Source organism: Tiliqua scincoides, chromosome 8 (genome assembly GCF_035046505.1).
Source record: "Tiliqua scincoides isolate rTilSci1 chromosome 8, rTilSci1.hap2, whole genome shotgun sequence".
Classification (NCBI taxonomy): Eukaryota; Metazoa; Chordata; class Lepidosauria; order Squamata; family Scincidae; genus Tiliqua; species Tiliqua scincoides.
In genome coordinates this window covers 34,129,907-34,382,949 of record NC_089828.1, presented here as the reverse complement: position 1 = coordinate 34,382,949, position 253,043 = coordinate 34,129,907, and the positions used below count along the sequence as shown (strand labels likewise).

Genomic DNA, 253,043 nt, shown 5'->3' with positions numbered 1-253,043 from the left:
CAAAGGGAGGATTCCTTATGTGTCAGTTCAAAGACTAGACCAGCTGGGGTGATTTTCAGAGGAGGAGAATTTGCCTGGCAGGCATGGACTCTGCCCACATATACAGTTTTTCCCACCATTGCTGTAAGTGCCAATCCCTGGGCAGCGTCAGCCCATCAATCGGTGGAATACAAACCTTTCCCAAGCCAAGAGGTGTGCTCATCTTTTTTCCTTGTGAAGAAGTTTTTTGTCTGGTCTTTTGTGACGGTTACCAGCCACCTCCATCTTTGCCTGGCATTACCATCCTCAAGCTGGCCTGGCACTGCCTCTACCACCTCAGGGTCGGGGGAGGCATTAATGCATTCTGCCAGGCTTTTCGATTTAAGAATAAAATCAGCTTGTGCCATGCCAGGCAGCTGCTAAAGACCCAAATCCTCCTGCATGTTTAAAAATAGTCTTTGGGCTCGGCAGAGATCAATAGACACTCCAAACCTGGTGATCCTGGTGGCGAGGGCTTAAGGAGGCCAGACATGGAGCACCTAAGGATCTTGGTTCTGCAAGTTTCACTTTTCGTACCTCTTACTGTATGTCTTCCCCCCCCCCCCACTGCTTGCACAGACATCCAATTTGTACTAAACCTGTTCCTAATGCTGGCAAGCGCTTATCAAAACATATCCCGTTTTAGAGAGTTGCCAGCTGCTTTTTCCCTAAAGTGAAATTTCAAGCTGAATGAGGCTGCTTCCATAGGAGCTCCAAACTTCCTGATCTTGTTTCTGCCTTGGAACCAGTGCACTGCTAGAGTGTGTCTAGCATGGGTGTCATTGACTGCAGCTTTCAGGTCCATCATGTCCTCCTCCCTCTTTGATTTTACTGAAGCACACACATGCTTAGGTAAAATACTCCCAAAAAAGCACTCCTGATGTGAATGTCCATACAGGTGTATCAAGATTCTTTTTGTGTGGTATTTTAGTGATATGCAAGCGTACAGTATATGTATCCAGAAAATGGCACATAAAAAGAATGTTAATGCAATCACACATATGAACACACCATGATCTTTTTTTCTTTTTTTGCAGTTCTTTATCAGTGTGTACTTGCACATTGGTAACATGGGGAAGACGTGACGGAACTGAAAGCTGTGGTCAACAGCACGTACTCCAATTCCAGAATTAATTTTAGAAATTCTCCTTGTTAAACCGGAATTCAGGAAGAGTGAAAGACAGGGCAGAGTGAGTTAGGGTGCAATCCCAACCAATTTTCCAGCACTGAGGTAAAGGCAATGCAACTCCGAGTAAGAGAACAAACATTCCCTTACCTTGAGGAGGCCTCTGTGACTGCCTCCGACTGCAGTATGCAGTACATGCACCACTGGAACAGCTATGTCATTGCTAGAAATTTGGTTAGGATTGCGCCCTTAGACTAACAGTAAAATAATGGAATGAAGGCCTCTTGTCCTTAAACTAGGTGATTTTTCAGGAAGGCACTAGGATGCAGAGGAGGTAGCTCGGGGGGGGGGGGGAAATGCAAAAATGGAGGGTGAGATCAGAGTCAGAAGAAGCCTCACAGGACCAGGGACAGCTCCTAGGACATAAAGAAGTTGCTCTAACAAAAAAAAAAAATGCAGAGCACAATGGAGGCTTCTGGTTCTAGTGTAGATCTATGTGATCCCCAAGCCCCTCTCCGCTGTGGGGAGTCAAGTACATTTCAAGGATTGCAATGCAGCCAGGAGTCTCCCACACTACATTGCAGAGCAGCTTCCAGTGTGCCTTTTAACTTCTCAGTCAGGGGTTCACAGGATCTTGTAGAGTGTGTCTCTCTTTGTTGTTGAGCCTAGATTGCATGTGTGCACCAAATGAATATAGCTCTGACTATGGTGCCAGGTCACAGGTAAGCCAAGGGTTGCTAAGGAGCACTGCACCAGTTGCTTCTGTTCATCAGCGGTTGTCGCTCTCCCCTCATTCATTCCATTTCTTCATTCCCCTGTGCTCTGGTCCCAGCTGGTGTCACGCCCTGTGATCTCTGCTCTTGCCCTTGGGAGCTGCCAAACAGAACATACTGGCTCCTGCAGAGCTGCCCCAGGTGATCTGCTTGTTGCTACCCACACAACCATGGCAACAAGTAGAGTTAGGTGGGGCAGGAGGAGCCTGGTGGAACTCAGCAGGTAGGGTTTACCAAAATTGAATGACATGTGACCATGAAATCATTGGATAGAGCAGGAACTGTTGACTAACTTAAATTTTTCAGAAGAAATTTTTACACTATTGAAACCTGTCTTGGAGGGCTCCATAATCTTAATGTTCATGGATGGATTTTAAGGCAATGCTTTTAAGTTTCAACAAATCAAATGCTAATATTTATTTCTTCCCTTCATTATGTAATTGTACTCCCTTTAAATTTCTTTAAAAAAAGAAAACTCAATGGCCTTGTATAATAATTTTGAAAACTTTCTAAAACTGCATGCCAATTAAAAACAAAATGAAACCTTTAATGACCTAATGTTGTTGGTTCTTTGGAGTCTCAACTCCTCTCATCCTGGTAGAGTATTTGTCTTGTCCTCTGTGGAAGAGCTGATGTTCATTGCTCAGTGGTTTCTAGTGCATGCTGCAAGTCACCGATTCTAATCTCACCTCTGCCACAAACTCACTAGATGGCCTTAGTCATCTCACTGCAGACTTGGCTCTCCTTTCTCCATGTCTGCAATAAGGGGTGGATAATAGTCAAAATGTTTCCTAAGGGAGAAGCTTCACAATTTATTAATTCCTATATTAGGATGACATTTTTTTTAAATTGCAGGCGTGCGCTGCTTAACAGCCTTCCGCTTAATGACAGACTGCATTTATGACGGTGGTCAAAGCACAATGAAGAGGCTCTTAATGAGGCAGTCAGGACTTCCATAGCTTGCAGCAGAGTGTCTGTTCACACAACAAAGACGCGCTTAATGCAATGAAAAGGCAATCAGTCTCCAGAAGCCTGTACAGCCAGCTAGTGTCTGGCAGGGAGTGTCTGTTTACACAACAAAGGCAATAGATTGGGCTGAATGTTCGCTTAACAACCTAATCGCAGAACAACGGGGATTAGAGAACGTATCCCTGTCGTTGTGATGCACACCTGTATTTTATAAATAGCACATGTGGTTGCCCATTCTCGACCAGAACCATGGTGCTAGAGGAGGGGAATGTTAGCCCTTTGTCCCATAGTACCTATCCAGTTGAGGCTTGGCCATAGCTGTTCTTTGTCCTAAGAAGGAAGCTACCAGAGACCAGTCATGGGACTATATGATCAGGACGATAGCAGGAGGCAGGTCTAAAGCCCCCTTCCTAATGGTATATCCCCATCTAGATAGACCCCCCCATGCATGCTGTTTACCTAGAAAAACCAAGCATGTTAAACCCAACCACAAGCTGAATGTAACGTGCTGTTCAGTTCTAAAACACTGGCTAGAGATGAAAAGGTTGCCTCCATAACATTCCTTATTGTTTTGGAATTTCCTCTGCATAGCGTTCCACTCCCCTGGAATTTTGGTTTAACTAAGAGAATTTCTGAAATTAATTCTGGAATTGATGCATTCTCAGCTTGCCTAAGTGTTTGCGTCCTGTGGTTTACTGGCAAATGTCAATCCCAATACCCTTCCGAAGCACATGTATATACTTCTTGGACAGTGTTTTGCTAACACCCAGGAGTGCACTGCGCATCAGTAAAACTAGTGAGTTTTATTGCACGTCAGTAAAAGTGCTAGTTAAATCAAAACTAAGTGCTAGGTTTTGTTACCTAGGAGAAGGCTGTATTGAAATCTCCAAATAAACAATCAAAAATAGAAACACAATTGCATGAAGATTAATTTTGTGTGGTGTTTTAAGCATGCACATATACATTGCAGTTGTGTGCATTGCAGTTGTGTGCACAGATAAAACACCATAGAAAAGTAAATTTGATATCATTGATTCAACTCTATATACAGGATTCTTTTTCTTGGTGTTTTACCAGTGCTCAATGGCACATGTATGTAAAACACCACACATAAAGAATCTTCATGCACTCATATGTATGATCACAAGAAGTTTACTTTTTTTGCAATGTTCTGTCAGGTAGACCAGTAACATAAAAGGGGAGAAATTGCACTGAAAACTGCTGAAAACTTAGTTTGTGCAGCGCTCTGTAGAAAAACAAACTTTTGGATTAAGAAAAAATAATAACAGAACAATGGAAGATTCAGAATACAGTACAATATATCTGTTTCACTTTGTAATCCAAAATCTGGAAAGACATTTGGAAGAAGAGGCGATTGGAAGCATCCCAAACCGTAAACATTTGCAGGGCATCCTATAAATCTTAATTATCAGAATTGCATCAGAGGCCCTGCCTAGGGGTTGGGTTGGTTCATCCTGCCTATTTGCCAAACAGATGCAACATCACCATTTGTGGAATTGAAGTGGAAGCATTGAAAACATAACATGGCGGGAGGCACTCCTTGCTTAGATAGTTTAAGGATTATCTAGATTATCTAGATTCATGGATACCTAGACTCATGAAAACTCCAGACACAAGAGCAGTCTATCAACCTCTCAGAGTCAGGTTCTGGAACAAACAATAGGGGAAATTACTACCTCTCGTACTTCCATACCCTTTCTGGATGCTTCTAGTAGGTATCTGCCTGGCTGATAACAGAATGCTAAGCAAAATGAACCTTTAGTCTGAGCCAGCTGAACCTTATGGAGGATAGGACCTATTAACTGCTATTAACAACATAGCCAAGTGGAGCCTCCATATGCAGCAACACTCTACCTTTGAATGCCAGCTATGGGAGGCAAATCGCAGGGGAGGGCTGTTGTTTTCACGCCCTGCTTGTGAGCTTCCGGGAGGCATCTGACTGGTCACTGTGAGACTTGGGGCACTTAGGCTAGACAGACTTTTGGTCTGCTCCAATAGGGAGCTTCTTGACTTTGTAATGGGTGCAGATGTATCACAGCCTCTTTCCCTTTTGAAGAGTTGTGTCTTGAAAGATGTGGAAGTGGAACAGTTGCTTTTTTTCAATGGGAATTAAGATCTTTGGGCTACAGTTGTGGTTGCATCTTTGTGTGTGTGTGTGTGTGTGTGTGTGAGAGAGAGAGAGAGAGAGAGAGAGAGAGAGAGAGAGAGAGAGAGAGAGAGTATACATTAAAATTGGCTTGTAAAAATCTAATGTGATTGTTTTAAGATTTCTCCCTCCCATGCGGTAGAAAAGGGTGACGCTTTGAAGGATAACCACGTACATTTTTGCTGAGGCCGGCAATCTGAAAGTTCATGCTAAGTGGTTTGTGTCACTATAAATAAAATTGAAACTCTCTCTCTCTCTCTCTCTCTCTCTCTCTCTCTCTCTCTCTCTCTCTCTCTCTCTCTGCGTGGCTATTTTTTAAACGAAGTTTATCACAGAGAGATCAGAGCTCTGGCTGGTGCTTTGAATCTGTTGCAACAAACTATTGCTGAAAGAAATCTATGTGGCTCCTTTTTGTTTTTCATTTGGACACTGTCCTTTCCAGTTCCATACATTTTTGTGATGTTCAATGACTTTTTTTTGGGGGGGGGGGGAAGGTAGTGCTGGACATTTCCTGCTAGAAATTCTTTTAAGCATTTCTGCATTTCTGTTTTACATGTCAGTTCAATCCTTGTGTTCATACCTTGCTTGGGAGCTTCTCCAAAGCATCTGTTGACCATTGCAGGGAGCCAGATTCTGTACTAGATTGACCTTTGGGGTCTGATCCAGCAGGGCTTTTCTTTTGTTGTTTTGGAAAGAAGGCTATCAACAGCAATGAGCCATGGTAACTGAATCAAGCCTCCATGTTCAGAGGAAATCTATCTTTGAATGCCAGTTGCTAGGAGCAGCAGTGGGTGAGGACTATTGAATGTTATAGGAAGTAATAATTCCACTCTATACTGCGCTAGTCAAACCACACTTGGAATGCTGCCTCCCATTCTGGGGACTGCATTTTAAGAAGGACATTGATCAGCTGGTTCAGAGGAAGGTGATGGCCCAATCCTATCCTTCCCTAGCGCCTAGGGCTACAGTGGCACCAAAATGGCAACCGCTGTATCCTATGGGGCCAGGGAAGCAGTGCCAGGTCTCCTCAGAGTAAGAGAACAAACATTCCTTTACCATGTGTAACACCCAGGTGGTCTCAATGGGTCTCCTTGGATCTGCACTTGCTATTGAGCAGGCACAGAACCGAGGAGACCTGTGTCAAGTTTCCCAGCCCAAGAGAACAGTTGGGATACAGCGGCAGAGCCTGCTGTCTTCTCTGCCCTCTCCTAAGCCCGCTCATACCTGCCTTATGCTGTTGTGGGCTCTCCTGCTTTGGATGTTTTCAAGCAGAGTCTAGATGGCCATCTGTCAGGGGTGCTATAGTCACCTGCACCGAGCAGGGGTTTGAACTAGATGATCTCCCAGATCCCTTCCAGCTCAAACATTATATGATTGTGGACCTTAAGTCGGGTACAGCAAGGTTCATCTTATGGGGCATTTAGCCATGATAGCCAAATAGAACCTCTATCCATAAGAGCAGTTGATGACTCTGATTACTAAATGCCGAGATCAAGATATATGTAAGGGCTATTTCTTTCATGCTAGGCTTGAAAGTTTCCCAGAAACACCTACTGTTGGAAGCAAGATACTGGATTAGACAGGCCATCAATCTGATCCAGCAGGACCCCCTTTTTGTGTTGCTATAAAGAGTTAGGCAAGTGCACATTAGTCGGGCCTGTCTGCATCATGACAACCATGATAGCTGGAAATGGAGCCTTCATGATCAGAAAGTCTACCTCCAATTATTGAATGCTGGGGCCAAATCACAGAGAAGGACATCACCTTGCTTGTTGGTTTCCTGGAGGCTCTTGACTGACCACTGCTGAAAACAAAATGTTGGTCTATGTGGACCTTTGGTCTGATCCAACAGGACTTTTCATGTGGAGTGCAAGTCTCTGAATGGATATTCACCAGAACCGCTCAATAGGATCTCCATGTTCAGAAGCACTCTGCCTCAAATGAGTGCATGCTGGAGACTAACAGTGGAAGAGTGGAAGAGTCCTACTGGTTGGCTTCCCAGAAATATTTGGCTGGCAGCTGCTGGAAATTGGAGGCTGGATTAGATGGTCCTCTGCAGCACAGCTGTTCTAGCATTTTTACAAAGGAAAGTTGTATCAATAGCTATAATGGAGCCTCCATGTTCAGAGGCAGCATGCCACTAAATGCAAGTAGCTGCAGGTCACAATGCAGGGAGGGCTGTTGTCTTCAAGCCCTGCTGGTAGACTTCCCAGAGGGATTTGGCTGGCCACGGTTGGAAACAGGATGCTGGACTGAATTAGGTTTTGGCCGCCTTCTATTCTTGACAGCACAGTCTGATGCAGTGGTGTCGTTAGGGAGGTGCGGGGGAGTGGGCCGCACTGGGTGATGTGCACAGGGCGGTGACGTGCACTGGGGGGTGGCACAATAAAATTGCGGTGGTTAGGAGTAATACCATCATATTATATTCTGTTGGATGCAGAATTTAGAGCGGAATGCAAAGAAAAAAACCAGAGTGAAATATCTCCTTTCTATCAAAGGTTATGGCCAAAAAGCTGGAGAACAAAAATGCATGAAGTCCTATGGAAAGTGAAAGTGAGCCGTATCACGCGTTTACTCGCGAGTAGGCGAACATGCCTTAGTCCGTCGGAAAGGGCAGGCTTAGAAGAATCCAACAACACCAGAATGATCCTGATTCACTGAATGCAGCCCCCAAAAACACCTGAGAAGGAAGTCCCTCCCTCCAAGCAGACAAATGTATTGAGCACTGTGGAAAGCGAAACTAAGCCTCATGGTCATGTTTACTTGTGAGTAAGCAAACGTGCCTTAGCTGGTGTGGAAGATCGGATGAAGGAGAATGCAAGGCTACCAGAATGGTCCTGATCCTATGCACCTGGAGCTAAACAAGTGCTCCAGAAGGCAGCCTCCCCTCTCCCCCCCACTAAAAAGGATCAAAACAGAGGCTTCAGCTGATATGGTGAACCTTTTTGAGACTTGCAAAGCCAGGTGGATCCTGGCAGTGATCTGGTTTAAACAGAAGTTATTCAATTGAACTGGGCACTGGGTAGGGCTGAAAACCTTACTGGTTTTGGGGTGTTATTGCAGGCAGGCTACAGAGGAAATTCACTTGGTGGAACAGGGCTATTTAATTATTTGTTTTACCTTAATTATCTATGTACTTATTTATTTTAATTTGCCTGATGATGTCACTTCCACCATGACATCACTTCTGGTGGGTCCTGGACAATTGTCATTCTAAAAAGTGGGTCCCAGTGCTAAAACTTTGATAACTGCTGCAATAAGGTGTTAGTAAGTTGACACCTGGGGTGTGTGTGTGTGTGTGTGACACCACTAGTGACCAAAATCACTAAAATCACACTTTGGAGGAATAATACCATCATGTTATATATCAATCAATGCGCAATTTCATGCAGAATGTGTTCTATCTTTGTTCAATCAAAAGGTACAGCCAAAAAACCAGTAGGGTGGAGTGATGGTACATCACCATGCCCACCACATGGGGTATTGCCCCGCCCACTGCATTGGGGGGGGGTGACGCACTGGCATCCCGCACCAGGTGACGCAAACCTTAGTGATGCCACTGGTCTGATGCATGTTTACTTGAATATGACACATGGTGTGCCCTGATGTTTCTTCCCAGTTACACATGCATAGAATTGCAGCCCTTTGTTTTTTGAACTGTGAGGCATGCAAGCACTCACAATCCATGCACTTTGCACATGGGTTGTGAGTGCTTGCATGCCTCACATGGAGGTGGCCCTTTTTTATATTTGTAAATAAAGCAAATCTCCATGCTCTCTTGCTCTTTTCTAAGGGAAAGCCTAGGCATATGTAAGATACCACAAGTGCGCACTTCCTTGTTTTTAAACCCCTACTGAACACAGCTAGACATCTTTCCAATCAAACCATCCTATAGCAATGGCCAGGACCGGCCCTTCCTTGAGACCAACTGAAGTGGTTGCCTCAGGCAGCAGGTTGATGGGGGTCACCTATCTTTGTCTGCCAACTTGCCTTCACTGCCCCTCCTTCTCCTTCCATTCCCTGGATTGGAAAAGGAAGAGGGAGGCAGACAGAAAGAGGAAAGAGGGGAAGGGAGTGCTGAGCTAGAACATTGGGGAGTGGGAGGAGCAGAGGCTGGCACCATTGGGTAAGGGGGCAGCATTAGGCATGCTGCCTCAGGCATCAGGAGGTCTTGGGCCTGCCCTGGCACGACCCCCCTGGATTTTTTTTTTTTTTTTTTGCCTCTTGTGAAAGTGACACAACCTCTAACAACCCATTTCATGCAGCAGCCCATGATATTTCAGCAGCATTTCCAAGGCACTTAGCCCATGTTCAGAGACACTTCCTGGTCTTCTTATGCACTCCACACCTCTGGCCCAAATGAAGTCATTTTGATTGGACCTCAGGCTGGGGTGGCAGCTCACCTCTGCAAAGCTGCCATCTCCTACTATATTTGGATGTAAAAAATGTCCTTTAAATTATATTAACTTCCCATCCTCCCCCCTTGCTGATGCATTTAGCCTTCGGAAATATATTCTTCAGTTTAGACATGTGTTCTTTCTCTTTCCTTCCTCTGCCACTGCAAAGTTTTGTTATTTTTTCATGCCATTACTGGTTTCTATTCTTTTTATCTGCAATAATAAATAAATAACAAAATCCCTCCCCCCCCCTCCAAAAAAGAGGCTTTTGGGCCACCTTTGAAAAGGGGGGTGGACTTAGAAGGAGACTCCAAGCCCACACCGCCTCCCCCACATCTCTGCCAGTCGCCTGAACCCGCCTTTCCCCCCCAACAAGGGGGAGGAGAAAGAGGAGGCGGCTCGTCTCTCAGGCAGGGAGGGGGAGGAAGGGAGCGAGCGAGGTCGGTCATGGGTGCTGCTGGAGCCGTGCTCACCCGGAGGGGGAGGGGGGCGATGTGAGTTTTTTTTTTTTTTTAATCCTATATTTTCTTTGCAACAAGGGGCAGAAGAAGAGCTTCTGGGGACGGCTGGAGGGGGTCGATTTGGTCTCTCCGTCCCTGCTTTTGCACATTATCACTCCAGTATTTTGATAAGCAGCTTCCAGCCCAACGCAAGAGAAGAGATTTTTTTTTTTTTTTTTCCTGGGAGGAGGGAGCGTCCCGGGCAAAGTGAGGCTCTGCCTCCCCCCGCTTCTCCCCCCCGCCCACCCCACATCACTCTTCTGCCCTGTTCCACCAGCTCTGGTCTCCTCTCGATTCAGATCTCTAGAGTTACAAGCATCCACTCCTCAGTCCTGTCCAACCCTGGGAAGAATTCACTCCTCGAAGTGAGGCACCAACTAGCAAGATAGGGAAGGGGAGGGGGGGCAACATAACCCCCATCCCAACACCCCTCCCCCACCCCTCTGTAGATATCCTATAGAATTGGGGGACGGCACCAGCATGGTGGGTTCCCAGCTGGGACCAAAACAGAAGCCTTGCCCTTAAAAGATGCTGGAGGAAGACGCTGCTGACCAGATGATGAGCCAACGCTCCAGAAAGAGAGGGGCAGAGAAGATCGCACTCTTTTGACCCCCCCTTCTTCCTCCTTATATATATATATATATATTTTTGTACATTTGGGACCTTCTTTTTTAAAAAAAAAGGAAAGAAAAGAGGAAAAAAAAAGCACCCTCCCCTCTCTCCCCACCCCCCAGCCCGGCTTCCTTTGGCATCAACACGCTCTTCCACCCTGGTCAATTTCGTTTGGGTCATGGTAAGTTTCATGTCAGTTTCCGATGCTTCTGGTGGCCTGTTGGGGTGTGGTGGGGCAGGAGAAGTTTGTGGCTCGCTTGGAGGGGGGGGGAGGAAGGGGGAGAGTAGAGGGCAGGTGGTTGAAGCGTGGGGGGGGGAGTTCAAGAGGAAAACAAGAGGAACAGAGGGAGATCTTTGTGGTGGGGGGAGGCTATACAGGGGGAAAAGGTGGGCTGGGGATACCCTCTTCTCAATAGCATCCTGATTGGCAAAGCGATGGACCCCCCCCCCAATAATGCCCTGCCTGCTGGATGATCACTCCCCCCGGTTGGTGCAAAGTGAAGGTGTTGTCGGAGTTTAATGCGGGAGGGGGGAGGGAGAGGAGATCCAGGCTGCTGGAGGTCTGCCTGCAGAGTGTCTGGTCCCCTACCTTTCCTAGTGCGCTATTACGCATAGGATTGGGGAGGGGGGGAAATGCGTAAGATCTGGGAAAGGGGGGGAGAGGGAAGTATAGCAATCTCTCTCGCTCTCGCTCTCTCTCTCTCTCTCTTGGCAGCAGCCAAGGCGAGGTGTAGCGGAAAATGGCCGCTCTGGCGAGGGGGGCGGAGAAGGAGGGAGGGCCAGCCGAGCTGAACTTGGAAATGACGCCCAGCGGAGAGAGAGGGAGAGGCGCGCCGAGGCTGCTCCGGGCGCCTTGGCTCCTGCGATCTGCCCTCCCTCTCCAGCTGCGGGTCTGAGATCCCCCCTCCTGCCACCCGTGGGGAGATCTCGGCAGGAACTCCTTCTCCAGACCTCCCCCCCCCCGCCTCTGCGCGCACCAACTAACTGTCCTCCCTCCCAGGCTGTTGGCTGGGCCCTGCGGCAGCCAGGCAGCCTCGTCAGCAGAACGGCCAGGGCGCTGTGGAGCACAAGGTGGACGGACAGGGAGAGGAGGCGGCGGCGGCAGACCCCCAGCCCACCATCTCCCTCTCCACCCACCTTTTGCCCTCCGTCCCCATCCCGGGCAGACTCTCGTCTAAAAATAGTGCCTGGTGCGTCGCTTGGTGCTCAAGTCGGGGGTTTCCAGGCGTCTGCAGCTGCAGCGCTTGGCCGAAGGTGACTTACCTGGGAGTAGGTCCCATCGAGCTCGAAGGGTCGTTTACTTCCCAGTAAACATAGACCTCTGTTACGGTCCCAGGCTGCCACACTTTCCTGGGAGTAAGCCCCATTGACTATAATGAGGTTAACTTCTGAGTAGACACGGCTTGGGCTCTGAGGTTGTGTTCCTAGCCACACTTTCCTGGGAGTAAGCTCCACTGATTATAAGGGGACTTGATTCTGAGTAGACATATATAGGCTTGGGCTGCAATCCTAGCCACACTTTCCTGGGAGTAAACTCTCATGCCTGGATCGGGTGCATTTCACCCGCAGTCCCAGGCACGCTTCCCTGCGAACAAGCCCCGCTGTGGATGCAGCGCGGTGTACTTTCGAGTAAACATGCCGGGGAGGTTGCCCGGTCGGTCCTGCTTTCTGTGGCTGAACGCCCGGCTCTGGCACGCTCTCTCTCTCTCGGTTTCTCTCACTTCCTGCATTTTGAATCTTTCTGTTCTGGCGGCTTGGACACGTTTACTCGGGAGTAAGTCCCACTGTGTCCAGCAGTTCTTTACCCCCCACCCCCATGTCAACGTGTTAGGGATGGCATTTGAAGCCCCAGACTGTCCTCGTTTCCTTGGAAGTGGGTGTCAGCGGGTCAAGGCAAGGCTGAAGCCCTGACGCGTGTCTTGGCTTCCGTGGGGATGCGTCTGTCTGTCTGTCCTTAGAAACCTCACGCCCCGATCAGAGGGCTTCAAAGAGTCCAAACCCATGTATATCTACTTAGAAGTACGTCCCATTATAGTCAATGAAGCTTACTCCCAGATAAGTGTGGATAGGATTGCAGCCCAAGACTGCAGCTCCAATGCGTCTTTGTTCAGGCGTAAGCCCCGTTGCAATCAATGGGACTTCTTGCCGAGTAAACCCGCCTGGGATTGAGGTGCGGGTTTCTCTGAAACCTCGTTCTTGGTTCTGGGGGGATTCAGAGCCCCTGCGGAGACCAGAACTGCGAGCCACTTCTGAGGGCTGCTCTGGCAAGTGCCGCAGTGTTGGGATCTTCGCAGTTCCTCCTCCTCCGCTTTCGGACTTTGGTGCCCCTGAGCTCCACTTTTGTTGGCTTGTCCTTTTAGGTGAGCCCAAGCCTATGCCTGTCTACTCAGAAGTAAGTCCCATTGTAGTCAATGAAGCTTACTCCCAGGAAGGTGTGGGTAGGATTGCAGCCTTACAGCCCAAGCCTATGCCTGTCTACTCAGAAGTACGTCCCATTGTGGTCAATGAGGCTTACTCCCAGGAAAGTGTGGCTAGGATTGCAGCTTAGAACCCAAGCCTATGCCTGTCTACTCAGAAGTAAGTCCCATTGTAGTCAATGAAGCTTACTCCCAGGAAGGTGTGGGTAGGATTGCAGCCTTACAGCCCAAGCCTATGCCTGTCTGCTCAGAAGTACGTCCCTTTGCGGTCAATGAGGCTTACTCCCAGGAAAGTGTGGCTAGGATTGCAGCCTGTGTTCGGAGTCTCTCGGCCTGCCACCGGGACCGCATCCCTCCTTCGGCTGGGCGCAACGCGAAAGTTTCGCGAGCGTCCCTGTCAGACGGCGCCGCCTGCGAGGAGCGCTTTTCCCTTCGGCTTCGTGAGCGCCTGGAGTGGGGGAGTCCAGTGCAGAGCAGAAATGGGGGGGGGGATCGGGGGCGATTCCTGTCTCCTGGATGAATGGGGGGGGGGAGATCAAATGGGCCCTTGCGGGAAGCGGAGAGGCTCACAAAGTCTGCAATCGTATCCACACTGACCTGGGTGTAAGTGCTAGTGACTATAATGGGACTTACTTCTGAATAGACATGCATAGGATTGGGACCAAACTTGGCCAGTTTGGAAAATGCCACTCTGGTGGTAGGCGCTGGTGGAGAGGGCAGGAGAAGGCGGCAGGTGGATCGTGGGGAGGCAGGTGAGGCAGTGCCTCCCCACTGGAGTCCTTCGAAAAGCGCCCTCACTGTGTGAGGCGCCCAAGCACCCACAACCCACACTCTCTGCGCTCCTTCCTTCCTTGCTCTGTGCGTTGGTTGTGGGTGCTTGGGTGCCTCACATGGCGGCAGAGCTTTTCGAAGGGCTCCTGTGGGGAGGCACTGCCTCACCTCCTTCCCCGCCCACCGCACTTCCCCCCTCCCCAGGAGCATCCGGGAAGACCGTTGAAAGTCACTTCCAAAAACACAGCCAGGAGAATAACGTCGATTGCCACCCAGGCCTGGTTCTCAAGAGCAGCAGAGGATGCTGGTGCTCGGGCCTGGGACTGGATCCCTACATATTGACATCTGTTCCCTCAATCTGTTGGTCTGCTGTACCAATCACAAAACAAGAGACTGCAGCACTGGGTCAATTGGGGTAGAAACTTTGTCCCAGATTTCTGTCATGCAGACGAGTTGGCAAAGCGAAGAAGGTCTGCTAAGTTTCCTGCAGGCAGGGGATGGGGGACGAAGGACAGCCCAGTCAGATGACCCTTTGAAGTGGTATAGACGGCTGACACTGGTTGATCACCCCATCAGCTGCATGTAGGAACTGGACTGGACTAGAGTCTCCCCCCCCCCCTCTCTCCCCACCCCCAGTTTTCTTTTGGGCCTCAACATTTAGAAGCTGGTTCTCACTTATCAGTGAAAAAACTGATGGCTGAAATAATGATCTAGGAAGGCCTTTAAAATAAATAAATAAATAAAAATAAAACTTCCATCCTAATTCATTAAAAAAATAAAAGCTACCCTACCTTTACCTTTACCTTTATTTTGTCCCTACCTTTATTTGGCCAATAAAAGCAAAACTATAGATGTATTTTTTTTTCTTTTTAACAATGGATTTTTAAAAGCCCTTTCTATTTAAAAGTGTCCAGCACCTTTAAAAAAAAAAATCACTCATGGTCCCTAATTTAACCTGTGTTTTAAGGGCGAAAAGAACAGCTACTGCTACACAGCTAGGTACCTTTTTAAAAAGTCCCTTTTTTAAACCCTCTTTCCTTCCAATCTGCTAGTCCTCATTGTTTTAAGGAACAGAGGCATTTGAAGATTCCCATGTTGAGGGCAGCTTAAGCCAGTCAGCAGTGATTCCTGCCTGTGTATGCTTGCTCAGAAGTATGCCCCACTGTGTTCAATGGGCCTTGTTCCAAGGTTCATGTGAACTGCTGCCCTCCTCTTGTGTAAACAGAATGAGAAGCTGGCGGGGGGGGGGGACTTGGGGGTACAAGAGGGAGACTCTTGCACTGGCAGAGCTCCCAAAACAAGCCTGCCAGGCACGGAAGAATGCGGTGTGAGCCCTTGGGTGCAGACCAAAGAGCAATGCCACCAAAACCTTCTAATTTTTCTTCCTTGGGGGTGGTGTGGGGGGTGGAGACTGCTGGATGACTGGTAACAAGAAAGAGTTTGCCTTCTGGAACCTGGGAGTGGACTCTGCCTTTTCCTTGTGCAGCCTGCGCGCGTTGCAGAGGGACTCTTGAGAACCCGAGGGGAAGAGAGGATCGGCTACCATGAAAGCCTTCCCAGTCCTCTCCCATGCGTTTTAACACCCCCTCCTCCCCAAGTCTTTGCAATAAGTTTTGATGGCCCAGGAGGTGAAATTGGCAACCTGGATGGAGGAGATGAAATTGACGAGGCTTGTGAATTTCACCTCCTTCAATCTAGACCTGGGATTATTGTTGCCTGCTGTAACTCATGGAGGGGGATTAACTCTCCCTCCCCCAAATCCAGGAAATATTAATCCAATAATGTATTAAGAAATCTTAGAAGTGGAGAGAAACCTTTCTAAATGGGGGCCCTGTGAACAAGATCAAGCCTGCAGTGCTATCCTTTTTTGTAGGGCTTCCTTTTGAGTAAAGTGGTCTAAGGGTGGTTATCCTTACTAGGGTGTGGTGTGATCCCAGAGTACCCTAAAAGTGCTGATTTTACTTTTCAAATACTTGTGGGGTGCTCATTATGGGACGATCATGAAGAGGGGGTTGGAATCTAGCAGGTCTTTCTTTTCAAAGTTGAGAGAGACCGAGAAGTTTCAGCAGGTGCTGGAGGGAAAGAGTGGGGGGGGGGGCGGTGGCTTTGTCTAGCAGAGCAATCCTATGCATTTTATGGGGCTTACTCTCAGGTACTTGGGCACAGGAGCGCAGGTTAGGCTGTCATATTTTTCTTTTTGTATTTTAACCCCCTCTTCCCCTAATCCCTAAGTATTATCCTCTACATTGTCAACAGCCAGCTCCTGTTCAGGTTTACTCAGAAGTAAGCGCCGGGGGAGCAAATTACCGTGTTCCCTAAAAAAAATGTGCATCGGTTTGCAGTTCTGGGGCCCGTGCACGTTTACCTGGGGTCAGCCCCGCTGAACTCAGTGGGGGTTGCTCTGTGAGTCAACTTGCTGAGGTCTGCATTGAAAATGAAAGGGTTCTGCAGACACTCACCCAAGCAAACAACACCGAGTTATTTGGAGGCATCGTCAGATAGGTTTTGGTTGAACTTCTGGAAGGAGAAGCAGTGAGAGTTGGGGGGGGGGGGAGAGAAAGAGTTTTGCACGAAATGCTGAAGCTGATATACTCCCTGCAGTTGGTGAGTGGCACATAAATAATGCAAAGGAGCTTTTTTGTTGGGGGGGGGGGTGAAATTTAAGGGGCAGGCTGGTTGGCCTTTGATTTTTCTTGGGGGAAGGGTTTTGCTCAGCTCCCTTGGCAAGTAGCCTCCCCAGGAGGTGAGCCTGGAGTTCTGGAAAGACTCCCTGTTCCTGATTCCCTAGAGAGGTACCTAGCCCCTCTTTACAGTCAGAGAGGAGGAGGAATCCTGGATTATAAAACGGGAAGGGGCCGGTCCTACATCACCTCATCCCATCTGCCTCTCTCCCCCTTGCACTCACGTTCTCTTTTGGGGCAGGGAGACTCTCAAAACTTGGCCGGTTATCCTTTAGTTTTCCTTTCTCTTTTGCAGGGTAATCCTAAACGTGTGTACTCAGAAGGCAGGCCCGTGGATACCAATGGGGCTTACCCCTAGTTAGTATGTGTGTTTAGGATTGTCTTAGGGCATCCTTCCTAGCCTCTTCTTGTCCCATCTTTGCCTCTCTGTAATACCTTGACTTCTCTTTCTGTCTGTCTGTCAAGAGGGGGAATATATCCAGATCTGATTTTTTTTTAAAACTCTTATCTGAGTTGGAAGGTTCTCTCTCCTTCTCCACCCCTCCAATACTGATTCTTGGGAAGAATCAATTTTAATTTTATTTTTTTTCTAAATTCTAGGGTTTTGCTTTTTTACTTTCAAAGTGGGGCATTGTATTGTTTCAAATTATCTTTCTGAAAACTTCTTTATGAGTTGTGGGGGGAGGGGGTGTGTCACATCTTTTCCCTGTCTTATGCCAAGATGTTTCAGCAATTTGATGAGCTTCTTAAACTGGAGAGTTGGGGGGGGGGGATTTTTGACAGCCTCATTGCATCTTGATCCCTCCCCCTTTAAAAAAGTAAGCTCCATTTCAGTTTATTGGGATCTTGTTCTTCTTAGTGAGATGTTGTTTTAAGCAGGCTTGTATTTAATTTAAAAAGTAAATGTTAAGGTATTTTCGAATATCTGATGTGATTCCCCCCATTTGTTTCATTTTTTGGTGTTTCCGTTCCTGTCTTTTTCACCTGAGATATTGACCGAATAATTTTTCTTTTTTAATCTCAATAGTTGTAGGGCAAGGGGTTGACAAGTTGATGTGACTTCTCTCTATTTCTTTTAAAAACCGAGTCCTCTATTTCAGGATATTTGGGGGGGGGGGGTGTTGCTTGCTGTCTCCATCCCTTCCTCTTTCCCCCCCAGATCTTAGAAATGTTTAGCCTTTTTTAACTGATCTTTTTTTCGAGATTGGGGGTAGTTGACAGCTTGAGGCTTCCCCTATTTTGGATCTCTCTCTGTGTGTGTGATTTTGGGGGTCTCTCTCTCTCTCTCTCCCCCCCCCCCCCGTGTGTGTGATTTTTAAAAAACTGGTCACTTTTAGATTCTTAGCTGGGGGGGGGATCCCCCCAACCCTCCTTCCTTTCCCTGAGATGTTGATCTGAGCAATTCCACCCCCCTTTGAACCTCACCAGATTTTTTTTTTTGACAGCTGGATGTGACTCTGTGCCTTCCTCTGATTTGAAAGTTGGGTCCTTTGGATGCCAGCGTTTCTTTGGGAGGGCTATTTTTTCCCCTGGTCCCACCCCCTCCTCTTCCCTCCCTCCCTCCCTCCCGTCTCTTCCCCTCCCCCGCGCGATCCATCGCCAGGAAAGAGAGAGTGGATGAGAGAGAGAGAGAGAGGGAGGGAGGCGAGGGAGAGTGAGAGAGTGAAAGAAAACTGTTCCAGCAGCCGGAATGACTCAGTAACTTTTGCGCTTGGATCTGCTTTTTCACCCCCCCCCCCCCCATCAAGTGTTTGTTCCGCGACCGCTTGGAAATGTATTCTTCACCTCTCTGCCTCGCCCAGGTAATCAAGCCTTCCCCCCCCCCCCGCGCAGCTGCAGCCCCCCCTTGAGATGCATTGCTGAGGATGGTCATTTCCAAACCTTCCTCTTCCAGCTGGCTTTTCAGATCTTCTCCTGATCTCTGTGCTTTTGAACGCTTCCCCTTTCTCTCCTCCCCCCGCCGGGAAAAAAAATAGTTTGCAGACAGGTGAGGGGGCGGCATAGGGGGCTTCTGCTTTTCTGCAGACTTGGGGGCTGAGCTGCCACAAGGCATCGGAGTTTCTTTTCCGCAGATCGAATTAATCTTTGCTAATTAGTTTCTGTTTCTCCTTCTCTCTCCTCCCCTTTCCAAACCCTCCCCCCTTGTTATTTTTGGTCTCTTTTCCTTCCCTCCTTCCCTTTTTCAAAGTTGATGGGGAGGGGGGGGGGCTGACTATAGCAAGTGCCCTGATAATGAGAACTGCATAGCAATTTTTTTCGGGGGGGGGGGTTGTTCCTGGGGGAGAACCTCTCGCCCTTTTCTTCCCTTGATGACACTTTTGAAACAAGTGATGTTGAACTTGGACTATATATTTGCACTTGGGAAGATGTGCATGCAAATGAGAAGCCCCCTCCTCTGGTTGGGTGGGTGGGGTGCTGCTGGCAATTGGTTTGGGGGGAAGGGGGGTCACTAGAACTAATCTCTGCAGCAGCAGACTCCATGTCCCAAGTTTGGATAAATTAGAAGGAGGGGTGCGTGTCATTTTATAGATGAGCAGGAAGGAGTGGATCAGGACAAGTCTCTGTATGTCTACTGGGAAGTAAGTCCCATTGGACACTGTGTAGAAGACTGCAGCCACTATGAGTGTGTGAAAGAATGTGTGTTTTGCCACTCGGAGAGAACGCATGTGCCCCGGTGGTGGTCTCGGAATGTGCTTCAATGTGCTTGTGATAACAGCTCTGTGCCTGCCAGCCTGTGTTAAGAGGATGTACTGGAGAGCCATGGCCTGTGCACATGTGCCTGAAAAGCGAGCGTGCGAAAGCCAAAGGCGAGTGTGTAAGAACACGTGTGGCTGTGCAGGGCAGGCGGGAAGTATATTGGCTGCCACATGAGGATGCATGGCTGTCCCTTGCGTGCAGTTTTTCCTGCATTCGGAAACATGTGCAATGATACATGTGCAAGGTTGTTAGTATGGTGTGAAGGAAGATGTGTGTCTGTCCCTCTGTCCAATTCCGTATTTGCTGTGTGCATGCTGTTTTGCTATGGTTGTGTCACCGCACATCATGAAATATTCACCCGCCATGCTGTATATTTTATGGAGAAAGTCATGGGAGGCATCTCGAAAGCTTCCATAAACTGTGCATTGCCTGGGAAAGTTTGGGCTGAAACATTCTCGAAAATCTCCTCTCTGTTAGGAGATTAATCTGGAGTGGTGGTGGCTGTGCTTACATTTTGGGGTGAGAGGCCTGTTCTTTGAATCCCACATCACTGCAAAGTCCTCGGCTACGTTTGGGGTGTATCTGTGCGCTGGCATAAGTCTATCTGCTTTTGTGTGTTTTGTCAAAAGACAGACACGTTGTGTTGTTACAAGTCTGCATGGCGGTTGTGCTAGAGAAACCTGCCTACTGGGGGTGTGTGTGCATGCTGGTTGTTTGGGGGCTACAATGCACTCTGTGTGTTGTGGACGCACCATTTTAGAGGACAAAATGTTCCTCTGGCCGGGCCTAGCATTGAAATGTGCTCCATGGATCTGTGGACCTTTTTTTTTGAAGCCATACGTTTGTGTTCTCTCTCTCTCTCTCTGTGTGTGAATGTGCGTTTGTGAACTGGGTCGCACTGTGGAGGGCTGTATATTAGAGCAGACTGTTTAAGACCTGTGTGGCATAACTCTGGAATTCTTGTGGTTGTGCCCCCTGGACCGTGGCAGGCTGTTCTTTCGCTCACACTCTATCGATTCTTGATATTTATTTAATTATTGAACACCAAGGCTCTCCTGGATCCTGTGTAACTCCTTCCTTGCTGCCAACTAAGGGAGAGCCCTTGGAGTTTCAGTATGGCCCTGAAGTGGATTTTGGGGGGCATTTGATTTGAGATAACCTGTTCCTTACAGAGCTGAGAATAGTTAATTGAATAATCACAAAATTGAGAGGGAAGGGGCAAAGAGCAGAGGCTGGCTGCGAGCTACTGATTTTTTTTTTGAAGGGAACTCTCTGAATTCAGTTACCCTAAAGCACAGGAGAGGCATTTGAAAGGGACGGAGCTCATCTGAAGGCACATTTGACCAGTGAAGTATGAGACACTGACATCAAAATGCAAAGCTTTGGCCCAGTGCAGAAGCATTTGCCAGCATGCTATCCATCGAATTTCAAAGCTCTGCAAACTTATGCAGTTCTACCTGATTTATAGGAAACTTTCCACAACTTAATTCAAACATAGTCTTGGTGCATTTTTTTAAATGCCAAGAATTGTGGATTCCCGAGGAATTGCAAATGAGAAGTAGCCCTGAGTGGGAGTGGAAATGCTATTTTGCTCGTGTGTGAGAGCTGGTAAAATTTGGGCCTTTGAATCCAATGTGTGGAGTGAAAATCTTTGGCCTCAAATTTGATCAATTTTGTTCTGGAGAGAAAGCCGTTTGCCTCTGGGCAGTGCTTGTCAAAATTATTACTGCATATTCGTAGGCCGAACAATCTGAAATCTTTGAAATAATTGCTGTGCAAGTCAAGGAAGAAATGTATTATACTGCATATATTTTTTAAAGTTCTTGTAGGTTTAGAAATGCCACTTAGCAGAGGAGTTAGCCTGTTGCATCTCTGTGCGAATTGCTCTTCTATAAAGCCTCCTTCCAACCAGCTTCCATTAGGGCACAAGAAACTCTGCCACATCTCTGTATTGGATATGACTGTTCAGTCCTGCCTGCTACAGACATTCAGGAGAAGGACCCACATTCAAAGGACTCTGCCTGTCACTTTTGCACACCTTGCCTCCTTTTGATCGGCTTCTGTTAAGGTGCAGGTAATCCTTCTTCAGGTATGATTGCAGCAATCATCATCTGTACACAGAAGGAAGAATTATGCGCCCTTAGAGCAGGCTGCCTTTCACATCTCTGTTGGAATCACTACCCCAAGCTTGGCTCCTTCTAATCGGGAATCACACCCAGAACCGGTAGCACATAAACGGGCTCTGCAGACTGATCTTCAAAAAGTAAACTTTGTCTAGGTGTAAGTGTATCTCCTGCTTTCTTGGAATTAAAAGCTCTCATCAGTTATCAGATGTTTGGAGGGAAAAGTTGATAATTTTTTTTTTTACTTTTAGTTTCCCATCCCATTAAAAGCCCCAAGTCAAAATGATATCCATAGTTAGAACCGTGAATAACACTGGAAATAAGGGAATTAAAAAAAAAAATGTGTCTGTGTATGTATGTACATAGGCAATGCAGGTGCTCTGTTACTGAGCTATGAATTTTGCTACACACCCAAAAATTTCAAGCAAAATTCAAGGAAAAAACTGGTTTAAGACTTTCACCATCTGATTCATTTCAGCACTATTCTCCTAAAATGGTAATCTTTATGAGACATGTCATAGTTCAGTGGTGTCCAAAGTTTTTGGGAGGAGGGCCACTTCATCTCTCTGACTCTGTGTCAGGGGCCAGGGGAAAAAAGAATTAATTTACAGTTAAAATTTGAATAAATATACATAAGTTTACAGAAATGAATATATTAAAGATGAACTTCTATGAGTGAATGAAGGTCTTGCAATATCTCAAGGCCCATAAAAGGCCTTGCACAAAGCAAGGCTGGCCTTTCCTTTGCTGCTGCTACTGCATCACAGATGTGAAACAGCAAGCAGTGGAGGGAGCCCTCATCCCACAGCTCACGCGAGAGGTCAAACAGTCGCCCTCACACTGAAGGCGACGGGCTTTGGGAAAACAGGAAAAGTTTTCAGGAAAAGCTGCGTTGGGCCAGAGTGGGTTTCAGCAAGTCTCCAGAGGGCCAGAGGCTCTTTGGAGACTAGGGGTTCCCTGAGGGCTTCATTGGGAGTCCTCAAGGGCCACAAGTGGCCCCAGGGCCAGGCTTTGGGCACCCGTGTCATAGTTCATTGGTACAGCATCTATTTTACATGCCGAAGGTCCTAGATACAATCTGTGGTGATTGTTTTTTTTGTTAATAGAATCCCAGGTAGCAAAGAATCCTTGTTCTCTCTGTGCCTAGGTCCTACAGAGCTGTGGCCAGTAAAAAAAAAAAAAAGGTGATACTGGCATGATGAAACAATAATCTGATTCAACATAAGAGAGGTCTATACTGTTCCCATTTCTTAGGCTTGGCAACTGAGACCAAGAGAAAGGAACTCTCCTGAGGTGATATAACGAGTCAGTGAAAAGGGTGAGGCTGAAAAACATGTCCACACACTCTACCCATTGAGCAACGCTGCCTACCAAATGATGAATTCCCTTCAACAGTTGTTTGTCATGCTCCTTATCCTACTCAATGTTTCTAAGAATCTGTTTGAAACCTGAGTTGATTTTAGGTCCGCCAATGATGTCATTTATGGATTGATTTGATTTCTATCCTCAGACTGCATTTTGGTGCCTGGTGAAGATGTTTTTGTTTGTCTGGTCAGTCCAGCAGGGGATGTGAGCTGATCTTAATATTGTCGGTATACTCTACCAAATGTTTTTATCTGAATTTTGTTGCTCTGTGTGTGTACAAGCGTTTTAAATGATCTTATTGTTTTTGCTTTTCTCCATCACTCCAATAGTACTAGGAAAGGCAGCTTAGAATTCTTTTAAATGCATAAGCAGCGATTTTCAACCTTTTCCATCTCACGGCACACGGCACATTGACAAGGTGCTAAAATTGTCAAGGCACACCATCCGTTTTTTGACAATTGACAAGTCATACTATGCTGCCAGTAGGCCCTAGTAATAAATGATCCTCCCCCAAACTCCTGCATTACACCTATGGACCAATTGCAGCATGCTGGTTGAAAATCCTTGCCATAAAGAAAGAAATCCATAGTTTTTCCCCCTTCCTTTTATCCCTTCATGAAGCTCTGAGGTTGGTGGAGAGAGAGAGACAGAGAGAGTAGCCTAAATATGCCCAGTAAATTCTCAGTGTCTGAGCAGGAATTTGAACCCAGCTCTTTCTGGCTGACACTCTCTAGCCACTATGCTATGTTAGCCATCTAGGAGTTAGTGCAACACCCACCACCACCACCAATAAATATCTAGTACAGCAGTTCCCAAAGTGTGGGTCTGTGGCCCACCAGTGGGTCATGATACAATGATTCGTAGGTTGACAATAACCTTGTTGTAGCCTAGTCGTGAAACTAACAAGGCAGATTAGACTATGTGCCTCAAGGGTTAAGCAACCTACTTGCTGTGGGGAGCACTGCTGCCCAATCACCTTTATAGCCACAGAGGCTTGAGCAGTTGGTAAAGCAAAACGTTTTTTAAGGTGGGTCCCGATGCTTAAAAGTTTGGATATGTTTTTGGCTTTCCTTGAACATTTTCAGAGATTTCACATTGTGAGAAATCCTGAAATTTGCTTTGAATTTTTGAATTGTCAGTGCCAACCATAATTAGTGGCACTTGCAGCAATATTCCGGCTTTTTATCCTCCACAGAACTAATCTAGCCTTCTATGTATATTTACTATCGTCTGAGCCTTATGCTTCTTCCTCGGTCATGACCCAAGGAACCTTGATGTCCAGGCAAGGCTTAACTTATGCCACGACTCAGCCCGGTGTCTGTTTTCATTTCATCACTCAATCCCTGGAGTACATGAAATAAGAACAGGAAAAGTTGGTTGTTTTTCTTTGTAATAATTATACTATTGCCCAATTCAAGGAATTCCCATTGATGAATCATAACTAAACTTTTTAGCCTATCAATTAATTAAAGATGCAATCTGAAGTTCTGTTGAACCTCATAAAATTTACATCCTTCAATTTGTATCTGCTTTGTATTTTCTTATGTTTGCCTATAAAGAAAAACCCCATAGCTCTGAAGAGGAGCCACCCCCCATTTCCTTTGTTTTGGCAGATGTAGGCGTATGCATCATCTTTGAAGAGGCATTCCCCTTTCCCTTTCACATAGGATGGAATGCCTCTTTCAAAATGAAGTATTTGCCCTTCTCACACTGAAGGAAATTTCTCCCTGCAAATAGGAGGTAATGCCTCTTTTTACAAGAGGCATTCTCCCTTCTCTCTCATACATGGTATAGAATTTGTCTTCTAATATGAGGCATTCCTCCCTCCTGCACACACAGGAAGGAATGCCTCTCCTAAGATTGCTATCTCCAGTGTTTGAGAGTACTGTAGTTGTATTTAAAAATTCTATATAAAACTGCTATCTGATTTCCTGTGTGCAACAACTTTGTCAGTCAAAATGCCTTTTAATCAACTAACCATTTAACAGCCAAATCCTGAGTTTCCCAGTGCCTAGGGCTGCAGCAGTGCTGAAATGACTGCTGCTGCATCCCATGGGGCAAGGAAGTAGCGCTGTGGCTGCCAAGGGTAGGGGGTCCCTTACCCCATGTAGTGACCAGGAAGTTCTGATGGGTCTCCTCTGCTATTGAGCAGTTCATATTTGAGGAAACCTCTGTTGGGTCTCCCGGGTTAGGAGGGGGGATAGGATATGCTGTCGGAGCCTGCTGCCATCTCTGTCCCCCTGCCCTGCTTCCTCCCCCACCATGTCTTTCCTCCTACCATCCCACCACACATCCCTCCCTTCCCTGATGTGCCGTTCTGCTGCCTGGTGCTTGCATGGTGTGCTGGGCGGTATCTGGCCGGCCTTCAACCAGTGGTTGGCTGGTGCTGAGTGTCACAGGTGTGCCTTACGACACATTTGCAACAGTGCATGCTGGTGGTGGGCCGGTGCAAGCCCTTCAGGATCAGGCTCTGAATATTATGGCTATAATAAAAATGAAGATAACAAAGTGTTCCTGAACAGGTGCAGAGAGTACATTTCCCTTACTACTGAGTAATGACATGGGAATTATGAGGAAAGGTTACATACCAGAGGGTAGCTTTTCAAGGCAGATTTTAAACTCTGGAATTTATTTTTTTAAACTAGAAATTAAGCTGTGCATCCAGAACCCATGCACAATTGGCATGATCCAGATAAACTGCAGAATTTGGGCCCCCCGCAACATTGCACTGGCAGTGGGGCAGTGCTTGGTGTGTTTTGCAGCCTGCACGGGAAACATGGTGGTCAGCCACTGGATTATTACATCGTTAGTGGGCTGAGTTTGGCTTGGTTGATTCTGCAGGCCTGCTGGGAATTGCATTATTGTGTTCAAGAGGGGGCTGTTTTTCAGTTGCTCCATTCTGCTGTCGTCATCCGCTCTCCTTTTATTTCTTTGTGTATGAAATGGGAAAGCACGTGAAAAAGAACAAACTTTGCTTGGGGATCTTATCCTCCCCTGTTGTCTCAGTTGTGCACATGCCCAATCTTGTCTGATCTTGGAAGCTAAGCAGGGTCAGGCCTGGTTAGTACTTGGATGGGAGACCGCTTGGGAATACCAGGTGCTGTAGGCTTATACCATAGTCTTTCGAGACTGAAGGTTGCCAACCACTAGGAGCATGTGCAAAGTGCTGGGCGTAAGCTGCCAAATCACACAAGCTTCTAGATCACAAGGCATGTTGTTGCTCTGGGCTCTAACACTCTGTTTAGAGAGGAAACACTGGCAGAGAGAGTTTTGGTGAGGAGTTGTGAGTAAACTCTGCCCAGCCCTGATCTGGGAACATCCCTTTTCCTGGCAAGGCAGCCACGTCTGTGGCTGCCGATGCCACTGCAGTTTCAGGAGTCCCCCAGCACAATCCAGCAGGCCTGAAATAGCCCTGGCAAAGTTTGCGCCACTCTTAGCCAGGACTTCAGAGTGACCCGCTTGATTAGCATCCAGGTCTTTGACGGCGGAGTCGAGAGTGCGCTCCCTCTCCCTCTCCAGCTGTCTCTCGCCACTCGGGGACTCCCCTCCCTCCCATCTGGGCTCAGCATTACTGTCTCCATCATCTCCTCCTCGTCTGAATTTTGCTGTTAGAAAATTGGATTCATTTCTTCTTCTTCCCGGATTTCCTGACCTTTTGATAACTGAAGCACTTTAAATTTTTGGATATCTGGAAACTAAAACTGGAAGGTGCATGACCTTGTCATTTCCAGCGTGTGAGTGAATCCTCTAAAGAGGCTGCCCCCCTGTGTTTTTCTACAAGGCGTTTGTGTTCTGGGTGTGCCTTCATAAGAAAAGCCCTGCTGGATCAGGCCAAAGGCCCATCTAGTTCAGCACTGTGTTTTTCACAACGGCTCACCAGCTGCCTTTTGGAAACCCCTGAGCGGAAGAGAAAAGCATGCTTTTCTCCCACTGTTGGTCCCCTGAGACAGGGATTCAGAGGCATAATGCCACTGAACCTGGAGGCAGCACATATTATGTCATGACTATTAGCCAGTGCCAGATTTAGGCATAAGCTAAACAAGCTACAGCTTAGGACTCACAATCCGTAGTGACCTAAAACAAAATTTCACATTTATTTTTTTTTTTTTGGGGGGGGGGTGTTCCAATTTAATGTAGACCTTTGTTAAATGGCTTGCACAGCAAATTTTGATGTAATTTTTTAACAAGGGACCTTCAAGTTTTATCTAGCTTAGGGCCTCACGAAGTCTAAATCCGGCACTGCTGTTAGCCATTGTTAGACCTGACCTGCATGACTTTGTCCAGTTGTCTTTCCAAACTAGAGGCCATCTTGTGGCAATGAGTTCCACAAACCAATTCTGTGTAATGAAGTACTTCCTTTGGTCTGTTCTGAAGCTTCTGCCAATCACTTTCATGGGATGACTCCTGGCTCTATTTTTGTGAGAGCAGGAGAAGAATGCTTTTCTAACCACTCTTTCCACAATGTGCATAATTTGATAAGCCTCAGTCATCCCCCCCAAATTAATCTCCTTTTACTCCCCAGCTAAAAAGCCCCAACATTGTCCTCTTTCCTTGTAAAGAAATTGTACCAGCCCCGATAATTTTGGATGACCCCCCCTTTTACACCTTCTTCAGATCCACAATATTCTTCTTAAGGTGGAGCAAGCCGAACTGTATCTGGTTTTCCAAATGTGGTTGCACTATAGATTTGTATAGGGGCACTGCAGTGTTAGCAGTCTTATTTTTTATTGCTTTCCTCATGACCCCTAGCACACAGAATGTGTCTTATTCACCACTGCTGCATTTTCACTGAGTTATCCATCCTGAACCCAACATATCTTTCCTGGTTTATCACCAACAGCCAATGTCCTGACTGTGTCTATGTGAGGCTGGGGCTTTTTTACCCCCATGAGAATCACTGTACACTTATTGACATTGAACAATATTTTAAATTCAGTTGCTTATTCTCTCAGTTTGGAGAGGGCCTTCTGGAGCTCTTCACAATCTGCTTTGGTTTTTTACTACCCTGAATAGTTTGGGGTTATCTTCAAAATTGACCACTTCACTGTTTACCCCTAGTAAACAGATGGTTTATTAACTAATTAAAAGTCACCAGGCCTGAGCCAAATCACTGAGGGATACTGAAAGATCAGTAACTCATGCAGAGTGGCAATGGTCAAGCTCCTAGGAGGCTAGCTGATTTTGTGCACTGGATGATGCACAGAGTTACTAGATGATGGTGATAAAGGTAGTGCAGTGACTCATCTGGTACAACTAATACTATTAGTTTAAGAGTATTTGTGTGCATGTTTATTTATATTCATTCATTCATAATTTTTATCAGTGGCTCTCATTTTTATCTTGCCCTGCCTTCCAAGTAACTCAGCGTATGTGGTACCTCCCCCATAATTTTGTCTTCCCCTTGAGGTAAGTTTGGCTGAGAGAGTGACTGACTATCCTGAGATCATCTTGTGAGCTGCATGGCTGAGCAGGGATTTGAACCCAGGTCTCCAGGTGCAATGCTCTAATTCCTACATCACACTACAGCATGCAGTTTAGGAGTTACTGTTCTACCTTGTCATGATACTTATATGTTGTTGCATTCCAAATTGCTTTTCTTATTATTCCTAACGGTGGCTGTGGCCTGTAGCATGTTTCATCAACTTCAGCAACTTCATCAACTTCAGCAGATATACCAACTGCTGTTGGGAAAACAGACCTTGCTGCTGTTTCTGAATGCCCTGGTCCCCTCTTGACTAGAGTACTGTAATGCACCATATATGGGTCTGCCCTTGAAGACAGTTTGGAAGCTTGAGTTGGCCCAGAATTCAGACTAGTTCCTGGTGTGAGTCACTGAAGACACATATTATCAGTATTTCAGGAATTCCTTGGTTTTATATTATTAATTTTTAAGAATAAAAAAGGGTATACTACCTGGTTATACTGGATACCTGAGGGGAGTGCCTTCTCTTATATGACTGACTGAAGCTTGCTTTGGATGAGCATGCAATTATGTCAGAGAAGGCAGGGCAGGTAAAGGAGTTTCTGAGCTGCCATTGGCTGAGATCCTAAAGGGGGCTGAGCTGTCAAGGCAGGCAAACTTAGGGAAAGAGGCAACCCAAAAGACTAAGGAAGGAGTCAAAGAAGATAGGAGACCATAGAGGAGAGAGAAAATGGCCAAGAGGTATTCAGATCTTTGGTTGAAAGTCTCCAGTTGCATCTCTCTCAGTTAGGGCAGTTTCTCTTTTAATATGCACAGGACTGGGGCATTTGTGTAACTGTCATAATCCAGCAACTTTTGGATGATACCAGGAGGTGGGCATAGAAAACTCAACATTTTTTTTTTTTTGCAAACAGTGCATTCCAGTTCCCCAAATCTTTCCCAAATTAACAAAGAAATTAAAATGTCTATCATTTGAGCTCTGCTTTGTGTCCTAGGTTTGTCCTAGGACCAGGTGACAATGCCAAAAACATTTTATTCGCTTAATCCTGGAATACATGAAAAAGTACACTGAAAAGGTAAACTGGGGGACGGAGGGCAGGGTGTAAAATTTTTAAAGAAATAAACGTTGCCAAACCTCAGTTGCTAAATAGATGAAACGAGTAGACCTTGTAAAATCTCAGCCTTCTTTGCCACCAAACTAATCATGAGACATTCTTTATATAATTATTTATTTATTACAATATTTATGTACCACCATTCTTAATAGAGTCAAGGCGGTTTACATAGGCAGGCTGAACTTAAATCCATTTTTCAATATGATTTTTGCAAGTATTCTTCCATGAGACAATCTCATAGACCCTCAATTTCTCTAGGTGTTTCCCTTCCTAGTGCGGTCGCCATCCTGGCTGCTGGCTCTTGCACATCTAAGCTCTTGCAGGCTGCTGCAGCCAAGCCTTCAGATTGATTTCTCAATGATGTTATCTGAATATTAGACATTCTTTTTCTGAACAGAATAATGGCAGGCATAAGCTGTTAAACAAAATTGAGCTTGCTAGACCTTGGTTTCTTTATGATGGAATAAACTTGGGCCTCTGAGAAGGATTTTATCAAGGGGTAGAAAGTATCAAAGGGCCCCTTCCCCTCACCATTGGATCATGAGTTCTATGAATTGCACATATAAAATAAGTAGGCTTACACATAATGTGAATGCTAGTCTTCACAAAAAATTTTCTGAGATCACAGGGAATTTCCAGCTCCTCTCCTTTGGCTCCTGGGACCCCCTTTTGACCTGGGCTCAGGTACAATGTCCCCTTAGACCCCCCCCCCTTTTTGGACCCTGGATAGCTTTCCTACACCTGAGCTACTCAGTAGCTCTGCTTTCACACCTTCCAAGTTGTGACTTGCAGTGAGATCCAGGCCAGGGGAGGCAACACACATTCACAATCCTCCCCTCCCCTAAGCTCAGTCTCTGGAACACACACTCTCTCTTCCCCTTCCCTACCAATAAATTTAAAAAAAACAAACTCGCCTCTTCTTCCCTCACTCAGAGCTGGGGGGAGCTCAGCACAGGCCTCCTGAAGCCACTAGAAAATGGCCAATCCTGGTGCTTTGGAGAACCAGTCCATTGCACAGTCTCCCTGCCTTTTTCACTGGGTTGGGTAAAAAACAAAAACAAAACAGCAGAGAAGCAACTCTTCCAGCTGCCTCCCCAGACCTTACTGATGCAGGAAGCCTGCCATTTTTTGATTGGCTAGTCAGGCGCCCTGCTGCTTTTTTTTTTCAATTGAAAGACACTCATGATTCCAGCCTAACCTGCTGGAGGCAAGTCTTCCTGCTGCCTCCCCAGAGACTGATGACACAAGCATTGTCTTTTTTCTTATTGAGCAAACACAGGTAGCTCTTCTTGGTTGCACAGGCATCCCTGTCCAAGCCACCATAGGGATTGAGCTGATTGGCAGCTCTCCCCCCGCTCCATGTTTGTTTGTGTGTGTGCTGCTTTAACCAATTTCTGACCAGCCCACAGGTGTACACTTTTTATCCCTGTTGCGTATATGCAACGTTAGGCAGAAATGGCTTAAACAGACTGCGTGCTGCAGCAGACAGAAGCAGCTTGGGAAAGGCAAAAGGTACTTTTTAAAAAAAAACTTGTTTGATCCTTTTTAAATTTTTCCTTGCTGGGTCAGGTGAGGCTCTGCCTACCCTGCCAACCCTGACTGCACGTCACTGCTTCCAAGAAATGTTCACATTCCCAGACAGACATAAAGTGGATAATACAAGGTGGGGGAGAAAAAAACCCACTTTGAGCTTCCAGTGCACATTTCACAAGGGAAATGAAAGCAAATATGCGAAATATCTGCTCTGATTTTCTCAATGATGGGGGTATTTAAGGTTGAGTTGGGCAGGGAGGAACCTTGGTGGATGTAAAAGTGGGCAAGGCAACTGTTTGCAGATGGAAGCCGGAAGGAATGTATTTGAGTTTCAGAGAGAGTGGAAGAGAACGAGCAAGGTTACTTTTTAAAGAAAGGGCCCAGTGTTTTATCTAAACAATGAGCAGCACCAGACAGGAAAGTCAAAAAACATGTTGCTTTTTGTTCTCTCTCACTTCTCCCCATCCCGACTGCCCCACATGTCTCAGCCAAGTCTGATACATTGTTTTTAGCATGTGATATTCCCTGAACCAAATTAGGATGGCAAAAGGAAAGGAATGAGGGAGGCCATTACTCTGGCACAGAGACTGAGAGAGATCTAAGGCTTTCTCATTTAACCACCCTATGCATATAAGGATCTCTGCCTCTACCTGGTACTAGAACTTTAGCTTTGAATTCTGGTGGGGGGGGGGGGATGAATGGAGAGAATGTCCTTTCTATACTGCTACCAATTTAATGGCAGTCAGTGGCAGGTAGCTAAAATCTGCCATTTTTTCCCCTTGAAATCTCCTGGGATTGACATTACATGATGACATAGCATTGGTTCCCAGGGGCTTTCTGGGAGAAAAAGTGCAGCCACCAGCTACCAGAGGTGATATTGCAGGTAAGGTTCTTCCCCTTTCACTCCTTGAAAACACATTAGTGATGTAAATTAGGACAATTTCTTCTTCTTTTTGCATAGGTTGTCCTGAATTTAATCTGATTTTGCTTCCTGGTTTTTGATTGATTGATTGTCTTATACCCTGGAAGGCTTATTCCGACCTGCCACGCCAACACCTGTATAGTAGGTTATGCCATTTGATAAAAGAAAAATGATCAATGTTGATTTTTTTTACTTAATCAAAAAGTCATACCTGATTTAGCAAGCAACACCTTTCTTTTTGAGAAGTTAATTATTTTTAATGTACCTACTTATAAACCTGTTGATGGAGAGAATGCCTCTTAGACTGATCTTTAGAGGAAAAACTTTCTGCATACTGGGAATGTGCTAGCCAAGCTAGCCAAAAGTTTAAACAGTTTAAGGTAAGTATTGTCACTTAATCTGATTATAATTTGCATCAATGATTACTATTAATATTACAGAATTTTGATTTATGGACTGAAGACTAGAGAGATTAAGCAGCTGCTTTGGGAAGGCGTTAAGGGTCTGTGTATAGCAAAGAAAAAACCCTACTATGTTGCTTAGTGGTACATTGGGCTTGTAATTATCTATTTGGTGGTGACAAATCTCCTCCAGAGAAGCAGGAAAAATATCTCTCTTAAGAAACAAACAAACAAACAAACTGTGTTTCATTCTCTTAGGCCACATATGCATATTCTCCAACATGTCACGGATGAAAAAAGTAGGGCTCCTTGAGTGCAACTTGTAAAACACAGACTTTACTACTAAGGACTGGTGTTTGAGCTCCCCATTCACTATGTATATGTTGCTGAAAACCTCTTATCTGCTTGCTGTGCTAATTTTTTCTGCCAAAATCATGCAACTTTGCTGCGTGTGTGTATACATTTCTCTTCATGCTTGCTAAAGAGAAAATCTGGTCTCCCAAAAGTTTATTGCCATAATAAAGCCCTGCCAGATCAAGCCAAGGGTCCATCAAATCCAGCAACGTGTTTTTCACAGTGGTCCAATGGTTGCCTGTCCGGAGGAATAGTAGAAAGCTGCTGTATACTGAGTCAGACTATTGGGCATATAGGCCAGTATGGTCAACATTGACTGGCAGCAGCTCTTCAGTGTTTCATACAGGAATGTTTTCTCTGTCCTACCTGGAGATGCTGCCAGGGTTTAAATCCAGGTCCTTCTGCATGAGGAGCATATGAGCTACATCCTTTCTCCTGGGAAGCCCAGTCAGGGTGCAAAGACAATAGTCCTGCTTTGTTGCTGCTCTCCCACCCTAGGCTCCTGCTTCCAGTATCAGCCAGCCTTTGGTTTACAAGGGCAATAGCTAAATGTCCTCTGCATCTAGAATTCAGAGGTAGGTTTCTACTGAACATGGTTGTGCCCAGTCATTACTATTATTATTATTATTATTATTATTATTATTATTATTATTATTATTATTAATATACCGCTTTTCAACTAAAAGTTCACAAAGCGGTTTACAGAGAAAAATCAAATAACTAAATGGCTTCCTGCCCCAAAAGGGCTCACAATCTAAAAAGATGCCAGGGAATACCAGCAGACAGCCACTAGAACAGACAGTGCTGGGGTGAGGTGGGCCAGTTACTCTCCCCCTGCTGAAAAAAGAAGCACCCACTTGAAAAAGTGCCTCTTACCCAATTAGCAGGGGTTAAATCAACAGTTAGCTGTTGATAGATCTCTCCTCTGCTGTGAATTTCCCTTGCCCACTTTTTAAACCACCTGTGGCTGCAACTTATGCCAGGGAGTTCCGTAAGTGAACTCCATGTTCCAAGAAGAAGGCAGGGCCTATGATTGCAGAGACAGGGGGATACATTGTACCTAGGCCTGGGATCAAAAAAGGGGCACAGTAGCCAAAGGAGAACTGGAAATTTCCTGGGATCTCAGATAATGTTTGCATAATACTGTATTGTGTGAAGACTAACATTCACATTTTGCGTAAACCTCCATAGTTTAATATTTGGTAATTCTTACGAATTATGATGCAATGATCGTATGAATTTATGATCCAGTGAAGAAGGGAAAGGGCCCAAAAGAAACCTTGTACCTCTGATAAAATTTGAAACTCTGGAAGATGGGTTTCATTTTTCTTTTTTCTTTTTCTTTTTTGTAATTCTGGGCCAGTGGTTTTACTGGTTGGCAGCCTTACTTCACAGCAACCTGATATGGCAATACCTGTGAAGAGGAGGGTGTGAAGAATCTACACTTGCTTGGGTGGTTTTGTGCCATCAGTAGATTCACTGGAGAAGTGTCCGATGCTCCAAAAGTGCATTAATATTGAATTGCCCTCTTTCACCTCTTTATTTTCCCCATCTTTTGTCTTCTGAACACAATTGGTGAAGGCACAAACAGTTTGGTTCTTCTACATTTCGGAGTGTGTTGTGCATGTCTTGAATTCCATGGTGGTGTGGACTTCTCTCCATCTTAACCTTATGCTAAGGAAGGAGCACAATATTGGCTAAAGGAACGCATGAGGACAAAAGAAAATGGCCCCTCTTGCATATACACATGCACATGCATGTGCAAGATTACTCAGTGAGCTTCCTGGCTGAGTGAAGGATTTGAATTCAGGTCTTTCTGGTTCATCTCCAGTGTGAAATTCATCGCAGCTCCCCCCCCCCATAGATAAATGCCCCACCATAGATAAAAAGTCTATGCTTATTCAGCCCCCTGGGGGCTGGGGATAAGAATAGGCCCTCAGTTTGGCTGTACTTGTCGTAAGAGGCGACTAAACAGCCACCAGGTAGATGGGATTCGTCAGCCTGGGAAGGCAGCTTATCTGAGAGAAGGAAAACTCTGATCCCAAACCTCCACTGCCTTGTGGCTACATCCAGTTATGGAAAAGGCTTCAGGAGTCAACCTCGAGGCAAAATCCGGAGCCGGAGTCCCTGAGGCAGTTCATGGCTGAACACAGTCACGTTCTGGCAACTCCTGCGACGCCGATGCAACCAACCGTATTGGCCTCTGCCTTTCCATTGGACCATTTCAGCGACGTGGAGAGGGGGGATTTGCTGCATGGGTAACAGCCTATCCTCCATACCTACTTTACCCAGGCTTCGCGCACTGGAGAGGACACTCTGTTCCAGAACCACCATTCAGAGCATAGTCTTCCGAGACTGAAGGATGCCAACAAACATTCAGTATTGGTCAACCTAATACCAGGTACTAGGGCAAAGTGAGAGAGGCTGTAGCTTCTGAGTGCTGATTGCACACACCTGATCCACCAAGTCAATGCCTTCTAGTCTTGCATGTGTTTTTTGCAATTGGAGGAGGAGGAGGAGTTTCTATTAGCCATTAAGCAGGATAGTTGAGTGGACCCACCATATTCAAAGGCAGTCTACCTCTCATTACCTCTTCATGGTGCAGATCTATTCTTAATAATAGCATACCAGTTGCGACGCAGCAAAATGGAGGGAAGACTGTCTCTGGGCTGTTGTTGTTTGTGGGCATCCTGGAAGCATTTGGCTGGCCACTGGTGCCCTGCTCATGGGGTTTTATGGAGGCATCTGCTGGCCACAGTTGGAGGAAGGATGCTTGGCTGGATGGTTTTATGCTCTGGTCCCAGAAGACCTGTTTTATGTTTGGGGGAGAGAAGGGAAAGCTAGCTTTCTCCAAGTTGTCCCAATGAAGTAGGGGAAGCTGGGGCAGGAGTGAACACCTGATGGCAAGGTGAGAAGAATAAGAGCATGCCAGCTGAAAGGAATAATTTAAAAAAAAAAATCTCTACTTGGCAGCCTGAGAAGGACTAATCTCTTTACCAGGACTGGAGCTCTAATTGTGAAAAAGGGAAAAGCGTGTCACTGAGCTCACTGGCTATAGATAGCTGGCTTCCCCCACCAACTTTGCAACAGGGTCAGCCTCCGCCAGGATGCCTGGAGAATGGCATCACCAGCCAGTGACCACGTGGGCGGTGTGACCACACCAGTGGAGGCAGGGATGTGCATACAGTCCAAGTCCACAAGAATTAAATGCGGAGAAATCTCGGAGGAGCAACGTTCCTTCCTTCCCTCCCCCCCCAAGCGGGATCTGCTCATTCTATTTGATTTCAGAAAGCAGCCTTACCTAATCAGAGTTATTAGCCCACAAATGTTTTACTAGCCCTTGCATGGGGCTAGTAAAATGGCTGGCTTACAAGAAAACCTGAACTAGATTTTATAAAAGCTTCCCAGGCACCTGGAGTTGATGCCGAATTGCCTCAAGCAAGCAGCTGTTGGAGGGTCTGCTTAAAAGATACATTTGTGCAACACACACATATTGCATGGCCCTTTTCCCCAAAGCATCATGGGAACTGCCTGGGCTAACAAAACTGCGTGATTTGTTAGAATGTGTGAAGTGATATTAATAATAATAATAATAATAGAATACCTGGATGCCTTTTGCTCACTCATTATATTTTTATCCCACCCTTTCTCCAAAGAGTTCAAAATGGCATTATGTGGTTGCTGTTGTCCCCCCATCTCTAACCTCACGGCACTCTTTGTGAAATAGGGTAGGTTAAGTAGAGACATGGCGACTGGCCGAGTTAGCTTTATAGCTGCATGGGGATTTGAACCCAGATCTTTTGATCTAGCTGCTCCTGTGCAGGAATAAACTATGCTACAACACGCACACAATTGCCTCTTTTGTGTCCTCAGTATTAACTGTATGCGGGGCACCATCTGAATCAAGGGGAAAAGGGCTTAAGCCTTTCTTCCCACACTCTGGTTCCAATCTGGATTGGATTCAGAGAGCACCTGTTATTTGGGGGGGGGGGGGGAACCAAGCACACAAAGGTCAATGACTTATGCTTGATGAAACAAGTAATGTGGTCACCCTGGTGTTTTCTTCAGAGAGAGAGAGAGAGACTGAGCTAGAAAGTTGAAATGCAGACTTCTCTGGTTCAAATCTTGCCTACCTGCTAGTAGTTTTAGTCGCCACTCCCTCTTGGCCTCAGTCTTTCCATCTGTAATATGGGGATACAACTGCCTGCCTTTTGGGGTTGTTGTAAATATTGCATCAAAATAAATCACAGGAAGTGCTTGGCACACTCCAAAAAAAGGCTCTACAAATGTTATGGGTTGTTATTGGGCATGGAGTAACTGCAACCAGAATTTATAGACTGGGTTTAAGTGAAATCCTTCTCTCCAGGCCAGACAGAAAGGTCATTTTCAGCCACAGCACCTTTCTCCATTCAGAAATGGAGTACATGTATTGTGGGATGGGGGACTGTGATGAACACATCACTGCTTGTCTTGTTCATCCTGATTCCCCCCTTCTCCTTTACTTTCTCTTTTCTGTCCTCTGAATTCCCCTGCCATTAACCTGCAGTGTTCTGGTGGCTTTTTTTTAAACACTGCACCATTCTGAGGAGGGAGTCCTGCAGTCTTCTCCTCTCTCCGCTGCTTCCTCTGCTGCACCACCGCATCTCCCCCCACTCCCTGCCCCCATCCTGTAATAGAACTCCATTGTCTTAAACCTAGCAAGCAGTTTCAGGAAAGGTCTGTTGAGTTTGGTGGAGAATGTTGGAACACTGCCGGTAAACCTTCTGTGATCCCCAAACACCGCTTTGATTGAGGAGGGGGTCAATGACAGGTTATTGGTGTGAATGGTGACTAAGCCAGGATTCAAAAGGAAGGACTGTTTGCCTTTATGTTCTTTTTTTGGAGCTGCCCTGATTGGTCACTGTGGAAAGAGAATGCTGAACTAGATGGATCATTGGTCTAGTTCAGCAGGGATCTTCTTATGCTCTTGGAAGTGCATTTGTCACTTGATGGCTGGACTACCAGGTGATGATATGCATGTGTGAAATGGTTGTTGCAGCTGCAGCAGCATACGAAAGTATTGCAAGATTTTCCCCTCATTTGACCACAGGTTTCTGATCTATGTCCACATCCTATGCATCAAATCCCTGAATATTAAGTAATGGTTTTCACATGCAGACCAGACCATCACTGGCAACTTGTGGACCATGCTTTCGTATCTCCTCAAACGTGCATGTTTTTCCATGCAGTCTAGTTCCATGTTCAGCTGCCAGTTGTTTGGTGACTGACTTGCATGCATGTATCCATTGCTTGAGGACTGCAGTGTTGCATGACTTGCTTGTTACATACTTGTAAACTTACAGCACCAGAGAGGGAAAGTTTCATGAAAGTGGCAGGCGGCATTTTTGCGGTAGCGTCAGCTCACATGTTCAGCTGCCCAGCAAACCAGCGATGGATAGGATGTATGCCTATATGTAATTTGTCCTGTGTGATGGGTAGCTGGAGTAGCATGGTGGCTAAAAGTTGGAAGCAATGCTTCCTATCCTTATATGGTTGTTGTATGGACTTCACCAAGATAGTACAAGCAAGGCACTTAATGGACTTTGAAAGTGCTGTACAAATGGTAAGACTTTTAATATTTGAAACTAGCCTCCAAGTGGAGAACTGAAGGGCAGCAAAATAGTTGTTCCTTAGGATTTCAGTCTTAGTATCATTTTTGAGATAATTGGAACACTCTTAACACCCCCCCCCTCCGTCCAAGGCTGGCCCATCTATGAGGCCAACTGAAACAGTTACCTCAGGCAGCATAATGGCCAGGGGCACCTACCTCCACCCACCCACCCACCCACTGCTCCTTCTCCCCCCCCCCCACTCGCTGGACTGGAAAAGGGAGAGGAAGAACAGAATAGAAGGGGAAGTGTGGAGGAGAGGGTGGTACATCACCAGGAAAAGGGGGGGTGGCATTTTGCACATCAACACAGGCAGTGGGAGATGGTGGGCTCGCCCTGCCTGGTCTCATCCTAAAGTTTGCTGCTGAGCAGAGTTTTCCCCATGTCAGACTGTTGAATGCTCAACTCCAGTGCATTATATTCACCTTTCATTGATTCATCATTAGCCTGTCTTGAACTGAATTAAAAAGTTATGACGTTCAGTGTTTGTTCTAGGAGTGGCCAGTTCCAGCATCCATCCCTTGATGGGATTTTGAGCATTGCCACTGGCACTGTTTTGCTTGGGGTTGACCTGAATCCTGTGATGGTCACTAGTAGACGAAATGGTCCTACCGATTGGTTCTCTAATATTAGCCTTGCCACTATGTGAAAAATTGTGTGAGTTGCATGTGTCTGCATGTGCAAGGGCAGCATGATTCAGAATGGCCCCTGATGCTGGCTCAGGAAATTTCTGGGCCCCCTCTTTTGGCTCTTGGGCTCCCTTTTGTATCTATGTGAAAAATTTGCCACTATGTGAAAAATTGCCACTATGTGAAAAATTGTGTGAGTTGCGTGTGTCTGCATGTGCAAGGGCAGCATGATTCGGAATGGCCCCTGATGCTGGCTCAGGAAATTTCTGGGCCCCCTCTTTTGGCTCTTGGGCTCCCTTTTGTATCTCCTCAAACGTGCATGTTTTTCCATGCAGTCTAGTTCCATGTTCAGCTGCCAGTTGTTTGGTGATTGAATTTGTACCCTGGGCCCGGGTACAAATTACCCCCCTCTCCTAGCCCTGGCCTCATAGATGGGCCAGCCATGTATGTGTGCACTAGAGACGGGGTCATCCTCTGCCACAACTTCTCCCCTCCCTTCGGAGTTCCAAATTCCTTAGCTGCACCTTGAAGAATGGCAACATTCCAGCAACTCACACTAACATCTTAACCCATTTTCGCCCAGTCCACAAGTGTACACATTTGGTCCCTGTTGTACATATATATGCAACTTTGGGCAGAAATGACTTAACTAGGCAAGCACAAAAGAGATCTGCGAAAATCCTCCTTGACCTCCTACAAAATGGCATCGACACTTTGAAACAGACCTTTGTAGCTGCAGGGTGTGAGATGGTGCTGTGAAATGGCACTGCATTCCACTTTCATTTCCATGCACCCATGTTGGCGTTAACATGCACTAGAGATCCCCGCTCAGAGATCTAGCTTCTCAAGGCTCTAGGAAAGGAACTGAACCCTGAAGCATGACAGTGGGAACAAAAATGTTAACCAGGCATTCCCCAAAGGCAGCAAAAATCAAGACCGTAGTTGAGGTGAGACAGGCATTGGAAGAATTGGGCTTTCCATGATCAGTTGGGCCAACTGTGTAGGGCTGGTAAAATAAATAAAAGTATCCAGTTGGCAGCAGGGAGACAAATTGTCCCGTATTCAGCCACAGAGATCACCAAGACATTTCCCGTCTCTTGCCACTTCAGCTCTGTTCATCTTCCTGACCCTTTCTGTCTGTCTGTCCTGAATGCTGCAGCCTTCGGCTATCTGACCGGAAGGCCTACAATTTTGTCTCACTCCTCCCTTCCTTTTTCTTCCTTCTTCCTTCTATTCCTCTATTTCCTTCCTTCCTTCCTTCCTTCCTTCCTTCCTTCCTTCCTTCCTTCCTTCCTTCCTTCTAGTCTGGGGAATGTGAACTTTTCACCTCCCAAGGATCTGAAGGCTGTGAAGCTGTAAGACTTGCGCCAGCCAATCATCTCCTGAGGTTACCAACTCAGTCCCCTGCATAAGGCCCATGCTATTTTTAAACTGCAAGTGAGTTGCCATTCTCTCTCTCTCTCTCTCTCTCTCTCTCTCTCTCTCTCTCTCTCTCTCTCTCGTCTGAATTTGCGCCACACGGAAACAGCCCCCTGTTGGATCAAAAGAAATAAGAGGGTTGCAGATGGCCACAGAGAGGGTGAGTGAGGATGGGAAGCGGGGCTCGGCTAGGAGGGAAGAGAGCAGTATTTCCAAATGGCATATTGCCTGGGGTGTGGTGGGGAAATCTCATTTCTGGAGATACCCAACCCACTAAGCCCTGCTAGACTGTGAACCTCCAGTCTTACGGCACCTTTACTCCTGGGCCAGGGAGGTGACAGAATAGTTGATAGTCTCTACAAGCCATAACCAATCTTGAGCATGAGACTGTTACACACCTGATTCCACTGTTTCACAAGTCTGGGAAAGTTTACAAGCTGTCCCTCTTCTCTTGCTGAGAACGAAACATCCAGCATTTTAAACATGCTGGAATACGCTGATCTTCTTGCATGTTTCGCTGCTCATCAGTGTGAAGTTGCCAGGAAGGGTGGCATTGGAGGCTGGCCAGAGCAAACAGCACCTGGCCTACCTGGCTGACTCCCGAACTCTTGGTACTGGCGAAATTAGTAGCACCCAATACAACATCAGGAGCCCAATGCAGGGCTTTGTCCCAGGGTGCCCAGCAACCTGGCACTTACATTGTTGGTGGAGACACATACAAGAGTATTTTCTGTGGTGGCACCCAGCATGTGGAACCTCCTGCCACTGAGGGTGGATCTGGTTCCCTCTTTGGTCTTGTTCTGATTCCCATGGCAGAATGCCAGGGACTCTTAAGAATAAGATGAAAAACGCAAAGGCAGGTTTTAATGCTGAAGTTCCTTCTCTTCCTGTATATGCCAAAAGACAGCTCTCTGTTCCCCCAGAATCCTCCTTGTCCTTTCAACCCAGTCTAAATCCTGAAATGGACTGTTAGTCTATGATTAACCCAGGCCATTCCAAATACTGCCCAGGATTAAGCACTGGCTTAATTAGAAACTTAATAGCATCTTTTAAATTTTTTTGGTGTTCTGGCAAGCCTCTTAGTTCTAGTCTGCGTTCTGTTTAATTCCTTTGGCTGTTTTAATAAGCTGTTTTTGAAACTGATTGGTGTGATTATTTGTTTTGTTGTTATTATTAAGAATATTTCTATACCGCTCTTCAACAAGAAGTTCACACAGCAGTTTCCATAACTAAGGGCGCAATCATAACCTTGTGTTAGGCTGGTGCAGGCGACCCAGGAGGGTCACAAATATGCCGTAAAGCACATTTACACCTCCTTGTGAGTTGACTGGGCCGGTGCAGGGACGTGCGCCAGCCCACGGAGGCTGCATCCAGCCTCTGTGCCAACCTGGGAAGGGAAGGTTGCATCAGCTGACACAGGAGTCTGGGGAGGGTGGGAAGGAGGTGGGAGGGAGGTGTTCTGGGGCAGGGGGAGGGTGGGCTGGAGTGGGAGGTGGGGCTGGGACCCAGCAGTTATGCTGGATCCCAACCCTGTTCTCTGAGCAGCGCAAAGCAGAGCAGCATGGAGTAGATTGGGAAAAGGAAGAGTATATGCATTTTTAGAGTAAATAGATAAAAATATGAAACTGCACCACTACCACTATCCCTCTCCACTGTTCATGTGTGCACTAGCTGTCTGCTTTTAGTCTTTGATGATACTCGGCTAACATTTTGCGAGTGTGTGTTGCCAGAGGTTTCATCCTTCCAAGTTCAGCTCCCTCCCTGGGATCTCTAGAACATAAACCTCTGAGGGAGGAGCAGGCATGTTTTAGCTGTAGTGCACATGTGCATAAATGCATGTGCATGTGCTAAGGTGCCACCTGGTGTGTGGTCTGCTGTTCCCTGCAGTGTGGCTGATGCAGTCTATATTGCTTCATTACTGACAGATGTTAGGATAATGATGTTTGTCCATCAGGGTCAGTCCAAGACCTTTCAGCCCTTGGGGCTGCCTGCCAGATGTTGCCTCCTTACCTGGTGGTGTACTCCTTCCACTTCCTGGATTGGGAAAAGGAAGAGGATAACAGAGTGGAAGAGAAGATTGGAGAAGTGAGCAGGCAGAGGTGGGCAGAGTGGAAGAGGCAATGTGGAGGAGAGGAAAGTAGTGGGGTAGAGATTCCATTCCTCACCATTCCTCTATGCTTCCTCTTCTACTCTGTCTCCCTCTTTATTTTCCAGTCCAAGGAGGAAGAAGAGGAGGAACAGTGGAGAAGTGAGCAGACAGAGGTGGACACCCCCTGCTAATCTGCTGCCTGAAGCAACTGCCTCAGTTGGCCTCATGAGTGGGCCGGCCCTGTTATCCAGTACAGTAAAACCTGCAGTGTGGTGTTAGGTGCCTGTTGCAACGTGTTGTGTGTATTTGATAAGACGAGCGTAGATGACCCTAGTGCAGGGTGCCCTTAGGTGTGAGGCTTAATTGGAAGCAATTGGTCTAATTGGCTTCAGGCCAGCCTGCACCCTAACCTAGGACCTGTTTCAGCATTGGGACTGTTGTAACCCTCATAACAACCTTGTAAGACAGGTTAGTGGGTCTCAAACTCTCTGGGAGTACTCACTAAGTACTTGCATGGGCAGGGGGAGGCAGCGGGGGCAGGGGGAAGGCAGCGGCGCGATCACCCAAGCCCCTGCAGCCCCCCTGGGCGGCGTGATCCTGGGGATCGCGCCGCTGCCTCCTCCATGCCTCCAGACTGCCCCCGCCCCTTATGGGGGCAGAGGCCAGGGCTCACAGGCTAGGGCATCATGACGCCCCAGTTTGAAAAGCCCTGAGGTAGGTCAGTATTATTTTCCCCATGTTGTAGACAGGGAACAGCACCTGTTTCCTGGGCTTAGTCTTATGCTCCTTTACCGGGGCGTAAATCTCTTTAAACTCAGTGAGACTTCCTTCTGAGTAAGTATGTGAATGTGTAGAGGCAAAATTCAAACTGGGTGCATCCTGTTAGCCTGGTCTCTGTTGTTCTGCAACACAGGTCATGCATTAGGTGTGGGTGGTGTTAATTAATGATGTGAACCCAGCCATCATCCAAGGAGCTCAGGGTCATATATGTGGTTCCCTTCCCCATTTTTATTCTTGTGTGATGTGATGAGAGACTGCCCAAGAGCACTTAATAAACTTTGTGGCTGGACTGATATTGGAGCCCACACTTCCCCAGTCCTAGATCAATGTTCTGCCTGCTACACCACACTGTATTTGTGTGAATGGCTAGGAAGGGCTGTGGTTTAGGAAAGAGGCTGTAGCTCTAATAGTAGGGAATATACTTTGATTGCAGTGGGTCCCGGGTTCAATTCCTGACATTTTCAAATCAAGCTGGGAAAATTCCTAAAGAACAGGGCTGGCCCAGCCAAGACCACCTGATGTGGCATGCTCAAGTTCAAGTTATTAGGTTGATCAGCACATAAGCCATGCACCTATTTATCTAAAATCTTAAAACCAGAGTTTAAAACCACATAGAAGCAGAATTTGGCTATATCCACAACACACTCTTTACAAAGACTTTTTGTTGGCATCCTTCAATCTTGGAAGATGATGGTATCACACTCTGAATAGTGGTTCTGGAACAGAGTGTCCTCTCCAGTGCCTGAAGCCTGGATAAAGTAGATATGGAGGATAGACTGTTACCCATGCAGCAAATCCTCCCTCTCCACGTCGCTGAAATGGTCCAACGGAAAGGCAGAAGCCAATACGGTTGGTTCCAGCGACGTCGCAGGAGTTGCCAGAATGTGACTGTGTTCAGCCATGAACTGCCTCAGGGACTCCGGCTCCGGATTTTGCCTCGAGGTTGACTCCTGAAGCCTTTTCCATAACTGGATGTAGCCACAAGGCAGTGGAGGTTTGGGATCAGAGTTTTCCTTTTCTCAGATGAGCTGCCTTCCCAGGCTGACGAGTCCCACCTGCCCAGTGGCTGTTTAGTTGCCTCTTACGACAAGTACAGCCAAACTGAGGGCCTATTCTTATCCCCAGCCCCCAGGGGAATTACAAAGACTACTTAACAGTAATTTCAATCTTAGAGTCTGAAAACAGAAAATTTATGTATCCATTTCTTTAAGAATCGATCTCCCCCTGCTGTATATTTTGGGCATCGGAAAAAGATATGCACCAGGGTGTCTAAGGCTGCAATCCTAACCTCACTTTCCTGGGAGTAAGACCCATTGAACACAGTAGGACTTACTTCTGAGTAGAACTAGTTAGGATTGTGCCCTAATTCAGTTAAGGGACATGTGGCATGCCAAATGCTGAACCTCCTTACTCAATAATTTCCCTTCCTCTTCCTCCCACTCCAGTGCTCTAGCTCAGGGATGAGCCCAAACCTTTTGGCATGAGGGCCGCATGGTATATCTGACATAATGTCGAGGGCCTGAAATAAATAAATAATACATACATGGAGAAGTGATGTGCTGAGAGTTTGACTGAATGCAGTAAGTGGGTTGGGGTGGAAGGAGGAGGGGAGCAGAGGGCAAAATTGACTTGCACAGAAAAAGAGGGGAATGGATTTTGAAAAAGCATCAAGTAGCCTATGACACAAATCACACACTTCTTTTTATCTCAGTTTCTACTCATTGGTATATTTTTCATTCAGCCAATAGAGGTGCTGAGTGTAATGGAATAATGTCTTTCCATTACATTGCATTACAGTCAGCACCTCTAGTGGGTGAATGCAGTATATATCCATACTGGTAAACCTGAAAGTGCATCTTTGGAGGTATTTTTAGCTCCAAGATGCTGGGGAACTTTGTGGGCCAGATAACATCCTCCAGAGGGCTGGATGTGGTCTCCGGGCAGGGGTCTGAAGACCCCTGCTCCAACTCAGCGCTATCCTCCTCTGTTCTGTATGAGTTGCTGTTTGGCTTTTTGCCTCCTCAGATTCTGCTGGGGATAGCTGACTTTGCTTTTGCCTCTTCCTGAGGTGCAACAGGTACATTTTCTCCCTGAACAGAGCTGTGGTACTCTTTCCATCCTGAAGAGAAGGCTACTTGTACTACCTCTGCATCAGTACCTACTGTACTAGCCTGATTGAGTGGCATTCATGCTGTAGTGGGCTGCTCTAGAAACAGTATACTCTTATGTGTTATAAAAGGAAGAACAAAGATTTTTCCCAGTTTGCATTCAGAAAACTCTGTGTCAGTTCAGGAAGCGTTATCTTGGTTCTCTTCCATTCTGGCCCTCTCTTCAGAACTTGTTTGCCTCTCCTTCCTCTTCTTGTCTCCCTGAACAGTTGAACTGTAAGGTCTTTGGGGCAAGGACCTGTATTTTCTTTTGGGCTGCCGTGTGAAGCACTGTGTCTGTGGATGATGCTCTATGTTAACAAATTGTTTACTGATTATTAAAGTTTTGGTGCATTTTACTCCAGTGATCTCTCTTGGATTGTCCTTCCAAACAACTGAGAGCCAAGGTGGTGTAATTGCTGGCACATTGGATTCAGACTGGGGAATGCCAAGGGTCGGTTGTGTTCTCACACACATGCTTTCTCTCTTGTCCTAACCTACTTCATAGGGTTGCTGTGAGGTCAAAATGGAGGGGGGAAGAACTGGGAAAGCTGCCTTGAACTCTTTGGAGAGCATGGTCAAAATACATCCAATGAATTCAATATTCCAATTTCCTTATAGTCCCTTGGACTGGGGTTTCCCCCTCTGGTTTTTCTCTGTTTGGTTCATTGTTTCTCAGTGTCTCACCTTGATTGCTGGCTTTATTTCAGGGGAACCCTGTAGAATGCCTGCTCATACAGCCCTGTGGCTGCTCCCCCCTTGTCTGGCCTGGGCCCTTGAAAGCGGATTAACTCGATGCGGGGTCTTTGTGCCAGGGCTAATCCAGCGGGAGGGAAAGTTGTCAGAGTGGCTGATCGGATTTCAGCCCCTGTCCCGGCTCACGGTTCATTGCTGATCCCTGTCTAATCCTGGTGGGCCAAAATTGGCGCGACTGCTTTTGTCGGGGATGGTGATTAGGATTTCTAACAAACCTGAGGAAGAACCTGGACGGGAAGTGATGATGAAATGACAACTTGCGTATGTGGAGCAATCTCAAAGCCCACCTGGAGATGAGCAGATTCTCTTCTCCCATGGCTTTATTCCCAAATTTTGTTTTCTGCCATGTTTCCACTTCTGAATTCCAGTTTAACTACGATTTCTAAAATGAATTCCTGCATTGGATCTGTGCATTTGTGATGGCTTTGAATTAACATCCCTGCTCCTTCTCTCTGTGCTACCGACATGCATGTTTGCTAAAACACTGCAAGAAAGCAATCTTGATGTGATTGTGGGAATGATTGCCTCCAATTCCTTTTGTGTGCACAAAGATGTGATATGCACATGCTCATCTAAGCTTTATAAAACTTACAAAATAAGAATACTGAGGCAATCCCATCAAAGTGGGGTTTTTGTAATGCTTTATCAAAGGCATGTCTGTGCATCGTTAAGGTAGGGGATGGGGTAAAGAGAGAAATGAACTGTAAAAATGGAGAGCTGTGACAAACTGCGCATGCTTAACAGTCTGTACGGAATTTGAAAATGAAAATGGAATGATGGAGAAGTCCTGATGCATTCATTGCCCTTCGGAAACCAGACCAGATTATTCAGAATTCTAAGATCTGGGAAGGAATTTGGAGAATTTTGCAAGCACTTTCCCTTGTTGACCTTTGCCTCCATTTTATTTCTTTCATTTCTGACCCCATCCGTGTCTAGATTGTAATCTCAGTAGACAGGATGCAGTCGTTACTTTGTATACTGTTAGGTTATCCCTTATTTATTTATTTATTTATTTATTTATTTATTTATTATCCCTTATTTATGCTTGTATCTCAAAGGTGCATAAATTTCGTTGTGCTGTAGCACAATGACAATAAAGTTACTACTACTACTACTGCTACTACTGCTACTTATTCAGACATCTGAAATCCGGACTATTCCAAAATCTAGACATTTTTATACTAGACTTTTTTTAAGTGCAGAAAGTGGCAAAATGTGGAACTGAACAGACATGTTGCATACTGCAGAAGGAGCACTTGTGAAGCATGAACAGAGGAAGCATGAATTCAGTGTGATTCCAATGACACTTGTGGAGTGTTTTCTATAGTGTGAACACTAGAAGTGCTCTTTTCCACGTGCAGGGCAGGTGCAGGCTGTAAGTTCTGTTTTCTGCTCTGTGGTTTGTACCTTGTTTCTGACATTGTTGAAATATGTCAGAGGCCAGCAGACACCTGTATGGCTTGGTAACAGTGAAAAGAGCAAGAGGAAGCATTTCTCATTATATTTATGCAATTATTCCAAAACCCAGACAAATCCGAAATCCAGGCACCCTCCTGTCCTAAGCAGTTGGGATAAGGCATACTCAACCTGTATTGGTGACACTGTCATGCACAGGTATGACGTTGTAATACTGTTTATGACTAATAGTCTTAGAAAAATATTGCTGTGAACGCTGCATTTTTCTGCAAAGTTGGCTCATATACTCAGCTGTAAGTTGCCATGGGAACTTAGACGCTTGTGTGAACCAACCCTGTGAAAAGGAGGGCTTGGCTAAACTTTTGAAAGTTGGCCGAATTTTGGAGTGGGATTTGAAAGTTGGCTAAATTTTGCCTCACTGCTTGCATTTTTGGGAGTGGGGTTTTTTGGGGAGGAGATGCAGGAGAAAACTTACCAGGGCTACTTTTGGCAGACGGCCACTATAGTTTTCCCAGAATGTCCTGGAATGATGCTATGTTTATGACATAGTATTCTGTGGGGTTCTCTAGGAAAAAAGGATACCATCTAACAGTGCTACCAGTGAGTGTTGCTGTCCTCCCTCAAAATAATCAAAACCCACCAACCTCCGTTTTGTGGCCTGTAGATGAAACCACAAAACTGGGAAGGCGGTTTCAGCCCAGCCTTAAAAACAAGTGATTAAACTAGTTGGACATTTTGTTTTGCTTCTTTAACTTTCTAACTAGTGAGAGGAGAGGAAGTGGCAACTTGCTGTTGCATCCTGCTAATTGGGTTTGACTTCTCTTTCTTAGTAATATTTTCATCAACCTTCTGTATAATGATGGTTTCTCTCCATGGATATGTTTTGCAACCTGAGTTAATGTTTGCAGTGATTGCAAACTGGTTGCTTCAAATATTTGCGTGGACCCGAAGTTGTGATGGGATCTTCCATGATATTCTGCTTGGGGACACGCTGAGGTCCCCAGGACTCTAGCAAAGCTACCATCTGGGCAACAATGATTCCTGCTATAACTTCATCTGCAGTGGAGAAGACTGGCATTACTTTTTCCCAGGAACTCAGTGTTATGGTTTTTTAATACAGAGAAATGTATCATTTTTCTGGAAAGGATGCATGTCCACTGCCACAGGTTGTGTTGTGCAGCTGATAGTTTCCATTCAGGGTCCCAATAATCAAGGGTCAGGGCTTCACTCTTCAGTCCCATCATGTGGGCAAGAAGTCTAGCTAGTTCAGAAGCAGTTCATGCTATGGTCATCCACTTGTCCAGCCTTGATAGTTAGATGGACATGTGCAGGGCACACAATGCCTATAAATGGACACTTCCTGCCCATCTCATCTTGAAAGTGGGTTTCAAATTCATTGCTGCCACACAGGGCCTAGGAGGGGGGGGGGGTAAAGGTAGTAATTTGTGCCCAGGCCCAGGGTCAGAAAGGGGGCCCAGGAGCCCAAGGAGGGGGCCCAGAAGGTTCCTGGGATCTGACATTTTCCTATCTCACCTGAACTCACTGCCAGCGCATAATGCTGGGGCACAACCATGTGCAGGCAGTGTTAACTGCTGCCACAAGCCATACACACCAGGCCCAGGAAAGCATCCATGACCCTCCCAGTGTTAATCTGGGAGGAATCTGGCCTGCCACAGTAGCTCTTTGGCTTGTGGATCCCATAACCATGAAGGAATGTATAGAAGCTCAGGGACTCAGCTGTGGGGTTACATCTGCTGCAGAAGTTCATAATTTTGTATGTCTCTATCATGTCCCCCCTCAGGCATCTCTTTTCTAGGCTGAAGAGGCCCAAATGCCGTAGCCTTTCCTCATAAGGAAGGTGCTCCAGCCCCGTAATCATCTTAATCGCTCTCTTTTGCACCTTTTCCATTTCCACTATGTCTTTTTTGAGATGCGGCGACCAGAACTGGACACAATACTCCAGGTGTGGCCTTACCATCGATTTGTACAACAACATTATAATATTAGCTGTTTTGTTCTCAATACCTTTCCTAATGATCCCAAGCATAGAATTGGCCTTCTTCACTGCCGCTGCACATTGGGTCAACACTTTCATCGACCTGTCCACCACCACCCCAAGATCTCTCTCCTGATCTGTCACAGACAGCTCAGAACCCACCAGCCTATATCTAAAGTTTTGATTTTTTGCCCCAATGTGCATGACTTTACACTTACTGACATTGAAGCGCATCTGCCATTTTGCTGCCCATTCTGCCAGTCTGGAGAGATCCTTCTGGAGCTCCTCACAATCACTTCTTGTCTTCACCACTCGGAAAAGTTTGGTGTCGTCCGCAAACTTTGCAACCTCACTGCTCAACCCTGTCTCCAGGTTATTTAGGAAGAGGTTGAAAAGCACCGGTCCCAGGACAGATCCTTGGGGCACACCGCTTTTCACTTCTCTCCATTGTGAAAATTGCCCATTGACACTCACTCTCTGTTTCCTGGCCTTCAACCAGTTCTCAATCCATGAGAGGACCTGTCCTCTAATTCCCTGACTGTGGAGTTTTTTCAGTAGCCTTTGGTGAGGGACCGTGTCGAACGCCTTCTGAAAGTCCAGATATATAGTGCCCATGGGTTCTCCCACATCCACATGCCTGTTGACCTTTTCAAAGAATTCTATAAGGTTTGTGAGGCAAGACTTACCCTTACAGAAGCCATGCTGATTCTCCCTCAGCAAGGCCTGTTCGTCTATGTGTTTTGAGATCCTATCTTTGATGAGGCATTCCACCATCTTACCTGGTATAGATGTTAGGCTGACTGGCCTATAGTTTCCCGGGTCCCCCCTCTTTCCCTTTTTAAAGATAGGCATGACATTTGCTATCCTCCAATCTTCTGGCACCATGGCCATTTTGAGGGACAAGTTGCATATCTTGGTCAAGAGATCTGCAACTTCATTCTTCAATTCCTTAATAACTCTTGGGTGGATGCCATCAGGGCCCGGTGACTTATTGATCTTTAATTTATCAATGAGGTCTGAAACATCTTCTCTTTTAACCTCTATCTGACTTAACTCAGTCAGGAGGGGCCGTTTGGGCAGCGGTTCTCAGGCTTCTCAGCCTCTCTGAGGCTCCCGAAAGGGTTGGAAACGGTGTTTCTGGTTTCCTGGAAGCACAGTTTATAGCGTTGGGGAACCTCAGAGAGGCTTCCCCAACACAGCCTTGGGTTGCACGAGGCTCCCCAAGCCTCAGGTGGGTGGGGGGAGCAGACTTGCCCATGGGGGGGCAGCGACAGCCCACGGAGTAGGCTGTATCTCGAACCTTTACCCAGGGGCACGGGGCTGGGTAGGTCTGCCACTTACGCCAGGGGTTGAATTTGGAACTTTCTGTATACAAAGCAGGCACTCTTACCACTGAACCCCTCAATTAATGGGCATCTCACCCACTTCAATGTTGCCTCTTTGCATGGGTACATTGCTAAAACACTTCCAAAAAGAAAAAAAGTAATCTAGATTTGAGTATATATTTGGTTTGTACAGTACCAAGATTCTTTTTGTGTGGTGTTTTACTGGTGCTTGGGAGTACAGGTGCACATCACATTGCCCAGAAAGAATCTTGATGCAGCCAGGCACATTATTACTTTTTTTGCAGTATTTTATTAATGCTCAAGTGTACTATACAATCATGACATGCAAGGGAAGATGTTAATGAACTGCAAGTGTGGAAAACTGTACATATTTCATTTCTGGAATTAATTTAACAGTTCTTCCAATTAATCCAGAATTGAGGAGAAGTGGAACTTGGGACAGAATTAACTAACCCATGGCACAGAAAAGGAACAAAATGAAGAAAATCTGCTAAATTCCTAGTTGAGCAGAGGACCTGCTAAGAATCCTGAAGCACATGTGGTCCTCTCTAGTCTGGAAAAACAAACAGCTTGCTTCTCCTTCGTTCTCTGTTACCCAAGCTTTATCTTTGTCTTTGATCAATGATCAGCGTTGAACTGCATTGAATTATCCTCTGAAGAACCATAGTCTGGGGCCAACTTTCCATTTTGGGGTGGGGGTGGGAAAGGTGTCACAGAGTGAGCCTATTTTGTTCAACTCCCAGAATGATTGGTGGAAACGTTGCCTTAAAAGCCAACCTTTCCATTCAAAACTTGCATGTTGAATTGTCAAGATTTAACTATCTCAGCCCTGGATGATTTATGTCTTCCATTCGGGGAACTGGATTGGAACCCTGGGTGACTGCAGAAGTGACAGTAAGGTTCCCACCTGCGAGGAAGTTGAACTCTAGACAGGTTGGTTGGACTTTTATATGGAGAATTCCGGGTTCAAGTCCTGCCTCCACAATAGACATATTGACTTGGCCTTGGTAAGATTGCTTTTGACCTCAGTTTTTCATTTCTAAGATGGGCATCCCAGAGGACTAACTCGCAGGCTTGTGGCTCTTGGTGCGCTGATAGCTTACTGGATGTTGTTATTGGCTAATCTTGAAGTTGCAGCTGAGCACCTGAGAGGGCACTTGAAAAGATTCCCAATTAATAACACTCCCACACTCTAATGCACAGAACATACAGGGTAAGAAGAAAGGGTTGCAGGTACAGCCTTGCCCTCAAGCAATCCAGTTTCTGCATCCTGTATACATTGTGCCACTTGCACAATTTGGCATCATTTCTCTTTCTCTTCATAGTTCATTTCTCTTTCTCTGCATAGTTCTGCTAATTCATGGCCTTGTTGGGGTATATGGGAAGCTCTCTGAGTCAGACCATCAGTCCCGTCTAATTTAATCTTGTCCATACTGACTGGCATTTTCAAAGATTCAGATAAGGATTTTTCATGGCCCTATGTGGAAATATCAGGGATTGAACCTGGGACATTGTTCTGCCCCATGGAGCTATGCAATGTGACTAGAACACCATTGCCAACCCCTGGAAATCTTATTCTGTCACCTCTTTGATTTCTGAGATTTGAGGTGTCCCTGGCCAACTGATTGGAACCATAAAGGACTAGAACCATGATTTATTTTTAAAGAATGCCAGGTGAAATATTTAGCTATCTGAATCCTGTGCTCAATGCCTTGTGTTAATTTTTTGTGGGGTTTCCGCAATACATAGCACTATTATTTCTCTTAGGTATGTAGTCTCAGCACATTGGGCATCTGCATGGAATGTAAGGGTGCTGGGAATTCAACCATTGTGCTAAACAAAAGGAGAGGGCACTCAACACAGCCCCGGATGGGTGTGTGATGTCTCGAAAGCCTGAAATCCAATCGGGGATTATCTGAGACTGAACACAGATGTACAGGCCGGCTAATGAATTACTCCCAGTGGAGCCCTCACCTGCCCTGACCTCAGCATACTCTGCACCGTCGCAAAGGAGCAGCATCCTCGTGTGACCTTGGTGCGGGATTTGCTATTTTCTGTGCTTTTCAGACCTTGCCGCATCCCTCCAGCACCGCCTCCCCTCCCCCAAAGCACTGTCTTTCAACAGATGCAAGATCAAACCTGCCTTGAGCCACAAAACTGGATAATACCTTGCATAAATGTGGTGGTGGTGGGGGGAACCCAGCGCTTTAAAATCATGTACAGTATTTTTACATTTTACACTTTTTTAAATTTTATGATCTTATATCCCACTTTTCCTACTGTACAAGTTTGTACAAGTAGTTTGCACTGTACAAGTTTGAAAACACTCAATAGAAATAATGAACAAATCAAACTTAACCAATAGAAAGAAAGACAGGCAATGCAAAGAACCAGATTTTTTTAAAAAAAATTCAACAGCCTTAGGGAAGAAAAATCTCAAACAAGAGCTTGGCTAAACAGAAAAGTTTTCACCAATCTGCCCCCCCCCCCAATACCAACAGAGATGGAGCAGTTTTGATTTCTAAAGAGAGCAAATTCCAGAAACTGAAGTGCCACAAAAGAGAAGGCCCTGTCGTAAGTTAACCACCAACCATATTCCCAGTGGTGACAAAACCACACCAGGACCTCCCTGGACACCCTTTCAGGGTGGGCAGATTCATATAGGGAAATGTTCTAGTATTGAGGTCCTAAATGATGAAAGGCTTTGTCAGTTATTGCCAGTACTTTGAATTGTATCCAGAAACATGCAGGAAGCTGATGTAGATGGGACAACAGGGTCATTACGTGGGCCGTAACTCCTGGCCCCAGTCAATAATTTGAGGACTGCATTCTGTTTCCAAACAGCCTTCTCAAGCAAATCCATGTGCATTACAGTAGTCCATATCACCAATGAATGGGTCACCATATCCAGGCTACTTAGTCCAGGAACGAACATAATTGGTGAACCAGCCTAAGCTGGCCATGGTTGTCACTTGGACATCTAGGTTCAAAGTCAGGTCCAGGAGCACCCCCAACTGCACCCTGGCATTTCAAGAATACAGCCCTGTTCAGAACAATTGGGATTCCTAGGTCATGGATCTGACCCAACAGCACTTCCGTCTTCTCTGGATTTAATTTCAGTTAGTCCTTATCCAGTCCTTCACAAGAAGAAGAAAAATACAATTTAAAAAACAGAGGATTAAATTCAAGAAAGCCATGCATATGGGCAAAGGAGTCAAACCAAACCTCACCCCAAACCCCAAAACTGGTTTTTAGTGAACCAGAATGGAGCCCAAACCAAAAATCTCTAATTTGTCTTGCATCTGAATGGAGACCAAACCCCTAGACACAAGAAGTGGGAACCAGTTCAAAAAAAGTGATTCAAGAATCAGGCATTCATTTTTCAAGTGTATGACTAATGTTCTATTTATCTCCTCTATGGAGAACTCGTGCAAGGAAAGCGCCCTACAGGTAGACCACAGCTGCGATACAAGGACATCTGCAAGAGGGATCTGAAGGCCTTAGTAGTGGACCTCAACAGGTGGGAAACCCTGGCCTCTGAGCGACCCGCTTGGAGGCAGGCTGTGCAGCATGGCCTTTCCCAGTTTGAAGAGACACTTGGCCAACAGTCTGAGGCAAAGAGGCAAAGAAGGAAGGCCCATAGCCAGGGAGACAGACCAGGGACAGACTGCACTTGCTCCCAGTGTGGAAGGGATTGTCACTCCCGAATCGGCCTTTTCAGCCACACTAGATGCTGTGCCAGAACCACCATCCAGAGCGCGATACCATAGTCTTTCGAGACTGAAGGTTGCCAACACAAAGTGTGTGTGTGTGTGGGTTTGGTTTGGTTTGGTTTTTTTGTCCTGTGCTATAAAGAAGTTCTAATATTTTTTTTCTCAGATTATCATTGTATCCATTTTTGAGAGTTATGTTGAAAGTGAAGGAATTTGATATTCTGCCAGGGATTGTGTCTACATGGTTATGAAATCAGTTTCTAAATCACTTTTCAAAGTTAGCATTTGAATTGGAACTGAATTGGAGAGCTAAAATACTGATGAACTGGAACTAACCCACATTTTAATGACTCAAGTCTCTAATGGGGTGAAGGTTAAAGTCTGTCATCTCTGCACCGTGGTCCTGATCCATTGGGGGGGGCAAAGCTCAATGATAGATCACCTGCCTTGCATGCAGAAGATTCTAGGTTCAGTCCCCAGTATCTCCAGCCCAAAGGATCCCAGATGGTGGGGGTAAGCCCTAAACAGCTGCCACCAGTCATAGGAGCAAGTTCTCATCTAGATGGACCAATGGCCTGACTTGGTTCAGGGTGACTTGAATATGCTTAAGGACACAATCCTAACCAGGTCTACTCAGAAGTAAGTCCTATTTTGTTCAATGGGGCTTACTCTCAGGAAAGTGTGGTTAGGATTGTAGCCTAAGTTGCAGATTTTCTTTCAGTCCAGCCAGATCAATTGAATATTTTGAGAAATGTTCATTTTTGGTGAATACTTTTTGAAATGAAACTGATGATCCATTTGCCAGCGCTCTTTGTTTCAGGATAAACAGGTCCTCAAAACTTCTCAGAGGATGATGACTCTGAGGACAAGTGACCCTGGAGTATAGGCCATTCCAATGGAGGCAAGGGGGCAAGCACTCCCCCTGTAGAGTTGCCAGCTTGGGCACATTCCAAAGCCTGCAATTTCTTAGGCAGGTCTTGGTGATGTCATGCTGACCCATGAAAAACTGAGGGGAGAGGGACAATCTGGGAAAAGGTTGAATTCAGCACTGGTCCCCAAATAATAATAATACAGGTATTTAAATGATCTGAGATTGACCTTTGCTGCCCATTTGGTGGAGGAAGAAGATGAAGGAATGGGGTCATTTTGGAGAAAAGTGACAAGTAGCTTAACTCCCCCTCATTGTTGAGCACATCGCTAAATCATCAACAGGAATCTTAAAATTGGAACTGAGTTCCCAAACAGGCTGTATCAAGACAAGTCAATACTATCCTACTCAACCCAAGTCAAAACTATCCAACCCAATTGGATTTGCCTCAGAGGAACTATATTTAGAATGGGAGTCTGTGCAAAATATCCGGTTATTTTTCTTTTTGGAATTTCACGTTGGAGGCAAAGTTCACCCACCCCCACCTGAAATGTGCTTTGATCCTTTTGTGCTCCCCCCAAATGTTTTCTCTGGTGCTGCCAGAGAGGAGAGAGCCCTTTTCCTACCGGCTTAAGCAAAGCTCCCTCTTTGGTTTTGCTTCTCTGCTCATGATGGCTGCTGCCTCCTGAGGCTGCACTTTCATTAAAAAAAACCCAAAAAAACAAGTTAGCATTTTTGTTTCATGCATTTGTGGATAACTTGCTGTTTGCCCCTTGGAAGCCAGTGCAGAAAAAGCTACTGCAGAGTATGTAAGAATATCACACTGCAGGCAGTGAAGAAGCCTCCAGCTATGTCCAATATTGGGGGGGTGGGGTATGGTCTTTAATGTGACAACAGGAGTGTTGGAAATACATGTGTCCCTGAGCGCATCTGTGAACATGTTGGAGGGTGTGAGTTTCAGTAGGGGCCTGTCTTGACAGTCTTAAAGATGAATTGCTATCCCCCCTGGTGTGTTCCTTTATTGTTTCAGAATTTAGCTCTATGCTGTGTCTTGCTTCTCTGGAATTCTACTTTAACTAGGAGAATTTCTCAAATTAATACCAGAATTGAATCATGTACCATTTGCCACAGTCTTTCAGTTAACCCTTCCTTCCTTTCTGTTTTACTAGTGCGCATATACACATTACTAAAACACTGCAAAGGAGGTGACCTTGATGTGTCTGCCTAATACAATGGTTCTTTTTTGTGTGGTGTTTTACTGAAGCACACAAGTGATCCTGATCCATGAGAAAACACTGCAATGAAATAATGGCTTTGCAATTTTTAAGCAGGTAGTCACATCCAGGTTGCTTTTTTGTAGTGTGTTATTCAAGCACCTGTGCACAAGTGAGACAAAGGATGCTGTGGAAACTGTACACATGTAGTGTTCTGTATGACATTTCTGAATGTTATACAATGGATGATACCTAATGTATAGGTTCCATTTTGGAAATGAGATGGGTGATTTAGAAATTGGAAATGAGATGGGTGATTTAGAACTCCAAAATCCAGGAAGAGCTCAGGTGAGGATTTCAGAAGCATTCCTAATTTCTCTCTCTCTCTCTCTCTCTCTTTCTTCTGCAGGATGAATTTCATCCTTTCATTGAGGCGCTGCTTCCTCATGTCCGGGCTTTTGCCTACACTTGGTTCAACTTGCAGGCACGAAAGCGTAAGTACTTCAAGAAGCATGAGAAACGGATGACAAAGGATGAGGAGCGGGCTGTTAAGGATGAGCTCCTCAATGAAAAGCCCGAGGTGAAGCAGAAGTGGGCCTCTCGCTTGCTGGCCAAGCTACGCAAAGATATCCGGCCCGAGTACCGTGAGGACTTTGTGCTCTCCATCACGGGCAAGAAGCCCTCGTGCTGCGTCCTCTCCAACCCTGACCAGAAGGGCAAGATGCGTCGCATTGACTGCCTGCGCCAGGCTGACAAAGTATGGCGACTAGACCTCGTCATGGTCATCCTTTTCAAGGGCATCCCCCTGGAGAGCACCGACGGGGAGCGTCTTGTCAAGGCCGCACAGTGCACCAACCCTATCCTTTGCGTCCAGCCCCACCACATCAGTGTCTCCGTGAAGGAGCTTGATCTCTACCTGGCGTATTTTGTTCGCGAGAGAGGTAGGTTGCCATCCCAATTGTCTACTTCACTTGCCCCAGTGTTGCTTTACCCTCCTTCCACCAGTACTGAGAGGTGCTCAATCAGTGTAGGTGGTACTGAGTGAGATGGATGCATGATCTGACTCACAGCCCAATCCTGGGCTGCCTGGCGCAGGCGGCTGCAACAGCATCAAAATGGCCACGGCAGCATCCTGAGCATTCTGGGGAGCTGCGGGTGACTCCTCATGAGAAGGGGACATTTGTCTCCTTGTGGGGGAACAGCCCCACATTTCGACTACTTGGTTCTGTGGCAGCTCTTTAGCTGGTGCAGGATCTACATGCCTCGTGTTGGGCCTCACAGCCCTACACGGGGCTCTGGATCTGGCAGAGCTGAGCTCCACCAGTTCCGCCCCCTCCCACCCCGCTTCCTCCCCCACCGTGCCTTCTCCCTGCCCTCTGCCCACCCCAGAATGCCTCCTTCCAGCCTCCCTCCACCCTACCTTACCTCTCTGCCACCCGGTGCTTTGCACAGAGCGCTGGGCAGTGGACTGCGGGTCCAGCACTGGAGCTGGCCCAGCTTGGGCTCGTGCTGGGCTAGCCCTGGCACTGGGCCCATGGTAAGGCTTGCAAACGTTTGTAACACATTTGTGACAGCGCAAGTTGGCGGTGAGCTGGTACGTGAAGATCAGGATTGGGCCCTTAGTGCACTGTGACTTTATATGTTTGTGAGTAAGATACTCCAGCCCCTTGATTAGAGAGAAGAAGTTGCAGGTAATATGACTTAATGAAGAAGATACTGTTTTATAATCTGTCATTTAAAACTCCCCCTGCCCAAAGCTCTATAGCCATTTTTGTGGTAGGGGTGACTTTCCTCCTCTTGGACATGCAGATTCATTGTTTCAGTTACTTTTAAACTGGTATTACAGAATGCCTGGATGCAGGTTGGAAGCAACATGGGAGATTATTGCTGGTATTTGCCCAGCTTGTGGGAGGGGAGGAATGCTGATCGGCTATAACTTCCCCCAAATCTGAGACTGTGTGTGACTGGAATGGGAGGTCACGGTCCTTGGCACCTGCCAAGAAATTTTGGTTGCATCCAGGCTTCTGTCCTCAGTCCTCATTGCCTCCTGACCTTGACCCCGGTGTCTGGGTCTTGGAGGCAGCCTTGAAATCACCTGATCCGTCTAATTGGTAACAAACCCCAGGCAGTAAATACACAGCTGATAAGGGCTTTGTCCGCCTGTCACTTTCCCCCAGGCGGAAAGGCTTCCTTCTTAAGGTGGCTCCCTACTGCTGTTTTAAGGCAGCATGGGAATTCTTGGGCTGCAGCTTAGCTGTACATTCTCGGCCTGTGAGCTTATGTACAGAGGCTGATATTAGTTTACCCATTCAAGGACCAGAGAATTTCTCCTGTCCCTTAATTGTTCTAGAAGTTTACCCTGCACTGTGTTCTACTCCTCTTGGATTCTGGTTTTCAAATGATTGTTTTTAAAGATCTTCAAACCATGCAATATGGGAGAGTAACCTTGTATAGCTGCCCTTTGCTGAGCCAGAGGCAGTAGCATAGCTAAGACAGGGCAGAGGGGGGATACAGGTCCTGGGTACCATGCCTTGAGGGGTGTCAAGCCAGGGTACCTCCACGGGCACTTGTAGCGGTTGTGCATTGCTCTCAGTGGCTGACAGCTTTTTCACTTTTTTAAAAATAGAAAAGCAGGGGAAAAAACTTTTTTCCCTCCCCCCGCTTTTCAAGAAAAAAAAGAAGAAAAAAACCATTGGCCTCTCAGAGTGGTGTGCAACCTCTCGGAGCGCACCGTAACCTGGAAGTAATTTGCAGTGATGTCATCTCATTACCACAGTTACTTCCGAACCAGGCACTTCTGGGGGTAACATTGCAAGTCACGGCCCTGGGTGCCAGGGGGGCCAGCTATGCCGCTGGCCTGAGGGTTGGGCCATCTGGCTCAGTATTGTCAGACACTGATGGACAGCAGGAAGCTGGGCTTCAAGGGTCTCTCCCAGCCCAACTTGGAGACCTGAAAATTTGAGAATTCTGTATTGTCACCCAATCCACGGGATGGGTGGGAAGAGGCACAGCCGTGCATGGATGTGAGGTTCGCCTGCCAAGGAACTTGGTTAAGATTGCCAGCACAGCTCAGGCAGCACATGAGGCACTCTGTGGCCATCCACCACTCCATAAGAACATAAGAACAGCCCCACTGGATCAGGCCATAGGCCCATCTAGTCCAGCTTCCTGTATCTCACAGCGGCCCACCAAATGCCCCAGGGAGCACACCAGATAACAAGAGACCTCATCCTGGTGCCCTCCCTTGCATCTGGCATTCTGACATAACCCATTTCTAAAATCAGGAGGTTGCGCATACACATCATGGCTTGTACCCTGTAATGGATTTTTCCTCCAGAAACTTGTCCAATCCCCTTTTAAAGGTGCCTAGGCTAGACGCCAGCACCACATCCTGTGGCAAGGAGTTCCACAGACCGACCACATGCTGAGTAAAGAAATATTTTCTTTTGTCTGTCCTAACCCGCCCAACACTCAATTTTAATGGATGTCCCCTGGTTCTGGTATTATGGGACTCCGAAGCTCCCTCTGACCGCCTTGCGAAGATGGCACCAATTACTATCCACTACCTCTGCCACACTTCTGCTGCCCCCAACCCCTTGGCCAGGGAAAAGAAAGTGAGGAGGATTACCTACTTCCCTTTGCCCATCCCAGTTTAACAGAGGGCAGTGCAGCAAGAGAAGCAGAGTGGGGTGACCAGGGAGGACCAGAAGCAGGGCTGTAGTGAGGGAGAACAAGAGCCACTGGTGAGGGGTGGTGGTGAACTTCAGGGAGGAGTCATTGGGTTGGGTGGCAGCGGGTGTAGTTAAGGGGAGACGGGGCAGTACATTGCTCTGGGTACTGTGCCTTCAGAGTTGTCTTAGAGGCCTCCAAAAGGCACTTCTGGTTTTCGATGAAACCAAAAGGCATGATACCCAGGACCCCAGGAAGTACCCAGTGCCTCCCAGGCCTCAGACCTCCAGGAGGCCTCCAAAAGGCACTTCCAGTTTCCCCTGAAAACTGGAAAAGTGCCTTGTTGGGGCCTCTGTCATATGGGGGGGGGGTGTGTGTGTCAAAATTTGGGAGTGTGTTACGGAGGGTATGGGAGTGTTAAAAAATGTTTGTGCCCCTGGGTGCCACTGGGTGCCATCTTAGCTACGCCACTGTGGGGTGGAAGAGTAGAGGCTGTGAGGGAGAGTACACCTGGGGGAGCCCTCAGTCTTTGTCAATGGAAGGAGTGAGAGGGAAGGAAAGCAAGGGGCAATGTGCTCAGCAATCTGGAGGAGGACTAGGAGCAGTGTCACACACTGCTATTTCAGGCACATGAAGGCCTTAGGCCTTAGGCCTGAGTGCAGATGGGATAAATCCTGTGACCTAATGTCATTTGGGGAATCAAGGACACACCTTTGGTTGGTTCCTGCATATCTCCTTGCACCCAGTACTGCTAACCTGGAGAAGATGCCTGATTCTTGCCTGATTCTGAATACGGAGTGCTGTTAGGCCTTGGGGGGAGGGAGGAATTGCATTCTTGGTGATAGGTGTTGCTGGATCCCATCGCAGCATGGGATAGCTGGCTGGCCGGCTAGCCAGCCCTTGTTAAGATGCTACTGCCGTTGTCTCTGACATTATCAGTCTGGAACAGTCGCAGTCTCTCCCTCCCCTCCCTGTGATAACGCTCTTTTTTTCCTCCAGCGTCAGCAAAAAATTTCCTCTGCCGATTTCTCTCTGCAACGGATGACCCTGGAGCAGGCATGAGCTACGTGCCAGACCAAAGGCGTGTAGCGCCTTAGCATCTTTCTCTCTCTCTCTCAAGTGGGTGCCACTTTCCCACTTCAGGGAACTGAATGAATAGGTTAGATGGCACCCCTGGAAGCAATCTAGTACAGCTCCTTTGCTCTGGGATGGGAGTGTCCCGTCCCTCACTCATCACCCTACGCATTTCAGTTCACAATACCGCAGTGACCCTAACTGTTCTTAGCTGATACGCAGAATCTTGGCAGCAGCCACTTCTTTTTTTGGCCCTCCCCCACCAATATTCTTCATAGGGACTGGCTCTGTGACTGCAGTGGGGGAGGGCTGGGTGATTGGGGGAGGTTTCTCCTGCAGCCTTTGGCTGGTTGCAGGATAGGAGGTCGCTGCTGAAAGTCAAAAGCATTGCAGCGTAATGGTAATCAATCTCTTACCATCGATCAAATTGTAGCCTGCCTCCGCTTAGTGTTCTGGCGAGAAAATGCCTTCTCTGCTGGTGGGGGGGGGGGGCTGGTGAGGATGAGCTTTTTTGATATGGGGCAGATAGGTAGAAAGGCCCACAGTAAAGAAATGCCAGTGACCAGTCAGAAGATGTGAGAGAGCCTCCTGCCAGAGCGGGTTTCCTTGTGAGTAGATTTACTTGCAAGAAGACACTCCAGCCTGCAGTTTCATGCAACAAGGTGACTTGCCTGCCTAACAAGGAACTTCTTCTTGCTTTTCCAGTTGGGTAGTGGGCTGTGGCCTTCCCTTACTGGTGGGCCTACTCACAAGTCTGCACCTCCAGCCTCCTGTGCTGCATTGCAGTATCCCAGAGTGACGAGGGACAAGGATGGAGAGGGTGGCTTTGCTTCTTGTCCTGGAAGAAATTTACTCTGGTGGATGGAGCCATAGCTTGGATCCCGTGATGCTTCTTCCTGTCATTGTATGGACTGGTGACTTTTCAGTGTGTGTGTGGGGGTGTCTTATTCCTTTTTTAAAGATCTGTCCAGGGATAATTTATATGTCTTTCCAGATGCTCACAACTGTGGAGAGTGCGGGAGAAAAAAAAGTTGGGTAGAGGAACTTCTGATATCTCAATGGGGTGGCATAATAGACTGGGTTTTGAAAAGGATAGCAGGGGGAGAGGGATGAGGAAAGGGAGAGAGGCAAGAAAAAAGAGAGGATATCACTGTGTGTGTGTGTGTGTGTGTGTGTGTGTGTGTGTGTGTGAGAGAGAGAGAGAGAGAGAGAGAGAGAGAGAGAGAGAGATAGTTCTCGGATAAGAAACACAGCATCATGGTCAAATTAGCCATTCACTGAAGCATTAACTTCTGTACCATGGGGAGCATGCATCCAGGACTGGCCATGTGCATGACTTCAGATTCCCCCAGGTGCCAACAGTGCACAAAGACAAACAGGTGCAGAGACAAACCCAAGGGCTGCCTACGACCCATCAGACATGCATGGCAAGTGAAGGGTTTGGAGAAGCAGCACCTATTGTGCATCCTTCCTCTCCCTCCCGGAGCTGGCAACTAGCCACTTCCATTTACCAGCCTGATCCCCTGGAAGGATAAAAAGCAGGCAGATGGCCCCAATCTGCCACGTTTTGTCCTAATGCCAGACAATGCTTTCATGCCAGCCTTTGTGCCATGCACATGGCCAAGCCATTCCCCCATATGGAGAGCAACGCTTTTCGCCAAGGTATTTAGAGAGTTTGCCTTCTGCGCTTGCTTGGCCTCCAGAGGTAGATGAAGAGGCAGCCATATTTGTCATGTATTTTTGTTTTGTTTAGTGCCCATAAGATTTTGCTTGCTGTGCTGGGATCCTTTTCAATGTCTGAAATCCACTGCCTCCAAATTTCTGCCTGGAGTTTGCAGTTGCAAATTACCTGCCCCTATTTCAGAATAGAAGTCAGGCATCAGAAATCCACTGTTCCATTTTTCAGAGTGCCGAGGTTATGGGTCTTGCACAGTTTCCCCTTTCTTCATGTCTTTTCCTCCTTTGCATTAATTGCTGGAAATTGGTGAAACGGTGCAAGAAAGCAGTCTGGATGTCTGTTGTGCACTGGGCTTCATCACGATCCCTTTGGTGTGGTGTTTTGCCAAGGTTCAGGAGAACCTGTGCACAGCAGCAGAGTGTTGCACAAAAAGAACCTTGGCGCCATCATATGCTTATTCATATTGAGATTTCTTTTTAGTAATGTTTTATCAGTCCATTTTGGTAACACAAAGGAGGGAATAGCTGCAAAGGAATGGAAGAGACTGAAAACTGCAACCAACTGTGTAAGCTCCAATTCCCAAATTTAAATTTTTGAAATGTTCCTTGCTAAATGGGAATTCGTGACAAGCGCAAAATGAAATTGCAAACAGTAACACAACAGAAGACAACCTCCCCTCTTGATATCTCTGGTTCTGTCCCATCTCAATAATGCATATACATACCGCTTTACATGCAAAGGTGATTAGTTTTCTGGAATGGCACCTCTATAACATACTCATATAATCTTTTTCAGATAGAATGAACTTCCTGTTGGAAGCTCTGCACTGTTCTGGTCCCCCCCTCACTGAGAGGCTTCACTCCCCCATTTTGTGTCCACCTTCTAAAAATTGCTCAAATGGCATCCCAATTTTTAACTCCCAGCAAAAGGGGCAATAAAATTGTGGGGAGAGGGGAGAGATCATTCCCCATCACCTGCAGCTTAAGTTCTTCTTTCAACTAGGGACGCATAGACGCCCTCCACAGTTCTCTACAAACATTCTCAAAACAATTATTTTCTGATATTCCTCTGAAGTCTTGCGTAAGGAGGGCCTTGGCAGATAAATTTCAAATTTCTCTTTAAATGTAATCTGGAGTATTTGTTGGGGGTAGAGAGACACCAAGAAGGAGACCACAGCTGGAAAAATCAAACTTATTACTTATGTAGGGTGGGGGGGGGGGGAGAAATCAGAGACCACAGACTACAAGGTGAGAACTTTGCTGCATTGCTCATTTTTTCCTCTTTGATCTCAACTGGAGTCCTTTCCCAGGCAGTAGAAATACTTGTAAGGAAGTACCCCAGAGCTGTTGATTCCTCTGTTGTTGGTCTATATGTGTATGCAAGTGTGCATGCATGCATATATGTGCTGTTAAAAAAAAAATGGAGTATCATACATTCTTTTTTTGCTCACTGTGGCCACAGCCCTGCGCAGTAAGTCACTGTTATGTCCATTTTGCAGACAGATTGATCTGCAGTTAAAAGAGAATGAATTCCTCATTCTGCAGTGAGTTAGTGGCAGAGGAGGTCTTTGGCGGTCTCTTGTCTCTGTTAAAACATCTCTATTATTGGATAGACAAGCAGCTTGCTCTCAGCTGTGGCCATTCAGATGCCTCTGGGAAGCTCAGAAACAGGGCATGAAGTAACAGCCCCTGTCCTGTTGTTTGGTTCCAGCACCTGATATTAAGAGATAGACTTCCTCTGCATTTGGAGGTTCCATTCAGCCACTGCAGCCAATGGCCATTGACAGAACTTCCTTCTGTGATTTTGCCTAATCCTGTTTTTTAAAAAAATGACCATTCCTGACAGCAGTGTTAGAACACCCTGTTGTGAAGCTTGATCTTCTCCATCCGTGGATGGATTTGGAGAAGAGAGTCGAGCACAATGCTTTTGAGCATGTGCTCCCTCCACCTCAAGAATGGATGGGATGGTGGACAATTTATTTATTTAATTAGATTTTTCTACCTTGTCTTTCCTCCATGTTTAGGGATGCCCAAGGCGGCTTACAAGAAACATAATATCTTACCATAAAACACCAATCAATAAAAATACAGACAGTCCATTGTGCACAAAACCCTTGCACAACATCAAATCAATTATAGAACAGGAGATACCGTCCCATTAAAAAAAAACCACCAGAAGCAAAACCCCTTAAGGGCATAAAAGCAGACATCACAAAAAAAAGCCATAAAATGCAAATAGTCTGCTGTATAAAATAGGAGCAAATATTGATGGTTAGAAAAGCAGCTCAAAAAGCACATACTTGAAAAGCGTACCGAGCATCTTCACATAGCCTGCCAACTAACTGGGAAATGTTAAATGTAAACGAAGTTTATAATCGCTGCTGGAACACAGCAGGGAGGGGAAGCTCTTAATTCACCAGAGAAGGAATTCCATATGCTGTGGTGCTGCCACAGAGAAGACCCTACGTCTTAACGTATCCCCCCCATCAGAGGTGGGTTATGTAGGAGTTTCAGAACATCTGAGGAGGCAGGCTGGAATATGTAGAGAAGAGACTCCCTTGGGTTTTCTTGTCCTAAGCCTTAAAGTGCTTTAAAGGTTAAGACCAGCATCTTGAATCGGGCCCGGAAACAAACTGGCAATTAGTGTAGTTGCAGGAGCAGTGGTCCCCTAGAGTTGAACAGCAAAACCCCAGTAATCACATGGGCCTCCACATTCTGCACTAGCTGCAGTTTTTGGACTGTCTTCAAGGACAGACCCACACAGAACCTGTTACAATAGTATAAATGAGATGTCATCAAGGCATCTATGGGCAAGTTTATTTATGGGCAAGGGTGGTGTGTGTGCGCATGTGCGGCCTTTTCTTTAGGGTTTCAGGCAGGGGTCTCTTCTCAATCCTACCTGGAGATGCCCTGCTAGGGATTGAACAAAGGACCTTCTGCACACAGATCAGGGGTGCTTCCACTGAGCTGCAGACATTCATGATGGAGGAAGGCAGGCAGCATTCCCTGTAAGAGGTCTCCGCTGGTGCACAGACCCTTCTGGCAGCTGCCTGGCATCACGACATGTCGTGATGCCTCCTCTGGACATTCAGCAATGACACCATCACATCATCGCCAAATGTCTGGGTTGCCAAGTGCTGCGTTGCATAGAGGATGACAGGGAACAATGGACGCAGGTGCCTTTTGCTGAGTCAGACCCTTGATAAAATGAGTTCAGCATTGTCTACATGGACTGGCAGCAGCTTTTGTTTAACAGGAGATGCCAGGGATTGAATCTGGAACATTTGGGATGCTAAGCAACTGCTGTGCTGCTAAAACAGGGCCCTTAGTAGAAACTGCTTTCTAGAAAGTCTGGAGCCGCTAGCTCAGTATTGTCTACTCCGCAATGGCCAACTCCTTATCATTTTAACTGTTGAGGCCGGGGTCTGAACCAGAGATCTTTCGCAGGCAGTGGCACTCAGCAGGTTGAAGCCTGGAGCTGCCCAGTCTCAGGGAGACCCACGGTGCCCACGTAGCATGGGAGGGATGCCTCTCTCAGATGCTCACTTGCTCTCCACAGCTGATGAATTAAAGATGAGATAGGAAGCGTCTGGCTTGCACCTGTCACCCCCCCTCCTCCTCTTGCTTTGGCAGCTTCCTTGCCCTCTAATGGGTTTGCAGTTACCCGACTGGCAGGGTGCCCGCTTCTATTCAATGCCACGATGGCGGCGGCAGCTGCCGGTGCTTCCCAGCCCTCCCTCCTCTCTTTGGTCGTGCAGACTTTCCTTTGCCAAGAAGTCCATTAGAATCACTCATCCCGTTTGGCAGGCAGAGAGGGATGCCAGCGCCGAGGTGGGGAGGAGAGTGGGCAGAGGCAGCTGGGAGGGCATACAGGAATAATTTCCTCTGGGGCTTGCATGGCAACATTGACAGCTGCAGATTGGAGATGGGAAGGGAAAGGAGGCCAAATCCTCAGGGGTGGTGGTTGGGGTACATGCAAAGGGATTTCCCAGGTAGGACAATGTGTAAAACTTGCTTTGCTCAATCAGATCAAAGCATGTTTCAAACATTATATACAGTCCAATGGGTCACTACCTATGTGGTGTTCAACCATGCTGGCATTCTTGTGGGCTTGTTTGTGATGTGCATGCTTTTTCACTATATTATTATGAATATTAATATTTATATGGTGCCATCCAAACAACACAGTCCTGGAACGTGCTGGAATCCCTAGCATGTATTCACTGCTGAAACAGAGACGCCTGCGTTGGCTTGGTCATGTCGTGAGAATGGATGATGGCCGGATCCCAAAGGATCTCCTCTATGGAGAACTCGTGCAAGGAAAGCGCCCTACAGGCAGACCACAGCTGCGATACAAGGACATCTGCAAGAGGGATCTGAAGGCCTTAGGGATGGACCTCAACAAGTGGGAAACCCTGGCCTCTGAGCGGCCCGCTTGGAGGCAGGCTGTGCAGCATGGCCTTTCCCAGTTTGAGGAGACACTTTGCCAACAGTCTGAGGCTAAGAGGCAAAGAAGGAAGGCCCATAGTCAGGGAGACAGACCAGGGACAGACTGCACTTGCTCCCGGTGTGGAAGGGATTGTCACTCCCGGATTGGCCTTTTCAGCCACACTAGACGCTGTTCCAGAACCACCATTCAGAGCGCGATACCATAGTCTTTCGAGACTGAAGGTTGCCAATATATATATGGTGCCATCAATGCGCATGGTGTTTTACAAGATATGTGAGGACAGATCCCTGCCCTGAGGGGCTTGTAATCTATAAATTGACACAGGGGAAGAAGGGGAAAGAAATAGAAGAATATGCGGTTATTTTGCTTACATGGCCAATTCTATGGCTTGTAGCACTGACTGAATGGGCATTCTGCCAGTGCTACCTGCTTTCCGGCTGCTGCAAAAGCGCTTCTGGCAGCACACAAAGGAGCCGCCTTGTGTGGGTGTCACCAGGTCACCTGCCAGAGCAGGTGAGCCAGCAGGAGAGGAAGGAAGGGGTGTGGGAGGGTGGAATGGGGGGGGCAAAACTGGAGGGGGGAGGAACAGGGACAGGGAGGCTGTGGGAGGGGGTGGATCTGTTGGCAATCACACAACCCGTACTAGTGCTCACCTGTAGAGCATGCAGTGCAGTGACACAAGCGGAAATCCTCTGAGGTTATGCAGTCACTTTTCCATATAGCAGCCATATCGGCTTCCCCTATAAATCTGGAATGAATGCAGTTTTCCCAGGTCAATGTGTGAGTTCCAAACTAGTTTGAGCTCTCTCTTGAGAACTTAAGCCCTTGCTTTTTCCCAGGGTGCACTGGAAATGTTTGTAAGGCACTGAAAGGAATAACCACAGCCACAGCAATCCCACTAATTGAAGGAATTTCAAGCCCAGCAGCATGAACTCAAACTGGCTTTCCAACTGGTTTAAGTGATGTGATATTCTCTAAAGAGCTTTGAGAGAGCCCCCCCCCCCGAGGTTCCACATAGCTCAAAATCTCATTTGCTTCCAGAAGGTCCTGAGTTTTAGGGTCAGACTTGGGGACCTTCAAACTGTTTTCAGTGATCAGTGATCAGTTTTAGGGACTTCCAACGGGATCTTTTTTGTTAGAACTGCTACCGAACAGCCCAATCCTAAACTGCACGGAGCCCAGAGGAACAACAGTGCCAAAATGGCGTGCTGCATTCTAAGCATGCCGGGCAACTTCTGATGTCTCCTTGGGAGAAGAGGACATTGGTCCCCTTCCCTAGTTAAGGACGCAGACCCCGCAATGGGGCTATTTAAGTCTGCGTCAGCTATTTTGCTGGTGCAGAGTTTGAGAGTCCCCATGTCGGACTCTCAAACCAAAAGGCCCAATACAGGGTTCAGGATATGGCAGAGCAGAGCTCTGCCAATTTTGCCCCCTCCCAACCTGGTTCCTACTCCTTCCCCGCCCTCTCCTATCCCGGAACACCTCCCACCAGCCCCAACTGACCTCTCCACCGCTGGGAGCTAGTCCCTTGCTCTGAGTGGTGTGTGGTGGGTTTCTGGCTGACACCGGGCTCAGTGCGAGCTGATGCTGAGCCAGTGCCAGCGCTGACCCAGTGCTGACTGTTGTGGGCGTGCCTTGTGCCATGTTTGCGACACTCAGCACTGGCAAAGGGCCGGCGCTAAGAGCTCAGGATTGGGCTCTAAGAGTATAAACAATGCCTGGCTGGTTTGAACTAGAGGTCTGCCTAGTACAGTGGCCAGCAAGCAGTTCAGAAGCATGATGGGAAAATGGTGGCCCTTCCTTGTTCTTTGTCGTCTTCATACTGTACTCGGAGGAGGATACCCTTTGAACATAGAGGTTCCATTGTCTTCTTCTTTTTTTTTTAACACAGCGACCTCTCTAGTTGTTTTATTCTTAGTATATCATAGTGGTAGGCTGTCTCTGAAGATGGAGTTTCTACTGTCTTTTAAAACTGTAATGGCTAATTCATGCTGGCCAATCTATTTTCTGTGAATACCACTGGACAGTATTGATACACGTATACCTGGGATGGGTTCACATGTGGAAATTGCTCATGTGATAAATGCAGTGGGCCTTTCTAGGTGGTGTAGAAGTCTATGCATTGTTGTTTCCAAAATCTTTTGTTGGGGTGGGGGGTGGAAAAATGGCTGCTTTCAACTGGACAAAGGGAGAAGTGTCTGTGGGGCATTAATCTTTGATGGAACACTTTTAAAGTTGCTAAGTGCTTTATGATCTTTGGCCTCGATCCAAAAATGCTATCTCCTGGGTGCTTGATCCAGTACAAGAGGATCTAATCTCTTCTCCCCTCCCTTCCTTCCCAAATGGATGGCACCAAGGATAGGGGTTGTGGGCTGGATTTATCTCCCAAAATGAGCAGCAACAGAAATGATAGCACCAATCACCCTTTTCACCCAAGAGGAAAAACAGTACCCCCCTTCCCACTTGGTGATGGCAGTGGGAGATTTTTCCATGCTGTGGCTTCGAAGAGTAGTCTGTGTACCAAAACCTGTTAATACTTTTTATGAGTATTAATGAATAATCTGCATACCAAGTTGGATTTGTTCTACCCTATGTGGAAAAGTTCAAGAAATTATCTGAACTGTCCAGTTGCGGCCTCCTGACTGGGCATGTTATGTCTTTGGAATGTAAACTCAATGTAAAAACAAAACAAAACAATGCAGTCATCCAATACAGTTCAGGACAAATGGAAAGAAAAGTTTCTTTGCATGATCTGCAAGTCAGGTGTGGGGCTCACTTTGATGGCTCTAAAGTCTAAAAAACCATCCATGATGGCAAAGTGGTACCTCCATGTTCAAAGGCAACGTATGTATGAAAACCAGGTCTTTGGGGAGCAAGAGTGGGAGAGGGCTGTCATCTTCATGTTTGGCTTGTGGGTCTTTCCAGAGCTTTCTGGTTGGCCACTCTGGGAAATGGGATGCTGGGCTAGATCTAATAGACCTTTATTCTAGATCAGGGGTGTCAAACGTAAGGCCCAGGGCCCGGAGGCGGCCCACGGAAGCTTTTTATCCAGCTCTCAGGCTCTCAGCTGCTGAGCAGTGCTGAGGAATTACTGCTATGAGGACAGCCCACATGAAAATTGGGCTCTCTTATATCTTGAAATATGATCAAGATTTGCGTGTTTTCTCTTCTGTCATTTGCACCTAATGAGTTCCTAAGTGAGAAAAAGTGCTTATTTTTTGTTATGACCTAATGACATCACTTCCTGCCTAATGACATTACTTCTGGCCCTCAGCAGGCACCATGAATGCTGTTTGGCCCTTGGTATGAAATGGGTTTGACACCCCTGTTCTAGATAGTAACATGACCCACGGAGGGTTACCTTAACTGCAGCTCTGACCCAAAACAGCTCAGCAGAGCCTTCATATACAGGAGTAGTCTATCCCCAATTACTAGAGACAAATGTCATGAGAAGGCTATTGTATTCATGCCTAGCATTCATACTTGTGAGCTTCCTGGAGGCATCCGGTCAGCCATGTGGGAATCAAGAACCTGAACTCAATCGGGTTTTGGTCTGATCTGGCAAGGCTGCTCTTATTTCTTAGGTGCTTTATAAATACACATTTGCAGCAGTGAGTTAAATCAATATTGGCTTAATTCATATTGTAATAGCAATGCCTGAAGCCACAGTGCGTGGCTTGATTTAATAGCAATCTGCATTGCCTACACCTGCATAAAGACACCCATCCCTATATATATATATATATATATATATATATATATATATATATATATATATATATATATATATATATATATATAATTTTTCTCCTTTCCCTTCCCTGGCACAACAGAGGCCCCCCGCCTCAAGGGAAGGGACTCGGCTACCCATAGTTGGCATCCTTCCCATGCCACCCTCTTCACATAGGCAGACAGACAGCTGCTGTTTGGAAGTGACCCGGCCTTGGAATCACTGCCTGCCCAGGAAAACCCAACAGCAGCTGTCACCCTGGCGCTTGCGGGCACCTTGCTGATGAGGCCGAACAGATGGCAGTGCCAGCTTTGGGCAGATGGCGGCAGGTGGCGAGGAGCCCAAAAGTCGGCCCCCTGAGGGGAATGGGGCTGCACTGGTGGGTGGGTAGGAGAAGGCTCCCTCTTGTCTTGTCTCTTTTTGAAAAATGTGGGGTGGGGAGTGAGTGCCAGATGGCAGCTTGGCTCTGGGCAACTCTGCCCATCCTGAATTGGCAAGGCCTTTGTGGCATCATTTTGTAGTGTGCTGTGGTGGTGGGTGTGGGGGGGGGGGATTGTGAGTGTGTGTGTCACAGAGAAAGGGCATAGCTTAGAATGCCCCCTCTCTCTTTCTGTGTGTGTGTTTGTGTGTGTGTAGAAAAAAGAGACTACTAAGGGGAGACAAAATGATGCAGGCCATGGAGAATGTGAACTGAGAGACGTCTTTCTCTGTGTGTCTCACTTGTAATACTAGAACTTGGAGTCCTTGATGAAATTGAAGAGTACTAGATTTGAGATGGGCCAAAGGAAGCGCGTCTGCGCAACACAGATTTAATTTATGAAATGGGTGCTGCTGCATCTTATGTGGTAATGGTTGCTAGCTTTAGAGGACTCTGAAAGAGGATTCGTCATGAGTGGCCAGGAAGATAGCAGAGTGAAGCCTCCAGATTCAGGGGTAGTCTGTCTCTGAATGCCAATTGCTGGGAGGCAATTCTGAGAGGAGGACTGTTGACTTCAAGCCCTGCGTATTAGTTTCTTGGGGGCACCTGGCTGGCCGCCACTGGAAATAGGAGGCTGGATCCAATGGATCTTCTTATCTTTTCTCTCTGCTGTTTCTTCCTCCCAATTCCTTTGGGAGGTTCCAAAATGTCCAAAAGGGTCCGAGAGCTCAGTGGTAGAATGCATGCCTTGAATCAGAAGTTCCCAGGTTTAGTCCTTGGCATCTCACTTAAAAAGATTTCATATAGAGCAGGCAAAGGCCTCTCTGCCTGGGAGCATCTTGAAGTTGGTGTAGACAGTACTGAGCTAGACGGACTAATAGGTTGACTAACAGCCCAATCCCATCCAACTTTCCAGCACGGATGCAACTGTGCCCATGGGAAAGCACTGAATTCTGCTGTAGGGGACTAGTCATGGAGGCTTCCTCAAGGTAGGGAAATGTTTGTTGCCTTACCTTGGGGTTGAATTGCAGCAGTATCAACACTGGAAATTTGGATAGGATTTGACCCTAAAGCAGCTTCCTATAGTCCCCTGGATTGTCCGTGGCGCAGTGGTAGAGCACCTGCTTCTCATGCAGAAGGTACTAGGTTCAATCCCAGACTTCTCCAGCTAAAAGATTCTCAGATAGTAGAATTAGAAAAAGACGCCAGTAGAGTTGCTTTCAGTTTGCGCATACAACGCTGTGCTAAATGGGCCCATGGTCTGATGCAGCTTTGGACATCCATCAGGAGTATCCATCACTCAGTGGCAGAGAGGCTGAAATTCAACCAGTTAAGAGGATTTGGGGACCCATGGCATGACCCTGTAGAAGGCAGATTCCTGTATAAATTCTAAGCCATTGCAATTCCTCTCAGATCTAGTGTACAGTCCTGGACTCTGAAGACCAGAGTTCAAATTCAGTGAGGAAACTGTTTCTTTGGTAAGTCACTCAGATTGCTCTACCCTGTAGGATTGTTGTGAGGACAAAATGGGATAATTTGCATGCACGCTGGAAAAAGAATGGGGGGGTAGCTACAAAGGGGGCAAGGTGCATTTAGAAGAGGGGCAACATTTTCCTTTGCATCTTGCATGCAAATGAAGCTCAAGAGGCACAATGGCATGCCAAAGCAAGACTTGTGTGTTGTGAGGGGTAAAAAGGTATGGAAGCATTTGAGACTCCTGTGAATTGAAAACAGCCACTAACTTAGGAAGCTTTCTGCTACCTCTCTCCAAGAGTCACTGTACTGGGTCTGCCTGCTTCCAAGCAGCCCCTACTGTGCGTGGGTAACTCTGTTGGATCTCCACAAATGTCTTCATCTGATCATTCTGATTGGCTCCCAGTGCAGAAATTACCTGACCGCAGAGAAGGCTAGTTGTTTATGTCCCAGTGGGCCCAATCCTATCAAAACTTTCCAACACCTTGGCAATGCAGCGCCGAGGTAAGAGAACAAACCTTCCATTACCTTGAGAAGGTCCCATGACTGCCTCCTCCCACCGCAGGAACTAGTGTGTGTCTTGTTGGCATGGCTGCACCAGTACAGGAATGTTGGTTAGGATTGCACCCTGTGTAAGTCAGTACTTTGGGTTTGGTTATTTCCGATCAGTAATGCTTTGTACAAGGACTCATGCAGGCAGTCCAGTTAATTTAATTAGGTGCCTTTTTACTATTAAATTGTTTGTAAAGCAATATTTTTTAAAACCAGTTTGGAAGGGGGTCCACAGACATGTTGCCTATTTTAACACGGGGGAAAATTTTGGCATTGGTGGGATAGAGAGTTGAGCTCTAACTTGGGGAAACCCAGTTAAAGATCTGCTTGTGGTATGAATTTTCAGTTGGGCAAAAATAGCCTTATTAAGAACATAAGAACAGCCCCGCTGGATCAGGCCATAGGCCCATCTAGTCCAGCTTCCTGTATCTCACAGAGGCCCACCAAATGTCCCAGGCAGCACACAAGACAACAAGAGACCTGCATCCTGGTGTCCTTCTCTGCATCTGGCATTCTGACATAGCCCATTTCTAAAATCAGAAGGTTGCATATACACATCATGGCTTGTAACCCGTGATGGATTTTTCCTCCAGAAATTTGTCCAATCCTCTTTTAAAGGCATCTAGGCCAGGTGCCATCACCACATCCTGTGGCAAGGAGTTCCACAGACTAACTACATGCTGAATAAAGAAATATTTTCTTTTGTCTGTCCTACCGCTCACAACACTCAATTTTCACAACACTCTGAAATTTTAGTTTCAGAACCAGAACCCCTGGTTCTGGGGTTGTGTGAGAGGGAAAAGAGCATCTCCCTATCCTTCCCATACATAATTTTGTATGTCTCAATCATGTCCCCCCTCAGGCACCTCTTTTCTAGGCTGAAGAGTTTCACGCATCATAGTCACACATTATATTCAGCACATGTCCATTTTCCATGCAGTGTGTGCATGATGTATATGTTTGCAGTTATTCGCATTCAATGGGCATACAACAGGATGCTACTTTTTCTAGGGGTCAGTCCCAGCATTGACTCTTAAAACGAAAATGTGGAGGTGGTCATTCACAAATGGGTGAATCCATATGCACAGACACCTGTACACACATGCAGTGAATAGCCCCATGTGTTTCAACTTGCTGTTGTCACAGGAACTGCTGCCTGGGCATTATGCTTGAAAATGCTGCCTTTCTTGAGTGTCTCCCTCCTCATTTTTTGCTTCTCGCTTTGCCTCTCTCCCTTTTTTTTGACTCCTAGCTAAGTTTTTCCGTATCCATTCCCGCTCAGCTCCCTCGCCCTGGCCAGGAATGTGGGTCAGATCCGCCCATGGAAGGACTGCAGGTTGCCGCCATCCATGTGCCAGGAGTCAGCTAAGGACAAGGCTATGCAGACGTTGTGCTTAAAGGCGCAGCAGCAGTGGCGGCGGCCCTCCACCAGCCACGCACAGAGCCTGTCTGCCCGACTCTCCCTTTCCCTTCCCCACTCAGCTTAGCCCCGTTTGGCACAGCCTGGCCAACAGGATCTGCTCTCCATCATTGCTGGCCTGACGTGGCACTCTATCTGCTTCCCTGCAACAGGGCCTCTGACTGCGTTTGCAGGCCTTGGCCACACACACACACACACACACACACACACACGCAAGCACAGATGTGTTTGTGTGTTTGCGAGAGCAGGAAATATGTTGTATTAAACCACCAGGCTGTCGCTTTACCGGTTGCTGCTGCTGAGCAGGGTCAAATGAACAGAAAAACCTATTCAAGGAGACTGAAGCGTTTAGAAATGTATAATTGAGAGAGAAAAAATTGCTTCTTTGGAGAGGGGTGTGACAGCATATGTGCCACTGGGTTCCATTTGTACCAGAACATAAGTACCACTGGTCCTGAGTTTCTGGGTTTTGTCCCAGGTAAATTGTGGTCCTGATTCTCCTTTTGGCTAAAGTTTTTATTTATTTATTGGCACATTTACTTCCTCTGAGGCACTCAGGATGGCATGCCTAGTTCTCCCCACCCTTCATCTTCACAACAATCCTGCGAGATAGGTTAGGCTAGATGTAATTGAAGACATCACTCAAATTGAAGCCTTATTGCCCAGCAAGGAGTTGAACTCAGGACTTTCTCATCAAGTTCCAACACTGGATGTGCCATACCACACCAATGCTAGAAGTTGCATCTTGCAGGGTGGGCAGTGAAAGAGGTGTGTTTTATCTCCAGTGAACATGCATGCATGAACATTAAGGCTCCAGGTAGCTGTAGCTGGGGAGGTTCACTTTGATCTTGACAACATATAACAGGACAATCAAATGGTCCCCCCCCCCCAGTATATTTTTAACCCAAAGAACAATCTCCCTTCATCTATGCTTTTAAATCTTTGCAGGACAAGTTATTGCAGGGTAAATGAATGTAGCAGCTAGAGATGAACTTTGACTAATGTTTAATCGTGCTGGGAGAGGGGCCTCTTGGGTGGCGGTTCTTGGAGGCTGACTAGGGGTGGTATAAATACAAAGTTATGTCTGTATTTTTATCTTTGGTATGTTGGAAAGTGATGGAAGTTGCTAAGTTATTGATTGGGTGAAATGAGAAAACTGTGCTATAATGACTGGCTACGCCAGACCTTTGCTAACTATCAACTGGTCCTTGTGGTGGTGAACGGCTTGGGTTGCCAAACAACCAGCAAAAACAAGCTAGCCTGGTCTGCCCTTGTGCTTTTCACAGTGACTTGCACTGCAGCCATTGGCAGCGATCACTTTTTGCAGCATGGAGATGAGCATAATTAAGATCTAATATATATGTCATTTCACTCTGATAATTGTCACATGTTATTTCCTGAATTAAAATTGAACCCATGCTGTGCTGTTACTCCCCCAAAATGGCTTAGGACCAGTGTGCATTATTCAACCACAGAGCAGCCCAGCCCCTGTGTAGGTCTCATTCTTATCAGGTCCTATTTGTTTTGAAACGAATGCACTGTGGCATGAATGGAACAAGCAAAGCGTTGGTCATGGGAATGTGTGGGTAAAAACAAGGGTCACCCCTATGAAAAATGCGGGGTTTTTTAAAACTTGCACTGCCCCATGGCAATTTTATGTCCTGGGGCATATATGACAATTTTATGTCCTGGGGCATATGGGTAATTAAAATGGCTGCATCGGGGATGGCTATACAGTTGCCATCCTCCAGGGAACTACTGCGGCAAGTAACATTTACATTTTTAAAAAATCCCCCCCAAATAAAATGAACAGGATAATAAGTTAAAACAAGACCAAAATGGAAAAAAAAAAATTGAATAGCAAACACAGTAAGTGATAATGAAACATTCATAAACATGACATTTAAAACAAACTTTTTTTCCTTGTGCAGCATCAGTCACTGTTCTTGATTTACCCTCTGATTAGAAGGAAGCCTGTCTAGAGCAGTGACTCATGCAGAGATGGAATGGGCAATGAAATGGGTATATAATGCAATTAATTCTGCTTTATTTGTGCTTCAAGAGCAACTGAACAATCCATTCTGCCTGTTCCCCATTGGCGATATGGCTAAGGCAATAAATCATGCAGAGATGCATTGGGAAGCCTCCTTTTGTGGGTCAGTTCTCCCAGCAGCCACATGAAGCAAGCACGCTTTACTCAGCGTGTGATTGGTCTGTGGAACTCTTTGCCACAGGATGTGGTGATGGCGACTGGCCTGGACACCTTTAAAAGGGGATTGGACAAGTTTCTGGAGGAAAAATCCATTATGGGGTACAAGCCATGATGTGTATGCGCAACCTCCTGGTTTTAGAAATGGGTTATGTCAGAATGCCAGATGCAAGGGAGGGCACCAGGATGAGGTCTCTTGTTATCTGGTGTGCTCCTTGGGGCATTTGGTGGGCCGCTGTGAGATACAGGAAGCTGGACTAGATGGGCCTATGGCCTGATCCAGTGGGGCTGCTCTTATGTTCTTAAGCACACTACTCCTGGCATGCACCTGGTTCAGCAAGCAGTTTGAGGTTGACTGTACTAAAGCCTGCAGGCCCCATTGCTGTGGAAAGCAGAGGGGCAGAAGCTAGTAGAAAAAGTTGGCATCCTGCAATCTGTGCAGCCTCAGTGGTGCCCCCCCCCCCCCCAGTGCTTCAGGCACAGTCAGCCAGACCAATGCCTGCAAGTTCAGCCAGGATTTGTGGCGGGAACAAATTGTTTCATTGGAGTTATTATATAAGAGGCAATTATACAAGTGGAGCTGTTCCGGGTTTTACGTAAAGGGCTGCTGTGTTTGTATGTCCTGAGCACAGACAGACAGACAGCAAAGCTGCTCTGAGTGTGAATGTCTCTCTGACACACATCATTCCATTGTCCCCAAGTCCTGGTTTTCCGGGACTCCTGTTTTTAATAAAATCACTGCTCTGGGAGATTTAGTGGATGCGTTTTAAATATTTGTTAGTTGTGAGTTGTGTGCATTGCGTTCCTTTGCTCACAGCTCCCTTCTTTGGGTCTGTAATGATCTAGCTTCAGGTTTGAAAGACCCTCTTGGCCCCATGTCCTCTGGTCAGCAGGGGTAACATTGGGGATCATCCAGGTTGGGCACTGACTGAGATCCCGTTTTGGGGTCCATCTGACCAGGCCAACCTCTTTACCCTCAGGACCGAGGGGCTCAGGAGGACCACTGAAACATGAGGGCTTGAGAAGTGGGTTGGTGTGGAGGCAAACCCACGGCCTCTCCCATCTTATTGGCCAGGTTGCTTCTTGGTTGGTGCCCCATCTTCTGCCTCTGCTTGCTCAAGCAAGAGGAAAAGGAGGTGGAGTGCTTTTGTAAGGCTGCCGAAAATTGCAGCGACACTGGCGGAGGAAGGAAAGGCCACTGCTTCTCTACAGCCTCCCCTCTCAGTGCTTCTTCAGAAGTTAGGCTGGGTTCAAAGGATCTTGGGAGCAGGAGAGGAGCCCAGGATGCTCCTTGCTTGGCCAGTTTTGAAGAAGCATGTGTGGAGGAGGTTAGGGTATGGCAGCAGTGGCAGAGGAGGACACAAAGGGGGGAGGATAACAGAATTTGGTTTGCTTCAGGGGCTGTTCATATACGGTGGCAGCAGTGACATCCAATACTCCATGCAGTGGTAGTGCATGGGAGGATCTAGGGCTTTACCCCATGGCTTTCAGCAATCTGGTCCTAACTCCTTCAGTGGGGCCCCTCCTATATTGGTCAGCCCCCAAAGGTTTGGAGTGTGCATACATTGGTGGCGGCAGCGATGAGCATTGTTCCTTCTCCTGACTATTTTTGTCACTGCCACAGATGGCCATGCCCACTACTTTTGTTTCCCACAATCCCCATGTGAGAAAATGGCAGGGCTAGTGGAGAGCACCATTTTGTTTCTGTCATGCCTTGGAACAATGTCACATTGCAGGTATTATGGTAAACAACACAGTGGCCAGGTCTGATCCTGCTGAGGGGGAGTGGGCCTGACTGTAGGTAGTGGTCGCCGCTTCTCTCGCTTCAGCAGGGGGCCCCGCTGGGTCACTGAGGCCTTGCAGCTGTCCAGTGATGCTGATCCTTGGCCCAGGAGAGAGAGAGAGAGAGAGTGTGTGATGCATTTTGAGTCTAGTGCATATGCAAGATAATGCACATGTCTGTGTGCCAAGGTGCCAGATATCACCCAGCTTACCATGTGGCATGCAAAAGCCGAGGCAGTTTATTGCTAAGTGGTGATTGCGTATTACAGAACAATTCTATGTTACTTTTTCTTTTTTTCAAACTATTTTCAGCCAAAGAACAAACGCCCTGTAGCTTTTCCAATCCATGCAGGGTGGGCTATTGCCAGGGAAATTCATATAGCAAGCCCTGAACAGATTTAAGGCAATTTGCAATTGGGCAAGAGGAGAGGAGCAGGCAGTGCTCCTTGAGTGTTTGTAATTAGACAAGAGCCGTCCCCGTTTTTCATCTGTAAAATGGGAAACTGTGACAGATGGAGAGAATTAGTCAAACTTTGGGGACAGGGAAGGAAAGGGAAAATGGAGGCTAGAGTTGGGCTAGTTCACAAAACCTAGAAGCCGCATGGCTGCCAGCCCAGAATTCAGCAACGTGGAAGCTGTCTGCGTGAATGTTAATCCCGACCATTTTTATCACCATCTTTAAGTACAAAAGGACATTGCGGGGGGTGGGGGTGGGGGAGAGATTTTGCTTCATATGAACAGCTTTAATGGGAGCTCCCCCTGGCAGATGTGGGTGGGGAGCGATATGGTTTGGGACCTTGATGGGAGGTTAGGTTTGAAGCTCCCCTGCCCTTCTGCAGTAGTCTCAATCTGCAGCAGGGGAGCCTGATCCAGCTGCTATATTTAAAAGAAAAATTAAGTCCATTGGCACTAACGAATGGGCTCAATGTGATGTGTATATTTGGACCTGTTCTGCTCATTGTTACCTGGGATAGTTTGGTGAAGCCTCCATGTTAAGAGGCAGTCTACCTAATAATAGTAATACTTATTTGACACTTAGGAATGTTCAAAGCACTTTGTTTATGTATTATTATCATTACAATAATCCTGTAAGGTGGCATTATCCTAATATTGCAGCTGATATTGAGTGGTTTGCCTAAGACTGCCAAGTGTGTTCATGGAAGAGGTGAGGTTTGGCCTAGAGAGATCCAGTTTCATAACTCAGTCTCTTCTCCACTACATTACACTACCTTGAGCCTGGAGATAGTTGGATCAGACAGTGGTAGGCTAGATGGACTATCTAGGAGTAGCTCACCCAAGAACTCTGTGCCCCCCCAATGCGACCATAACGTTGTGGTAGTAGAAGCTGTTGACCAGTGGAAGTGGAGTGAGAGCCTGAGGTTGGGCCTCTTGGGGAGCAAGAGTTCCCACTGCAGTGCTCCCATAGCCAAGGTGACAGGAACCACAACCTCATTGCTACAACAAAGTCTCACCAAATGCTTTGCCTTGTGAAGTCTGCATGATTTGCTGCACTTTCTTGAAAAGGGAATGGAAGGAGGAGGCTCAGGTGGACATTGATGGCTGAACCCATGCTGGGAGTGGTGGTGGGGGATGAAATGCCTGGAAGAGGTGCGGGGTGAGCAGAAACCTGATCCTCTTAATCTGGCATACATGGAGAAGAGTGAGCAACCGGGCAGTGACTGGGCTCCACATCTGGAGACCCACATCACTCTTTTGACTCTGCATGAACAGAATTCACATGCTGTGGGAAAAGTCTTGTAGTTCAGTGGTACAACACATGCTTTGCACCCAAAAGGCCCTAGGTTCAGGGCCCAATCCTATCCAGTTTTCCAGTGCCGGTGGAGCCAGTGGGGTGCCAGTGCCAGTGCCAGTGGGGTGTGTGCTGAATTCTGTGGTTGGAGGCAGCCACAGAAACCTTCCCAAGGTATGGGAACAATTGTTCCCATACCTTGGGGCTGCATTGTGGCTGCACCGATGCTGGAAACTTGGATAGGATTGGGCCCTCAGTCTCCAGTTAATCTTGGGTACCATTAACTGGGAAAGGCCTCTCTTTGTCTGTAACTGCGAAAAGAAGCAGCTGGTCAGAGTAGGTGACACTAGGTGGACCACTGTCATAAGGCAGGTCAGGAGCTATCTCTCCTGGGTGATGGGGTGGAAAACATGCTTTGCACACAGAAGAATCCACATTCAGTCCCTGGTGTCTCCAGTTATGACTGGGTAGTGGGACTGGGAAAAAATGCTGTCTGGCGGAAAGAGGCGCTACCCGTGAAAGCAGACAGTCCTGCACTAGATGGATCAATGGTCTAACTTGGTATAAAAGCAGTTTCATCTCATCATAAAACACCTTTTGCTTTTGAATGACTTTCATATTTAACCAGTCCAGGGGAAACGCTGGTTCAGATATTGGATATTGGAAATTTTGATCTGAATCCTCCTTCGTTCCCTGCTCCCTCCCCCCTCCCAGCTTTTCCATCATGGGCTTTTCCTAGCTGCAGTCAATGGCAACATTGGTGCCCTTTTTACTGTAATTGCTCAGGCAGCCCGCCAAAGCACAGGGGCTGTCCCTGAATTGGTACGGCTCCTTTTTCTCTTGTAGCAGCTACGATTTTAATCTTCGGTTTCCCGGCTTTGCGAAAAAGCTGAGATGGCAACCCAGTGACTCTTCTTCCCTGGCAGTTGAGCCCAAATCTCAAAGGGTGTAATTTGAGCTCAAAAATTGCACCCACAGACTTTTCCCAGTACTGGTGTTGGACTTTGTAGCATGTCGGGCAGCAGCAAGCCTGGGTCAAAATACTGATCTGGGTCCAAAATTCTTCAGTGATTACTTTTAAGCTAAATGTTTTGGAGAAATTTGGAGGTGAAACTGTCTCTTGTGCAATTTTGAGCTAACTGTATGACACTTACTGTTGCTCCTCATGTATCTTTTTTTACCTGGTGACTGTTGCTACAGCATAGACAGTCATCAACCAAGACAGTCACTAGCCAAGAAAAGCCAGGAGAAGTACTGGTAGATTTCCCAGCTCAAAATTGCCCAAATGCCCACCCCCCACTTCCATAATCTGCCAATGAGGGACATTTTGGTTCCTGTCTGCATAGTCATAATGGAGCAACTGCCTCTGAGCTAGGGACTTGGATTATAAGCCAAGGTACCCAAGTGCAAATCCTCCACTCAGCTGTGAAGCCCAGTGGGTGAACCTCAGCTAGTTATTTCTCCAACAGCCCTAACCCACCAAGGTTAAAAGGGGGTGTCACATGTAAGAATAGGCCCTCAGTTTGGCTGTACTTGTTGTAAGAGGCAACTGAACAGCCACCGGGTAGATGGGACTCGTTAGCCTGGGAAGGCAGCTCATCTGAGAGAAGGAAAACTCTGATCCCAAACCTCCACTGCCTTGTGGCTACATCCAGTTATGGAAAAGGCTTCAGGAGTCAACCTCGAGGCAAAATCCAGAGCCGGAGTCCCTGAGGCAGTTCATGGCTGAACACAGTCATGTTCTGGCAACTCCTGCGACGTCACTGGAACCAACCGTATTGGCTTCTGCCTTTCCATTGGACCATTTCAGCGACGTGGAGAGGAGGGATTTGCTGCATGGGTAACAGTCTATCCTCCATATCTACTTTATCCAGGCTTCAGGCACTGGAGAGGACACTCTGTTCCAGAACCACTATTCAGAGCGCGATACCATCATCTTCCAAGATTGAAGGATGCCAACAAAAAGTCTTTGTAAAGAGTGTGTTGTGGATATAGCCAAATTCTGCTTCTATGTGGTTTTAAACTCTGGTTTTAAGATTTTAGATAAATAGGTGCATGGCTTATGTGCTGATCAACCTAATAACTTGAACTTGAGCATGCCACATCAGGTGGTCTTGGCTGGGCCAAGCAATACCTATGCGATACCATAGTCTACCATAGACTGAAGGATGCCAACAAGAATGTAACACCTTGAGCATTGTGCAGGGAGGGTGGAATTAAAAAAAAAGAAAAAAGAACAATGAAATAACCGTTTAACAGCCGAAACATAAATACAGAGGGGCTAGTATAGTGGTTCTCAAATATTTAGCACCAGGACCCACTTTTTAGATTGAGAATCTGTCAGGACCCACCAGAAGTCATGACTGGAAGTGACATCATCAAGCAGGAAAATTTTTAACATTCCTAGGCTGCAATCCTACCCACACTTACCCAGGAGGAAGTCCCATTGACTATCAACATTAAAAGAATATTCATAGTAGCCTGTTAGAAGTACAGGTCTGTAACATTTCCCCAAATGCAGTCACATACCATGGTAGCATCAAGTCTAATATGTTAAAAATAAAATATTGAAATGAATGGGGACCCACCTGAAATTGGCTCACGACCCACCTAGTGGGTCCCAACCCACAGTTTGAGAAACACTGGGCTAGTATGTTTAAACTTATTTAATTGCATTCAGTGTCAATACAAACAAAATTTGGTTCTATAAATTAAATAAGAGCTTACTGCTTGAAAGTCAGTGCCATGCTTTTGTCCTCATGGACCAGAATGTGGGAAGGCAGCAACAAGTTCTCTTCTTGATGAGCCATTGGGTAGAATCCTGCCTTGGTGTTTTTCCTTGTGCCTCCACTAATAAAAGGGACTAGAACCTTACTTTTAAAAATGAAAGCTGAATGTTGAAGGAGGTTGAAAAGCTAGGATGGGTGGTTCCTAGGACAATCTGGAGTTGAACTGGTCTTTTAAGACAGTAACACGTTTTTACTGTTTAGACAGGTAAACGACATGCTGATGGGCATCTCTTCAATGCCTGGTTTATTTTAACTCATTTCCAGAGCTAGCAGTGCTGCCAGGCACTGTACTTAATTGGCAACAACACCGTTCGGAACACACCTGACAGACAGCAAAACTGAATGGAAAAAACTTCTCCCCCCTTCCATGTGGGGCAATCAAATTTCAAAGTAGAGGAACCAGTGGGAGGAGACTGAGCCTGAAACCGACAGGCCAATCTGCATTTATTATAGGCTAAGCCGTTTTTTTCATATCTGCTCCTAGGTACCTAGTGTTGCCAATGAGATCTCAAGAAGTTCAATCGATGGCATTGATCCAAGTTGCACAAGGCAGGCCCAGGCAGGCTGTTGCGATGGCAGCATCAGCAGCTCCACCCCTCCTTCCCCCCTTTTCCATTTTTACGAAAGAAAACAATGTATTGATTTTACTGACTTGCCAATTCATCTCCCCCTTTGTTCATTCCTTTCCCATGCTTGCCATTCTTGGTAGGTGAATGGGGCTTTTAACCTTTTCCCTGCCACTCATCAACACTCAGGTTGCCAGCTTCCTTCTCTGGTTTTTTTTTTTTTAAATTGTGCCCTGTTCCTTTAAAACTCATCTCATGTGTATTATAAATAAGCTCAGTAAAATTTATTCATTTATATGTGCCATCTCAAATGTATTCATTTATGTAAATTTATTCAAATTTGAAATGTAAATTAACTCTTCCCCCCCCCCCCGGTCCCCCAACACAGTGTCAGAGAAATGATGTGGCCCTCCTAGCAAAATGTTTACCCATCCCCGGATAGAATTATGGCAAGAAGATAGACCCCTGCCCCAAGGAACTTGCAGTCAACACTTCTGTGTGTTGGGCTGCTGTTTAACGGTAAAGAACATAGCCATGGGGTTTTAATACTTTTGTGCCCTGAGGAGAGGCAAAGCAAGTTGATACATTTCATTTGAGAAGGGATCTGGGTACCAGTAGAGCAAAACTAGGGTAGGAATTTTGAGGGGAAACCTTTTTCTCTCCCAGACGGCTGCCCCAATCTTCCTTACCTTTCACATCCCGCAGCATGATTCTGGCACTCACTTAATGTTGAAAGACTAATAGAAAACCATTGGAAAATTGCAGAGGTTGTGAGGTTCCCAGGCAGTTTCTTTTTTCAAATAATGCGCGTGGGGCTGTTTGGCCATTGCAGACATATAGGGTTGTGAAAGAACAACCAGAGATTAGGAACTATGCTAGGTATTTGGAACTGGTTTGAGACTGGTATAATGGTCATGGCTTACTCCGAGGAATCCCAGGTATTTCTTTTTGTGCAAGGGGGAAACAGCAGCATCACGGGGAGTGGCATCACCTAGTACGTAGATCGGCAATTTTGCAGTAACGTGATGACATCATCATGTCACACGCCACTTCTGGGTTGCCAAGCTTTTACCGCCAGAGTAAGGAGGAGCTGGCCATGGGATGCCAGGTGCAGGTGTGTATCTGCTCTGTCCTTGGCAAGTGCCACTGGCTCTCCTGCCCCTGCTCTTCCACAACAACTGAGCATCCTGCAAGCCTGGCTGTGGCATATCTGAGGCTGGCATGGCCAGGGCAGGTGTGATGCTGGCACCCCCTTAGCACCATCATGTCTGGTACCTGGGGTAGACTGCTCCCTGCCCCTCTGTTCCTACGCCACTGGGGGGGGGATGAGAATTCTCTGTTAACAAGGCCCACTTCTCAATTCAGGAAGGAAGGCAAGAGCAATAGGTAGAGTGAAGAAGCATGATGGGGAGAAGGGAAGGAAAAAGTCTGATGGGTGGTGAAAGGAACCACCCTTTCCCCTGGGGGCTGGGGATAAGAATAGGCCCTCAGTTTGGCTGTACTTGTCGTAAGAGGCGACTAAACAGCCACCGGGTAGATGGGACTCGTCAGCCTGGGAAGGCAGCTCATCTGAGAGAAGGAAAACTCTGATCCCAATCCTCCACTGCCTTGTGGCTACATCCAGTTATGGAAAAGGCTTCAGGAGTCAACCTCGAGGAAAAATCCGGAGCCGGAGTCCCTGAGGCAGTTCATGGCTGAACACAGTCATGTTCTGGCAACTCCTGCGATGCCGCTGGAACCAACCGTATTGGCCTCTGCCTTTCCATTGGACCATTTCAGCGACGTGGAGAGGGGGGATTTGCTGCATGGGTAACAGCCTACTTTACCCAGGCTACTTTACCATACCTACTTTACCCAGGCTTCGCGCACTGGAGAGGACACTCTGTTCCAGAACCACCATTCAGAGCATGACACCATAGTCTTCCGAGACTGAAGGATGCCAACTACTGGTGAAAGGAAGGAGAGACAGAGAGAAAGAAAGTAGGAAAGAATGAATAAACATGCAGCACTATATTCTGTATTGTTTTGCACCTACAAAGTCTTCTAGGGTCCTTAATCCAGGCTGTTTTGAGCCAATTCCCTGGACTAAGAGAAACCTCCAAATCCAGCCACTCCAAACATACCTTGCAGGCTGGCAGGGAGAGCAAATGCTGTCATCTTGGTAATACTGCAGACAGCTGAAGATTAAAAGGACCTTAATGAATACATGGGACATCTGCCATGTCCGACACATCCCGTTCCGTTGGTGTGATGAAGACAGGGTGGTGGATTCGAACAGCTGGGCTGCTGCCACAAGAATATGGGTGGCAGAGCAGATGAGTCGTCTGGATAACAAACCTCATATTTTATATTGTGTTAGTATTGAGGATAATTTGGAAGCCACTGAACAGGCAGGATGGGAAATTTGTGATGGTGCTTCCACAACAGAGAGCCGACATTTGGTACTCGTGTGATCAGAAAGTGTGAGACTATGTGAAAAGTTTGTGGTTGTGACATTTTTATGCCTTTTCCCCTCATTTGGAGGGTATGAAGTGTCCCCTGGAATTATTGTTTCAGCCAGAAAGTTGACATTTGGTACATATAGATCCTACTTTACTTGCCAGAAGAAACAGTATAAAAACAGGTTCCAGCACTACTCCAGTAGAAATATGGAATCGCTTTGTACTGAGTCAGGCTATTGGTCTTTCTGATTCTGTACTGTTGACACTGTCTGGCAGCAGTTCTTCAGGGTTTCAGGCTCTGGGGTTTTTCCAACCTCACCTAGAGATGCTGCCAGGAACTCAAACTGGGATTTTCTATATGCAAAATAGGCACTCTGGCAGTGGGCTGCTACCCCTCAGTCTGACCTAGTTGAGATTTCTCTTCTCACAGTGTGAGCGTAACATGGGCGCTCTAAGTTTAGAAGCCCATACAAAAATCTTATTCTTCCACAAGATCCACTGGTGTGTCCTCTTAACACGCCTTTTCCATTTCCTTTCCCAACTGTCTTTGGCATAAAAAGCAAGTGATTAACATTTGTCCTGCCCCCAGCCAAAGGTAATTTTTCACTTCCTTCCGCAATGCTACACTGTTGGTCAATGTTCTGTTTCTGACAGATTGCCCTTCAGCCATTAGAATGTTTGTGAATGTTCTGTGACATCACTGCAGCCTGGCCAATGATGGTACAAGCACTCTCCAACTTACCTTAGCCTCGACTTTTGTAATTTTGAGTTGACATAAAGTTTGGGCTGCACAAGAGGAGCCACCCATGCTCATCTCTTGCCGCTCTGTAAAGCTTACCACTTGCTTTGATGTGGAAGCTGGGATAATTCCTGGAGTGCCCCATGTTTTCTCTTCTGTTTAAAGAGGTCACATGGAAGAAGGGGAGAGATTGCTGTGCTTTGAGGAGCTTTACAGAGGAGCAAGTGTGGGTGAATCTTCTTGCATAGCTAGCTTCTAGCTTATGTAAAGCTCAGCCGATGTAAGGATGTCCCAAACAGAATCCTTCGTTAAGTCAGGGACCACTTGTATGTGTTGTGAAGGGATGGGGTAGATGCAATCGATTGCAACTGTTGAGAAGCAGTCCTGCTGTGTTTTAGATATTGCCCCATGGGGCAAAGAGCAGCTTGGGGCAATTTTCCAACATGGAAATGGGACAGGGAGAGTGTAGTTCCATAGTCCCCCCTGCAGCTCTATAATCCCAGTCAGATTTGGGGGCAGTAAAACTTGAAAAAGAGCCCTGGGAGATCTGATCATAGCTCTCCTATCCACACTAACATGCCTTCCTCATCTTTGCAGACACTGGTGTTTTAACCGCTCTACTCCACTGCCTCTTCTCCTATGCCTTTAGCCTAGGAGCCTGGATTCCTAGCTCACTCCCTTGCCTCAACCACAAGAAACCGCCCAATCCCTGGGCTGCATGCTTTGGCAAGTTTCCGTCACTAACAACTTCCAGAAAAGCTTTGTGTGTGTGACTTTTGCAAGTGACATGGGGAGGTGGGAGGGTATTGCAATCTGTGAGTATGAGTGGAAGTGTGTGTGTGTGTTGGTGTGTCATACTGAGCTTCCCCCAGCCGCCTTCTTTCTCCTCATGCTTTCCAGAGTGTATCGCTCCCTCCCCATTCCAACCGTCAATTTTCCTCCCAGCTCAAATTGCTCACACTCCCGGCTCCAAGATTTCGCTGTCTCTCTTTGCCAAGGATAGTGGCTTGTAACTCGGTTTAAAAATAAAAAAGGAAAGACAACGGGCGGCGCGAGAGAAGAATGCCACCCCTGCCCTCCTCAAGCATTGGCACTTTTTTTCTCCTTGGCCGCAGTGCCTCTTTTCTCTCTCTCTCTCTCTCTCTCTGTGGGACAGCTGGAGGACTTCACAACTCTTTTAAAAAATGGCTGCCAAGGAGGAGGGGGGAATTAACTTTTTGGAACGCAAGTGTTAACTGTGCTTCTCTTCCTTTTGCCCAAAATGGCTGCCAGCAAATGGTGGGGAGGGTGTGTACGAGTGAGCAGTGGAGTGGGGGGGGGAGAAGTTGGAGAGCAGCTCCGGATGGGATAGGTTGGGGGCCTGGAGACATTTTTTTAAGCCTCGTTGTGTAAGGAGGATGAAGGCGAGAGCCAAAATTCCAGTGCCAAAGTAAACAGCCTGTGAACTGCACGTTCTTTTCCGTCTCTCGCGTTCTTTTGCCAACCCTGCATTTTCTCTTTCTTCCTTCTCCATTCTGAAATGTCCCCCCCCCCCCAAGGGAAAATGGTCACAAGAAGATGATCAACTTCTGTTTTCTGAGGGCTGGGGTGCATGCCTGTGTTTGTACTTTTTAAACACTTGGCGTTGCTTCTTCCGAGTGATGATATGGGGGGAGCAACGGAAAACTGAGTTCTAGGGGTAGGGGGGGACCTGCTACAGCAAGGGAGGGGGGGAAAAGAGGGCAGTTTCCAGCCTTGGCAAAACAAGCACATTATTTTACTTGGTTTTTTTTGGGGGGGGGAAATAAGAGTAGACACACTTGGGGTAGTTTTCTGCAAGCTCGGATTGGTTGCTGGGGTTCCAAATGGAGCACAAAATGGCTGCATGGGGGAGTAATGCTGGCAAGCAGAGAGGGGAGAAAACAAAATGGCCGCCCCCGGCTGGTGACGTTAACGTTAACCCAGGAGGTGCTGCCTTGAAAGCTTTCTTCACAGGCTCCGTTGCTCCTTGCCCAGTTACCCACAACGTGGTTAGGAAGAATTGTCTCTCCGTGCACACAGTCTTTTTCGGGGGCCGGGGCTGAAGGGAGAATCAGTGCACACCCTGGTCGGATTTTCTTGTCTCCCACAGACAAACCAGCACAGTGTCCATTTCCAAAGCTCTTAGGGGATGGCGTGCAAAAAAGGGGGAATGTAGTAATGCCGGCAGGCTGACTGGCTGGCAGCGCTGGGGCTCTGTGTTTTGACTGTGGTTGTTTGGATCATCTCAGATTTTCTCCCTCCGATCCCCCTGCCAAATGTACGGCTGAGCCCGACGTCGGCCAGAGGCCATGAAACAAAATGCCAAAGGCTGTGCTGGCGGGGGAAAGTGGACGATTTCATGGGGGGGGGGAGCAGTGCAAAAGAGAGGAGTGTGAGAGGGAGAGAGAAAGAGAGATGGAAGAAGATAGGAGAGAAATATTTTGGCAAGGCAGTTTGGCTTGGGCCCAGTTTCTGAGGCCAAGCGTAGGCTGGGATGGAAGGAAACAGTGGGCTAGACTTTAGAGGAAGAGTTGGAACAACCGCAATCTCTGGCGGACTGGGCAACCTGCGTTTTGGCTCACTAGCCCTGCTGAGGGTCATATAAATGCTCCCTCTCCACAATAACCTTAACATGTAACCACAGCTCTGCTCAGTCCCACAACTATTGCCATTTGCCTATGAAACATTTCTTTAAACGAAAAGAAAATGCCTCCAGATTGTTCTACTTGCTAAGTGTCAAGGCTGGGTTAGGGGCATTTGAGCTCAAATCCAGGCCTGGAGGGTCTAACTCAGGGTCTAACAGTCACCGGAGCTGGAAGTTGAAGTCAGAGCTGGATGCCTGAAATGCAACAGGCTCTGCTCTGTCAGCCAGAGAACAGCAAAGGGCCAGGATCTGAATACATCAAGTCACTTATTTAAGTACGGGTTAGGTTCCTCTGTCCTGAAGTTGAAACATTCGGTTCTTACTAGCCCGGTGCAATTGTGCCGGCACAAATGCATCACCAAAGGATATACTACACCTGTGTGAGAGCATCAGCACAGTTACCTGTAACCTGGATGATTGTAATTTAGAGGTCTGTAACTTTGGGAGCCAACGTACTTATACCTGGTCAGACAGAGGCATTGTACTGCCTGCTGATTTTTTTCCCCTTGAAGCTTGGCCTCTTGAACCATTGTGGGTACTGCAACAACTGATTACAGGATGGGGCTTTTCACAGAATTCACCGTGCATAGCATTTCACCAATGAAGAGGTGACACCCAAATGGCAGTGCCCCTTTGGGAATCAAAAAGGTCCAGTTTCTTTACTGCATTCCTAGTTTTCCTTCCTCTGTATCTTAGACCAGTGGTTGTCACACATTTAGCACCAGAACCCACGTTTTAGAATGAGAAGCTGTCAGAACCTACCGGAAGTGACATCATCAAGCAGGAAAAATTTGCACAATCCTACGCTGCAATCCTATCCACCCATACCCAGGAGTATGTCCCATTTACTATCATACATACATAGCAGCTTGTTAAAAGTACAGGTCTGTAACATTTCCCCAGATGCAGTCGCATACTATGGTAGCATCAAGTTTAATATATTAAAAATAAAATATTGAAATGAATAGGGACCCACCTGAAATTGACTCACGACCCACCTAGTGGGATATGAGAAACCGTTTGAGAAACACTGTCTTAGACATTGAGTAGTATCTGGTGGCTTTGCTGTATGCTGATCCTTGGCTGGGAGTTCATTTTGATGTGGTGATATTTGATTGTGTGTTAATGTTTTGATTTGTAAGCTGCTTTCAGAGGCCTTATGATTGAAAGGCAGGATTTTTAAAAAATACTTCTAATAAAGAAAATTGTTAGTCTTTAAAAAGAGCTTTTCAAAACATAAGTTGCTAACTCAAAAGCAGACTTCATATGCCTTTTCAACTTAGAAAAGCAAAACAAAAATTTTGTCTCACCTTGGCAGGGCTGGACAAGATGCTTTTTTGTGCAATCTAAACTGTCTAGATGAGTTTTTTTTTTAAACCCAGCCAGTAGTAGTAGTAGTAGTAGTAGTAGTAGTAGTAGTAGTAGTAGTAGTAGTAGTTTCAGTAGGCTTTTAAAAAAAATTTAAAAATTACCTTTACTTAGCCTAAGTATAGTAGATACTGTATAGTAGATACTTAGGCTGTGTAAAAATAATTTTTAAATCTTAAAAAAAAAAAGCTTACTCAAGCTTACTTAGTATCACGGGCCCTGTTGTCTGAACACAAATTTGATTGACAGGTGTCAAAGGCAGAGACTTTTAGGTGGTGGTGCCAGTGTTCTGGAATTCACTCTTTAAGGCAACCTATCAAACCCTGGCTTTACATACACTCTTAAGTCTTACCTCTTTCATAAGGCGTTGAATTAATGGCCTTTTAAGTGATGTTTTAAACTTCTTTGCTGCTTTGTTTGATGGTTGTGCATGTGTTCTTGTGGATTTTTATGCTTTATTTTTAAAAATGCATAGTAGCTGCCTCGCAAGGATGCTGTTCCAAAAGGCAGGATACAATTGAAATGCGTAAATAAATCAAACTTCACATTTGTCAGTCTCCACCCACACTCTGCTCCTTTCTCCACCGCTGCCCAATCAGGTATTACTTTGACTTTGTCTGCTGGCCTTGGGGAGTGGGGAAGGGTTTGTATATAAGTCGGAAACCCTAGCATGGTTCCAGTACATGTAAATGTTTGTGCATGTACACTAAAGCGTCCTATAGTGCCTTATTTACCATGCCGCACGGTGTGTTCTGAGGGGTTTATTGCAAAGCATTGACAGTGTTTTATTTGTCATTCTAATATACCTTTAACCATGCAAACAAATACCTTTTATGCTTGTTTTAATAAATGGATGCCAGTGGAGAAGTTATTGCAGGCCCAATGGCTACTACAGGTTGGGTCAGTCCTTTAGCATTTTGTAACAGTGAAACTAAAGTGGCCCCTACAGATATCCTTGGGCTGAAAACAGGGGCATTGTAGGTACACAATTGTGTCCATGAATACGCTCCACCACAATCTGCAAAGAGAGACGTATGCATTTTTAACATTCCCCGCACCACAATCTGTGTTCCTCCCTGCTATTGTTTATTGTTGCTAGTTCTAATATGCCTGTAGTATCTGGTGTAGTAGTTCGAGCTTTGGGCTAGGAGCAGGGAGACTGGTGGTCAGATCTTGAGTGACAAAAATCAGGATACTGCTTACTTTGCCTTGCTTTGCTTGGGAAAGGTACTACAAAATAAAGACTGTGCTAGGTTAATTGGCCTGGGCATACGTTACCCATTCACCTGCAGACAGTGTTTGGGACTCAGTAGAAGGACACTTAAAATATATATATCCTTCATCAAGGATGCCCAGGGACGTGTGGATTGTAGCCAAGTATTGCTGCATCTGAGAGGGAGGGGGGTGTGCAGAGAAGGAGAGAGAAGAGGCTGGGGGGGGGTGGAGGTTGGCTAATCCAGGATGCTGGTAGGAACCTATAGTGCTGAGCTCAGCGTCTGCACAGACTGCCCAGAGAGCCTGATTATTTTTAGATAAGATGGAAAGCAGAGAACGAGGAGTTCTGGGCTGCAGCCCGCATGAGGCGTGAGTTGTGTTTCTGATGAGGAAGAGAAAGTAGGAGGCGGGGAGGGTGGACGAAGTTGCTGCTGCAGTGGCCATTCCTTTTTTCCCCCTTTTGTGCCATTTTGCTCTCCAAACTGCAAGGCCACGTGGCTGTTTCCCGGAGAAGAGAAGAGGCCTGCCTCTGGAATACACTGCAGCACAAACTTGCAGAGTTTGAAGGGAAAGCCACATGGTGATCTAATCCAACCCCTCTGCATAAAGTTGAGAACATAAAGAGAGTCCTGCTGGGTCAAACTAAAGATCTGTCTAGCCTAACATCCTGTTTCCTGTAGTGGCCAACCAGATGCCTCTGGGTAGATGACAAGCAAGACAGGAGGGCAACAGCCCTCTTGTGTTCCATCTCCCTAGTGTTTGGCAATCTGACTGCAACTGTGCATGGAGGCTCAATTTAGCAATCATAGCTAACAGTCACTGATAACTGTCATAAAAAGAGCATTGCTGGATCAGAACAAAAGTAAACTTAGTCAAACATCCTGTAGTCAAACAGATTGCCTGCGCGCATTGAGGTTACCATCCTGGCTAAATATGTTGATAAACCTATTTAAATGGAAAACAATTTTAAGCCATTTCTCCCAACATTGCATATATGCAACAGGGATCAAATGTGTATACCTGTGGACTGGGAAAAAAAATGAGTTAACTGTAATTCCTGCCATTTTACGATTTCCTATGGGTAAAACTGTTTCCCTACCTTTGTTCAAAACTTTCTGGGGACTCCAGGGCTAGATAAAACTATCGAGCAAACGGCTGATTAATCAGGCATCCCTTCATAAATGTAAAATGGTTTCAGTTCAGTTTAGACCACGGGTGTCCAAAGTTTTTGGCAGTAGGGCCACATCTTCTCTCTGAAACTGTGTTGGGAGCCAGAGGAAAAAACATTTAATTTACATTTAAAATTTGAATAAATTTACATTACATAAATGAATATATTAAAGATGAACTTACATGAATGAAGGTCTTGCAATAGCTTAAGACCTATAAAAGGTCCTGCACAAAGCAAGGCTGGCCTTTCCTTTGCTGCCTCTACTGCATCACAGAAGTGAAATAGCAAGCAGTGGAGGAAGCCCTCATCCCAAAGCTCATGTGAGAGGTCAAACAGTTGCCTTCATGCTGAGAGCAGTTGCGTCGGGCCAGTGTGGACTCCAACAAACCTCCGGAGGGCCAGAGGCTCATTGGAGACTGGCTTGTCCCTGAGGGCCACATTGAGAGGCCTCGAGGGCCACATATGGTCCACATATGGTCATTGGAGACTGGCTTGTCCCTGAGGGCCACATTGAGAGGCCTTGAGGGCCACATATGGACCATATGGTCCACATATGGTCCCAGGGCCGGGGTTTGGGCACCCCTGGTTTAGACAAAACCAAAGGACCAAAATAGCCTCTTTGACCTCAGGTCACAAAAATTTCAACAGTTTTGGAGAATGGGCACAATGAAGACAAAGAGAGTAGCCATATCTACAGTAGTGCTGCACCTCAGGGTGGCTGGTGGTTGGTGACTGCCATTTTTCCCAGAGGTTCCTTGGGAGCAATACTAGGTGATGTCCTGCACTATTCCCAAGAGACCTATGGAAAGAGAAAGGGCAGCTGCCCAGTAAAATTAGGCATATAATTTAGTGAAATTTCCACCATTTCCCCCCTATAAGGGTCCTGGAACAATGTTATTTCATTGCGTAACATTATGCAATGGGACGTCTGGGGGGAAAAATGGTGGCCAGCAGCCCTCCAGAGAAACGAATGTACTTCAAAGCACTTATTATTATTAACAGTATTAACATACTTAACATACTTATTTAGTTTTCTTCCTGCATGTTACTTGGGAGTATTCTTCCTGCACAGGTTTGGAAGTAGTATGACGTCATGCCAAACATCCAGCACTGGTATGGTATCTGCAGTGCTGTAGTCGGCCTTGTGTTAATGGCGCCAGTGGGGTTCTTGAGGTCAGGCATTACGTCTGCTACCGGCGGTCAGGGGAAGGAGGGAGGGTGAGAGGCTCCATCTGCAACAGCGGCTCGTTAATCACCACACAGGCAGCAAAGTGAATGCTGTCGAGGGAGCGCCAACAGAGAGAGGGAGGGTGGCCATTACTGTGAAAATTATATTACATTGAGCAGCCATTAGTGTTTGGCTGTTACTGTAGCAACTCAGAGGGGCCTAGGCTTGTGGTCAGCCATCTCAAATCTTTTCTTATGTGAAGAAAGACCAGAGATCTCACTGGCATTGCCACAGACCACCTCCCACAACGCAGCATGTGGCTGGCCATGGGAGCAGTGTGCATAGCACTTGCTCACATGTGTGAACAAACATGCAGGCGCACTTGTTGAAACTTCCTGTTTTTGAATTGCCCTGGGGCACAGTTGTGTGATTTTGCCCTCTGAGAAATGTTTGCTTATCTTCCTCAAAACTCTCATAACTTTCCTCAAAATTCCACAGATTTTCTCCTGAGTTTGTTTCACACTTTGCTTCAGGTGAGATTTGGAAAAAACTCAAGCTTGGTTCTCATTGTCCGTGGCCAACTTTGTGACTGGGCTGTACTTGGGAGGGGGGAATGAGGTTCCATGTATGGGACCTAGTGTCACTTGTGCTGCGAGCCCATCCCAATATAACAGCTCATAACCACACCCAGCCAGTGCCTGAGGCAGTGAGGGTCATAAGAACATAAGAAGAGCCCTGCTGGATCAGGTCATAGGCTCATCTAGTCCAGCTTCCTGTATCTCACAGTGGCCCACCAAATGCCCCAGGGAGCACACAAGACACATGTGTCCTGGTGCCCAGCAGAGGGCTGCTGCCGCCGCTGTTCTCCACCAGGGCCTATGAGGCCCTATGAGGAGGCTTGCCCGGAGGGAAATACACACCAGTAGTTACTATGAGTTCTCCTTTGGGTCCTCACCTCTCACAAAGGTGGCCGTGGTAAAAGAGGACTGTTACCTATGCACCGCCTGGTTAGCTTCCTGCCTCAGCATCATTGAAACTTATGAAACTTCTGTTTGGGATGTTATATATATGACAGCCCCAAATCTTATGAGTGCTTCATTTTTTCAGATACAGATCAAAGCAGCAGTCCGAGGACAGGAATTGGCTCAGACCAGGAGGACAGCAAGCCTATCATCACATTGGGTGAGCAAAAGACATTCAACAGTGGGGGGGGGGGGATTTGGTGGGGGTATATGCTCATATAAAGGGATTAATAGATAGCTCCCTGGCTCAAAGCAGGACTGAACTGAAATGCTCCCCTCCCCATCAGATTTGCCAGTGGTAAAGTAAGAGTGGCCTCAATTGGCAATTGAGGAGGTGAAAGAGGGGGTCTTACCACCACTGGTGACACTTCTCTTGAAGGCTGGATGGTGCCATTTCCCCCACAAGCACATACAGTTCCTCTCTGATTGAAGCTTTGTGAGCACGTATATTCCACAGTTCCCACTTGCCATATGTCTGCTGGCAATGAGGCACAGGAGAGAGCTTGGGGAGATGACCTTAAGGTTCAGCCAGGTTCATCTGGTACTATCTGAATGGTATACAAACTAAAGAACCATGTTCAGTATCATATACATATTAAATTCAGTTAAAATCTGGGTCAACACTGCTTTCAGGCCATTGTTCTTTGGTATTGTCCTGTTCTACAGTAAAAGAGAAAGGTGTTCGTTGTTTCTGGAATTTTGCATTTTTTAAGTTGTATTTTTTCCCCAGTGATGTTTTCAAAAGGCTAATCCGGTACTGAGTTGGGAAGGTTCTTAAAGAAACTAACATGAAATAGCTGTCTCCCAGTTGTGTTGCCCCATTTGCTGATGTCAAAATGGGGGAACATGAAAGGGAGGGCTCACTGGTGCCATGGGCACTGGGTGGTTGATGGCTGCCATTTTCCCCCTTAAGCCTCCAGAGACCAATGCAATGTCATTACATGGCATTATTTCCAGAGGGCTTATGGGAAATTAAAATGGTGCCCAGAAGCTACCCAGGTACACATTGCTAGAAAACTGTGATGGGAAAAAAAGACAAGTTTGTGGGGAGGTAATTTGGGGGCAACTTTTGAATCAAAAGTTGTTATTTATTATTGTATCCCTTCCTTTAAACAAAGTAGCCCATGGCAGCTCATAAAAACAGCCACACAAAAATTTTTAAAAAATAATATTAATACAATAGAAAACAGGATAAATTTCTGCATAAAACCACCTGTCAACTAAAGCTTTTGTCCCAGCTTTACACAAGACTTTGAGACTTCAGTCTCCAAGTTGGATTGTCAATGCTGAAAATTCCAAATGAGATTATGGTGGACACATTGGCGAATTTTTGAATGGGTACAAAATCTCTCTTTGCAGACGCGACGGATTTCCAAGAGAATTTTGTCACGTCGGGTGTTTTCAGTGTCACAGAACTTATCCAGGTTTCCAGGAGTGAGTAGCACCTAGCAGCTTCTTTTTGTCTTGTTCTTGCTTCTGATGAGGGTGCTTTGCATGTACTGGGGGCGGAGGTTCAAGGGGGAGCCAGAGCATAAATGGGAATTTTTAGGCTAATTCTAGTGGTGTGTTCTTACCCCTGTTTTCTCAAGGCGGTCCTGTTCAAGAAGCTGACTGAGCTGATTGTCTCAAGCAGCAGACTGGTAGGGGCACCTGCTGCCCACATGTCAGTGCCAATCTTTACACCTCCTCCTATTCAGTGGCATCACCCCAGAAGTTTTGCGGTAATGTGATGACATCGTCATGTCACTTCTGGGTTGCTGGGCCTTCACCGCCAGTAGGAGGAGAAGCCGGGTGTGTATCAGCTCTGGCTCTCCTGCCCATGGTGTCCTGTCTGCTGCAATTTGGTAACAACCAAGCCTCCTGCAGGCTGGGCTGCGCAATGTCTGAGGCTGACACAGCTGGGTTGGAAGTGTCGCTGGCACCCCATTAGCATCCTCTTATGACTAGTACCTGGGTGAACCATACCCTCCACCCCTCTGTTGCTATGCCGCTTCTTCTACCCCCTAGATTCAAAAAGGAAGAGGGGAATGGAACAAAAGAGGGAGAGGAGAGTGAGGGGCTAGAGCAGGGGTGTCCAAACATTTTGGTGGGAGGGCCACATCATCTCTCTGACATTGAGTCACTGGGGCCAGGAAAAAAATGAATTAATTTACATTTAAAATTTGAATAAATTTACATAAATGAATTCATTAGAGCTGGAACTTATATGAATGAATGAAGGTCTTACAGTAGCTCAAGGCCTATAAAAGGCCTTGCACAAAGCAAGGCTAGCCTTTCCTTCACTCCCGCTGCTGTATCACAGGCGTGAAGCAGCAAGCAGTGAAGGGAGCTCTCATCCCGCAGCTCTGGTGAGAGGTTGAACTGTCGTCATCATGCTGAGAAAAGTTGCATCGGGCCAGCATGGGCTCCAGCAAGTCTCTGGAGGGCCAGAGGCTCCTTGGAAACTAGGGGCTCCCTGAGGGCTGGATTGGGAGCCCCCGAGGGCCGCAAGTGGCCCCCGGGCCAGGGTTTGGGCACCCCTGGGCTAGAGCATCATATATGTTCTTGCCCATCACTTTCTTCTGCTCCCCACTTTTTGAATCCAGGGAGCAGGAGGAGCAGCAGTAGTGGCAGCATCTGGGTAAGGCTTGGCGCCGCCCGGAGGTATTGGGCCAGCCACGAGTTTTCTGGCTTGCAGCCTATAGTGCTGGTTAGCTGTCAGATAATGATTTTAGTGTTTTTCCTATAACTGCATTAGCTAAATGAGCATCATGATGACAGGAGGGGTGCAATGTGATGTGCAGGGAAGGCTATATGATGGCTATTTAGAACTGAGAGCCAGAGTTTTATTTGGAGAACTTTCAGTCCAAGTGTCTGGGCAACTGGGGATGCAATGAGTCCTCCTGGCTCACCTTGAATTTTTTTTTTTTTTGCCTAAATTCATTTTCCAGCAGCAGAAGAGGTCCTACGGCTGCCCCACAGCCACCATTCCTCATCATAATTCTTTTTGGAATTATGCTATAACATCAGCTCATGTGCTTCTGAAGGAAATTGTAGGGAAAGGGGGAAGCTGCTAGCTACTGGGAGGAGTGCCACCAGAAAGGCCCCCATTTCACTGCTGTGAAAATTATCAAAAATGTATCCCCCTCCCTTTCACCATCCTGGCTTAGACCCAAGCTACATGGAACCTCCAGGTCAAGGGGCATTGTTCCATTAAATATGATTATTAAAAATGTTGTTTCCGTCTTGTCTTGCTCATGTATTTCCTGAACACATTTGGTTGGCAACTGTTGGAAACAAGACACTGGACTAACAGCCCAATCCTATGCATGTTTACTCAGAAGTAAGTCTCATTAGAGTCAGTGGGGCTTACTCCCAGGAAAGTATGGATAGGATTGGGCTGTAAGTGGTTTCTTGATCTGATCAAGTAGAGCTCACCTTATAGATTCCCATGGAGACTATTAGCTTATTGGAACTTCCATGTTGACAGGCAATCATACTCCTGAATTTCAGCTACTAGAAGTAGCAGCAGAGGAGGGCAGTGGCCTTCATATCCTTGTTCTGGACTTTCTGGAGGCATCTGACTGATCACTGTGGAAAATCTGATGCTGACCTTGATGGGCCCTTGTCTGCTTCAGCATGGCTTTTCTGATGTTCTAAGGCTCATCAATTGCAAATAAAAGCTTGCAATGTGTCTGCTTGCATAATAGAGACACATTTTGCCTGCATGCACACATACAGACAGTATCCCTGTCACTGAGGTCCAATCTGCCAGTGTCAGGCATGGAGAATAACTGACTCTCTGGTGTCCCACGCACTTATCCCCTTCCCACATGGTCTCTCGTTTTATAACTTTTGTCCTTTGCCCTAAGTTGATGGTCCTTTATCTCTTTCTGCTCTGCAGCGCCAGTGGTGACAGGCACGGGGCCAAATTTCTCCTTGGGGGAGTTGCAAGGGCACCTGGCCTATGATTTGAACCCTTCAAGTACAGGGTTGAGGCGGACACTTCCCAGTACCTCCTCCAGTGGGTAAGTCCGAATTGGGGGTGGGGTTTCTATGGACTGTTACAAATTGAGGTGGTTGTCATGGCAGTTCTGTGCCCCCAGCTTGTTTTTCAAAGCCCCAAGAGCTTAGCCCAGGAATGTGTGGAGACAAGGGTTACCCTGAACATATGCAGAATGCATTTTATATTCTTTTGATCAGAACATAGCTCTGGAACTTGTTTTGAATTCTGCCCTCCCCCTGCAAGGAATGAGTACATATGATTATGAAATGAGTACACTTTTCTTATGATTAGGGAATTCGATTTGGAGGATGTTTTGCTTTTGTGGAACCAATTGCCAATCCCTTTTAGCCACATCCCCATGTCCCACATATCTGGAAGTTGGAAGGGGTTAAACAATTTCAGATCAGCAGCTGGAGGCCCCAGAGTGAAAGCTGTCCCCATGTGGTGTACAGGTTGTCCCAACAAGTTGCTTTTGCAAAAGAAAGAGAAGTGTGCACAGGAAATAGCAATGACACTTAATTGCTGTCTACTATATAGGACTAGAGAAGTCTCACAGCTCTCCATAGCCCACTCCAAGCAGCCATCCTAGACACTGACCAGGGCCACAATGGCTGAGCAATAGGTTGTCTCATTTACAAATGTCTGTTGAGCAAGAAGATTCCAGGATGTCCACACAGTGTGTGTTTCTCAGACTTGCTGCCATTTCCATGTACTCAAAGCAAACATCCTTTGCGTTCTGTTTCAACAAGATTCACAAACACAATTGGCTGAGGGCCCAGTCCTATCCAACATTCCAGCACTGGTGCAGCTGCAATGCAGCCCCGAGGTAAGGGAACAAATGTTCCCATATCTTGAGGAGGCCTCTGTTACTGCCTCCCCACCACAGGATGCAGTGCACACCCCACTGGCACAGCTGCACCAGCACTGGAAAATTAGATAGGATTTGACCCTGAGATGATCAACTGGCCTCTGTCAAGCCCAAAGCAGCTGAATCTTGGGACCCAGATGGTGCTACCAATTTTTAATTTAAGGGCAGCGAAACTTTACTCAGTATTTGTTCTTGTGATTTGCCCAAATCAATTCCTTTTCTCATTGCTCAGAACAAGGGATGCTCATTCTTGAATTTCTTCACTGCCACCCTCTTCACTCCTGAATCCTACACAGGCTACTCATCTCTGACCTCTAAAACCATCCATCCCCTTTATCTCTCAACTCATTCAGCTCCCTCAACAGCCCAAAGGTCTGCTGCCCCATCTAATGACTCCATCCTTTCTGCCTCGCTGGCCCTTATGCCTGGAGACCTGTCTTCCAACATCTCTGGGATGTCACTGCCCTTACTTTCTTTAAACCCCACCTCAAAACCTGCTTTTGTGTGAAGCCGTTTCTGAAACCCCTAAGACCTCATGCCCTACTCTAACCAAGCCTAAGACCATATAACTGAGATAAAAGCTTATTCTTGCATTATCTACCCTTCCCTCCATTTCCCTCCTCTTTCATGTCTGTCAGTCTTGCTCTGTTTTCTATATTATAAGCTTCTGGAGCTAGGGACTTGTGTTCTTGAACTTTGAAAAGCATACATGTATGTTGATAGTGCTATACAAATAAATAGAAGAAAATATTTTTTTAGAAAAGAATCACTGTGGCTTTCACATGCTAAGGAATCTGGGTGTTGTAGTTTCTTGGGAGAGTGTGCTAAGAATGTTTGTGTTGGTGTTCCTGCAGAGGTCTTTGTTTGAGAATTGTGATGGTTACATCCTGGTTTGGAAATTGACTTGAAGTGCAGTTGTGATATGAGATAGCACTAGGCTCATGTACTTGTTTTTTGAGTAAGTAGAACCAGATACAAAGAGGCCTTGCTCAATTTCTGTTCTGTGCATTCTGAAATGAATGGGGATTCCATTTTGTTTTTTAGCTTTTAAATAAAATAAGGTGTGTGCCTTCATTGAACGCTGTCACCATGGTGGCTGCCATTTTCTTTTACCCATGCTTCTTCATGGCAACATTGCATCTTGGGCTATGTGGGTGGTGAAAATGGCCACCATAAGGATATGGTTGTGTGGAAAAACACTTTTTACAAGTAAGAGATGCACATTATTTTATGTTTATAAACCAGAAATGAAAATGAATTAAAATTAAGCCAAACAAAAGGAATGGACATAAAAATAAATAAAATAATGTTTTTTTCCTTGCATATAGCTAAATGCCCAGTTGGGTTTAAAAGGGCACTAACGATGCTATCTATTTTTGTTCCACTTCTTCAGGAGTAAACGGCACAAGTCAGGTTCTATGGAGGATGACTTGGACACCAGCCCAGGGGGCGAATACTACACATCCCCTAGCTCACCCACGAGTAGCAGCCGCAACTGGACAGAAGATATGGAAGGGGGTAAGTGTCTGAGCCTGGGGCCTGCTCCCCCATTTGAATTCCAGTTTCTCCTGACATTTTCACAGGGATGAGAATATCGGTCCTGGCTTTGACAGCTTGCAGCTGGGTGCTGTCAAAGTTAATGCACAAAATGCAACTTTTGCTTGAACTTTGAATAAAGGGACTTTTTGAAGGGCTGGACAAACAATTTTGTTGATGTGATGTGCCTCAATCTCTGAAATAGCAACATATTATTACTGCATTTTTCATTTAATTAATCAATATGATGATTTTTACTTTTTCCTGTTCTAATGTGGGTGACTTCCTTTGCAATTCTATACACAGTTTCCTAGGAGTAAACTCCATGGAACAAAATAGATCTTACTTCTGAGTAGACATGCATCGGATTGGGCTGTAAGAAAGCGAGTTGAGAGTCAGGAAGTTACTGATTTTAAACCTTTTTACCAGTTTTAGATGCTGCATATGTGTCACGGAAGGCATCATCTTAAAAAGAGGCATTCCTTCTTGTGAGACAGAAAAGGGGGAGTGCCTCTAAGATGCCATTTGCCATGTGCATGTGTTATCACAGGTAGCATCTTAAAAGAGCCATTCCGTGTGTAAAAAGACTGTTTTTAAGTTGGGTGCTTTCAATTTATTGTTTATATGTACAGAGTAAATATTTTAGATATATGTTTTATCATGAGTACCTCTTCTTAGTAGAACAAATATTTTTTGCAGTTGATTTAAATCTAACCAGTTAAACATCACAGTATCATTATGATCCTCCCCCTTCTCCCTGAGAATATTCTGCCTGGAAACCCATTCTCAGCAGTAGCAACTGACATTATGCCAGTGGGCGGCGTAAGGAGTCCCCCGCTCTTATACCCTTCCTTCCCCCAGTGGTACTAGAGACGTGTTCAGAGGTTTTGCAGGAAAGGGTTTAGTTCAATCCTGTACTGGATGTTCTATAAAATCCTCCTAAATGAGCGTCTGAGAAAAGACTAAACCCTTTAGTGGCACAGCCTAAACCAACTGGCCCAGATAAATCTGTGCTGGGGGAGGGAGGAGGGGGAAGAGATTAACTCCCTGTGCACCAGCCTCCATTCTGTTTCTCCCCCACCCCAAGTCAGAACAATATCCACAGCAAGGGTCTCAATTTTTCCACATTTAGATCTCTTGTCCTCCAGTATTTCATTACCATAAACAGGAAGGATCTTGGGTGGTTGTAGCACCCTATTCTCACACCAAGGAGCAACCGCTACTTACCCCTTACTTTTACCAACCACAAGGCTCTCTTCTGCTTGCTGTGTGTTGTATGCATTTACTTTATTTTATCTTGGTCTTCTCTGTTTTCTGAAGCAAGCATGTTTGTCAATTTTATTTTTATTTAATTTTTTTTTAATGTATGCCCTCCTTTTCAGCCCACCAGGTTTAGGAGGGATACTTTTTAATTATTCGCAAAACACAATGCACATATATATACAGTGTGTTGCACTTATGGACAGGGGCCCATTTTACAGCTAAAGAACACCGACCACTGAGAGAGTGGGATTTTCTCATGTCAGAGAAAATGTGACAGTCCCAGCAGTTGAAGGGGATGATGGTACTAAAGACATGCGCATTGATGGTGATACAGTATATGAATAATGATTATTGTTAATACTGAATAATAAAAGATAACCTTTGCCTATGCTTCCTAACACAAACATTTCTCCTGCATCTCTCTCCCAGGTATCTCCCCGACCGTGAAAAAGACGGAAATGGATAAGTCCCCCTTCAATAGTCCATCTCCACAGGACACTTCACCCCGGCTGACCAGTTTCACCCAGCATCACCGTCCGGTCATTGCTGTTCACAGTGGTATGTTTGCTGTTGCTAAGGATGGCTTTGGATATGAAAATTTGCTTGGTTTAGACTTGACTGATTCAGCAGAATCAAGTGGGAATAAAGCGGTGACATCTTGAGGTGGTGGAGTAAATAGGCCACTTGGGTTACAGCTTCCTTAAGTAAAAAAAAAAAACTTCATGCAAATAGAAAACAAGCCTGCCAAAGATTTTCAGTCCCTGGTATCACCAGGCGAAGTCAGGAAAGACTTTGTCTAGGACTAGAACCAATGCCAATCAGTGAAGATTATACTGAGCCAGATCGACCCAGGACGGAGGCTCTCATCTCCTCTTGCTGTTCTAGCTTTCTGCTTGCAGGAAGATTTTTTACACAAAGAAACATTAAAAAGTTAGCTTCCCCACTTGCAGCCTGAAGTGGTACAGTCCATTCTACCACCTTAGGTCTCTACAACCTTATTCTGGTGCATGCACAGACCAATCTATACATGGGGTTTTAGCCCATGGATCTTGTCTGATTGTACACTTCTGCTAGCAAGGTGACACAAAACAGATTTAATCCAGTTTCTAACAGTTACCACTTCTTCCTGGGAAATCTTGGGAATTGTGGTCTTGCAAAGAGATGGTGTGCTCTAGGGATCTCTACCAGTGAAGTTTTGGAACTTTCTCCAAACTACAATTCCCAGTATTCTTTGGGGGGGGGGGGAAGCAATGACAGCTAAAGCAGTGTACAACCAATATGAGTGTACAGAGCAGACAGGCCTTGTGACCTTTTGCTGAGTTAACATTAGGGCGTATCTAAGTGACTTCTATGTGCTCCTCAACACATTGTGTCTCTAGCATCCAGAGAGTGAAGGAAGATACCTGCGGGAAAAAAATGTCTGTTAATTAGTATTCTGGACTCGATAGCCAGAGTTGACATTGATGAGCCCCACCAATGACCCTGGGTGAAGACAAATGTAATGTTTTAAGTGCAGCAGGGCTGTTCTGGAAGTGCCATCACTGTCTTCAGTCCAAATGAGTTTTTCTTGAAGGTAAAGTTCTGGAGGGAAAGCCTAGTTCTGCAGATTTGAAGCAAAAGCCAACTGCCTACAATGCAGGTTGGCAAACACATTACAAGTCTCCTCCCTTCCAGTTCACAGAACAATTTGCACTTTACAAAAAAAATGTTTCTCTAGAGAAATTAGTAAGGTGATGAGTGAACAGATAAATACATGCAGTGCTAAAAAATAATAAAGAGAAAAGTAGGAGGCCCACACAAAGCCTGGAAGGAAGAGAAAGAATGTTGGCTGGGATTGTATTCAATTCACTGATGTGAATGCCTGTCATTTCAGATGTGAATCTAGGGTCACTCCACCACTGAGTGACCTGTTGTGGACTTTCATGTTATGTCTGTCCTCATCCTTATGCCTTGTATAAGACTTTTGTCTTCACTGTTTTTGGTTGCCAGCGCCAGGCAGATTGCAGACCAAATGACATTGCTAGAGCTGAATTAAACCCAGGGTAGCGTAGTGGATTTTTCAGCTCAATTCAAGTATTGCTTGCAAGTCAAGTCTATGTTGCCTGAATCTGAATTTTCAAATAATGTTCCTTAGCTTTAGAAAACCAGGGACTTTACAATGTTGAATTTGATAATAGTCTTCTTGATAGCCTCAGTCTAGTTCATCAGGCACCAAACCCCAACCCACAGGCTGGATCTTCCCCTATAAGAACGGGGCTTACCATTCCAAGGGGCAGCCTAATACTTGTGCCTCTACTCTCCCCAAACTTCACACTTGGCAGCTGCTTTCACTGCCCATCGCCCCAGCAGACTCTGTGCCCAGATTTCCAGGCAGGCGTTGGTAGCCCTGCACAAAGTTTAGGGGAGCTCTGAGGCAAAGATACAAGGCTGCCCTGTGGAATGGTAAGGTCCATTCACAGCGGGGAAGGGTTTTTCGGTGTTGTGCAGTCCTGAGTTTGGAGACCACTGGTCAAGATCATTGAGGTTTAAACCTGGAAATACATGTGTTTTGAAAAAGTTTTTTTTTTTTTAAAAGAAGCAAAACCTGAATTTGAAAGGCTATGATGTGTATTTTAAAATTTTTAGTTTTGAAAATGAAGTGTATGAGAAATTTCTTTTGGAGTATTTGCAGAGAGCCAGGGCTGGGGAGGAGAGAGGGGTGAGATTGACATCTCTGTAGCTTGCAGCAAGGTGCCAGGGTCTTGGTACAATGTGGGTAAGGGGACACATTGAACCCCTTCTTGAACCCCTTCTTCCCAAGTACGTAGTGTAGAAGAGAGATGGAAAGTAGCAAATATCTCAAAGACCTGTTGACTTGCCTGAGAAATGTTGGGGAGAAGGAAGAGGAAATGGTGCCTACAGAGTACCAGTCTGGCTCCCTCATGCTCCAGAAGGAGGAGTAAGAGGAGGAGAAAGAAGTAGGAAGGGTGGGTCATCCAGGGCTGCTGTACCTCCCCCACCTGGTAGTCTCCGCAGAGGTGCCCGGGAGCAGGAGGGGCTGGATGCGTGCTGGCGACGAAGGCCGCCCGGTCTCCTCTCTGTCTCTCTCGCCCCGTGCAGGTATCGCCCGAAGCCCCCACCATTCCTCTGCTCTGCACTTCCCTACCACCTCGATCCTGCCCCAGACGGCCTCCACCTACTTCCCCCACACAGCCATAAGGTACCCGCCTCATCTGAACCCGCAAGACCCTCTGAAAGACCTCGTCTCTTTGGCCTGTGACCCGTCCAATCAACAGCCGGGACCGGTAAGGAGCTGCCAGGATTGCGTCTCCCTGTTCCTGTCCTTGCACATGAGGTCCAGGTGGCCTCTGTCCAGCCCAGAATACAACCCAAAAGGTGCAAGGGAAAACAGTATGTTTCTTTCAACTGCTCATAGGACAGAAGTTCCCCTTGCAATCCCTCTCATGACAGTACATGTTTTGTGCTGCCTTGAGGACTAGAACATTGTTTTTTTAATGGTAGTTTTTTAAAATGACATTTTGTAAAATTCATCAAACCCCAGAATACGGGCAGTGTTGGTTTGTTGTTTCAGTGAATCATGCCTGAGGCATGTTCACCAGAATCATATGAGTAAGCCAGTATTACGCGTTTCCTGGAGAGATTAGTTTGCAAGCAAAATTGATTTAGAGCAGAACTGCAAATATTAAAAGTAGGGCGTAGCGTAGCTTCTCCTTAGACTGGGCAAATGATAGCCAAGTTTTGGTGTGGGGAGGCATGGCTTCCCATGGCTAACGATTCTGCCCCATTCATCAAAACATTTGCCTATCAAGGGAAGGAAGAAGAGAAGTTAAGGAAGAGTCTTGATGGAACTCTTGAAGTCTGTGGTGTGGAATAGTAGGGTCACCTGTGTGCTCTCAAACATGTCAAGGTGCAGTACTCTCCCTTAAGGTATAAAAAGAGCCTTGCTGGATCAGACTAAAGGGCCCATGTAGTCCAGTATCCTGCTTCCCACAGTGACCAACTAGATACTTCCAGGAAGCTAATCAGCAGGACATGATGGCAATAGACCTCTTTTGCTGTTTTCCCCCTTCCAATATGGAGTGATAAAGTGCCTCTGAATATGGAGGTTCCCCATATCCATCATGACTATAATAGCTGCTGATTGACCAACCATCCCTGAGCAGAATTCAATGAATTTGTCTAACTCACTTTAAAAACCATCTAAGCCAGTGGCCACCATGACAGCAAGTTCCATAAATCCCCTCCCTCACCAGAGTTTTAAGAACACAAAATGAAATTTTGAAAGTCATTGGGGGCCAGGGGAGGTGCAAGGCTAGAGGGAATGAGTTCCAACTCCTTTGATGCTAGGTGTTTCTGTGGGGCTTCTAATCAAACTCACCCCATGCAACCATAACCCCCTGTAGTCCAACCCTCCACTCACAGGTCTGCTGTTTGATGTACAGCGTGCTTCTCAGCTGGCCCCTCTCCACCTCAGTTGGGTGCCCCCCCCCCGCAGGTGGTTCCTTCAAAAGGTTACTTAAAACACCAGCTACCTGCAGGGTGGTTGGTAGGAGATGGAAGAAGCAGAGATTCTTGCTCTCTTCCCTCCTAGGAAAAATGTCTGTATTTGAAAGCTCATATTTTCTATCTAATATTTTACTTCTGATTCTATCTTGAGTATTTTCTGTCTGTCTGTCTCTTCCTTCAGTAACTGGAGATATAGACGAGAGACAGAGCTGAAGCTGTTAGAGTACAGGCACTGTTCTTTACAGGGTGTTTGTACAACCCTATTTGCTCAACTATTTGCTGAGTTTTATTAAAAACAAAAACAAAAATTCAGCTTGTAGGATTAGGGCAGTTGACAGCAGGTCAGAAGTAGGGACAAGTTCTCTACTGGCCCAAACTATTCCATTGCTGCTGGGGAAATCCACTCTTCCTCTGCATCCTTCACCTCCTCAATTTGTTTTAACCATGAGAATTTGAAACATTAATTCTGGAATTGGAAGCATGCATTTTGTCACAGTTTTCCATTCATTTGGCTTTCCTACTCTATGATACCAATGCAAAAAAAAAAAATTGTAGTATTGTTTGAAGGTAGAATTAAATCAAAATTATTTCTGTGTAGTGTTTTAATGAGTGCAACGGTGCTCATGGGCATTTGGTAGAAACCACACAAAAGCAACTATAATGTGATTGTATGTGTGATTACATCAGTATTCCTTTTGTGTAATATTTTACGAATGTTCCTGAGCAATGGGAAGCAACTGGTAAAACACTACAAAAAAAATAATCGTGATGCAACTGCATTCACACTGATACTGAATTTCATTTTTTTTGTGGTGCTTTATCAGTGCACACATACATATTGCTGATGCCGAGAGGCACAATAGATGCGTGAACTGAAAGCTACAGCAAATCATGCAGGTGCCGTGCTCTGCACAAACATTTGGAATTAAACAAAAAGAGAATCATGAAGGACTTTTTAGTGCATCAGCGCCATTTTGAAGTCAAAATTTAGTAATTTTGGGAACTTCAAAATCCAGGGAAAAATTGAGATGAGAAGAATTTCAGAACCACCTCTAGAACTAAGTGTTTATACCACCAAGAATGATGCTTTAACCATTCCACCTTCAACTCCAGTGCAAAAGTGTTATCTCATTAAATGTGTCGCACGTTACCTTTAAGAGTACACATGTAATGTGCAAATGCAAGAAAAATGAGTTTGCAGATATGCTTGGATCATACATATAGATTCATCAGAGAGCTGGGAAAAGTTGCAGCTCCCTAGCAAGAGTGTATTTGTGACCAGCTGGGACCTGCTGCCACATCATATGTGAACTGGCCTCTAGTTGGGATTCGTGCATTTGGAAAGAAGAGGTGGTAGATACTGTGTAGGAGTTTTGTGGATGGCTATTCCATACTGCCATTGGGTTCCACCCCAGTTTTGCAATGTCCCATCGCCCCCTCCTGCTTCTGTTATTCCTCTATGTTCATTTGCTTGTTAAAAATTACACCTTTGATTTGACCACTTCCAATACTGCACTTAGACAATACAGCTTTAGAAAATTACAGGACTGAGAAAATCCTATTAATCCTAAATCTACATTATTATTATTATTATTATTATTATTATTATTATTATTATTATTATTATTATTATTATTATTATTATTATTATGCATATGCATATGCATATGCATATGCATATGCATATGCCACTTTTCAACAAAAAGCAGTTCACAAAGCAGCTTACATAGCAATCAAAACAGAGAAATGGTTCCCTGTTCCCAAAGGGCTCACAAAAAAAATATGGAAGATGCACCAGCAAGAGCTGCTGGGAAAGACACCATGCTGGGGTGAAGAGGGACAGTTGCTTTTCCCCTGTTAAATGTAAGAGGACCTTTAAAAGGTGCCTTTTTTGCCCAGGTAGCAGGGGTTTCTGCTTCTGCTATTCAGTGTTGACACAGATCACTGGTGGCCCTGAAACAAAGTCCTGCATTGAATCCCTCTATGGTACTCTACCTCTCCTTGATGGCGCATTCAGTGCTGCCACTGGTACTGAGGATTCAGGGCCAGTCTGGTCAGGTAGACCCTCAATCAGGGCTAAACCAGACCAACCCAGACACCATCCCTGCTGCTACTAAACTGATACTAACAAGTTGTTTACCTTAGGTTCAAACAGTGTGTGACAGTAGCAGAACTACTCCAATCACATAGAAAAAGCAACATGCAAGTTTGTTGCCACAAAATAAACAGTGGCAGAAACATATTTCACAGAGACATGGTATGCTCTGGAATCACAATGGCCAAACTCAGGTAGCCTTTGGGCCTACCAAGACTGACAGAGGTGAATCCAACAATCTAGAGTCCTATATTGGATTGTGCAAAGGCAGGGGTGATGTGACTGGGTCTGCCGCATTGTTTCTGCCTTGAGTCTGCCGTTGCCAAACCTGCAGCAGTGTGCTAAAAATGAAAAAAGAGCCCCTTACTACGCTCTGTGGTGTGGAAGTGCAGGACTTCTGGTTTTATTTACAGGGAACATGCAAACAAAGGAGCTCCTTTGTTCATGTGGTCTCTGTAAATATGTCCCACACTCCCATGTTTATGAAAACTGCGCAGTGGAGCGCAATAAGAAGAGGATGATCCACTTCTTGTTCAAGTGATTGGAAAGCAGATGAATGTGGCTCATATGGGCTGGAGGTAGGTGGCAGCAGACTTGGGGTGAAGAGCACCCCAAATCCGCCGTACCCTACCATCTGCCCCTGACACAAGCCGCATCAGGTTGCTTCATGGCTGGACCGGCAATGTATAAAGGACAAATAAATGGAGGAGAAGACCTATTGATGGCCATGAATGCTAAATGAAACCTTCATGTACAGAGGCAGGTGAACTGGCTGAGATTCCCCCAATTTGTGGGGAAGCCCACCCATTGTCCCATTCTGGGGAAGGGAGGTGCCCCCGGGCGGGCAGGCGGCTCCTGTGGGTGGTGCTAATGGCTTGCTATGTGTGTCTTTTGTATTGTGTCCCCTAGTTAAATGGAGGTGGTCAAGTGAAGGTACCCGGGCACTACCTTTCCACCCAGATGTTGGCGCCGCCACCCCCCGGTATGCCCCGCCTGGCAATCTCACCTGACACCAAATCCACCACGACAACTTCCGAGGGAGGGACCACCTCGCCGACGTCTCCTAGTAAGCAAGCAAGCCTGCCCGCCCAGCATTCCCACCCCACCACCAAATTGTCTAGCCCTGTCCACCTGCCTTTCATCTATCACCTGTCCAGCCCTGGCCATGTTTAGTACTCTCGCTGCTGCATGGCCCTTCTTGTGGGAAGGGAATGGCTTTGGAGGGTGGGTTCCCCAATGAGATAAGGACATAGAATGGGCCCTGCTGGATCAGACCAAAGGTCTGTCTTGTCCAGCATCCTCCCTTCCACAGTGGCCAGCCAGACACATGCAGGAAGCCTCTTATTGTAGGACTTCAAGGCTGTAGTCCTTCCCCACTGTTGACCCCCAGTAACTGATATTTAGAGGTAAACTGCATCTGAATGTGAAAATTCCATTTAGCTTTTATGGCTAGTAGCCGTTGACAGACTTTTCATCCTCCTCTTTCTCCTCCATGAATTTGTCCAATCCTCTTTTCAAGGCAACAAAGCAACTGACATCATTGCATCTTGTGACAGCAGGGTGGCTTGATTAAGATCAAGGCAACACGAATCACTTATTAATTTGCAGTTGTAAATTCCATGGACAAAGGCCCAATTTTCAAACTCCATTTCCAGCTTCCACAAATGCATGCTGATTGACGTCTGTAAAAAATTAAAATACATGCATTGAAGAGAGCCTTTCTATGGACCTAGAGCATAATCCAAAACTTCTGAGCAAACAGTGTGCAGAATTTAATTCTGTTGGAACTATAGAATTTAACTCTGTTTAGCCAAGCAGTTGTGAACTCAAGGATTTCTGTGCCACTCTCTTTACATGGGTACAGCAATTAAGCAAGAGCACTTCCTTGAAGAGGAAGCGCCCAGAACATTCTGGAAATGATGGGCTTATAGCAGTGAGGAAGAACTGTGCTTCTCATTGACATGGAAAATAATTAGCCATGTTGTTTGGTGCATTCTCCATGTTCAGCCCAACTTGCAGGAACAGATATCTTTTTGGGAGTTTGTCTCCCAAAGCTTCTTTTGCTTATCCTGGCTTGCAGTAGAGCTGTACTTCTTGCAAGGAGAACTGCTGCTCTTAACAGTGGGGGCTGACCAAGCATAGGCTGCTTATCGCAAGCTGCTGAAGTGCTGAGGACTTTTGCACCTTGCTTTGTTTTAACCAACAGGGCATTGCCATGCCTGTTTTTCCTTATCGCACTCTGCACATTGTGTGGCTGTTACAGGTTCAGGGTTATTTCTGCACAGCTTGTATGGTAATGTCCTGTTGGAGAGGCACTGAGGTGTTGCCAGGAATTGTACTTTGATCCAGAATATTTAGCTGGGTCTCTTAATGCCTAATCTTTTTTAAGTGACTTCAGGAAGGATGATACCCACCCTCAGTTTCGGCCACTATGGATTAAATTAAACCAGAAATAGCTAGTTAACATCTCAAAATCACAGAGATATAAGATGGGGGGGGAGGGGCTTCCCTTTGCCTCATCCTCTGGAGGAATGTGAGACCAGACTTAACATTTACAGGAACTGGTTGTGTATATACACATGCCCCCAGCTGCTTTCCTAAGGTGTCTGCCCCTTTTCCTAAGGTTTTCCCTTCAGCAACCTCCTCTTCCTCTCTGTGGATGGTGAGAGGCTGCTTTAGCCTCTTTCCCTTCCTTTGGTCCTGAATCTCTCTCCAGCCTCGGGCAAGTCACGTAGGTTTGCAAAATTGTGTGTATGTGTGACTGGACTGGCCAATCCATCAGGCTGACTGAAATGGTTGTCTTGGACAGCAGATTTGTGGGAGGTGCTTGCCTCTGTCCCCCCCCCCCCACTCCTGTTCATCCTTCTCTTACCCCCTGGAAGAGGGAAAGAAAGAGGGGAACAGAGTGAAAGGGGGTGGAGAAGAGAGTGGTGGGCATCTCTCTCCTCCTTCACACTTCCACTCCGTTCCTTCTTCATTTTTGAATCCAAGAAGCAGGAGGAGTTGTGAAAGCAACTCCTTAGTGCTGTTGGTGCTGGGTAAGGTAAGGGGAGGAGGTAGCTGGTGCCACCTCAACTTACTTGGGAAATATTAAGTTGGCCCTGTTGTAGGCTAATTGTGGTAATTATCCACAATTAGAAGATAATTGTGAGGAGAAGACAGTGTTTAAATGTTTTTTGGGGGGTGGGGGGATGGGAAATAGAATAGCTGGAAACAAGTTGATAGGACCCTAAACCTAGTTTTTGGCATCAGATTTTGCATTGTAGAGAAACATCTGCTTACACATCCAAAGCAAGTTTCTAGTCCTTATGTCGGTGTAGATTATATCCAAACACATAGTTGACAGAAAGCTCTGTGATATACCAGGAAGCTGGGGTTCTCTTACCCTGCAAGTTTTTATATCCCTCATATTCCCTACCGAGATGTCTCTGCTTAGGCCCTATCTCCCTTTCACCCACAAATATTTTTGCAAAATAAATACATTATAGATTGTGTATTTTTTAAAAAGTGTAACAGCAGTTTCACCAGAGAGCATGAAAACTGGTGACCTGTGTGTGTAGAAACGAATCGAAGGTGTATTGATTTGTTTGTTTCTAAACTCAGAATTGGAAGTGGATCTCTCAGTAGATTCAGATGTACTTCAGTGGCTACACAGGAAGCTTGAAATATATAGTCACAGGGGTGGGGTCTTTTGACAAGTGTCTTTCCTAGCCCTGCAGCCTGAAATCATTTTAACTAGGGATAGAACTTACAGCATTTTGCATGCAAAGCTCATGTTCAACGACTGAGCTACAAGCTTCCCACAAGCTCTGTGTATGAACCTGCTTTATGTGCAGTTAAACTATTGGTTCATATTTCCCAATTATATCTGCTCTGACTGCTGACGGGGCTGCAGGGTCTGTCCCAACCCTGCTACCTGAGATCCTTTGGACTTGATACTAAGTTGGGACTTGCAAGACCCACTATGCAGCTATCATAGCCAGTGGAGGCTTTTCCGTTTTTACTGGAACCTGAGGCTGTGTGTGACTCTAGTCGTTTCCATCTCTGTGGGCCAAGGTTTCCCCTCTAGCTTCCCATGCAAAATAGAGGACTTGGGATAGAACAAACCCACTCTAATTCTATCATGACCCAATGGTGGTTGTTCAGTTTTTATTGGGCATTCAGTCTGCATATAAATCTGTTCCTCCCTTTTTAAATCTCTAGGGAGAGTCAGTTGGGCTGACTTGGAAGCTTTTATAGAGGTCAGGGGGTATCACCTGATCCACTCTGGTCAATCAGTATAAGAGGCTTCATTGGCAGATCTCCCTGGTGACCTAGGTGGGGGTGCAATCTGAATTGCCCAACCTATTGTTCCTCCAGTCACTAGATCAACACTGATTGCAGGCTTCAAGCTCACTTCCCCCAAGAGTGAACTTTCCTATTCACTTTTGCAGCCATGTGCTTAGTAAGAGGTGGGGAACTTGGAGGATAGAATAAAGGCAGAAAGAAAGATTACACAGGCCTACAAAATTGAGGGTCAGAAAAGTTTTTCCCAAACATTATGGTGGTCTGATATGAATTTAGGGTGTCGATTCCAAAAATGGCATCCATTTTGCCCTGTCACATCTAGTTTTGGAGATATAGTATAGCATCATTAGTGAATGGTTCAAGCAGCTTCCTCATGAGGAAGCCATGGTGTAGTCTTCCTCATGAGGAATCTGCTTGAACCATTCACTAAAGAGGCTATGCCGTGTCTCCAAAACTAGATGTGATAGGGCAAAACGGATGCCATTTTTGGAATTGGCACCCCAAATATACCCAGGAATTGGTGTAACGTTTTAGGAAGCAAAATGTGTGTCGGCCTGTGTTATTCTTTGCTGGATAGTTATTGCTGGCTAGTGGTTTGATGGATTTAATCTGGAAGAAAAAACCTATATTGTCCTCCTCTTGCAGCCTACTCCGCCCCAGGCACACCCCCTACGAACCGCTTCGTGGGACTAGGACCACGGGATCCTGGCAGCATCTATCAGCCGCAGGTGAGTGGACAGGGAACCTTTTCGAGAGATTGTGTGTGCACGAGGGGTTCCACTGCAGCTTGTTGGATCTGATCTGACAACCATCAGCATACTATCTCTAGCAGTGGCTAACCAAACATCTCTGGGTTGCTCACATGTAGGGCAATGAAGGCCTGTTTGTCTCCAGCAACTGGCACTTGGGGTAGACTGCCCCTGAACATGGAGATTCTGCTGAGATATTACAATAGCTGCCAATAAACCTCCACCCAGCAGCTAGGAAGGAACCCTCTCAGTGGTAGAGCACATGCTTTGCATGCAGAAAGTTCCTGGTTCAATCCCTTACGATTGGCTATCATGGTGCACTTCCAGACTTGCTAATCTGGCCTCCAGTCTCTTGCACCCTGATTTCCTCCTAAAACTACAGTCGCCTCTCATCCCAGTTTCCAGATTCCATTTTCCATGTCTTGGCTCTGATTCTCGGTGTCTCTGGCTTCTCCTGCCCAGCTCCTGCCAAGATTCTGGCTGGCACCTTCCCAACACCCTGGGGAGGACTCCTTTTTTAATGCCTCTAGAAAGAAGAAGAAGTAAATGGTTGGCAGGAATCAAAGTTAGAGGCTGAATCCAAGCCTCGTCTCTTCCCCCCACCCCCACTACCTGCTTGGCCAGATCAGCACGGCTGCCTTTAAGATATGATTGGTTGGCACTCTTAACATGATGGCTGGCAGCCAATGGAATTCCTTTTCCTTCCCCTCCAGCGCCATTGGCACCTGGCACTGACCGTTAGACACAGCTCCTGTTGAAGGTGTGGCCAGGACTTCTGGATAGCAGAGACAATGCCCTCCCCGCCCCACTCTAAATGAGCTTAAAGAATCATTCAGAATTAACTTTTTCTTTCCTTTCCATGGAGGGGGATTGCAGAATCCAGTTTGCACTTGCAGGAGACGGCCAGGAGTTGGAGGCATGTCTCATTCTTTTTGACTATTGTCAGCCAAGTTTGCAAAATATGTGACCCAGATGCTCAGAGGTTTTTAAACTTTATGTTACTTCAGGCCCTACCCCCAAATAATATATACATTTACTTGACCACCCCCCCCCTACACATTACAGCTAGTCATAACCACACTTTGAGAATCCCTGGAGTAAGACAATTATCTAGTTCAGTACTGCCTATACTTCCTTTTGGAGTTTCAGACAGGGGTCTTCCCCAGCCATCCCTGGAGATTCCGGTGATTGAACCTAGTTCTTCAGAGCTTTGTGAACCCCTTCCATGCTGCTTGTGACTCCACAGTGGATTGCAACTCATTCTTTGAGAACTCCTGTATTTGCTGAATGCACCTTTGCCTTCCTTATGAAATAAGACACTGCCTTATACTAAGTCATATAATTAGTCCATCTAGTTTTCAACCTCACCCCAGTGTAGGCTTTTGAGGTTCTACCAAATGTAACTTTGGAATCATGAGATCTAGCAACTTGTTAAAAAGTTTCTTCAGGTTTCTCAGGAAACCAAATTCTGTATTCAGGTGTCAAGCTGATGTGAAATGGCCCTTCACCATCATATTCATGTGGCAAAATGAGGTGGGGCATTTGGTACTAATTCACGAGGATGGATAGGGGTGAAATGGGGGCCCACACACTTTCAAGCATACCATTGCCAATGTAAGATCTAGCAACTTGCTGCTTACTCTAAACAAAAGCTTAGATCCTCAGAAAGCTGTCCTCTGTGCTTGGTATCTAAGCTTCTTTTTTCTATATCCCTGAGGAATTGCGGCATGCACACACATCACTGATGAACTCTTGGATCTACCCAGAAAAAAATTGTAGCCATAGGGTGGCTCAAGGAGAGGCCTACTCTGCCACCTGCTGGAGACATTGCACTACAGTAGGGATGGAATCACATCTGCTTCGCAAAACTTGGATATATTAGAGTAGGGGCACTTTGAAACACAGGCTGCGTTCATTTTTCAGTTTCTAGCGTTAGAAGCAGTAGAGAACTGTTCTTTTTTCTTCTTCCAGCACATTTGGGTCACGTTCTTTTTTCACATTCTAGCGTGCTCACATTCTAGCAATTTGAATTGCAAACTTGGAGCGAGAAAAAATAGCCACCTCCATGCACTTATTTCTACTGGCAGGAATATGGCAACCGCTATGCATTAGAGGTCTCCATGCATTTTATTTCAATGGCTCCTGTATGACTAGATACCATTTTGTTGTGTTTGAAATGAGCCGCACTAGAAGCATGCTACAGGCGTGCTAGTAATGAAACTTCCTCCTAGTTCCTATTAGAAAAATGAATGCAGCCAGACTTTAGTGGCAAAACAGGAAGTGACCTCACAGAAGTGGTCTGTTTGAATCACAGTTTGGAACACAATTGCAATAGGAATCCTATGTAAACTAGCTTGAGTTCCATGAGAAAAGATGGAATACAAATCTAAGAAACAAGCACACAGTAAATACATACTTGAGAGGTCCATCAGCCTTCATGAGCCCTAAGGCTACAGCAGGCCCAACCTTGTTGCGAGACCCTTGGTTCAAAGAGGGAACACCAGCTGAAAGGAAGGCCATTAGCTCAGGGTTGGAGTATCTGCTTTGCTTGGTGCAGATCTCAGGCTCAGTACTAAAAAAAAGTCCTGTCTAAAGAGCTGCTGCCAGTCAGTGCAGATGGTGGGTTGTGACAGATAGACCAGTGATCTGACTCTGTATAAGGCCATTTCAGAAATTCATCAGGAGCATCCAGAACTCAGTGGTAGAGGATATGCTTTGCATGCAGATAGTCTCTGGTTCAATCTCTTGTAGCACTGGGAAAGGTTCTTATCTGAAATCCAGATTTGAACTTCAACGTCTCCAGGAAGGGCTGAGAAAGGCTTCTGTCTGAAACCTTGGAAAGCCACTGCCAGCCAGTGTAGACAATACTGAGCTAGATGGACCATGATTTGAATTTTTCCCCAGCTTGTCCATGGAACTAGCCTGCCTTCCCAATGCCCCCCCCCCCAGCCTGATTTGCCCAGTGTGCAAATTCGTAACCCAAGCCTGCTGCATTTGCCTCCCTTCTGCCTTTCTCCTGTTGCATTAATAAAGACCTCCACCTGAGCTCTTGGTTACCCCTACTGTTCCACCCTGCTGAGAAAGCCAGGCCAAAGCTTTTTTTGAAGTCTTGCCCAACCTCTCAGAGAGCAAGCAGGGGAATTGAGAAGCTCCTGCCTCAGATTCACACTCATGAATTATTTGCAGCAACTGGTGCTTTGGGCAGCTCCTGTAGTCTGGCTTCTATGTGTATACTTTCTTCCTTTTGATGGCATTTGCTCCCGGCTCCTGGCTTGGCCCAGCAGGAAGAACCTTAGCTAGCAAAATGCAAAGTGCTCCTCCTGTATCTGGGTGTGGAGGTCAGCTGTTTCAAGCAGTTGCTGGGTCAAGACCCACTAAATGGTTAACAGACCCAAGAGCCTATACCACTATAGGCTCTTGTTGGTGTAATAAGAAATCAAGCTTTCCATATACGCTCAGATACTCCCTTCTCTAAGCCTAGTAGGTGCCAGCGCAACTAAAAAAACAATTATAACAAGCAGAAAATATCTGGTCATATTAAGCACTGGTGTCCTATGAAACCATTTCTTACATGGGTCCACCTAGCCCAGCATTGTCTTTTTTTTTTATAGGCAGAGGCTCTCCAGGCCTCAGATGCCACAGCCATTTCAGAGCATTGCACATAGACTTTCAGGCAGGCCACCTCACTAGGAATTCCTGCATCTGGGGGAAAAGGGGGCACATGCAATCTGAGGAATCTGTCCTGCAGCTTCTGGCCTTCCGGGGTGCAGTGTGAGAATGTATTTATACTTCTTTATTAAGGCATCAAACAGATAAAGCACAATGAAACAATTACCAATTTCAGAAAGTCAGCAGAAGTACACAAGTTAGTGGATTCTACAACTGGTAGCAGCAAAGCAGAGCTATTACTTCCCAGTCCTGCCTGTGGGCTTCCTGAAGGCAGATAACTGTACACACTCGGGGTATTATTATTATTATTATTATTATTATTATTATTATTATTATTATTAACAGTATTTATATACCGCTTTTCAACTAAAAGTTCACAAAGCGGTTTACAGAGAAAAATCAAATAACTAATGGCTCCCTGTCCCAAAAGGGCTCACAATCTAAAAAGATGCAAAAAGAACACCAGCAGACAGCCACTAGAAAAGACACTGCTGGGGTGAGGTGGGCCAGTTACTCTCCCCTGCTAAAAAGAGGAGCACCCACTTGAAAAAGTGCCTCTTACCCAATTAGCAGGGGTACAGGACTAGGTGGATCTTAGACCTGATCCAGCAGGGCAATTCTTAGGTTCCATGTGAGTCTGGAAAGGCAATCTTATGCTGCCCAGCAACAGACACAAACAGAATCTCCCTTGCTTTCTTTGATGGCTCCATTCCTGAAGCCACACGAAAGCAGAGCTGGTCAGTTGCCACACCCTTAGTGTGGTTTCTGTGGGCAGTGTGCCCTTTGAGCAACCACAATGCCTGTGACCTCTTTGATTTTCCAAAGCAAACCAGCAAATTATAGGGCACAGTTCTGTGGATCAGAGGAGCAAATGAAGGCTTTTTCATTGTGCACCTCTCCTTGGATGAGGCTGAGGAAAGGCTGGGCATGCGAGGGCTGAGGGAAGCTATAACTATTTCTACTTTGTGTTTACCAAGACTTTATATTTGGGATGTGTGTGTCATCCTCCTTCCCTCACTCTTGAAATTTTGCCCATCTCTTCAACACTTCTCTTTGCTTCTTTTGAGATTCCTCTGGCAGTTCTCATGAGCAAGAACCTCCAGATTTGTTAGCACCTCATATTGTGAGGCCCTATATGCAGATTTAAAATAACATATACTTCCAATCTACTAAAGCTCCCTTGGAATTTTGCTGTTGATCAAATTCATTAGGAACTCTAAACTGAGAGCCAGTGCACTGTGGTGGTTAGTGTCAGTTGAGGACTGAAGAGACTGGGTTCAAGACCATCCTCACAACAATCTTTACTGGGTAATCTTACAATGTCCTAGGAGCTATGGAGTAAGTCTGGTCAAGCACAGCGTTGTCTGTGCGTTGTCATTCCTGGGAATCTTAGAAATCTTTTTCTTGGCATGTGCAATGAAAGTACTGTAAGTTTCAAGTCCTTTATGGTTGCAAAGCTGTGCTTGAAAGTATGTAATGCCTGCTGAAATATAGAACTAGATCTAGATCTTGGAGCTAGAATGTGCTAAATAAGTTTCCAGTAATGAGATCATAGGTTCATAGCCCACATGATGCTCAAGCAATGATATATGTACAAACTATCTTCCCCATTCCCTTTCCCCTAGAGCAGCTCTTGATTTCCTTTAAAAACCTCTTCCAAGATTCTAGGGACCCTCAGGAATTGTGTGGAATGTAGTGTAGGGGGGAAGGGTTGTGAAGCAAGGGAGGAATCTCTGAAAACCACATAGAGGCAGCTGTTGCAAGTAGAGCTCATTTCATGGAAGCTCACCTAGGCATCATTTTTAGGGTTTCCCCCTTGCTCTGTATCCCACATTCCCAAGTAACCCCTAAACTCAGGAGTGGTTTCTTCAGGATACTCAGGAAACTGCCCTATGAGGGAAGGGACAGTAAGGTAGATTGTGTTCACACACTGGCATAGCTAGAGGGGGGGCAGCTCACTAAGTTTTGCAGGGAACGTCCCTGCAGCGTGCAAGTGGCTCGTCCCCTCCCCTTTAGAGCCATGTGGGCAGGGGGGAAACGGAGGTGAATGGCTCCCAAGAGAAGGGGGAGGAGCCGCTTGCACGCTGCTGGGAGGCTCCCTGCAAAACTTAGTGCGCCACCCCCCCTCTAGCTACGTCAGTGTGTTCACATCATTACACAAGTGCTACTTATGATGCACCCTGGATTTGGATACTTCAAGGTTGCTGACTAGACAGATTCATTTATGAAATTCTCTGCTACAAGGCATGGTGATGGCCACTAGTTTGGATGGTTTTGAAGGAATCTATGAGTGCATGAAAGTCTGAATATAGTCTTGAACCAGGATAGTTAAATAGAACCTCTGTGTTAATAGGCTGTCTATCTTTGAATAGCAGTTGATGGTAACAAACAATAGTGGGACAGGGCCATCAGCTTCAGACCACACTTTTGGTCTTCCTAGGTGATGTTTGGAAACAGAATGCTAGTTTCATCAACCTTTGGACTTACCAGCAAGGCAGTCAGTAACAGTCACACTGCCTTCAGCTTGATTCTGAATGGAGTTACGCAAATTGAACTATTCCCCCCCCTTCTGAGCTCAATTTTGAAATCTGACTCTTGTCACATTCTGATGACATCATTCAAAACAAGATTAAATCCAGGCGGTGCTTGTTTTCAGCTTCCAGCGCTAGAAGCTCAAGAGTTTTCCCCCCTCCTTCTAGCACACTAGGGTCATGCTTGTGTTTTTACCTTTTAGCTCACTTGTCATGCTAGCTATCTTTCATGAGAGCTTGGTGCTAGAAAACATGGTTGCCTCCATGAATAATGTTTTCCTATTGCTGTATTCCGAGGAAGCAATTGGGTTCAGCCATCTTTGTGCAGCAAATAGGGGAGGCGGTGAAGGAGGGGTTTTTGAACTTGGACAAAAGGAGGTATCTTTTCTTAAGATTTTAAAAGCATCATACTTTAAGGAAACTTTAATAACCATGAAGCAATGATGTAACATTGAGAAAACACTCTGAAGTATGTTCAACACAATTTTCCTTCCAATCTTTAATGCAGGGGTCTCCAAACTTTTTGGCCAGAGGGCCGCATCAAATATCTGGCATGGTTTTGAGGGCCGGGGAAAAAAAATTTAAATAAATTAGAGATGGAACTTAGATGAGTGAATAAATGAATGAATGGGCTCATTCATTCAACCTCTCTGGCCCTTAGAACACCCTCCAATCAGAGTACAATTCTGGTCATGTTCAGTTGAGTGGGCCAGAGGCTTTTAGGAGATAAGAGGTTGGCTGCGGGCCGGATAAAGGCTTGTCGCAGATGGCATCTGGGCCCCGGGCTGGGGTTTGGAGACCCCTGCTTTAATGTATGACTTTTCTAGCATGAGAGGCATGCTAGTAACTTCACTTCTGGCTAGCCAAAAAGGGAAAGCAGCCTCAGATGCCTCCTCCAACCCTCTTCCCTCATGATACATGCTCAGCAACATCTCAGGCACAAAATAAGCCCTGGGAATAGTAGTTTCCAGAGCAACTAATGCCTATGCTCAGGATTTAGGTACCCGAGGAAAATGATACTGAAGGTCTCTATTGTTTGAGATGCTGCCACTGAGCATGCAAGTAGTCAGGGAGGGAGGTGCACCAGCTCAAATTATGATTCAAGTCAGAAAAGAACTTCCAGGGGAAAATGTTACATTTGTCATAATGTGAGTGATTGTTATGAACCAAACAAATTTGAATTCTGAGCCAAGTGAGTACAAAATTTCGGCAACATCACAAAAAGTGATTTCTCTCTTCCTCCAAAGAGGAAATTGTTCTGCTCCAGAAATAATCATCAGGTTGCTCCTTCTCCACCCCAATTAAAACTCACTATGGATTAATATGGGGGGGGGGGCACAGCAAAGCAAGGTCACTTCCTGCCGAGTAATGCTCTTTGTCTTTTTTTTTTTCTCCCTGCCAGTCCTGGTATCTAGGCTAGTTGCAGCTTTCTTTGACCTTCACCTTCCTTTCCCCTGGGCTTTGGGCTTCCTCCGAGGAGAGTGTTGCAGCCCCCCTACCCACAGCCCAAATCTTGGTGACGAGAGAGAGAGAGAGAGAAAGAAAGAAACTTAACATCAACATCAAGAGACACCACAGATGGAAGGAAGGAAGGAAGGAAGGAAGGGGGGAAAGATTCAAGCCTCCTGGAAAAAAGTTTAAATAAAAAAGAACACACCCTCATCTTCCCCACCAACAGCCTTCTCCCTGACAGAGCAATCCTGAGCAGGCAGCAGTCAGATGGGGGCTTTCGACTGGAAACAGTTTGCACCTGTCATCGGAGGATGGACTACCTGCCACCATTGAAACCCTCTTGCCCGCTGGAATCCCACCTGCTGTGTTCTCAAAAGGGATGTATATGCAAAATTTTCTGATTATTTTTCCATCTCTTGTGAGTAGAGAAAAAAAAGAACAATTTAACCTGCACCTGCTGCAGACTCCCCCCTTCCTTTTTCTACGCTGGATTCCCTCCCCCAAAGTCTTTGGGGATGTTGGCAGTGTGACCAAGAGACTGTGGAATGGATCACCAAGACGGGTCAAGAAGTTGAGTGCAGACCTACCCTTAGACGTGGAGTTGGGAGATTCCTTCTCCCGAAAGATAAATGAGTGTCGCCTTTTAACCTGTATTTGCCCCCTTCCCACAAAAATCTATGCTTTGCTTTTGGATGGGGGCTTTCTGGGCCCCAACACCTACTGACAAGGTGTTAGCATGGCCGCTTGGGCAGAGTGGGAATGTGGCTTGTTTTCTGTACTCCTTTCCCAGAATGCTTTGCGCTTTTGTTGCCCAAGATGTGATCTTTGGAAAGGGTTGATAAGGGGAGGGGGTGGAAGTTGGGTTGGCAGAGACTGGAGTGGTGGGAGAAGGGACCAGATTCATGTCATGTAAATTGTTGGATCAGTGCAATCCTGGGCCGGGTGGACAGCAATGGTGGTGTAGTGATTAGGAGAGGGAGGGGTTAAACCTTGGCTGTGAATGTCAAGAATGAGCATAGAATGAAGGGGTGATTGGTGGAGAGGAATTGGGACGGAGTTGAGAAAGTTCATGAGGTGATATTGGAAACGCATTTTGCTATCTTGCTGCAAAATGTTAGCCAGCATGTCCAATATTCCCCCACCACACCCTCCCCCTAAGACCAGAGGTCTGTCTTTAACCTTTGCCTTAAAGTTAGACCCAAAGCTGAGATCTGGACTGTTCTACCCAGCTTGGCCTGCATAGAATCTGTTGGCTTGTTCTGTTCTGGGGGAGAGAATTGCACTGGGGGGGGGGGGGCTGGAGCGTGCAGTGTCCCCAGCCCTCTGGCCCTCGTCTCCACCCAACTTTTGAATCCTTGTTGAGACGTGGACAGCCAATTGGATGGAAAGCGAATGGGCTCCACACGGCTCCCATCTTGGTGGCAGTGTCATGGATCTGGAGAGAAAGGGGTTTGGCTGAGCCTAGCAGGGTAGTGAACCCTTTCCTCTCTTCCCCCTGCTCCCCCACCCTTGTGTACAAAGAGCTATGCATGCCATAGTTGACCAGCTATGAAACGATGGTGATTGATTGCTAATATGGATTGCACATTTTTTTTTGTAGGAAATGCACTTTGAAGAGGAGGGGAAAAAGAGATGTGAGGGTGGGTTAGGGGGAGGGTAGTCTCACATTGTGGTTTGTTTGTTTTTGTGTGTGCGTGTGTACATATGTGTGTGTGTGTGTGTGTGTGGGAAGAATTTCATGAAGAGATTATCCACCCACAGGGTCAAGGTGGTATAAAGGTGGGGCCTTAAACAGTCATGCAGGTGTGGAAAAAAGTCAAAGCTAAATTTGGTGGGGGGGAGCATGATAGGTCTCTTCATAGTTGTCCCCCTCCAAAAGGGCTTTATCCTCTTCTGCTCCCATAAGCCCCAGAGCGGAGCCTAGAAGCCATCTTGGACTGGTTCAAGTGCCTACAATTTATCGCTCCAGTCCTCCTTGCTGGGTCACAGTAAGTGGCGTTTCGTTTGAGACGAGACGCTTTGGGATGGGGCCAAGTCAGGCCAAGCAACAGAGCTCTGACCACATCACTTCAATACCGCCCTCTGCTGTAGCATTCCTAGAAAACACCAAAGTTTTAAACATCATGGACCAGACTCCGATCATCCTGGTTGATGCCAGAGCACTGGGGCTTTGGATCCAAGTCCTCTGTGAGGGCCAGGTGGATAGCGGCTCAAGTCAGCAGCAAGTTGGCTTCAAAAAGATCTTCCTCTCCAAGGGCTGGAGCCGTTAACTGCAACATTAAAACACCCAGAAGATTTTTTTTTTCCTCACTTTGTGTCAAAGCATTGGGATTGAGGAGAAAAATTGGTTCCGCTGAGGAATCTGTCCCAGAATCACCTCGCTGCGTAGATTTCAACCATGCGAACAAGCCAGCTAGCAAGGCCAGATGAGCCAAATAGAGTCACATTGAGCCTTTCCTCAGGAAACTCAAGAAAGTTCTGGAATCCACAAGCAAAAAACATTGTGCTGAACCTGAAGAATGATCCAGACTGCCCATTGGCCTAGATGCATGATGGCCAGTTTCTGCTTCCTTGAGAGCCACAGGAGTTGAGCCTACATTACTGAGAGTGCATCTGGACAACAGACTCAGACTGGTTTCCTGGTGGTTCCCTCTCCCTAAGGAGCCCTGGGAGCTGTAGCTCTGTGACAGACACTAGGAATTTCCACTAGAATTCTTGCCATTTTCTCCAAGCTACGTTTTCCAGAATTCTTTGGGGGAAGCCCTAGCAGTTAAACTGGTTTTACAAGCAAAGTTTGCAGTGTAGATATACCGTAAGACCAGGAAGCATTTTGTTCATGTGTTTTTAACAACAGAAAAGTGGAGGCATCCTCATGTCTCCTCCACTGTATCCTGATAACTTCCAAGCAGCAATGCTTGCTTCCAGTCACCAAGCCTCAAAAGGTTCAAAACAAAATAACTTTATTCAAGGTCAGCTTTATACCAAGGACTCCCTTTCAGGCCTCTAGCTCTGCAATAACTGACAAAATGATCAAGACATGGCCTGAACCTGGCCACAGAATCAGGTATAAATAGCTGCCTCTATTGATTTATTTTCAAATTGCTACATCCTTTCTCTTTGAAGGAAAGGAAAAGAAGCGAGCACTTTACACACAGTCTCTAAGGCAGTGATTGACCACCTTTCCCATCTCACGGCACACTGATAAGGCACTGAAATGGTCAAGGCCCACTACCAGTTTTTTGACAATTGACAAGGCACACCATACTGCCAGTGGTGGCTCACATTGGCCCTATTAATAAATGACTTTCTCCCAAATTTCTGTAGCACACCTGTGGACCACTCACAGCATACCAGTGTGCCATGGCACAGTGGTTGAAAATGTGACTCTAAGGTGAGACTCTAAGGTGAGCAGGTCTATTCACACTCTCCCACCTGGAGTGTATCTTGGCTTGGTGATTGAAAGCAAGCATTGCTGTTTGGAATACCCTGGATACCAAGTAATGGGAGTTCCAGATCCAGTTCTGTCTGTCGCTCCAGGCTTGTTCCAGGCATTCCAGTGTTCATTCCCATCTCCTAGCAAAGAGATCCAATTCTGGGCTGGCTTTGTGTTTTGATTCTCCTGCCACTTCAAACCACGTTGTGCTTCTTCAAATCTTCCCGCCATTGCTGAGACCGAATGAGACTTCAAATGAATGAAAAGGGGGTAAACCTAGCCAGGGAATTCCCCACCAATTTGGAGCTCCTTTGCCCCAACATCTCGCTTTGTGTGATGGAACCCATGAGTGGGTCTCCAGTATCCTTTCTCAGGCTGATCTCCAATGGGACTCTCATCTCTTCCTGTTCCAGAACCATTTGGTACAACTTCACAGCTGAAAAGCTGCAACCAAGAGCCCCCTCCCCACCTTGATTCTCAAAACAGCTTAGCCACTCTGTCTCTGTTGCCATGGCTGGCTGGTCATCATTGGGGCTTGTTTTTGCATATGCAAAACCTCTTCCCCACCCTCTCCTGTCCACAAAAGTCAAGAGGAAAAACAAAGACTTTGTTAGATACCCAAGCCCCTCAAGCAGAATTTGCCATCATGGGTGTGTGTGTGGTTCCATTGGCACTTGTTTACATCTCTGCACCTTGATAAGAACTATTAAAGCCAAGTGCAGCCAGGATGTGGGGGAGAGAATTGGGCAGGAGATCAAAAATGACCCCATCCCCCCCTCCAAACCATGGTCTATCTCCAAGCTGTGACTATACCACAGAGGCAAGGAGGGACTTCCTGTGGGAGGTTGATCCAGGAAATAAAACAAAGGTGAATATTTTAAAATATATCTATATATATATCTGCAATTGGTGGAGAGGAAATGTTTAAGGAAAAAAAAAAACAGATTAACCCATACAAATATAGATTGCATGGTGCTTTTTTAAACAGGAACTCATGTGACCTAGCTCAACCAATCAGCTGACTGAGAATGTGCATGGCAATTATACATAAAGGCTCTCTTTTACCCCACTCCCTCCCTCCTTCCCCTTCCTTTTCCCTTCTGTCCACCTCTATGAGGAACAAGAAAAAAAAATTCAGTTTCCTAATTTGCACGAGAAAAAAAAGAAAATACATTTTATACCACATAATGTGCCTTGCCTTCTACAAAATATGTATTAACTCTAATGAGATCACTGCACAGGTGTTGCTGCATGCTTAAAATGCGTGTATGGGGGGAAAAAAAGAAAAAAAGAAAGAAAAAAAGAGCTGGGGTGGGGGAGGTGTAGGGGATGGGAGGCATATCACTGTTGTTTTTAAAAATCAGCATTATGGATTGATGCGCGAGGATAGGGCAGGTTGCAATGGGGTAACTGAAGCGAGGTGGTGATTTTATTTCAGATTAGAAACTTGTTAATATGGATTGATGCTAAGGAGGGGAAAGGTTGGACAAAAGTGGTCTTTCCTGTTCTCTTCTGGGCTAGTCTCTGTCTTATACAGGGTGCATTTGGGCAACAAATGGCCCACTTGTTAAATTTATCTCTTACACGCATACACGCACACATAGGGGATCAGTAATTATAGGGGATGTCAGACACAGAACTCTAAACCTCCTAAGGGTTTTCCAGAGTTCCATGCAGGAAATGCCACAACATGCTGAGGACCAGAGAGCTGAAAGCAATTTGAAGGGAGAAGAGCAGTCTGCGTGTATGCATGTCTCACTTTCGTTCTGCTTAAACAGGTCTGGCAGGCTTTTGTTGTGTTTCCAAGTCCTATTTGAGCAGAGGCAATGATGGGGCAAGGAACAGACATGTGTCATGATGAGGTTAAAAAGGCTCTCTCAAGCCACTTTCAGTTCTCTTTAAAACAATTGTCTCCAACTGCAACCAAAACAGTTTAAAATTTAAGTTTGTAGGGTAAGATGCCACCCCCCACCAAGAGAGCAAAGGAAATGTCTAGGCCTGACCTTTCTATTTATTGGGGCCCCCGCTAAATATGAAGGTCACTCCATGCCAAAGCTTTCTGGCACCAGTTTGAAACAACCAGTCGTTTTTGAATAGCAGTTACGTGCACTTTGGTGGCTGATACTCCTCAGGGCTACAACTACCCTACTAACTTACATTACTTTTACCATTAAGGTTCCTCTCCTGTAAGGAACCCTGGAAGTATAATTCTGAAAGAAGGCACCCTCAGTGGTTTGAAAGAAGAGCCCTGCTAATTAAACCCGATGTCCACCTAATTCAGAACCAAATGCCTCTGAGAAGTTCTTAAGTGGAGCATGAAGGCAACAAGCCTCCTCTTTTGTTTATCCCTAGCAACTGGCATTCAGAGGTAGACTACCCCAATCACGGCGGTTCCATTTATCTCTCAAAACTAAACTAACATACTCCAGCTTTCTCTTGGGAAGTGGGGGGAGTTTGAACCAGCTTGAAACCTATTGTAGACATTCCCTAAGAAATTGATGATTCACATCTTGACTCTTACCATGCTTCTACAATGTCCTAATCCGTGCCAATTTGTGGTGGGGGCAGATATGTTTTATTCCCCATCCAAAGCCATGTTTTCTTTCTCTCCTGGACAGGAAGCAATTGGGGGGGGGGGAATATTCCCTGAACTATAAATCCCCTTCTGGCCTTGTCCCATGTCTTCCAGTTGTTGTAAATACAAATTGCACCAGAAAGAGGATTTCAAATATGCAATGCCCTCCTGTGCTTTTGCAGATAGATCTTTGAACGAAAACAATCATTCTCACTAGTCAAATGACCATGAAAGATTGGGGGATTCTAATTCCAGAAGCTTGGAAGGTGGGAGGCTTAGTTGAAGGCACAGAGAGGGGAGTTTCCTATACACTGTATTCTGCTTTTTAACTGACCAAAGTTGGCAATCGTAGTTTATAGGCTGTTTTGCTTTGTTTTTCCCATACTGCCTGCAACAAGTTACTGGAAAACGAAGGGCTTAATTCAAACAAAACTTTCTTCTTCTTCACCTTGGATCTGTCATTAATGACATCTGGCATAGAACAAGGAAGTATTGGAGTGTGCTTGTGTGAATGGATCAGGGCATAGATGCAACTGCAGAATGTGTTTTCCCAGAGATTCTTGCCTGGGGTGTGTGTGTTGTTGTTGTTTTTTTTTGCTTAGGTTTGAAAATGCTTCAGATACACAACTTGATCAGTTTTGAGATATTCTGTTCACAGACAGTGTTGGGAGAAACCAGGGGTGGAAAACTTAGTGCTAAAAAGTAGTTTGCCCAAACTGAGAAATATGGCCCTGAATTTAACTATTGGTTGTTTTTTTTAATGCATATTTAAAAAAAAAAAGTTTCAGAAGGCTAGATGTTGAGTCTTTTTGAAACTAGAAGCAGTGAGATGTGCTGGGACTTCCTTCACTTTGGTTGGGACACTTTGGTGTCCCATTTACTTCATTGTGAAAAAGGGCAATTGGGTGGGGGGTTGGATTAAGCTGGGGCAGATTCCCCTCTACATTTTTCTCACTCTCTTTCTGCATCTTGTCTTGTGGCACTTACCGCAAATCTCTATTTTCCTTCTCAGTTGGGACTTTTTCCAGACCGAACATTTTTTGTGGCAGAAAAGAGAATAACGGATGAAATGTGCTGGCTTTTTGTAATTATTTTTGCTTGCTTTGATTTGGCAGAGCAGCTGTGATGATGGTGTCGGGGTTTTACTATTTTATAAAAAGGAAAAAAAAAAAAAAGACTTCGTGGCAGTGGCTTATGGGAAAGTTTCAAGCAGACAGAATCTTCCCAAAATTCAAGAATCCTTTTGCCCTCCATTTCTCATTTGTGAGAAACACATGAAGTATTGTGCAGCTTGTCACTCTCTTTCTCCTGGCTTGTTTCTATCTTTCTTTCCAAGATCAATTCCCTTTCCCATCTCCCTTAACAGAACACCCCTTACAGTGGCGTCACTAGGGTTCGTGTCACCCGGTGCGGGATGCCAGCCCATCACCCCCCATGCAGTGAGCGGGGCAATACCCCAGGTGATGGGTGTGGTGATGTACCATCACTCCACACCCACTGTACCTCAAATGGCTGTACCTTTTGATAGGACAAAGATAGAACACATTCTGCATGAAATTATGTATTGACTGATATATAACATGATGGTATTATTCTTCCAAATTATTTTTAGTGATTTTGGTCACTAGTGGTGTCACTCACCCCCCCCCCCAGGGGTGTCAACTTACTAACACCTTATTGCAGCAGTTCTCAGACTTTTAGCACCGGGACCCACTTTTTAGAATGACAATCTGTCTAAGACCCACCAGAAGTGATGTCATGGTGAAAGTAACATCATCAGGCAAATTAAAATAAGTATAAATAATTAAAGTAAAACAAATAATTAAATAAGCAGAAGCCAGCCCTGTTCCACCAAGTGAATTTCCTCTGTAGCCTGCCTGTAATAACACCCCCCCCCCTCCAAAACCAGTAAGGTTTTCAGCCCTACCCAGTGCCCAGTTCAATTGAAGAACTTCTGTTTAAACCAGATCACTGTCAGGATCCACCTGGCTTTGCAAGTCTCAAAAATGTTCACATCAGCTGCAGCCTCTGTTTTGATCCTTTTTAGTGGGGGGGGGGGGAGGCTGCCTTCTGGAGCACTTGTTTAACTCCAGGTGCATAGGATCAGGACCATTCTGGTAGCCTTGCATTCTCCTTCACCTGATCTTCCACACCAGCCAAGGCACGTTTGCTTACTTGACCTTGAGTTGACTAAACTTGACCGTGAGGCTTAGTTTCGCTTTCCATAGGGCTCAATACATTCATCTGCTTGGAGGAAGATATTTCCTTCTCAGGTGTTTTTGGGGGCTGCATTCTTTGGATCAGGACCATTCTGGTGTTGTTGGATTCCTCTCAGCCTGCCCTTTCCAATGGTCTAAGGCACGTTTGCCTACTCATGAGTAAATGTGCGATATGGCTCACTTTCACTTTCCATAGGGATCCATGCATTTTTTGTTCTCCAGTTTTTTGGCCATAACGTTTGACAGAAAGGAGATATTTCACTGTGGTTTTTTGCATTGCATTCCTCTCGAATTCCGCATCCAACAGTATATAACATGATGGCATTACTCCTAACCACTGCGATTTTAGCGTTTCAACCCCCCAGTGCCTGTCACCCCCCCATGCACATCACCCAGTGTGGTCCGCACCCCCCACACCTCCCTAGCGACGCCACTGACCCCTTATAATCCAAATTTTCAAAGGGTGACCCTGTTCAGTCTCTTGCACCTAGCTACAAGGACAAAAACTCTCATGGCACACTGAAGTCTCATCGATTTATTGGGGTGTGAGCCTTTCAAGTTTAGAGAGCCCCCATTGCATGTATCTCACTACAGAACGCAATAGCCCTGCCTCTGAGGCATTAATGCTAAGTTAAGGACATAAGAAAAGCTTTGCTGGATCATCCCAGCTTCCTGTTTCCCATAGTAACCCTGGTAAAACTTCCCTGGCAAGGAAACCCCCAAGCAGGGCATTAAGGTAAGAGCCCTCCCTCTCTGTGCCACAGCAACTGGTACTCAAAGATAGACTCCTTCTGAACCTGGAGGGTCCACTTAGCCATCATACCTAATAGCCATTGATAGTTCTCTCCTCCTGAATGTGATTGATTAAAGGCAGCTATTGCTGCATCTCAAGCTAGCAAATTCCAAACATTAATTCTGCATAGTCTTTCCTTAGGCAATCCTGAATCTGCTGCCCATCAATTCCTCTATGTAACCCCAAATTCTAGTATTATGAGAGAAGAAAAAAAATTTCTCTGTCCACCTTCTCCATACCATACATAAATTCTACCTTATATTGCCAACTGGTAGCTTATGAGCTTCAAGTCTATCCTCCCAAGTTTTTGTCCAGGTAGATTTAAAATTGTCTTCAAAAGTAGCACAGCTGATATTCCATGATTGCAACAATACATTTCTTTGGTTGGTGTATGGAAACACCACAATTGTGCTGTCATTCATGTGCTTGCTAGTGCTAAGGTCCTTTATTATTGGTTGTCCCATAGAATCTGACCATCCCTGAAGAAAACCAGAAGTAGATATTAGCCATATGGGTTCTATTCTAGACTTCTGCAATGAGAGTCTGAAATGTTGGTCAAATGAGGTGGAGGCATGGTTTAGATTCTGCACCTAGCACAGATTGACTTGAGAGCCAACCAGGTTTATCCAGTTCCCCAATCAGGAAATATTCCAAGAATGCTGAGCGGACCCAACTATTGTACGATCAAAAAAAAAAATTAGATTAATATCTCAGGCACACTATTTTACTTTCTGAAGTAAAATTTTCTGTAGTAAAAACTGCTCCCAACTTTTATGGAGTCCAAGCTCAGTATTTCAGACCTGCTCTAGAGAAATGCCAGTTATCTCATCAAAGCTCTTTTGTGCACCCTTCAAAAGCTTTTGACCACTGATATCTTTTCAATATTGGAAACGGTGGAACCAAATTGACTCAGAATTTTACTTGGGCTGAAACGCAGTGTTTACGTCCAGTTCTAAATCATATCACTGTTGTCCACCATTTTTGTGAAGAGGGTCTTCAGCAGCCCTGGACTCTAGTGGGACATCAGTGAAGATCTCATGATGAAATCTTCAGCAGCCAAACTCCTGCATTAATGGTGTTGTTTTTTTCAGGTCATAAGCAATATCCACCATTGAGAAATTGTTATTAAAATTCTTTGTTTCTCTTTAAATCACATGTCTGGGACCTCCATACAAACTGGGACCTCCCTATCAAGACAAATTTGCTGACTACTCAACTCTTTTCCAATTAATGATGCCCTGAATTAAGTTGACCAAGTTGCTCCCAATTTCTTTTGACACATTTTTCTGTTTCTGCCTTTTTCCTTGGTGCCCACCTCCTCAGCAGTTACCTCCTTTCATTTTTTCATATCATAAGAGATGTCCTGGGGAAGGATCCTGGGGTGTTTTTGAGGCTTGCCACACTCCACATTACAACGACAGCTGCCCAAGCCACTGCCTGCGGAAAGATTGACTTTGTTTTGTGAGAAAACATTTGTGTGAAAAGCATTATGGGGTGGGGAGGGGATTAGGGTTGTTCTATTTTTTTATTTTTTTTGTTTCGTTTTGGTTTATTGAGAATGTGTTTAAGCTTTGGGGGGGGGTAGAAGTCTTGATTTCCTCCCCTCCCTTTTATTTGTATTTGTATCTCTATTATAGCAATTTCTTTTGTTGAATTTTTCAAGCTGGACATGGGAGATGGAAGCAAGTGGCATCTCATTGTGGGAGATCTATGGAGGGCCTTTCCGAAGGGGAAGGGCCCTTTTTTCCAAAAGTGCAACAACGCTGTTTGTGCACGTATAGACTAGTTTGTGGAGGAAATGATGTGAAAATACAGTCGTTGGTGTCTTTTAAAGACTAAAGAGCAGTGATCAAAAACAAATGGGCAACACTGAAGCAGTGTGAATTGCATGGAGGGGGGTGCCTTGCATTATCCCAATCCCCACATAGATGGGGTGTCTTGAAACTCTGAAGTCAGAGACTGGTTGTGGGGAAGTTGCAGAACTTGGAACCTGAGCTGCAGCAATTGAGATAGAAGGGTCTCTGGGTAGATCAGTGAGAGCAGAGGGCTCCTGGCATTTACATCTGGCCTAGCCAGGCCAGAAGCTTCAAGCTATCTGTCAGTTGTAGGTGCCAATGTGGCATGCTGCTGTTCCCTTCCATAACTCCAGACTTCTAGACACAAGGAAGCAAAAATGCCTGATGGTGGCATCACTCTTGATTGTCTGTTGCAACTACTGCAGGGAAGAGAATCCCCCCCACTGACCATCCACACCCAACTGATGAAAGAGAGGCCAGCAGCACAGTTTGCTAAGAAAGATAAGGGTCTGAGATGGGAGTGTTGGATGGCTTCTTGGGACATCCTATGTCCTTGCCTCAGTGCATGCAAGCTAAATCAGAAATGTAGTTTCGACTTGGATTGTTAGGAATTTGTCTTCAGCCCCTGTCAATGTAGATATGCAGTATAAATGCACTGTCTTACAATTATATCGATTAAAAAAATTGGAAGTTCAGGAAGTTGAATACACCAGCCTTATACATGTATGCAAAGCAAACTTGATGTGGTTGCACAAGGGATTGCACTAAGGTTCTTTGTGAATGGTGTTCTATCCATTCACAGGAGCACACGTGTGCAGGAGTAACAGCCCAATCCCATGCATTTCTGCTTGGAATTAAGCCCCGTTGTATTTAGTGGGGCTCACTCCCCAGAAAGGGCATACAGGATTGCAGCGTAAAATACCAAAGATGGCCAGAGGTGGAGAGAGCATATTTTTGGTTCATATATCCTACTTCTTCTGTCTTAAGGGAGTACATCACCTGAGAACTCTCCATTTGTTTTATGCTCATGCATCTGCCAAAAACAAAACTGAAAGATGCTGTCAAACCCCAGTCCTATCAGTGGTCTCTGACAATACACTTTTATACTGGAGAAAAGGTTCAGAATCCCAATATCTGGCAAATATCTCTCTCTCTCTCTCTCTCTCTCTCTCTCTCTCTCGCTCTCTCTCTCTCTCTCTCACACACACACACACACACACACACACACACACACACACACATCAATCAGCTATATAAATTATTATAAATTATCCACGAGGATCAGAATACTTGTGTTTGTCAGCAAAACACTGCACAAAAAACCTTGTTGCGATTTTACATACAACTGCATCCAAATTGCTTTGCTGTCGTGTTTTGTCCATGTATTCATGCATGCATGCTTCAATTCCAGATTTAATTCTAGAAATTCTCCTAGTTCTCACCTGATCCAGACACTGTGTCCTTTGCAGTAGCAATGCAGGGGTGTCCCACCCTTACGGCAGGCATGGTTCAAGATGCAAAAGAAACTGTCACAGGTTAAGCAGCATCCACTGGAATTATTCTCCACACTCAAAACGTATCAGTGTTGAAGGTAGCACTTAGCGTTGCTGGTTTATGAAATAGCAACTGATAAAAAAAGAATCTGGAAAACCAAAGCACCTTATTCATTTACATCGGAACAATCTAGTCATGCTGCTAAAACCTTTTTCCCCACCATCTTTAAGATGGTGCTGCCAGAGAGGTCACAGAAGCCAATGGTCTCCAGTCCCAATCAGACCATGGCGTGGGGGGGGAGGGAGGAATTGCACTATTTTATGCAACAACACAAATATCCTGCTTCTTTTCGAATCTCTGCCTCCCAGCCCCAGCGGCCACTGACGTGGGAATGCTTCGAAACAAGTCGGAGGAAGAGTGGTGATGAAACTTTCTTGTTGTGCTGCACAGCAGAAACAGGGCCAGATGAACTGTGGTGCTGAGTACTCCACAGACTATGATGCAGAAGCTTTGCCGGGGTGAAGACAATGTCTTCCAATGGGAATCCTTGCCTTGGGATGTTCTTGCCATTTCCTTGCAAGTTTGCAAGCTGCCCCACCCCAGTCATTTAGCAAGAATGACTGAGTTCCCACCAGCCGGGAAAACTGTAAATACTGGGCTTGCGTAGATGGTCATATTTTCTGAGACTTGGAAGCCACCTTGTCTTCCTTTGCAGAACAGCACAGCAGCTGATTGTTGGTAGAATTTTATTTCAGAACGGGAGGAAGGAAGGAATGTGAAGAAGTTTTTAGTCTTTCCTCTGGATCCAAGATCAGGTCTTTAGTTTTGATTCTTTTGGCTCTTAATCAGTTCCTTAATTGCTTAGATGACTCGCCATTCAGTTTTAAGATTGAGGTTGTGCCGTCATGCATCCAAGTAGGAATCGAGTTAGATATAGGTGCCATCCTGACCACAACTTCTGGGGTTTCCCCCTTCCCTTAGATTACAAGAGAAAGAAAAACAAGCATCCGTCTATCAAAAATCTGCCATTTTCTCTATGTGAGAAAGATGGCAACTAGGCTTGCCCCAGCTGAAGCTGGCCCCCAGGAAAAGATAGCTTGTCCCTTAGTTACCAGAGGCAAGGGAAGGAAAACAGTTGAGGGAACTCTGCTCATCCCCACCTATATCCTGCAAGGAAAAAAAATGATGTCTGTGGTCACCTAGTGGTGTTTTTTGAGTCGCCATACGTGACCAGCTGAACATTTCATTACAAACCTATTCTAGACAATCAAGAGGTGAGATCAAGGGTACCATCGGCAGCCTTTCTACCAAGGGGGAAGGTGGGTCATGAGAAAGAAACCCTGTGAGTTTCAAGACTGCCGTGCTTCTGCCAGAAAGACCATTTGGAAAGGTACTACCAGAAAGTTTCTTGTCTGTTGGCTCTAGCAAAAAAGGGCGCTCAGCCCTGCTAGTTTTTCCTTCTACACAGGGTGAGGTTCAGCTCTTGCCCACTTTCTCATGCACTACATATCTCCCTAAGCATGGAAAAGAAAAGACATTTCTGAGGTTTTTTTTAAAGGTTCTCGTTGGTATTTAGATGGGGAGGGAATAGTGTACATATTATATTTACCCGTATGGTGCTGTTGTGAATCTCTCTTGCCACTTTGGTGACTTTGTTACCCAGATCTGATGTGCACAGGGCCCTATCCCACCAGTGACTGTACCAGACAGTATGGCTTATAATTATATAATAATTATAAACCATATAACATGGCCCAGATGATATAGCTTCATAAGAATAGGGGAGCTTTTTAGACAGTTATTGGCAGGTGGAAAGGGCAAGCAGGGAGGTGCGGGCAGGCAGGCAGGGTCTCAGTAGACAATCCTTCCTTGTGAGTCTGAAATCCTGCAAAGTAGGTGGGATGGGGAGAAGTGTATGTTATACACACAGAGAGAGATTTTTGCAATATTATATGTTTATTAATTTGCTGCATTTTTTAAAAAAACTTCCTTTGCACAACTTGGATTTTTGATATTGTGTCTCTTAAGAAAAAAAGAAATTTGGAGGGGAATAAGGAACAAAATGATGTAATCTAAATTTAGAAGTTGAAAATAAGTGGTGGGCAATGCTGTCTCCAGTGGGCGTATGGAGCTGGGAGGCACTGGGCTGGTATGTGGTTTAGCTCTGGCAAAATATTGGTGGCATGCTAAAGACCGTAATGTAAAGACCAGCCCGGAAACATGGGAGATGAGAAGAGAGAGGTGATGCATTTGAGTAGAAATTCAGCACTTTCAGGCCCTCTCCTAGGAGCGATCTAGTGACTGTACTGCCCAGTTCTAGGGGTATTTTGTTTGTTTTTAATTTCAGAATTAAAATCCCACTGACCTCAGTGGGGTTTATTTGGCAGAAACTGCGCATAGGATTGGTGCGTTGGTCTCAAATAATCAAATTCCAAATCGTAGCAGCCTGTTTTGCCTGGGTATGAAACACCTGTTTTTGTTCATGACATGAAACATGACAAATACAAATCAAATTGAATCTGGTTTAATGGCAGTGGCTTATTTTTACAGGGCCTAGTACATTTGTGAGAGCATGGAGAATACTCTGCTCAGGATCCTTCCATGGAACTGGTAGAAAGGATGAGCCGTCACTGTTAAACAGGATTCAAGCCTGTTTAGGTTTGCACCGTCACATCAGAAGCTTTCCAGCTGGGAAGTTGTGTGTATGTGTGCGTATATACATTTTCCTCCCTAGGTGCATGAATGCCCACTGCTAGATCATCTCCCCCTTTTCCTGCCTGGGCCTCCCGGCCCCTGAAGTGGTGCACCAAATGGCAGACCACGCTGAGTGGTGCCCCAGCCATCACTTCTCTCACTTCCTGGATTCAAAAGAAAGAAGGGGAAAGTGAAAGAGGAACCGCAGAGGAGACGTGAAAGAGATGCTAGAGTGTCTCTGAGACCCTAGCCTTCTACACTCGTCTCCTCCACGTGTCCTCTTTTGGAATCCAGGGAGTGGGGAGAGGAGGAGGATGAGCGCTGAAGTTGGGTGGCCGGAGGCAAGCACTCATTACCAGTCCCCCACCTGAGGGGGCAGGCTAGCCCTGTATGAATGCGGTTCATTTGAAAAGAAAATTATCTAGAACTGGTACAAGGTCTCTGTGGGACCTCCTACTCTACACACTCTGATTTTCTCATCCCACCTTCATTTGGAGCAGGACCTTGATTCTTGCATGATGTTGAAATTTGGAGACTGAGTAGACCTGAATCTACTGTTTGTTACCATCAGCAATATTACAAGGCTGATCATTGTACCCACACAAACAAGGAAGAGAAGCCAGCAGGAGTATGAAATACAACATACCAAAAATATGATTTAAGCTGTGCCTCTTAAACTATACTGCTGGTTTGTGATTCCTTTTAAAAAAATCCCTTTGTTTCTTCTCTTCCACTCTGTAATCTGTGGCATGTCCATTGTCGTCGTTGTGCCCCCCCCCCCCGATTCCAAGGCCTCAGATTCCAGCTTGGGACAGGAAATAGGATCTCTCATATATCCATTTCTTGCTGGAGCAGTGCTATCAAGAGTGTATTGAATAAGCAGGACTTGATCATGGATGGGGTGGGCGAGGCAGCAATTTGCCATACCCCATCTGCTTTTTGCATGCATTAGAACTGTGACCTATGTGTAATCCTATGCAGGCCATGTGATCCTATGCAGGTTTACTCTGAAGTACATTGCATTATATTCATTAGGGTGTACTTCCCTGAGAAGGGTACCTAGGTTTGCAGCCTAAAATAATCTTGTGCTGCACCCTTAAATGCATGATTAGGGAACAAGGCCCATTGAACTCCCCCTTCCACTACCTTGACAGCACTGCCCAGCTCACCCACATTCCCCACCACCTTTTGACACACATCTCCTTGAGCAGCTGCCATTCACGCCGGGGAGTATCTGTATCTTCCGGGGTTTATTTCCGTTGTCATTGTGCAGTCTGGAGGAGGAGGGTGAGGAAGGCAGTGTTAAGGGGAAACAAAACGCAGAAGTGTTTCCCAAAGGTATGCTGAAATCTGAGTGACATTTTTTTTAAATACCCTCCCCCCCCCCAAGTCTTTCTCTTTTTTGTATTTCTAATTTGGAGTATGTTTCTCCTAAAACACACATACACTCACACATCTTCATTTATATTTTACCAATGTTACAATACTAGTTATTCTCTTTCTCGCTTCTCGCTTGCTACATCACATTAACACAACCACGAAAAAAAAAAACACTGACACACCAGGGAAGAATGAGCTGGGTGGAGATCACCAAGGGTGGCTTAGGAAATGGGTGAGTCTATACCACAGCCTTAACTTGATTTAGTTATGTAGGGATGCGCGGATTCCTTCCATTTCACCACTGCCCTGAGATGCCAAGATCCCTTTTGGGTTTGTTCCACTTGAATTCCTGCAGGACTTCCAGATTTTGGAATGGAGGGAACTGATTTTGCACCTGCACCCTAAATTGGGGAGAAAAAGAAATACAAAAAATATCAAATTTGGGAAAAATTAGTCCCGGCTTTAAAAAAAAAAAAAAAAAAGCTTCTACAGTTGTGCTATTGTGCAATTGTACAAATAAAAGAAATTAAAAATTGGGTTGCCATTTGGGGGTGGGGAGAGATAAGTTTTAAAAATTTCCTTTTAGTGTTTGTGTGGGAGGAAGGGTTCTGCAAAAAACAAAACAAAAAAAACCTGAAAGAGGCCACCCCCTCCCCCTCACCTAACTTGCAAAATTCCAGAAATGTTACATCTGGAACAATAATGAATTCATTTTTAGAACATTTTGAGATCTGCTGTAGTAAACATATCCAATACTGTGCAATCTGGGCCGAAATCTGGCAGAGGAGGATTCCAGAAACATCTCTATTGAATCCTGGTTCAAAATGCTTTAATGCTTAAGTTGGTTCCTTCCCCCCCAAGGAACTATAGTTCTGTGGGTGGGGTTTAAAGTTCTGTATTAGCCCATCCACCAAACTACAGTTCCTTGGATCCTTTCAGAGGGAAGCCATGACAGTTGTTGGTTTTCTATCAGCGTAAAGGACACAGTGTTGACACACCAAGAAACTATTGACTGCATGCAAACCAAGACCTCCTCTTTCCAATGCAATTTATCAATCTGGTCCTCCAAATGCATTTCAACAAGGCTACCCAAGGCTGCTCCCTCTCTGTTTTCCAAATGTCCCCCCTCCCCACCAGCTCATCTCCCTGGTGCGCTCACGATATTTGAGTCTAGCATTTGTATGCATTACTGTTAGTCAATACGCCTACCTTTTATGTACCATTTACTGAAAGCTGAGTCTGGTTTTTTTCTTTTCTTTTAATTTTTTTCCCCTATGCAAAAGGAAAAAATAATAATAATAATCCAAAAGGACTATTTCAAGAAAAAACTATAGAAAAAAAGCAGAAAAAAAAGAAAAGAGGAAAAAAATAATTAAAAAAATGTATAAAAAATTAAATAAGCTATGCTTTCAACTGTCGTGCTGCCTCCGTGTCTCATTTGGAATGTTCCAGAAACCTAACCACTCCAGTGATGATTGGCTTCTGAGCTCTGGAAATAATTTTCTCCATTGGGCTAGATGCTTTTCCAAATGTTCTGGCTTCAGATAAGCTCCTAAACTTTGATGTATGTGCTAAGTGGCTGCTGTGAGTTGCAGAGGATTCTGAGAATTAGGGTGCAATCCAGAGGTGCCCTTGGGCCGAAGCAAGTCCCTTGCGCCAGCCCAGGAGGGTCGCAAACATGCTGTAAGGCACGTTCACGCCTCCTTGAGAGGAAGCCAGGCCAGTGCGCCAAGAAGCGTCGTCCTGCAGAGGCTGACGCAAACCTCTGTGCCGGCTTCCTCTGTGCCGGCCCAGCTGGGCCGACGCAAGGACAAAAGGTAGGCAGGGGGAGGTGAGGAGGAGGCAGGAGGGAGGCATTCCTGGGCAGGGGGAGGGTGGCCGATGGCAGCCCTAGGGGCAGGCGGGGAGCAAGAGGCAGGGCTGGAATCCTGCAGTTATGCCAGATCCCAACCTCAATTCCCGGGGAGAACGGAGCGACTTCAAGTCACTCTGCTCTTCTCAGACTTGTGCCACCTCAAGAGGTGGCGCAAGTTCAAGGAGACCCATGGGACCAGCAGCCCTTACCCAGGGGTAAGGGAAAAAGTTTCCCCTTGCCTCTGGCTGAGCCACTTATGGCCACAATCCTCTTGGCTTGCCTGTTCCAGTGCAGGATAGGATTGTGCCCTTATTCTGTGGAATGTGCTCAGGAATGACCTATGCCTTACATGGAACAAAGGATATAAGAATAGTCCTGCTGGATCAGCTCAGGGAACTACCTAGTCCCAAGATTCTGGTTTCCATAGGGGCCAGCCAAATATCTGCAGGAAATGCACAATCTCTTGTCCTGTTCATTATATCCAACATTTAGTAGTTGGAGGTAGACGTTCCATTTGATTTTCATAAGAAGTGACTCAGACCAGCATCCAGTTTTCAAAAGCCATCCATGTGCCTGCAGGAAGCCCACAGACAGGGCATGAATGTACAGGACATATCCCTCTTTGTTCCCTGTATATGTTATTTAGACCTCTGCTTCCACTGCACACAGAAGTTCCATGCATAGCCCACACCAAATGCATGTTTACTTGGATGTGAGTCTTACCACATTCAACTGGAACTACTGCATGTAGATCAGTGGTTCTCAAACTTTGTATCACTGGGACCCGCTAACATATTTGACCCACTAACCCACTAACAATAAACTTTTATTATTCCCCTTAATGTTGCTGGGCATATGCTCCTCAAAGCCTTTCTTGGCCCTTGGTATCATCTTTTTACATTTATTTTGCTAGAGTTTGTGTTCCTTTTTATTTTCCTCATTAGGGAAAGATTTCCATTTACACAAAGAAGCTTTCTTGCTCTTTACAGTCTCTTTGGCACCCTCCTGGACTTAATTGAGCCATTCCTCCTAAATAAATAAATAAAATTGAGCCATTCCTCCTTTGTAGTACATATTTCAGCTGGGCCTCAACTATTGTTATTTTAAACAGTCTCCGTGCACTCTGGAGAGATTGGACTCTTTTTACCTTCCCTTTCAGCTTCTTTCTACCAGAAGTCTCCTCAAGTGAGGGTATTCCACCCTTTGGAAATCAAGGGTTTTCATGTCAGGTTTGCTTGGCACTCTTCCCTGGACATGCATGGCAAAACAGATCATAGCATGGTCACTGTTCCCCAGTGGCTCAGTAACAGTTACACCTCTCAGCAGCTCCTGGAGTTGGGGATGAGAAGTGAGGTGGTCAAGTTTGCAGGTGACACTAAGCATTTCGGGAGGGGCAGAAGGAATTGTGAAGAGCATCAGAAGGTTTTCTCCAAACTAGGAAAAAGGGCAGCAAAATGGCAGGCATACTTCAATGTAGGAAAGGAAGGAAAGGTCCCCTGTGGAAGCACCAAGTCATGACTGACCCTTGGGGTGATACCGCTTCTGCAGCGCTTTCATGGCAGACTATAAGCAGGGTAGTTTGCCAATGCCTTCCCAGTCATGTCACCTTTCCCCCAGCAAGCTGGGTACTCATTTTACCACCTTGGAAGGATGGAAGGCTGAGTCGACTTCAAGCTGGCTACCTGAGATCCCAGCGTCCTACCACTCTGCCTCACACAAGGCTCTTACTTCCAAGTAAGTGTAAAATAATGCACATCGGGGCAAGAATTCAAAACTTCACATATACACTAATGGATTCTGAGCTGTGTGTGACAGATCAGATCTTGGTTGCTGGTGGACATCTCTGTTAGAGTGTCGACCCCGTATGTGGCATCTGTGAAGAAGGCCAATTCCATTCTTAGGGGCTGAGAATAATGGGACTGAGAATAAAGCAGTCAATATGATTGTGTCATTGTACACATAGATGGTAATGCCACAACTGAAGTATGGCAAACAGCTCTGGTTGCCACATTTCAAAAAGAATATAGAGGAATTGGAAAAGGTGTGAATGAGAGCAACCAAAATGATCAGTGGGCTGAGGCACCTCCCATATGAGAAAAAGCAACGGCATTTGGGGTTCTTCAGTTCCAAAAAAGGTGCCTGAACAAGATTATATGTATGAAATGATTATATGTATAAAATTAGATTACATGATTATGGCCCAAATCCTAACCAATTTCCAGCTCTGACATAGCTCTGCCTATGGGGTATATGCTGCATCCTGCAGTTGGAGGACAGACACGGAAGCCTCCTTAAAGAAAGGGACAGCTTTTTCCCTTACCTTGGAGCTGCATTGCCCTTGTTGGTCCTGGAAAGTGGGTTAGGCTTGCCCTTGTATAATTGTATAATGAATGTATAAAATTATTCATGGCATGGAGAGAACAGATAAAGGGATGTTCATCTTCCCCTTGCACAACACCAGAACCAGGGGATATCCACTAAAATTGAGTGTCAGCTGACTTAAAACAGAAAAAATAAAATTCTTTACCCAGCATGTAATTAATCTGTGGAACTCCTTGCCACAGGATGTGGCATTGGAACCTGGACTAGATGTCTTGAAAAAGGTATTGGACAGATTTCAGGAGAAAAGGTCCATCACAGGTTACAAGCCATGATGAGTATATGCAACCTCCTGGTTTTAGACTTAGGTGATCTCTGAATTCCAGATGTCAGGGAGTGGCAACAGGATGCAGGTATCTTGTCTGCAGGGGCATATCTAGGGATGTGCACATAGGGAGCATGCCCTGAGTGCCATTTGAAGGAGGGCACTGGATTGTGGGCTTGCTGTCACTGCCAGCATTTCCTCTTTGAATAAAAAACCCAAAAGTGACATCATGACATTGTGACGTTGTTGCCCCAGGTACCTCTGCCTCCAGTGATGGTGTTGCTGATGTGCTCCCTGATAAACCTGGTGGGCCACCATAAGATATAGGAAGCAGGATTACATGGGCCTTTGGCCTGATCCTGCAGGGCTTTTCTTATGAGTGTGGTGCTTACTCCTGCATACAGAGATCTCTCGATTGGGGCTCTCGATTCCCCAAGGTCACCCAGGAAGGTGAAAGAGCTTTCAGATCTGCTGCAAGATTTCCCCCTCCCACACTTTCCCACCCAGCAACCTCAAGCACCGGAGTGCTTTAAATTCTGCCGCAACGCGGTCTCCAAAACGCTGACGCAGCACATTGCCAGCATGTTTCAAGCCATTTCGGCTCCGCGGTTTGACAGAATTTATTTCCTGCTTTTTGCAGTGTGTCAATTACAAACCTCGAGCTTTAACCTGGATGGTTTTCCCCCTCCCATTCCCTCTTAAAAGAAGGAAAAAAGACCTTTTTTTCTCTTTTTTTTGACCAACACACAATCAATAGAATTGTCCTTGGGATTGTTTCTGTATAAAGTCTTGCTAGAATCTCATTGATTTGTTCAGAGACTCCTCATTGAGCTGGTTTGCAGCAGAGGACGACTGGCTTCCAGCCGGATACCTCATGATCGTAAATTACAACCATTTTATTACTACAGCCAGGGATGCTCTGAAATAATCCTTGTCTGCCTCTGTCCCTGGATTCTGAAATGCCAGACTGCCTGGTCTTGCTTCTGCACTAGAACCAGTGCACTGAAGTCTCATTTATTTTATTTTTTAATTTCCAAAGCCTTTTAAAATCTGCAAGTTTTGCAACATTTCCTTTGTGTCTCCAGGGCCAACCCAGCAATGGGGGGAAATGACGCGGCCACTTTAAGTGGCAGGGCAGAGGAGGAAGTGAACTGACAAGGGGCATCCCACATCCCACGCTTGCAAGCTGGCTGTCTCGGCCCTCTGCCCACCCAGCCACTTCACTGTGCACTCTGATCTTCTTGTCACTTGATAAAAGGGGCATCTGGCAGCCATGCCACCTTCCTCCAGCACCACTGCAGGGGGCAATTCCAGCGGTGCACTGGGTCCTGGAGCTACGGTGCTTTTGCATAGGCACAGTCCATCCATGCTAGTGCTTTTGCACAGATGCAAATGTGCTGGGCTGGCAAGAGCCAGCTGGTTTTAATTTACGTACTTTCCGACCTCCGGAGAAACCTGTGGATCAGAACTGGTACATGTCTTGAGGACAGTACAGTGCTGGAGACAGGTTTAACTAGGGCGGAGCCTGAGGGGCACCTGCCCTGGGCACTACACCAAGGGGGACACAGGTGGCTGCACCTGAAGAAGGTGCTGGTGGTTTTGTGCCTGCCATTTCTTCTTCTGTGGAGGTTCCCTGAAGGGTAGACTCCACAGGAGAAAGAACAGGGGCACAAAGCCACCATGGCGACTGCTCCCTCCTCCAGTGAGAACACAGAAATGACATCATGAGACATCATGATGTCACTGCCCTGGGTGCAGGGGCAATTTGTTATGTCTGGTTGTTATGGCAGCAGAGAGCCCTGTCGACCTTATTCTGGTTGCTTCCCTTCTGGGAGATCAAACAAAACACTCTGCCTCCTTCTTGCCTTAGTAGTTTGTAAGAGGGAGGCAGTGGCAAAGTGACCCCTCCTTACCCTTAGCTCCACTACTTGCATCTTTAAATGTGCTAGGTGGAGAATGCTGAGAACGGAAGAGGACTCCATTCCCAACATGATCCATCTGGCCTGCTTGTTTGAAGGCAGAGGTAGGAACAACCAAGTGGCAGGAGGAGGTGCTGGCTCAAGGAAGGGAGGTGGGCCTGCAGAAGCACCAAATGTTGCTCTCCTGGTTCACACAGCTGCTTTTTAAAAGAGGTAAACAACTCTATTCCCTCTAAGGGCGTAGACCCCTTCATCTTATGTGCAGCATCATGACTATATCAACACCTTTCTCAGATGCTCAGAGATGACATCACCCATCATCACTGAACTTCCGGGTTTCTGTGCTGCTTGGAGGTTTCATGGAACACTGATTGTCAAGCGTGCTTGGAGCCCAGCCTGCTTTAAATAATAACCAGGTAGACAATAAGGTGGTGACAAAGGCAAACAACAAAGGGGGCATAAAATGGGGGGGATTAGGGTGCCTCTTTACCTTGGGATGAGCCTGCATGTGTGTTTCCTGTTAATGATGTATCTATGTGCATGAAGGTTATTTAAAAAGCAACATTCATGCAATCATATGCATTGTGACACACCTAACAGTTTGAGAAACACTGCCCTAGTAAAACATAGTGCAGTACAAAAAAAATCTTGGTGCAATTATACAGGTAATCACATCCAGATTGCTTTGTTGCAATGTTTTATCAATATGCAGCTTGGGGAGGGCGGAAGGGAGGGTGCAAATTAACTGGAAGCCCAGGCAAACTGCGCGTGTGCCAATTCTGGAATTAACTTTTGCAATTCTGCAAATTAAACTGGGATTGAGGATCACTGAAATGCAGCCCAGAACAAAATTCCGAAACAATCAAAGAATGGAATGGCGGAAAGCCACTCATCCCTGGGGCCCCTCCTTGTGTTTTACATCTTCCCACTGCTCTGCTGGCAATGGTAGGAGTACTTTAGTATTGCACACTTACTCCTCATTTGCATTGATCTTGCGTGACATTTCTCGGACCTGCCAATGTCAGTCACTTGACGAGGTCACAACTACAAAGACTGACTAGTTGTCTGCACTAGGGTGAGGAAATCATGCAACTCTCCAGAACGGAGAAGGAGAGGGCCAAGAAGGGGATGAGGGGGTCAATTCCCTGCAGCCAGGGGATGAGGGGGTCGATCCTGCAGCCAAACAATGCCAGTCACTTCTGGGGCTACCACTAAGTCTTACCTAATTGTCTGGGAGCTGAAGAATTAAAATGGAACGCCCACTCTATCCTTTCACCCTGTTTAATTTATAAAAAACATCATGTTGGTTGGAAGCAAGTGTGTACATGAAAATGCAGAGAATTATCATTATGTAAACTGAATAAATGGGATCCAGTTTTTTTGGAAAGCCATCAGCTTGTTGCTGCTTTTCTTTCACACAAACACAGCCAGTCATTTTTGCATCTTTGCAGATTCTGATAATTGAAATGAGTTTTGTTAAGCAAAAAGAGGCTGAAGCAGCATTGGTTCGGATCTGGACCACGGTGCACGATGACGGGGGGGGGGAGTCATTTTCCTGCTAGAAATCAGCTGGAACCCCCCCCCCCCGCTGCTGTTAGTTTCTCTCAAACATTTATTTGCAGCCAATAATTATTTGGAGAGCAAATAGCAGTATTGGAAGAGGGGAGATTTCCAGTTGGAAAACAGACCCAGGTCCTAATCCGGATCCAAGCTGCCTGTAGCTGCTTTTTATTATAAACAAGACCTCATCAGATTTGTTTACAGCTTTTAAGATGTATTGAGCATTAAAACTAGTTTGGCCCAGAGAGCAAGTAAGACCTACTCATCTGCAGAAGAGCCCACTTCCTTGTGTTTTTCCACAAGCTGCATTTCCAGACATGTCTGGAAGGAGACCAGTTTGGAGCAGCAACTCATACAGAGATGCAATGGATAACCTCTTCTGAGAACAGGTCATTCTCTTATCTAAGCACTGTGTGATCTAATCACACCTGTTGGAGAGAGAGAGAGAGAGAGAGAGAGAGAGAGAGAGAGAGTGCAAGATTCCCCAGTCCCTGTAGCAGCTGTTTAGAAGGAGGCAAGATGATAGCAGTGACTCATGCAGAGATGCAATGTACAGCATCCTGTGACTGCATGTAATTCTGTTGAATCTCTACAAGTGAATAAACGCTCCAATGAGCCTGATATAGGAAAACCTTTCTGATCACAATGCACATACACAAACTCTCAGTGGCTCATTCCTATCTATCTATCTATCTATCTATCTATCTATCTATCTATCTATCTATCTATCTATCTATCTATCTATCTATCTATCTATCTATCAAAAAGGCAAATGCCCAAGGCAGCTTATAAGTTTCCATTTAAAAAATTACAATAAAGCTTACAATAAATAAAACAAGAAACAATTAATAAAAACAGTTGGGGGGGTCAGCAATTCAGACAGACTATGAAAGTTAACAAAATTTTTAAAAATGCACCATCTATAGGGGAAAAGCAGCAAGCAATACTCCCTATTGCTTGTCACTCCCATGTGTCAGATGGGTTTGCAAAACATGTAACTCATTATCTAAGGTTCTGCAACACCTGAAAAATTTACATTTTTCTGGCAGAAAAGTCAGAACAGATAGTAGGAAATATTTAATTACCCAGCACGTAATTAATCTGTGGAACCCCTTGGCACTGGATGTGGTGATGGCACCCAAAGGCCTAGATGCCTTAAAAAGGGGATTGAAAAGATTTATGGAAGAAAAGTTCCTCAGAGGCTACAAGATATGCAACCTCAGGATAGCCTATATCTGAATGCCTGATGCAAGGGAGTGGCAGCAAGACATGGGTATCTAGTTGTCTATTCTAGTGTGATCTAGAGGCATCTGGTGCGCCACTGCGAGATACAGCAAGCTAGACTAGGTGGGCTCTTGGCCTGCTCCAGCAGGGTTCTTCTTATGTATATGATGCCCCATATTATAGTTGGTTGCAACTCACAGTTTGAGAACCACTGGAGTAAATCCATCTATCTTAGTACTACCTACATATTATGGTATTGGCTTTCTGGGGTTTCAGACAGAGGTCTTCCCCAGCCTCACCTGAAGATGCAAGACTTTTAACCTGAGACTTCTTCCCTGCAGATCAGATTTAATGGCATATTTCTAAATTGGACACCCAAAACTGCCCTGGGCACCTGCTGAAATAAACCCTCTCAATAAGGAACTTTTTAAAGAGCCATTCAATAAGAGCTTATGTGATTATGGCTGAATGCCCTCCACACAAAGGTAAAGAGCTGCTTTAACAGGGGAAATCCAGGAGAAATCCTATCACACCAAAACATCTTTCGACAAAGACTCAGCCAAGGCAGCACACTACACAGTGCTGCGTAAGACATTGCGGTGCTGGAGCAGATAAAAGGCTGTCTGGCCCAGCATTCGGTATCCAGACAGAAGCCTCTGGGAAGCCCATAGGCAGTACATGAAAACAACAGCACCCCTCTGCTGTTTGCCCCTCAGTCCCGGGCATTCAGATGTAGACTGCCCTTGAATATGGATGTTCCGTTTAGCCCTCATGGCTCACAGCAATTGCAAAGTTAAAATTCCTCTGGGCTTTCCTCATAAGGGAGAAAGCCTCCCCCTGTTCTGTATTCCCGTTTGCTAGTACAGGCAGCCCTCAGCATCTGAGGGTTCATGACCCGTGGATTTGAACATCTGCGGGTATCAAATTCGCAGGGTGGGCCACCTGTAGCCCTCTGAACCTGACAGGAACTGTGCTCCAGAGGCCCTGTGCTCCACCTGCTGCTCCCCCAACCTCAATCCTTCTGAGGGATGAAATCCACAACCTCTGAAAGGTCTAAAAACCCACTTCCGATTTTCGTCCATAAAAGGCCTTCTAAGGGCCTAAAATGTCACTTCCGTTTTTCATCCAAAAACTGGAAGTGGGGTATAAGGGCCCTGTGAAGACCTCCATATGGGGCTGAGGAAGGTGGTGGTGGCGGGTGAGGAAGGGGGTGTCACCCCTCTAAGCTTAGCACCCTGGAAAATTTGCTCCCCTTGATCCCCCCAGGTACACCAGTGTGCATATGAAATGGAGCTGCTTTACAGCCTTACACAGTCCAGCACATTTGGGCTACAATCCTATACAGTTGGCCCTCCTTATCCATGGGTTTGGGACCCATGGATTTGACCCATTTCTGGAAAGCCTCACTGAATCTCCTGGATGCAACTGGAAGTGTCTTCCATTCGTGCCTAGGAGGTGTTCTGAGGCGTGAGGAGGCCACGCATGACCTCCATACACTTCAGAAGGCCTCACTGAGGCTTCTGTGAGGCACGCCCGATTTGATGAAAAACCAGATGTGCCACTCAGAAGCCTCTGGGAGGCCTTCTGAGATGCAGGGAGGCCTCCCCTCGCCTCAGAATATTTCCCAGTTACGACTGGAAGGCACTCCAGTCACATCCAAGGTTCTCTGAACCCCTGCCTCTTGGTTCTCAGTATCCGTGAGTTTAGTATCCACGAGGGTATGGGAACAGATCTCCCAGGAATACTGGGAGTCAACCTGTACACATTGACCTGCTCATAAATTCTATTAAATAAATGCGACTTATTTCTGAGTAGCCACCTAATAGATGAAGAAGATGAAAATCAGAAACTTAGGACATTAGACCAGGGGTCTCCAAACGTGGCGTGGTGTTGAGGGCCAGAAAAAAAAATTAAATATAAAATTTAAATAAATAAATTAGAGATGGAATGTAGACAAATGAATGAATGGGCTCATTCATTCAACCTCTCTGGCCCTCAGAACACCCTCCAGACACAATCAGAGCACAGTTCTGATCATGTTCAGTTGAGTGGGCCAGAGGCTTTCAGGGGACAAGAGGTTGGCCACAGGCCGGAAAGAGGCTTGCTGCGGGCTGCATCTGGCCCCCGGGCCGGGGTTTGGAGACACCTTCATTAGACAACAGCTCTCTGCTGAGTTTCTTTGCAAAACAGCTTCAAGCAGGACTGTTCTGTTTGGGTAGTAAGAACTTGGAACTTTTTTGTATTGGCAACCTTCAGTCTCGAAAGACTATGGTATCGCGCTCTGAAAGGTGGTTCTGGCACAGCGTCTAGTGTGGCTGAAAAGGCCAATCCGGGAGTGACAATCCCTTCCACACCGGGAGCAAGTGCAGTCTGTCCCTGGTCTGTCTCCCTGGCTATGGGCCTTCCTTCTTTGCCTCTTAGCCTCAGACTGTTGGCAAAGTGTCTCTTCAAACTGGGAAAGGCCATGCTGCACAGCCTGCCTCCAAGCGGGCCGCTCAGAGGCCAGGGTTTCCCACCTGTTGAGGTTCATCCCTAAGGCCTTCAGATCCCTCTTGCAGATGTCCTTGTATCGCAGCTGTGGTCTACCTGTAGGGCGCTTTCCTTGCACGAGTTCTCCATAGAGGAGATCCTTTGGGATCCGGCCATCATCCATTCTCACGACATGACCAAGCCAACACAGGCGTCTCTGTTTCAGCAGTGAATACATGCTAGGGATTCCAGCACGTTCCAGGACTGTGTTGTTTGGAACTTTGTCCTGCCAGGTGATGCCGAGGATGCGTCGGAGGCAGCGCATGTGGAAAGCGCTCAGTTTCCTCTCCTGTTGTGAGCGAAGAGTCCATGACTCGCTGCAGTACAGAAGTGTACTCAGGACGCAAGCTCTGTAGACCTGGATCTTGGTATGTTCCGTCAGCTTCTTGTTGGACCAGACTCTCTTTGTGAGTCTGGAAAACGTGGTAGCTGCTTTACCGATGCGCTTGTTTAGCTCGGTATCGAGAGAAAGAGTGTCGGAGATCGTTGAGCCAAGGTACACAAAGTCATGGACAACCTCCAGTTCATGCTCAGAGATTGTAATGCAGGGAGGTGAGTCCACATCCTGAACCATGACCTGTGTTTTCTTCAGGCTGATTGTCAGTCCAAAATCTAACTTGGAACTTGGAACTACCCCAGTAGTAACCTTGAAGGGCCCAGAATTATTTTAAACTCATGCCTGTGACAGTTTTGAGACAGAAGTATAGAAATGACTCTTTAGGGAACTTCTTGATTGCTCTTCCCTTTCCTCCCCAAACCTACCGTTTGCAGGTCTCTCCACCAATCGCAGTTTGCAGAGCACCACCAATAGTGGTCTAGCCGCGCCACCTGCTGGTGAATTAGATGACGTTTGCTCCTACTTTCAAAGGCTGGGAACATGCAAAACTTCGCCTGTTGCGTTTCTTCTATGTGGGTGCATAGGGGCAAAACAAATCCTATTTCACAGAAACTACAGCATGGTTTCTGTAGAACCAATCTAACTGCCCAGGAAAGAGTTCCACTAATTCAGTATCCAAGAAAATCAATTCAGGATTAGGAATGCGCGTCGTCAGGATCCCAACACACATAATCAACCTTTGAACAATAAATATTTACAAGTCGTTTAAAAAGAGCAGAGTTATAAACCATGACAGTGAGGTATAGATAGGAACAAAATTCATTTGAGCTCTGGGATAGTACCCTTTTTGAAATTAAAAAAAGGCTTCAGTTCCAACAGAAAGGTAGTGGAAGAAAGAGCCTTCTAAATTACCTCTCTAGGTAGGGAATTCCAAGGCTGGGGTGCCACTACCGCCAAGGCCCTGTAACTAGTCCCAGAACTAGCTACAGCACTGAATCAACAGCAGACCAGAGGGCATGGCCTCCACAGTTGATTTAAAACTCAGGCACATGCCTATGGAGAGGTGGATACACTTTCTCCAAAGGCTGATTAGGCGGGGAGGGAGGGAGAAGAGAGACATGCAGAGACCATGGGTGGATCAGAGGGGGGTAAAGGAGCAAACACCTTCCAGATGGATACTGTGACTTGCTCCCCATTGCTGGATTCCTGCAATTACTTAAACCCATTTTTGCCCAGCCCACAGGTGTACACATTTGGTCTCTCTTGCATATATGCAATGTCAGGGAGAAATGGCTTAACAGAAGCAAAGAACAGATCTCAACCCTTGCTCTCAGCTGGCAATTATCCAGCATTCTCCAATCAAAGACCTTTATGACTCATTCAGAGGCATCCTTGGGTGATCAGCCAATAATCTATTTGCCAAAGGCATTGGCCAGGTAGCCCTGACATAGGAGTCTATTACAATGTATAAAGAACATCAATATAGGTCACTAATTTCTTGTATACAAAAAACTTTCAGATCCTGAAAAAAATCCCATCAGTTACATATGCATTTATTCCTTCTGATGATGCTTGGGTGTTAAGAGGGGATTGGACAAATTTCTAGAGGAAAAGTTCATTATGGGTTACAAGTCATAGTAGGTATGTGCAAGCTCTTGGTTTTAGAGGCAGGCTGCCTCTGATTGCCAGATGCAGGGGAGGGCACCAGGCCACAGGTTGTGTCTGTTGTCTTGTGTGCTCCCTGGGGCATTTGGTGGGCCACTGTGAGATACAGGAAGCTGGACTAGATGGGCCTTTGGCCTTATCCAGCACGGCTCTTCTTATGTTCTTATCACTTATTTCCAAACTGGGGATTTCGCTTGCTTGCTTATTAAAAAGTCAGTTCTTCCTTCATTCTGCTTTGTGGTGACATCACTGTAAACATTCTGCTTTTGTATATGACATCACTTTCGCCCCTCAGCAGGCACCATGAATGCTATTCGGTCCATTTTATGAAACAAGTTGATGTAGGAGGTGCCCTCTTACTGAATCAGGAAATTGGTCCATCTTGGTCAGGGGTGTCTGCCCAGCTGCACCTTAGGGTTTCAGAGCAGGCTTTGAAACCCTACGTGGAGATTGGGGATGGAACCCATTAATTTCTGCATGCAAAACAAGTACCCTACAATTACAATTCCACCTCTCAAATGTGGTGGACATGTTTTATGCCCATCAATAGGTTTATGTATACATGCTAGGGATTCCAGCACGTTCCAGGACTGTTGGCTCAGTCATGTCGTGAGAATGGATGATGGCTGGATCCCAAAGGATCTCCTCCATGGAGAACTCGTGCAAGGAAAGCGCCCTACAGGTAGACCACAGCTGCGATACAAGGACATCTGCAAGAGGGATCTGAAGGCCTTAGGGATGGACCTCAACAAGTGGGAAACCCTGGCCTCTGAGTGGTCCGCTTGGAGGCAGGCTGTGCAGCATGGCCTTTCCCAGTTTGGAAGAGACACTTTGCCAGCAGTCTGAGGCAAAGAGGCAAAGAAGGAAGGTCCATAGCCAGGGAGACAGACCAGGGACAGACTGCACTTGCTCCCGGTGTGGAAGGGATTGTCACTCCCGGATTGGCCTTTTCAGCCACACTAGACGCTGTGCCAGAACCACCTTTCAGAGCGCGATACCATAGTCTTTCGAGACTGAAGGTTGCCAATACAATACAAAAAATACAAGGTTTGTGTAATTTAGAATTGGCAAGATTTGTGTTTTCTTTTTTTCCTTGTTGTTGGCTATTTAGGACAGTAAATGTTTCTCTTCTTTGGGGTTGTTTTTTTTAAACCATCTTTTTTTTCTTTTCTCTTTTAAAGAGCAATTTCCTATGGGCTAACTGTCTTAGGATGGAGCTGTTATGTGAAATATACTAGGTTTCCCTTCCCTCTTTCAGAACTCAAACATGTAGAACAAAGATCACCCCATCAGAAATATACTTTCCCCTTCTGAACTCTTCTCTCCATTTTTTTCTGATGCTGCCACTGATGGACCAGGCGGCATCAGGTCTGGCCCAAAACTTCCTGGCACCTAAGCAGCCTAATATTGCTCCACTTTACCCGATCATATGGCAGGCTGTGCTTCTCCCATGCCCTGGACTGGAAAAAAAAGGGAGAGAGTCTCTGATTCTCTAGCTCTGTGTTCTTCAATCTGTGGGTTGCAGACCCCAGTGGGATTGCAAAGCCTCATTTGGGGGTTTGTGGCAGCTTTTCAAAGCCTGTGCAAGAGAAGGCTTGGATCCAATACAACAATGGTATTGAATTCTTGATATAATCCTGCATTGCCTCTTCTTGCTGGCTTGCCCTGCAACTCCTAAGACCAGTCCTGCTCAGGCTGCTACCTCATAGGGTTGTTGTTAAGACACGAGAGGTAGAGGGAAAGGGGTAGGTGAGGGTGGGCGGTGATGGGGTGGCTGGATCACATTCTAGGAGGAGGTGCAGGATCTGGGCGGGTCCCCAGTTTCTTTCTTTCTTTCTTTCTTTCTTTCTTTCTTTCTTTCTTTCTTTCTTTCTTGTCATAGAAAAGGTTGAAAACCATTGCTCTAGCCCAGTGTTTCTCAACCTATGGTATGAGTACCACCAGTGGTACTTGAAGTGGTGTCTGGTGGTACTTGCTGGACCCATGGACCCCTGCCTTCCAGCAGTGAGACCAGTAACACGGCAGAACAAACAGTAGTAGGAGGCTCAGCTCAGTGGGCAGAACTCCAAAGCATGCTTTCCTGTGCTTGAAAAAGCCTTCCCGTTCACCCTAAGCCTCTTACTGGTTTTTGTCACATTGCATCTGGCCTCCCAACCCAGAAGTAACTGGCAATGATGTTACTTCCAGTGGTACTTTGAATAGATGGACCATGTGAAGTGGTATGGTGGAGGACCAATCTTAAGAAACAATGCTCTAGCCCTCCCCCCCCCTCTCCACTCCCTTTTATGCTCTATCCTCTTCAAACCAGGAAGTGGGAGGAGGAGAAACAATAGATGTGCACAATCAAACACAACCCCCCCCCCATCAATCTACTGCCTGAGGCAACCACCTCAGTCAACCTCATGAATGGGTCAGCCCTGGCCAAGACCCTTTATACGAGGTGCTTTGGAGATTAACTATGCTTGTCTACTGAAAAATAAGTTCTAGCAAGTTCAGTGGGATTCAATTTCAAGCAAGCAGGGTGACCAGATGTCCTCTTTGTCCAGGACATGTCCTCTTTCTTAGCCTTGTGTCATGGAAAAGAAATGTCCTCCTTTTCCCTGTGTAAAGCGCATAGCCTTTTTCCCTACAGGCAACACACAGCCTTTGTGTCATTAATAAATTATATGTAACAAATTATATGTACAGTAATATAGTTTTAAATTAGCTTTTATTTTGTCATGTCCTACTTTTTGGGATGTCCTACATTTTGGTGGACCTTGTCCTCTTTTGCAGTTATGACATCTCATCACTGCATACAAGTGACTTTAGGGTCAAATTCTGACAGTACAATCTTACTCAGACATAAGTCCCCATTGTTTTCCACAATTATTTTCAGAAAAAAATATGCATAGGATTGCATCCTACCTTGCTAACATCTAGCTACCTTGCTAGCATCTCACCACATCTCAAAAAGGATATTGTGCAAATGGAAAAAGTGTAGAAGAGAGCAATGAAAATAATTACTGGGCTAGAGCACCTCCCTTATGAGGAAAGGCTACAGCATTTGGGGCTCTTCAGTCTAGAAAAAAGGCGCTGAGGAGAGGGGGAGACATGATTTGAGACATACAAAATTATGCAGGGGATGGATAGAGTGGATATAAAGAGATGCTCTTTTCCCTTTCACACAACACCAGAACTAGGGAACATCCACTAAAATTGAGAGTTGGGAGAGTTAGGACAGACCAAAGAAAGCATTTCTTTACTCAGTGTGTGGTTACTCTGTGGAACTCCTTGGCACAGGATGTGGTGATGGGATCTGGCCTAGATGCATTTTAAAGGGAATTGGACAAATTTCTGGAGGAAAAGTCCATCACAGGTTACAAGCCCTGATGAGTATGTGCAACCTCTTGATCGTAGAAATAGGCTACCTCAGAATGCCAGATGCAAGGGAGGGCACCAGGATGCGGGTCTGTTGTTGTCTTGTGTAGTCCCTGAGGTGTTTGGTGGGCCATAGTGAGATACATGAAGCTGGACTAGGTGGGTCAATGGCCTGATCCAGTGGGGCTCTTCTTAGTGTGGGAGCACGGATCTGGTGTTAAGTGAGACACGGCAAACTGTAAGGCCAACATTATTTGACTTTTCTAAAGTCTTGAAACTACAGTGTATACAGTCCCAGGACAAAATGCAGTGGAACCCTTGCTTATCACACGAAGGCTATGTTTATTCACAGTGATGAGCACAAGTCACCAGTGCACAAAATCCCATGGTGCAATATAGGGGGTCGATCTCTCCCCCTTATGGTCAGTGCTGTTCACATAGCACATGGTGAGCCGAATCCTGTCTACTCAGAAGTCCCATTAGAATCAATGGAGCTTACTCCCAGGAAAGTGTGGCTAGGATGGCAGCCTCAGAGCCCAATCCTATGCCTGTTTACTCAGAAGTAAGTCCCATTATGGTCAACGGGGCTTACTCCCAGGAAAGTGATGAGAGTGTGGCAGCCTGAGAGCCCTCCCCTATGGCTGTCTACTCAGAAGTAAGTCCCGTCCTGGTCAGCGGGGCTTCCTCCCAGGTAAGCGTAGCTAGGACTACTCCGCGGCCAGCCCAGCCCAGCCCTTGCGGCTCCTCCTGCCGCCGGCTGTCGTCACTTCCAGTGCGGGCTTCTCTGCTGTCACATCCGCCTCCCTGGAGCTGGAGGCGGCGCTGGCAGAGGAGCGGCGCGGCGTCGGAGCGCGCCCCGAGTCCCAGGCCCGGCGTGTAATGCGGAGCGCAGCGGCGCCTGGCTGCGGCTGCCTTGCGGGAGCCGGGAGGCGGAGGATCGGGGCCGCGGCGGGCTGAGCGGGCGCCGCTGCGGAGGGAGAGGAGGAGGCAGAGCAGCGCCAGCCTCCCCTGCGCCCAGGCACCACCTTGGAGAGGGGGCATGTGCGGGTGAATGGAATCCCCCCCCCGGGCAGGGCTCCCGCGGGGGTGGGCACGCGGGGTCTGGGTCTGGGGGGTTGGCAAGCCCCGGTCTTTTCTGTGCCCCCTTGGCACGCGCAAGGCAAGTGTGGCTGTGGGTCTGTTGGGGGGAGAAAAGCCCTCCTCTGTCCAGTGGGCCAGATCCCAATCCTGTGCATGTCTACTCAGAAGTAAGGTCCACCAGAGTCAATAGGGCTTACTCCCAGGAAAGTGTGGCTAGGATTGGGCTGCCAGTCTTCAGTTGTTGTATGTTGTGTTCCTCCTCCATGAAGTGTGTGTGTGTTTCTCCTGGTTTGGAGGCTCTGCCTTCTTTCCCACTGTTGCAGGGGGAAGTGTGGGTCTGTGTGTCATCCCCCCCTTTGCCCTGTGTGTGTTTTTTCTCTCATCTTGCCCTGTATTTGTGTTGTATGTGCTGTGAAAGCCTTGACCCTTCTTCCTTCTCGCCCACCTTCACAGACAGTACAGTAGTGTGATTGTGGAGCCAGTGGTGTGTGTTTCTCCTCTGTCTGTGTGTACTTTTCTAAGTTGTGCTCCTTCACTGTCCCCTTTTGCATGCAGTTGTTTTCCCTAAGGGTGTGCATGTGTGTCTGTGGCAAGCCAGAGCCTTTCATCTCATTGTGTCAGAGTAAGGTTCTTGTCATGGGATGGGTTTTGCTTTGAGACTCACAATGTGCAATCCTCACCTTTTGTAGAATCAAAATCAGAATAACCTTTATTGGCATACACCCCAATAACAACATCCTAGCAAGACGTATAGCTGGTAGGGTGATGGTTTCTTACCCCCTTTGTAGAAAACAGAATATTGTGACTGGGTTCTGTGTCTGCTTTCTCAGAAGTAAATCCCACTGAGTGGAGTGATCCCTTTTTTCCCCCAAGATGCATCTGACCAAGCTCATGCCACCATAAATTGTTTGCAGGTAAAAAAAAAAATTGCAATGATGTCATTCTTTAGTATGGAATAATTTCACTTGGTTATTATTTCTTTGACTCTGTGAAGAGCCATACAGGTTGACAGAGCTATCTTGATGATAACAATCACCAAAACAAGCCCAGGTGATGTTATTGGAGTCAGCTGTAGGTAGAAATCTACCCTTAAGGGGATCATTTCAGATTTCTTAACTGCCTGGCCCTGCTCCAACCTGCAAAGAATGTAAATTATTTTGGTAAAAAATGGTGGAGCCCAGATGACATTCCAAGTGATTTCTCTTGCAGTGGTCATCCATCCGTTTTCAATCAGCTGTTTCTTTCGAGAGTTGTCACGATCCACGTTTGTGAAGCCAGGAGCAGCTGCCTGTGTCAGTCAGGGAGCGCTATTAGTGATGGTGGTGATAGTGATAATGTATGTATTGCTTTCTGTGTACATGATGCTTTACAAAGAATGAGAAGACAGGTCTCTGTCCCAAGGAACTTACAATGTACATACTGATGCAAGGGAGATAACAGGAGAAGGGGAGGGAAATGTAGGTAGGGGTAAATGGGGATGAATATACTTTTGTATCAGTACAAAAGATCAAGTCCTTACCCTGTAAAGCAGTGGTTCTCACACAATTAGCACCGGGACCCACTTTTTAGAATGAGAATCTGTCAGGACCCACCAAAAGTGATGTCATGACTGGAAGTGACATCTTTAGCAGCAAAATTTTTTAACAATCCTAGGCTGCAATCCTACCCACACTTATCCAGGAGTAAGTCCCATTGACTATCATTGTTAAAAGAATATACATAGTAGCTTGTTAAAAATACAGGTCTGTCACATTTCCCCAAATGCAGTCACATAGCATGGTAACATCAAGTCTAATATATTAAAAATAAAATATTGAAATGAATGGGGACCCACCTGAAATTGGCTTGTGACCCACCTAGTGGGTCCCAGACCACAGTTGAGAAACACTACCCTAGAGGTTTACAAGCTACTGATGTAAAGAAGGGGAGAAAAGTGTAAACAAGAGTATAACATGCAGCAATTTTAGTTATACTGTACATACAGTAAGCTTACTTACAATAGGGTCTGGGGACTAAGGAGTTGTGCTGAAGGTTTGGGGCTTGACAGAGCTGGAGAGGCTACTGTTCTGAAGTGTGTGGTTTTAGGGTGTGTGCTTTTGTGTATGCTTTGTGGTGAATCACTTGGCGATGGTATGTCAGAAGGGGTACGTGGCCTTGGGCTGTCTGTGTTCGGTGTGCCTGGCCTTCGGTGTCAGTGTGTTACTCACCGAGCTGCGTGCCTGGCCTTCGGTGTCAGCAAAACCTTCAGTTGATGAACACCTTCCATGCCTGACACTGTTGTAAGTACTGCAACGTGTCTGCTGTGATCAGGCTGAGTCAGTGCCAAATTTTGCATGGGCTTTCCAGGGAATGCCTCCTTTTTAAAATTTTAAACAAGCAAGTTGGGGCTGTGGACACAAGCTCAAAAAGTGTGCGGACACAATGGCAATTTCTCTGGCCCTAGGGCATACCTTTGTGTTCATCTTGTGGATGTCGGATTTGCTGGACAGGCCAGTCACATTTCATCTCATGCCTGAACATTGAACAGGTGTCTCTGGGAGGCCCACAAGCCAGGGATGCAAATTATCCTTAACATTGGGAGCTCTGAGATATACTACTTCTGAACAGGGAGGCTTATTTAGCTGTTGTGCTTAGAAGCTGTAAACAGGCCAAGTCTCCATCATGAATTTGTTTCATCCCCTTTTCAAGTTCTCTAAGCCAGTGCCACGTTCGAAGAACTAAGGCCACTTTCTTCCTCAGAACCCTGCTGTTCACAGTTTCTCTGGGTTGTTCGGAGCAAGGAGTGGTTCAGAGTGTCTGAGCCCACCTTATCCTCCCAGCTTCCAGATGAAATCATCTTACGGTATATGTGATCACATGTAGCCATCTTATACGGAATCAAATCCCTTGGTCCATCTTGCTCTGGGTTGTACGGCTGCACTAGTGTGTGGTTGTAGGAAAGTTTTCCAAATGAGCAGAAGTTTGTGGCAAGCCACATGTGTCCCCCAGTACGTGTGCTTGATGTGAGTGTGCATATTGTGATGTTCAGTGCATCTGTTCATCTGATTTATGTGCATCGGAAGTTGCGATCTGTGGTTTCTTCCAGGAGGGGGTAAAACCATTGAAACTCAGATTCAGTTCTGATTCATGTTCCTCAGTATTTTGTGTTTTGTTTTGTTTTTGTTTTAACCCCTTGGCCCATTTCCTGTTCAGGCACAAACGCTAGAAAGTGGCTCAGTAACCAATTCAGACACTTTGAGCTGCTTTAGGGTAGCATCCATGAAGGACAATGTAAAACGCTTTTGCTTACAGTGTTGTGCCATGAGATGAAATATCATAACAGCTAAAACTTTCAGAAAGGAACATGATTTTTGAAAACTGTGCTTGATTTTAAACAAAGAAAAAAATTAAAATGCTTTAACCATCAAAATACATAGGATTAGAAAAAACCAACAATCCAGGAAAATAAAAAGTTAATCATACTTAAAAGGTGGATATCCAATTACTAACCAGGTGTGTGTAGAAGTTTGGCTCCAGTTCACACAGCCAAAAGGCTTTAAGATGTGGGTTCCTTTCCTGTCCTTGGAAAAAACTCCTGTCCTGAACATATTTTTGGCTTTGAGTTCAAGACCAGTTAACTTCCTTGTTCCTAATAACCCTCCCTCTCTTTTCCATTTTTAGGGCACTGCGTAGCAGAGCACATGTACAGAGAGAGACTTTGGGATTCTCAAGCCCTACGCTGGAATGTGGGAGACCCCAGTTGTGGTGGTTCTGCATGGACATGTCATAAAGGCTGTCTCTATCTCACCGGAAGCTAGAATGTTTTCCTAACTGACTGGGTGTGCTGACTCATTCTGGGGCTTAATTCCCCCCTAACTTTCCTTGAAATTGACCCAATATCCAAAGTTGCTCCCTACATACCAGCAGCTGCCATGAATGGACTTACAGTCAGTGAACTGTGTTGCCTTTTCTGCTGCCCGCCCTGTCCCGGCCGGATCGCTGCTAAGTTGGCTTTCTTGCCCCCAGAACCCACCTACACAATAGTCCCGGAACCAGAACCTGCTGGCAGTGCTAGCAACAGCTCTCTCTGGAGTGGTGCTCTGGCCCGCTGGAAGCTGCACTTGACAGATCGGGCAGATTTCCAGTACAGCCAACGGGAACTGGACACCATCGAGGTGTTTCTGACCAAAAGCAGTCGAGGGAACCGAATTAGCTGCATGTATGTCCGGTGTGTGCCAGGTGCCAGGTAAGCAATAACCAAAGAGGTGGTGGCTGCAGTGGGTTGTTTAGAAGTTAATAGAGTTTGGTTGTCCTGAGCAAAATAAAAAATTGAGTGTTGTGTCTTCCCTAGTGGGACTTGCACCTAATATTATGGAATCCCTAAGCTGCCCCTTAATCGTCAGAAAATTCCTGCGGTTCTTTAGTGAGCACACCTGTTGCCCAGATACTTCACTTTCAAAATGTATTACTGTATTTTCGTGTTTTTTTTATTTTGGCATATAAATTACTACAAAGGACATTTTCAATTTCAGTAAGCTGCAGTACTCTCAAGTCCACCCTTTATCTATAGTCACTCCTGCATTCCTCCTTTCCTTTCCCCAAAATCCTAGCCATCCTCAAGGGAAGAGTTCATTTTAAAAATTTGGGATAACTAATCAGTGCGTCAACAAAATACACCCAGTCAAAAAGGAGAGAAGAGACAAGACTAAACAAAATGAAGCAAAATATCCTTAGGCACACTTACTTAGAAACAATGGACTTGCTTTTGAGTAAGCATGAGCAGTCCTGTGTATCTTATAAATAAGCAATCACTCCTGGGAAATTTTCTAAATGAAATAAACGTATTATTCCTCTCCAAATACGTCCATGCAACCCAAAGTCAAAAGCCTAGAAGGAAGGGACTAAAAGCTTAGGGAAGGGACTACTCTGGAAATTACTCTGGTTCATGATCTTGGTATGAATTGAACATGTAATCTCTAGCATTTCGACAGCACTTTTGAGTGTTCAGAGCATTTTACATGCGTTACCTTGCTGTTGTCCTTGCCACAGCTCTGTCAAGTAAGTACATATTATTATCCCCATATTGCAGATGGAATGAGTGAGGCTGAGAGGTAGTAGCTTGTCCAAGTCCACCTAGTGAATGGCAGAAGTGCGATTGGAATGAGGGAAGGCCTCACTCGCAACTCGGTTTCTTAGCTCTTAGCTGTCTTCAGTCCTTATCTCAAGGAAGTAATTCTTGCTTATTAGGAGGAGGGTGTCCCCATTTTTAGGGTGCTGCCCCAGGTTCTTGAGGCCATCTGTAGTGGGCTGGCCCCATGTGGAATCCTCTCTTGAGGATTGGGACATATAGCCCACTATTATTTGTTACTTACTTCTCAGAACCCTTTCCCATCATGGGCTACCTGATCATTTTGACTGGAAACGATGGATTGAACCCAGGGCCTTCTGTATACAATGCAGGCATTCCATGAGTGATGATTCCTCTATTTTTATTAATTGTCATGTTTATGTCTATGTTTCCCGTGGTGATTGGAAGGAACCCTGGTGCTGGAGCCTCCCTCCTTTCCCCTAATATATTCCTTTGCCCATGGCCAAAATTGGTAGGCTCCACTGCCACCATGAAAGCAAAGCTGGGCAGAAAGACTGTCCTTGGAAGCCTCCTTCCCAGTTACGGGAGTATTTTCCCCAAACCTAGACTGTTGCGTATAGCCAAGGGGTCCACAAGCTCCCAACAGCAGGCTGGTGAAGAAATCAAACATGAAAAGTGTTTATTAAAACATAAAAAGGAGGCATTGGATAATACAAAGAAGGAAAGCATTGAACGAGCAGGCCTGGACCTTGGATTTCTGGATGCTGTGACACTTCTCTGATCCGTGGTGAAGTGGGTTGTACTGGCTGAGCACAGATTCTCTCTGAGAGAGCCAGATTGGGACATACCCAAGCATCCTTGGGCTTGCCCTTCGGGAAACAAGATTCAGTGATGTCATTGCCCCATCCGATCAAATGGTTTGCGACCACCGGGACATCCCACTTTGCCCTCTCATCCTGGGTGGGTGGCTTGAATGCCCAGTTAGCTGATAGATACCAGTCCCAGAAGGTGGTTAGGCTATGGGCTCTTGTTTTTAATGGTCCCAGATGATGGAGACAAGGAAGCCACAGGATGACCTGTCTGCTTGACCCTGTGATTTCCTGTGACTGATTTCAGAGTGTCTCACTTTCCTGCTGAAGTTTACCCTGAGTTTTTCCTGAAGGGAAGCATATGGGCGGGAGCAGGAGAAGCAGGAGAATACCTTCGTTTTCTGTCACACTCAAGGGAACTCTGGGAAAGTACAATTACATAAAGACCATTACAAAACAATGGCAAAATAAAATAGCAGCATTAAGATGTAACAATGTAAAAGCAGAACATCCTTAGAAGAAGGTGGGTGGATTGATTTAATGAATTTTTATCCCGCTTTTCCTCCACCAAGTGAATGTGCAAGGCAGCTAACTACATTCATAAATACTTGCAATCACATACAATGAATAGTGCACAATAAAACCCATAGCATAACCCCCCCAAAGCGCCAGCAATACTAAAATGGAGGGGGAAAAAATAGAGAACATGTTAACATTAAACAAAGTCATAAAATGCTGTAAAATCATGAAATAAAAAAGATAAGCAGTGACCATTAAATAGCTTATTGCAAATTAAGAGACGACCTAATGTGCGCAATAAAATATCAGAACAGCGGGGAGACATAAAAGCCAGGAACATAAAACCACATGAATACAAATGAAATATTCCCTCCACCCATCCTAATTATCCAAAAGCCACCCAAAACAAAAATGGTTTTGGTCCCTGTTGGAAAAAATCAAGGGCGGGAGCAGTTCCTAGATCTCCAGGGAGAGAGTTTCACAGCTGCTTTGGTGGCTCTGATATGAACATCAACAAGGTGAAAAGCATCATCAACCAGAGTGACATTTATGTCCTGTATATAACATTTGGCAAAAGAACATTGGTGAGCCCTTCTTTGAGAACTGGCTGAAAAGCATGTTCAATGAGTGGCTTTTCTCATGGTGCTGTAGTGACAGAAGTCATTTCTACCAGAATTCTCCCTCCTCTGAGATACTTCAAAGTTCACATGGCTTGGGCCTAGCAACCCCAGGTATGATTGCTAGATGAACACAGCCTACTCCTAGCTGGATAATCGGGAAACTTTGTCTAAAGCTTGGCTGTGTCTTTCGCAGTGTTGGCTACGGAAACAGCAGTGTCAAGGTCAGAGACTTGGCTGAGCGATGGCTGGGAGGCTGAGAGCAGCTTCCGCAGCAGCCAGAGAAGGGCAGTGTGAGATATGGTGGCCCAGCAGCTGTTTCCTTGGCCTGACAGATGTTGGGTGGCTGCAGATATGGGTGTGCTTCTTTTGGAATTTCCTGCTTTCTTTTTAACTGCTACTGAAATCCCTCTCTCCTGTCTCTTGGTTTGGTGAATGCTGCATCCAAGCATGCAGGGCCCTCCTGATCACAAAAAAATTGTGTGCATGTGTGATAAAAAGGAATAATATTTATTCTCTCTAGCCCTTTAGGGCAGTGGCACTCAAACCTTTCAGCACGGGGACCCACTTTTTAAAATGAGTGCGCATGTGGAAAATTGGAGGGAAACTCTTGAACATGGAGGCAAGGTCTGTCAGCTATTATTAGTTATGACGGCTCTATGGAACCTCCATATTCAGAGGCAGCCTACCAGTGAACAACTAAATGCTAGATTGGGGGGTGCAGCAACAGGAGAGGACTGGTCGTCTGCCCTTCCCGTGTCTTATCCTTGCAAAAACCCCATGAGGTAGGTTAGATGGAGAGAGGCTGGCTGACCCAAGGTCACCCCAGTAAACTTTGTGACCAAGCAAGAATTTGAACCCAGGTCTCCTTGATCCTTTAGGCCACACTGGCTAGATTGAAAAGCTTAGAAACTCAGACACTAAGGCTGCAGTCTTATATACACTTGCATGAGAGTGCCATTGAGCTCAAGGGGACATGTGCAAGTAGCATATATAGGAGTGCATTGTAAATATATTTTGTGGTATTTCAGTTACTTATTGACGAGCAGTAGTGCACAGTTGGTTCCAAAGGGTTTTGTTTTGTTTTGTCATGTGCACACTTAATTGTCTCCATTGTTCTTTGCTGACCCTCTTTCCTGTTGTGTCCATCCAAATTCTGACCCCAGCTGGATGCAGTGCTCCTTCTGAGGCCCAACCCACTGAGACAGCTCTTTTGCCTCCTGTATCTTGGCTGGGAGAATTTTCCCACGGGGCAAGGTGGATTTGACTCTTTGCTGGAGAGAAAAAGCGATCAGAAAAGCAGAGGAATCTGTACCCATTTCAGCTGAGCACTGAGAGATGGATCCAGTCTGCCCTTTCTGCATTTCCCTCTAGCCCCTCACCCACTCTGCATACAGGTGGAAATGTCCAGTGTGGCAGAGGGATTTATGGAGCCTTTGAGGAGATGAAGGATGCACCACCTGGTCAGTCTGCTGCCGCAGTTGGCTCCCATCCAATCCGCCATCTCTGTCTAGCTGCAGATGCCTCGTGCCAAGCCAGCTGCTGGAATTCTGGGAACACAGACCTTCGTTAATCCCAGTCCCTTGCTTGCTCCCTTCTGTCAGGTTTGAGTTGCTGGACCAAACTGACCTTAATTATCATTGTTATTAAGATTACTGTTACTGGTAGTAGTTACCCTGCACATGCCCGATTGCGTCTGATCTCGGAAGCTAAGCAGGGTCAGGCCTGGTTAGTACTTGGATGGGAGACTGCTTGGGAATACGGGGTGCTGTAGGCTTATACCATAGTCTTTCGAGACTGAAGGTTGCCAACCAGCTGTAACATAAATACGTCACTGTCACCCAATAGCATATAATATCCTGTAACATTAATATAATATTATTGATATTAATTAAGCATATACAGCATGTAACAAATCTTCATAAGCATAAATCTAGAAAGGGTCTCTTGCATCAAGGAGCATACAATCTTAAAGTTGATGACAGAGAGCCCATGTTGTGTAGAGTTTAGATTGTTCGCTTTAGAGCAGGGAAATCTGGGTTCAGATACAGTTGTTCAAATACGACTGTTCAAATCGTTTTGTTCAAATAGATTGTTTGCTTTAGAGCAGGGAAATCTGGGTTCAGATACAGTTGTTCAAGTCGTTTTGTTCAAATAGATTGTTTGCTTTAGAGCAGGGAAATCTGGGTTCAAATACAGTTGTATAAAATACGAGATTTTTCTTGACACGCTTTCAGCAAATTTTCAGGGGACTCGCCCAGGTATGACAGAAGCAACTTCAGAGCCATGACGCTCAAAGGTGATTCTTGAACTGAGGGCTTTCTTTCTATCTAACGTACCTTGCAGCGTTGTTGTAAAGATAATGGGGGGCATGCATTGTGCGGGGAAGGAGTAATTGCAGGCAGACTCATCCCCAAAAGATTGGCAGTGAGGCATCAATTCTCTCCAGATGTTCTTCAAACTCTTATATTGAGGGGTGGGGATCCCAATGATTTTCTGTGTTTCTTCTTTTGCAAAGCTGCAGTGTAACTGAGATTTTTCTCAAAGTTGTTTTGGGGAATTTCAAGGCTCTGTTGCTGTAGATGCAACTTGAGAGTTGTTTTGGGCAGGATGGAAAAGGGGAGAGTGCGAAATCCAGGAGAGAGGTATAGTGTAGTCCTCGCCCTTCATGAAGTGCTAGCTTATTCCATGTAGGGTGTTCTTTCTCTTCTCTCCCCACAAGGGTGGGGGAAGCATTCAAAATTAAGACCACAAGCACCGCAACTGCTATCCTTGTGCACTGTCTGAAGTAGTGCAGGCCAGAATTCTACCTTTACAGCCAACTCCTGCAATGCTGAAGTAAATTATCTGCAAATAAATTATCTGCAAATAAATGATGTGATAAGTAGCAGTCCAAAATGTAAAAGAATACTTTGGCGATTACCCTGCACATGCCCGATCTTGTCTGATCTTGGAAGCTAAGCAGGGTCAGGCCTTGTTAGTACTTGGATGGGAGACCGCCTGGGAATACCGGGTGCTGTAGGCTTATACAATAGTCTTTCGAGACAAGGTTGCCAACCATTTGGGCAATTAAGTGATAGAATTATAATTTTTGTACGCTCTTAGCAAAAACATACAGTATGTACTCCATGCAAGCAGAAAAGTAGCACTTCAAGGGAATTTGTTCCCTAATATTCCCTTTTTCTACCTGTAGGGAACTATATAGCTATATGGACGTAGTCTGACGTTGTGGTCCTTCACTTGCAGCCTGAAGTGACACTGCCTATACAGGACTCTCCCATTTCATTCCATGTATCTGAACTAGGCCTAATGCTGGTGTGTCTTTCTGCCTTGTTTGCTTTCTCCCCCCAGGTTCACAGTTCTGTTCTCACACGGTAATGCTGTCGACCTGGGCCAGATGTGCAGTTTCTACATTAGCCTGGGCACCCGCATCAATTGCAACATCTTCTCCTATGACTATTCGGGTTACGGGGTCAGTACAGGAAAGCCCTCGGAAAAGAACCTCTACGCTGATGTTGATGCAGCCTGGCAGGCCCTGCGCACTCGGTAAATCTTAAGAATGTCAGGATGTTCAGTGGTTTACAATAATTTTTTAACATCATTATGTAGCTCTCTTCCTACATACTCACAGAAGCCTTGTATTAATCTAGCTGGGTCAGACCAAAGATCCATCTTGCCCAGTATCCTGTTTCCAACAGTGAACAGCCAGGCAGCCAACAAGTAGGGCCTGAAGGCAACAGGGCTACCCCACCCCGGGTCCCCAGTTGCTGGTATTCAGAGGACAGACTACTTGAGTCTAACAGTGACTATTAGCCAGAATAGCTAAATAGAATTGCCATGCAGGAGGGCAGTTTGCTTAATGTGAGGGACAGCCAACATGAGAGGACTGTGGCCTTTCTGGGAAGGTTTTGCCTCACTACTGTCAAATCTTGATCCAGCAAGTCTCTTATGTTCCTAGAGAGGAGAACAGGAAAGAACATGAACAAGACTGAACTAGTCTGCTGGTTCATACAGAGGGCTCATCTAATGCAGCACCCTGTTTCTGCCAGTTGCCAATCATATGTCCCATGGAAGTCCACAAGCTAGTCAAGAAAATTAGAACCCTCCCCTGTTCTTTGTCCCTAGCAACCAGTAGACTGCCACTGAATATGAAGGTTCCATTTAGCTATCACAGGTGAGCATTCAGGGCTTCTCAGTGTTTAGTCCAGCATCCTGTGGCCAGCTGGATACCCCTGGGAGGTGCACAAACCAGAAGACAATAGCCCTCTCCTGGTTTTTGTTTTGTTTTTTTGAGTCCTCCACCTGTTTCTAGTCTTCAGAGGTAGACTGTCTCCAAACGTGGATGCTCTGCTCAGCTATGACAGCTGATTGCTGCTGAGAGACCTGTCCCTTCTCCATGAATGTGCCTAACAGTTTTTGAAAGACATCTTAAGCCACTGGCCATCACCGTAGCTTGAGATAGTGAGTTCCATAGCTTAATCACCTTTTAAGTGAAGAAGTATTTCATCAGGCAATGTAGAAATGACTCATGGAAGCCATTTAGCATGCAGGAATTAACTGCAAGCCTTCTGATTATTTTCTGCCTCCACCACTCTTCTTTTCTCTCATCCCATCTGCCACCCAGATATGGAATCAGCCCAGAGAACATCATCCTGTATGGGCAAAGCATCGGCACCGTGCCCACGGTGGACCTGGCCTCCCGCTATGAGTGTGCCGCTGTTGTTCTGCACTCGCCCCTGACTTCAGGCATGCGTGTTGCCTTCCCGGATACCAAGAAGACCTACTGCTTTGACGCTTTCCCCAAGTAAGTCCCTTGGGTTACCTGGAATCCACCCTTGTCTAGAGAAGGGGAGGTGCATTTCAGTGGGAAGCAGGGAGAGTCAAGCAAGCAAGTTGGGCTTTGTGCTTTTAAGTTCCTTTTTGGAACGTTTTGGTTATCAGAAGACTACCATGGTACATGAAGGCTGCATTTAGTTATCATGGGTAAAAGATGCTGACAGACCCATCTAAGTGCATGAGAAGAGCCCGTCTGGATCAAACTGAAGATTCATATAGTTCAACATCCTCCTTTCCCCAGTGGACAACCAGATGGCTCCAATAATTCCACAAGCAGGGCATGCAGTAAATTACCCTCCCCGCTGTTTGTTTTATTTTTTCACATATTTATACCACCCTTTCTCCAAGCAGAGTGGTGTACAGAGTTCCTTTCCTTGTTTTGTCCTCACAACAACCCTGTGAGGTAGATGGAGCTGAGAGATAGTGACTGGTTCAAAGTCACCCAGGAAGCTTTGTGGCTGAGCGGGGGTTTGAATCTGGATCTTCCAGGTCTGAGTCCAACTCCAGAACCACTACACCATCCTGGCTCCATCCTGTTGCTCCCTCCCTCACTGGGGCTCAGTGGTAGATAGTCTTTGAACAGGGAAGTTCCATTTAGCCACCATAGCTTCACTGAGAGACCTCCATAAGAAGAGCACTACTAGAAATAACAGACATCTAACTATTCCAACATTTGGACTCCCACAGTACCCAACCAAGTGCCTCAAGGAGAGCCACAAGCACTGCATTAAGGCCACAGCCCTCTCCCCTTTGTTTTTGATTTGTTCACAAAGGAAGCTAGATTCGGCCACTGGACACAGTCCATTATTTTTATCCACTGTTCCTTTCTTCTGCGATCTCCGCCACTGGCAAAATGATGGTTGTGTGCTCCTTGGAGTAGGTTCCTGCATTAAATTTTTGGTGTGTGTTTTTTTAAAATTTTGTTTTTGCATATGTTACTCTCTCAAATGCCATATAAGAACATAAGCAGACTTCTGCTGCACACACCAAATGGATATTTGGTCCAGCAGTCTCCAGTAGTGGTCAATCAGATGTTTTCAGGAAGCCCAGAAGCAGAATCTAGAAGCAACAAACCTCTTCCACTGTTGCTCTTCAGCAATTGCTATTTGCAGATAGAGTGCCTCTGAACCTGGTGGTTCCACCTCTTTATCATGGCTAACAGCCATTCGTAGACATCTCCTCTCTGTTTGTCCAGTTCCCTTATCTGAGCCTCTGGTGACTGCCATCTCTTGTGGCAAAACCCATTGTGCCTTGTGACTCAAAGGACTCTCTCATAAGAACATAAGAATAGCCCCGCTGGATCAGGCCATAGGCCCATCTAGTCCAGCTTCCTGTATCTCACAATGGCCCACCAAATGCCCCAGGGAACACACCATATAACAAGAGACCTGCATCCTGGTGCCCTCCCTTGCATCTGGCATTCTGACGTAGCCCATTTCTAAAATCCAGAGGTTGTGCATACCCATTATAGCTTGTAACCTGTAATGGACTTTTCCTCCAGAAACTTGTCTAATCCCCTTTAAAGGCATCTAGGCCAGATGCCATCACCACATGCTATAGCAAGGAGTTCCACAGACCAACTACACGCTGAGTAAAAAAATATTTTCTTTTTTCTGTCCTAACTCTTCCAACACTCAATTTTAGTGGATGTCCCCTGGTTCTGGTGTTGTGTGAGAGTCTAAAGAGCATCTCTCTATCCACTCTGTCCATCCCCTGCATAATTGCGTATGTCTCAATCATGCCCCCCCCTCAGGCGCCTCTTTTCTAGGCTGAAGAGGCCCAAACGCTGTAGCCTTTCCTCATAAGGAAGGTGCCCCAGCCCAGTAATCATTTTAGTCGCTATCTTTTGCACCTTTTCCATTTCCGCTATGTCCTTTTCGAGATGTGGTGACCAGAACTGGGCACGATACTCTAGGTTTGGCCATGTCTGTTCTGATACCTGTTCAGATCCCTCAAGTCTAGTTTTATGAGTGAGAAACATCTCTATTAGCCAATGCTAGTTTGTCTTGTTCACTTATTTGTATGCTTTATACCTTGCCAACATGGTGCAAATAACCCTGGGGGTGGTTTCCAGTATGCAGAAACTTATAAAAATTTCACCAAGGAGAAAAGTGAAAGGCAAACAGCTGCTTGTTTCTTCTTGATTTGATTTGTACCACACTTCATCTCCCAGCTGCTTCTCTTTAAGGCTCAAAGGCCTTAAAGGCTTCAAAGGCTGAAGCCAAACCAAAACTAAATCATTCAGTGGTTTTGACTCCCTGGAGCGAGCATCAGGCTTTTAGGTGACCACATACCTGAAATGCTTCCAGCCCTGCATTTGTCTGTTAGACTCTGCAGCTTCTCAAACTCTGCAGTTTCAGACATTCAACCTATTTGTCTGTTATTCCATCCATCCGTTGTCATTAGTCTTCCTTCTGTCTGTTTGTCTATCTGTTACAAGTCTCTTCTATCTATCCACCTTTTCATTGGTGTTCTTTTCATCTGCATATCCAACTGTGATCCTTCTTTCCTTCCTTCCTTCCTTCCTTCCTAAGAAGGGCTGTGTTTTGGTGATAGACAACACTCTCTGCCTGCAGAACTTCCCTGGTTCAATCCCTGGCACCTCCACTTAAATAAAAACAACCTCAAGGCTTGGAAAGAAGTTAAAGAAATACTTTAACTTCTACCAGTTAAAGTAGATCACAGTGGACTAGGTGGGGCTCCAAAGCTTGACTTGGTATAAGCAGCCTTGTACTGAGAGGCTGTAGCTCAGAGGTAGAGCATGTGCTTTGTTCCATACAGAGGGTTCCAGTTAAAAGGATTTTGGTCACAGGTCTAGGAATGACTCCAGGCAACAGGTGACGGCCAAAGTTGACAGAAGTGGACTAACTGAACCAAGGGTCTGATTTTTTTCTCTGTTTTTTCCCCTACAGCATTGATAAAGTGTCTAGGATCACCTCCCCCGTCCTCTTCATCCATGGCACAGAGGACGAGGTGATTGATTTCTCCCATGGTTTGGCCCTCTACGAGCGCTGTCCAAAGGCCGTCGAGCCCCTCTGGGTGGAGGGTGCTGGCCACAACGACATTGAACTGTACAGCCAGTACCTCGAACGCCTGCGCAAATTCATCTCTCATGATCTGGCTGGCCAACACAACTGAGCCCTCTCGCTCTTCTTTCGCCTTCACCGTGATGGCTGTGTGCTCCCTTGACTGAGAGGGGGGAAGAAGGAGATGCTTACGGATTCAGAAGCAGAATGTCGCCCACACTGCAAGTTCCATGACACACACATGCCATCCACCAAGGTGGGATCTAGCCCCGAGCCCTCTGTTGCGGATTCATTTCTCTGGAGGAACACTGGGTTTCCTCTCCATTGCTGGGTGTCAGCCGAGCAGTCCTTGGTCACAGCCGCTGCCATCTCCGTCGACGATGTATCTGTTCCCGTTCCAAGACTGGGGTCATGTCACCCCTTGTCTCAAGACTCTGAAAAACTTGAGTGTTGCCAATGTCGTTTTTTTTAATGGCCATGCCCCCACTGAGAGCGCACTGTGTTTTCTGCCTCTCCACCTCTGCGTCCTATTTCCAGATCCCATTTTACTTAACTCTCCGTCCCAGCAATAGCAATAAGCCAAGGGAGGGGGCAACACTGATGCTGTTCCACAGGAGTGGCACACTGCATGATGGGTAAAATGGCTACCTCTGCCTTTGCTGCCCAGCCCACATTGCCACCTAGAGGGGTGCGGACTTTGGTCAGGTTTCTTATGAGGTGCATCCTGCGAATGTATTTCATGTGGATGTACATGAAAGGACTTGGATCGTGCAACCCAACAGAGGTGATCCACACAAGCCAGCACTAAGAAAAGGGGGGGGGTTGCCTACTCCGTCCACAACTTCCTGCATTTTATTGTTTTAATTGCCCCCCTCCATTCTGTCCAGATGTTCCCACATGTTTGGGCCGTGTTTAATTCCAGGTATGCGGGTGGGGGGGGGTCAAATATGCCTCTGCCCATTCATTTTGGAAACAAAGGAATAAAAATTGTAAAGAGCCAGACTGGTTTTCCAAGAAATGTTGCCTGGAGTGTCTCTGGGTGCTGGTGTTGATGCATGTGCAATCCTGGGTGGGGCATGTCTGGACTTAGACATGGCAGTGAGCATAAACAAGGTTTTGGAGCTTCTCCCTGTCCACAGCTGGCTAGTTCACACTTGCTTTAATCCTCTGATAATGCTGTGAAGTTGGAGCATTGTGCATTGCCATGCACTGATCCAGCAATCTTTAACCTTTTTCATCTGATGGTACAGTTGACTGTTGACTAACTGACAGTTGACAAGTCATACTGCACTGCCAGCTGAGGACTTGGGTGCCCCAATAACCCTACTACAGTGGTTCTCGAACTTTTCTGGCTTGCGCCTCCCCTGATCCTTGGGGCCATTGGCCATGGCTCCCCATTACAACATCTCACCTCGGTTACCCCCAAAATGGGGATGAATGTCTTAAAATTATACACTAGAAACAAAAAAAACAGCTGCCAGCACTCTGAGGCTGCAATCCTAACCACACCCAAGAGTAAGCCCCATTGAACAAAATAGGACTTACTTCTGAGTAGACCTGGTTAGGATCGTGTCCTGAGTTTGTTAGCCGCACATAAGAACAGCCCCACTGGATCAGGCCATCTAGTCCAGCTTCCTGTATCTCTCACAGCAGCCCACCAAATGCCCCAGGGAGCACACCAGATAACAAGAGACCTCATCCTGGTGCCCTCCCTTGCATCTGGCATTCTGACATTGCCCATTTCTAAAATCAGGAGGTTGCACATAAACATCATGGCTTGTAACCCGTAATGGATTTTTCCTCCAGAAACTTGTCCAATCCCCTTTTAACAGCGTCCAGGCCAGATGCCATCACCACATCCTGTGGCAAGGAGTTCCACAGACCAACCACACACTGAGTAAAGAAATATTTTCTTTTGTCTGTTCTAACACTCCCCCACACCTGGAGGGTTTGGGAAACGGAGGGGGGGAAGTGATGAATTTGCTGGGGGAGGGACTTTGTTTTGTGTGTATCTGCTAATTGCAAACTGATGCAAATTGAGACCTAGAGACTGTTTGGCTGCAATTCTAACCTCACTTTCCTGGGAGTAAGTCCCATTGAACACAATAGGAATTACTTCTGGGTTGACCTAGCTAGGATTGTGCCTTTTGTCTTACAATAGCAGCCAACAGAGTACCCCCCCCCCCCAGGAGGCAGGAGGAAAAAGGGGATGGCTGAAAAGGAATGGGGATTTTTATTTTTAATCAATTTTTGGAGACAAAGTCATCAAGAGTGGCTTTTTTTCTTTTTTGAAGCAGAAGGAAAAAGAGGAAGGTGAGGATCCTTCCTTTAGCTGACACAGACTCCAAGCCTATGTGGGTCTGCTCAGAAGTAAGTCCCCTTTGAGTCAATGGGGTTTACTCCCAGGAAGGTGTGGAAAGGATTGCAGCCACACAGAGCAAGATTACAACTCACCCCAAAGTAGATGGGGCTGCTCACACACATACACCCCAGCAGATGCAGATGCCACCCCATTCCCCCCAAGCAAGATGGAGGAACGCAGACTGGAGCATTTGGACACCCCCCCCCCCAAGAGCAGGCTGGCTCCCTCCTTCGCTGAGCTGCTCTTCCCTCCCAGTTTGAAGCCTGCCAGGAGCGTGCCCTGTCCTGATGAGCTGCAGCACCTCTGCTGCTGCCCAGCCAGCCTTCGCTCCCACCTCCCCCCACCATGTTTCACACGCCCACCCCAGGCTGCCCCACCCACCTTGTTCACAACCACAGAAAAGCTGAGCAGCTGTGCCCACCTCTCTCCCCCAGATGCCTCAGGACGTCCCTGGGATCAAAACTTACTCTACCCTCCCAGTTTGAAGTCTGCAGAACCTCCACACTCCTCTCCTCCAGCCTTGACCAATCCCAGGATGCTCAGGGTGAGGGGCACACTGGGAAATGTAGTCCTTGGGGCAAGGTTGCACATGGAGAGAGCTCCATGATGAGATGTGGCACCTCCACAGCTACCCAGCCAGCCTTCTCTCCCACCTCCCCCACCATGTTTCACACTGCCCCACCCACCTCGTTCTCAGCCTCGGAAAAGCAGCAAATCAGGAGGCAGCACCTGCAGCTGAGCAGAGCAGAGCAGAGCAGCTGTGGCTACCTCTCTCCCCAGATGCCTCACGATGCTCCGTCTGCTAGTCATGCCTCCCTAGGGAGGCGGGATGCACAGATTGAATACCTCAGCCCTACTAATATATTCCCCTCCCCCAAACTCCTGCAGCACACCCGCAGACCATTTGTTGTACACCAGTGTGCTACTGCACAGTGGTTTAAAAGCACTGCACTGATCCTTAAAATTTGGTAGGGGACCCTAGTAGGATTCTTCTGGGCTACTGGTTAGCCACTTGTTCTCAAACATTTGCAAGAAATACAGAAAGAGGAGAAGGCCCCTGTGGGGGGAGGGGTGGCTATACAGCACACCTCAAGGCTACAGAATTTAGCTCTTCCTCCAGCTGTTAGCAGCAGTTCCTCCTTTCTTTGTCTCGTACAGCTTGGCAATGTTAGTCTTTATGTGAACACACAAAGCTGCATTACACAGAGTCATGTCATTGGTCCAGCTATCCCTATATTGTCAACTCGATTGGCAGCTGCTCTCCAGAGGGTTTCTTGCTAGCCAAGATTCTTTCACTGGACACACCAGAGTGTTGCAGGTTCTTTCTGGGCACAAAGCAGATGCTGTACTACTGAGTTGTGGATGCCATTGATGAACTTATGGAATCAGTCAATCTAGTTCAGTACTCTGACCAGAAACTGCTCTCTGTGATCTCAGGCAGAAAGGGGTATCTTCTAGCCTTCCTAGTCCTACCTAAGATCCCTGGGAATTTTTGAATTTTCCAGGATATTAAACAGAAGTTATCCAGAATCCTGAAGATGCCAGCGATTGAAGCAACATACTGGGCTAGGCCAACCATTGACCTGATCCAACTGCCATCTTTTCTAGAGAGCTGGTGTAGCATGGAAGCTAAGAAGCTGCATTACAGGTTGGAACTTCCCCAGTCTGAATTCATTTCTGTCATGAACTTATTTGGTGGCTTGTTGCAGGGTAGAAAGAAGGCAACTCAAGAAATCTCAGTACTCAGGAGAGAAAGTCTGCAGACTTTATTTCATTGCAAGCAATGGGCATCTCAAGGGACTCATGTCCAAAGCACTGAGAGCAATTTCCCAATGTTAACTAGACCCTTTATATCATGCTGGGTCCTTTGTTTGAAAATCTGAACTTCCCATTGGCTGAAGTTTGACATCATAGATGGTGCCAACTCTTAATATGCTATAGATAACTTTAGAGACACCTGATAGGCTTGTTTCAGGTTACAGTCCCCATAAAAGGTAAAATTAAACAATTAAACATATTGAATTACAAAGTTTTCAAGAACCAGCAGGGGTTGCTATAATATCATTTTATCCAGTATTGACCCAGTGCTGACCCTTACTCACATTTATCATGCCAATTAGAAATTAATTGACAAATCCTCTCACTAGCCTCATTAAAAGAGAACACAAAAACACTTAAACAAAGATGAAGACCCCATCTCTGGCCGAACCTCAGACCCATTTCTTGGCATACATCCCCTTCAGACTCATCCTAATTAGGATGGCCTTGCTTGAGCCACCTATCTTATCTCTTCTGCATTTCTTCTCCTGGTTTTAGTAAAACACTGTGGGGTCCTCTGCAAACCTCTGCAAAGCAAAGACCTTTAAATGTCCTTTAACAGTTTCACTAAAATCAAACAATTTGACTTCTGTGTCTTAATTCTATATAACTATTGTGACCTTTTACTTTGGGTACATACTTTGGCTTGGTATCAAAGGTTACTTGGTCTCCATATGTATACCTTTGCTCCTAAAGCATAAGAGAATAGTTACGTTTTCCTGGTAAACACAGGTGTGTTTTCTATCAAGGTGTACATCTCCAGCCTGGTACTGTTTTCTAGGCTAAATTCCAACATGTATAACACAGCCTTTGAGGCCCCAAAGTTCCAGCCTCAGTCAGCTTATTGCCTTTAATAAAATCAAGCAGCTTTTACTATTCTCTGTGCTTCAGACTTGCAAAATGATTCTTTCTCAACACCAAGCAGCCTTTTTTTCCCACTATGCTTATGTGTTGCTCCAGTGGCCTTTACATGTGGGTTACAATCTGGGGTCACTGTGCCTCAGCCTTAGGCAAGGAAGTCCCTCTTGGCCCAGGCTATAGTATGAAAATAATTTACAGGCTTGTTGGAAGGATAATGTCAGAAGTGTTTTGCACACTCAGAAACTGCTGTGCAAATGCTAAGAATTATTAGCCCCATGATAATATTGTTGTACATGGCACTTTAGATATGAACATAAGAAAGTGAAAAGGCAGCTCTCTGCCCCAAAATGCTTACAAACAAAGTTTTGGCAGGGGAGGAGACAACACAGGTGAAGAAAATAGCAGTAAAGATTATAATCTATCACCAGCCTGTGAGTCTTCTTTCTTTGAGGCTGCAGTCCTATGCACCAGCGGTTCCCAACCTGTGGCACCCAGAGACACTGTGGCACACTTATAGGGGTATTGCACAGCCTCTTCCTGGCTTGCTGGGCTGAGATAATGCACAATTCTCATAAAAACTTGCCGTGATAGGGCACCATGGGCATCGTGGCAGCAGTATGTTTGGGAACCACTGCTATACGCACTTTACTAGGACTGAGTCTCATTAAACTCAATGGGGCTTTCTTTGGAGGAGACATACACAGGATTGCAGTGCTGTCAACTTCCCATGTGAACATGACTAAGCTCCAAAACGAGGACTTTGGAAAAGAAGGCCTTGTCTGTTTCTGAAGTGAACACATAAAACGGCTCCCATTGCCCTCCCCCTTTCCCACACCTGAGCCCCAGTTGTCCCCAGCAACCTCCGATTAGCCAAAGCGGCTGGAACTGCTTGGAGCGCCTTAATCCCACTGGAGAAACAATTTGTTTGTGCCAAAGAAATATATATTTTTATCCTCTTAACTACAGCTGGCTTCCTGTTGGAAGGAGCCAGGAGGGTTCGTGTGAGTTGGAGGCCCACAGGAAATGGGTGGGGGAACGCTATGTATGTGTCCTGCTGCAGGGAAGTGGGGAAACATTTTGGCTCTCAAAAAGACAAGAAGTGCAAAGATTAGACTGATCATTGAGAGTGGAGGGGAGCGCATAGGTTTATAATTTCTGAATGGCATAACTTGAAACACAGATTTAGTGCTGCAGCAGTGTTCAAAGCTGAGGCGCCCAATGCCTTGGAATCAACAAAAAGAAGTACTTTTTTCACACCATTGATAAATTCATTTACAGCCGCTAGATTTGGCAGTGCCTGGCTTTAAAGGCTTTAAAGGAGGATTGGATGGATTCATGGAGGAGAGGTCTACTGTATTAGTCAAGAGAGCTATGGGAATCCTCTGTGTTCAGTGGCAGGTCACCTCTGACAATACTAATGTCTCTTGAAATTTGAGAGAGAGCAGCAGCAAGGAGTGGAGTGGAGTGGAGATTAGAGATTCACTTAGAAATTTATAGTGAACTACAAAACATACTTTTTAAAATTGCCTTGCTGGAGATCCGGCCAAAGGTCCATCTGCTAGACCAGGGGTGCCCAAACCCCGGCCCTGGGGCCACTTGCGGCCCTTGAGGCCTCTCAGTGCAGCCCTCAGGGAGTCTGCAGTCTCCAATGAGCCTCTGGCCCGTCGGAGATTTGTTGGAGCCCACACTGGCCCGACACAACTGCTCTCAGCGTGAAGGTGACTGACCTCTCGCATTTGCTGTGAGGACTCTCTCCACTGCTTGCTGGTTCACATCTGTGATGCAGTAGCGGCAGCAAAGGAAGGGCAGGCCTTATAGGCCTTGAGCTATTGCAAGACCTTCATTCATTCATATAAGTTAATCCTTAATATATTCATTTATGTAAACTTACCGTAGATACTAGCCTATAGTACGTGAAATTTTTGCCAAGTAATCAAGCTCAAATTATCACTTCGCCTTATCTCCGGGTCAATCAGAGGGCAAAGCCTTTCAACTCTGAACAGTTTTTTTTTCCTCAAGGGCAGACAGGCGCCAAGTTTCTCAAGCAGCAGGCAGGCACAGCTCCTTAGAAGCAATTTGTTTACCTTTTATTCTCCTTCCTTCTGCTGCATCCTGGTTTTATTCTGGTTTTATTCTGTTTTTTGAAACACCAGGATGGGAATCCTCCTTTCCATCTGAAGCAGGCTACAATTCAATGCACCCTTACTTAAGAATAACACCCATGGAAAGCAGTGGGTCTACTTCTGAGTAAAAAGGGGTGCAAATATATGCAGCTGCATCTCTCTGCTGTGAATTGAATTGCACACTCCCAGTTATGTGTTATGGGTTGTATGTTGTACGTAGAGCTTCTAGCTTAACGCACCAGACACCTTAAAGGTGAATTTGATTCCTGGTTCTCCTGCAGTGGTTCCCAACCTTTTTCACTTGCATATCCCTTGGCAGCCCATTTCCATAAATTGTACCCTTCATATTAGTAAAATGTTTGTAATTAATAATACAAGCCCTCATCTCCTCTATATGAAAGCCCAGACTTCATGTATTTATCACAGTGTTTTCTCTTTTTATCTGTTTGAAGAACAGAAGACTCCGCCTTTGCACTGTTTTGCACCAGAAGTGTGCTGAGAAATTCTGGGTGATTGATCACTTTCCATATTATGTTTCAGCTTTTTTACTGTGCTGGTTTTCAATCACTGTTTCATACATGAATTGATGACCAAAAACTAGCTATTGGTGGGGCTTTCACAGCCAACTAGCTACCTCCCTTCCTGCCTTGCTGGTCCTTGCAAGGTATTCCTGTCATGCAAGGCATTCTGGAGCATGACCTGCCTTTTTCTACCATTATTCCATTCTTTTTCAAGTACCCCTAAAAGTCCTGTTGAGAGTACATGAATCCCTGGTTGGGAACCACTGTTTTACTGTTATGTTGTTTACAGTGCACTTACTCTGATAGTGCTTACAAAAAGGTGAAGAAGACCAGAATTTAAAAAGAATAAAAATGTCTTATGATATTTTACTATGTTTTTAATAAATTAGAGACTACAGTTCTTAGGTAACAATTAGTAGTTGGTTATTTTTCAGGATCTGGCCTCGAGTAAAATCAGACAAAACTATAGTCAGACACCCCCCTAAGTTTAACCCCCGACTTATCCAAGGGTCATAGAAAATTATGTGGTTGTTGGCTCAAAACCTGCCCTCGACTTATGTGTGGGATCGGCTTATGGGCGGGTGCCTGCAGTATGTGAATTTATTCGCATTTTTAATGTAAATTAATTATTTTTTCCCCTGGCCTCCAACACAGTGTCAGAGAGATGATGTGGCCCTCTTGCCAAAAACTTTGGACACTCCTGTGCTAGACCACCATTCAGGTTCCAACAGTGTTCAGGCAGTTGCCTCCAGGCAGCTCAAAAGCAGTACATAAAACCAACAGGCCCTTCCTATTCCTCCTTGCTCCCCCCCCCCGAAAACTGGCATTAAGAGGTAGACTGCCCTTGTAGATGGCAGTTCCATTTACTGTAGCTATCCAAATAAATAGCCTTTGATTAATTAATTGGCCCTTTATAATAACGTACAGGAACATAAAAAGGAAATAGTTAGCTGCTTTGAGGGCCTCTTAGACAACATACAAACATACAAAAGTATATAAGATAAATAAAAGCCCTGCTGGATCAGATCAGATCAGCCCTGAGTCCCTTCGGGGAGAAAGTCGGGGTAAAAATAAAGTTGTTGTTGTTGTTGTCGTCATCATCATCTAGTCCAGCATCCTGCTTCCAACAGTGGCTGGATAGTCTTTCAACCCAATTATGGGTTGCACAAAGCAGCTCTGAAGCCTGTGACCATTCCCTGTTTTTCATTCCAAACATCCAATACACTGAGGTGGACTACCTCTGAAGGTGAAAGTTCCACCGCTAGCCTCTGTAGCCATTCTGAGACCGATAACACAGGCCAACACACATTTTGCTTCCTTAAACGTTACACCAATTCCTGGGTATATTTGGGGTGCCGATTCCAAAAATGGTATCCGTTTTGCCTATCACATCTAGTTTTGGAGACACGGCATAGCCTCTTTAGTGAATGGTTCAAGCAGCTTCCTCATGAGGAAGCCTACACCATGGCTTCCTCATGAGGAAGCTACTTGAACCATTCACTAATGAGGTTATACTATATCTCCAAAACTAGATGTGATAGGGCAAAACAGATGCCATTTTTGGAATTGGCACCCCAAATTCATATCAAACCACCATAAAGTTTGGGAAAAACTTTTCTGACCCTCAATTTTGTAGGCCTTTGTAATAGAAGCTCTCTGCTGAGTCAGACCACAGGTTCATTTAGACCAGCATCCTGTTCCCCATTGTGGCCAGCCAGTCGCCTCTAGGAAGCCCACAAGCAGGGTGAGACAGTGTAATGTCCATGTAACGTTCCTTTGGTTTGTAGGACCTTAGACTAGGAAGCTTCTTGCTCTTTCTTGCCCCACTGAATAGTTGCATACTTCCTTGTGAATGTGCCACATTGACTTCAATGGGGGCTTAGGAGACATGTAGGATCACACTGTAAGCTGACCAATGCACCCCACAACTTATAGGGGGCTCAACCAGAGCAGCTGGGAATTCCTCCATCTCTCAAGTCCTGGGACAGTCTGACTGGATCCTCATTATCAGGGTTGAAGAGGGGGAATCAATCTTCACTTGGTGACCTCCCTGGCCGATAAATCACCCAGCCAGGGGACTGGAGGTCAGCAAGGAGAATAAAGGGAGCTTTGAGCATTTGAGTCTGGCATGGCTCAGTCATGGGACCCCTTTCAGAGGCACAGGCCAGTCATGGGATCCAGCAAAGTGAATTAAGCCCTCTAAGAAGGAGATTTTTCTCATCCCCACCCACTCGGCTTTCCCTGCTGTTGGCTTTTCACGTGCTTGTCATATGAATGGGGATGGCATAAAAAGGGCCAGGAAGGATCCCCATATTTCATTGCCTGGGAGGAAGTGGTGGAGATGTTTCAACTTTGGCCAGGAGGATGGAGTGCCCGACCATTGCCAAGGAGAACACTTCGGAAGCTGAAGATGTGCTTATAATGGTAAGGCAGTCAAGCTCAAAGATCCCTATAGCCGGGAAGTGGGATGTATAGGAGAACATTTGGAGCTGCCACCTATGGAGTCTGATGCTTGGTCCACCCAGCCCAGTACTGTCCACTCTGACTGGTAGCAGCTGTCAGTGTTTTCAGGGAGAAGTCCTGAGAGCCTCTGGGTCCTTCTGCCACTAAGGAGCCTCTGGGTCCTTCTGCCATATCTAAGCTATAGATATGGAGGAATGTCCAGACCATTGGTCCCTTTTGCCTGCTTTGGTTTACACGGGCTGGTAGCAGCTCCCTAGGGTCTTGGGCAGAGAAGCAGCTTTCCCAGTTCTGTTAGGATCCTTTTAACTGGAGATTTTCTCAGTCAAGCATCTTTCTCATCACCTCCCACCTAACTGAGGATACTGGAGGCTGAACCCAGAACTTTCTCCATGCGTAGCATGTGATCTGCCACTGAGCTATGGCCCGTTCTCCCAAAGGTAACTAAGGGCACAATCCTAACCCCTTATGTCAGTCCTTTCCAGCACTAACTTAAGGGCAATGCAGCTCCGAGGTCAGGGAACAAACATTCTCTTACTTTGAGGAGGCCTCCGTGAGTGACACCCAACTGCATGATGCAGCACATGTCCCATTGGCACCATTATGCCAGTGCTGGAAAGTACTGACATAAGGGGTTAGGATTGCGCCCTAAATGTTTATGATTGTAGAAATTCCCATCCTTATAACAGGCTGAGTGTATGCCGAGGGAAGGCAGGACTATTACAGAGATGCCTGTGGGGTGTAATATGTGCTCAGAAACACATTGACACTCCTCCTGTGGGCTCCCTGTCAATGAGGACCAGGCTACCTGGTGGAGAACAAGTTTCTCCCCAACAGGAATGGTCCCTATAGGAGTGAATGATGACTGCTCATTTCTTTCTATATCTAAAGATGTCTTTAGATCCATTGGAAAAATGCTTTCATTCAAGGTTATTGAAATTATTGTGGTGATTTTTTTGCGTACAGTAGTACTATCTCTGTGCATAATGCTTTAGGCTGTACAAGAGGGTAGGTCCCTCTCTACAACAAGACCAAATTCGGAGACCAAATTCGGAGAAATGTTTTGAAATGTCAGTACAGTACTGTATGGGGCATATGGCACAGAATGTGAAACCACCCCACAAATAGATGTACCTTTTATAGCCTGCACAGAAGCTGCTCTGTTTTCTCTCATTCTCTTGCGGCAACCTTCTCCCTGAGCTGTTAGAAGGCTCCTGAAGATTCTGTGACATCACAGCACATCATCCAATGGATGGAAAGCGAGGCTCAGAGGCAAGAGTGAGTTGGGTTTTAGCCACGGCTCAATGTACTCTGCTCTTTCAGGACAGAACAGAATTTTTGCTTCCTGAGAATCATAGCAATCGTTCAGCCCCACATATCCTGCCCCATGTCTAACCAGCCATAGTATCAGTATACAAGTTGGTTAACATTATGCAGATTATTATTACTAAATTAAAGGTGCTGTGCGTATTGGCACAATTTGTGAATGCTCACAGAATCCAGCTTTTATTCCAGTACAAAAAGAACAGAACCATTCCCAAGGGGCTTATGGTCTATTCTGAGCTGATGACTCACCTCTGTTTTAGCTCCACAATTAATTGGTTCAGTAATTAATCATCAACAAATTTGTTGATTTATTTTGCTCTGTAAACCGCCTTGCAAACTACTCTTTGTTGTAAAGCAGTATATAAATATTCTTAACAGTTACTAATAATAATAACTGCCTTTTTTTTAGAGAGGTGGGATATGGATTTTTTTAAAAAATAAATCATACCAGAGGCTCAGTGTTGGTAGCGGAGGTGGTTACTGTTGTTTTTGCGATACTACAGAAGATACTGACTATTTAGATTGAAACTTGGATTTAAGCAGCATCAGGCAGGGCTGTCCATTTTGCTGATGTTCCTCTATAAAACCCAACACACATGGTTGGCACTATTAATAAGGATAATAATAACCACAACTTGTTTTGCACAGTGCTTGGCTTCTTAGGCATGTAAATTTATGTAAATTTAGTAAACTGAAGAAAATCTACCATGCATTGTTAGAAGGACAGTCCTTCATATTCCTTTGTTCATTTTGATTGCAGGAATATACTAGAACAAAAATAGACACTGTCCAACATTTCACAGACAAATACAGGGACATCCTTGAATTCACAACTAAATTCACAAATAATTACTGCAAAGGATTGCAGGATGACCTCCCTGTTCCACCCGCCATTGCACGTTTGTGGAAGTCTCCTGCTGTGCAAGTAAAAATTGACTTTATTAAAATAAAATAAATAAAAACCCTTAAGAATTCTTAAACTGAAGACTTACACTCACCATGGATCCAGGTCTAGAATCACTGCTGATCCAAGTGAAACACAGTTCGTTTTCTCCAGTTTCTACTGGTGCCAGGTGGAAGGGAAGTGGCATGTTGACACTAACCATCCCAAAGCCATAGATGTGTGCTAAAGATGCACACATCTTTAGCATCTACTTATCTGTCTCCCAGCTTGGAGATTGTTCAGAGACTGGGCATTCCCTGCCAAAGACAAAATGAGGACAGTAATTTAGCCAGGACAGGCACCAGAAAATAGGGACTGTTCTGGGTTAATAAGGTCCTTTGGAGCATATGAAAATGAAACTGGAGCCCCCAGAAGATAATTGGTTTCAGGATTAGAGTTGAGAGAAAGCAGTTTTATTTTTTGATGGATTTTGATGTTTTCCAAAAGTTTGAAGTGCAGAAAGCAGTGTTAGCCATCTTGGGCATTTGCTTTGGCATCAGAAAGGCAGGATATAAATTTTTCAAACAAACAAACAAACAAGCAAGCAAACAAAAAGGTGATTTTATTCAAAATATACACCATAATTGTAAATTATAATAGCGTTTGAAGTGTACTAGGTAGGTGACATAGGTGGTAGAGCATCTGCAGATGCAGCCCAGTGCACCACCCCCATTAAATAATAAATAAAAAACTGGTTTTATATTTTCACATTTTTTGTTTTTTTACAAAAATGAGAGGTGCAAAAAGCAGTGTTATGCCCTTTTATTTCATTATCAGTGTTTTCTCACAACCCCCACTAATTAATCAACAGAGTCTAAAGCTTTAGTTCATTAATGGAATGATGAAAGAGATTTAAAGCTTCTGAACTTCATTTATTCTGTTTTTTTCCCCCTTTCACAGGGTGCTGAAAACCCTTCCATGCCCTTCATTTACTCAGTCTCCCCCCCCCCGTACAATATTGTCTTCCATTTCCCCCACTTCCTCCTCTTTTTGCCCCCTTCTCTTCTCTGCCCCTCAGTTTGGAGGCCCTGGAACTCTCCTGACTCTTCACAATGGAACTTTGTCCCCCAAAGCTTACTCTAAAAGATGCCCTCCCCTTGGCTTTGTGGCTTTCCCTTTGTCATCCTATGCCTGGGAGATTCTTGGAGGCTGGGACGGTAAAGGGAAGCCCACGGGGCTGTTGGCCCAACTAGGGCAGGAAGATTGGAGAGATCCCCCTGCAAAGGGCATCGCCACCATCCCGCATCATGGAAATGCAGCAGCTGTGATGTCACCTCGTCCCCTGCCGTCACATCTGGAGAGTGTTGGATCTGCACTGAGAGCCCATTGATGCATTTAGGCCAGTATTGATTGCTCTGATTGACTGCAGTGCTAGAAGAATCATAGCCAATCCTCAGACCCAAACACTTTTGAAAAGGTGCTAGAGTTTGAACCCAGGATCTTCCACATGCAAAGCATGGGTTCTTGCACTAAGCATGTGCAAGAAAAAAAGTGTTGGATTTTCATGTGTTTTCATTTTAAATGTGTTCTGTTTTTATTTGTTTGGTTTTCATATGTTGCTGGGTTTTGGTCTCTTTTTTCATTTTTCCTATTCTTCTTCATCCTTTTTTAATTTAAAATAAACACTACTACTCTTAATAAGCAGCTCCCAGCCGGAGCTCCGCCACACAGCCGCCTCCTTGTGGTGACCATTTTAATTACTCATATTCTCCCACAAGGCAACATGTACGCAGAGAACATGGGTAATCAAAACCTCCCTCCTGTGCAGGGAGACAGTTGCAATGCTGAACTGAGGCCAGGAACTGTTAGTTAAAAACAAGAATGTTATTTGTTCATTTTAATTGTAAAAAAAAAAATGAAACCAAATGAGGAGTTCAAAAATGAAGCCCGTTTTGTTGTCATTTGTTCTGTTTGTGGCATGTTTGTTTTGGAACAACATTTTGGAAGTGGAAACAAAGGAGGGTCCTTTATCAATTTCCATTCATTCCAAAAAGTGCTCCATATTAACCAGGGGTCTCTAAACCAGTCCACGGGCCAAATCCTCCAGAGGTTTTATTTGGCCAATGTGTTTCCCAAGCCTCTTGAGACTAAAAATAGCAAGCAAAAAAAAAAAAAAAAGATGGTTTCCCAGCATGGATATATACTACATTTAACCACTAGAGGTGCTGAATGTAATATAATATAATGGAAATACATTATTCCAGCATTTCTCAAACTGTGGGCCGGGACCCACTAAGTGGGTCGTGAGCCAATTTCAGGTGGGTCCCCATTCATTTCAATATTTTATTTTTAATATATTACACTTGATGCTACCATGGTATGTGACTGCATCTGGGGAAATGTTACAGACTTGTATTTTTAACAAGCTACTGTATATATTATTTTAATAATGCTAGTAAATGGAACTTACTCCTGGGTAAGTGTGAGTAGGATTGCGGCCTAGGATTGTTAAAAATTTTCCTGCTTGTTGATGTCACTTCCGGTCATGACATCACTTCCGGCGGGTCCCAACAGGTTCTCATTCTAAAAAGTGGGTCCCGGTGCTAAATGTGTGAGAACTACTGCATTATTCCATTCCACTGCATTACATTCAGTACCTCTAGCAGCTGAATGAGATATATACCAATGCTGGGAGATCTGGAATATAAAGTTAATGTCTACATTAAACTTATATGGAGCAGAAAATGCGGGAAAAAAAGTTTGTGATTTGCATCATAGGTTTCAAAATTCATTCCTCCTTCTTCCTGTGCAAGTCAATTTTGCCCTCTGCTCCCCTCCTCCTTCCACCCCCACCCACTTATTGTAGTCAGCTAAACTCTCAGCACATCGGTTCTTCAAGTATGTATTGTTTGTTTATTTTCCAGCCCTCAACATCATGTCAGATACATGATGTGGCCCTTGTACCAAAAAGTTTGGAGACCTCTGATATAAACCAATGATGCTGCCGCCTGTGGAGTCAAGCCATTGGTCCATCTAGCCCAAAATGACCTACTCTAACTGGCAGCCATTCTCCATACTGTTAACTAATATCCTTTTTAACTGGAGATGCAGGGATTTGAACCTGGGACCTGCTGTGCCTTGGGGAGTGTCTGTTATTCAATGGGAGAGAACATGCTTTGCACACAGGGCCTGAGTTCAAGTCTCAGCATATCCAGCCAGCACTCAGTCAGAAAAGCTCTTGTCTAGGCTTCTGAAGACCCACTACCACCCAGACTATTGGAGATGGGGCTGGACAGACCAATGATCTGACTCCACTTTTGTACGTCCATATACTCTACCACTGACTGAGGGCCCTTTTTACGATCAGGCTGATATCCAACATAGTGTGGTGTTGGATTTTGATCGGTCCTGAGTTCAAATTTCTATACAGCAACAAAGCTTTTTGGGCAGGCTTAAATCAGTCCCTTTGACTTAGCCTGGCCTACCTTGCAAAGTTGTCATGAGGCCATCTGCAATATTAAACACTCTTCAATCAAATGAACGCCACTGCCCACTGAAGTCAATGGGATTTATGTCTGCGTAAACATGATTTTAGATAACATTGAACAAGGGATGGGACACAGCAGATGCCCTGAGGTCATTGAAGGGCGAGCAGGATAAACATGGAATAAATAACATACATTAGAGGTTTAGCAGCATAGTTATAAATGTGTACAATTTTATTTTTTAAAATGTTGAGTTGCTTTTACTGATATGCCTTGAAAACACAGATAACAATTACATTATTATTATTTATTATTGTATTCCATCTCCTTTTTTTTTGCTTATGCCAGAAAAGCAGCATGTACATAAGATGTCATGGTACAAATAAACAAACCATAATAGGGAACAAATAACACCCCCAAACATGGGAAATTGGGATTGTTGCTACCATGAGAACTCTCACACCAGAGACAGTGCGACTCAGAACATTGCCTGATGCTGTTTCAGGTCTGCTGTCTCTGCGCTACAAAACAACAACCAAAGCCCTTACCGTGCTCCTTTGCACACTGCCATCAGTAGTGGCACACTTGACATGAAAGTTACCCTGAATCCACAGCCCCCTTGAACCCTTTCAATCTGTCATTTGTCACCCACTTCAAGTGGCCTAATGGATGGGCTGGCTATGCCTCAGTTTCAACATAAGACCATCAGAAAAAGCCTGTTTGGATCATGGACCCATCTAGTCCCACAACCTGTTTCCCATAGTGGCCAACTACTGAGAAACCCTCAAATAGGAGATGAAGGCACTAGCCTTCGCATGTTCCACACCCACAACATTTGGCTGAGGACTGCACCTGTGTGTGGAGGCTCCATTTAGCAATCATAGCTGATAGTCATCTATAGCAGTGGCGTATGAAGGTCATTTGGCACCTGGGGCCCTCAAATTTTTGACACCCTCCTCGTTACAAAATTATTTTCAATAATAGACATGATATGAAATGAATTATAATAATGGCCAGAGAAGAAGCACAGTGAACATTTTCTTTTATTGTACATACATAATAACATATATAACATAACTTATATATTATAAATAATATATAATACAACTTATATATATTTATATATAATAAATGTATACTATATAATACATAGGTTTTACATATGTAGTGAACATTAGAGATAATAACCCAAAACAAAACAGGGAAGGAATGCCCATCAAGATAATATGCAGTGGCCTTGTGGTCTATCATACATGCAAAAGCGGTTTTATAAATAGCAACAAGCTATTTATTCCCAGTGGTAATCCCAGTGTAATCCACTTTTTCTTACGGTGTACACCTTTTGTTACAGGATTCCCAGTGTAATCTGCTTTTTGTTACATAAGGCAGTTGTGTTTTCTGGGTTTTTTTTTCTATAACGTTTGACAGAATAGAGATATTTCAATGTGGTTTGTATCATTGCATTCTGCTTGAAATTACACATTGAATGATCTATAACATGATGGTATTATTCAAAAATACCAAGATTTTAAAAATTGGGAGTTGGCCTCTGATACAACCCTGCAGTTTGGCACCTGCAGCCCACACCCCCCCAGCCCTCCATTTGTATGCCACTGATCTATATACCTCCATAAGAAATGGTCTGTTTATCAGACCAAACTACTCCTGGCCATGGTGGTTTCATTCAGCTGCCGTGCCAAATATACACTGAGAGACCTCTAGGAATGAGTCTCCTTCCTATAAGTCACTATTTTGTGGCAGTGAGTTCTGTAAGTTAACTTGCTCAGTATGAAGAAGTACTTTCTTTTCCTCCATCCAGAAATTATATGGATTCTCCCTGCCCTAGACTCCCAACCCTACCACTCTGGGGCAGAGATTTTCTGCTTGCATGAAACTGGCCCAGGAGGAGGGGAGATAAGTGTTTTTAAGTCCAACTTTCCTCTTCCCATGAAAAATGAGTCAGAAAAAGTCTGTAAAAGTGCCTACTGCCACCTACTGGAGAAATGGTTCAACACCTCATTTTTCTATATAGGGTGAGTTGCCACTGCTGGGAGAGATGGCCAGATGAGTCTGGACCTCTTATTATTTTTATTTTTAATCATTTGAGTTCAGAAGAATTTCAGCTTCTTTTCAGTCCGAAATAACTAACACAATTTAATTAATTAAAATATTATTTATTCTGCCTTATGGTTAAAAAAAGGCATATAACTACAAAATAATAAAACTATCATAAAACATGAATGAAAGAAAATAACACATCCAATCTTTACAAGCAGATTAAATAGCAGTTTTTCAGGTAGTCCCTTGATAAAACATTCCAACAATGTCTGAGCTGGGGTAAGTCTAAATACACCATAAAAACAGAGAGAGAAAAATCCCCCATTGCTCCCACCTCCTCCAACCTGCCCACGCTGCAATGAGACAGCATAGGATTCAGATTAAGTTCTCCTACCCACCACAGCATTCCCAGTATGTAGCCCCTGCCATGGAGACCATAACTCAGGGCACATGGCATACACCCCATGCCACATCGCATGCACACTCAGAGTACATCAGGTTGGACCTTTGGTGGTGGGAACTGTGGAGAAAGGGCATAGTGCACACAAAGGAAGCACTCTGCAGTAACAGCCTGATGCCCTCAGAGCAGGGGTGTCAAACCCGTTTCATATCAATCAGCATTCATGATGCCTGCTGAGGGCCGGAGGTGATGTCATTAGGCAGAAAGTGGTGTCATTATTCAAGGTATGGGAGAGCCAATTTTCACGTGGGCTGCCCTTACAGCAGTCATCTCAGCACTGTTCAGCCGCTGAGAGACTGAGGGCTGGATAAAAAGCTTCCATGGGCTACATCAGGCTCCTGGGCCTTATGTTTGACACCCCTGCCGCAGAGCATACAGGAGGAGTGCTTTGTTAACTTGTCTTCTCAGAAGGCATTATTGCAGATGTCCTGCCACGGGAGGATTCCAAACACACAAACACCCAACTGGAACTTCCCCTCCATCACTCGAAGGGTGTAAGGACAATGCATTTGTCATAGGTACATGTTGATGGGGGAACCTTATGCGTCAAAAGTATGAATGCTAGAGACATCTCCCCTGCCTCAACACCCTCCCACCCACCCTCAGCATTGTCAAATGTGTGTTTGCTCAAAACTGTGTTGCCAAATCATTCCTTTCTCTTGTAACAGATTACAGCAGGGAGTACCTGCTACCTCTTGGTGAAGTCCAGGTACTCCAATGGTTGCCACTGCTGGCCAAACACACACCCTGAGCCCTTTAGTTTCCCAGGTTTGCAGCATTGGCACATGGGGCAGACCAGTCCCTGTCCACAGAGTTCCACTGCAGAGAGAGGGCAGGTAATCTAAGCACTGTGTGCACAACCTGAGTCCTTGTGGTGCTCCTGGTGCTGCCTATTCCTTGCGACACTCCTTATCTTCCTCTGCTCCCCACAGCTTCCCAGCACCGACCACAAGGAAAGCTCACATGCCCTGGCAACGGTGACTACTGAGATTCTAGCTGTTCCTGTGCGGGTTTGCTAACCTGCTCATTCCAGATAGGCCTCAAGAATTTTGCAAACTCCAGGACAGACAGTGATAAAACTGGTGTAGCCAGACCTCCCAGATACCTGCTGCTTTGTTGCTTATCACACAACCTTCAAAGAGCAATGAGTTCTGCTGAGATGAGCTGGTGGGCAGATGCTGTTCCCTCTCAGATGCCCTTCAATGACAGTTCTGTCTGACTTGAACACATACCATTGTTATTTTTTGAGCCATTATTGTTTTCTCACTGCTCCACTGGTTTCTTGCCTTAGGCTGTGACTCTGCAAGGGAGTGGGAAGGAGGGGGCCTACCAGGACTCAGGGTCTGCATCGTCCCCACACTCTCAAGTGTCTTGTAGGGAGGGGGAGAGGGCAGAGGTTTCATAAGCAGCCTACCCACCGCTGCCATGACCAACGAGGCAGCCAGCTGGCAAGAAGGTCAGGTAGCCAGCAACAGCTGCTCTAAAGGCAGACAAACAGCAGGTGCCAGCACTGCTGCAAACAGGCACAGAGGGGGCACAGAGCCAAAAAAAAAAAAGGAACGCATGGCACATGTAAGCCAAATGATAGGCAAAGTTCCCTCTGACTGTTCATGTGCTGTAGTCTCCCAACCAGGTGCAGCTGTTTGTGGCTCCTCCAAGCCCATCACAGTGAAGAAGTACACTTTGGACTAGAACCAGTAGCCTCCCCTGGGTGGGGCACATGCCCTTCAAGTGTGCCAGCAGTCCATAGGCAGTCCACAGCAGTCCTTGTGCACATGGCTGGCTGGTTGTATCCCCATCAACATCCTTAGTACCACCTACATGTGGAAAACCCACTCACCCACTGCAGCTGATACCCCCTGCCCACATCCATCCTGCACTTCTCCTTGTACCCATAGCTCCCCCTTTTCCTTTGACTAGTGCTTCCTTTCCCCCTTCCTGTCCCTGCGTCATCAGTCATGTGCCTAGCCAGGCCCAAAGCACTCTCCATTCAGGAACTCTCTCTCTCTCTCTCTGAATTTTTTCATATGGGCAGCCTCATGTGCCAGCACACCCTTGGCCATATATCCTTTGGCGCAGGAGGCCATCAGTAGGTTTTGCATTCCAGGGAGAAAGCTGGGGGTGGCAAGCATGGGTGTGTGCCTCTTTCTGAAGAGTTGCCTTGGAGGTGTCTCTCTTTAGCCATGTGTTGATTGGCTCCTTCCATGTCTGGCCCACACAGAGCCCATCTGTAAGGACACCTCCCCATGACTGGTACATACTGTTGACATTTCCACATACATTGTGGGAAGAGGGTTACTGCCAGAATGGCTGGGAGGGTTGTGCCTTGGTGGGTGTGTTTGGGGGGCTTCTTATCTCTTCCCCCATTGGGCTTAACAAGCTTAGGATCTGTTGAACTTTGCACTGAAGTAGCAGCTTGCAGTCATCACTAGTGGATAGGATTTATTTTTATTTATTTTTCACATTTTTATACTGCCCTTCTTCTAAGGACTTCAGGGTGGTATACATGGTTCCTTCCCTCCTTTTATCCTCACAACAATCCTGTGAGGCAGGTGAAAGATAGTGACTGGCCCATGATGACCCAAGAAGCTTCATGGCTGAGTAGGGATTTGAACGTGGATCTTCTAAGGAAGTCCAACATCAGAACAACTACATCATCCTGGCACCCAAAACAATTAATGGATCAAACAAGCCTAGTGTGATCCATTGACATACATTGCATATGTACATTGCAACCCTAGGTATGTTTATTCAATGAGGGTTACTACCAGGAAAGTGCGCATTGGATTGCACCAATGTCCAAGTCAAGCCACCTGGCTAGTTACAATGGCTTAACTGTAGTTTGAATCCTGTACAAGTCTATCAGCTAGAGGGAGGAGTCCTCTTTCAACCTTTCAACCCTGCCAGGCACTCCCAGCACGTACCAGCCACTGGAGTGTCATGCTGACAACTTCCTAGCCAGGCAGAGCATGGAAGGAGCCAATCAATGCACAGTCATAGGGACGCTGCCCCCATGATATCAACGCACTGCAGGCACATCCCACCTGACCCAGGGATGCCACAGCTACTGTTGCTGCTGCTACAGTGTAGGCAGCAAGGCTGGCAACAACACAAAACAACTAGGAATTCCAGGGCTCAGAGCTGGAGTCTCTTTATACAATTCACACAATCAGGGAATGCCTTTTTGACTGCAGCAGGCAACGGGAAGGAAGACTGCCTTGGAAGAAGGCTAACATGTCACATAAACACACAAGCCTCCCCAGAGCAAGGATTCAAGTCCCTGTGGGGGAATACAGCCGCTGAACAATGCATTTGGATTGACAGAGGAAGAAGCCACTGGGGAAGCTTCAAGGTTACACATACACAGAACATTATACACAGAACATTATACACATTATACACATACACAGAGTTCTCTGGGAGCTCACTGGACAGAAGCCCAGGCTAGACAGGAGGCAAGCCAGGCTCAAGCCCAGTCAGCAGGAGCCAAATATTACAATCAAGGCCAAACTTCACTTCTGCATGACTAAAGTAGAGGCAGGTCTTAAGCCCATGTTGGCCCTTCTGGAGGGTAAAATTCTAAGCCAGTGATTTTCAACCTTTTTCATCTCACAGCACACAGACAAGGCACTAAAGTGTTCAAGCACACCAGTTTTTTAAAAAAATAATTGACAAGGCACACTGTGCTGTCAAACTCCCGTGCCACAGCTGAGGCACACCAATGTGCTGTGACACACTGCTTGAAAATCACTGTTCTGAGCAATCAGCCACAGGAGGTGACATGCCACAAGTACCTCATGGGGCACTTTGCAGCACAGAGGAAGCCTGCCTATGGAGTACTGGCATAGTGCAGATTCCATGCAGGATGAGTTACATGTTCAGGCCAGTCTCATGCAGATGGACTTAGAGGAATCCAAAAGGGCCACACCTGGCTAGGAGACTCCAGCACACATACCAGGAAGAGGGAACACTGCAAGGGCCAGTCATCATCAGGCTTGTCTGTGCTACCATTCCCTTTCTGTATCAGCCCACCCATCTTAGCCACACAGCCACCAAGCCAGGTGAGAAGCAAGTGCCAGTAATGATGCCATTATCTCCCAGTGTAGCTACTGTTCTGCTGCGCTGCCATCCCTCTCTAGGTGACTGCCTTGGGCAGTGGTAAATAACCTGCCGGTGAGCCCCAAGGAGCCTGTCCCCTGCTACAGCCCAAGAATGAAGCCTGGGGTGGATGCAAACCCTGAGCTCTGGGAGCAGAAAGGCTCCGCTCCCCTGCAGAGTCCCAGCCTGAGGCCAGCTGTGGGAAGAGACAAGTAGAGTGAGGAGAAGAGACACAGTCACAACCAGGATGATTGAGTCAAAGCTTTTATTAAACACAAAGACAGAACAGCATCTGAAAGAGAAACAAAGGAGGTTTCCCACCAGCTCACCCCAGCAGAACTCTTGTGCCTTTGCAAGTAGTACAGCAGGCGAGTCTCAAGGGGTAGGCAGCAACAGGCTGCGAAGTCAGCGCCACCTGAGTGGCCGCACAGTTAACACCCTGACATGGGGGAGAGTGCAGTACTTGAAACTCTGAGGGCAGACAGGGGCTGTTCTGTTCCATATGGCAATGCTGCAATCCTGGAAAACAAAAGGGTTCAGGATGTGTGTTTTGGTCAGCAGTGGCAATGGTTGGAGAACAGGAAATTCATCAAGAAAGAACAGGCACCTCTGCAATTAGGTGCTGCAAGAGACAAGGATGATTAGGCAACACAGTTTTGAGCAAAGACACATTTGACAATACTGAGGATGGGTGGGAGGGTGCTGAGACTCCAGAGATATGGCATTCATACTTTGAGGCATAGAACTGCTCCCTTCCACTTAGCTGTGACAGATGCACTGTCCTTACACCCCTGTTGGAATGATGGAGTGGATGTTCCAGTTGGAGGTTTGTGTGTTTGGAGTCCTCCTGGGGCAGAGTACTGGCATGATCTGAGGGCATCAAACTGTCAATGCAAAGTTCTCCCTTTGTGTGCAAAGCGCCCTTTCTTCATTGTTCCCATCATCAGAGTTTTCCCTTGCATGTTCTACGTTTATATACCATGTGGCTAGAGGGTTTAGCCCTATGCCCTGTGGTCTATATCTGAGTCAGCAATTTTCAACCTTTTTCATCTCATGGCACACTGACAAGGCACTAAAATGGTCAAGGCATACCATCAGTTTTTTGACAACTGACAAGGCACACTATGCTACTGGTGGTGGTGGGGGGGGGGTCACATTCCCAATGGCCCTACTAATAAATGACCCTCCCCAAAACTCCCAAGGCACACCTGTGGACCATTCATGGCACACCAATGTGCCACGGAACACTGGTTGAAAATTGCTGTTCTGAGTTATAGTCTCTCCAGCAGGAGTTTAAGTACTGTGATGGGCTGTGGAGTCATATCTGTATCTAATGAGGTTTACAGCAGAGCAGGCAAGGTGGAAGTGGTGGGGGACATTTGGATTTTTTGAGGGGTTTGTGTGTTTGGAGTCCTCCTGGGGCAGAGTACTGGCATGATCTGAGGGCTCTCTCTTTTTTTGAGCTCTCTCTTTTTTTTTTTTAACTGGGTGCACTTCATTTTTATGGGTGCATTTCAGCCTATGTCAGCTTAGACACTGGAGTAGTGTTCTACCAATACTGTGTCCATCTGTACCAATACTCTGTGCATCATTGTGTGAGCGTGTGTGTGTGTGGGGGGGGGGTAGATTGTGGCAGGTGTCAGTTGTTTCCTGTCTTGTTCATATCTCTGCTCTGTTTGGGGGCTTCTTTTGGTGAGAGGTGCACAGATGGTTGGGGTACCAGGGTTTTTCCACCAGCAGGGCTGAGGTTGCATCAGGGCACAAGCCTAACCAGGTCTACTCAGAAGTAAGTCCTATTTTGTTCAATGGGGCTTACTCTCAGGAAAGTGTGGTTAGGATTGCAGCCTCAGTGTCCAAGGTCATTTATGTCCAAGGCGGTTTATGTTAAGAATCCAGCAAAGTAGAGATTGAAGGTGGGTCCGACTCCACCGTAGAATCTCTGTGGGTTAAATTACCAGGCTTGTGCAGCGATGTAATACTGGGGGCGTGCTATCGTCCTCCAGACCAGAAATCGGATGGGGACCTTGAAATGAGGAAACAGATCAGGGAGGTGACAAGGGGGGACAGGGTTGTAATCATGGGGTTCAATTATCCTCATATTGACTGGGTCAATTTGTGTTCTGGTCACGATAAGGAAACCGGATTTCTTGACGTGCTAAATGACTGTGGCTTAGAGCAGCTAGTCACGGAGCCCACCAGAGGACAGGTGACTCTGGATTTAATATTGTGCGGTACGCAGGACCTGGTTAGAGATGTAAATGTTACTGAGCCATTGGGGAACAGTGATCATGCTGCGATCCGTTTTGACGTGCACGTTGGGGGAAGAATACCAGGCAAATCTCTAACAAAAACCCTTGACTTCAGACGGGCGGACTTCCCTCAAATGAGGAGGCTGGTTAGAAGGAGGTTGAAAGGGAGGGTAAAAAGAGTCCAATCTCTCCAGAGTGCATGGAGGCTGCTTAAAACAACAGTAATAGAGGCCCAGCAGAGGTGTATACCGCAAAGAAAGAAGGGTTCCACTAAATCCAGGAGGGTGCCGGCATGGCTAACCAGCCAAGTTAGAGAGGCTGTGAAGGGCAAGGAAGCTTCCTTCCGTAAATGGAAGTCTTGCCCTAATGAGGAGAATAAAAAGGAACATAAACTGTGGCAAAAGAAATGTAAGAAAGTGATACTGGAGGCCAAGCGAGACTATGAGGAAGGCATGGCCAGCAACATTAAGGGGAATAATAAAAGCTTCTTCAAATATTTAGAAGCAGGAAACCCGCCAGAGAAGCGGTTGGCCCTCTGGATGGTGAGGGAGGGAAAGGGGAGATAAAAGGAGACTTAGAGATGGCAGAGAAATTAAATGAGTTCTTTGCATCTGTCTTCACGGCAGAAGACCTCGGGCAGATACCGCTGCCCGAACGGCCCCTCCTGACCGAGGAGTTAAGTCAGATAGAGGTTAAAAGAGAAGATGTTTCAGACCTCATTGATAAATTAAAGATCAATAAGTCACCGGGCCCTGATGGCATCCACCCAAGAGTTATTAAGGAACTGAAGAATGAAGTTGCAGACCTCTTGACTAAGGTATGCAACTTGTCCCTCAAAACGGCCACGGTGCCAGAAGATTGGAGGATAGCAAATGTCACGCCTATTTTTAAAAAGGGAAAGAGGGGGGACCCGGGAAACTATAGGCCGGTCAGCCTAACATCCATACCAGGTAAGATGGTGGAATGCCTCATCGAAGATAGGATCTCAAAACACATAGATGAACAGGCCTTGCTAAGGGAGAGTCAGCATGGCTTCTGTAAGGGTAAGTCTTGCCTCACGAACCTTATAGAATTCTTTGAAAAGGTCAACAGGCAGGTGGATGCGGGAGAACCCATGGACATTATATATCTGGACTTTCAGAAGGCGTTTGACACGGTCCCTCACCAAAGACTACTGAAAAAACTCCACAGTCAGGGAATTAGAGGACAGGTCCTCTCGTGGATTGAGAACTGGTTAGAGGCCAGAAAGCAGAGAGTGGGTGTCAATGGGCAATTTTCACAATGGAGAGAGGTGAAAAGCGGTGTGCCCCAAGGATCTGTCCTGGGACCGGTGCTTTTCAACCTCTTCATAAATGACCTGGAGACAGGGTTGAGCAGTGAAGTGGCTAAGTTTGCAGACGACACCAAACTTTTCAGAGTGGTGAAGACCAGAAGTGATTGTGAGGAGCTCCAGAAGGATCTCTCCAGACTGGCAGAATGGGCAGCAAAATGGCAGATGCGCTTCAATGTCAGTAAGTGTAAAGTCATGCACATTGGGGCAAAAAATCAAAACTTTAGATATAGGCTGATGGGTTCTGAGCTGTCTGTGACAGATCAGGAGAGAGATCTTGGGGTGGTGGTGGACAGGTCGATGAAAGTGTCGACCCAATATGCGGCGGCAGTGAAGAAGGCCAGTTCTATGCTTGGGATCATTAGGAAGGGTATTGAGAACAAAACGGCTAGTATTATAATGCCGTTGTACAAATCTATGGTAAGGCCACACCTGGAGTATTGTGTCCAGTTCTGGTCGCCGCATCTCAAAAAAGACATAGTGGAAATGGAAAAGGTGCAAAAGAGAGCGACTAAGATGATTACGGGGCTGGGGCACCTTCCTTATGAGGAAAGGCTGCGGTGTTTGGGCCTCTTCAGCCTAGAAAAGAGACGCGTGAGGGGGGACATGATTGAGACATACAAAATTATGCAGGGGATGGACAGAGTGGATAGGGAGATGCTCTTTACACTCTCACATAATACCAGAACCAGGGGACATCCACTAAAATTGAGTGTTGGGCGGGTTAGGACAGACAAAAGAAAATATTTCTTTACTCAGCGTGTGGTCGGTCTGTGGAAATCCTTGCCACAGGATGTGGTGATGGCGTTTGGTCTGGACGCCTTTAAAAGGGGATTGGACAAGTTTCTGGAGGAAAAATCCATTATGGGGTACAAGCCATGATGTGTATGCGCAACCTCCTGATTTTAGAAATGGGTTATGTCAGAATGCCAGATGCAAGGAAGGGCACCAGGATGAGGTCTCTTGTTATCTGGTGTGCTCCCTGGGGCATTTGGTGGGCCACTGTGAGATACAGGAAGCTGGACTAGATGGGCCTATGGCCTGATCCAGTGGGGCTGTTCTTATGTTCTTATGTCATATGCTATATCCTGGGTGTTTGTACACATGTATCCATTTTCATGTGTGAATTACTATGCATTTGTTTAAAAACCAGCACAGGGACTGGACACACCTACAAAAAATACAGTACACACACTGACTGGATGCAAGGCTAGACACACATTTAAAGTAACATGTGAATAAAGGGACTGCAGATGACTTGAGTGCAGGCCTGTGTGAATAGTGCATAGGTGTGTGCATTAAGAACCCAATCCTATCCATGTCTACTCAGAAGTTAGTTCCATTATAGTCAATGAGGTTACTCCCAGGATAGCATAGATAGGGTTGCACTCTGAGCCTGGTCCTATGCATGTCTACTCAGAAGTTAGTCCCATTATACTCAGTGGGGCTTACTCCCAGGAAAGTGTGGATAGGATTGCACCCTTAGAGCCCAAGCCTATACATGTCTACTCAGACGTTAGTCCCATTATAGTCAATGGGGCTTACTCCCAGGAAAGCGTGAATAGGATCGCAACCGTAGAGCCCAAGTCTACTCAGAAGTTAGTCCCATTATACTCAGTGGGGCTTACTCCCAGGAAAGTGTGGATAGGATTGCACCCTTAGAGCCCAAGCCTATGCATGTCTACTCAGACGTTAGTCCCGTTATAGTCCATGGGGCTTACTCCCAGGAAAGCGTGGCTAGGACTGCAGCCACAACTGGGAAGCCTCGTTGGACACACAGGGCCCTACTTCCGAGCAAGCAAGGAAGGTGCTGCTTGGACAAGCCCCTCTGGCTCCCGCAGAGCGAGGCGAGGTTCTCCGGCGTCTGCTCCGCCCTTCCCTGCCTGGCTCCTCCCTCCTCGTGATGCGAGTTGCCGGCTGAGCAGGAGAGGAGGGTCACAGCCCCTGCTCGGCTCCCCTCCGCGGTCCAACCTGACGCGCCCCGAGCAGCTGGGCGGAGACCAGGCCGGCTTCCCGGTCTGCGGGCTGCGCCAGGGCGCGGCACCCCCATCTAGCCAGCCAGCCAGCCGGCAGGAGGTGGAGCAGGCGCGCCGCGCGTCGGGTCTCGCCATCGGACCAGCCCTTTGGAGGCGTCGCCCCGACGGCTCCGGAGCGGCAGCATGTCGGGCTTGGACTACCTGGCCGCCGAGTGCCTGATGTCCATCTCCAGCGGGGCGCTGATCCACCCGGCCGCCGCCAAGGAGGAGCGCGGAGGGCGATCGATGTGCGCGCCTCCCAGCGCTCGCCAGCCCGTGCGCCCTGGCGCCGAGCCCCTCTCCGACGGCGACGCCGACTCTTCGCCCTCGTCTGCCGGGGGGGACGACCCGAAAAGCGGCTCGCCAGCCCTGCGGGAGGCGGACGGCAGCCCCCCGAGAGGCCCCCAAGGCGCCCCGAGTCTCTCCAGCGCCCCCACCAAGCGCCACCGATGCCCTTTCCAAGGTTGCTCCAAGGTGTACGGCAAGTCCTCGCACCTGAAGGCGCATCTCCGGACGCACACGGGTAAGGGCGCCGCAGACCCTCCCCGCCTCGCCTCTTCTCCCCGCCCTGCGCCTCTCGGACTCCGCTCCGGTCCCCTCCGCCTCCTCCCACGTGGAGACCGCGCCTTTCCGCTCTGCCGCCCGGCCTCTCTGGGGCGTACGCAGGGAACCCGCCTCTGCTTGGGGGTGTGGGGAGCTTGGGCTAGAGGCGGCATCCCCTGAGCCTCAGGATCAGGGCCCCTCTGCCGGCGCCTGCCCCTTGCGAAACAGTGCCGCCCGCCCCCAGTCTGGCTCACACGTGGCTTGAAAGCGAAAGTGTGTTTCAGGAATGGGGGGGGGGCACATCCTGATCTCCGTCTGTAAACTGTTAAAAAAACCTCATCAGAAAATCAGGGATGGAGCTTCCATGTTCGGCAATAGTCTACCCTTGCCACTAGTCTGCTACCATCGCTAGGGGCACAGGCAGGGTTCCTGCCAGCAAGCCAAGCAGTTCTTGTCACAGTAGCTAAACAGGCTGCAGTCCAATCCACACTTTCCTGGAAGTAAGCCCCATTAACTGGGGCTTAACTTTCCTGGGACTAAGCCCCATTGACTCTAATGGGACTAACTACTGAGTAGACATGCATAGGCTTGGGCTGTAAGGCTGCAATCCTATCCACACTTTCCTGGGAGTAAACCCCATTAACTACAGTGGGACTTGTTTCTGAGTAGACAGGCATGGGTTTGGGCTCTCGCATCTACCAGATGCCAGGCACAAACTGGTGCGCGGGGGGGCGGCGGTGGTGCTGCTGTTGCCTTCATGCTCTCCACATGAGCTTTCTGGAGGGTTGGAAATAGGATGCTGCTCCAGCAGGGCTTCCCCTCTGCCTGGATTTCGGGATGGGTGGGTCTTGCTTGGCTTTCTCTGCCCGCCTTCCCCCCCCCCCCGTTCCCTTGGAGATCTTTCCTTGCCAGCCTTCAAATCTCGCCTACTCCCTGTTTGGTAAGCCGCGGATTCTGCTGCCCACGCGGGACAGCCGGGACGGAGGTGCGGTTCTAACTCCGTGCAACCTGATTGCGCTGGGTGTGAACTTCTAATGTGGCGGCACGCGAAGGGGGGGGGGGGAAGTGGGTTGATCCATGATCTCTCGCCACTGACCGCCATTCACCTCTCCTCTCCTGCTCCCACCCCCGCTCACGAGCCATTTTCAAAATTGCTGGGTGGTGGTGGTGGGCGGGAAAGGAACACTGAACAGGAGTGGGTGGGCTGGAGGTGTGGCAACGTGGCGTCAGAAGTGGTGTGGGTGTGTTGGAGGCCAGCCTCCCTACCATGTATGGAATGCAAGGCCAGTAAACTGGTTTGCTAGCTGAAAACAACGGGGGGGGGGAGATGGAGAGCCCAGCCAGATGGACCTTCTATGTGTCCTTACTGAGAATTCCCACACTTGGAGGGCTTCCCCAAGATGACAACTGTGCCGCTTGATCCAGTGCGCGGTCACCCCTAGAATAAACCTCCCACTGAGTTCAGTAAAGTGCACTGTCTGGGTAGTGTGCTTAAGATTGCACTTTTTCCACTGCAATCCTGTACACACTTTCTGGGGAGTAAGCTCCTGTCAACACAGTAGGGCTTGCTTCTGAATAGTCACATATAGAATTGAGCCCTTGTTTGTGAAATGTCTCCAAGAAGGCACTGGTACATTTTACCTGTGGACTGGGAGTTTGAGAAGGGGAGGGAGTGCTTTGGGGGGAGAGGGTGAGGGTGAGTTCTAATAGAAAACTGGCTCCCCCCCCCCCCACTTTTTCTCTGTGCTGCCCTGCCTAGGGGGTTTTAGGAGAAAGCTGTCCCTTGTGAAAATTGTTAAGAGCAATTGTCAGTGGCATAGTTAGAGGAGGTGCAAAGCACTAAGTTTTGCAGGGAGCCTCACCCTGGCATGCAAGTGTCCCCTCCCCCCCCCACAGGGAGCCATTCCAGGCAAAATGTTTTGCTCTAGTGGCCCAGAATGGCTGGGGGGGGGGAAGGTTGTGGGAAGGGCCACTTGCAAGCTGTGGAGAGGCTCCCTGCAAGATTCAGTGCTTTGCACCCCCCCCTCAGCTGAGCAAGGTAATTGTGTGCAGGTAATATGTTCCTTTTTCTGAATCTGGATAAAATAGGAAGAGGCAGGAGGGAGAGAACCTCCTATGTACAAATGTTTTCTAAGCTAGCCAGCAAGGAATTCCATAATGAATTACACAGGTCTCTGGAACATGCCCATAAACATTTTCAACACCAATCTCTTCTTGCCTGTGTATTTTAAATCGTGGACTCTGAAGAAAACCTTGCCAAGATAACAAAGGTGGATTCCGATGTTTCTGTCTCTGGGCAGGCTTGCTGGGGCTTACTCCTAAGTAAATATGCCTAGAGCAGAGAGAGGAGATGTCAACTTGCCCTCTGTAGGTGTGATACTGAAGGAGATAAGCTGGTTTTTTTCACCTCTCTCCTGAGTGCTGGCTTGAAGGTATAGTCAGTACATGGGGAGATGGTTCCATTCTGTGCGTGCCAGTCTTTGCTGCCTGGCATGTGCTGTGTCCTTAATCCCCTTGTGGGCGAGAGGGCTGGCCAGGCAGCTGGCAATGTTGTAGGCTTGGGCTGAATTGTGTGTGTGTGTGTGTGTGTGTGTGTGTGTGTGTGTTTGGCTGCTCTGTTTTCTCAGATGTTGTCTGGTTTTCACCAAGTGTTTGTCAAACCCTTTTAAATCTGGAGTGTGTGTGTTGGGGATGGGCAGGCTAAACATATTCTGGATCCCCCAACCCACCATCTGTTCCTTAGGCAAACTTGTAGAGATCCTTGCATGTGACTGTGTGTGCATGTGCAAGGGACTGGGGCATTAATCCCACTGTGGATCAGAGGGAGCTACCTTCACTGAATCAGGCTGTTGGTCCATCTGGGTCAGTGTTAACAACACAGACCAGCAGTGGCTCTCCACTGCTTTTCTTTGCTCAAACTGCCTAAGGATCACACCTGGGACCTTGCGAAGCAGATGCTCTTCTGCTGAGCCACAGCTCTTCCCTTGGCACTGGAAGAGGACAGCCCTGCAACAGTGTTGTTGTTAGGTGCCACCTGTGTCTGTGACACTTTACAGAGCAGGAGAGGCTGGGTTACAATCTTGTACTGTCACAGCTTACAATGTAGCTTACAGTCTTGCTACTGCCTCAGAAGCGCACCTAAGAAAGGCAAGAGAAATGCAGGTGGGGTAAGTGGGAGAGGGGGGAGAAGATGTAGTTATACTTAGGCTTGCAGTGGGGTGTGGTACTAAGGAATTGTGCTAAAGCAGTTGTGTCACTAGGGTTTACATCACCTGGTATGGGAGGCCAGTGCATCACTCCCATGATGGACCTCCTCCCATGCAGTGAGTGGGGCAATAACCCAGGTGGTGGTGGGCATGGTGATGAACCATCGCCCCAGCCCGCTGGTTTTTTGGCTATACCTTTTGATATAACATAGATATTTCAACGTGGTTTGTTTCATTGCATTCTGCATGAAATTACACCTCAATTGATATATAATATGATGGCATTATTCCTACCAGAGTGCGATACCATAGTCTTTCGAGACTGAAGGTTGCCAACATGAATTATTCCTACAAATTGCAATTTTAGTGATTTTGTTCACTAGTGGTGTCACCCCATCCTGAGTGTGTCACCTTACTAATACCTTGTTGGTTCCCTGCTATGTCATAACATCTCATTGGCTCTTCGAACAATCAGTCTTATTGGTCTGTTTTGAATTTTTGTTACATAAGACAGTTGCATATTTGTTTTTTGGACATAACATTTGATAGAATGGAGATATTTCACTCTTGTTTTTTTTCATTGCATTCTGCAGTAAAACACGCATGGAATTAAATATAACATGATGGTATTTATTAGTCCTACAAACCATGATTTTAGCGATTTTGGTCACTTGTGGTGTCACCCCCTATGTGCATTACCCAGTGTGGCCCACACACCCCTGCACCCCCTAGCGATGCCACCGTACTAAGGCCTTTTTGAACAAGAATGGTTTTATGAAGGCGTTTTAATAGTGTAGCATGTGGGGAGCACAAAAAGCATGTAATAGAGCCACAGTTCTGCAAATCAGGTTGACTTCCATAATGCTTTCTTTTCATGCGACGATTATGCCTGTTCACAAGATGTTAGCTGAAAAAGCAGGTGCTGGCTTGCTCAGAGGCTCAGTGGGGGCAGCAGGCTAGGCAGATCAGTACCATAGCTGTTTTTCCTTTCAGATTCTATTTATAAATATTTTTAGGCTGCCTTTTCGTACAACTGTGCCTGAGGTGGCTAACCAGAACCTGTCCATCTAATCCAGGGGTGACCAAACCCCAGCCCGGGGGCCACTTGGGGCTCCCAATCCAGCCTGTGGGGAGCATCCAGTCTTCAGTGAGCCTCTGGCCCTCCAGAGACTTGCTGGAGTCCACACTGGCCCAATGCAACTGCTCTTAGTGTGAGGACGACTGTTCAACCTCTCACCTGAGCTGTGGGACGAGGGCCTCCTCCGCTGCTTGTTGTTTCATGTCTGTGATGCAGCAGTGGCAGTGAAGGAAAGGCTGGTCTTGCTTTGTGCAAGGCCTTTTATAGGTCTTGAGCTACTGCAAGACCTTTATTCATTCATATAAGCACCATCTCAAATATATTCATTTATGTAAATTTATTCAAATTTGAAATGTAAATTCATTCTTTTTTTTCCTGGCCCCCTGACACAATGTCAGAGAGATGATGTGGCCCTCCTGCCAAAATGTTTGGACACCCCTGATCTAATCCAACATAAGCCTACTCAAACTGGTGTCCACTTTCTGAGAGCTTGGGCAAATCTTACTAGCCAAGATTCTGAAGGAGAAGCTAGACCATCGATTTTCAACCAGTGTGCCATGGCACATTAGTGTGCCATGAATGGTCCACAGGTGTGCCGCAGGAGTTTGGGGGAGGGTCATTTATTAGTAGGGTCATTGGGGGATGTAAGCCCCCCACTGGCAGTGCGGTGTGCCTTGTCAACTGTCAAAAAATGAATGGTGTGCCTTGTCAGTGTGCCATGAGATGAAAAAGTTTGAAAATTGCTGCATATTTGCTGCGCAGGATGAGGGAAAATTGCTGCGCAGGGTGAGGTGCATGCAAAGCAGATGCTCTGCCACTGAGCTGTGGATGGTCCTGATAAACATATGGAGCTTCCTTGTACTGAGTCAAAACACTGGTCTGTCTTGTAGGTTTTTTCACCTGTCTTCTGTTGTCTAAGGCAGAGGTCTCTAAACGTTTAGGCCAAAAGGCCACATAAAATACCTGGCATGGTGTTGAGGGCCGGAAAAATAAATAAATTTTAAATATAAAATTTAAATACATTAGAAAGCCCAAGGCCTTTAGACAGCCCCAAAATGTCACTTCTGATTTTGCAAGAAAGTCAGGAAGTGATGTTTTTAGGCCTTTAGAAGGCATTCTGAGGGGAGGCGCATGGCCTCCCCAGCCCTCAGAACACCCTCCAGATGCAACTGGAGCACAGCTCTGGTCACATTTGGTTGAGTGGGCCAGATGTGTGCAGGGGACTTGAGGTTTGTCACGGGCCGGATAGAGGCTTGTCGCATCTGGCCCCTGGGGCCTGGGTCTGGAAAACCCTGCTCTAAGGTCTTGGGACTTTCCTGGCCCTACTACGTGAGATCATTTTTGGCTCTAGATGTTGGGGGTGGAACTTGGGACCTTCATCCTGCAAAGCATGGTCCCCACGGCTATCCTAACATTGGTTGTTGTTGGTGGTTTTAAAACCATAATACAGTTGGCTGTCCTTATCTGTGGGTTCAGCACCTTCAGGTTTGACTTGGCAAGATGATGGCTCTTCCCTGGTGTTTGTTCCAGAATCGGATTGACTGCCTCTGTGCATGGAGATTCCGTTAAACCAAACTTTTGACTAAAATGGCACTCCTTCTTTTTTGGTCTTTCTTTTTGCAGGTGAGCGCCCGTTTCCCTGCAACTGGCCCAGCTGCCAGAAGAGGTTTGCACGTTCAGACGAGCTGGCCCGCCACTTCCGGACGCACACTGGCGAAAAGCGCTTCGCCTGCCCACTCTGTGAGAAGAGGTTCATGCGCAGCGACCACCTCACTAAGCATGCCCGGCGTCACCCTGCTTTCCAGCCTGGCATGGTCCGAAGACCCGACTGCCATAGCGCCTCCCCCAGTGACTCAGCCACCAGCAGTTTGGCCGGAAGCCCTTCGCCTGACAGTCCCACCCCTGACAGCCCTCCCCAATAAAAGGTCCTGCTACGTTTTCCTACAAGAGGTGGGGTGAAAGAGCTGGTCCCAGGGATGCTTGTTGTCCTCCTCCTCAGGAAGTAGGCCCTTTGTGCAGTACTCTGTTGACTTTGTGCTTCTCCACAATTTTTATTTGGTTTCAACTTTGCTTGTTCAAGAATTGATTCCTCACACCTGGAGGTGTGTATCTACCTTGCTGTGCTGCCTGGCTTTGGCAAGAACTCCATTCTCACCTGTGTCAACTTACCCTATCATCAGTTGTCATAACTGGATCATTTGGCAATTGCAGCCATGTTGCCTCAGTTTTCTGATGCAAGGGACATTCTTCATGATCTGGGACTGGCATCCTTGAGAAGCACCACGTTGGGTGGAAACGCTTGGTCTGGCTGTCTACCAATCGTTACCTCCAATTTTTGGTAACTTCCAGTTTGGAACATTTGTCTGATGCTCAGGAACAGAATAACATTATTGAAGGTCCATCCAACTCAGTTGAATGGACTACCTCTGATAGCCAGCCAGGTGCTACTAAGAAACTCATGAAGGGGGCATGAAGGACCATCCTTTTGTTGTTTGTTCCCAGCATCTAGTGGTTGAGGAATTCTGCCACTGAACAAGGAGAATTCATACCTCACTGTCATGGTCAATGGCAACCAATGGTTTCTTTTGTTAAAATAAGCCCAATGCAGTAGTGACCATTACTACATCTTGTGGCCATGATTTCCACAGACTCTCTCTGCGTTGCATGAAGAAGTAATTGGAGATGAGAGACATTTGGCTTCCCTCCCCCCGGCCATGTCCTTTTTTCAAGGAAATGTCTCTTTCCTTCTCCCGACCTAAACTGGCCTCTCTTTCCAAACTGTCATGAGATTTTCAAGGGCTGTGTGTGTGTGTGTTGGTGGGTGGGAATAGGGTTGATTTTTGCCTTCAGTAGTCCATAACTAAAGTTGGTCTATGACACCATATGTAAATAATTTTTTCCTAGGTCAAACCCTACCTTAAAAGAAAGATGACAGGCTGTTTTAGAGAAGTGGTTGACAATTTTTATTTTTTAAGTATAAAATCTAAGTAGAACCAAGAATGGAGGGGCAGTATAGCTATATTAAACTCAATTCCCCTTGGAGTGGGATGGTATGAGTTTGACTGGGCATCGTATGGGGCACACCCATAGGGTGGTGGTAGCACCAGGGTTGGGGGGTCCTTGGGCACAAACCCTGTGGGTCCTCCTGTGCCAGCTACCTACCCCATCTGCCCAGAAACTGCATAAAGGGGATAAAGGAGAGTCCTACTCTATGCCACTGCTACAGCAGCAGCACCAAGGAGAACACCAGCCACTGCTTCCACTGGCCATTGCCCAGTAAGTGTCCATGGCTTATGGGGCAATGAGGGAAGGAACAGCAGCCATACTTGTTCGTCTGTCTTCCAGGGCGCCATTTGAAAGTTCCCGGATTACCTGCCTCTGCTACTGTGTTGCAGGTGGGACATTTGGAAATTTTAAAATGGTGTTGGGAAGGACGATGGACTGCCACAGCTGCTTCTCTGTTGCCCAGTAAATAATGGAATGCTGACTGGGGGGGAGGGGGCCGCAGTAGTGGACCAGTCGCCAGGGAATGGTGGGGCAAGAGTATTTAGCATAGGCCTGGGGCTGGCTCTAGGTAGTGCTCCTGTTTTGCATGCAGAGCAGGTTCATGATGCGCTCTGTGGCATCTCCAGTTAGAGAAGTCTCAGATAGCAGGTCTAAGCATAATGCCCCTTTCTACCCAAGATATTCTAGAAAGCCACTGCCAGGTGGAAAACAAGGGAGAACTCTTAGCTCAGTAGATGCCAGTATATGGAACTGCCAGTTTTGTTCCCTTCCTGTCTCTAGTTAAAAGGATTTTGGATAGCAAGTGATGGCAGAGATGGTACTAGGGTATTGGTGTCTTGGTCAAATGCATCTCAGTCTTTGGCATCCCTGGACATACATGTCTGGGTTTTTTTTTGGTTTTTTGTTTTTGTTTTTTTTTGTCCCAGTCATTTGCAACCTACTTAACTGGGCAACAAATCCCATGTTATATATCCTAAGCCTCTTAACCCAACCCTACCTTCAAAAATAAAAAGTACATCTAAAATATATACGTATAGGAGGACACAAATGTCCAGACGCAAAAAGAATGGATGCAAATGAGCAATACTGGGACACAGTTGTCCAGCATGCAATGGTCTTGTCACTGGCAAAGACCTCTGCGTGAAAGCCTTTGCTGTTGCAAGTGCAGGTCTATATGAATTGATGGCTCATCTGTATCTATGATCATGTATATGCTTTGGGGAAGGGTCCATAGCTCCGTGTTAGAGCGTGTGTCTCAGGTTTATCATCTCCAGGTCAATGATCTCAGGTAGCAAGACTGAGAAAGACCTATGGAGGGCTGCTGCCAATCAGAGAAGACAATCCTCAGCTAAATGGACCAATGAGGGATAAGGCAGCTTTCTATGTTCATAGGGAGCAATATATGCTTAGTCCACACAGAAGGTTGTGAGTTCATTTTGACTGGCATCTCACTCAAAATGAGCAGGGCTGGGAAAGGCTTCTCTCCCTGAGATCTAGGATACTGTCAGAGCCAGACAGTCCTGGGTTAGATGGACCAATGGTCTGACTGCCCAAGGCAGCTTCATATGTATGCAATCAGAATGGAATGTCTTAGGAGTGTGACTTGACACACTAGAAAGCACTTTTATTTTCACAGGGCCATGGTACCTTGTGCATATTGTATATCAGGGTTGTTGCATGTTTAATTAAAAAAAGAGCTTGGGTGCTTTTGGGTTACGGGATCAGCTTTGTAGAATTCCGATTCCTGTCTGCATTGGGGAAATTGAGCTCATGGGGGGGGGTGTAAGATGCATCCTGCTTGGTGTGCACTTGCTCCTTGCAAGTAGGCCCAACCATTCCAACTTGATTCCTGTAGACAAGCAGATCGAGTGAATGAGAAGTTGCAGATATGGTGGTTAGTGGCTTTGTGGGATAGCAATAGTTGTCATTTTTTAAACATAATTCTTAAAAAGTACCCGTGTGGTTTTGAAATTTGCTTCCCGCCACATCTGCTGTTGCTCAATTCACATGGGGTGCACAGTGAAGGCCAGAACTGGTGGAATTGGGGGGGGGGGACACATTGTATGTCAGCAGGCCTGTTTGCAGACCTGAAACATTGTCTGCTAGCTTAATCAGAACCAGAAGAGGTCCTTGTTGGGGCAAGTTTGCTGTTTGAACCCTTGAGTCTGGAAATCTAACAGGACATCATGTTCTGGAATGCACTACCAGTGTCCTTGGGATTGCCATGCTGTGGTGTTCCAGGAAGGATCTAAATTGGAGACGTGTGGATGTTGGAATATGGGACATGATTCTGGGAGGCGCAAGCCTCTTCCTGAAACCTCTGAGAGTGCACTGAATTGGCAGGCCAAGAGATGGAATTTGCCTGCTTCAATGGAAGTTGGGGCCATATCTGGGTGGAGCGAAGTCTACCACCCAGCTCCCTGCACAGCTTCATCAGTTCCAGCACCCACCCAGAATCTTCCATGTGCTCAGGGAGCTATGTGGGAAGGAGACTCTTTCCACATGTGACTGTCTTGAGAGTTGAATTAAAATATATATATTCTTGTCCTTCCTATTTTGGAATAGGTAAGTGGAATATTTTGAAGAAGTAGGTTTTTTTAACTTATAGGATGCTATGCTATATTGCTGGGAAATGGTGGTTTGTAAGATGTATTTTTGTAAAATGAAATCAAATTGCATGGCGAGCTTTTGAAAGTATTTCAGATGTTGGTGGAAAGTATATTTTTATGGTTATTTTTCTGAAAGAGAATCTATTTCCCTCCTTCACGTGCCTGTAATAGTCAGATTGTGTTATAAACCAACTGGGATCTGGTGAATTTCTGTACACATGGTTTGGTTCTAATGAGCCTGGAATGGTTTGCACATTTTTCTGTTCTCTGTGCAGAGATCTTCCTTCTCCGCTCACAGATGAAACTGTGGGGGTAAAAGAGAGAAGAAAAATGCGAGGACAGCTCTGAGGTGCCTCTGAACGTACAACTGCAGTGATGGGGGAAGCCCCAGTGCTTGAATATAGTAACATTTGGCTTAATTATCTTCAAACAGCCATTATTTTTTTAACAATGAACAATTTAACAATTTAAATTATTTGAAAAAATAATTTTTTACAGCCATGAGCTGCTTTCTAGCAATTGCTACATTGGAAAGCTACGGAAATGGTTTGTTCCCCTTCCAACTTCTGTATAGATGATGCGTATTATTTTATATGGTTAATATATATTAATTTATACAGGAATAGAACTCCAGGTCTAAATTCAGCAACTCTGTATTATATCTCTGTCTGTGTATCAGTGTGTGTGTTTGAGTGCTGTGCAGTTCAAAAAAGTGGGTCGTCTTATCAGGTCTGTATTTTTAAGAAGCACTGAAGCCTATTGCGTGGGTGTGTTTTCTGTGGTGCCATTTTTAATTAAAAGTCAAAGGTTGTGTTAACCTCCTGTCTCGGTTATTTTTAAAAGTTATTTATCCACACATTTCCCCCCCCCCCCATGCTGGCCTTATAGAACAATGGCCACAGCAGTAACCAACAAGCTCCTAATGGAACTTAGCAGTTAATTCATTTCTGCCCAATGTTGCACATACACAACAGGGATCAAATGTGTACACTGATAGGCTGGCCAGAAATAGGTTGAGCGTCCTGGCTGTGAGCAGACATTTCTTGGTTTTTCAGCTTGGCTGTGTATTTATTCGGGAGATGGCTCACATTGAGTTTTCTGGGGCAGGTGTCCAAGGACAGTCGAAATCTTGTGTATGCCTTATTGGAGACCGAGGGCCCAATTCTATCCAGTTTTCCAGCACTGATGCAGCTGCGATGCAGCCCCCAGATAAAGGGAGAAAAGTTCTGTTACTTTGACAAGGCCTCCCAGACTATCTTCCCACCATGCGCCCAGTTGGCACAACTGCATCAGTGCTGGGAAGTCAGATAGGATTGGGCCCTTAGTTCCAGGGACGTGCGGTGGGTGGGGAAGCAGGTGAGGCAGAGCCTCTCCACTGGAGTCCTTTGAAATGAGCTGCCACTGTGTGAGGTGCGGGGTGGGGGAGGCAGGTGAGGCACAGCCTCCCCACTGGAGTCCTTTGAAACAAGCTACCACTGTGTGAGGTGAAGGGTGGGGAGGCAGGTGAGGCAGAGCCTCCCCACTGGAGTCCTTTGAAAAGTGCCACTGGTTCAGTGTGCTTGAGCACCTCCCATGGCGGTGGTAGCACTTTTCAAAGGACTCTGGGGGGGAGACTCTGCCTCACCTGCCTCCCCCCCCATTAAACATGGAGCAAGTTGTGGAGTAAACAGTGCAAACCCCCCTCCTCTCTAACACAGGAGCAGCAGCGCTCCTTTGCCCAGGCTGCCTTGACCAGCATGCTGGCAGCTGCCTCCCACCAGGGGGCTTGTCTCTGTCCAAGCTCCTCTGGCAACCACTGTGTACCTTGAGTAGCTCTGCTTTGCCCTTAACGAACGTGGGGGCGGCTCTTGGCTTCACTGCCTTTAGTTAAGATGGCGGATTGGGCGCTCCTGCCTATACTTAAGATGGCTGCTAGCTTGAGCCGCTTCCTCCCAGACGTCTTGCCCGCGCCCTTAAGAGTGCGCATGCGCCTTCTTCCCGTTCCGGCTAGCCAAGATGGCGTTTACAAGAACTGTTCCTTTCGTCGTGGTGCGCACGCGCAGTTCCCACGGTCTGTTGTCAAGGCGACGGCCTGCCTTCTCCCCTCCCTTTGCCTTGCTCGGTGTCTCGTGCGCATGCGCCCTCACCCGCTGTCTCTCTTGCCCGTAGCTGCGATGGCGACACCTTCATTCGGCCCAGGGCCTTAGAGCTGCGCATGCGTATTAGGTCCCCGCCTCCACACATGCCCGTAGCAAAGATGGCGGCGGCCTGAGGGTGGGGGGGAAATCAGCTGAGGAGAACAACAAGTGGAGCGGGTGGAGGCGGCGGCCGGAGGTTGTCGTGGCCTTTCTTCTCCCCCTCATGCCGCTGGGATGCTCCGCTCGAGCGGCTTCTTCTGCGGGGTGGAGTGTCCCTTCGGCCCGGCCTGCGGGAGGCCCTACTGCCACTTCCGACACCCTCCGGGACACGCCTGGACACCGAGGCGCCCCCGAGCCCAGGCTGGGCCCAGCACGCGCCCCGCGGCGGTAGCGGCAGGTAACTGGGGAAGACTCCCCCCCCCCTCCCGGAGCGCAGGCGCCTGTTCTCCGCCTCTCAGAGCTGTGATGAGCCCAGATGGAATTCCGGGTTGGTTGGTTGGCTGGCAACCTTCAGTCTCGAAAGACTGAAGACCACCCGGCATTCCGAGTCGGTCTCCCATCCAAGTACTAACCAGGCCTGACCCTGCTTAGCTTCCGAGATCGGGCATGTGCAGGGTAAATTCCGGGCTGCGCTGCAGAGCTGACTGAAGTTTTTACAAATATTTTCAATTTATCTCTGTCACAGTGCTCTGTCCCTACTTGCTTGAAGACTATATGTTATAGTGCCAGTTCCTAAGCAGACAGTAGTTGCTTCTTTCAATGATTATTGACCTGTGGCTCTAACTTCGGTAATTATGAAGTGTTTTGAGAGGCTGGTGTTGAAACATATTAAGCCTAGTCTTCCACCCACCTTGGATCCCTGTCAATTTGCATGCAGAAGTAATAGGTCTACTGATTATGCCATCTCTATTGTTTTGCATACAGTCCTGCGTCATTTGGAACAACGGGGTACATATGTACGGCTGTTATTTGTGGATTATAGTTCTGCTTTTAACACCATTCTTTCTAGCAGGCTGTTTTTTAAAATGACCAGTTTGGGCTTATACAGCAAGACATTTGTCTGTGGATAAAGGACTTCTTGACAGATAGGCCACAGTCAGTTAGGATGGGCTCTTATCATTCTTCCACTCTGATATTAAATACAGGAGCTCCCCAAGGCTGTGTGCTGAGCCCCTTCCTCTATTCCCTGTATACACGTGATTGTACCCCATCACATAGCACCAATGAAATTATAAAATTTGCAGACTTTTATCTGAATTATAAAATTGCAGATACTACAGTGGTGGGGCTTGTTAACAGGAATGATGAGTCTGCTTATAGGAAGGAGGTACAGGAGTTGTTATTGTGGTGCAGAGAAAATAATCTCTCACTTAATGTCAAAAAACTAAAGAACTTATAACTGACTTCCTGAAAAAGAGGGATGTACACACACCATTATATATAAATGGTGAGGAGGTGGAGAGGGTTGCTAGTTTCAAATTCCTAGATATTTACATCACAGAGGACCTCTCATGGGCTATTAACACCAGCATGTTGATAGAAAAGGCACAAAATCGGTTATATTTTTTGAGGAAGCTTAGGAGGTTAGTCACAGCAGCTGCTTGTGTCTTACTATCATTGCACCATTGAGAGTGTCCTAACCTATGATATCTTGGTGTGGTATGGAAATTGCTCTGCAGGGGACAAAAAAGCTCTGCAGAGAATTATTAAGATCACGCAGCACATCATCAACCTTCATCTACCAGCTTTGGAGGACAGCTATACATCTCGCTGTCTGCAGAAGTCACATAGTATTCTGAGAGACCCCTTCCATCTGGCTCATAAGTTCTTTGAACTGTTGCCTTCGGGTAGACAATACAGAACTATTAGAGCAGCACCACACGACTTCTGAACAGTTTTTATCCCACAGCCATAATTAAGTATGTTGAATAAGGCGATATCGTTGTTACCATGCTCCTGGGCATTATGGTCTGTTATACTGTTTTTATATTATGATGCATGTTGTATAGAATGTGTGCTTGAGAGTGTAGAGTGTGATTGTTGGAATTGTAGTAAATATTTATGCTTGTATCTCAAAGGTGCATAAATTTCGTTTTGCTGTAGCACAATGACAATAAAGTTACTACTACTACTACGAGGTGCCCGTGCGCCTCTGGAAGGGGCTGGGAGGGTTTGGAAACCCCTCCCCCCTTGTGAAGCAGACCCCTCCCCCGTTCCTATCTAGGTACAGTGTTTCTCACACTGTGGGTCGGGACCTGCTAAGTAGGTTGCGAGCCATTCAGGTGGGTCCCCATTCATTTCAGTATTTTATTTTTAATACATGATGCCACCCTGGTGTGTGACTGCATTTGGGTAAGTGTGACAGCTCTGTACTTTGAACAGGTTACTATGTATATCACTGCTTCTCAAACTGAGGGTCGGGACCCACTAGGTGGGTCCCCATTCATTTCAATATTTCATTTTTAATAGACTTGATTCCACCCTGATATGTGACTGCATTTGGGGAAATGTGACAGCTCTGTACTTTGAACAGGTTACTGTGTATATCATTGCTTCTCAGACTGGGTCAGGACCCACTAGGTGGGTCATGTACCAATTTCAGGTGGGTCCCCATTCATTTCAGTATTTCCTTTTTTGTATGTTAGACTTGATGCCAACATGGTATGTGACTGCATACCATGGTGAGATCTGTACTTTAAACTGGCCACCATGTATATGTTTTTAACAATGATTGTCAGTGGGATTTACTCCTGAGTAAGTGTGGATAGGATTGCAACCTAGGATTGTTAAAAAATTTTCCTGCTTGATGTCACTTCCAGCCATGGAAGTGGACCCACTTTCAGGTTAATGACATCACTTCCGATGGGTCCTGACAGATCATTGTCATTCTGATCATTCTAAAAAGTGGGTCCTAGGCTAAAAAGTTTGAGAACTACTGATGTATATGCTTTTAATGATAGTCAATGGCACTTGCTCCTGGGTAAACCCGGGTAGGTTTGCAGCCTAGGTTCATTCAAAAATTTTTCTGCTTGATGATGTTGCTTCTGGCCATGACATAACTTCCAGGCTAATGACATCACTTCTGATGGGTTCTGACAGAGTCTCATTCTAAAAAGTGGGTCCCAGTGAGGGTGACCAGATACAATGGAGGACAGAATGCCTACACCTTTAACCACTGTATAGAAGAGGGAATTTGGGCAGGTGCAGCTTTTTAAACCCTTCCATGTTGATCTGCACCTGCCTAAATTCCGTCTTCTATACAGTAGTTAAAGTTATGGGTGCTCTGTCCTCCATTGTTTCTGGTCACCCTGGTCCTGGTGCTAAAAGTTTGAGAACCACTAAGATATGATAATGGGAGAGATGGAAGATGCTCTCTGTGCATGCTCACAGGCTCTCCATATGGGGGAGAGAGAAAAAATAGCTTAGGCCAGTAGTTCTCAAACTTCTTAGCACTGGGACCTACTTTTTAAAATGACACTCTATCAGGACCCAGCTTTACAAGACTTAAACAAAGGTGATCTAGAAAGAAATGTTTTATTTATTTACAAGTAATAATAACCAGAAAAAAGACCCTCAAACATTTATCTCCCTATATTTACATATGCTTGCAAACTGCAGGAGCTTAGCTGTTTGCAAGTCAGTTAGCAGTTATCTTGAAAACTACAGGAGCTCAGTTGTTTGCAGATCAATTAGCAGCTATCTGATTTTTGAATAGCTTCAGCGTTGGGTTTGAGGCAGTTAGTTATTTGATCTTTCCCTCTCCGTTAATGTGACCCACGAAAAATTAGGTTGTCACCCAGCAGCGGGTCCTGACCTATAGTTTGGGAACCACTGGCTTAGGCTATTCCTTTCCCCTTTTGCCATATGTAATTGAACAAAACACAGAAGTATTCTGTGTATGTGGGAGAAAGGTTCAGAGAACGTCCTTTTTCCTTACTTCCCCATCTTGCAGATGGCTTTTTCCCATCCAGCTTGTTTGCAATGAAGAGAAAGTTGAAGGAGGTACTCATCCAGTGGCCAGAGGTGCTTTATATTTGGGGAAGGAAGCGTAAGGGGTTCTCCTTACTATTCTAGAAGCATATCCCCCCCCCACCTATTTGTGAGCAATGGAAAGGTAGTGGAGATTCTGCACACCCTCAGAAGCTTTCCAGATTTGGGAGTGGTAGGGGGTTCTCTCACTTCCACTCCACCGCTTTGTGAAGCAGCCTCTACTTCCATTTAGGATAAATGTGAGGGCAGATTTCATATGTTCAGAGGTGCTCATAACTTTATCACCCTGAAGTTAAGGGAACTCATTTCCTATCTCCCAATGCATATTCCATCCTCTTCTTCCTCCAGAATGATTGTTTTTAACCTGTCCATTTTCAAAGTGTACAATATTTTCTTTTATATGAGTGCCTCACAGATATATTATTTGTTGAATTAACAACTAGAACTGTACAGTTTAACGTAGTGTTCCTCAACCTTGGCACTGGGACCCCAGTGGGGTTACAAACTGTTGTTTGGTTGTGGCAATATAAATGAATGAAAAAGTTTGAAGACCACTGAACTAGAGCACCACCAGGTAAATGGCATCTGTTGACTCCATCAGGTACCAGGAGATTGTGTCCTAGACCTGCTCAATTTCTTAGCAATTGTGCTAAAATAGGTTTCACTAGTGCCAGGCTTCTGTGTAACTTTTTCTGTTCTCTCTAATAAGTATATTTGCTTACAGTGAACAGTGCTGGGAGGGCATTACAAGGGTGGGGAATAGGTGGTGACCAGGGTGGGGATGAGCAGATAGTCTCCTGGGGGTATGTGGAATCATGGGGTCCCCAGTCTCATTATTTATTTATATACTGGGGTCGTGGCACAAAAAATGTTGAAGAGCACTGGTTTAACTTATGGAACTTAGGCCCAAATCCTAACCAACTTTCCAGCACTGGCATAGCTGTGCCAATAGGACGTATGCTGCATTCTGCAGTTGGATGACCGTCACGGAGGCCTCCTCAAGGTAAGGGAATGTTTGTTCCCTTACCTCGGAGCTGCATTGCCCTTATGTAGGTGCTGGAAAGTGGGTTAGGATTGTGTTTTTACATGGTGGCTGCTGACAGAGATAGCTAAATGGAGCCTCTTGCATTCAGGGGTAGTCTCTCTCAGAATATCAGTTGCTGAGGGCAAGAGATCCCTGCTTGTTGTTTTCCTGGAGGCATCTAGCTGGCTGCTATGGGGACAAAAGCCTGGTCTAGAACATCCACCTGTGTTAACAAAACAGAAACCCCATGTACAAATCTTCTTCTGAATACTTATTTATTGAAAGGCAAACAGTGGGGAAAAGGCAATTACTTTCATGCTCTTCTTGTGGAATTCATGGAGTCATCTGGCTGGCCATTCTTGGGAACTTAATGCTGGGTGTAGCTCAGGGGTCTCCAAACTATAGCCACATCCAGCTCTTCAATACATTTTGACCAACCTGCTGAGCCCAGTGACATTATAATTATGTGTGCCCGCACCATCAGTCTTCTGCTGGATGAAGTGATTACTGAGTCAAGAGCTACAGCAAGCAGCCTTACAGTTGCAAATATCATTCACTTGTGAAAATTCATAGTTATGTACAGGATGTATACGTTGTTTTTTTATAATTGACCGAATAGGCCCACCATAAAAGAAAGAGTGAGTGATGTGATCCTGGCAGCTGGAAGCTTTGAGATCCCTGGTCTAGAAAGACTTTTGGTCTACTACATCAAAACAAATTCTTCTGTTCTTAGATGCTTTTCAATAGAGTGGACCTGTCAACAACTCACGATAGCTGAGTGGAATCTCCACATATAGTATAGGAGCATTCTACCTGTGATCCCCAAGTGTTGAGAGAAGGCGTGTGTAACCTGCACAAAACCTATCCTCTGAATTCAGTGCTTAGCAAGGATTTGAACTTGGGTCTATCAACCCAATAAATGGGAAAGGGAAATGTTTGGGGGCGAGCTCAGTGCTACGCGTCAGCTTTGTATATAGAATTCCCAGGTTCAAGTCTTGACAACACCTGCAGTTGGGGCTGTAAAAAGCCCTCCTTAAAACCCTGGGGAGCCACTGACAGTCAGTGTAGACAGTGCAGAGTTAGTTGGTTCAATGTTTGGATTTGGTATGAAGTGACTTCATATGGTCAGGCATTAATTTTTTGTATATGACAAATTGGGATTTTGTGGCATGCTTTAGTCTTGTGATTTTCAGCCTTTTTCACCTTGCGGCACCCCGACAAAGTGGTAAAATTTTCAGGATAAACCAGGGGTGTCCAAAGTTTTTGGCAGGAGGGCCACACTGTCTCTCTGACACTGTGTCGGGGGCTGGGGAAAAAAATTAATTTATGTACATTTAAAATTTGAATAAATTTACATAAGTTTACATAAATGAATATATTAAAGATGAACTTATATGAATGAATGAAGGTCTTGCAATAGCCCAAGGCCTACAAAAGGCCTTGCACAAAGCAAGGTTGGCCTTTCCTTTGCTGCTGCTACTGCATCACAGACGTGAAACAACAAGCAGTGGAGGAAATTCTCATCCCACAGCTCATGTGAGAGGTCAAACAGTCGCCCTCATGCTGAGAGCACTTGCGTCGGGCCAGTGCGGGCTCCAACAAATTTTTGGAGGGCCAGAGGCTCATTGGAGACTGGGGGCTCCCTGAGGGCCGCATTGAGAGGCCTTGAGGGCCGCATGTGGCCCCAGGGCTGGGGTTTGGGCACTCCTGGGTTAAACCATCAGTTTTTTGACAAGGCACGCTGCTGCTGGCAGGGGGCTCACATCCCCAATCGCCCTACTAATTCCCCAACTCCTGCAGCACGCCAGTTGAAAATTACTGCTTTCTTCCCTTACTACAGAATGTGGCTAAAGATGGCGCCTAGTTCCTTAATTACAACCCCTGCTTCCCTATTTGCTTCCATGTTGCAGCTGCAGTCCAAAAATTATCGGGGATCTTGGCATGTTTGCACACCAGAATAAGCAAGGAAACCCCTCCCTGCACTGTACGCTAAGGCCACCGTTGGACTGCTGAACATGTCATAGCAGTGTGTCCAGCCTGAGGCTTGGTTAGCAGTGCAAGCCGCTTCATGGAAACACTTTCAAAAGCTTTGGGCATCCTGCTCTGGCACCTCTTTAAGGCACAGGCTGTAGCATGAGTATATGTTTGGAGTGGCACAAGGATTATATTGGGACACAGAACCCAGTTTCTTGTTTGTTTTAGCTTTGAAACATTCATACAACGCCACAGTCTCAGTATAGTAATCTTTCACAAGTAATTTATTGGGGGAAAAGAAAGCCACTTAAAATCTTCTGTTTTCATTTCATGACCGGGATTAGCTTTGGAAAAGAAACCACCGTATTCTTAACTTGCAGCCTCAGCATTTAAACTTGACCTCTACCAATGAATCAATCAAACCTGTAGTTGATTAATTTACCAATTTTAAAGTTTGCAGCCTTAGCTGTTTGGGTCTTTAGAGACTGGGTAGTGGTTGGAATATCCAAAACCTTATTGAGCACAGATGTGGAAAAATATCATTAATTTTTCAGAGGGTAGTGTCTCTTTAAGAGCTGCATGTGCATGAAAGTGGGATCTTAACAGTTTCCTGCCAGCTCTACTCCAGTCTGAGTTATCTGGGCTGCCCAGGAACAGGCAGTCATGGCTGGGTATTGTGACATCCTTGTGAGCACAGTGCCTGGTCTTTGCAAAGGAGGTTACTTTTAAAAAGAGGGCTTTTGAGTGAAAACATGAACAAGTATCTCCGCTACTTGCTAACGCATGAGAGCACAGGTAATATTCTTCCTTTAGTCTTTCTGTTTTGCTTTGCTGTGCCCAAGAGACAATGCGCAGGAGATTCTTCAGGGAAATTGGGTTGTGGCTGGCCGCTCACTTGGGGGCACGTGGAGATTTCCTCCGGGTAAATAATTTTCCCTTATTTTAAAATATTTATATCCTGCCATTCCCTTCTTCAAGAAGCAGGCACTACTGTTCAATTTATTCTGCAGAAGGATGGATAAATAGGTTTGTCTACTGTAACCCTTATTTGGCACTTCCTCTGCAAATTCTTGTTAAATCCTTTATAAGGATACTAAGGCAAGTACTTGCAAAAACAGCAAACAGCAACATTTAGACCTCAATTTAGTTGTAGATTTTTACAATGAAAAACAATGAGATGTATTTGACAAGGACTCTGATTTAATGTTTTAAAATAGCACTGGGCAGGATTGCTGGATACGGATGCAGTCGGTAATGATCTCAAAATGTGAGTTGCTGTGGGTTTTGTAGAATCCAGAATGGTTGCCTTTTTCCTCTTCAGCTCAAAATCTCATGGAGATATGAAGTTTAAAACAAAAACTGCTGCATGTTTAACTAATCCGACCTGTCATATTGGCCTCAAATAGATATTGTAGTGTTAATAGGAGTTTTCAGCAGGTTGAAGCAATTTTTGCTGATGATGCATTTTTATATTACAAGTTTTCAAAGCTAGAACAAGCCAGCTACTCTTAAACAGTCCACAGGCATGGAATACTGAAGATTCGTTACTTTTACCCAGAGCCCATGGTAGTGATGGTGGTGGGGAGTTCAGCAGGCTCTTATGAAGTTCTCAAACGGCATACTGTTTCTTTTACCCAATCATGCCCAAACTCATCTTTCTAAAAGCAGCAAAGGTGGGGTGTCTCAAAAAATTAAGGGGTTAGTCTGCTTCTCACCCCAACCCCAGTAATTTGTTTGCTGCTTTAACATTCAGTCTGTCTCTTCAATCTCTTGCATTTAAACTTGTTATCTGAAAGCTGTTGCAACTGTACTGTAGTATTGCTGGGTTGTGCTTTCTGTCATTCGCATTTGGGGGGGGGGGGGTTGCCACGTTGTTTTGTGAAGAGGCACCAATGATTCTGGTTGGCATGTGTACCCTGTATGTGCCTACACCCTTCTCTGTGCTCACTGGGTTCATAGCTACCAGTGTACGATTTGCTTTGACAACTAGGTGTTGCAAGAAGTGCTGGGGTGTGGAAGAGCTGAAAAGACCTGAATTGAAATCCTTGCCAAGAACACAATGATGTGTTGGATGCCTCAAGGCAGAGGTCCCCCAAACTGTGAGGCATAGTTCCCAGGGGTTGTGGAGCACTCCTTGGAGAGCTTCTGGACAGCGGCGAGGATGCAGCACTACAAAGGACAGTAGGAGGCTCAGCTTGGTGGGCTGAACTACTGCACGCGGTTTTGGCGCGGTTGGAAAAACCCGCCTGTCCACCCTGAGCCTCTTACTGTCCTTTGTAGCATCATGTCTGCCCTGAAAACCCAGAAGTACAGTAATTGACAGTGTGTTTGCATCATGCGGGGGCATCATGGGATGCTGAAGACTGGGCAGTGCTGCTTTGTGGAATTGCTCCTAGAAATGGTGCATGTACTTGCATGCACACGCCCTCCTACATTGATATGTCATTGCATTGTTCACTTCCATGCTCCCAGTTCCCACTGTCCTTCTAAATTTTTTTGCATGGTCAGCAGCCAACATGTCCTCACTCCAACCAGTAGAGACAGAATGGTTGCAGCCATAGTTGGAGAGGCTAACACTCTGTATTAATTGAGGGATGAGAAGGATCATTTTTATTCAACTTGGAGTTCTTTTATCTAGTTCCAGATGGTGCTCTATGGTTAAGTAACTGCAGACTGCAGTCATTGTGCGATGTATTACATTAAGTTGAGGTATTTTGCATAATTGTAGTGGGGGAAGGTAGACTTTGTACTGCAAGTATTATATGAGATAATTTGTCGTTGGTAATATTCTGGGTTTTGGTGTTTTGTAAATCAAACCTGTGAGTCCTTGAAAATTAGAGGGGTGGCGAACTGTATGATGCAGTGACCCCACAACAGGGAGAGGTGATCCTACGTGTTACCAAAGGGGAGTGGGGGGGGGAAGGGGGGAGAGGTGTACTACAATAGATGGTATTCTCATGAGGGTATGATACAGTGAGGTAGAGAAATGTGTAATTTCCAAATTGATTATTAAAAAGGCTGAATTGTTTTTCACGGAGGAGAACATTCTAATATCTCTGCCCATGAAGATCTTTTCCTCTTAATTATAGGCCATCAGCAAAGCTTTGCAGCACAGGTGCTCAGAAACATTCAAGTACTTGTTTCATTTCTGGTATGGTGGAGTGAAACCCACAGGGTGTATTTTTAAGTAACTTGTAAGTTGTGTTTTGAGTTGCTTTTTCCTAAACTACTACAGATGAAAAACACAGCGTGGAAATGTAGGGGGAGCCCACCATGCAAAGGGTGCCCCTTTGTACATTTTTTCTGCTACGAAAATAACTTAGGGGGTCACCTCATGGAATTGGGCTACTGGTTTAGGACAGGTCAGAGGAAGCCCCCCGGAACACATTTAACTTAGTTGAACTTGTGGCCACAAGGTGTGTTGATAGCTCCCAGCTTTTAAAAATGTTTGGGCAAATTCATGGAGGAGAGGTTTATCAGCAGCTATTAGCCATGCTTGTAAGTGGAATTTGACATGTTCAGATGCCTTGTGTCATTAATGCTAGCCGGTTATTGCCTTTATGCCCTGCTTGAGGGCTTCCCAGAGGTATCTATTTGATAAGTTAAGGAAGCAGGATGCTGGACTAGATTGGACCAATCTAGACTAGATTATCTCAATCTAGCACAGGGGTGCCAAATTTAAGACCTGCAGGCTGGATGTGGCCCACGTAAGCTCTTTATCCGGTTTGCGTCATAATTGGGCTCTTCCTTATCTTGAACATATGATCAAGATTTGCTTCTCTTCTCTTCTGTCCTTTGCAGCTAATGAGTTCTTAAGTGAGAAAAGAAGTTTTTATTTCTGGTCATTATCTGCTTAATGATGTCACTTCTGGCCCTCAGCAGGTGATGTGAATGCTATTTCAACCTGCTCTATAAACAGTTTTGACACCCCTGATCTAGCATGATAGGCATACCTTAGGAGACTGTGTGTGTATCAGCACCAAAACTTGTCTTTGGACCTTTGTCCAAGACCTGGTTGGTTTTATCTCTGCTCTGCAGGAGAGGGGAGGAAAGGTGATAAGACCTCTGATGCAACCCTATGCTCAAATAAAGCCACCAGCCCAGCTATAATGGCTTAACTGTAATCTGCATCCTATGTAAGTCTGTCACCAAAGGAAGGGAGGATTCAAAAACCCAGAGAAGTAACACCTTGTCGGCCACTCTCTCATTCCTATGACAACACTTCTAGCATTCACCAATCATGGGGTGAGAAGCTGAAGATGCCCCAGCAGAGGCAGGGCATGAAAGGAGCTAGTCAGTGCAAAGCAATGGCAAGCCACCTTCGTGACATCAACATGCCACAGTCACATTCCATGTAAGGCAAAGATGCCACAACACCTCCCATTTCGGGAGCCACTGTGGCACAGGCAGCAGAAGTAGAAAGCAGCCAGAAATCCCAGCACTCATTTTGACTCCCCTTATCCGTCACACACACTGTCAGTCTCACTCAGATGGGCTTGGTGGAACTGCAAACATCCACACCTGATTGGGAGTCTCCAACATACAAACCAGGAAGATGAAGCACTGCATGGGCAATTTGGCTTGCCTATGACACAGGTTCCCTTTTGCATCAGCCCATGCAGCCACTGAACCTGTTGACATCTGCTGCTCATAATCTCCCAGTATAGCTGCTGTTCTGCCACTGTCCCTCCCTAGGCAACTGCCTTGTTCATCATGGCAGGGGAGAAGAGCTGCTGGTGAGCCCCAAGGAGTCTGCCCCTGCTAGAGCCCATGGATGAAGCCTATTGCGGTTGCAAACCCTGAGCTCTGGGAGCAGAAAGGCTCCTCTCCCCTGCAGAGTCCCAGCCTGAGGCCAGCTGTGGGAAGAAAGAAGATGGGTGGGGAGAAGAGATCGTTATCATGATCAAGTCAAAGCTTTTATTATTTTATTATTTATAAAATACACACCCCTTGTGGCACTCATTAGTATACTTCTTATGCTAATAGTACTGAGGTGACTTCATACTTATTTAGACTGTCCAGTCAGAGATTTTTGAGGACAGAAGCTTCTTGGAGTGGATCTGGTTGCTAGCCCTCCTAGTTCTTACCCCTCCCAACTGGAGATCCATAGCTGCATTCCATTCTGCTTGATCAGGCACCCCTCAGTCTACTGAGGTGTTAAACATTCCAGTGGGTTGTAATTCTTGTTGTCTGTCCTTTCTGGCCAGCAAAGGAGAGACAACAACCTTTTTGTTTGTTTACTCACATTCTTGCAGCTAGGAACTGCTAACCACTTCTCCATTACTGACTTAGTTTGTTTCAGGTTTCACATGCTAACCTAGGCCTAAACTGTACATATTCATGACATTGGGTTTCCCAAGGGATCACCTATCTAGGTGCTGATCAAACCTAGACCACATAGCTTAAGAAAAGGGGGCCATACTGTGACCACAAACCATCCTGGAACCTAATATATACATTTTGATCCTGTCTTAGGCAGAATTGACAGCTAATGGCTACAGGACTAGAAGGCAAACAAGGGTGGATGCAAAAATTTTCCAGGTTGGACAAATGGAGGGAGGCGGGCCTTGCTATCTCGCTTCTCCCTCTTATGTATCTAGATGGATTATTGCCCATTGGATCATAATGGGAATCTAAGGAACAAAGCTGATACTTGACTTTTTTTACTTCCTTCTATAGGGTGTGGCTATGACCCTTACAACCCAGAACTCCCCAAGCCTGCATCTCAAAGCCAGAATGGGGTGCTTGAGGACATTGCTGAGTCGGCTCCCAGTACCCTGGAACTAGAGCTGGTCAACCAGGCTATTGAGGCAGTCAAGAACGAAGTGGAACGCGAGCAGAAGAAGTACGAGGAGCTCTTGGAGACCACCAAGGAGTATGGCTCATCCAAGCCTCCTTTGCTTGTTTCTGAGGCTGGCGGGTCAGCAGCACCCAACTCCTTCACATCCTTGGAGTATAGCCCAGGTGGCTACAATGTGAGCAACGATGCTGACTACAACCCCACCCCTCTTGCAGTGGCCCCTGCTAGTCGCTCAAGTAAGTACACCTTGGATTCTTTTGACAAAGTGAAATCAAAAGGCAGCTCACTGGAGTACATTCCCACAGTAGTCACCCAGCCAAAGAAGTACAGCAGTTCCATCACCAACAGCAAATACATCATTGACAACTCCAAGCCGTCAACTGATTTGGAGTATGACCCTCTGTCAAATTACTCTGCCAGGTTGTTGAATAAAGCTGGTAAGCAACAGAAGGGGACCAAGCGGAAGAGAACAGTTGACTGTGGAGAGACATATTCCCTTTCATTCAAGAAACAATGTGATGAGGGCAGTGACCATGAGCCGCTTGCAAAGTTCTCTGACTCAGAAGAGGAATGCCAGGTGACCTCAGCCGTCCATGCAAAATCTCAAGAAGACAAACTGAGTGATGGGCTCGTTGGCAGCGAGAGGGGAACCCAACGGGAAGATGTGGGTTCTCGGGAAATGAAAGAGACAGCAGTGCAGTATGACATGGGGGACATTGAAGGTCCTCGGGGAGCCATTGTCAAAGATGCACTTGAGAAGGACACCAAGTTGGCAAAGACAACTTCTGACAAGAGCACAAAAGAGGAAGAGAGCAATAGCACCTTGCCCAAGGAGAAGCCAAAGAAGAAAAACCTGGATAGCTGTAAAACAGAGGAGAAGGGAGACAGAGATAAAATTGTAGGCAAGGAGAAGGCAGACAGAAAGCTACAGCGAAAAAATGGGGAGAGAACAAAGGAGAAGCAAAGCAAGCCCCATGCTGATGGGCACTCAAAGAAGCTAGATAAGGTGAAGTCTGAGAAAGTTTCTGGAGGTAAAGAGGACAGATCTGGCAAGAAGAGCGAAGGGTCAGGTGGATCTGGCAAAGGCACTGAGAAAGCAGGAAGCCTCAAGAAGGATACAAAACTGAAAACTGGTGATGTGAAAAACAAAAAAGAGAGCGCTAGACTGGAGCGTAAAGACAGAAAAGGCAAGCTACTAGAGAGACCCAAGGAGAAATTGACCAGATCTCAGATGAAGGGGAATTCTGAGGCCAAGAATAAAGTCAAACAGCGAACGCTGAGTCATGTTGATCTCTTTGGTGATGAGAGTGGGGACGAACGACAAACCATGCAGCCATCTCCAGCAGCTTTTCTTGATGTGAGTTCGGATTCAGACGGGGATGATGAATGCTTTTCTTCACACCACAACAATCGGGTGATGAGCATTAAGCGGCCCAAGCTGTCCAAGGCTCCTCCCTCATCATCATCTTCTTCCGAAGATGACCTTGATTATTCAGTGCTAGAGAGGGACCTGGACTTTGAGTCTGACCCCATGGAGGAGTGCCTCCGGATTTTTAATGAATCAATGGATGTGAAGACAGAAGACAAGGGCAGGCTGGGAAAGCAGGTAAAAAACCAACTGGGATGGACTTGGGAGCTTCTTTTCTCTTAGCCTCTGTATTTGTTTGGGGGCAAATCTGTCTGATTCCAATGGGTCTTTCTCCCAAGTAGAGGAGGGGTGCAGCTTAGCTAAATTTTTATAAAGTTTGCTAAGCAGAAATTAAACCTAGGAGCTGATATTGTGAGTCTGCTTTCACTCAAAATCCTTTGAGTTTAAAAGAGATGCATATACCCAAAAAAGAAGGAAATTGAGTTAATCTGTGGAACTCCTTGCCCAGAATGTTGTGATGGCACATGGCTTTACATGCCTTTGAAAAAGAATTAGACAGATTTATGGAGGAAAAATCATCTTGGGTTATAGGTCATAATGGCTGTATACAACCTTTGGGTTTTGAGGTAGCCTACCTCTGAATGTCAAATGCAAGGGAGTAACAACGGAATACAGGTATTTTTTTGTCTTGTGTGCTCCCAAAGGCATCTGGTGGCCTACTGTGAGATGCAGGAACCTGGAATAGATGGATCCTTGGTCTGATCAAGCAGGACTCTTGTTAGGTTCTTATGAGAATGTTCTGCAGAGCTCTTCATTTAGTCCAGCATCCTATTTCCCACAGTAGTCAGCCAGTGCTCCCAGAAAGCCCACAAGTGGGACTTGAACACTTGCCTCTCCTTGCTCTTGCCTCTTAGCAACCGATGACCAGTGACATGCTGCCACTGACCATAGAGGATCCATCTAGCCTTGATGACTAATAGCCACCCCTCCCTCTAATTTGCTTCTAGCCCTGTTTAACACTTCCTAAGCTATCGCCAGTCATCCTTTCTTGTGACAGTGAATTCCACAAATTAATTCTACCTTGTGTTGGCCACTGTCAAAACATATGAAGCTGCCTGAATCAGACCATTAGACCAAAGACTCCTAAGTCAGTAGGAGTCTTTCCGAGTCCCATGTGGTGATTCTGCCAGGGACTGAATGAATAAAAATTCTTTTATATTCAGTAGTATTGTTCAATCTGTAAATTTGAGAATGCTCCAGAAAAGTGTTTCTCATCCAGTGGTACTCTTACCACCGGTGCTATTTGAGGTGGTATCTGGTGGTACACATGGGACCTCCACTGCCTGGCAGCAATACCAGCAACAGTAGTGGCAGTGATACAAGCAACAGTAAGAGGCTCAGCTCAGGAAAGCTTCAGCATGCACTTTTTGCTTGCTTGAAAAAGCTCTCCCGTTCGCCCTGAGCCTCTTACGGGTGTTTGTCATATTGCGTCTGGTCTGGAAGTAACAGGTGATGACATCATTGCCGGTTACTTCCAGTGATACTGCCAATAGATGGACCTTGCAAAGTGGTACGACAGGGAACAAAAGTTGAGGAACATTGCTCTAAAACTGTTTCCCAACCTGGGGGTCACAACCCCCCAGGGCAGCAGGAAACAATGTATTCCCTTTTAAGGAGAGTGGTGACCCAGTGATGACGGAAAGATGGCAGTGACTGCATTTCCAGGTTTGCACCACTGCCGCTAAGTTGAAAAAGGGGTTTTCCGCATACCCATCTGCAGCGGTGGCTGAAGATGCCACAAAACCTGGGTTCTTGCCACCACCAAACATGGATAAGTCCAAACACCTCTTTTTTTAGTTGGTTGACAGCAGCGGTGGAAACCTGGAAGTGTCATTGCTGCCTTCACTGCTGAATTGCCACCCCCTTACCAGGTCCCACAAGCACTTAGTGGTTCCCTTACCTTTGAGTAAAAGTTGGGAACTACTGCTCCAAAAGAACACAAGAAGAGCCCTCCAGTTAGTCTAGCTTGAGCTGTCTATAGTTGATAGCCCCTATAGTTGATAGCGTCTATAGCCCCATATTGATAAGGGGTTGATGACCCCTATAGTTGATAACGTCTATAGCCCCATTCCCGTCTATATTTGATCAGTGGATATTAGCCCTGAAAGCTAGATGAAACCTTATTCAGGGTCAGTCTACACCTGAATACCAGTTTCCAGGGAACAAACAAGGAAGGGCTGCTGCCTTCATGTCTGGCTTGTGGGCTTCCAAGAGGTGTTTAGTCAGTGTGGAAAGCAGAGTGCTGGACAAGATGCACCCTTGATCTTTCAGTGAGGCTGCTCTTGTGTTCTCTGCCCTTGCTGTGTTCACACTGCCTGCTTACATGGGCTGTTTTTCCTTTTGTAGAACAGTGGCTTACTTAATAGTGTCTGAACAGATGAATACAAAAATAATCATGGGCAAGTCCAAAGTTTTAAGTTTCTGCAAGGGTAGTCTTCACATCAGAGGTTTCCCCAGTTCCCCCCAACCCTCCAGTACTTGAGGGTTGTGTTAAGGTCTGAATGAACTATTTTTGCCCAGCGGCTGTACTTCACTTCCTTGTGTGCGTGGAGCATATTTGCTAATAGAATATTAGGATGTTGATGATAAACAGCAGCAATTATAAGGAGAATGTTGTGGTACAGGATGCTGTGCCCTTGGCTGTTCAACCTTTGAAAAGGGTATCAGTGTGGTCCCTAGCAGCTCATCGTGTGAGGCTGTCTGTGAAATGGCATGCTTCCCACAAGGCTGGCTTGCTTTCTTTAGTTTAAGCTGTTACTGGCAGCTAGTCTTGCTTCCCCTGCTGTTTCAAAGCGACTTTTTTTGGTGGTTCCATTATCTTGGAGCGAGGCTCTCCATCCCCCATGGCGTGGAAAATCAGCATTCCTTTTGAAACCTTCTCTTTTTTCCCCCCTCTGCAGCCATCTAAAGAGGAAGGGGCTGAGGGAAGAATGATTGAGGACAATTTAACCACCCTCTTTCCTGGACAGAAAAGGAGGATCTCTCATCTGCCTAAGCAAGGGAATGTAAGTGGATTTCCAAAGGTGTGTGGCAAGGATTTGCTCTAGATGGGATGTGGTTTACTGGTTACTCTTATCTCTACCGATGAAGGCCATGATGTAGGTTTCAATATCAGTCAAGTACCATTCTCCCTCTCTTCTTCCCCTGCCCCCCAAGTGATGATGTACTATCTTTTCCAAGGGAAATTCTGGGGGGAAAACAACTTCCAGGGAGAGCACTATGAACAGGTCCTGTCCTGAAAATTACTAAAATAGCCCCCACTGTTTGCAGCCTGGGAATGGGGTGGCAAAATGGGGTATGGATGCATTGCAGGTTAAGCCTGCTTAATACCATGAGGTGTGTAACTGTGATGTTCTGAACCAGTGGTATTTGCCAGGCAGTTTTCAGATGGATAAGCATCCAAGTCACCTTCTGGCCTTCACAAGCAATCTCCTCCCTCCAGTTGGTTTTGCTCTTCCAAATTTCCACTCCAGGAGCTGAAGGGAAACATGTTTTAAAACAGAAAACCTTAACAGGAGGACCATAATAGCTTGGCTTCTGCAAGGTGTGTGTAATCCTTAGTTTTCCTCTCCCCCTTGACAGGTTGATAGGCTCTTTGTTTTCGCAAGCAAATCCTGTGGTCAGCAGAAATAAGGTTTTGGCCAATTGTGTGTCCTCTGCCCATTTGTCTGTTTTCTCCCTCTCTACCAGAGATAAGGGATTGGTGTTAAATGGGTCGGAAATCCCGAAACTCAAATATTTGCAGCTTCTCAGGAGTGGTACCACTGATCCCAAACCATTTTGCAAAGATGTGCACACGCAAAGAATAAACCTTTTCATGCCTCTACTTTTTTATGCCTCTCTAAACCTCTACTTTTTCATACTCAAAGTGAGGAAAGGGTCAAATACCCCTCTTTCCAACCAGCTTCTTTCCCAACACACCTGCATACACCTGTGCACAAGCCGCAGTACGCAGGAAAGTGGGTGTGTTCTGAATTAAGTAATAATGCCATTGTTCGTAGTTACCTGATTGGACCAATTCATAATGGTCTGAATGTATTACAAATTGAATGTATCCCTTCTGAGTTCTTCTTTGGCTCAGAATGGAAAATGAGATTTTCTATTGCTGAAGGGTAGAAATTTTAAAACCCCTTTTCCTGTGTCTTAAATTGTGTAGGAGTGAGTCAGCAAATGGAATCATGTCATTCTTGCTTCTGTAGTCCATCACTTTAATTTAGCAGTTGAACCATTAAAAATGTGGGTTCGTTTCCACTTCATGTTCATCAGTATTTTAACGGTCTGGTCCAGGCACTTCCTTTTTAAGTAGTGGTTTAGTAACCACATCAGGAATTTTGGTTTAGGTCCATTTCATATGGAATAATTTCCAACTATCTTGCTTACAGTGAAACTCTGTGCAGTCAATGCAGTGATAACTATTTAATCAGGAAAAATATGTTTTAAAACCTGTTGCTTTGGAATTTTTAAAAGAGGATTTACAGGCAGAACTCATTCAAGTAGATGAGAAATGGGACAATAAAACATAATTCATATATTTGAAAGCTGAGTGTCATTGAACCTGGTGTCCAGTTATCACACTTGTATTCAGGGGTTCAATTCCATCTCAAGGCAACCAGGAGATTTTCAATTTGTGTTCAGAACTGCTGAAAAAGAAGCTCTTTAAAACATTTTTGGAATTCAGATTTGGTTCAACTCGCAGCCCAGGTTGTTCAAGTCTGCCATTGCAAATCAGCATTTTGCTTTCCCCATGTAGGCCGAGGTCCCAAGCAAGCCAGTTGTCCGACCGTACCGCCTGCCAACTGCCCAGGAGGTGTGTTACCAGAGGATCCAACTGGCTCAGCAACAGGCGACACAGCTAGCCCAGCAACAGCCACCGCCCACCCTGCAGCTGCCTGCAACACCCCAAAGAAGTTCCTTTGCGTTGCACAAAGGAGAAAAGAAACGGATTGCCCATGTGCCCAGTGCAGCTCTTCCTTCAGTTGCAAAGTGCAGTAAGCAAGCACCTCTGCTTCCTTTCAACAGAAAAAAAAACTTGCTGTCGGTATTAACAGCCATGGCAGTTGAGTTTTACAGTGGCCAATTGTGCTGTTACTCCTTGCTTTCTTACCTTACTGCAAATGAGCGTTGTGACAGAAATGTGATAATCTCTTTCAGAATATGTTTTTCCCCAACTTGTATTAGATGAAATATGAATTGAGCGTTGATTCCAACTTTCTGTGTATTTTCCTTGCTGGAACAAGCTCCAGCCTTCCATTCAGTTTTGAAGCTGCAGAAGGAGGCAGCGGTCACCTTGGCAGTTGTGCCAGGCTTCCCTGCCTCCTTCCCAGCTCCAAAGTTGGGAGGAAGTTCATGGGTGGTTGACCTTTGAGTTTGTGAGGAGTGCCTTGAAAACAGGGCGGCCAAATGGATAAGTTCAAAAGTTATTTTCAGGAAATTGTAACGAAATCCCCTTGTGTGAGTAGTGAATTCAGGCTCATTTCTACAGCACGCTTTTGCTGTCTTGGACCATTCATAGGGTTGGTGGTGTTTGTCTTGGTTCAACCATGGAACCAGATTAGAGCTTGCAGTGGTTTCCTGGATGGTTATCCCATGAGAACTGAATTTAAGCAACCATAGGCCTTTCATAAGATCCTTGGTGATTTTGGATATGGCAATTTCTAATAAGGGCTCAAATGGTTGAGCATGTGAGAGAGACCAGAACACATACCTCAGTCCTGCAACACTGTGCGTGGCCTGAGCTTGGGGAATGGCTACAGGAGTCCTTTGTGTAGGAGTCAGCTAGCTGAGAGGCAGAAAGATTGGATTCCTGTGTGCTCTGTTGCATATTATGATGTTCCTAACAACTTTTTTGAAGAAAAAAAATTGACAGAGGATGGATTTATCAAAGGATGTTAGCCATATAACAAGGCGAATGCCATCAACCATCATTTGAAGCAGTGTTTCTGATTGTGAGTACTGGGGACAGACACTTGTGCGTGGCTGGAGATTTTTACCCTTCCTGGAGGCAGCTGGCTGGCCACTGCTTGGAGCAGGGTGCTGGACTTGATGGACCTTAGCTCTGCTCCAGTAAGGCTGTTCTTACAAATTCTGAGGGCCTCTTCATGAGCTGTGTTGGGAAAACAAATCTCTATCTCCGCTGTTCTGAAATCCCTGGCTGTTGAGTAGTGCCTTGAAGGCACCCTTCAGTTCTGTGATTATAAATCTTGGTTTAATGACCCAAAATATTGGACTCTTGAGAAGTGCCGTGCTGGATCCAGTTGGCACCTCTTAAGTTCGCTGCTGCTTCTTTGCAACAAGCCCAGCATGTATGAAGTGGCTTACCCCAAATTGACCAGTTGCCTGCCCCTGATGACTGGTTGTCTGACAGCTTGGAACAAGCTCCAGTATTTGATTTGGTTATTAATATTGTCTTGGTTGTTTTATTTCCTTTCTTCCTCCTGTGTTATTTCAGCCCCTGGAGGTCCTAAGAAAACTGTTCCCTCTGGGAGCACAGTCTCTTGCAATGGCACTGATGTTCCGTCTCTGAAAGCTCGGACGCTTGCTGGGATGGCATCCAAGACAATGACCACAAATGTCCCAAAGAGGATAGCTCATGCTCCCTCACTGCAGGTAGAATCCCTTCTGGTGCAAGATAATGGCTTGGCAGGAATAGGGAGGAAGCACAGCAGAGGCTGAATTTCTTAAGAGCACTTCATTTTCTCTCTTCCCACCCCTCCAGAGTGCTACGTTAAAGCGGCCAGTGATTCCCACCGAGTTTGGTGCCAAGGTCCCCACCAACATCCGCCAAAGGTATCTCAACCTCTTCATTGATGAGTGCCTGAAGTCCTCCCCTTCACAGCAGGAAGCATTTGACAAGGTTTGTGTCTTGGGATGATGTTGATGCAGTTGAGAAGTGTCCTAATCCTAAGTGTCCTGATGATGCAGTTGAGGAGAGAAGTGTCTTGTCCTAATCCATAGCAGCTTTTCATTAACTTTAGCTGCAAACGTAAGGGATAACTGGAAGGAGATGTTTCAGAAAAACTGAAGTTGAGCATACTGGATCATCTTTCTCAGGTTTTGGATGGACATGGCCCAGTTCAACTAGAGCCCCTTAAAAGTTCCAATCAAACAGCAGAAGTTCAGACATGCGCTTAATTTTTTGGTCTAATCATGCAATCCTCTAGGCCAGCCATTCTCAACAGGAGCCATATGTTCTCCTGGGGAGCCCTGGCGCATTTGAATGTTCATATTTTCTTGGTGTTCAATAATAAATGATTTTATTTTGCATTGACAGGGGGCCCCTGGAACCTGAGAAGAGCTCCTAAGGGCCATAGCCAAAAAAATTGAGAATGGCTGAGCTATAGTTTTGATTTTTGTGATCGAGCATACAGTGAGCTTTTGGCTCATTTCTTCCCCTTCCTTCAGAATGGAGGAAGGAGGCAATGCTTTCGCTATCAGATCAGGTCTCCATGACACCCAAATTCAGGGAAATGGTGATTTATTCTGTGGTTAGTTAAAACAAATTAGGCCTTCAAACCATGATTAACTTGGGACGTCTAGTTGGGCTGACAACTTCTCTGTTGTAGTTGAGGAAACTGGATTTTTTTGGCTCAATTCAAAAGTGCTGATGACATGAATGGTGCTGTTCACAGGCCCTGGCAGAGGAGAAAGTGGCATACGAGCGTAGCACCAGTCGGAACATCTACCTGAATGTGGCAGTCAACACCCTGAAGAAACTGCGGAGTTTGTTGCCCAGTTCCTCGCAGGGTGCACACAGTATGTGTAGTGCTTTGCTTCATAAAGGCAGGATGAAGCATTTTATTTCTGTTTATTCCTTTTCATTCCTGAAAGCAGTCCTAAGCAAGCAAAATGTCAAAGTAGTGATTTATGTAACAGAGCCAGTAGATCCAAAATCAGGTTATTTTGGGAGCAGTGTTAAAGACACATGAATATATGAAGCTGTCACTATAGCAAGTCAGACCCATGGGCCATCTGGCTCAGTACTGACTATATGAACTGGCAGCAGATCTTCAGGTGGAGGGTCCTTCCTAGCTCTGCTACCCAAGGTGGAATTGATCCCAAATGTGTAGGAAAGGCCCTTTTCGCCTGAAAACTTGGGAAGCCCAATCCCAAGCAATGATGCACTTGATGTGCTAATGGCCTGGTTTGGTGAAGCTTCATATGTTCAGATTTAAACCTTAATTCACACCTTAACTCTTCCATTCTTTGCTTGACTTTATTTATTTATTTTTAATCTAGAGACCAACAACAAGAAAGTGGTGTCTCATGAAGCCATGCTAGGAGGCAAACTTGCTGCCAGGACCAGCTTTACCCTCAACCGCTCCTCAACCACGAACTTGCGGACAGAAGACCTGACAGGTGTGTCCTCCTTTCTTTAACCTGTGCTGACTCCAGGTTGGGTTTTGCTTTATGGATTCACAAGGCAGCTCACAAATTGACAGCAGTTTGACTTCTGTTGCAAGTGAAGAAAAATTCTTTCTAATCAGGTCTTTAGTCCTCACCACTGAACAGTTGAGGATGCCTCAGAATTTTCTGATGAAATCTTAGATGTTCTGGCTGGCAGCTCCTGGTAATCCCAGCGGTGGACTCTCTCTGCTTGGTACAGACCTTGCTATCCTTTCTCATCAACTTTGCTCCCCTGTTTAGTAACAAAGAAGCTCTTACCATTCCGTCCCTTATTTGCTTCATTATGTTAACTTTAGGAGCTGCCTTGTACCGCAGGCTTAAGGAATACAGGATGACAGAGGAGGAGCTGAAGGAGAATGGCTACCCACTGCCATGTCCAGAGAAAGCAGGTCGTGCCGTCGTCTTCACTGTGGAAGAGAAGAAGACCACAGATGGTAAGCAGTGCCAGAGGCAGGCCGCTTTGGCTCAGTGCTTCTTATTTGATTCTTAGAGAGATTCTGCAAGGCATCCAGTGTGTCTTGAACCCTCTCTTGACCAGGCTCACATGCGATACCTTCATCACTTGTTCACTGAGGACCATAGCTGCTAAGGGGTGGTGAAGGCTGGTCTCTTTCTGAATTTCAGTTTTCATTTAAATAAGCAAATGCACTTTCTTTCATGGTTGAAATACAGGCCAAGTGTATGGGCAACTTTCTGCCCAACAGCACACTAAGAAGTAAACGTGCCCTCACCTTCCAGTTGTCTGGCCACTGAGAACAAAGGTGCTGGGTTGACTGACACTTGATCCTTGTCTTTCCTTATATTTTATCAAATTAAGTTTAGATTTCATTAATGCAATTAAATGACTTTAGGATATATTAGGTGACCTGGGTATTTATCAGTGACTACCTTGCCACACTCATGCAGAGTTCTTGCACATGATGGCGGATGGCGTGCACACAAACTGCAAGTGATGATCTTATGCTTTGTAAGAATATGTGATTGGCATCTTGGGCCCTATTCTCCAACTGACCTTTTTATGCAACTTCATTTGGGTGGTCCTAGGCGGCGGGACCTTTTCTGTGGTGGCTCCATAGTGTTTGAATTCCCTTCTTTGGGAGGTTTGTTAAGTTCTTGGGTACTTTGCCTTTAGGTGGACCACTGTAAGCCTTTCTGTTTTGCAACGTTGCTTATTGATTAGCTTTTCCTAAACTAATGCTTTTTGGTCTTTCGTCTTTAGTGTGCGTGTGAAGTTTTTTTTCTGGGGGGGAGTAGTTGTGATGTTTTATAAATGGTTGATCACTTAGCTGGGATACTGTCCTGAAAAGCAAGGTAAAAATGCATGAAATAATAAAAATGTTTGGAAGGCCCATATACACACAAGTTGAAACCCCTTTGAGGAGGGGCATTAGGGTCTCAGAGAAAATTGCATTGGGAGCACTTCTTGGGAGCTTGGGTGGTCCAAACCTTTCCCAGCATCAAAAGCAGAGTTCCTCCTCTTCTGATGGATTTTGACTGTATCTCTGTCCTTCAACATTTTGAACTGTCTTGCAGTTATCCATTGTGCCACAAGAGGGCACAGTTGCATGGCATTAAAAAAAACAAACACCTCTTCCTCCTTTCAGTTGCTGTGAATCAAATGCCAAGTTTGTAGTTGGTTGGGATTTCTTAAATCAATTTTATAAGGAGGTGGGGAACAAATGAGTGATTTCCATAAAGCACATAGATTTTTTTTAAGCTTTTCTTTGATTGACATGAGTCTTCAGGATCCCCCCCCCCCCGTTAGAGAGAATATAATGGAGATTGAATGCTCACCTTTCATGTTCTTCCAGGGTCCTGTAGGATCTGCTGCCGCTGCGGCACTGAGTACATGGTGACAGCATCAGGAAACTGTGTCCGCAAGGAGGAATGCGTTCACCACTGGGGGAGACTGCGCAAACAAAGAGGTAATCGTTGCTTAAATTGGCATTTTGCTTAACTTGTCACATCTCTCTTGAGAGTTAATGTGGCATAAGGGGGTGTAACCAGGGAGACCTGGATTTGGGTGCCTGCTTAGTCCTGAAGCTTGTAGAGTCATTCTCTATGAGCCAAGCCTACTTCATAGGGCTGCTCTTAGGACTGAATGTGAGAGGGACCCCATGCATATCATTCAGAGTGTCTTGGAAGAAAGTAAGGTAACAAATGGGATTGAATAATAAACCCTTGACATCTTGCAGTGTGGGGTGTAAGTAGATACATTGAAGGGAGAGGTGAGGCCCCCTCCTTGTGCATGGCCAGAATCAGCTGGTATTTGGCTCATCCCTGTCCTTTAGTGGCCATTGCACTCTGGCTGTGTATGAGGGAGAGGTGAGACAGCAAGGCCCTCTTCACTGGACTGGCTGGCACTAGCAGCCATTTGGCTCCTCCCTTATTATTATTATTATTATTTTCCAAGCTGTCTCAGTTCACAGCCATTCCACCTTGCTATTCTGTCATGCCATGATTAGCAGTTCAGAAGTATCATAAGAATACAAGGAGAGCCCTGCTGATTCAGACCCAGGTCCACCCACCCCAGCATCCTACTTTCACCAGTGGCCAGCCAGGGGCCTCTGGGAAGCTCAGAAGCAGAAGGCAACAACTCTCACCTGTTGTTGCTTTCCAGCTGCTGGTATTCCAATGTCGGTACTGGTATGTGCTCATTTTCCTCCTAGCTGTCCCTTTTCCCTCTGCATTGTATCTATGTACCATGTGTGGCATTTTACAAAGAGTGAAAGGGAAGGTCCCTGCCCCAGGAGGCTCACTCACAAGAGACTCACATCACAATCTGTGATGCAGGGGAGAGAGAAAAAGATGGAGTAAACAGGGAAGACTATGCTGTTCTTTCATTAACACAGTACTTATTATAGCAGAGGGAGAATAAGGGATTGTGCCCCGAGAGCTTCATGGAAAAGTGGGGTTTTGAGGAGGGATTTGGAAGAACTCCAAGAGGATGCAGAATGCAAGTATCCAGAAGGTGATTGTGTCCAACTAGAAAAACCAGAGCAGGCTATTGTTGCAGTAATCCTTTTAGCTACCCACTTCCAAGAGAGTTGCAGGTGAATTTGGACATAGCCCCTTGGCAGCATTGGGGTGGAACAGGACTGAATGCCACCAGTCAGACCCACTGGATTCTGTCCCTAGTAGGGCTGTGGCTGTTAACAAACTTGCTTTTTGGGAAAGCTGGCATTGGTGAGGTATTCTCCTGCTTGAGTGTTTCTCTTTTGGTTTTCAGTGCCTGGTGGCTGGGAAACACATTACAACTGCTGTTCAGGAGCAGTGGGCTCACCAGGGTGCCAAGTTGCAAAAGTAAGTAGGGCAGTGCCTGACATTGGTTCGTCTTTCCCAGTATGGTCTCTTCTAACCAGCAGTGGCTCTCCAAAGTCTTGGGCAGATATTTTTTTCCCTAGCTCTGCTACCCAAGATTCTTTTTAACTGGAAATGTCTGTGGCTGAGCCCAGGGCCTTCTGTATGCCAAGCCTGATAGGGCACAGTTATGACCCCTCCGTATCTAGTTCAATCAAGGTCTGTATAACCGCATGAGAAACCTGCTGACTCAGCCCAAAGTTACATCTCATCCAGCATCCAAGAGTGGCTAGCCATGTGCCTTAGAGAAGCCCACAAACAGGACGCGAGGACCCTGGCAGCTAGTATTCTGAGACAGCTTGCCTCTGAACATTGGGGTGCTTTATGATTGTCATAACTGGTTGCCACTAATAGTGGTTCATAGGCTTTGTCTACTCCCCCTTTAAATCCATTTAAGGTAGTGGCCATCACTGTATCTTTTAACAGCAAGTGCCATAAATCAGTTACACATTGTGTGAAATACTTCCTTTTACCTGCTCAGAAATCTTCTGCTGGTGACTGGATGAGCCTGCTTTTTAGAATGAGAGAAATACATCTTCCCTCTCGCTCATGTGTTCCTCTCTCAACCCCCTCAGGACCAAACATAAAATATGTTGACTCAGCTTGGCTTTCGCAAGCTCGGTAAAACCAGCCGCTCTTGTTTTGATGATTTCTCTGAGTTAAATGGAAAGGATGCCGGTGAGGTTGGTGGAAGCTAGAGGGCACTTTATCTTTTCTCCTGAAGTATCTCCGCTTCCTCTTCCTTTCTTGTTTTAATTTTTTACTCTTCTTCCTCCTTAAGCAACATGTCCATGATGGCCGAAAGGAGAGCCTAGAGGGGTTTGTAAAGACGTTTGAGAAGCTCCACAATGCAGATGGCTATCCCGGCATCTACGCCTTAGACTGTGAAATGGTAGGTCCCCCAGGGATGGATGGAACTGCATAGAGGCAGAATGGTGCCAGGGGAAGGTGTGTAAGCGAGATTGTGTATTTAGAATAAATTGCTGGGGTCTAGGCAGTCCAAACTCTGCCACCTGTGTAAATGATAATATTTGTATTTTCTTCCTTTGGAAGAAGATGTCCTTGATTGGGTCACTCCTCCTCTGCACTCTAGAAGGCAGGAGCATGCAGTTCAGACTTGTCTTTGTCCTCCTGTGGGAGCAAGCCTCCCCCAGTTCCAGTCCTGCCTTGCTCCACAGCAAAGGGCATGGATGGAGTTCCTCCATTCTGTTCAATTGGGGAGAAAAAACAAAAGAAGCCAGGAGGGTTGTTTATGCAGTACCTGCCTCTCTGTTGCTAACCTGAAGGTGCTAGTGGGCTCAAGAATAGCAAGCATGCTCAACATCTGATCTTGGGTGGAGGAGGAGAAGAAACTTTGAGGGCTTGATAAATCATGACCACAGCTTTTCTCAGGCTCACCTGATGTGTTTGACTGAGAAAGTTGGTGGGGAGAAATGCCTGCCTGATTAGGTGTGACTTCTTCCCCAGAGATGATGCCCATCAGCCCATCAATGTGGAACAGGGAGAAACACTGTCTGGAGTAGATGTGATTGTGTTTCCTCCAGAGGTGACACTGCACTCTCTGACAAAACAGATCATGGTTATTACCAAGGCCCCAGATCTGGTAGCAGTAGGCTGTAGAGATTAAATCACTTTTCTCTGATAAAGAGCCTCACCCACAATTATTGGGGGCAGAGAGGGGAGCAGGTCTGGTTGTGCAAGAATCTCCCCCCCCCCCCAATTTACTTTGTTTGGCACTGACCACCATTTTGCACTTCAGTGCTGCCCAAATGGCCACTCTGCTATTTCATCTTTGTGACCTACCGGTGCCTGGACTTGAATGAGGAAAGTGGAGTCTGAACTCCTCAGGTCTCTGACCTGCTGGTTTGGCCCTCCTGATAGTTGTCCCTCTCATGCCAACAGCAGGGTTCACAAATATTTGAGATGGGATGGAAACTAACTGTAGAAAGCTCTAAGCACCATGACCCCATAAACTTTCCAATCCCATGTTGCTTCTCTTGTGTCTGCCTTAGAAAAGTAGTGTACGGAGAGCAGAAGTACTTGCTCCTCAATGGCTAGAGCTGTATTCTTTCTCTCCTTTTGGTCTGGTTGGCTGACACAGAGGCTCCCAGTTCTTCCTGACCTTTCACGGCAAGGTTCCCTGCTACAGTGATACACAGACTGCCTCTGCCTGGTTTTTCTTAAAGTCTGAAAAGTACATCTTAGGATCTCTGATGCCCAATACACCCAGCGAGCCAGGGTTGTACACTGATATATGCGCAGGTCGGCTACCGCCACAAGGGTATCAAGCCTACAGCCCCCAAAACAAACTGAAGCCTGCTAGGTATTCTCTTAGTTCTGATCCTGATGCTCCCTTTTTACATCAGGGATTCAAGTTTCAGAACATTAGGATGAAGCTGGGAAAAGCTGACAGTTGGAGGAGACAATAATGATCAGTTATTGGGTAGGGCCATGGCTCAGGGTAGAGCACCTGCTTTGCATGCAGTAGGTCCCAGGTTCAATTCCATGCCTCTCCAAGTTGGGCAAATTCCTGTCTGAAGTCCTGGAGAGCCACTGCCAGTCTGCACTGTCAGTGCAGAGTTAGACGGACAAATGGTCTGACTCAATTTGGCAGCTTCTTATGAGGCTGTTAGCTTCATATGTTTGTGGCCTGATGGGATCTCCAGGCACTCCCTCTCAAATACATATCTCATCTTCTACAGTGTTACACCAAGCAAGGCCTGGAGCTGACACGGGTCACTGTGATCAACGCAGAGCTCAAGGTGGTCTATGACACTTTTGTCAAGCCTGACCACAAGGTGGTGGACTACAACACCCGGTGAGGACATGTTACTGAGCTGTTGGCATAGCAGAAATGTTAGATTAGTGATGCCATATTATGCATGAATTGCCTCCTTCCCATCAGACTCTTGTCCTGGAAAGGGGGGGGGAGCTGATGTTGGTGTCTCTCATTCATTCACTCATTCTAAACACCAAGACAGCAGAAGTACAGTACATCCAAAGGAGGTTGCCTGTGGCATCTCTGTATGATGACCTGACCTCCTTCCTAGCAGTGTCACCCAGGGCGGGGGGGGGGGGTGAGCAAGCTGTTCAGCAGCATAGCTACATTAGAGCACTCAGTCACTCACAATGCAGAAATTCAGGAGAACTGCTTGTTCTGAGAGGAGGAGGATTTAACATCTGTGCATGAGTCTGGTTTGGGAGATGTGCCTAGATCAGGACTTTGTACAGGAAAAAAGAACTCTCTATGTTTTGAGGTGTTATTCTCAGTGCTTTTGGAGAAGTCAGAGTGTTGCTTGCCTTTCTGAATTTTGATTGGATGTCAAAAGTTTTGGAAAACACTACAGTGAGTTATGCTAATCTACAAACCAGGCTAACTGAGATCAACACACCTGGGATGACATGTACTTCCCACCCCCTGCTCAGTCCAAAACATTCTCTGTTGAAACAAGAGCATAAGAAATGGTCAGGCAGCAGCTTCTGGCCTAATCAGTGTGGATCCCTCCCTTTCCATTCAGGTTTTCAGGCGTGACCGAGGCAGATCTGGAGAACACGTCCATCACCCTGCGGGATGTCCAAGCAGTCCTCTTGAACATGTTCAGTGCTGACACCATCCTGATAGGGCACAGCTTGGAAAGTGATTTATTTGCACTAAAGGTAATATGAGGGATCATTGCCTTGCCTGTTGGGGAACTGGGCAATGATGTCATCACTTAAGGGGTTCCTTCCCTTCTTCAGGCTCCTTGGGTGGGGTGAATATGCTCCTCTCCTCCCTTGAAAAAATTCAGCCTTTTTCAGTGATGAGTGATAGGCTTAAATTCCCCTTCATAACACTTTCAGGCTTCTTTTCAGTGTTCCTTTTAACCTGATCTGACTGTTTTAAGTTGGAAGGCAAAAGAGGCAAAATCTTTAATGAGGACTGGGGTCTGTCTTTTCCCTTTCCTAGCTCATTCACCTTACGGTGGTGGACACAGCAGTCGTCTTCCCCCATCGGCTTGGCATGCCTTACAAGCGAGCACTGCGCACATTGATGGCTGACTACCTCAAGCGCATCATTCAGGACAGTGGTGAGATGGGGGGGGAGACAACTGTCAGCCAAGATGGCTGATGTTCTGATTCAACCTCCAATGACCTTTGCCTGCCTTCCTTAAAATCCCCAACTCCAGCATTTCCTTTGTAGGAATGATATAACAGCTTTTGTCCTCTTTCCGACACCTTTCTGTGGGAGCGGACCATATTCATGGGGCCCTAGCTCAGCAGTGGAGCAGATGCTGTTTAGTGAGTGCTGTTGAGTAAACCTTGGGAACACCTTCCCTGGAAGCAGCATTCCAAAGTTCTCAGGCAGTCAACATAGACAATAGGGGGCTAGAGAGAGATTACTGGCCTGGCTCCCTATGAGGCACCTTCATGTATTCAGTGGTGGAGCACTTGCTTTGCCCACAGAGGGTTGCTGGTTCCATCCCTGCCAGCATCTTCAGGTACTGCTGAAGGACTCCTTCTCTGAGGTGATGGAGGGCTGCTGCAGGTCAGGGTCGACAGTGTAACTAGACAGACCAAGGGCCTGACTGTGTTAATACTTACTGTCCTCACCGCACCACGGTCTTAATCCAGGTTGCTCCCCTCTTCCTGGCCAATTTCCTACTGCTGCTATCTGCCAAAATTTAAAGCAGTGAGAAAATTGATTATGGTAGTCACATTGACTTTTAACTTTTGGTGAAGTTTTTTCTGAACTTAAGTAGTATTGATCTTAACTAGGCATGCAACATTTAGTTGATTTGGATCAGTTACATTAATAGATGGTTTTAAAAGCTATTTTTAAGGCCCCCCCCCCCCCACTGTATTGGGCAATCTATCTAAAAATTTTAAATTGTTAATATTAAAACTTGTAATGCTCTGGAAGGTGCCCTCCCTCTCCCAACCTACTGCCGCAGAGCTTCTCTTAGGGGCTGAGGATATACTCCAATATTTTGCTGTGAGTTCTCATTAGCCTTAATATATTTTTGGTAGGAGATGGTGCAGTTAGTTCGCATTCAGTTATTCAAGTACACATACATGAGGAGTTCTAAAGTTTGCATGAGTTGGCTGTTCCTTTTAAAAAAGCCATCTAATCTAACCCTGTGCATTCAGATTTTTTTGGGGGGAGGGGTGGGATTAAGTGGAAAAATACATACAGCTCTACCCATGGCCAGCCTCTTGGTTCATCATGCTAACCCTAGACCAACAAACCACACTAGCCCACCTATCCCTGCCTGCACATTTCACCACCTGTCATGTGCTGTCACCTTAAAAACTATTTCTGTTCTTTGATTTGCTCATTGTGCTAGCCTGCAGGCCATCATTAATTGCCTCAGGAGACTAGTTGCTTCCACCTGGGGCTAATATGCCGTTTCTTGTTTTTGCCAGTCGATGGTCATGACTCCAGCGAGGACGCCCGAGCCTGCATGGAGTTGATGATTTGGAAGATCAAAGAAGATGCAAAAGTGAAGCGGTGACATGCCTGCTATCCTCTCCTCCTTGATGTCCTTGGCGCAGTGCAATAAAGCCTTCCCATGAAACTCCCTGTATCTGGCAGCAGGTGTACCCCAAACTCCCTCTTCCATGTTATCAGGTAGCTCGGGACTCAGGAGGGAGCTGCTGCCACTGGCATAGCTGCAGGGCACTGACCTTCTTTGTGCATGTGGAGCCCGTAAGGCCAGCTGCTCACCACAGCGGGAACAGAGGAGTGTTTCAGTGGCATTCAGTCTGAGAAGGCCAGACTAGACTCCAGAGGCACTTGATGCTGCAGCGTCCTCTTCTCCCCCTCCCCCATTCTATTTATAATCAGAAATGTAGCTTCTAATTCAGGTTTTCTCATTTAATTTGAGGATTCACAGCTTTCTCATGCTGCAGAATGGCAAGGAGGCTGCTGTGGCACATTGGACCAGTGGAAAAATGGACAGAGGGAGTTATGGTGTGTATGCATGTGTTGAAGGCATGGGAAGATGCTCGTCATCTGTGAACTGGTGAAGGGCAACTGAAAGCTTCTTGTTCAGGACAGGCCGCAGTTCTAATGTTGGTGGGCAGAGTGCTGGCCTCGTACCAGGAGCCCCTGGGTCAGGTTGGCAAGGAGAGTAAATCAAAATGAGGGATACTCAGAAGTCACAGTTACAAAGCAGTATTTCCTGTTCATGGGAGGGTGAGATGGGGCTTCCAAAGCTCCCCAGCTGTAGGCAGCCAGGCTGCCCTTTGTCTTCACCTATTGCCCGGGAGCTGCTGGAGATCTTCCAGTTCTGTCTTGAGCCTTCAATGACTGCTGCCATTTTTGAAGCTAGGAGAATCTGACATTCAGATTGGCTTTGGGCAGCTGCGCCAAAAAGGATGGGTGATCAGGTCATGTACAGAGTTCAGTGACATTAAAAAAGAGCATTAGGCATAAAGAAAATAAAGCACTAGGCAAAAACAGGTGTGCATGTTTTACTCTGAAGGCCTCTGCATAAATTGAGGTGGGGATGATAATTGGAAAGAGTCCTGAGTAGTCATACCCACCCCTGTTCCCATCTCCCTCTTCACCCCCTGATGTAGATTGCAGCTCCCTGGTAGCTTTCTCACTGTTCTTCCTGAACAGTTTTTACTGTCTCCTTCTTGCTGCTCTGGGGGCAGTTATGCAGCCACCTAAGGGTATTTGCTGCAGCTCTCTCACCCATCCTTATTAGTTCAGCAACCAAGCTGCTGCATATACATTTGTGAACAAATGTAATGAAGGGCATCCCACAAGGCTGGTGTGTGTGCCCTTTCCTAGATAAGAGAGGTCGGTTTTGTCCTGTTCCCTTTTCTTGTGTTTAAATGTGCAGCAGAGCAGGTGCTGTCTTTTTATTTCCCTGGCATGCTCTACTTGTGGCAAGAGCCCCACACATGTATCCTGAGCTTGTGGGAGGCACAGCTGCTCTTGGATGGGAGTTGTGCAAAAAAAAAAAAAGTGGACATTATGCAAACAGCTCCTGTGGATGGGTGCTGGTCGCAACCCTAGTGGATATTCATCTGCTAAGAGCTGATTTGTGTGAATAGCCTCCTTCACATGCTCACGAGCACCATGGCTGTCATGGGCAGTTTACATTGAGGAGGGTCCCCTTGGCCTCAGGTCCCAGTTCACTGCATCTGGGTAACACTGCCCAACAAGGCATTTGGAGCGGGTTGTGTGTCCAGCTACTGCCTAGTTTCCTGTGTGTAAATGCTCCAGGTCATGGACATAAAAATGATTATGTAAATCCTCATTAGGCTGGAAGGGTTGGCAGCTACTGCAACAGGAGGTCTGCCTTGTCTCATCCGGTACTATATTACCACTGTGAGGTTCCTGGCCACTTTGCCCTCCAAAGCATAGTAGCACACTTTGGAAAAATAGGATGTGCATTTGGGAAGAGAAGGTATATGACTTTAGGGAAACTCAACCTGAGTTGTACAGGTTTCCCCCTCTTTAGAGCACATAATCTCAAATGTAGTAGTGACATCTTAAAACACTATGAAATAGTCCTTTTGGGGGGGGCATGACTTGTCCCAGCATAAGACTTGAATATGCTAGATTTTGTGTGTTCCTCTGACTGTGAACCTGACTCCGAATCTGGGTCTGTGTTAGCCAGGTCAGTTACTGGCACAGATCAACAGCAAGAATCCTTGGATAGATATTGTAGAACGAAAGATAGTGGTTGAATCAATCTTTCTGTTCCATACACACTTTTCCCCCTTTCCTTGCATCCTTTAGCATAAAACACACTTTTCAAAAATAATTGAAACACTACAACATCTAGGGGTTTATTTTTTGACATTTTGAACCCAAAGGACATATTTACATGTACAGGCTCATTTTGGTTTTAATACCACACAACTGTCATGGCTTTCCCCACCTCTACAGAATCCTGGGAATTGTAGTTTACCAAGAGTGCAGAGAATACTGTTTTAGAGATCTTGCCCTGGAACTACAGTTTCCTTGGTTGAAGGTACTATTGTGTTAAAACTGATTTAATCCTCTACAACACTTCTGCTGCTATTTCCCATTTGCGGGTTACTAACAGCTCTCTTCTCTGCAATGTGCTCCTTCCTCCAGGTAGCTGATTTGATAAGAGTTGTACTGTTTTATGGCTGCAAGTTCTCCTCCTGTGGTTAACCTGGTCAATCCCTGCTGCATGGTTGCAGCTTACTTTACAGTTTGTAACACTGTACAGTAGTAGTAATAATAATAATAATAAAAAGCTGTAGACTTTGTATATACATTGCTGTTAACACTATTTTGTAAATTTTTTTTAAAATAAAAGCCATTTCTGACTAGTTGTCCTTTTAGCATGACGGCTGCAGAAACTATCAAGGGGGGCGGAGGAGGTAGGGAAGGTCGGGCGCTGATTCTGGAGCATCATTAAAGCACACTCATTGGCTAATTATTTATGATGTTAAATGCCTGCAGCCAAAGAGCTGATTAGTTGGTCCAAATCAATATGTGAAATTCAGGTCTTCATGGCTGCTTGACCTTTGTTGCCCCCTTAGGACTGTTGAATTCACACCTAGCAGAATTCCCAATTAGTATTATCTGGTTCCGCACCCTTCCTTCACCTTGTAGTCTCCCTGTCCCTTCCCTGCCTTTTGGGACCTTTTCTCAATCTTCCATTCATGCACATGGACACACTTGGTCTCAGCCAAATTGGCAAGTTTCACTTCCCTTACAGACACTGACCTATCAGCTGTTTAATTGCTTTTGCTCAGTGAGCATTCCATGACAGCGCACTGGCTCAAGCAGTGGGTGATGCAAAGTTTTTGCTGTCACAAGTACAATACAATATTTGAGCAATATTGGGGAGTGCACCATTTGCATGCTCTGGCACCTGTTGTGTATGGGGGAAGACTTATTATAAATTGGCCCAGGCCTGAAAATTCTCTTTCCTTTTTGCCTGGTGATCACTTGGGTGAAAATAATTCTTGTAACAAGGTTGTGAGTTATTTAAATGTTTTAACTACAAAGTGGAAAAGTTCCCTGCTCCTTAATTTTTCCCGTCCTATCTTTCTGCCCCAGGCTTGCTATTGACTTATTTTAAAATTACCACAAGCAAAGGAAAGAGAATTTTTCTTTGGGCTATACATCCTATCAAAAACAATAATTTGATGGACAGGCATTGATCATTAAAACTGTATGTACTCCAGGGTTAACATGGTAGAAACAAAGGCCCATCTTTTATTTATTTAAGAAATTTATACCCCACCTTCCCCATGCCAAAGCAAATGCCCAGGGCAGCTTACAAAGCTTTACAATCAAGTACAAAGTATCACAACAAGTAAAAAAGCATCAAACAACACGTTAAAACATTAATTTTAACATTGCATGGTGAAAAACAATATCAAACCAGAACAAAAAATTTAAGGGAAAAAGAGAAAACTCATTGAGCTCTGATGGGTTCAGGGAGGCAGTCATGTCATCACATTATATTAGAGACGCAGAGGGCAAAAATCCATTCAACAACCAAATCCCTAATGAAAAAAGTGTGTTTTCAGCCTTTGCCAAAAAACCATGAGAGAGGGAGTAGTTCTCAGTTCCCCTGGGAGAGCATTCCATAGTTGTGATGCCACTACAGAGAAGGCTTGCCCCCGAGCTGCCACCCCCTCACTTGTAGAAAAGCCCCTTCAGTTGACCTGTTACATAGGGCTTTTCTGTTATATACGACTGGCGTTACAGTATTGTCTTGCTATGGTAGAAAATAAATTGTGGTTGTTCAGAAATAATGCCAACAGGAGACTATTCAAGGTATGCGTGCTTTATAAATAGGAGATTCCTTCATTGGTTATTTCCACAAATTGATTGGAACTCAGGTTTCCCCATCTTTTGCAATGATCTGCTTGGTGCTATGGATGAGCAGACCACTACTGTTCCCCCCCCTACCCTCCCATTCCATTCCTTTATTGTTTCAAAATTCCTGACTCCCATATTTCCTGAATGTGAGTTTAACTAGGAGACTCACTCAGGAAACCATGTAACGGGGGGTGCTGTCCCTCAAGTCTTCTGGTAACTGATTCCAGAGATGTGCTGCCACAACAGAAAAGACCCTGAACCTTGCTGCCATCCCCTTGGCTTCAGATGGTGGCAGTATCTTAAGACCCTATCCCAGTGGTTCTCAAACTTACTGGCAGTCCAAGAACCGCTTGTAAGTGGTTGCAGGGGCAGGGACCTTCAGGTTGGAGCGAAACAAAGCTTGGGGGAGACCTGCAGAGAGGGCTGCAGGCCTCCCAGATCCTCTCCAAGGCTGGCAGACCCCCTCAGGTAGGCTGGCAAGCTTCTGGGGGCCCATGGCACCATGATCACTGCACATTGCCAGGGCACCCATTACTGGATCACTTCCCTTAAGGGGAAATGGTCTGTTTTTCGTTCCAGTGGTGGGTCGCAACCCACCACTTTGAGCACCACTGCCCTACCTTATGATAGTGGGGGACATTCAGGATTATATGGGTGGTCCTTGAGGTATCTTGGTTCTATGCCTTATAATTCTGGAATTGGAGCATGTGCTGTTTGCCATAGTATTTGGTCCCATCAGCTCATGTACAGCTTTCCCCCTCAAAGTAAACTACACATGTGCACACTGATAAAACTGAAGAAATAAAATCAACCTTGATATGATCATGTGTGTGATCACATCAAGGTGTTTTTTTTTAAATTGAAACTTTATTTTTATATATGACTAGTGTAGCGAGAACACTTTTTGCACAAGAATGGAAAACATCAGAAGTACCCTTGGTGGAAGAATGGTGGATACAAATTTTGGACTTAGCAGAAATGGACAATCCAATGACCTTGCTTAAAGAAAAATCAGTAATTTATTTTGTAGAAAATTGGAAACCACTCATTGATTTTCTGTATGCAAAGGGAAAAAAAACCAAAATGATGATTTGCAGATTTGAGGAGTAAGAAAAGTGGAAACAAAATTATAGAGAAAAGGTTAGTGATAATGACAAGTATAAAAAGTTATGATGGAGATCGGAATTATGTAATCTGAATTACAGAATAGAGAGAGTAAGTATAAGTAAATAGGACATGCTGCTTCATACTTGCTGTATTTTATATTTAGATAATTTATGTCTATGTATTGTATATGTATTGTTTTATTAATTTGGAAAGAAAAAATTTAAAAAGAAAAAGATTGTGTGTGTGTGTGTGTGTGTGTGTGTGTGTGTGTGTGTGTGTGTGTTATTTTACTAATAGGCATGTGTGCTTCTGCACACTAAGTACCATTCAAAAATAGTTTTGGTGTGCCTGCATATACAATCACATCGGATTTGCTCTCTTTGCAGTGTTTGATCAGTGTAGGTTAGTGAACCTGCACATCAGTGAAGCAGCACATAAAAAAATAATAATCATTTTGATTGCATTAAGATTGCTTTTTTCCAGTGTTTTATCCATGCACACAGGCAGATTAGTGATATGGGGGAGGGTGAACTGAAAGCTGTGGCAAACTGCATACACAGTGTACTATATACAATTCAGAAATTATTATTTTTTTTGTGAAACAATGGAGAATTCTTTAGAATTGATTCTACTTTAGAAACAAGACCAGGAAATTAAGATCTCCAAAACTGCGAGGAAATTTGGATGAGGATATCAGAAGCATTACCTCACTCTTTATGTGAGTCACCACTCTTGCCATGCCTCCACCTGATCAGGTGACATGCCCAGAACAGCAACTCACACAGAGTTGCAACTCAGACAGGTAACCTCCTCTGACGATGATCCTTCTGCTGCATGTCAGTGCCTGCTCAGAGAGGAGTCAAGGTCCAGGCATCCCTGAAGATCCAAAAAGTAAGTTCCATGTTTTTCAGGCGTAAGAGCGAGCCTTTCATGTTAATTCAGCCCAAGGGTAGTACAGGTATCAGGTGTTAGGGAACAGGGCTGCAGAGTGTGCTTGGTCCCACCAAATGGAACTGGGGGGGGGCAGTATGCTATCTCCTCTCCAGTGACTGTGCCATGGCATTGCTCCTTCAGTGGGGTCAAAGGTTAAGCACAGCCGATTTGATCCTGTCAATGGGAAGGCTGTTGCATTAACAAGTCTTTTTTCTGTGTCTTTCCCCTAAGTTAACTCTCTTAACTCTCTGTGGGGGTTGGTAGTTGATCCCCCCCCCCCAACAAAACCTCTCATTGTTTGCCTTATTGATCAAGGTGCTGAGCCTCATTAAATACCCCTCTTTAGTTAATTTCCCAGTGTAAGCTCTTTACCAGCAAATTCAGAACACCAGGTTTCAGCAAGAGGAAGGGTGGGTGGCTGTCAGGCAGCTCGTGTCCTGCTGGGATATTGACAAATGTGCCAGAACCCATTTGTGCCTTGTGAAGTGCGTGGGGTTACAGAAAGATGTCCTGGAATCAAAAGTTACCATTGAATGGGCAACCAAGTTTGCTTATTCTAAAGTTTTGTTTTGTTTTTCCTTCTGTGGGGTTGTTGAGTTGTTCCAAAATTCAAGCTTAACACAGAGTGGGCAACAGATGTGCTTATTTTGCTCCCAAGCCCTTAGAAGTAAAATAATCAGAAACCAATTGATGGATATTCTTGTGTAAACCACCATTGTGACAGCCTGTGGGTCTGAATGTGCCATCGAAAGACCCCGCATGGAGTTTCCTTGAGGCCTTCATCTCAGGATGCATTTAGCCAGAGACTGCCAAGTGAGGCAAAACAAAACCAAGCACACCTGCGCACAAAGGCATTCTGCACATGCCCAGAGGCCCTCTTATCACAGTTCTCATTATTGCAAGTTCCATTGTGCCACACAGTTTTGCTTTGGGCAATAACGGTTCTGGCTATAAGCAATTAAACCCTGGTTTAACGCTGGCTCGCAGAACTTGATGGAGTGGAAATGATGCTAGTTGCTACACACACATCTCAAGTGAAATGTGTGTGTGGGGGTATCCCTTCCTTGCTCCCCTCTATAATTAGACCAATGATTGGGAGAAGTTAGTTGCATCACAAGAGCCAGGATGGGGTAGTAGTTCAGGAGTTTAACTTACACCTGGAAGATGTATGTTCAAATCCCTACTCAGCCATGAAGCTTCCTGACGGACCTTGGGCCAGTCACTCTCTCTCATCCTCACCTACCTCACAAGGTTATTGTGAGGACAAAAGGAGGGGAGGAAGGAACTATGTATACCACCCTGAGCTCCTTAGAGGACGGGTGATAAAAAAATGTGAAAAATAAAGTAACAAATAAATAACAAGTGGGAACAGGAGAAATGAGAAGAGGTTATTTCTGGTCTTTTGCATGAGTCTTGTCCTTCCAGAGGAGTGCCGGCCCAGCATGGTGCTCAGGGCTTCCTGCCGTGCAGCATTCATGGGGCGTCTGTGCAGCTTACCCCTTTCCATACAGCCTTGGGGCTGGCGAGGTCAGGGGTGATCAGGAATGATCGATCCCCCTTTAGGAAAGGACTTTAACTCTGTTTTGTCCCTGGCCTTTCGACAGCCGAAGCGAACCGGGGGGGAGGCCTGGTCAGCAAAGGGAGGCACCAGGAGGGGGGCGTGAGTGGGCCGAGTATTGATCAGGAATTGGGGGCCGCCGAAGAAGGGAATAAGCTCGTTAGCAAGTGACACCCAAATGACATGGTGCATTCTGCCATTGATCGGGGACTCCTCCAACCGCATCTGTTCTCCCTCTGTGCATCCCCCCAGCTGATGTGCTGTTGTGTCTTCATCTTTATTGGACTGCTGGCCTCGAAAGCACCATTCCAATGTTTCATTTTCTCTGTGTTTGGAATACTTGGCTCCAAGGAGTTTTCATTTGGGGTGGCAAAATTAGGCGATGTGCAGATTGCATAAGTGGGGATTATTTCTTGTCTTGAAATGTAAATTGTCACTACATTGGACCCTAGAACTGTTTGCCGCAGTCATGGTTCTGATCTGTATCATGGCCCCTGCTGTTGCTGCTTGACCCAAAGGAAAGCTTCTGTTGGCACCAATATGAGCCAGGACTATGGTGAAAGAATAAAGTTCACCAACTCCCACTGCAGTCTGGAGTCTGGATCAGGGCTCTGCATGCTGCTATTTACAATGAAAACCAAACAAACATGCCAGCCCACCCAGCCTGTGTATTGTCTGGTTTGGTCCTTCAAGTGTGTGGAGGCTGCGCTCTTAGGGGCCATCTCTTTAGCCTGCATTTGAATCACTGCTTATTCCTTATTCCAGAGCAGTGACTCATACAGAGACATTACAAGGATCTTCCACTGCACACAGTTAATTCAGTTGGATCATTGGATCAAGTGCTTCAATCTTTTCTTCAACTCATAATAATACAGTACTTAGCAGTGTGGCCACAACAAGCACCTGGAGTGTTTTAATTGCTTTGCTCACACAATCATGTTGTAAGACATGGCATGTTGTAAGATAGG

General features: G+C 46.0%; 4 protein-coding genes and 1 pseudogene across 13 annotated transcripts; all 5 read left to right on the top strand.

Annotated features, from left to right (window-relative positions):
* Positions 1–10,695: 10,695 nt before the first annotated feature.
* NFIC (nuclear factor I C) lies at positions 10,696–134,685 on the top strand. Of its 6 annotated transcripts, none has more exons than XM_066635811.1 (11): positions 10,696–10,743; positions 56,794–57,325; positions 95,797–95,871; positions 97,071–97,145; positions 99,595–99,718; positions 101,958–102,082; positions 103,793–103,921; positions 106,463–106,647; positions 110,874–111,030; positions 114,897–114,979; positions 122,603–134,685. In XM_066635811.1, exons 1-11 carry the CDS (start codon positions 10,741–10,743, stop codon positions 122,618–122,620), a joined length of 1,506 nt encoding a protein of 501 aa, XP_066491908.1. In that variant the 5' UTR covers positions 10,696–10,740; the 3' UTR covers positions 122,621–134,685. The 6 variants fall into 6 exon arrangements, with proteins under 6 accessions (XP_066491908.1, XP_066491904.1, XP_066491909.1 ...); XM_066635807.1 differs by lacking the exon at positions 10,696–10,743 and adding an exon at positions 18,081–18,233; XM_066635810.1 differs by lacking the exon at positions 10,696–10,743 and adding an exon at positions 40,185–40,219.
* Positions 134,686–156,940: 22,255 nt separating this feature from the next.
* ABHD17A (abhydrolase domain containing 17A, depalmitoylase) lies at positions 156,941–173,076 on the top strand. Of its 5 annotated transcripts, XM_066636252.1 has the most exons (7): positions 156,941–157,176; positions 158,040–158,123; positions 158,419–158,545; positions 160,870–161,434; positions 167,574–167,768; positions 168,847–169,026; positions 171,971–173,076. In XM_066636252.1, exons 4-7 carry the CDS (start codon positions 161,121–161,123, stop codon positions 172,194–172,196), a joined length of 915 nt encoding a protein of 304 aa, XP_066492349.1. In that variant the 5' UTR covers positions 156,941–157,176; positions 158,040–158,123; positions 158,419–158,545; positions 160,870–161,120; the 3' UTR covers positions 172,197–173,076. The 5 variants fall into 5 exon arrangements, with proteins under 5 accessions (XP_066492349.1, XP_066492351.1, XP_066492348.1 ...); XM_066636254.1 differs by lacking the exon at positions 158,040–158,123; XM_066636251.1 differs by lacking the exon at positions 158,419–158,545.
* Positions 167,131–167,247, top strand: LOC136659819 (5S ribosomal RNA; annotated as a pseudogene).
* Positions 173,077–200,257: 27,181 nt separating the features above from the next.
* KLF16 (KLF transcription factor 16) lies at positions 200,258–208,456 on the top strand. The gene is made up of 2 exons (XM_066636178.1): positions 200,258–200,656; positions 206,584–208,456. Exons 1-2 carry the CDS (start codon positions 200,278–200,280, stop codon positions 206,880–206,882), a joined length of 678 nt encoding a protein of 225 aa, XP_066492275.1. The 5' UTR covers positions 200,258–200,277; the 3' UTR covers positions 206,883–208,456.
* Positions 208,457–212,811: 4,355 nt separating this feature from the next.
* On the top strand, positions 212,812–246,954 carry REXO1 (RNA exonuclease 1 homolog). Its single transcript, XM_066636238.1, has 16 exons — positions 212,812–213,089; positions 225,360–227,086; positions 229,810–229,914; positions 231,660–231,897; positions 233,358–233,515; positions 233,625–233,762; positions 234,538–234,661; positions 235,145–235,264; positions 235,609–235,746; positions 237,124–237,237; positions 238,542–238,615; positions 239,454–239,564; positions 241,375–241,490; positions 242,191–242,329; positions 242,619–242,739; positions 244,076–246,954. The coding sequence occupies exons 1-16, from the start codon at positions 212,927–212,929 to the stop codon at positions 244,162–244,164; spliced, it is 3,675 nt and encodes a 1,224-aa protein (XP_066492335.1). The 5' UTR covers positions 212,812–212,926; the 3' UTR covers positions 244,165–246,954.
* The last annotated feature ends 6,089 nt before the right edge of the window (positions 246,955–253,043 follow it).

Excerpts from the sequence above, each read along its gene's own strand:
- NFIC (XM_066635807.1), top strand. The coding sequence starts at position 18,204 with ATGTATTCTTCACCTCTCTGCCTCGCCCAG. Across the intron at positions 18,234-56,793 it reads CACCTCTCTGCCTCGCCCAG|GATGAATTTCATCCTTTCAT; the intron begins GTAATCAAGCCT and ends TTTCTTCTGCAG. Across the intron at positions 103,922-106,462 it reads GGTCATTGCTGTTCACAGTG|GTATCGCCCGAAGCCCCCAC; the intron begins GTATGTTTGCTG and ends CGCCCCGTGCAG.
- ABHD17A (XM_066636255.1), top strand. The coding sequence starts at position 161,121 with ATGAATGGACTTACAGTCAGTGAACTGTGTTGCCTTTTCTGCTGCCCG. Across the intron at positions 161,435-167,573 it reads CGGTGTGTGCCAGGTGCCAG|GTTCACAGTTCTGTTCTCAC; the intron begins GTAAGCAATAAC and ends TTCTCCCCCCAG. Across the intron at positions 167,769-168,846 it reads TGGCAGGCCCTGCGCACTCG|ATATGGAATCAGCCCAGAGA; the intron begins GTAAATCTTAAG and ends TCTGCCACCCAG.
- KLF16 (XM_066636178.1), top strand. The coding sequence starts at position 200,278 with ATGTCGGGCTTGGACTACCTGGCCGCCGAGTGCCTGATGTCCATCTCC. Across the intron at positions 200,657-206,583 it reads GCATCTCCGGACGCACACGG|GTGAGCGCCCGTTTCCCTGC; the intron begins GTAAGGGCGCCG and ends TTCTTTTTGCAG.
- REXO1 (XM_066636238.1), top strand. The coding sequence starts at position 212,927 with ATGCTCCGCTCGAGCGGCTTCTTCTGCGGGGTGGAGTGTCCCTTCGGC. Across the intron at positions 213,090-225,359 it reads CCCCGCGGCGGTAGCGGCAG|GGTGTGGCTATGACCCTTAC; the intron begins GTAACTGGGGAA and ends TTCCTTCTATAG. Across the intron at positions 241,491-242,190 it reads GTGGTGGACTACAACACCCG|GTTTTCAGGCGTGACCGAGG; the intron begins GTGAGGACATGT and ends CTTTCCATTCAG.